Raw genomic sequence first — 250,964 nt, 5'->3', positions numbered from 1 at the left:
TAACTCCAGGATTCATTTTAGAATTTCGCACTCCCTGTATATTAGAATCCTTACGCCTACTTACACCGCATTCGAAACGCTTCAACAAAATTATACAAAGATAAAAAAACGTCGCGTGTAATACTTATAGTTATGTTTATTGTGATATATACTGAACTCAGTATAAATACGTACATTTAAAATGAACACAGTGTTTGGTAGATCTGTGCATTCTTGATTATAACTAATTTCTATTAAATGCAATCTAGGTTAAGGCTTGCTGCACGCGCATCGGATCAATTGGGCCAAGTAATTGGAAACTACATCTAAACCCGCTAGATGGCAGTGTGTGTATTCCTGTTAGGTTAATGACCCCAAACTCGAGCTGAGGTCACACCGAACTAGAACACGGTTAAAATAAATATAGTCTTTGAATTTGACGAGCTTCAGACACTAAACCTAGTATGATTTCGACAGTATTCAACATACATATTTTTTCACACAGGGACATCCACAATTCGGTGGTTCAGGATTACTAGAACGTAATTACAAAGTTATAACCTAAATAAGCTGTCAATTATAAAGGGCACGGCATATGAATTAAATGAGCGAACAATGATTTGTTTTGAACTCGCTCGGTCATCTGCAGCGGTGTGACTGAGGACTGGAGAATAATAATGGTAAATAAACATAAAACTAATTTGATAAACTAAATAAAAAATACTTGGTCCAATTAACATCGCGTGTCCGCTTAACAAATACAAAGATAGTATTGTAGAAATTATTTAAATCTAAAATAAACTAACTTAAATTACGTGCTAAGAGTATTTTAACCATTCTTTCGAGATCTTCGTACTAATTGAATAAAGAGACAACATTACCAACAATAGATTTCTAATTAATTTTGAATTTTTGTGCTTATCCAATATTCGATTTGACAATTGCGCTTTATTTTTCAGTAGTAGAAGCACGTTTAAACTGGGAACAATAGGAATTTGGTTGCTTACTACCTACATTTTTTATATCCATCCTTATGCTACCGGGGTACCGCAATATACGATGTTCGACAATACTTGATGTTTCACAAACCACAATAGTACGAAGACTGACTACCTTATAACATTAACAGCCTCTGTCTTACAACCTCCTTATAGCTTACTTCTATAACAACAAGAAGTTATATTAGCCACAACTTTTTACTTAAGACACTGCATTTTACATTATTGCTGGTAGGAAAGTTTAAATCAATACTATACGCGTGAAAACACTAATATGTATTGTTGCAATCTTAAACATTTAGAATACTATCCCGAATGAATCGTACAATTTTGAAGTTAATCACTAGAACAATTACGGAATCAACGATTTCAACAATGATTCTTATATAATTTGATCACAATATAATAATGTCAATGTCAGACATTATTGACCTTAAAACTACAAGGTTTACAAGTAAAGATAAAAAGCTAAACAACTCAACAACAGGTTTAGTTCACACACTCGGTCTCCGTTCATTCAAAACAAAATAACATTATTCATTCATTCATTCATGTGCTCGAAAATCCAAAATGGTGGCAAATTTACGCAGCAGGTTCTAATTTCAAAGGTGTGTTTTCGACTTCTTGGATTTGCACCTGCGCGGCGGGCCCGTACATGCGCATATGTTCGATGTAACGTTTGCGATTCTCTGGGTTGTTCATAATCGCGGCGACGAATTCTGAAGTTTCCTTCTTCAAGGCGATGATCTTTTGTTGGATGAGTCTGTTCTTGTGCATGAGCGCGACTGTCTTCCAGGCGAGTTCTAGGATGACTCTGTTCTGGGCACTTTTGTCGACGCCCTGAGGGCACGGGGAGACAGTGGTGGAGTCATCACTGTTGGACGGAGACGAGAGCCTCTGCAGCCTTTGGATGCGCCTCGCTTCACGTAAGCGGGTCAGCTGAGATCCTGTAGACAAAGAGAATACTGTTTAGTTATACTGTTAAACCACAGATGAATTGGAGGTGGAAAAAAATAAAGTCAGTTCTGTTCGGAGAGGATGAACTTAAAGATCACTGCGATGGATCTCAGCTCTCTAAACAATAGAACAATGCCTGTGTTACTCACAAGATTGACAGACAGGCGTGCCAAAGTTCAAAACAGTTATGTCGTGGGAATTTGTGAAAACGAAAATAATATATCACAGAGCGAGAAAAAAATTCAACGTTCCTACTAATTTACCATTACCTTGAATAGGTAAGCGTTTAATTTCGATATAATGACGTATAAATCTAAGGAAGAAACTAAATAACAATTCTTTATAAAACATCGCTATATTACATCGTAAAATTATTGCTATTTGCGGTCCAAGGCAAGCGTGCGGGCGTTGTGTTCGAAAGGTGCTCACATAATGTCCGTATAATGGCTGAATGCAGGATGTCAGTGCCTTGACCTGGCCACCGGCGCGCCGGGTGTGATGCGCGACGGGGGAAACTGCGCATCCGTGCGTAGTCGGAATAAAACGAACAGCGATTTTATTTATCTTTAAATTATTGTTATTAAATAAAAACGGATTCAATTTAATTTTAAAACTCAAAGAACGGTAACCAAAAGCGAGTTCACAAACGTTCTAAAAATAAATATTTTATCAGAAAAGTTGGAAAGAGTTCGAGAAGGTTTGAAACTTTTTGGGTTCGAACTTCCTCCAAAGCGTAAATAACTTTTGTTCGTTATTTTACAGGAAGTTTGAGAAAGGGGGATTATTAGAATTCTTACAAGATTTCTAAAGCACTTTCTTACATTCATTTAAGATTAAATGTGGAAAGTTGAAACTTTATTAAAGGAGCCCTAACTCTACACAAAAGCTAACCTTGCCAGAAAAAGAAGTATATTTAAATAGTCGTTAGTCTGATATAAGATCAGCTATCAGTTTATTCTACGCAGTAACGACTGCAAAAGTAGGTACTTGCTACCATTCTACCATCAACAAGTGTCAAGTAACTGTAAAAAGGTTTCTCTCAATTAACCCCCGGAAACGGATGACAAGCTCAACAATAGCTTCATCAACAACCTTAACTCAGTACAATGTAAAAAAGCAATTTGAACAATGCTTAAATGCGGTAAGTCACGTTACGGGACGCGCGGCGGCGGCAACGCGCGGGCGTGCGTTCGGAGCCGCCAACAAAAACAATGATGCGCGTGTGGTGGCCACGTGATCACTCGCGTGGCCAATCACTAAGTGTTCAAAGCCGTTGCAGAATGCAGGCTTTTTAAATCGTACCCCCTTTTTGCTGCCGGCAGGAAAGAAATTGGGGTGGATAATGGATTCCAATTTTGAATTTGATTTTGTATTGGCACGATATTTTGGTTACTGACTAACATGACTTCATGACATGCAAAATTATTAGAACACTTAATTTATTTTACGAGTGAAACGGAAGAAATATTTTTTTTTTGTTACTCGAGGTCTCCTGTTATTCAAATGACTAATTGTCTATGACTTAATTTATTGTCCGTGTTAATGACCTCTACGTACTTAAAGTTGTATCACTAATTACTAGACGAGACGTGTAGATAAAGCAATAAGTTTTTTGACACCTCTTTATCACGTTGATAGAGCCAGACCATCGGGAGACTATTTTTGTAGTTCAATTTTAGCAACTTGTTAATAAATATCATACATTCAAAAAAGCTTCTTCGTCAAGAGCAAACATAAAAAAAATCATCTCTTATGCGAAATTGAATTAATTTTTCCTAATTTCAAACCGTCACATCTGAAATGCCTTTCAGCCTTTCAATCTTAAAAAAATCTACTTAAAAACTTATTTCCCCCAAAGTTCGCTTTTAAACTTAAACTAATTGTTTAAAAGTCCTTCTGTTATAAATTATAATACCGTGCTAAAGCCGGCGCCATGACGGTTATTTTCACAGACTGCACACTTACAAGTTGGTTCGTACAATAAAATAAATAACAAAAGACTTGCGATCATTGGGTTAATGTTAAACGTTTTGTTAGCGTTATCAGTGATGCGCAGCAAAGCTAAAAATAAAACTTGGCTCATCGGATTATGGAACTCGACTTAAACTAGGTACCTATAACAAGAATCTACGCACGAAGATTTTAAACGCATTTTTATTAAAACCTTTAGAAACTTTTCGAGAACTGCGCAAAACGGTGCTATTCAAAAAAAGAGACGAATTCAGGCGATCTACCTTTTAAAAAGTTCAAATTAACAAATTTTATATTTCGAACGTCGAAATAGCAACTCAATTATACTGCTTATTTCAAAAGGTTTTCAAACTTCGAACCTGACCTATTTATTCTCCATGTTAGAACCGTTACAGATTAAAATAAATAAATAAAATATCCCGATGTTAGCGATGGTCAAGATTCTGAAAATTTGCCTTTTCGATGATGTTACACTTTTTATTCGACGTTTTACACGAAATGTATATATTATATTTTATAGGAATTCCAAGTTTAATCAATAGTTATTTGTATTTTCCAATGACTCAAAATGTAAATTACATTAACTTGCGTTAAAACAACGTGACTTTAAATATTCAAATGTTTTGTTTTCTGAATATATTTAATAGAACAAAACTTGTGGTACAAATATTTGTGGGAACAACCTACAATGACATATTATAGTGTTATAACGGTGTCTCTTCTGTCTCTCAACAAAGGAAGGCCACGTGACACTCGTGACGTCATCAGGTCAACGAACTTTCACCCGACCGGCTATGGTTGCCAATAATAGTCGGCGTCAAGAATTCGATTTAGATAAATAAAATTAAACTTTGTTGCATTGATGATAAATGTAAATATTGTTTGGATGTTGGCAAATGTCTACAGTCACGTTGATTCGCACGTTCAACACGACAGGAATAAAATACGCAGGACATGACAATATTTTTTCAAAATTCTCAACTTATAAGGACCACTATTTACCTAGTTTACTTTAAATTAATCAAGAATAAAGATAAAGAACTGTCGTCATTATTTCATCTTATTTTTGGGTGAACATCTAACACTTATAGTATCGCGATAATAGCGAACTTGGGGTAAGTTCAACGATCAATTGAACGAACATCATTCTAAATATAAACTTACGCGAAACATTCAACGACACCGAAGTTTAATTGAAAACAAAAGAAGATCCAAACTTCTGAGCATTCCATTTCTAAATCAAACATCACAAACTTGACGAAACAGTTTCCTGACATTCTAGGGAAGGTCAATGACAGCCCTGTTTTAACGAAACGAGGTAAAACGTTTGCGAATACGTAAATATTCAATATATTATTAAGTCCGATAACGCCATTTTAGCGCTCACGTGGTTGTAAATGTACAACTGTTATAATAAAGTGTTTGGATAACGGACTTCGGTACGAATGTACTTACTTATGTATATGTATATATGTATACTTCATCGATCTATATATGTATTTTGCCTTTGAGTTTTAAATTGTTTAATCTGTGTTGAGAATCTTCTGTCAGCCTAGCCTATTGTGTCAGCTAGTCGCCTCTATCGAATACTGTCTATCACTTAGTGATGCGCTTTCGCCGCTATATCTAGCTTTGTACCTCAGCAGCTCAGTACTGTATCTTGGTTGACTAAATAACCATACCGTTTAGTATTATTTATTTAATATTGGATCTCCAACAAAGAATACACAAAATCACATTTGCAAACAAAAAATAGTGTACATTTGAGTTGTGCGCCCTCAATTACAGGAGATCACAGCATTTGTATTTTAGACATCTACGTGAACAAACTTAACTTATAATAATAAAAACATTAGATATTATAAGTAATTGCAACGGATATAATTGGAATATCGAATAATAAAACATCCTTCTTCCATCCGCACTAAGGGTTTCCATAAATCCCTCCGAGGGATCCGAATCTAAGTAATTAAATCTCGACAGGATCGCAATACCAGAATAATAGTTCAAACGAAAACCACAAAATTAAAAAATCATTATTTAAATTCAATGACACACGTGACTCATATAAATATGTATTTGAAAACTTTACACACCTAACTATTCATGAAAACGGGAAGAGAAAATGAATTTGAAATTAGTTCGCGCTGATCATTTCAAAGTTACGAAATAATGAGTAATATTTCCAGGCTATTGTTGCTTATCGATGAATACAGAAATAGCCGAATCGATAACGGTCATTTGATATGAAACTCCTTACTACTACTGTCCTCACTTTTCAATAATCGCCTGGAAAGTTAGCCTGCCTAGTTAAAAACTTAAAATGCATTACTCAGACCGATTTTAAAATTATGTGTTTTTGTTTTTCTCTTATTTACTTACTAGCTATAATATATATATAAGTTATGATTTATACCTGCCCTGTTTTTTTCACATTTTCCATTGTATCTTCGCTCCTATTAGGAGCGAAGCGTATTCAATTTGGTCCAGTAGTTTCTGAGGTTAGCGCGTTCAAACAAACAAACAATCAAACAAACAAACTCTTCAGCTTTATATATTAGTATAGAAGTATAGATATCGATTTGAATCTGGTTTGTGCGTCAATATTCACGAGTTTTGGCAAACCGCAACTATAAATTTTGCGTACATACGTAGACATTTATCGGAATTTTTAGGGACATAGGAAAGTTGAACGATGGTCTGATCTGAACTGATTGAAGGGTTGGGGTACTCGTTTCGTGATAAGATCCTTATAAAAGGTTGATCAGCAATACAAAAATAAATTACTTTGCTTAAAATTGTGTGGAATTTTGGGTTCGTTGATTAATGATTACCCTTCTTAAAAGATTTAAATCGTTTTGAATGTATTTTATTTAACGGTCCATCAGATAATTGTATGCTGGATAGATACCGTTTTTTGGCCATAAGGCAGTACAGCTGTTTTGGGACCGTTATTTGGCGTTTTGCTAAACTTGTGAAGTATAATTAATTAGAAGAGGTTAATGGCTACAGGATTGATTATCTACTTATTTCAGCTATTTTTGAATGCATTGCAATGCAAATTTCGTAAACAAATGCTTTTATTTGGGATAATGAATAATTTGTATGAGAACCTACTGTCTGCCGCGGTAGCCTAAAATTGGATATCGGTTAAAATCATAATAATTGAAATTAATCATAATTGTTTCAGCCGTTTAGCAGTGTAAACGCAACAAATAAACAGACATAGTTACGTTCTTATTTTAAATATTAGTAGCGATGTTTTTCTAACATCGACAATGTTATTAAAATTACGTTATTGTTAACGGATCTTATTAAACAGAGCCATCGATTTGTTTTAGTTGAGTTCTATAAACAATTGATCTGGTCACTCGAATATAATGCGACTGTACACGTGATTGACACTATTATTATAACTAAGTCGTATACCTTGGTAGTAATTAATGTTATCTAATTAAATGGTATGAAAGAATGTCTTATTTTTACGAAAAAAGAATGTTGGTTAAAGATTTCATGCCATTTTTTCTTGTTAATTTTTCTACGGTTATTGTATTGGTATTAACTTGGTATTCAAAGTTATTTTGATCATATAAAATGTCGGTCTACTAAAGTGCCGGCAAGTATGTAACCAGCCAACTAAAATGATATAAACCTCCCTGCAACTATAACATTGTTTTGTCCGTTCTCTTTGCAGCCTTCGACTAACGGTCATTGAACGGCCTTGGCAGAATTGTTAGCCAATCACTGATCAGAATGCATCTATAGATGTTGATTATTTAGCCTAACGTGTGATCATGTCCCACCTCACGAGGTGTCAGCAGATGCATTTGTAAACTGAGCTAACACCAAAGAGGTTTTATTAACGTTTGAAACTGTTAGCATCGTTTTCATTTAAAAAAGAATAAGGTGCTGTTTTCATTAAAGGCTCATTGAAAGAAACCCTGCTTGAGTAAATGAGGTTTTGACAATGATAGCCAACTATGATGTTTAAGTTTACCTGATTCTTTCACCCTGTTAGACATAGGGGGTTAATTAAAAGATGAAGAAGGAGGGGAGCACTTGTGCACTAATAGCTAATAATAAATAAATTACAGTTTTGGGAATATGTTATAATGCAAGTCATTTTTCTTTTTATAACTGATTTCGTCATAGGAGATTTCTAGACCTGCAGTCTGCTAAGTGCCTAAAATAGGTAACATGTTGGTATGAAATCCTAGACATTTCATCTAATAGATATAGTTATTGTTGTAACAGATAGGTGCTAATTCGTCCGGATGTCGAGGACACTTTTATTATATGTACGTATAGGTAAATATTTATCAGTATAACTAGCAACAATTGCATGTTTCAGTTATAATACAGCTCTTGTTCATAATAAAGTACATAGGCGTAAAATAAGAATTTTCCGCAATTAAGGTAGTTTTTTCTGCCATAACCTTTAATTTGAAATTTGTAACTGTTGCTATGTTATAAGACCTAAATAAATGTGAAAAACCTGCCATGACACTTGAAAATAATAGGATTTCTAATAAATGTGGTGGAAAAACTGACACGTGTGATGGATGAATAAACTTTCTCAAATAGAAAGTTTGAAGCAAATTTAGAATATGCAATGCTGTGGACGGGACTTGCAAGTGCTTGCTTAATGCAAATGACAGAACAATAGAGTACATTATTTCGCAATAATGCTCATAATATGAGAGCGGAGAGTCCTTTTTTATGGGCAGTAGACAAAATTAGTTTAGGAGCATCTGAATTACAGTACAAGAAGATTAGGTTTACTAGATTCCTTAGCACCTCTTTTTAAGACAATTACTCCGATATAAGCAGTTAGGAAGCGGTGAGGCGGTCGGGCGAAACTGAGTGCTGTTCAATGCAAACTGACCTTCAAAAAGTGCTACTTAGTAGAGTTAGTAGCCCAATTTGTATAAATGACTTTTGATTTTGAATGAAAAGCTATAGATTTTTTACAGTTGGGCATTCTGTAGTAAAGCAAAAAGTAGATTTTACCAATCAGTTGTCTGAGATACTTCCCGAAACAAAAAACAATTCTAGTTTATTCCAAAAAGGTTTTATTTTTCAGCTTGACTACAAACCTTCATGCTAGCATTCTAAACGACAGATAAATAATAAAAGAAAAATATTTCGCATTCTTTAACTGGCTGTTGTGAATAACAAAAGAGGATCTGCATGCGAACAGACTGCCTAACATCCGTAGGTACAATTTTATTGTCACCGTTTCTAAGTAGTCGTTCAGAGATCTGATTGCGCATAATGCACATTCCTTGCAGTTTTCTCCTCTGATGTAATCGGACACTGATGACAATGCTAAACAATATTGCGACACTTTTAAATGTTGCTCAATCGTTTCTGTTTGCAAATTGGGTACATGAGGGTAGTACCTATACAAGTGTCGGTTTGATGGATTAATTGTTATCTGTATTATTATTATTATAATACAGATAACATTTATTATATTATTTATTATAAAGCTGAAGAGATTGTTTTTTTTTAAAGGGCTAATTTCAGGAACTACTGGCGGATTTCAAGAATTCTTTCATAATAGAATACATAACTATTGTCATTATTTATTATAGCTATTTATTTGTTAAGCCTCTATACCCATAGAGGCTGTTGTGCGCTCCTCACATTCTTGATATAATTTACGACCTGTCAAAACGGACAGACTATAAGTTTATCAGATGTTTATTTCTTGTAGCAGACAGGCTGACACACCTATATTTGCTACGCTGGTATTAAACCCGTTATAATAACGACATCTACAGTATCAGAGTAACAGGAACGTTTTCAAGAAGTATTTATTCGTAACGACGCGTCATATAATGTATGGAGAACGTTGTCGGTGACCTAAATTCAAAATCCGATACTAATTGCTACAAACGAATATCGCTTTTTAAAGGTACTGGAACCAATATCAAATAAAGATCATTTCAAATCCCACCTTCATTTAAAAAATAGAAGTACTTCGTTAAATTTTGAATCGTAAAAACTCTTCGACGTTTAAATCGTGGAATAAGTTTCTACTCAACCGTAACCTCCGTATTTACTTTACACTTCGGCCGTAATCGCGATTTGATACAGCCAAGAAGTTTACATTGCATTGATAAACTTATCAATACTACCTCCTAATTGCCTTGAAAAGTAAGATCGGTGACAACCTCCTTGCATGTTAGAAACACAACTTTGTATATGAAAATTTAGTTCCATCTTTGCGAACCTTTGTATTAACAAAGTTCTAAGTCACTCGAAAGGTATAAGAAACATGTTAAGGTAGGTCAGTTCTCGCGTCGTGGATAATCCGTGTTATGGTTGAAACCTATTGTATTTTACTTACGATAACAAACATTTAAAGCATTATAAACTCTATTCTTATTATACTAAAGCTGTTTTTTCAAATTGGTTTTGTTTTAAGTGCTTTGCGTCTGAGTAAAAACAATTGCGTAGAATGAGTAGATGTAAGCGTACTATGTTGAAATTAATGGCAGATGATGCGAGTATTTTATTGCTTGGAACGGTTTTCTATTAAATGATAATAAATAAAAAAAGCCTACACATATACCTAACTTGTCTTGGACATTGAACTTCAGGACATGAAATCAAAATAACATAAAGCTAATATTGAAAGTATTCATGTTAATAGAAATGTCAAATAATATCCAGATTTCTATAAAATATCTTCTGTATTAAAGCATCTTCCATCCCGAACCAGACTAGACCGAAGCTAGATACCGCAAAAAGAAAAAAAAACAAAACATAAACGAATTTCTCACGTACCTTTCTTAATCTTTCTGGTCCTTTTCTCACACATGATTGCAAACAAACACAGCTTTCTTATAAACACTGGATTAGCACGCTGTCAATTTCTTGACAAATACAACGATCGCACTATTGAGAACGTAAACGCGTGTAGACGGTCTCAGCACTAAACGTGGAATGAGTTAGCTCGGTCCGACAAAATCGAATATGGTCCCGCCGTAGCGTCGGCGTGGGATCGACGCTTAGAAAGAGACAGAATCATGTGTTGTAGTGCTACGGTTTACGTTACCCTGATTAGGATTCTAAATTCAAATGTTGTTTACTTTTTTTTGGGCTTGACATGAATTTCATTGACATCTTTATTTAATGTGTAGTAAATTCGTTTTAAGTTTTTTGAGTGCGGCTTTATTGTAAACTGAAATTTCATAAGTATATTAAGATTGTTCCTATACTGGGTACTCATAATAGATTGCTTGTAGGAAGGATGTAGACGTCTAGACACGTAGTCTGGATAAGTTGAGGTTAGCTATATTAAGTTATAGTACCCCGCTAAGTGCTGCTTTGATTTATAAAATTTGCAGTTATGAAATAAGAATAAGGGAAACCATTGCTTAATAGTATTTATCACACGAAAAGCGGCACAAAGGCTCTAATAAAAAGATTATTTTCGTGGACAAGCGTTTCCTTATCGCTTCTAATAATACACGTGTTTCATGTTCCTGGAGTATTATCAGTCACGCGTGAATCAAATAACAATTCCGTTTAGATAAAACATTTAACAGAAGAATATATGTGATGGGGACAGTGATATATTTCCGTCTCTTTCTAGACCTGAGGACATAATTTATTAATTTAGTTTTTAGGTGAAGGCTATACTATGCTGTTATTTAGACCTCTAAAATATGGATTGCCTATACAAGGATTTCTCGAATATTTAGTGACATATCGACATATACTATACAGCCCACTCTCTATTGCATTTGGAGGTACTGCAGGGTATTAAAATTTAAAATATTTAAAGAAGAGACCAACTAATGCTACCTTGTACTCAAAAAAGAAAGTGTTTATAACCGTTTTGCATATTGCATTTTAAGTTATTTTTTTAACTTTAAAAAAATGTAGTGCGTCACATAAGTCACAAGGAAATTCCCTATTTTGTGGGATTGCGCAACTCTCAGAAAATGATTAATTTTTCAAAAGTTTCTATTCATTTTCATTCACAAAACTTCCGCCCTATATCTTTAACTATAGTCCTTAAATTCACGTGCCAAAAATAACCATTGCTTACCTTACGAAAAACAAAAGAAACCCGACTAAGTTTCTTTCTTTTTTCATACTACGATTTTTACCCCACATAGTGGCAATATTTACCCCTTTACAACTGACAACCCTTAGAGCTCAAACGACCGGCTGGGAAATGCTCAGCGCGCATGAAAAAACACGTGTTGGTGTTACAAAAGCTATCTGACCCACGTGGATCTAACATATGATTAGACAAACAGACAACACGTACGTACTTTGTGTAAAGATAATAGATGGTATTAGAGAAAATGTAGTGATGTACGGAAATAGACGAAGGCTTGGATCGATCAATTCTATATTTAAGTTCGGTTAAGTTTCTGTTGGGGTTGAGCATTTAAAAATAAGTTTTGAACTTGAAAGAAGATTGTTTTTTTCAATTTATCAAGTATCCTTGTAATCGGTAGTAAACTGTATACTTCGGTATATTTCAGTAAAATAAAATTTTACTAATAGAAATGAAAAAGAAAATCGACGTAAAAGGGAATATTTATGTTGATCAATAATTAGAGAAATTAATATGATTTTTACCAAAAACTCAGCTTAGTGAAGAATAAAATAAAGAAAGAAAAATCAATATCAATAAAAAAGACTGCTTCAAAAAGGTTTCCGTCCTCGCATTTCGTTGCATGCACGCACGTTGCCGTGACGTCACACGCGGCGAGGCGCAGGCGCAACGTGCGTCGCTCCGTGACTCACCACGCACGTTGACTAACACTCTCAGACCGTACCACCGTACTATGGAAAATCAAACAGATAAGGAAGTACTATCGTGATCCATTTAGATCGAGGTATTGTGCATGTGTGTGTACAAGTTGTGTGTGTGGGACGAAAGTACTTATAACGGAGCAATGAAAAGCTACTTGCAACTTGAGCCGACGATGAGTGACGTTTTTGTGCATGTGTGAGTGGAATGTATGTGATACGAGAATACTTATAACGATATCTAGTGAAACTTAAGCTTAAGTGTCAATATATCCCATTTTCCCATCCCTACTGTCTTTATAGCATTAAAGGGTAAGGAAGTTATGGATTGCCTTTTAAGAACGTCTTTAAATTGATTTGTATAGCTGAATTATTGGCACGAAAATTCTATTTTGGATATGGTTCTTGAAATGCTTCAAAAGAGCGAACGTACAAAATGGTACATGATAAAAAATCTTGGTGTATCTTTTTATGCTGTACATAACGATTAAGTAAAAAAACGGTTGATGTATTTAATTGGTAGTCATCATTGATAGTTTTACCCTACAAGTGGTTTAAAGACACACCAGTTATATTAAGTTTTTGTAAGTACCTTTACAAATGACGTGTAGGACATTCAGCGCACCCTAACGGCCCATGTTGTCTGTCACTAGGCGTCTATCACTCTATGTAACTACCATCTTTATTGATCGATCACAGGTAAAGCTACGCTTTATGTATACGGGTTTTGTAAGATGCTGTCAATTTTCATTTCGGAAATAAGGATTTTTTGAAATGAATTCAACTTTTTTTCAAGTCGACTATATTTTACTTTTATTTTCCATGAATAACGTGAACTTAAAATAGGTATGTCTACGATCTGTTTACCTTCAAGTCTACTTGGAGCGTCACGGATCAATCGGCACACACAGCATCAATATGGCACAAAATAAAGTATAATTTAAATGCCATAGCCCCAAGCAGCACCCCACCCACCCCTACCACCTACGTTAATTACAACATACTGTTATTAAGACGTGATATCGTAAAAATCGTACTTCTATCTATTGATGGAGATTTCATTTTATATATTAAAGACTTTGACATGATATCGATGTGTTAATCCTCGTTATAAACTATCTATATACCAACTTTCGTGTTTATATAAGTAAGATTACTATACGTGTACTAATTATGCCAATTACATGGTATTGAATCAGTATAATTAACAAAACATGACGTCGTTATCAAAACAAATTATGTTTATAGCTTTTATATCATGGCATTTTATTTACGGAGTATTGCCGTAATAACCAACCAGACAGACAAATTACGTATAGGTAACAACATAGACATAGTCTGTCTGCACCTCTATAGCCTACACAAATACAGGGTGAATCAGATTTGTCTTTGAGAAAGGATGTCGAATCTTTTATATGGTCCACTTAACCATCGTGTAAGATTCTAGGAACTAGTTCTGTTATGTTATTTCGGCACTCAAAATAGGTATTTTTCTATTTTGCCCAGCATAGGTTCTTTGCCAACTCCCGGGCAAAGGTTTCTTTTTAAAGTCTAAGCTATTCTAGAGTGCACTTACAGGTATGGGAGATTTTCTATCACAGCTGGAAGTATTTTATCTCAGTTGCCGTAGGCTGTTAATGCCTAATGAAGGTTCTTTTTGACAACCGACTTTAAGAGCTGTGTTGAATTTTTAAGTGAAAACTGTTTAGGGGTGGGTATTGGGTAAACAACTTCGTAACCACTTTGTCTAGTAGTAAAGGGCTCTTTTTTGTAACTTATCAACTCCTGTTGAAAATCCTGAGAAGCATACTTTATTCTTATACCTGAAATATTTTGAACACCCTGTACATAATCACGGGGCACGTGCTCTCCCTACTCGCCTGTCCATATTACCCCCCTTCAGACTAACTCACTTTGCCGGTACCGTCGGTAATTTAATTCTCTCGTGTGTAGCGAACTGGGATGGAATTCGATTGAATTTTGTCTGGGGATGGGATTTTTTGATATAAAGTTATACATTTTCTGACGGTATTCAATAACGTGCATGGTACTTACTGTTCTTTGGTATCATGCTTGTGCAAGTCTTTTCATTTTTAATTGGAATGTAGAGAGAGAAATATAGAGTCTATAAAGTAATTTAGCTAAATGTGCTGCAAAGAGCTCCGTTGCAAATATTTGTTTTTAAGTGTACAATTTGAGTTTTTCTTTTTAATAGCAGTTTTCGTTCGTGTTTTTTACCAAAATAGATCCTGCCTCCTATAATCGTTAATAACCATAAGAAAATAATATAAATAACTATAAAAATATATATGATGTCATGTATACTATGATTCACATGCTCATAATTCTTCTTTGTCAAATTTAATCTTCAATATTAATTTATTCACACATTGAATTATTTCCCTTACTACACCTAAGTAAACAGTTTCTTTATAAATGAGAGTTTACAATAACATTGTTAACTGTTCGTTTATTTATAACTACGTAAGGAGTAAACAATTTTGTTTGGTTATGATAACGTGATATGTGGGAGGTTAGCGTTGGTTCTGCATCTTCTAAAGGCGGCGCGCGCGGTGCTTCCGCGTGCTTCCTAATTGGTGGAAATAAAATCAACTTTTTTATTTAAAGTGGCAGCTACTGCAAGGAGCGTCCCTGCCTGGGATCGCGGTAGTTTGCATCGCGTCCCCGTGGTCTCAGTTACAAGGGAAGGGTGAAGCACTCCGGTGGTTTTAGCCGGTAGGAGTCCGGCACACCTGTCCGCCTTCCCCAGGGCGGAGAAAGTCCATGAGGATTTCCCCGGAAAAAAAAAAATGGTTCTGCATCTTGTGCACCACGTGGACTCGTGGGAGATGGTAGTGAGGAGTGAGGGACGATTTATAACTGTAGACTGTTATAGTACGTGTTGAGAACTAGTTTAAAATAAGGTTTCATAAAAATATTTACGATGAAAATAAATGAGTACAAGCTAAGAACTACGCACTCTTATTCAATCTGTATACAGATTATGTCTCTAGAAGACAATGATTCTGTTTGTTTGTTTTTCTTTCACCATGCGTATGTTGAATATGTGTGAGTATAGGCTAAGGGCTTGCTAACCTTTGAAAAATTAAAATGCATTATGAAATCTTAGCCGCATATCGAGAGATGGTTTGGCCAGATTAGATCTAAGTTAGTATCTTTCTGCAATTTATATAAAAGCTTTGATCGATCAAGAAAATAAAAAAAGAAATTTTTGAAACGAAAATTCAAAATTGGTTACTCCATGAAATATAGTGATTAAGTAACAGTGTGTGTAGTAGTTTATAACCGTAAGTTTTCAAGACATGGGACTAATTTTAATGTAATAAATATTAGGCCCATATTTGTGACTGAGAATTTCCGAATGAATCTGATGTAAGTATTCTCTAAAACTTATGCAACAAACCTCTTTAGAATGACGGAAAATAACAAAGCATAAAAACTATACATTACGAGGTAATTTAAAATAAAAGCACGTAAATAACACATGTTATTATTGTTACACATAAAAATCGTAGTCATGAAACTTGGATATTGTTCGACAGCGTAGCTCTTATGTCAAGGGATTGCGGTTGATTATTGTGTGTAATTGGCGATAAGACACGGGTTTGAGGCAGGTCCGGCCACGTTTGTCTGGCACGTTGAACTGCATGTGTTGAATGCCGCACGTTTAGGGTTGCCAATATTGAATATCCTGTATATTGTAACGTGGTTTGTAATGGTATTTTTTTATGAATATTTTGCTTTAAGAAAGATGAATTACATCTGAATTATGTTTGTATGAATAGATTTTGTTATTTGTAGTTTGCTTACAGAATCTAAATTTTTCGTTTACCTAGGCATTTTAAGTAAAAACACTCTTTTGATTTTTTATATCTAGGTACCTACATATTTTTAACTTCTATGTTATAATATTTACGTGAAAAATAAATGAATAGAATATTATTTAGCTGAATTAGCTTTTCATGATACCTACTTACAACAACAAAAATCAATCTAACTATATTTTATCAACAATTCCTTTGGCTCGTACCAAAACCTTACTCATTAGCTACAATACTTTGTTTATCAAAAAAACAAATTTTGCAATTTCTAATTATAGATTCAGTCTTTGCCAACCCTAACTCAGATCGTTAAAATGCACATGCAAGCGCGTATGCCTATCGTCATGATGCCTACGCGACACTGACGTCTCCAACGAACCAGATGTACAAACCACCACACATTACACACCACATATCAACAACAACGCTCTTATTGCTACACTGATAAAGTTCATTTTTGAACAATCTATTCGTTACTTGCGACATGCATGCTTTATAGCTGTACTTCAAACAATGGACCGTTTACAATACTTAGTATGATTAGTAACCGATACTTAATGAGGAAATACAGTTTTAAGTAGCCGACGATTGTGCCATCATTTTCTTAGAGGAAAAAATCTAGATTAAAAGCTGCTTTGATGTTTCTTCTTAATTAGATATTTTATGGCACAATAAGTTAATGATAATAACAGTAGGTGATTCTCATACTCTTTAATACGACTAATTAAGTAAAAGTACGTAATTTTAATAAACTAAAATGTGTATTTCAGAGCAATCGGCATAAACACTGCTAGTAAATGTTTGGATAAAGTGCACAATTTAAAAAAAGTTTATTTTAAATCAATAACTTATTATCAAATAGGCCTAAAAAAGAAGCTATCAAACTTTTTACAGAAATATACTAAAGGAGATATGTGACTGTGCCTGCGAAAAGTTTGAAACATTGATTGATAGCTGGAAAAAACATTTTCACAAAACAAAACACCCACGTATTTAATACGCACTAGCAGCGGTCCCCTTGGCAAACCGCCACGATAATGTGGCTACGTATGCAGAATAGTAAACAATTTCATTGAAAAGAACATGAATTTTATTTCATGTTGATCTGAAATATAATTGATTAACAGAGTAGTATTCCCATTCGCTACTGTGTGGCATCGCGAATTTTTTCAGAGAATAAAAAAAAAAAGTTTTTTAGTCTATGGCAACTCACAACTAAACGTCACTTTCTTTTTTCGCGACTTAACGGCATCGTGGTGATTTTGTTAATTACACTTTAATTACGTTATTTAAATAGTTTTTGGCATATTTCAAGTCGAAAAAGTATTGCCAAGTGATACAAAAGCCTTGAAAATACTGGCCAAGATGTTTAAAAGTGATCTTCGAGACTATAAAGGCGCTGCGGAGTTAATGCAGGATGCGTGTACGCAGCCCTTGCCCTAGGTTCATCGCCGTGGGATGGAACCCCAAATTACGGAATATAAACGATGGAACACTAACCCATAACCTCAAAGAGGGGGGCCAACAGGTGAGGTTTTCTCTGATTTTAGGTTCAGCGAACAAGGACGCAAAATATGATGTGAGATGATGCGAAATACTAAAAACATGCATGAACCGAGCGGGTCCGAGAGACTTTAGCTCGAAGATCGGGCTCTTCGCGAGACGTCGTAGCTCTGATAAACCCTACTGCAAAGTTCGGGACGCGAGCCCGCAACTTTGATAGTACACAAAACAACATGCATTACGTATAACCGAGCTAGTACGCGATGCTCCACGCTCGATGTTAAATTGTGGGCGCCCCCAAATTACGGAATATAAACGATGGAACACTGACCCATAACCTCAAAGAGGGGGGCCAACAGGTGAGGTTTTCTCTGATTTTAGGTTCAGTGAACAAGGACACAAATATGATGTGAGATGATGCGAAGTACTAAAGACATGCATGAACCGAGCGGGTACGAGAGACTCTAGCTCGAAGATCGGGCTCTTCGCGAGACGTCGTAGCTCTGATAAACCCTACTGCAAAGTTCGGGACGCGAGCCCGCAATTTTGACAGTACACAAACAACATGCATTACTACAAAGTTCGGGACGCGAGCCCGCAACTTTGATGGTACACAAACAACATGCATTACTACAAAGTTCGGGACGCGAGCCCGCAACTTTGATGGTACACAAACAACATGCATTACTACAAAGTTCGGGACGCGAGCCCGCAACTTTGATGTTACACAAAGAACATGCATTACTACAAAGTTCGGGACGCGAGCCCGCAACTTTGATAGAACAACATGCATTAAGTATAACCGAGCTTGTACGCGAGACAGCTCGAAGATCAAAACTTCGTACGAGATACGACAGTTTTGATGAAGAACATACTATGTTCACTGGTTCTCACAGTCCACAACAAGAACCAATGGTGACACTCTTCGAGGTGGATTCGAGGCTCAAGATAGAAACAAGACCAATGCACCTATCAAGAATGTATAACAAAAGTTATAACCGAATACCACCTCTAAACCTAAGCAAGGACTGTGGAAAACATAAGTGGTCCGGCATCAAACCAAAGTGCTAGCACAGCAAGGTGGACCCAAGAGTGGTATGATACAACTGTGACACCCTCGCTGAACAGGACACAGGAAGGGTGGCCCCGAGAGGGTACACCATGCCATGCATCCAGCAGGCAATTGTCAACCAGGTATATGTAATATATCTAACTGTCTTTCATGTTGTGAACATACCACCACTAATGTACCTTAAAATACTTGAACATAACATTGTTTACATAAACAATATACATATAAATGAAATCAACAATATGTGTCAGACCATCAATAACTCATGAGTTAGGGGCTGTACAAATATACACTCACAGTAAAAATTTCTATCTATATACATATATGTCTAAAGATTTAATATTCTTAAGACCACCAAACTCAACGGACAGATCAGATTTGTTCTTAACTGAAAACCAAAAATATATATAGAAAAATATTATAGTTTTCAAATTGTGGATATGGGAACCTTGGACCATCAATATCACATGTCTTGCACAGTCTTAAGATAAAACTGATTCCTTAGGTTCAATTACTCAGAATAACCTAAACTCAGAAGAATTAATCCGCTTTGAGTTTAAAAATGTCATATAAATTTACTGCAATTCCATGTAGTCCATGTACAGCACCCACAGTCCTTACAGACTAGAAATTTAACAAACTGTTGTCTGAATGACCACCCATTGGTTAGAATCAGTATAAATGTCTGGCTGACAGAGGGGCTACACTCACATTTATCTAAATGATTTTCCCTCATCGTTAACTATGATTAAAGTATATTAGTGCAATAAATACTTTAGGTTTACTATGAATAGAGACTAGTTAACATCAGAAATACAGCAAGAATGCAACTCCTATAGAGATACTAAATATCAATGATATTAAACATTGCCCAATCAGCAAATTGGCAAGATTGTTGGGAACCTTCTGTGAACCTGCCCAAGAGGTTATGTTCAAACACACACAAAAAATAATAGAACAAGTTAAGTACTTAGCCTTGTTGCATAACAATAGCAATCTTGATGCTGTCAACTGACCTAAGATGGGGCCCCATTACATAATCCGAAACTATAAGAACATTATAGAAAATGTATACTAGAACTAGTTTCTAAAGCTTTTCTAATAGAATGGTGACACATTGTAATGGCGAAAACAATTGTAGTGTGGTGCCTTGTTTAGAATGATGACTTGCATTTAATACATCAATTAGAACATAATATTAACTGGATTAAAACACATTGCAAGATTAAGTATACAGCCAGAGTAACATGGCTGCAAATACATAAGTAAGATAAATAGTGCTCAGTTCCACATGTAAGTCAACGAAAAAACCATAGTTGTTTCGTTATCAATAGATTTTGGGCCCCACAAGTTTATCTATAGCAATAAAAACAATGTGACACACACATCTCTAAGAAGTGAGGCACCCAATAACATTAATGCTACTAAACACTAAATGTATATGCATCAATACTTAGTGGACATGAATATGTTTTTTAAGCATTGCCAACATTTGTTTACCTTACTAAATGTTTCAGAATATTAATAATGACAAAGCAAAAAGTCACTAAGTTCTTATTCACCCAATTTTGGGATTTTTAACCGACAACACACACTGAGCAGACTAGGTGCCCTGACAAAAAGCATCTCTTAGGGGAAGCAGTTAAAAGCCAATGTTAGATAGCTCATTAACCATCATGTTACCATCTGTGTCAACAAAGCAGTAACCGGGATCCTATTTTGATCTTCACCCTTATTAATTAGGAAACATTAATAGAAAGTTTAGAGAATGGAGCTAGCTTCAAAACCCTAAATTTCCACAAATCAGCATTGACTCTAAAGATGGGAGAGGAATTAGGTATGGATAACAAAGGATTTCTGAGAGGCTTACTCAGATTGAGATTTGCCTGTATTACAGAAAGCCAGAACCCATATTTTGTATTGAACCAGCTAACTCATCTGCTAGCTGCCTCAAAACACAATATTATAAACATATTGCTTATCGGTTAAGAAAGTATAGATGGTTATTAAATAGAACTTGCAACAACTGGTTACAAGCAACATGATGACAAAATAGGCTAGAACATAATTATATGGCACAGGAATAACTCTTTTGACAATAGACACAAACATACATATATTATGTTAATGAAACATACAATACACCTGTATCTGAAGACACAGAATTATTTAGTTATTTATTTGAACCAAGACACAAAAATCTTCTAACTCCTAGCTTGGATAGCTGCTCAATGGGTACTAGCCGCCCTCTCATACATTAAACTAAATAACATAGCCCATGTCACACCCTGACAATTAATAAGATGAGAATTGTGATAACCAACCTTACTCTCAGTAAAAAAGGAAAGGAACCATAATGTACTTTTTACTTTTAAGATCATAAATTATGGCTAACTTCTAAGATTTAAAGATCCTTGTAGCCTTAACCAATACCTGAAATAAGTTAACTTTACCATATTAAAAGTTTTACCCTTGGCCTTCAAAACAGTTAATCAGGTATCAAATTTATACCTGCTGACAGCTGTATCCCACACTCCAGCAGTACATCTGCAAGAGCAGCAGGAATGCTCTTGAGTTTAATCAGGGAAAAAGGTGGTTTGGTTGTAGGTTCTACTACCTTTGCAAGGCCTTATAGCTCATGTCTTAGGAACCGACAACTGCAGTGACAAAAATTTTAATTTAATTTTAATCATAATTGAGTGACTTACAAACTGCAACTGACAGTAAATGGAATATCTCATTATCATCTTGTTATTTCTTATTAATAGCTTATAAATAAGTAATATTTGCAGTACCATAAATACTCTTATTATTACTGCGCTAAAAAAGAGCAAAAATTAGTAACTAATTATCTAATTTTATGGCAAAATTAAAACAATATGAAGAAAATCTGTATTACTAAAAAAATCATAATTACATTGTAAATAATTAAAAATAATTATCAAATTGTTTGACACAATTAACACAATGTGTAGAAAATTTGTTACAAAAAATTTATTGTTACATTGTTAATAATGAATAATTAATTATCAAACTGTACACAATATCACTATGTATTGGAAATGTGTCTTACTCAAAATCCATAGTTACATTGTTAAAAGCTAATGGTTAAGTATCAAATTGCACAAGGTGCAGGAAATTTGTATGACTTAAAAAAAGTCATAGTTACATTGATGTCAAAAAGACCACAAATTGGTAATTAATAGTCAATCATGAAGTTGGTGGACACAGTCTCCACAATATGTGGAACAATTGATAAAGATATATTTATTTGCATAAACATGTGTAACATAACATAAAATTTGTTCATTGTTCCACTTAAAAACTCATATTACATTAATCTCAGTAATAGAACAAAGATAAAGAAGTATTTATTTGCCTAAAACATGTATTAAACATTTTTTGATGTGGTGAAAATATAAGGACAATATATGCATCAACATGTTCTGCCCTTTTGGCTTACAAATTTGGCATTTAGAAAAAATTGTTAATTACTACAGACTAATTTTATAAAAAATGAAAATTAATAGTTGATCAATAATCAATGTGTATGACAGAATATATGTATTAAACATTTTTTGATGTGGTGAAAATATAAGGACAATATATGCATCAACATGTTCTGCCCTTTTGGCTTACAAATTTGGCATTTAGAAAAATTTGTTAATTACTACAGACTAATTTTATAAAAAATGAAAATTAATAGTTGATCAATAATCAATGTGTATGACAGAAAATATGGATAAAAACAAATATAGATACTAATATTAGGATAATATGCCACTATAAATAGATATCTTAATAATTATAAAGCCTTAACCGTTATTCATCATATCCAGGCTTATAAGATGTACCCATTATGCCTCAATCTCTGAACAACTACTCTGTTAATCAATTATATTTCAGATCAACATGAAATAAAATTGAGGATTGGATTAACTTACCTAAGTGACATCCAATCGTAATTTTATGAAGGTTGATCTGAAATATAATCACCCACCCCAACCCCAGCATCAATAGCTGAACCCTGGCATAATGGGACCCACAAAATCATGGTTAGCTCTAAATCAGTGACGTTTAGTTGTGAGTTGCCATAGACTAAAAAACTTTTTTTTTTTATTCTCTGAAAAAATTCGCGATGCCACACAGTAGCGAATGGGAATACTACTCTGTTAATCAATTATATTTCAGATCAACCTTCATAAAATTACGATTGGATGTCACTTAGGTAAGTTAATCCAATCCTCAATTATTAAGAAGGATTTGTACCATTCCATATACCTAGCCCTAATAAGAGAAACGGTTAGTCAATAAGTCATGTGACGCAAGTAAAATCTGCATTCCAGTTAAAATATAAGCACTGTTAAAACATTATACCTGCTATCAGTCATTATGCCTTTATTTCAACTAAGTATAGCATATTATTTCAATTGCAATTATTATTTTTAATATTTATTTTTATTATAGCAGCTTTCGGGAGTCTTTATTCATATTCAAGCTTAACTGATACAACGGTCTTCATACGTTTATCTATTGTGATCGTCTGACTAGTTTCGGACTCAAATTAAGTACGACTGTAACTAGTCGAACTGAATGGACTTCGACTTCCTTCCACACCTGTATCAGCTCATGTTTAATAATTCCGGTAGGGTGTGGAACTGGCTGTCGATATCCTCCTCATATTGTCTTCTTTTTCCGTTGTCTCGGTGTTTTAGAATAATTAAGAAGGAACGTACCAGTACATTACCTCTTGAAATCGATCCTACACCTCTTGCATACAAATCCATATACAGAAGAGTCAGACCTTATACTGGACTTATATGCAGGTGTTTGAAAAAGAATTCCACTTGAAATGGTTAGTAAAAAGTAGCATGCCATGCTGTGGACATGCCATTTTTGGAGCATCTGTCTCGACATTCTTCGGAAGCACGTTGACGTGCGTTATAATCAATGAATTTCAGGCGTAGAGCCAAAAGACGTCAATTATTTCAAGATTATTCTTTAAAATTTAGGTTTGGGTTATAGAAAAGAGCTGTGTACTAATAAATGCAGTATATTACAGTTGGTTCTTAGTAGAGATACCAAGTCCTAAACGAAAGCACTAGGCATTGACATTAGTAGTGTTTTAATAACCTCTAATCATTCTGTCTCTAACGAAGCAAACATGATGTTATAATATTGCAATTTTTTTATTTTTTTTAAGAAATTCGTCAGCCATCTCAGAAGCCACCATTCATAGTAACTGGGAACTGACCCGCCCCGTTTTAAAAAAACAATAAGCAGAGGAATTTAGTATACAGCCAAAAGTTTCCATCACCGAAAGAGGTCGTGAATCCACATTTACGCATAACGTGACGTCCCCAGCGGTTTCTTACACATTTAATTTGCACGTGTATAGCAGGCATGTATTGAGCGTGTGACTTTAATCGCTAAGTTTTCCTTTTGTAATTGTTTTTATTTTTCGATTGTTTGGAACTAGCTGTTCTTGTTCCTATTAGTTTAGCTGTAAATTTGCTTAAAACTTTTTATTAAGTTTCGTAAGCAATTTTATGTTAAAAAACATTTTTTTTTATTCTATTGCCAGACCAGATAGGAACAAGAAAAAATGTGTCTCACAGTAGTCTCAGATAACAATGAGCTATACTTATTTGCTAGATCCATTGCAGTTTCCAGGCAACAAAAAATACACAGACAGAGAAAATAAAAAAATGAAATTTTCTGACGTCATTAGTTGTAACATGCGTTTCGTTTCTCAGAAATTAAGAAACGTCTGACCTTTTGCCATGATGACCAATGGTTTTATGTGTGTAAATTTTAAGGATAATTTTGCTATTGATAAAATCCTTTACAAATACGCTTAAGATTGGTATTATAGGATTATCACGAAAGAGACATCCATCAAGGTTTTTAATAAGCATTTTATTTAAAACCAAAGAGCTGCAAGAAAACATTTTTTTCCTAGCTCACTGTATTTTATTGCTGGTTAAAGGCTTCCAATTTCTTTTCACGACTCTCTATACTGGGATCATAATCTTCATCTTCAGGCTCCTGTGTGGGAGCACACTCACCGAGTCACAAGCCCCGTTTGCCCAGCGGTCATCGTCCATGTGGCTGATGTCATCCATCATCCATCCAATCCCCGCTTCCATTTTCCGCCACCTGTAAAAGCAGTTTTCGAACGTAGCGTCATGTTCGGGATTCAGTCTTATAACCTTATAACACCAAGAGTGCTGCCTTCCATATTTTTTTTGGAAAACTTCAAGATATAACTTTTTGGAGTACCAGTAGTTAAAATGAAATGAATGCCATTTATTTTTAACTCTCCCGTTCTCTACTTTTTAATATAATAAATGTTGCTATCGAATAAGACTGGGGACGGCATACAATTAAAATGACTCAAGAACTGTATCTTCAAGCTCACAAGTACGCTCTATGTACTATCATAAAAGCCACATAAAACCCCAACAGATCAAGCACGTGAGATGCATACCTCTATCTTCAAACCAAATTTAGTTCCCATATTGAATAGAGAATAGCTTATATTATCATAACGAAGCGATATTGAAGTGTCGCGAAATCCACACACCAGCCGGTCACGTTTATCGTCATGTTACGGCTACAACGTGCTCGCAAGAATTCTGCAACTAAGTACACAGGCGAGGCGACGCCAACACACTCAGACCTCCTTGCTATAGCCTAATCCGTTTAGTTTAAGTATATCTTAACGATAATACTGTAGATAAGTACAGGTATAGATTAATAGTGTTTGTATGGTTTTGTAGAAAGAGTTTCTGTTTCAATGAGTATTATTGTCGATGTGATTAAGTTGTTATTTTGAAATGCAAGGTGTGATTAATAAGACATGATTGTAGATTTATTATATGATATATTGATTTGGCTTTCTGATCAAATTTGATTGAATTAATGTATTTTTTTTATAGTCAAAAAAATAACAACACAACACAATATTATTGGCAGGAGCCAAATCTTTAACTGTTTTGTCGGACTATCGAGATAACCGTAGTTTGTTATACAGGGTGTAAGGAACACCGTGACTTTTCCGTGGGACCTGAGTTCTAGACATGATTCCAGACCCCACTGCGTTGGAATTTTTCATCGGTCTTTTCATGAAAATTGCAGTTTTTTTTCGCGTTTTTTTAATTTTATGTGTCATAAAATCATTTTTCCTACGTATTTCAATAATATTTTCATAAACAAAATCATTATTAAGCCGTTTTCACAAAAAAAGGCAATGTAAATGAAACACTAAAAACTGCTCCCGATCAGCTGATTCGTAAAGGTACTCGTCGGTCATCGCTCTCTTGCAAATCTAACCGAAAGTGACGTCAAAACCGAACCAATACTCATGAGCGACAAGCGTAAGAGATAGCGCAACTATTGCGCGCGCACTCGCACGCATTATTCGTAATCCTGCCTACTATTCCTTTAAAAAAAGCCGCGCGCTTTGTAGGCACCGCTAGCCGCCTTTGTCGACACCGCCAGCGCATCGCCGACACCTACAGCGGTATCGGCGAGTGACGTACCTGTGACACTGGATAAAATAGTACATCGATTTTTGTTACACGGGTTCCATGTTATAAAATAGAAAATCACCTTCTCAGCGTTTATCAACTTATCGTACTACGAAATTTATTAAAACCTTTTATTATTAACAGTTTGTTATTGTTTAGAATTCTGTAGTTCTAAAACATGTTGTTATAAACAATAATTTATTTTTTCTAAAATTAAACTCTGTTTTGTTACTAATATCCATCATCTACTAATGAAATTCCTGCCTAAAAATTTTTATCATTTTTTTTCCTACGAACTGCTGAATAACTATTCCAGTCGCATAAAACAATTATGTTCTTACACAAAAGTACATTTTGTGATTAATCAATTTTAAAGGTTTAAGTTAAGTACTTTATTGTCAAGAATAATTTTACGATATTTACTTCGACCTCATGTAATTTATCGATAAAGAATCATAGGTACCTAGGTCCAACACTACTCAAAGGTAAAACCGAAAGTTCGGCTTTTTTCAAAATAGTACCTATTTTTACTCAGTTTGTTCCTTACGCTAATCGAATGTGCATGTGCAATCGGGTAATTCGCGGACTAATTATCGTGTAGGCAGACAATTTTATTGTGTTAAGTGATATAAGTGCGTGTGTTGTGTGTGTATTATTTAAATTACGATCCTAGTAGCTCGATAGGTTATTTTACCGCCCGGGAGAATGGCAACATGCTAATGTGTTATGGCGAAGCACGTGGCAATGCAAGTCTCGCGATGAACATTTACTGGACGCGGTACTTTTTGCCCGGGTTCAGCAGCAGATTTTTCGCCGCGCCAAAATTTGTGTGCACGTAGATGGCGGACATTTCGAAATTTTCGAACCTTATCTGGTTAGAAGTGAGCGAGATTAAGGTAAGAGTAGGTTTGATTTAATAATACACAAGACACAGATTGAAGTCAGAATAGTGTAAATTGATTGGTATTTTTTTGTGATTGTTTTTCGTTACATCACAACATTTTTATAAAATGCGCGCGCGTTTCGAATGTTTCGATCGTGTCGCCGAGTGTCGCCCTCCTACCACATTACAGTTCGTGTAAGTACGTACGCTGAGCGTAAGGATCGCGCGGTAACCAATTCATTGCGTGCTCAAAAATGACTAAATCTATAAATATTAATCTCCGACGGTAGCGACTTCTTTAATATTAATTAACACGTTATTTTAAAGTCATTATGCGACTTTGGTGGTACGGTGTTCCTTACACCCTGTATTTGAGGATACTACTTCATAAAATTAAAATTTACTATGACGTAACAACTATTTATAACTACATATAAGATATATGTGTGATGTTTTAAATAACTGAGAAAAGTACAATTGAGACGATCCTTTGTTCATTGTACCTGACTGATCACTTCAATAAATTGATCTATCTTTTTAAAAAGTCATTTTCAAGACATCGATCAAGCCTAAGCAAAGCAAGAAGAACTAGAACAGTTTCCTAGTACTATTTATATATTAAACACAATTGACGGGCCTTCTGGTCTAGTCGTTAGAGGTCTGACTGCTGTACCACAGGTTTGATTCCCACCTAGGACAAATCTTTGCGAGTAATGAGTGATGCAAACGATAATTTGTTCTGTGTCTATATATTAAAAATTTGTGTTTATCAGTTGTCTAGTACCGATAATACAAGCTTTCCTTAGCTTGAGACTAGATGGCGTTGTTCGAAAGTTGTGGAAAATTAGTATCTCTTTTCATTCATAGGATAATTTAATTTATTTTTTAGGACCTATTATTAATTCCAATACACGTAAAATAAGAAGTGTATATATAAGACAACCTTCCCAGTTCTTTCTGTTTAGCTGCAACGAACAATGGCAGCACATGTTGAACCATGCACCTCAGAAAACTAATTCCGAGTGTGCACGTTTAAAAGCATGCCTTTTGTCAATGCGTCATCGTTACAACAATGTCAGTCTTGATTTGGACCGTGAGAGCTATTTCATGGCTTGGCACAGCACGTTCTTGCATAATGTTTAATTTTATTAATGGAAAACTACTGTTTTTATAATTTGATACTTTAAGAGTGAATTTTAGGAAGGTGAAGAAACTAGTTAGGAGTTGTGAAATCAAATAATTCCGTTTGTGTCTCATTTATCAAGGTAGTATGTACAGAAGTTCATGCCAAACCCACTGTGCGCAACGAGGTGCGGTTTCGATCCCCGCGTAGGACAAATATATGAAAATATGTGTATGGGTCTCTTTGAGTATGACGATTATACACTTGTATTTATAAAAAAATACTACGATCAATAATAATATTCGCAGAGCGGCTGATTATAATGATTATAAAACGTAGATAAAAGTAAGATAACATATAATTCAATCAAGAATGGCACGCAATGGAAACTATTTGTAATGCCAAGACTAAAAAACTTTCCACTGTTGCCATGTTGATGGAAACATTTTAGCGGAAGGGAACTTTACAAGATTTTAAAGAAACGAACGGATACTTTTAACCTTTGGTGTTTTAGATCGGTATTGGAAATGTCTGTGCTAAGAATTTCTTGTGCTACGAATCCCGCGTGCTACGAATCCTGCGTGCTACGAATCCTACGTTCTACAAATCTGGCATGATAGGCTGTGTGAATACCGCTAATTAGCCATTCTAAAAGTAACCCAATTGTATACTACGTCTTTAACAATAATTTATAGAATTATAAATACTGCTTATTTCATTAGTTACAACAATTATCATAATGATTCCTTGGACCAGCTACTGAAAATTTTCCTCTTCACAGCTGGAACGGAAGTTTATGTACAATGTAATATATTCATCACTCGATATCATAAATATAATGTATTAAAATAGATATGCTAAGTGTAGGGACGGTAAACATTTATGTAAAACGACGTCTCATATGTGCAATTGTAAAAATGGCACAAATATTTGCAAGTTATCTGAATATGTTCAATAGGGTTGTCACCGTTTTATAATTATAATATTACTTCGAGATGAATTTATGGATAGCTTTGCTATTTTTCGGTATAGTTTTTTCGTATAAGGCAATTTAAAATCTTCTGAAAAATAAAGAAATCTTGCATCAGAATATAGATTCAAATATTTCTTATTCAAAATACTTTCCATAAGTTAGTGGTGCATACTAATTCGACTAAAATAGTACATTTTGTACAACAACAATACTTCATAACTTAATATTCCCACACCTTAAGATTTCAAGACCACAGTACGTAATCCAATAAATATAAAACCTTTAAAACAATGAAATATTCCAAAAACAAATGTCCAGAATCGTGATTGAAAGTATTTAAAAATAACTCTTGCCCAAGGCACCGCCACTTCGGAGAGAAGGCGGGCTTTCACGGGTACCGAAACATGGCGCCTTTGACTGGCGCGAAACGTGCTGCAATGCCCGAAAATATTTAATTATGTTCATCGATGTTGAAAAAGTGTGTTAATAGCATGTGATTGTAATTTAATTATTACTGTACCTAAGTTTGACGGCATTCATTTGTAGACGCGTTTTGTTTAACGTGTTGTTCCGATGGTCGCTTTTTTGGATGTAGTGTGTACTTACGTATTTTGAAGATATATCTTGTTGTTATACTGGTAATGCTTAATGATGATTGCTACTTTTACTGAGGGTTTTATAAACATTTAAAACACGGTACAAGAGTGACTTTGTAGATTGCACAAATTGATCACAACGCGGGGATTGAACCCACTGCCTCCTGCATAACAGTTAAATTTTGTGGTAAAATGCCGTCTATTCTACTGGTGCAGCCGTATAGAAAGATGCTTTTCATTTATTTAGATGTATCAGTGTTAAGTATTGTCGGAGTGCCAATAAAATAAAAGTAAGAAAATTAAAATGTAAAGATAAGTATGTTCTAATGAAGTATTCTTATGAACGAACTGTTTGACTGTAAGATCAATTTAAAACAATTTAATTAGTTGCTAAAATCTGTCTACTTTAAAAGCAATTAAAAACAATTAATTGCTTTTAAAGTAGACGGATGTCTCAATTATAATTTCTTAAAATAATCTATCATCTTTTCTCGCAAAATATAAACAAATGCAGATACTAAATATAACGATGCGACGTCCCTAAGTCACGTTTCCACGGAGTTTCGGAAGTGCACATGGCAGTACACGTCTCACGTTGTTATAGGTACACAACATTCGTCAATGTGTCATATATACGAATACACGATAACAGCTCTAAGACCTATACGAATACGTGTGAGAATAACTTGAGTTTCTTATCCTGATTAATTGTGTTATGTAATCGCTTGTTTGTTTGGTTGTTGAGTTACTGATAATATTTATGTTCGTTTTAGGGGTCTGTACGTGAAGGGTAAAACAGAACTTTCTTGGTAAGGCTACGCTGTCCGTCGGTCTGTCACCAGGGCCCCTATTCCGCTATTTACAATGCCCGGTGAATGAGTGAAAATTGGTTTAAAATAACACTTTTTATTTAAGCATTTTTGGTAAAATGCTTAAGAAAATAGTGATGATTTCAAATCTTATGCAATTGCCATTCATTCATCGGCCATTGTAAATAGCAGAATAGAGGCCCAGGCTGTCTCATGAAAATACGATAGATAGACATAATTATAAATTTTCACAGTCACACATGATGTATTTCTGTTATCACTATAAAAACAAATACTAAAAATAAAAATCTAGCTTAAACAACTCTTGTCACGGTCATTAATATGTTTTCAAGCCGTTTTCAATCAAACTGTTTTTCTTCAGCATATTTGTACGGACCCCAAGTTTCCGATTGACTGATCTTCTTAAGTAGATAATGTTGACAGTGACGTGCTCGTCACTATAATTAATTGCACAATATTTTATTTTAGTTTCTTATAGAGCGGTATTAAGTTCGGATTTACAGTGCACTCTTAGACATAGCTCTTTAAGTAAACTTTGCGAGAAACGGTTTTAAAATGCAAAAAAACAAAGAAGCCGCATTAGGAAACTCAGTAACCTATTTGTTAAGGAGATTTTGAAGGAGAAGTAAACTGTGTGCACGGTAAAATTTAGTAAAAAATTCTAAGAGGCAAATAAAGATGAAATTTGTATAGAGATAAACATCTTTCTTACATATATACAATCCAGACGCATTAAAATATACTAGATTAATCTACAAAAAAAACACTACAATATCCGTGTCTATATAACCCCGTTTTACAGTAAGTACTCGTTACGTGTCTATAAGTAAAAGTGGTTCGAATTTTCCACAAGGGCAACATTAAACGTGGAAAGCCACGCCCACGTGTCGTAAACTTTGTAATATTTATGAAGCAGCATTTATTTTGCAAATAATTTCAATATCAGCTAAGTTAACAGGTTATAAATAGAATGTGAAACTTCTGCGATGTTTGGATTTAAAAGGTCGATCTCTACAAAAGGGACCGACTTTTGTATAGCTTTTTGGATAATGTACTATTTACCTTAGGGACGATCATTTTGATACATAACGTTCCACAACTTTCCCACAAAGACAAACGCCTTTTGTCTTAAACTAAGCAACTTGTATAGTGAGTACTAAACAACTGAAAAACACTTATGATTGTGCTCATCACATAAAATTTTGCCCTGGGTGGGAATCGAGCTGGTTATAGAAGTCAAAGCCACTTACCATTAAACCAACAGTGATGTTGGTGGATGAAGTCTAGTTCGTTAACATTACTTTTAATTAAACGGTATTCTTTTGACTATTTATTTATCCACAGAAGCTATAACTGGGTATATAGTATAGGTCAGAATACATTAAATAGAACGTATTACATCCAATGCCATTGTTGGGAAGGAAAACATGTGGTCATTTGACGTAGTTCTGCAAACTCACGTCAAAATCACCACAGCGTTTACATCACATTCTCGTAAATAAAGTACGCTACTAAAGTAAGTAGTTCATTCAAATCATGTGATTGTATTCATCATCAATTATGATTATTGTCGTGTGGGTTTTCGTCATACTTTTCACCATACAAATACGGTATGAATTCCCTGTCTGTCTGTGACGTCAATGATCGGTGAGTTCTCACGTTGACGCAGTGGCACTGGCAATCTTTGGCACATACGAATAAAATATTAAAAACCATGTTTGTGGATGAGGAATTTGGAATATAGACTATGGGATGTTGGGATTAATTTGGAAGCAAAACCTCCAGTTTTTGATTAAATAATGTCCCATTTTCCTGCTCGAAAAAAAAAATTAAAAAAAATAAGATTTTTACCGCAACATAACTGTCAGTCTGTACCTCTCAAAGTACGTGCTTGCCCAAAATTACAGAGAAATTTAAAAACAAAGGTAACGAATTATTCATTCATTAATTTAACATTAAAGTCTGTACCCTCTGGGTCCCATCAAACATAAAAGCAATAGACCGGACAGAGTGGAAGAACCTAAGGGAGGCCTTTGCCCTGCAGTGGGAAAGTAATGGCTGAAAAAAAAAAAAAAATTAACATTACTCTCCGACTTTGGCTAAAATCCAAATATAAATGGAAACGGACTGAAAATAGGAACATATTGAGTGTAGGTTCTACTTCTATATTTTTTTCAGTGTTTTGTTAAGGTGAGGTACCACTTGTCACTTTGCAAGTCAGTGTTTTTCAATCACTTTATTCATATTTTTCCTTTTATAAAACCACGTGTTCTGATTCATAATAAACAAGCAAAAAACTTATGTATACAGTTTAGAATGCTGTCGGCATATGCGAGTCAGCACGTTGTTATAAATATTTACTACTCATGTCATACGAATAGAGTGGTACATGTGCTCTTGTCTCAAACAACGTGGTTACACTCCGATAACATTTGAAATACGTGAACATCAAAAATACTTAAAATTTAGGGAAGAAATAGTCTATTTCAGTAAGAAAAAGACTTTTCATACAATTTTTAGTCAGCTGATTGGATTGAAATGAAATTGAATTGACGGGTTTTTAGGGGTAAGAAACACCCCTAAAAACCCGTCCGTTGGGTGTTGGTGTTGTGGGTGTTTCCGTTTTACATAAGAAGTTTTCGGAATATGTAAAAACAAAAAAGGTTATGTGTATAGGTTATAAGGGATTGCCACGTTAAAGGTTCAAATCTAGGCACACACTTAAGTCTTAGGTAATCTTACTTGCTAAGAACGCTGATATTAGACATAGTAAGGAGATCAAAACTTGAGAATTTTTCAGGGATATGTGCAGCATCTGAGCCGTGCAGAATCTGACGAACGATTAAGAAAAACAGTTATAATAGGTACCGGGAATTATGAGATGAGGCACGACAAATAGATATTGAATCAGTCAACTAGGGAGAGGTCTGTATGCCGGGGTGATTGGTTGATTGTATTATCAGCATATTTGATAGCGTTCATGAAGTCATCGACCGCACGTATAGGAGTAGCAAGTCTGAGTGCATGAAATACAAGTTAGAGAAAGTTACAGCTATATTGACCGATTAGGGTGTTATTAACAGGGTTAGTGACCGAATTTCAGTCTCGCCTGAAAGTGTCAGTCTCAAATTGCCATCAACTAGCTTTAAAAGGATTTCGACCGAGAGACACGATCTTTTTCGGATCTAGAAGTGGGGGCCCCCCTTGGTTTAAGTTATTTACATTCAGTGAAAAATTTATCGAGCTTTTTTTTAGATGCATTGTGTCAATAATGTGGGCTTCTACTGTGGTTTACATTTTTTTTTATTTCTTCGGGAGTGCTGGGCCCCTAGTCATAGTGGCCTCTGGCCATAGCGGGTCCCTAGGTACTGGCCTAAAGTGCCTTATGGATAATACGGCACTGGTCAGTACAAGTCGTTGAGTAGGAGTCATTTGATTATTTCCATCCGGAAAAGGTGCAACTCGTTAATAAGTTGTAATAAACTAACACTACTTAAATTAATGTGGTCAAAAGTTCTAAGTTGTTCTGTACTTGACTTCATTTCTTTTTAAAGGAATCACGTGGCGTATTACTTCCACACATTTAAGTGATCAACGTGAAAGACGGCAATTCTATTTCTGTAGCGTATAAATCGGTGATTACTAATCCATCAATGTAATTTGTATATTTAAATAAATTCAAGTTAAAACCACTAGAGGACTGTTTAAAGCGAACGCTAATTTTGTTTAAATTGTTTTGTGGAAGCCATGTGACTGATCACGTGGCCGCCATTTTTGTAGTAGAGCATGTTTTATCAGTTGCCACGGTGATAGCAGGTTGAGTGTTCTAGGTGCAACTGATTTATCGCACTTTGTTTTTTTTGGCATTTGCCTTTTATTAGGGTGCCGTATCCAAAGGGTAAAAACAATAATCAAACTTGGAAAATAGAATAATCAGTAAAAATATAGTAAGTTTATTGTAACTTTAGTGGAGATACTTCATGACTAGTTTTGGACCCAAATGGAATCCATCTGTGTCTTAAAGTAAACTTAAAGCAATCCAAATAACATTTATTAATTTAATAAATATTTTTTATTGGGATTGCCCGTTTACGCGTGAGTAAACCGTTGCATTATTATTTAAAGTATTGAATGGCCTTGTTAGGTGACAAAGCATTAATTATATTTATAATATAGTACCTAAGCCTCGATGTGTGTGTTGTGTTTACCTACACAGTATGTCAACTTATAGGTACCACTCGTAAGTCGATTAGTTAGTACTTGACCTAAATACAGATGCATCGGCTGAATCACGTTATAAAATAACTCATTATAGCTGTAATTGTTTGTTATGAAATTACTGAAGGCTAGGTTGGATGTATTTATGAGTCATTTTTATAACTAAATAAAGAAATAACAATGGAACTGTTTAGGTAATTCTGAAAATGAAATAATAAAATTGATAAAAAATATTTACATTATGAGTTCATCTTAATTATGTCTTTTTAAAATTAAGGTAAAAAATCATCTTTTGTATTGTATTTTTTTTTCACTTGATTGTCCCTATAGTTAAGCATATTTTTATGTCAAGAGCCACTGAACAAAGATCTATCTTACCTTGTTATATGATGTGACTTCTATACAATCCAATATTAAATTAGGATTTTCTTCCACTTCTCTGGACTATTCACATTAGCTTTGTACAAGCTCTGCCATATGAAAATTTTTGGAAAAGTAAGGCCACATCACGTGATTTAACAAACGTTCCTATTTCTGCCCTCGTTTACCGAATCCTCTCTTATCTTACATCAGTCAAAACATTTTCGACATCTATCAAAGGCATGTTATGTCTATACTCTATTCTAGCAATGCAGTTCTATTTCGGATCGTCGAGGCATCGCTGGGCTCGGCCGGCGACCCGCTGGATGTAGGTCGGGCCGCACGTGCTCGCGTCGGATACGCACGTGCTGAACAAGACCATGACACTAAAATAGTTCGCGTAATGCAATGCTCCACTTGTCATCACTACTTACCTGTCAACTGGGATTAGTAGATAATGCAGCTTATAAGTAGGTCAGCTCTTTTAGGTTACTCCCATATTAAGGAATTTTATCCTTGTGTCCCAGGACATGTGGAACACCCACAAACATGCAAGTCACATGCGCAAAGACACCCAGACCCAGAACAAATATTCCTGGATGTGGTGGGTTCGTCGTGATGACCTCAACCACTCGGCTACCCGTGCAGTCAAAATGTCCCCTTGAAAATGAAAATGTCTTCATTATTAGTTATAGGTACCATTGTTACAACTAGTATACAGGTTTCCGCCTAGTGCCCGCTAAAAGGGAACGGAAACCCGTTTACCACAAGTATCATAACTAAGATTACAGTTTGCCCTATATGACGGCCTGTAGTTGGGGAATCGAGCGCTGCTCTACTCTGTTAAGAGTTCCGCTCCTCTTCCTGCATCAGACTGCCTTAGACAGACTCACCACTTGTCAAGTCAAGTCTGTTGAATACGAACGAGGAATTAAACAAGAATCTTCATTCTATCGTAACGTTTACTTACAGAATTAGAGTAAAAAGTCACAGGCATCTGATGTGGCTTCTTGACACGAGATTGAGAATTTTTCAAGGCCGTGTCTTTGAATAATTTTGTCCTTGAAAAAGTCTCAGAAAATCAACTGTTTTCTCGAGATGTTTTCCTCCACCGACAAAGGGATAAACTCCTAGAAATACCTAAAACATTATTTTTAGACATTCTTGTGTCAAAGTGGTGAGTTACATAAGTTACCCATGTAGTTGAGCACCCTAAATGTAATCCTTAGTGTAAAATAGATGTTATGAGGTCTTCCTTTCTCGAATAACAGCACTACCTAGTTCATAACGAGGAGAAGCAAATGTGATTTTTATATATTTTTGCAAACAAGCCTTCTTATCATTATTATTTTTTGAATTTATCAAAATAACATGTTTGTAAATCAAAAGAATGCAGGCTAATAGTTATGTTTTGTTTCATCATTGTTTCATATCATATTTGCATTTTTAAAGCAATACAGTCAATGACTCACAGCCAAAAATAGACTTTAAACTGATTTTTCATTAATTATGTATTTTGATATATCGTATATTGTTATAATTATAATTAAGTGCATTGTTTTTTGACTTTTTAACACAATATCTTTGGTTGAATACGTCACATTTGACCTGCTCACAAACCGCCTCTCAAAGCAATTTGATTGCAGTTGTATGAGCGTGACAGCGCATTACTCGGCGTATATTGCTATCTCACTTCTACATCTCCGATAACCTTATATTAAGAGGTGGAAGGTCATTTGACTCTTAATTATCGGGTTCAAAGATAAGTGTATTGTTAAAATATCGATACGACCTTGACAATTGTTGTTATGATATAAAATTCGATTTCTAATGATAACATGAGATATATTTAGTATAATGTTAATAAACAATGTTTGATAATATTCATATTTGTTTATGTATTTTAATGTTCTGAAAATATCGCTTGAGTACAAACACGTGTAAAATTAACGTTACTGATAGCGCGTAACAATATATATTTAAGGTTTCATCAAATAACGAACATTTTTCCCGTTAAGGCTCATGAAGACAATAATATTGCCAACCATGATAGGAATTCGTTGTTTTGTTAAAGAGTTCCCATGCCCAAATTCTTGCTCTGTCTGGAAGCTAGCTCGAAAGCACATTCTTTTTCATCTTCATCCATCTAAAAATTTCCACTGAAGTGGGCGAAGTAAAAACATGACTGATTTTTCAAATTGTATGTTTCGTACGTCATGCTTTTCCACAAACCCATCCACCATGTCAAAGTAGCATCATTGGAGGCTTATCTTAACTTGTAATTATTGCTGTGCCTGACAAGGTCTATCACTACCACCTAAGTGTCTACCACTACCACCTAAGCATAATATGCACCTACTTATATAGTGGAAAATAATCACCATTAGCGCATTGAGGTTCTATTACAAATACACACATCCCTATTCAAATACAGACAATACACAGTTACCTACGGGGTGTGATTACGTCATCAAACAGTAACAACTCGTGGTATCATTGCTCTCGAACTGTGTCAGGGCTGGCCTGGCCTGACACGGTACCTCGTGAGACTTGCAACGTGCGAAAGCATAGCACATTGTACATGCACTGTGTAATATGTTGGTAATGATACGAGGAAGTATATACGACCTACATGGTTGGTATTCATTTTGTTTAAAATACTCTAAACTGATTTTGCTTTTACAAACACACAACAATTTTTGGTGTCGTTATAAAGGCTGCTACGGCATATAAAAATAACAAAATATGAAATTTAATACTGGTTGTCCCACACAAAAGAATCTCTAAATGATTTTGTATGGTGAGTCCAGTTGTTTTTTTTTATAACCAGCTAACTTTATTTATATTACACTAAGTAGCACTTTTGGTAAGTCAAAATACAATGACTGAACCTAGATTCATCCACCATTCACCGCTTCGTGAGTGCTCTTGTAAAGGGTGAAGAATTGATGAACTGTAGATACACTTAAGGATAAAAATACAAATAACATAACCAACACACTAGGTGCATGAATAATCATTGTCAATACTAATTAAATCGGGTTTCACCGCGAACCAGACAGAGACAAATGAGAAACACATGACTGTGCTAGTCTCGTTATCAGAACTGCGTGGTTATAGCGCGTGGCCACGTGGTCACATTAACTTGTTGCCATTTATCTCAAACTAGCTGTTGCCCGCGATTTCGCCCGCGTGGTTAGAAGATATAAGTTATGATTTATATCTACCCTGTTTTTTCCTCATTTTCCATTGTATCTTCGTTCCTATGAGTCACAGCATGGTGGTTTTTAGCCTAAAACCTTCCTCGATGATTGGCCTATTCAATTATCCAACTATCCAATCTATAAGGAATAAAGAATATTATTAGGAAAGGATATTATTAGGTACAAAGTAAGTAAGCATTTCAAAATATTTTTCTCGGCGGCTTGATTTTTGGCAAGTCTAGTCATCCCGATAGCTTAGCTCTGCGCGGCGGTATCATTCGCCTTTATATCTTGGCGCTTCTAGACTTTCATAAAAATACTAATAAAATCCATTTTCATTGCCGTAAGCTAAGGTTTAGCGCGTACAACCATATCAATAACAAGAAACTCGACAGCTTTATAATAAAAGTATCTATGGTTGTGTTGGGATTATTAACCCTATCAAATTACGTTAATGTAAAATGATTACCAGTTATTGTAACTAGTCATTAGAAAACAGAAAATCTAGTCCACATCGACTATGATAATGAATAAACAGTTTCCTTTGCTACACTTTTTCCTCGAATTATTTTTTTTATTAAAATGCTGCCTTTCCAGAGACTGTAGGAATCAAAGCTTTTGTTAACAGATTATATACTTACACCAAACTGACACGATTAAAAAAAAAGTTTATTTAGCCCAGTAAGAAGTTTCAGCAATCCAAATTCAAATAAGAACACAAAGTAGACCAATTCAAAACTAGGTTAGAATTTAAAAATAAATTACAATCATCAAAGTTCCCTTGTTACATTCCAGGCTTCTAGAATTAGTACAACTTTGTAAAATATTTACGCAATGAGAGAGTTAATAAGGAAAGAGGTTGAATGTGCCGAGTTGCCGGTTGCCGAGTGCCGGGCGCCGCAACGTGGGAATTGCAGCACGTGGTTACTGAAGAAACGTGAATGACAACTACCTTAGATATTATATTCACTTTTATTGTTTGTTTGTATAATTTATACTTAGTTGCAGATTAATATTTACTCGAATAAGTGGTGAGAAGAATAGTTAGAGAGGGGTCCTTTAAAAAAAACGTATAGAAAGGTCACAAATTACGGAAAAGATAGAGCGCGGTCGAGATGTGAACAATTTTGTGTAGTAGTGCCATGTCTGTGACGCTTCTTCTCCTAAATAATTTATAATTATAATTATTTTTGATAATTATAATTATTCTCCTACGACATGCGGAAGTAAATCTGTTATGTTTTCAGACCTAAATCAATAGATACTAAGAAAAATAGAAAAGACAAAAGTTAGAGCTCAAAAAATGAATTTATAGCAACTTCTGTAGAGTAAAGAAAATTAAGGGTTTATAAATTTTATAAGAAACAAGTTCGCTAGGCCATTTTATCTTTGCTTGTAATACTTAAATTAAGTGTTGCTTTAGTATGAAGGTCTATCTAGATAATATAATGCTGAGGTAATAACCATATTTACGGCGCGGATAACAATCGCATTTATATTGATTATGACTAGACACAACTCTTGCGAAATTACGATAACCTTTGCTTCTTGACAATAAATGCATAAATAAATAATTACGATTTATTTACGGATTGTTTATGTTTATTATTTAAATCATATCTTTATAGGATAATAAAAGTGTAATAATACAGGTTTACAAATGAGAATCATCACAATTTTATTGGATTTAATTAAAAAGAACGTCTGTGGTGTCTGAAAGGACAAAAGGGTTCTGAAGCACGGTTGTCTTGGAGCAGTTCCCTTCAAAAGATTCAAGTTTTTCCAACCATTTTCACCATAGAGTCCCACCATGACCTCCTTTACAAATAATTACATTTGAAAACAGAAGTTGTATGGTTTCAATAACTATCTAAGGGTTGTTTTTGGTTCCAAGTGTGTAGAATACAAATCTAAAAAAATCAATGTTTTTAAATTCATCAGATAATGTCACTCGTGATTGAAGTTATTTACACAGATAACTTGAATTACAATGTGCGTATAATTATTATACTTTAAAATTTGGATCAAAAAGTATTTGTTTTTGCATTGATAGTTGGTACAATCATTAAAAAAAATATCAAAATCCTCCTTAGATACTTCGTTTTTGTTCATTAAGTGAAACCACTGTTGTCCTTTTCAGGCTAAGATTTTGAGAGCTTACTACAACATGCGTTATAGTATTGGAGACAATACTCTTTTATACACCATGTTAGTGAGGCCTTGAATAGAACTGAGCATTAAAAACAACAATAATGTATCTCTTTAGGAACTGAATAAAATTGCACTTTCCTTGAATGCTATCTAGTCTATTTACATACTAAAGTAAAATACCACGAAGTGCGTTTGGCACAGAAACGCTATCTGTTCGCTGAGATCTTTCAAAACAAGGTTCGTAAATGTAGGAATGTCTAGATAACGGACACGTGCCTTGTAAACACTTACCAAAATAAACCAGTGCGTTTGTTGTACTCTAATTAATGTTAGTGATTTACAAATTATTTGTTTATTAGAATTCCTTAGGAACAAATGTCATGAAAATAAAACATTCATCAAATTTAAACATTCTTCTTTATTAATGACTTAACGAATAAATAAGTAAGTACTCATTTGACTACGCAAAAAAATAATTCGTTTTCCAAATTGAAAACGCAATATTTTTTTTTATGAATTATGACATGACAGTTATAAAGCTAATCGTCAAAAACCATAAAAAACTTTAAATCTAGGCCACTTCTCTTTAATCTCTTTAATTATTAAAACTAAAGCACGGCCAAGGTTTTATTCTAAATATTTATTAGCATACATAGACAAACAATAAATTACGTGTGTTGTACAGAATACGTAAGCGGGGTGCGCGTGGCTTTTCGCGCCGAATGTGTCTGCCGTAGGCTGTCACGTGTTTTAACATGCGTTACTCAAATTGAATAATAGATTGACAGACAGGTACAAATCTAATATGAAGCAATCAGGGAGCTCTTTTAGCTCGCTAATTGAGGGAAATGGGCGAAATGGCTAATACAGGTTTTGTGTTAACATGTGGATAAGTAGATAAGAAGAAAACTCCATTTTTTTGTGAGTGTTAAATGTAAACGTGGTTCGTTTTGAACTGAAGACAGGGTTTCACTATCTGGCCATTATTTAAAATTTAATGAAGTCACTGGAAAAAAAAATTATGAGCTGAAGGCTAATTATAAGGATAATTTTGTAGTAAATATCTTACAAAATTACTACTGTCCTTTGCTTGACATGTAGTTTAAACTATAAGTGTGAATAAAATTACCTTTGGCTATCGTATCTCGTATTAAATATATTTCTGGAATTCAGAACCTTATAGTATCTTGGTATATAGGTATATTGTGTATTGTGGTTGCTATTTATATCATTCACTCGTAGTTAATCTACGAATGAATGCATTAGTAACTAAAGTTTTCATAACTATTTAGTATAAATAATTAAATTAACAGTATTATTCAACAGGTTTTACTGAACATTATAATCGGACACTGCATGTAGTTTCACTATGCAAATACCTTCAGGAATCGATTTTTTTTTTAACTTTCCAATACAGTCAAATGTATAAAAGTCAAATCTTCCTATTACTAAGTTATAAGTTAAGTGAAAGTTAAATCATATTCGAAAACAAGACACCACGTGCCCGGTCACGTGCGCAAGCGCACTCCGCAATCAAACTTATTGTCACTACTAATACGTCACATTTTACACGCGGCAAAATACACGTACATAATGTGGCATGTTGTTGTTGTTTTTCTTTTTAAACGGCCAGTCATATATGTTTTGAATAAATGATAAAAAAAAACTAATGCGTCGTATTTTTAATTTTGGAATTATATGTTATTGTTTTCCTGTGTTATACTTATTTTTTATAATGCAACAATGATTTGTATCTACGAAATTTGAATTTGTTTCAGACGAGATAAAGATTTTTTCTAACGATTACCTATCATTTGGAAAAGCATCATGACAAAAGTACTACAAAACATAATTAAGTTATTATTGCATGATTTAAATCAAGGCATTCAACCATTGATGTATTAATAAAACCAATTTTCATGTTATAGGCAATGTGTATAATGCAGGCGCAATCTCTACATTGCCTGGGCATTGTATAGAATCCCGATTGACGAATAAGCAAACGTGATCTTTTGGCTAAAAACAGAGTTTCGTTTCGTTTCCGAGCTTTACATTTTGACATTTCTACCTTTCTTATCTTCTGCGATATTAGTATCTAGGGAATACACGTGACCTATGATTGTGGTTCAGGTCAGTAGGTACTTATACATAGTAAAATTAACATAGGTAATTATAGTTATTGTCTCTCTCTTGCCCTCTGTTGCAATTGTGGAAGCGAGTGGGACTATAAAGTGTGGAGCAGCATCTTTCTTCCACATCTGCAACTGTTTTTTAAGGGGGTGGTGGAGGACCTTTATTTATTCAAAGCAAATATTAAAAAGGCTTCCTTATAGCCACCAACCAGCAACAGCCAGCAACCAACACATACCAAAATAAATCCTTAAAAAAAAGATATTTTGAACTGGACACAAAAAAGCTCTATTTTGGACTCTCTCTCGGTGGTCTTACGGTCAAAAAGTCGACATAACTGTCTACAGGTTAATTAGTACTATTGACCCTTAACTCATATTAGATAACAATAAATAAATCGACCTAAAAATATATGAAAATCATGCGTTATCTTAAAACTTATCGTGAAACAATATGGGTTTGGCTAGGTCATTGGCAGCGAGTACTTATCACTGCCTGTTATCAATATATTTCATTTCATAAAGTTTGTTCCAATTTTGATATAGTGCGATTATTTGCATTTTTTAAATGCAAGAATGAGTTTGTCGATTCCGGATGGGGGGGGGGCTTCCATTTTGAGGCCTTCCGACCTAAACCATTATAAATATTTCAATGGAGAGAAAACTACATTATAAAGGCTATGTTAACCCCATATGTCACGGGGCCATGCCCGTTTGTTATTTTACTTTAGATATGAAAGATTTTACCATCGCAATATTTACACAAGTAGATTCAGTCAATTTCAGAATTTCAGTAGGTATTTAGCGGATGATGAAAATAATAGGCCAGATTAAAATCATTAATTTACCTAAAAAGCATAAGAAGAACAAAAACTACACATAAATAGTGTTCGTATCACTATAGTTGTTACATTTCGGAGGTCAAGTCAAGTCAAACAAATAAGAATCACGTTTTTCGTTGGTATCATCGACGTTTGTTCTGATTACATTTTTGCACTAATCCATTTTCAGTGTGTTGCTAAGCACACTCAACCTTATATAACCTAGCTTTTTTTGTATTAAAAGCGTCTTTGCCTGCATGGTTCTCAGTTAATTGAGAAAGAAAGTAACTTTCCCATCTACTGGGATACAAAAGAGCTTTAAACAAAGGCTCTTACGCCGATAGCATATAGATAAACAGCTGCATAGCTGAAGTAGTCATTTGATTTTCTGAAACAAATTTCCGACTCGCGATCCCGCCGCGTCTGCTCATGATGAAGGACTCCGGTTGGGTCCGAAACTAGTCGGGCTACCCCGATAAATACGCGTGAGTAAACCGTTACATCATTTAATAAACCTGCATAGCTGTTTACCTATATGCTATCTTTAATATTAGTAATAATAGCCTACATCCATAATTTGGAACTCAAATGGTTAGATTTTCCTTATTCTTTATAGACAATTCACTTAATATGAAAGACAAAATATAAGAATAGATTATTATATAGAGGTTTCTAAGAATCCTTAACAAGTCATGAGGATATCTGCATTTTCTAAGAAATTAAAATTAAATTATTAATTTAAATTTCTTAGAAAATGCAGACGTTTTGTTCTTTTTGAGAATTGACTTAGTTATGGTTTATTTACATTCAGTAAACCAAGATCTGTACCAAATAACGTTGTGTAAAAAACATATAAATATACTTTTAATAAAAATCTACAAATAATAAAAATAAAACAGTATTTCCATCATAATTACATCATAGTGTTTACGAACAATATAGCAATTATAAATGTTTGAATTGTGGCAACGTGTTTGGTTCCTAACAGCGTCATAACCCATTGTTATCGGTCATTGTCCTATTTAGCCTGAAGCAAAACCTAGGTATATGTATACATTGTACATTTTGTACTTACTCAAACACGTGAGTTGTGTTTAAAAGTCGTCACTTTTGAAAATATGTACCCGTTTTATGGCAATGAAGCTCTTTATTTGGAAACTAAGCTATTTTTCAGCTTGGATTTTGTCAGTATATTATTGACCCTCTAAATTCCTGAAAAATGGTAGGGGAAGGTATTTTCTATTGTTCCGTAACTAAAGCCTAATATAAATCTTTTTACTGTGTGTCTGTAACCAGATCAGAACAGACCATTTTCAAACATTATGTATTGGTTGGCGGTAATATAAATATAATGGAAAGAAATTGGTACAATTGGCCAACAATGGTAAGATCATATTTTTTGGGTTTTAAATGAATTTGCGGGTTTTAATTTGACAAATTCATTTATCCACCAAGAGAATTGGTTTTTTGAAGCTTATTTGTACAGAATCGCACTTAATCTTTTTATTGGAATAGATTTGTTGATTCCTTAATGAAAGTTGTCTATTAACAGGCAACACATCGTACTAATACTATGATACGTTTAAGTTAATCACATTTGAGGAGTGCTCAAGCATATAATACGTGCCCACATAACGTTGAATATTAATAATAGTCACGTTTGGAAATGGAATTCAATAGCAGGTAATTAATTAATCAGTTCAGTCAGATCGTTTTAATATCAATCAATTAAATCTGCATTATGACGGTTCAGTAGACCTCGCCTAATATGCGCAGAATAATTGGTTCGTCTATATTGAACATTTTGCTTATATTTGTTTTAAGCCTTTGTTCTTGGTTCCCGATTTGCCTGTAAGTTTTTTGTTAAAATAATTATTTTAAGCGTTTAGCGTGGTATAATAATATGTCACCACGTCAAGTATTTCTAAAATGTTTAGGCTAGTCTTTCGAATCTTGCAAAACAGTAAGGTTTTAAGTCAATTAGTAACAAGTGTAATACATATGATACTATAATCCCTTCGTAAGTCCGTTATCATAAAGAAAAACAAAAGAATTGCTGATTTCACTCACGTATGTTTACAAATATTTGTATTAAGCTTTACTTCTAACATTTGTACATATTTGCAAAGGTATAGCATATGGCTTACGTATTCTATTTGTTAAATTAAAAGCTCACGCTTTAACAAGCAAACTAGGTAAGTAGTTACACCATTTTTTTTTCAACTGGCCTCCCGTCGTGCTTTTGAAGTAATTATTCATAATATTGGCCTTTATATGGAAATGGATGGACGGCGTCGTCGTGGGCGACCTAGGAAGCGGTGGCGAGACGACCTTAACGCTTACCGCGCAGGCTGGTTCCATGCGGCCCAGAATAGAGAGTCGTGGAAGGATTTGGGGGAGGCCTTTGCCCAGCAGTGGGACACAGTGGGCTAGAGAAAAAAATATATTTGGAAATGATACGAATAGACATGGGTTCAGACATAAAGGAGAGCTGCCACCATATCTTAAATGAAGGCTGTTGCAGTTTTGGTAGAGATGAAACGCTCTGTTCTAGTATGCCATCCTACTCTTACTCCAACAATTACCTTCTTAGAGAGATAATAGGATTAGTGGATAATAGACAATAGGGCCCCAAATGAAACATAAGGTGAACTCATACTAGATACAAGCTGTTGCTTGCAGCTTCGCCCGCCTGAATGTCGGTTACGCTTGCTACTTATTTATATCCGACATGATCGGTTCAACCGGCCGGTCATGAAGAGGTAAGAAATAATCACACTTAACATGGAAAAAATTCGCCCCTACCTCTTATCGTCGTAAAATAAAACTTTACAGAATTAACTACAAACGCAACACTCTTCTCAAACTTTGCAGTGTTAGAAAAGCCAGACGCACCATATAAAAATACCTAAATACAGGATTGCTTAATTAATTATAGTGTTTACTCGACATATCCTACATATCATAATCGAAGCTTGTCTAGACTAAATAAATGTAAATGAAAAGCTCGACACTTCATTAGCTGGCAGATACACCAAACTAAGAAATAGTCACGTGTACAACCACGAGACGAGAGTCGACGACTGATGACTAATGAGTACTCATAAAAAAAGTGTAATAAGTGTTGGATATAACGCTTTAAAGTTTATTAACTTTATGAGAGAGTATTCCGAAGAGGAAATTTTAAAAATAAAATGTAATGGAAATGTAAGATGCATAAAAATACAAGGAAACTAACAGGTTTTAATAGATTTATAGCCTGTAGGAACAGGAGAGAGAGAAACAAGACATATTATTTTGATTTAAATGGTGTAAGACCTCTTTTATTGAAGTTTAAAAGATTTATGCACCTATTTGGTTCAAGAAACTATTTAAAATTTGAATAAATGGGAGACATACCTTATTTTTTTTTAATATCGCAATAAAGCGAATGTAAAGATTTGAACACCTCAAAACGTCTAGCAAGACTGATGACTACCAAGAGACGCTGCTCTACATTGCTGATTTGGGTCTTTTTCCGTGACAAAATAACAAGAAGCAGCATCCCTCTGGTGAGTGCTGCTTCTAATTGGTATATTCAATTTAACATTTACAAACAGGAAGGGGCGTTAATGAAACCTGTATTCTTACCTGTTTTGTTGTTTATTAGAATTTCAGTCAGTTTTAATTATATATTTTACTGTTGCCCGCGACTTCGTCCCCGTGGCTAGAAGATATAAGTTATAATTTAGGTATACCTGCCCGGTTTTCTTCACATTTTCCATTACAGTATCTTAGCTCCTATTAGTCGCAGCGTGATGGCCTTCCTCGATGAATGGTCTATTCAACACAAAAATAATTTTTCAATTTGGACCATTAGTTCCTGAGATTAGCGCGTTCAAACAAACAAACTCTAGCTTTATATATTAGTATAGATAATTAAAAATAGTATATTCCGTTATCACCAGACGGTTACTGACCGGATCTTGTTATGAATGTCCGCAAATCAGCAATTAATACAGAATGCAGCTTTGGGACGTTCGTCCGTTAATATCGGAGTATTTTCCTTGTATAATTCATTGTTTATTTCACTTGAATAACTAACACATTTGGAGAATTTAAAAATGATGGCCCTTTTATGTCTGAACAAAGTAAACAATAAACGTAATTGTCAATCTTACAAGAAGGTTAGTCAGAGCAATTTAACACAAATATTTGTGGCTACGATGACGTTACCCAAGGCCCAATAATTATGATCGCACTGACGTAGGTCAAATTTTCCGAACATGATTCATTAAAAACACCTCACAATATTTATAACTCCAAACAAAAGTTGGAAACATAAAGGCAGGTACATAGTATGGAAATATGAAACAATACTTTTTAATCCCAGTGTAGCCAGCCAGTTGTTGTTGAAAAAGGGTGGCTTTGCATAGAAATAAGTTTGCAACATTGTTTGAAACTCGGTCCCTAGAGTTGTGATATGCAACTAATATTGCTGACCAGAAAGTTGTGCTTGCCACGTATAATGTTGATATTAGTTTGAAATTGTATGCCTGCTCTATCAGAAAGTTTCACACATTTTTGAGTAGGTATTGAGTTTGTTTTAAATTATCATAATTAACTATTATTAAACGTAAATTAATCAAAATTAAAACACAAGCTAATGAGCCCGCTTGATTGGAACGCCGAAACGAAGATCAGTGACGTCATAGCGCTGGTGTGAATGAGTTTATTATATCAGGCAGTGGGCCACGTGCGCTCGTCGGTCACGTGCCCGACAGTATATGATAACAATGTTGGGCATCAGTTTCGGTGATCACAGCGTCACGTTGATTGTCGTCTGTAATTTATGATATTTAAGACTATTTTCGTAAACAGAATTTGTTGTTACGCGTCCTGGTCGCTGTCTGTATTTTAGATAATTTTTAAAATTAGAACGTTTTGTTTTGTCGTTTCTTGTTACGTTTTCTGGCGTCTGTATTTTAATGTTTTTAAAAATGGAATGGATTTTTTTTTTATTGATTGGAATTCATTTCAGCATTTATTTTGTGAACCCTTTTGTCTTCTGTTCCTTTTTTATATTAAGGTGTAATTTTAAAAACCATGATTTTAAAAGCAATTGCTGGATAATTAAAAAAAAAACCCTTTTACAATACAAAATATGAATTACTTTTACAATAAATTGTAGGTGTCCGAGTGTCTATTAATGAGGTTATTTATTACTCATTAAGGTAATAAAATTATGTCAACAAATTTCGAGGTGATGGCTATAGCTATCATAATTTATCACTTGGAGGTCGGACGCGTGACAGTTTAATTTAACGATAATCGTTTACACTGTAAGCGGACTTTAGATTATGATGTGATCTTATTTACAAACTCTCGCTTGATACGGTGCGGTGTTCAAAATTAAAAAAAATATTTAAGAGATCTAGAATTTTTGCTGTTAATGTTTTTAATTAAAAAATGCTTTTTTTTGTTTAAACTTAAGGGTAGTGGCTAGTTTATTAAGTAAAGAAACCAGTTGCTAACGCGTACTCTACGTCCGAATATCGCTCCATGAGAAAAGATGCAGATTTTCAGATATTATTTTGGCGTAATCTTAGATCACGTGTGAGGCCAGTGAGTAGTGTAATTCGAGATTACAATTTTAGATCTTTGAGCGTGGATTTTTTTCTAAATGTGGCTTAATATTAAACTTATTATAATTGATAAGTCAACTAATCCAGTTCAACAGCTACAGGCCGAAAATAAAAACCAATTAATCGAATAAGTATTTAGTACATGTCTACTTAAAAACCATTTTCTTTATCTCCGTATTTGCGGATCCGCTTCAATACTTATGAGATAACCAGACCAAAACTACTTTGCAAACCTAATTCCGAGTTTAATCTATTCAAATACGCGTGCCTACATTTGAATGTTTCATAGGGGTCGCAACCATGGGACTGCTTACAAAAACAAATTAGATCGTCATTTGAATTTATTGAATTTGATCACGTGACTCGAATTACAATAAATACTTTTCAGGACTTGACCTTTTTGGTCAAGAAGAGTTGGCAACGTTGGCATTTGTGGAAATTACCTGTTGGCAACCAAGACAATGTCGACATGACAATACCTTTAGGTGAATTCTTTACAACCAAACGTAAAGTGTTTTGCGTTGTCGGGACAAAGTCTTAAAGTTCTACTAGCTTAGTGCGAAAGTGGTACCTAAATCCATGAACTGCCGCAAGACACAATCCACATGTTCATTATAAAATGAAAGATACTAATTTCATATACTTAATAATAAATCTGTTTTTTATCCTACACCTGGAAACCAAACCGTTTTTCTCTTGATTTTATATCAAAAATTTAAAGAAGTCCCTTGGTTAGCGGGCACAATACATCAATTTCTCGCATTGTGCATTGATCGGGTTGGTCGGCCTCACTCAGCAGTGCATTATTTATCAGTAGCGAGGAAGCGTCGACCTCGCAGTCACGTGCGCACGCGTCTAGCGAGCACAGGGCTGCCGCGACGCTATCACATTGCAATACAAACACACACATACAAACCCACAAAGGTGTAAACACCACACATGCAACCTCCTTAACAACTAAGCGAACAGTACTTTGTAATTAATGCATGTGTGTGTACGTGACGTTTGATGACATGACCCACACAAGCACTTTACTACTACATCAAGGATTTGATTGTCTGTGTGCGTGTGTGACGTGTTTTGGCTACGACTATTTCCGTCACTAAGTTTCTAGCGTCATTGGTATGTAAAGTATTTTTAGATCTTAAGGAAAAGTTGAAGGACGGTGCAGTTATGATAATATATCTTAAAAATCGTTTTTAGACACTTTTTCCTCTATCTCCGAAACAACAGCTGACCTTAATCAATACTGGTTGAACAAACTTTCAGAAAAAGAATAATAAATTTGAATAACAAAACACACCGAACTTTTCATTCCATTTTACATAAAGGTCAAATCCACGCCAAGTTTCACGTGCCATATAGTAGTAGTAAAAATGCAAAATAGTTTGTATATGTATGTGAAGAATTCTAAATCTGAATATGTATTTTACAATCGTCTGCGATCTTACAATTGCTGATAATACCGACTGTATGTACTTTTGTCAACTCTGGCAAATGGCAGGAAAGACTCGTGTGTATGTGTGTGTGTAAAGAACTGGGTTAGCCGTCACGTGCGCATGCGTGTACCGCTGTTTTGACAGGGCTGTCACTTAGTCACGTGGACAGAGATTTTTCTTATTTTTTGACGATTGCAAGCCAGGGCTCTGACCTGATAGAGATAATGACTGGTTTTATTATGGTTTCATTTTTTTGGAATCTATGCGTTAAATTAAAATAAAATAAAGAAGTTTCACTTCCCTAATATTTTACGTATTAAGAGAGTATAGAGTAGAGAGTGGCTAATATTGTATAGTTATTAGATACCTATATTCGTGCAAGGAATTATAAGGCGATGAGATTTGGGCAAACTCAAAGAATTTAGGAAAAAATACAAAGTCAATTAATCATTATTAGAAATTCAAAACAATAAATCTTACTGTATCTGAGGTGGAACGTACTGATAAGAATCGATGATATTTTCTTATTCCAATAAAGTTGTTCCTTTTTGCTGTAATGCTATTAATAAATCTGAACACTGAAATAGACCCCAACAAAAAATGACGAATGTAAATTTTACGAATTAACAAAAGAATCAAACTAGAATAAAAAAGACGTGAAAGACTAAAACGAAAATGATATATCACCTTAGCAACAGTTGGTTACAGAGAAACCTCATCTATCATCATCTATCACCACAGAAATACATTTTGACTGCACGTATAGCAGAGTGGTTGAGGTCACCACGCCAAATCCACCGAGCGCGATGTGTTGCGGCTTCGATCCGCGCGTAGGACAAGCATTTATGTGATTTACCAATGCTTGTCCTGAGCCTGGGTGTACTTGTGCTCAGTGCTTGTGACATGAAAGTTAGTGAAAACCCCCGCGACACAAGGATTAAATTCCTTTATGCGGGAGTCGTTAAAAAAATACATTATCTGTGAATATACCAGCTGTATGTTTATAGCGTGTACTAGCCTATTAACAAACGATCAGACAGAAGACGGGAATAATATAGAAGAGCCTTAAAACTCCACTTAAAACAGCGAAATTTACAAGCGCTGAAACTAAAGCTGAGCTAAAAGATTAAATTTACATACAGAAGTGACAAGTCATATTCACGTGATATGTCAAAAACGAATGACATTTCCATACATTCACCAAACGCCCTCATGTCTACGGGGATTTATTCTCAAAACAAACGAAAATAATCATTTTACATTCACCTTCTGTGACTAATTCTTAGTAGCTGTTGAGATCACGTTGCAAGGCAGACATTTGGCATATAATGTACGAAAAATACGTAACAGCCTGGTATAGTGACGTCATCACACACTATTTTGGCTACAATCTGTTATTTACTGCAAGTTAGTGAGTCTAGAAACATGATCTGTTGTTTAAGATCAAAATACACCGGGTTATTTGGATAAAGCTGTGATAAGGCTATCCGGGGCAGACTATATAAAAGGACGGGAATAGGAAATTACTCTAAAAGGGAAATTGGATGTCGTCCTTGCGAACTGGTAGGAAGTAGCACAGAACCGACATTGACAAAAAGCGAGAGGAAGACCTTTGCCCAGAAGGGAACCAGCGAAGAACATAAAGTTATAATCATTATAATAATTAATGGTCCTACATACATAGCATTTAGCTAATGAAGATATTTTCGTTTCATTCTAAACACTACAAATCCGTTGATAACTTGTTGATAATGAAAGATAGTTTTCATTTTAGCAACGCGCCTAAAACTTTGTTTATTCACGTATTTAGTGCACTGAGAATCACAGCGCTTTCCTATTAAACGGTTAAGGGTAGGCGAATCAGAACATTCAGAACTATCTATGCATTAATGGATAAAATTTAAAAAGGTTGTATTTCGATTGACACTTTAAAAAAAACGAATGTTGTCATACACATTTGAGTGGGCCAAAGCCAACTTGTCTTTCTCTAGGGCTGCTCCCCGATCACGTGGCGACGTACCAGCGTTATCGATAATACGCGAGATACACAAGACATAGTGACGTGCTGTTTTCAATACTAACTGTTACGTCATTTCACGTGGATACGCAGCTTATCTAAGAATAAACGCATGAAAAGTTTGTAATTGAAAATCAGTATAGGTACGTAAATTAGTTCTGTTTGCGAATTACACATGTTTAAATAAGTGTGTATTTGATAAAGATATTTTTAACTGGTGTTATTGAGAGCTTAAAACAATATTCTTCTTGAATTGAGGCTAACAATTTAGCATTTAAACCTTCAAGTATTGTTTCTGAAGACATGTAATAAAAGTTAAAATTGGAATTCGTCTTAGGTCAAATTAGCTTCCGTTTGCGGTACTGTATGAGACTGAAATGAAATAGACAGCCATTCCATTTACCAAAGTTACCCAGTTCATGTCATACTTTTTACTACAATGACTTTAAAAAAATCACAATCATAGTTTGTGGTGTAAATAAATTATAAGAATAATGTGCCTATGTCATACTAGCCTGTAAATGTTTCAGCGCGGCGCAAGTGCCTTCCATATAAAAATTGATTAAACATTTATCACCACGCTTCCTCACGTTATAGGTTCCTTACAAAATTACACATATTTGCATCACGTAGACTTAAATTACCATTGACAAAAACTTAGTACTCTGTAAGTACATTCACTCTATTAGGTACTCCAAGATCTGCAATTCCTATGTTCCGATTCTGAAATCCAGATTTCTGCTACCGGAGTTTTAACTTACGAAACAAAAGCGCAAATAAAATTCAATCTACATGAATACAGCTCCAATCTAGTGAACCAGCCTGGATTTCCGTATGTGAGTATCCAATGCGAATTGACCGCGGGAACTGGGTTACCGGCAGTCACGTGCGCATGAGTCTACCGCATTTCGGCAGGGCTGCCGCGAGCTCACGTTGCAAGACACCAATTATATAAACGTGATACGCGTACTATAAATAAGTTTGGACAAAGTTTGATTTGTGATTTATTTTAAATTAGAATTCGATGCGAAGTGTTGAGTTTGCTATTATAGTCGGTTGTTGATTGGGAAAGGACTAGATAAACTAGATTGTATATGTCAGCACTTTGTTAAACTTAGAAATGCACTTTTTGCAGATATTTCGGCTAGATTTTTAAGAATAATCTGATGGATAAGGTCGCAGATTCGATCCCGTTTGTTTTTGTTGTGTGCATGAATGCTTGCCCTGTTTGGGCGTCTTTGTGCATGTGACTGAAACTACTGATTAAATAGGATAACATTTTTAGTCAAATACCCATAGTCATAATTCTTTTAATGTTCATTGGAGAACTGCGGAATCACGGGATACTAAATAGATTTTTAAATAACCTCTTTTTACACTACTACATATTATAACAAACATAAAATTGCGATTTTATCGTTATAACCAATATTTGCAATTTTCTTACCGTATTTTGCTATACCTAGCTTTATCATAGAATCAGCTTGTGGTCTCACTAGAAGTACCCTTAGCATATTTTACACTGAGAAACGATTTTTGTACAAGAAACATTCCTGAACGTAAGAATTAATTAGATTTTTATCATTATGCTAACGTAGGTGACAAGTTGCATGTAGGTACTACTTAATTATAATATTTCGTTATTTTTTGGTTTCTCTTGATTAAAATCAAATATATCGATTACTATTATTACAAAAATATCAAAAGAATCAAGATCTGAAATACATTTCATTTTACAGTTATTTACTTTTATAGTGTGAACCATATTCGTGTATATTTATATCACTGTGCTGTTATTCAATGAGACATCCTGTAATCATTCGAGTGATTCGCCTGGCGCGAGGTCGTAGGGGTCAAATATACTGACCACAGATTACTGACAAGTGCCAAGTGACGTTTCTAGAATCGATAAACTTAATAGAAAGTGTTCGAATGTATGAAAATGACATTTCGTTTCGATAAGTCACGCGTATTTGACCTGTCGTCGTCCAGTGACGTTGATGGTTCAGTAGAAATGTCATTAGTTGTCGCTTGAGGGTTAATCCAAACATTGTTATCGAGATTATTTGGTTAAAGTTGTCGGTTAAGCGCTGACTCCTGCTACTCCTAGTAGGGATAGGTAAAGTTACGAATAATGTACTATTCAATAAAATGAGTAAACAAATTATATACATAAATGATAAAACATGACTCAAAATGACTGACAAAATTGTTTACGAATAATTTTGCTCACGTTTATATCCATGTACTGTATAAACACGTGATATAATATATTTCCAAGACGAAATACAGACAAACAAATTAACTGTGAACAAACATCATTACATTAAGAATACAAGCTTAACGAAGCGACATAATACAATACATTCGTTAAGCAAAATTTCTACAGAATAAACTCCTTTTGGAATACCTCAAATGGTAACAAAAATGTATGATGAGCCACGTGCCGCCTGATTATAATTTGTTTACAGAATCTGATTTTACCACACACAGTTAAAGTCAACCTCGAATCGGAACTCCGAGGCTATGCCGATTACTGAATAATAACAATGGATTAATCAATTATTTTTATCGATATATTTGTAAATGGAATTATCGGTGTTGCATTGGCAGTTGTATTATTATAAGTGATAGTAAGTTCAGATAGAAGTATATTGCCATTTTTAACTTTAAAACGTGCAGGAGCTGGATTGTGTTAAATAATATTTTGACAATTTGATGCCTAATTTTGCCTGATTATTTGATAAGCTTTGATAGCACCACTATATCGATAAGAAAGAAACAGCTTAAGATTTAAAATTAAAATGTAACTTAGAAGTTGTATCAATGTCCCTTATCCTTTTATCGATATACCGACCAGCCTACATATTATATTGATATCAGTTTCAGACCGTAACCAGGTAGCAAATCTGATAAGTTATAAGGACAGTCTTATAAGGAACTAACAACAAAACTAATCATTTGTTCTGTGTCTAGGTGTAATTTATCTATACTAAATATATAACTATTTTTATCAGTTTTCTAGCACCTTCTCATAATACAAGCTTTGCTTAGTTTGAAATTAGCTGGCGTCGATGGCGTTTTCTGAAAGTTATGGAAAACGATATACCTAATTAATATAACGTATATATAAATAAATATATCATGTAAAATATCAGATTGTTGCCAACCGTAGCCACGTGCTATGATCACTACTACACATGGTTTTCGCTTGCATGCATTGTCGTTCATTGTGTGAGTAAACGTGACGCTCGACGATCTCAACGTACTTTTATTTAAGAATCCTCCGACTGAAATTGCCGGAATCAGTAGAATTGGCTGAATAGGATGCTCTTTGTGTATGTGCTAGAAACGTGAAGCGATACTGGGAGCTGATATTCTAGGGGTGTTAGTTCTTGATGACCGACAATGAAAAGGACAAAAGAGTAGATTTTTGGAAATATTAAAATGAAGTTCTGAAAAAAAAACGAAAGCTAAAGAAACACAATTTGTTTCTATTTAGTGTCAGATAAATTTGAGGGTAGGCTGTTACCCACAAATTTATTTGTCACCTTATGAATTTCTGAACGTAACAACGTACCCTAACTCTACCTTATTTGTTGATATAGCTGCAACAGAAATACTTTATCCGTTAAAACTGTCTAACTACCAACAATAACAGCCTCCAGCCAATTTACCCTCTGGATTCAGCACACCTAAAAATACTTTTTAAAATTGATTCAAAAAAGTAATTCAAACTAAATTATTTATAGATATTAAATTATCTACGTCTAAAGCACTTGTTTGTCTCCTCCTTGGACTTTCCGTTACGTATGACAGAATACAGCGTCTAGCTAGCCGATAATACTTTGATATCCAACTATCTACAGCAACATATCCACAGAGTACATACTAAAGAGCGTGTCGTAGTAACGTGAGATTAGTCACTTGTACACACGATTATTGTCATAAGATAACACTAGAATATGGGAAGAGTTTGGTACTTCGTATACTTGTATCACTACGAATGATCCCTACAATCATTTAAAAAGGACGAATCATCGCCTCGAAAGCTTCTAATATCTTCACAAAAAATAATGTGTAATGGTGCTTTCTTTTGACGACTGAACCATTGCCAGATAACTTAATTTAGAAGGAGCGTCTCTATATCGAATGTTTTAATTGATAACAGGAGACAGACTCTTAGCTGAATCCGGTGAGACTGGAAGCCGAGCCCAACATAGTTGGAAAAATGTTAGGACGATGACACATATACTCCAACTGAATCATCTTAGTGTTATATGGTTGATGCACAAGGTGTCAGAGTTTAAGGCACCCTTTGGCCTCTGATGAGGCTCAACACACCCTTGTAATAACTCAGGTGAGCTGGTTTTTACACGATGTTCAAACTAAAACAGCTGGTGCTGAAATATAAGACCAAACATGCATTTAATTATAGTGGAACATTGGTCAAAGTCTCGGCCACAATGACTACTACATTCGATTTAAGGACCCTAATGTAACTTTAAAGAGTTTTCTCTGAATATTTATTATGTGAATAAACTTATAAAAAAAAAATATTTATAAACTTACATATTTATCAGGGGTATATGCTTAACTACATGTGTTGTCTACACAGATGTGTAACCAATGCAGATAAAAACCAATACTTTATCAAACTCAGACAATGAACCTCTCTTATGTTCGTTACTCTACGTTCTTTCCAAGACATAAAAACAAAAGGCGAAAGAAAACGTCATAGAGAATCTGGATTCCAAATTTTGAAATTTCGCAATGAGCACGAGATCAATGCTTAATCTGTCTCCATACACAAGAAGTAGGTATAGATTTAAAATTTGTAGGCCGTTTTTTTTAAATGATATAAAAATTAGTATAACATCAAAAACAGTACACATAACAATTAGTAACTTTATAATCTTTGAGTATCAGGAATATTCTCGTCAAGGCATCAACGAATTCGTCCGAACACAAGCCGCGTCTTGCCCGCCAGTTACGAATAATAGATATTTATTGTCATCCTTATTCGAAGTTATTGCGGTAGTGCACATGACACGTGTCATGTGTATAAAGACACGTGCCGATCTCTTGACGGTAATTCGTCAGGTTTTTACCACGTGCTCTCGTTCCGTCGTACAAATAGCGTCAGGTGGATTTAATACTTTTTTAAATTGTAACGAGACTGGTTTTAATCTTCTTTTCATCTAGTAGATCTAAAATCTAGTAATTCCAGATTGGTAGTAATTGTTGTCAATGTATGTACATAAGATCATACCAGATATTCAGGAAACGAAAAACAAGATTTATCTATAAGTAATTTAGAAGTTTAGAACCGGTTAAATGCAATAATAACATTGCAAATTTCATTGTTACTCTTAACGAGCCCACAAACCCTAGCCTCACATTACAACTGTAATAAAATAAAACTAAATTTATTTAAAAAAAACCGCATTTATATATGTATATCTACAGACCTCATTTTTTATAAAATAAAATAAATACGTGAGGAGGAAGAGAGTCTGAAAAGCAAATAGCATCACAATGTGCTGTAAAAATAATCGATCGTTAAGGCTCATTCAGACGAGAGCAGAAATATTTTACGAGTGCAAAGATATGCGAAAAACCAGCCTTTAGGGAATGTTGATTGATTGATTGAAGAAGCAGTTTTTCATAGAACATTCGATTAATGTCTCGGACTGATAAGCCAACGCGACGACACTGATTGAAATGTAGTTTCATCAAATACATTTCAAATTTATATTCTTATCCGATGAAATATTGTCTAAAGCCGCGCGATCCTTGATTAAATAATCCAATTTTGTCCAATACTTATCAAGGGTTCGAGATAAAGACGTATCACTAAACCGTTGTATCCCTTAAGTAAAAAACATCCTCCGATAGTTATTAAAATATACTCTAGGAGCCCTCCAAGATCTGCTTGGCAAAATACTGCAACTCGCACTATATTTGTTGCATCGTCTAAATGAGCCTTTAGTTGCGAGCCAGACAAAACGTGAGACGTTATGCAAGAAGGTTTTATATCTCAAACGTGTGGCTACCGTAATGTTGCGGATGTGGTTTTACAGGTTCTATGCTTCCGGTTGATCGGTAATCCTAAGGTAAATAGTCAGTTTATAGTAGTAAAAATTTATACGGGTAAATGTTAATAAAGCATCGAAAGAAATTTCAGGCCACCTTTTACGGTGTATTTAAAGCTACGCTGCATAAAAATGAACATAAAAAAAATAGGCAAAAACATATTTTTTTATGTATTTTTTACTCCTAAAATCATAATTTCACAAATAAACAAAGTGTTAATTACATAAAATATAAAGTTTACATTGTACTAAAAATTTCAGAAACAGAAGCTTTTGCTAGTTCTCAATCCATACAAATTATGTACGGAACTTATGACCAAACAATTTAAACAATAAACCTTTACGTAACGGCATTGTATTGAGAATATTGCGACACATTTGTATGTATTATGTAAATAAAACAAACACAACTACTTTTAAGATTCTTTTCCCGTTTGTCCTTTTGCTTTTCTTTTTTTCAGATTTTAGCCCAATGACCAATTGACCATCCAATGTATAAAAAGAAAAAGGAAAATGGAGGAAAGGGATAAAGTTCGGTATCGCTGGCAATAGTTCTCGCCTTCACAACTTTCAATAGCAACGTAACAGGTGAAGGCATCTAATTAGTACTTAGGTATTTAAATTAATTCCATTTCCATTATCTTGAAAACAAAAACAAGGGAACTCGTTTATCAATTAGTTAGGTAACCTTGAAAAGTTTGGGTAAATAGTTTTAGTAATTCGTATTTCACGTCATTTATTCTGTCCATGTTGCTGGTAGTTTTAAGGGGAGTATATAAGAAGTTTGAAAGTGGCACCGGTCACAGAGAAACTACGTGGCAACCGGCTGTCATGGTATGGGCATGTTATGCGGAGGAATGAACTCCGGCAAAAAAAGGGGGAATGATGATGAATTTGTATTTCAAGTTTAGAATTTGAAACATAACAGCTGAGCATCGACAGTCGAGTACAATACATTTTCTCTTCACTTCAGCGTTAATCACTACTAGAAGCGATTCTCGCTTGACTGATTTCTGAAACACTTAACCATGATATGTAAAGTAATGTAAAATCTATGAAGGAATATATGCATTTTCAATGTCGCTGTAATTATAACGTAGTGGAGCACGGAAAGGCCTTGTTTTGAGGTCATACTTGCATTCGAGAACTTCCGCGCCGTGTAACACGTTGCGAACCAACGTGAGCTGTTCATTGTATATTCTATTGGACATCGGACATCGAAGGTAATAACATGTTTACGTGTTTTACTTGTTAATATTTGAAGAATCAGTGCAGGAAGCTGTTTAAACACGGATTTGTTTCATGCAACAAGCAAGATTAGCAAGCTGACATAAACATAAAAATCTTTATTTAAGCCGTTTTATTTTCTTAGTGACCTATTTATTCATAACTACAAATAAACGAACCATCTTTCAGCTCCTGGATCTTATAGGCTCAATGTCATAAATATCGGATATAAAAACAACTGACAACAAATATTGCATTGTCACGCAATCAACATATGCATGCGAAATTTCAGCTCAATTCGAACCTGTGAGGTGGGTCAAACTTGCAAGGATTAATTATAAACAAAGGGACAGGTAGCAAAATAGCACCTTTTAATACATATAAAAAGTTGCTCAGAATACAATGAAATAAAAAAAACCCTAAAGGAACCACTCACACATTTATAAATGTCATTAAAATTAGTCGACAACATTTGACAATCAAGTTGCAAATTGGATGATATCATAAATGTCAACATATGACACTCAAATGACATAATTATATAGTTCTTTATTCTGCTATACAGGACATTTCCTGCTCCGTTTCGCGCTGGTATTTCCAACTAGCATCCTGTCATACCTCGTGCTCCAAAACGTGACAAACTAATGATTGGATTTAGAACTTATGCCCAAAATGTAGAGCTGTTGGGTTTTCCTTTTTGCGTATGGAAATGAATGAATGACGGCATGGCATATAGTTTGGCTGATACGAGCCTTTTACCCAGCTGGTGTGGTGACCTATGCCATTCGGCTGATTTTGCGGTTGTCTACTTGACACATAAATTAATAAATCATTGTGGAATGTAATAAAGTTATTTATAGTTACCATTATCACTTATTAAACTAGGACATATACTTAGATTTAGAACAAAAACTTTGTAAGACCAAATGATAGTTATTTCACGTTAAATTAAAGAATAATCAACAAAATCTGTTCATCCGGTCCGAAGTTCTGAAGTAACAAGCATAAAAAAGAGACCTCACGAATTGAGAACCTCCTGACCCTTGAAGTCGGTTGAAAAGACAATAGAATAAGATAATCTATGTGTGGTGGCATGGTGGTGTTCATGAACATAAGAGTACGCCGTATTATTTCCATTTTAGTAAATTATTACTTGATACTAGAAAGATGTTAGACCATAGTCCAAGGTTTCTAATAGATAAATTATATACGTTTATATTTATTAATCCAGCCAGAAGCAATCATGACAGTTCCTAATGACGTAACCGATTATATCCTGTAAAAAGTCAACTCAACAAAGAGGTTTATCTTCAACAAGAAAGTACGTAAGTCAGCAACTCGTTGCACACGTTGCCAGTCAACATCTGGGTACAAATACTCCAGTAAATGTCCGGTAATGTGATCGTCACGTTACGCTGCGATTGAATTAACTTTAAGCCGAAACACGTGGCAAGCCTGATGACTGGCAACTTTTTTGATAAATAGCTCCTTCTATTTATATTTGTAAGTTGATCCTTTTATTTGTTAAGGTTGTTTATATAAAATAGTAATGATGCACTTTGTTTTATTTCATGTTTTTCTTTGCATGCAGTTTTATAAAATTGACCGTACAAAAACCTCGTATGGCTAGTCAACAATGTTTTGATTAGCCTTTTTCTGCGTCATGCATGGTATCTGCATGGATACAAAAACCTGAGGAATGATTTCAAGAATTATTTTATTTTTCTATGAACCTATATGACGTGCAAGAAAATCTAGAGCAGACATCATTAAAACAGTTTTTCCATGAAATCCAAGGTCGAAGGAAAAGGTACGCTTCTACAAAATTTATATGGTCAAGTAAACCTCTACAACTACAAAAAAGTAAGTATGTTGCATGTCACATTAATAAAATATCGTGTGACATCACTTACATGTCATACGATATTTTATTACATATATTTTTTTCGCTTAAGAGCTATTATTCTTCCTTACTTTTTAATGGCGTGTTAAAAAAAATACGCATTCAATATTATTGAAGGACCCTGAGGCCTCTGAGGGCCTAATAAGATTTTTAAATCAAATATCTTTTGTCAAGACATATGAGAAGTCTTAATCAAGGCTTCTAAATACCATTAATTTTCATAGTATCCATAGTACAGTACAGTAGCAAGCGCATGGATACGACCTCACAGATCACGCCTACTTTACTCCGGCGCATGACACTCGCGGTAATTGAATACATACCGAAGATACCTTGCGGTAGACGATGTGACAGACAGTATGTACCTATTGTTATGTAATACTTGAAGCAATTAATATTGCGTCATGTGCATCAGTTGGTTTTGCCATCGATGCGTTTAATACGGCTGAATTGTATTAGAGTAGACGTTTCTTTTCAAAATAGTGCCTTGATTTTGAGGTTAATGAATTGTCCCTTTTTAATTATGAAATTGTTTTTTTATTTTATTTTTTTATTTCAGATCAACCAAAGTATATTTTCTCAGTAAAAATGTTATTCCATTGTTTCCATTTTATTTTGTTACGAAATGCGACTTATATTTCGGGATGGCTCTGACAAATGAGACATTGCAATTCATTATTGAACAACCAGATCGTTGCTTCTTCTCTTTATTGTCAACAGTTTTATTAGGTTTGTCTTAAATTTATTTCAGTCTCACCCAGACGGGTCAATATTTACTTAGTCTTGTCTACCTAAAGGATACAACGGTTTACTGACGCATATATATTAGGATTTCACGACTCGTTTCGGGCCTTACATCCGACATAACTAACATTCTGCCACTACCTTACTCCATCTCTCTACTCCCCCACAAATCACTTTACAATCAGTTACTCGCCTCGTGTAACAGCAGCCAAGTATGTCACCAAGTCCATACAGCCATGAACTACTTACAGGTACCGTCTGTCGAATTCCTTAAAACAATGGAGAGACGATGACGTAACGCGCGGAAATCGGAGACGCACATGTTACACAACATGTTATGTGTCGCCTATTGTTCATGTGTACATGTGACACTATACAACACACTTGTTTGTTTGTTTATTGTTTTAATTGTTTGTAAGTTTCGCGGAATTATAGTTGAAGGTATTTTTTTTTGGTTTGTGTTGTGGAGATTTTCGGTGTGGCTTCCGAAAGCCGAGGTTGATTCTGTTTTGGTGTTGCTTTTGTTTTGATTGACTTGAATATCCTTTCTTTTGTGTAGTTTTTAACATTTTTGTATACGTTAACTACTAAATACTATACTATTCAAAGATTCTTAATACACTGAAGACCTACCATGTGACATTAACTTATCAGCTAGGAGTAACATTAGTATAAACATCAATATGTAAGTCTAAATAAGGGGTATCGTGTTGCCCAGGTAACTGGGTTGAGGTATGTAACATTATGGTATGCAATAAAGAATTGAATTGAATTGAGGAGGTGAAATAGGCAGTCGCCCCTTGTAAAACACTGGTACTTAGCTGAATCCAGTTGGACTGGAAGCCGACCGCAACATAGTTGGGAATAAGGCTAGGATAATAATGATGATGATAAAAATGACAGCATTCATTCATTTTGCGACCTGCGGGCAAAATCCATACTGAGTACCAGACAAAATAATCGCACATCATTTGTTATAAGTGACTTTTGTCGGTAAGGTCTTACAAGTATTTAGTAACTGTCTTCCCAATGTCATGTTACAATAGTTGTAAATATGTTATTCGACACTTCGCTTCATGCAATGTCACCTGCACAGTGCACATGTAACGTGACATGTAGTTATTATTGTTGTGTTCTTTGTAAGTTGTGAATCCATGACCTAGCACGTGAGAATAGAAGTTCAGAGTAATAAGGTTTTAAGGGACTGAAGACGGTAACGGGATGAAGACGTGATTATAAATAAATGCGGACAACATCACATACATTGTTCTGAACCCAAAGTAAGTTGCTAAAGCACTTGTGTTATGGAATTCAGATACAACGAAGGTACCACAAACACCCAGACCCGAGACAATGTAGAAATGTGATTTTTTACATTGACCCGACCGGGGATCGAACCCGGGACCTCAGAGCTAGCGACACCTTGAAACCGGTGCATACGCCACTCGACCACGGAGGTCGTCAAGTTGATTCTTTGATTGATATATTGAAATGAATCCTCAATACTTGAACATCTTTTTTACATTTATTACATGTATTTTTAGAGTGGAGACAATACAATATTTGCTCACGACTGAATTGGAAATAAGTTCACTGGAATATTCAAATTATTTTTATTGCAACAACAGAGTTCCGAAAAAAGGTGACATAAACTAGTGTAAAATGTAAGTTAGAAATTCATTTGAAAAAGAAAACCAAAATAAAATACATCACTTTCCTGCACAACAACAATTCCTTCAATAACAAGTAAAACTACTACCAGCTATCTACAAATTGTCAATGTAAGAATGTAGCTAGGTGTTAAATAAACCAATTTAAACCAACGTGTGCGATGACGGGCTTGTCAAAATCTTATCACAGGATGTATGATCCCGTCAACAAGTAAATTGTTTCCACGAGTGCCGGTGACCCCGCCCACCGGGTGGCGGGCTCATTTAGGAGCACGTGGCGCGCGCACGTGACATGCGCACACGCACTCCACGTAAACCGCAAGACAGATACACGCAAAAGTTAAACAATGGTATAATTCATGCGATAAAAATACTTTTTTTAAATGTAGGTAAATTATTTTTAAGGATTCGTATCCAAAAAGCCGTTCTGTTGCCGTTTTGAGTTATAAGTATTGTATTATGTTGTTGAGGTCAGGAAATCAAAAATCCGATTGGTTGTTTCAGGGGAACTTTGCATGCAATTCTTAGATTTATAGAAACGGATTGGGTGGGGTGGGGTACAGTACTATGTCCGCAGAAATGGGTTTTTGGTGGGCGAAGATGTTTTCTATGCGGTATACATATTGGCATACATATAAGCAGGTATGTATGAAGTTATGTGTGAAGTTGTACCTATCACTTTATTTTAGACACTTTTATTGCCAAAAGAAGAAAAACTTTGTACTTTCAGAAATATTAAACATAAAAGAATTTGAAGTACTGTTTGGAATGATCTAGTCAAAAAGTAACTACATAATTCAAAGTGGGTAGGTGAAATAAATAATCAAAAATTTCGATTTTGCCTTATTTGAGTGAACTTAAACTTGCGGCAACATTCATATGTATCTTTATGGCTTGGTACCTAACACTAAAACTTCTGTTGTTCATCATCATGCGCAAGCGCAACGCCCTGGTAAATGACCTTGTCGCCGCATGCGCCGGTAGGCGTCTGGTGCCGTGCCCTTCAGCGGTAACCATTGTTATATAAAACACACACAAATAATATCTTAAAACATATTTTATTTGTTGTTAAGATTTATTGTCATATTAGTATTATTGTTCTTTTTAAGATGGTGTCAGATGCCAACCCACCTATGGTTTACAAATAATAAATTATTGGTTTCTTTTTTATATATAATTGTGTTGACTCCAGGTAGTTGCAGTTCTAATAAAACCTACTTAATGATTTCTTATTATATTCTCGTTTGATTGTACTGATTGCTTACTAAGATTTGATAATCACCGGCTGAGGCAACAAAAATACCTACAAAAGATTTAATTTTATTTGAAGGAGTATTTGTAAGAAGTTTGTATTTAATTTAGTAGATTTTTTATCTTCTGACGATTTAATAACAATTTACTAAACGTAATTCTAAATTTAATAAAATTAAATATCTACCAAGTAACAAATATCTAGTTAAATATCCACATTTCTTAACAGAATGTCTCATGTTGATAGGTAGATACTGACCATGCCTATCATAAAAATAATTTCAATCACGCGCCTCAGTCACAAGTTGCTCATTAAGTTGCAGAAGTAGTCATTTGCCATTTACAGTAAATTATTTAAGTAGCTACGTCTAGTACCTACGTCTTGAAATTTCCTTTTTATGAAGAAGTATGTGTAAACCTTCCTACTTGTATTAAACTTTCGTAGACACATATTTGACGCCTTTAGTGTCTTTAAATTTAAATTAAGCGAGGATTTTATCTAAAAGAAACATAAGTTAAAACTTCATCGTTTTAAAGTAGAAAATATTGTGTTTGTTGTTTAATTTATTCTTTCAGTTTTTGTGTAAATATAAAGGTCAGAAAATAGACATATATATAGATCACTAAAATAAGACTTTTAAAAATAAAGTGCAAGTCTTTGTGAGGATAGAAAAAGTATTAGCAGACGTTGTAGTTGTCTTGGCTTAAAATTATTTTATAGCTCTATGAACACTACTTTTTCGTTAGAATTAGGCTTAAAATCCTAATAGAACGTTAAACTTTAATATTTTGAAATGAAAGATTAAAAAAATATTGTCGCTTACTTAGTTATGTTTGAGCGTTATATTCACCGAACAGAAAAATCAATTTCGTGGCTTTTTGTTAGGTAGGTGCGCCATCTAGTGCTGAATAGCTTAATTAAAAATATCCGCTTGGAATCGTAATTTTACTTTAGAGATTCTCAAGTTATAGTTTATAATGACAATGCAATGACAAAATTATCAAGAATAACCTGTAATTTAAAAAGAAAATATATAATACGGATTCATAAAATTGTTAACAAAACGTTATTCTTGACAGCTATTGTACAAGTTTGACGTGACGTTGAATCTGTCAAAAAAATTTGCGTTGTTTTTAATTTTAAATATTGATTATTATTTTTAGTTACATAGTTATAGTCTTATGTAAAATTAGGATTATTAAATAGTAGTATAAAAAGTACAAAATGAAGGCACTAATTCAACGCGTTATGAACGCTAAAGTGACCGGTAAGCTATTTCACGAATTAAGGTTAACTATTATTTTTAGTATTCAAAACATAATTTAAATTTTATTGAATGAAAGAATCTATTATAACGATTTATTTTTCTTGTTTTTCAATATGTATTTCATTTGCATTCCTTTTATAACATTCGCTCTTATAATATTCCTAATGTCGTTGGCAAATATAAACTATACCTACTAATATATATTAGGCACATATAGCTTCTTAAATTAGGCAAGGGTCTATATTTAATGTTACTGGAGCCGCAAGTTTCCATTATTTTGTTTGTGATCTTATTGTAAAGATACTCTCATTAAGATGTACCTAATAGCAATCAATAGAGTTCAGTGTTATAAATTTATCATCAATTTTTACAGTGAATGACGAAGTGATTAGTAGTATTGGTCAAGGTATTTGTGTATTTATTGGTATATCCAGTAGCGATTCTAAGAAAGATATGGAGTACATGTGAGTATAAAAAGATACTAAACATAATAATTTAAAAACGCATATGCTGCATATAATTTTGCATTAAATAAAATTAAACATCGATTCGGCAGTTAAAACATTTTGTTGATTAAAGATTGTTCTTATTAATCCTTTTTAACATTTCAGAGTTCGTAAAATATTAAGCATAAAGTTGTTTGATGATGAGTCCAGTAAGAAATGGAAGAAAAGTGTTGCAGATAAGGAATTAGAGATCTTATGTGTCAGTCAGTTCACTTTGTATAACACTTGGAAGGTAAGATTACAATTAGAAATATACATATTAGATCTTTACAGTTATTTTGTGTGCACTGTACACACTAAAACTACTGCATTGGATTATGGAAAATTATGATTTATTTTACAGATTTTTGTAAAAAATATGTTAACTTTGAGATTCATGACAATTGTTTGTTCATTCATTTATGTAAGACCACCACATAAATTACCCACTGTTGGGCATAGGCCTGTTCCTATGTAGGGAAGGGCATTTATGACCATGAAATCCAGGTCTTAGAAAATGAAGAAAGAACATGTAACTTTGAAAAGTCACCTGTATTTGCCGCCTGTGTTGTGGATCGACTTACATCTTTTTGCATACAAATCTGTGTTTAGAATTGCCAGGACACTACAACTATATGATGCATCTAAAATTGTATAATTTATATCTTCTCTAGAGTCAAACACTCATGTTTTATATTAGAATAAGTATGCTGGTAGTTGTTACCATAACTGCTTTTTTTATTTCAGGGCAACAAACCTGACTTCCACCATGCCATGCCTGGAGAAAAATCCAAAGAGTTCTATGAAAACTTTTTACAGATGTTAAAAGATGCTTACAAACCAGAAAAAATTAAAGGTTTGTTATCATCGTTTTTTATTAGTATTTACTTTCTGAAATTATGTTTTCCCATAACTGTCGCCATCTACAACATTATCTTGGTATTAACAGTTCTACTACTTGTCACTAGATGGCGGTGTACAGAAGTGGGAAACGGTGGGGTATCATTCATCCTTTTCCCTTTTACAGATGGCCAGTTTGCAGCTTATATGCAAGTCAGCATACAAAACGACGGACCAGTCACCTTCGAAATAGAGTCTCCAGCTAACCTACCCAGCAAAGAAAGGAGGACTAACAATGGAACTAAACAAGTTAGCAGCGAAACAGACAATCAAGTTGAAGACAATGTAGATAAAGATTAATAATTGATTTTTTAATTTAGGTACAACTTAATAAATTATTATGGAATTGATAAAAAAGTTTTTATTACTGTTAGTCTACTGAATAACAAAAGGTCTGGCTATAAAAGCCTCATTGAATGGCATAGGATTAATTCCATACTGGGAAAATTTTAGTACTAATTGTCGTGCTTGCTTGCTGCCGATTGTTGATGCCAGGTTTAATTATTATCAGGAATCATATCAGGATATTCAGCATTAACGTATTCTCCGGCTTTAGATTGAACCGGTTAAGTGGAAGGGAGTCAGATTTTTACTCACTAAGACCCACCCATGTTCCTTGCCCTTTGTATCACTGGGCCACGGTACAGCTGTATCGCGTTGTAATATAAACCAAGTTACGACAAAATACAACCAATTCAACCAAAAGACGTCGACGCGTCGACTCATAATGATCTTACTTAGTAGTTTGTCTGCCGCAGACGTTTGTTTTTAGTCGTAGCACTCATGGTATTCAGTGCATTCTTCTCCCTCAAATTTAGAATGGACATTTGATCTCAGGATTTAGTGCCTATCAACATCATAATAAAATTCGGTCTCAAAAAATGATTGCTGGATATAATTGGTCAGCCTGAATTTAACGCTCTTATCACCTAGTCCCTGGGTCATACGCATAGGCTCTAGAGTTCATAAACAATCCTGATAAAAACAAGTATTTTAATATAGTGATTTTAAAATATAACATTCTAAATTCTGTGTTAGTAGTTAAAAAACTCACTCGCATTTTACAGGATCCGATACGTTTAGCCCTTCACACATCCGTTTCGTTTTAAAAACTTTTTTTGGAATATCTTTCCTTGAATAGTAAGTTCACACTATTTCAAATTTAACTAAGTTCATAGCAAAGTACAGATAACGGACTATTTATAGTTTCTACAGTTTTTTTATGAAGGTAGTCAGATAATACTTGTGTATTTGTCAACTCTTTATAGACTGGGAAGGTAACAAATGGAACAGATTGGTATTTTATTCTAGAGATGAGAAAAATAAAACAAATTCAATATTAATAAAAAACTTTATTTGAAATAATGGTTATTATCTATTAACATTTTGTTACAATTAGGCCAGTGATTATGCGATTCCATGTTAGATAATATTAAAAGGTTTTTACAAAGATGATATGCCTACGCTAAGTCTACCAGATTGTTACAGCTACGCATAGAAACATCACTCTTCATACATACTTCATCATCCCTTGCTGTTAACAGATAATCTACCAAAAATTTCAAGTCCATCATTACATTACTTCTAAACGAGTAGAAAATAAACTAAAAAATAAAATAAACTCGTATAAAAAGTTTTAAATAAATGCATTTTATAAATCCCTCTATTTAAATATTAAGATAATGAAATTCAACAAATGAGATTAATGACCCCTATGCAGTGTCGAATATTAAAGATAAGGTTAATTTACTTGTAGCAGTTAGCTCGAGTGCCGCATGATTACTATTTCTATACCGCGAAATATAGATATATAATCATAATGTTCACGCCTACACAATGTACATCAATTCTTAGAGAATTTCCTCATCATCGATCAAGGCACTATTCGTTTTGGTATATTGCTGATACGTTTCCTCACTCCTAAATTCACAATATCAATGGGTTAATATTATATTCGTACAAGTGTGAAAGAGTACAATTTTATAAGTTCTTAAGATAATTGTATGCACAACTTTGAAATCATAAGCGAAACTGTCTTGGTTATTTATGATCGCGAGATTGTACAGTTTACAGATTATGATTGCCGAGTTCCGCACGCGTATCTATTAACTTTACAATAAGTAACTATCGAATATTACTATTACAAAAATATCTATAATCTATTCTAAATTATTTGAATGAAACTGTTACTGGGATAGGCTAAGGATTTCATTAACAACATATACTCTTTCAATTCATAATGGACGTTGCAATTTACGAGTGCACAAATGGCATTACTAAGATTTGCCAATACTACCCAAATTTAGTTGATTAACAAAATAATAGGAAAGTGAAATAAATGCATTTTGATAACGACCGAGTGAATACTATGAAGCCGCTGCTTAATGTGAGGCGTTCGCCAGGGAAGTCGACTGGGGCCATCGGCTTCCGGCGCAAAGTAAAGGAAACCTCGCGCGTTGTAATTATAGCGATGTTTGTTTTACTTCGGCTGGTGAGTTCACATGAAGCATCGGCTTGATAGTACGTGGTGAGAGCGCATGCCGATAGTGTGGCGGCGACTGGGGCTGGTCGTTCGCCGCGGGCGGTGGAGGTGGGCGCCGGGTGCTCTACCAGAGGCCGGAGGAGTAGCCGCCGGGCGGCACGCGGCTGTGGTGGATCATGTGGCTGTTGCCGTTTATTGATGTCACCGTGTTGATCTGGCCGTTCATCGATTTGTAGCCGTCACCGGTGATTGGGTTGCCTTCTGAAATTGTTATATTGGTCTCGTTAGTATTTTATATAACATTGTTGTGTTTCCATTTAAAGCAACTAAAGTTAAGTTACTTTAGTGGAAATTGAATGTGAAACTCGTCTAAATGGAAGTTGAAATCAGTATTCACCATGCAAAAATACGTGTCTGTTTATAACCATAACTACGAAAGTATAGATAACATGAATGAAAACCTACGAACATATTTTGTTCATGAAAAATGTTGTTATCATAATATTACAGCGGTATTACAATAGACAAAAAAGCTATAGACACTATCAACAATAACCTACATCGACTGCCTACAGCATAAGAATGGAAAGCAGTACTTACAGTACCTAACAACTATACAACGATAGATAGAAGAAAGAGAACGTGCGATAAAGAAGAAAAACATAGTTTGAGCGACACGAATATACACAACACAACTTATACACATTACAACGAATACAGTACTCAACGACAACATTACCTACAAGCAGGAGATATCATAAGCACTATATAATACATCATAAATATACAACAGTACTAAGAAGAAAGGAATGGTTTACTAAACCCTATATGAGCAAATAATAAAACGGCAATGGGTGCTCAATTTATAGACATGAAGGAAATTGTACCACAATCCTTTTGTTGAGCAAAAAATAAAAGTGTGAAGCTTCCACTGATGAAATGATCTCGTGTAGTCACATATTTCATCAGAGCTATCGGTGCGCAAACAACAACATTCCTTCAGTGTAAACCGAGCACCCACCCATTTCTCTTCGGCGGACATAGTCTACATAGTACGTCTTAGGTCGGAGGTCCGCTGCATGCCGATTGCGATCAAAAAGGTATCCGGGGACGTGTTTGTGGAATATGGGAGGGAAGCCGGTCAGAGTGTGAGGACCAGGGACTAGGGAAGTCGCCAGTGGAGTGATGTCGGGGATGGGCCCGTCGCGTTCGTATTTGAACAGCGTTGGCGGCGGGTCCACATGAGCTACCAAGAATGGATCGATTGGACCCCCAAGTGCGGGAATAGGATCATATTTGTAATCTGGTTTTGGTCTCTCACCGAGAGCTGAATTCATGCCAACGAAAGCATAAGGCTGTAAAGGGTGGTACGGAATCCTAGGTTCCTTTGGTTCTAAATAGTGCTGAGCAGGGAATGGTGGCCAATGACGGTTGAGAACTAGCTGAGGCGACAAGGAGTCTGGGTCTATTATAGGATGGGTCATTTCAGGATCGTCGGTTTCCAAACCAAGAAGAGTGTAGGGTGTTATTCTGGTGGTAAGGCTGGGTTTCATGGTGGACTCTACGTAATAGTTAGCTGGTTTTGGGGGCCAATCTCTGGTGATGTATCTGTGTGTGGGCTGTGGGTGTAGGAGCTGGGTGTAGGGATCGTCAGGGTCGGGGTCGGCACCTCGCAGGCTGGCGGCGGGGTGGCGGCGGCGCGGCGGGGGCACGGCCACGCCATCGCCTGTCACAGGATTCCTCTTCGGTGGAGTGTACGAAGCTGACCATTTACAGAATAATTGGTTTTCATTCGGATCTACTACACTAGCGGCCTAACTTAAATTTTGACTTTATATTCAAAAATTGTCTAGACAGCGATCCCGTTTATTGTAACGCTTATCTTATACTTAACAATTAATGTTACGCGTGCCTTTAAATACTATTCAGTCGTTAACAATGTTAAATAACATAATCATATCATCATCATCTCTTGAGTATTAAAGGTTGTTTATGATTATTGTGTAAACATGCTCCATTCTAAGCCAAGCACGACTCGTTCATAAAACTGTGTTATTTCTTGTATCATGATTATTACAATGAAAGTTACATTTTTAATTTTAGACGTTATTCGTGAGTAGATAAGTAAGTGAGAGAAGAAAGTCAGAGCGTTTCTGTATATATTATATATGAGTACAAGTAGTATAAGCGTTTCCTTCCTAGCGTGCACGAGTGCCAAGTATTTGGAATAGATCACGGATCCGAGCGTCTCGATCGCATTCAGAATTGCTGAAAAAATCTACCAAGAGTATTTCTGCAATATCTGTAAACGGTCTTGCATACCTGCTACGTGGAATGGATAGCTTTACATACTGAACATTTCTTTTAATAAAGACTCTTGCACGAAACATTATTTCTGATGACTTTCCGGTCCGATTGAATCAGATATCTCTATGCAATTATTTTTAATAGATGTGCATAGAGATATAAAAGCATAAGTCAATTAACGACCGTGAAATTTATCGACTTTAGTAATTAAAATTAAAAAAGAAACTGTTCTTTGAAAATAATACAGATTTCTCATTTACAGTTTTACCACAAAGCATTATATCCAATCAACTATTAATCATGTCAAAATGTTGGATCGACATTAGCCTTATTTGAATAGTTTAATTTGTAATTTTTCGCTTCGTGTCCTTAACTTATGGCATGACTGTGACCAAAAACGATTGGAAGTCATTTCTATTCCACCACCACCAACCTCACAATTTCAAATACTGACAGAAATTAAATTTGGTTTCCACAGAATGTGTTCAAGAGACTAATTATAACTATATTCCATCCCAGTATGGTATGTATCAGCTCGTAGCCGTGACGTATTCCGTGAGCGTAGCTAGCCGTGCTCTGTCGTGCCTACAACGGGATCGACTCACAGTGTCCGCCGAGGTCCGTCTCACCTCGGCTGGGGGTCGAGGACGCGCTGCCGTTGGCCGGCTTCGACGGCGAGTGCGTGGGGCTTGAGCCGTTCATGTCCGAGTCGCCGAATTGAATGTGGCTGCGAATTGTATCAGTCACCATCGGCGAGACCGGGTTGTTCACAGCCTGGAACGTGATAAAAGCTTATTTTAGTTACATTGCTATCAATAAATGATTAGCTAATATTACCTTAAACTAATTAGTAAATAATAACAAACTAACAGAGAAACAAACTAATACTGGATGTAACATCGAAACACACAAAAAATTGTACTCTCCAAAGTGCTCCGGATATTGAAATGTCATCCATCACTATCTGTAAACGGAAGACTATGTTTACCCACCTGTTCAGAAGAGGCGTGTCCCATATTACAGACCTCTCCTGATGCGGCTACCGTCCACCGCATGTTAAATCTCCGCGACAGCACTTTGGAATCGATTTAGTTTTACCGTTTAAAGTAATTGCTGCGTGATTAGACCACCCCGTCATTCACCGTGGGTGTCGTAACAAGCGACTAACGTTTATAGGGCACTTGCATGTACCTGTTACTGGTAATGATTAGTTGATAAACGATGAGATTCGACCAGGAAACCAACTACTTGTGGGATGACAAGACTTGAGGACTTGCACCGTGTGAAAAAATCTTCAGGGAAAAGTTTTAGTGTCTAAATTTTTGCCATCAGAACAAGCAAGAGCTCCTATCAATTCATACTCTAAAACTACTTACCGCATCACTACCAAGTCTAATATGCACACAAAGACCAAAATACTTCAATAATCTTACCAGTATCAGCTTATTTTGGGTCGTTGAAAGTGTTCCGAATATTCGTGAACTCGGTGTGATGTTTCAACTGATCGTCAAGTGTCGATTCCTAACTTGACTTCTGTCGGTTTGGGTAAATGTATAGTATAAGTATATGAAAGTAAAACCTGGTTGCGTACTTGTGTTTGACGCACCTGTCCGAAGAGCCTAGAGTGCGTATCGCGGGGGCGTGTCGGCGTGTCGCGTACTACGCGGGGTCTGGCGGCACCATTCTTCACTGGGCTGCCGTCAGTCTGATCCGCGTTGAAGATCTCAGCAATGCAGCTCTTGGGCGCGTTTGGCACCCTGTTGAATAAAGAAAAAAAATCGTTAGTATGGAGTTTGAATAATGAGTTCTGCTTTAACTCTACGAATTAACTCAATATTTTTTTAGAGCCTTTCTATACTTTTGGCATTAGTATATTTATGGTGTTCAAGTTTAAGATTTGAGTTCAGCATTCCACGAATCAATCTCGACAATATAAATCACTTTAAATCAGTATTATTAATATTAATATAATCGACATATTCAATTCCATAATGAAATCCACTTGTAAGGAAATGTTTTAAAAATAGATTCATTCATGCGTGTCCACAATGTCCACCCTTCATACAAAAAACCATTTGATAAATTAATGGAAATTCGATACACGTCAGCATTAACATTTAATACTTAATACCGACGTTGCAACTGAACACGGATGGACATCACTACCTGTGTCCGAGGGGGACCACTTCCGGCCCCTACCGGGGAAGTCCGGTGAAGTCCAGGGGAGAGGGAACCCTTCCATTTCCTCATCAAAACTTAATATGACCACCGAATGGGGTTGAATCGGAACATGCATGCATTTACTTTGAAATGGTAATTATTATGATTGCTTTTAGAAACATTGTAATAATGTTAAGGTCTATTTCCAATATCCCAAATATGAAAACTGACAATTTCTTTGAAATGCTCTATATTGCATTTTCCTTATTTCGTGAATATCGTAAACGCATAATTCTGCGATAATTTCGGTACTAAACAGACTCTTCACCCAAAAATATCAGAAAAAAAATCAAAGTACGAGCAAAAGAGCAAATAAAAAAGCTGTTCCATAAAAAAGGAATAAATTAACTCATAAATCATAACTATGCCCGTAAAACTCTGAAACGGCAGCAAAAAGTATTTTATTAGCTAACGTAGTCGTTAAGAATTCGGCAGTGAAACGTAATACTTGTTTATTTGAAATTTGATTTTCGTTTCACTAAAATATTACCAAGTCAATTGGCTTTATCAAACAACATTACATACACGTTATTTTTATTAATGATCATTACAGATACATTGAAGCTTATATACAATTTGGTCAGGAAGAAGGGGAAAAATATCATTAAATCTGAATTAAACCTGGGCATTTTGTGTTTAATATCCGCAAACGCTTTCAACCTATTTACAAAAGAGGTTACGATCAAAGAAAGCATCATTAACTCAGCCTCAAAAGACGCAGAACAATCGGTCATAAAGCAAATCGCTAAACAGCGCCTGTCTTCACCCAACTCCGTATTTCACTTCATCAAAAGCCATTACATTTCAAAAAGCAAAATTGTTGGAAAATATTCAATTACACGGAGTCCGCGTGAACCCGGGCTGGCTCTGTCATAACAGTTTAACTTGGCTGGCAAATCGGCGTAGTTAATGCAACAAGATGGTCAGATAACGCTCGGCTTCGCAGAGCAAATACTTGGTTTTATGAGGTGGATGTTATCATAGCTAGCGATCTCGGTAGCATCGAGTGCAAGCCACCAAAGACGACTGCGGCTTTATGAGCGAGAGCGTCGCTGTGGTTGGTCGTGTAAACGATGCTTTTTCCTTTTTTAGGAATGAAGTTGTACGATTTCTTAGTCAAGGTCTTTTAATCACCTGTGTCATGTAATACAGCAGTTACATTTGTAGTGAGCTTGAGTCATAGCATATGGACCGAAATGTCAATGTTAAATACATTTTAAAATGTTTAAGAAATCTGAAAATATGATAACAATATCCTAGAAATGAATAGGATATTACACCTACAAAGCAAAAAGGAAAGTTTCACGAGGAGGAAAATGAAAAACGTCATCCGAGCGCCGAGCGCTGCCTCGGGCAAAGCTGTACAGACAATAAACCCCCTAACTGGATCATTACGTTGGCTCTTAAAAGCAGTGGAACAGTATCGACATTATACAAATAGTACAATCAGCGAAGATAAATGAACCGATAGCTCGGCTCGCTGTGTCCGGTCACACTTCCTCGACTTAACAATGATGTGCTATCTCCCGGGAGTGAGTGAGCGCTGAGATGCAAACTGCGGCGATAGTGCCGCCACCGCTACAGTTACACTGGCTGACCTGTATTGGCCTTTCTCTCAAGGAGCAAAAACTACTGTTGTTTGCTGTGCTCCTGGTACTTCGCTGGTTTCTTCCACAAATAAAAGCTAATAAATAGCTTTTGAAGAAACTTTATTTACTACATTGGTTAGCTCATAAAACGTACGTGCTTCTTATGTGTGCACTAGAGATACTACTACTATTGAGTAGAATGCAAACGAATAGGGTCAGTCATAATAATAGAATTGACGGACATAAAAGGAAAAGTAATAAATGACAAACGATAATCTAAAAACAATCGTACAATTGTTTAAACTAACTTAAACATAACAGAAGCACATTGTGCAACAAAAGTAGACCAAAATAAAAGACAAAGAGACCACGCACTCACCAAATACTCTAACGATGACGTCACGTTAAAACCCTAACAAAACAATGGTTTCTTCGTGATGAGCGTGAAAAAACAAGAGGAGAGTCACGCCCTACATAGCTTTCCCATTATAGTAAATATGGGGCGACCAGCCGATGAGACATTAACGTGGGACATAAAGTCCACAGGCGTGAGGCCAATAAACCAGAATGCTAAACAGAGTACAGTGGCCTCAAGATTTATTCTATCCTAAACAAAGAGTGCTTGCAACAATGTTGCACAGGGATACGAGTAACTAATGAAGTATCAAGTTGCTGGTATAAACTCTATCTTGGTAGAAACTCGTAGATTGGAAGACGTTCGTTTCTTTAATATTACGCTCAAGTAATCGTTTGTGGAAGAAACCAGAAAAGTACCAGAAGCGCGGCAAAGAAAAGTGTATGAGTTTCTTTTTGTTTCCACTTAATTTTCGCACATAATTCCTTGTATCCCGGGTAACCTGTGGTCTAATTCGCCAAGCTTAGTCAGCTTTTATTGAGTAAGAGCAAAAAAGTGTCTATTATACTGTTTCATTTAAATGCATGAGACGGTAAGATGTCAAGATCTATGTAAATGCCGATAAAATATTCTAAATGTCTCGACTGCAAACAGAATCTAAAATGTCTGTGTGATCTTCATGTAAAATAGACGCGTGCATTTAAGATGTCACTTAACAGTTAAGACTACGCTTTGTCGTATTTAGAAATTGACATATGTTATGCGGGATTATGATGTCCGTTTTATATTATATGCGCCAGTGAAGACACATCTCTAGCTTATTGCAATTCATGCGATTCTCTTTTGCTGCCAACGCCTACGACTGTTCTGAATATTACTGCGTATCCTGAATGCGTACAATATGGGCAACAAATGCGATGCGATCTTTATGTAGCAACACCTTTATGCTATCTCGTGTATTAGAGGCTTGCTTTGGCCTGCGGGGCGACGGATGGCGCGCGCGTGCGGCCTGCAGGCGCCGCAGTGAATTGCGTAAATTACTCGTCATCACCAGCCGCCCCAGCCAAGCAATCTACTCCACGCCCCCTCGGCCGAAGGGTAACAGATTCTCATTGAATTGTATGTATCTACACTTATAGATCTAAACCTGTGTACAGCACGCACAAAAAATAGACGACCATAAATAACAGTCGTACAGACTGTAATACACGTAAACATATGTTTGTAATTATAAATATTTAAACAAAACCTAGCATCTCTGCACGCCTATAATTAACCACGGGGAAGAAAGTGCGTGAGAGTAAATTGTTTAATTGTGATATACATGGCGGGCGCTCGGCTGCGCTTACCGCCACACGCAACGAAAAGAAACATGGCGCCTGACAGGGTACAGTTACTAAAATAAACAGCTGTCAAAGGGACTGATGGTGAAAACAGTCACCGGAAGATAATAATAAATTCCATAAAGCAAAAAAGAAATGTTTAGACAACGAAGCTCCCTTTGTTGGAGTTATGGTTTGAGTGCTCGCCTTTGAACTCACGTCACAAATAATCACAACGTTACACAGGACTAAGTTAAATAAGTGTAGCATAGGCGTTGTTGGTAAGGTGCATTAAACACGACGCACATTCAAAGTTAATAAGATCGTGCGGAATATTGGCAATTATTACTGTACTCGTGTAATAACTGACGTGGATGTGAGATGGAGTGATAACGTCGCTGGTAACGCCGCACCGAGGCGGGGTGCTGGCTGTGTTAGATATCACAAGTAGTTGGCCGGGTAATGGGTTTACGCCTCTGCATCGCGGGTTTTGCTCCACAAACGCCACGAGTAATGAGACCAAGTTAATGATATCTGCGGTAATGAGAGACCGCGTAACTTTATCATACGCGGAACGACAGGAGAAACCGCTCTTCGTTTTCAAATGAAAGGCAATACATTACGTTGTTACAGAGACCAACGATTGTGCACTTTCTCGACAATTTAAATTTAATGGGAATCATTGACAAACTATTATTTACACCTTGTTCTTTCGTAATTAGCGTCTGCATACTATAATATAACTGACACAATTTAAAAAATTTGGTATGTTTACAAGCGCTATTAAAATAATAACTATATTTAATTCGAGAGTAAAATCAATAGTTGCCGCGGGCGCCCTTTAAACTGTGTAACTATTAGCTCGTGAATAAAAAATAAAGCAATTTGCATGGTTGATTTGTGGCTCGAAACGCGGTCAGATAAACCTCAGTCTAGGCTGGCACATATTGATTTTCTGTGTCGGCGCATGTTTTACGGGAACGCGGCTCGTAGTCTGTGACAACGGCAGATAGTGGTCGTAAGAACAGTTGAATGTATCGAGTGTGTTAACTCGGATTTACGGCTACTCTTTATCAGCACAGTACGACACTGGTACATGCTGGGATATGTGCGTTTCTCGGTAACTACGATAGTTTGAATACTGTCGACGAGTTCCATGTACTATAAGTCGTAAAGAATTAAATTAATATATAATATTAAATGAGATTTATAGCAATAAAGTTTATTGCCGTCTGTAAAATATGAGTTTCAGTGTATCTAGTCGAGTCTTCCGCGAATAACGGTTATAAACATCGTTATTAAGTTTTAATACTGTTATTCAATCTTGAGATTCGATATGTCTGACCAATATCCCCAATCATCCAATTAAGTGGAGTTTTAAGACGTGTATCGATAACAAGCTGTTGGCGATAACAATGGACTTTAGTAGGAGGTAGTGACAAGGCTAGTGCTCAATGTAAGTGCCTATCACCTCCCACGGGATTGTCGGGCTTGACGTTGTTATTCCCTATAGCCATTCGGATATTTAAAGCCTAGTTATCTGAGCGGAGCTTTCATATTTTATAAACCGAACCCGCTCAATGGCTTTGCACATCATTTGAATTTAAAGCCTTTGTTTGACTCGCTGAATGTTAACTGACGTTTGTATAATGTTAATTTTAATACGATAGTCTTTTTAACATCAATTCAGTTTGCTCAATTTCAACGGCAAGACAAAAGTTACAAAAGAATTACGTGCAAGGAAGGAACTTAAATTAAACCAGTACAAAGGTTAAGTTCATGCGAGGAAACTTTCCCTTGGAAGCAAATGAATTGGAATTTAATTATAAACTTCTCGGTAAGTGTATCGCGGTTCCTGCGACTGTCAAGCATGTACCTATGGTCGTGCCCGCTTCAATCGTCGCCTTGCTATAATCTGTTCACGCGTTGTGAACCAGCTGTGTTGCATTTCCAATTTCTCCAATTAGTTACATATTTGAATGTTTATTTTGTACATTTCCTACTAGGTCAACAAACTTACAGCCAATTTCTATATTCTATCTATTTTAAAACGTATTCGCTACAAAAATGAACAACCTTTATAAAAGATTTGAAGTACCTATACTGACGGTTCGCAGAAATGTAGAAATCTTTATACAACCGTACAGGTAATGATAAATGAGAATTTTATAATTGGTTGGCATCCAACCATCCTATCCTTTCGATTGTTAGAGATGGCTACTTAACGCGCCAACCGGTGTCGGAGAAAAAAAAAGCTAAATTGGATGAAATTACACATTCTCTGTTGCGAGGCTCAAATTACTTGGTACCTTCTTTCACCTACGATTTCATTTCATATGTCTATTGTATATTACAACTATAATGATACAGTCACAATCTCACACTTGCCTTTGATATTAGGAGGTGATTGTATTTTCCGGGCCGTATTTATAAGTTTGTAAATCAATGGTCATTAAATAGTAGTTTCGTGACAGTAATAAATCTAAGTCAGTTCTTATTTCGGACGGATCATTATTAAGCATTATTTTAAGTCGGAATGTTATTGTTCGTTCGTAGCTTCTCACTTTCTAATATGATAGTACTCTACTGGGATTATCTCAGACAATATTTTTTAGATTTAATGAAAGGTTTTTTTGCGCGTTGCCCTACTAACCTAATTCTAAAGAGTTTTTATTTTGCAAATTCATTTATCATGCTTTCTATTGGTTGGCATGATGTATGGAAAAAGAAATACAAACAAAGGCACTTAAAGACACGAATGGTACTCGGAAAGCTCTTCAGATTTTTTTTCTGTCATTTGAAGTATACTCCCAAGAAGCAGCCATGACGCGACGTTACTGGCCAAAAAGACAAATTCATACCAAGCACTGCCAACAAAGTTTTATGTCTTCTTATTTCATATTTAGCGTTATCCAAGGTCAATGAAACAAAGGCTGCTCTCGTTAATTTCAAGTGCACACGCACTCAGGTAAAAACCTCGTGTGCAGCTAACCAGATGTTGACTACCGACGAACTCTTTGTTCCGACATGTTCCTGCATTTTTCTTATTTTGCACCTGCGAATTGCCTAGCAAGGGAAGCCTACATTTACTGTTACATCAGCAAAAATAACTCTAGTACGTACGAAATAAGAACTACATTTGTTTAACTTCAAATGCTTCTTGATGTTTCGCGGTTATTATTTGAACACACGTATATTTATGTTCAGTTTTCGTGTACAAACGCTTTTGTTTGTAATATCATGCATTTGTTAATTAAAAACGGTGCCTAAAGAGCAGATACTAAAATAAATACAAAAGTTGAATCAACAAGATTACATGACTCCGATTGAGAAGACATATTTACATATAATAGAAATTATAATATCAGATGTTGGTTATTGATAATTTAGTTAGATAAAGTGAAATACTTTAACATATTTAGTGGGAACGGCCGCGCTTCTCGAAAGTGATATTCATCTGATCGACCCCTTGTTGATATGCCTTGAAGATATACGGATAAGGGCAGGATTTGTGTGGACCGAGTCTGGGTATTAAACCTTCATGTATAAAACCTAGTTTGATAACGACACATGGCTGAGAAGAGGTTTATTTTCGTAGAAGTTATCACAAAGGTTTCAGTTATTTTTAGTCTTAGATGATGCTATATCCAAGCAGAATAAAATAAGTGGTATTGATGAAATATAGCAGCAAGAGCATAAATGCTCGCTTTATAGTGGCACTTAACAGCATAAGCATATAATTTGACGAGCATAACCAAACAAGCACGTCTTTGTATAAACAACATTAGCGAACGGTGCAACCAAATTACGCATCTCAAAATCAGGTTAATGCCCAGGAAACAAAATACAACAACCGCTTAACAATGTAACTGGGTTAGAGTGTTAGACAAATAATCAGGATATCCATGCAGGAGGATGCAATTAGGAAGATACGCGGAGATTAGATTAGTACGAGATCTTCCGACATTCATGCTTCGAGTGTACTTGACAACAGCGTCATTTGACAGGGCTCCAATTCTGCTATTTACAATGGCCGATGAATGACTGGATATTGCATTAAATTGACACTATTTGTATTATATTGTAAGCATTATTCTAACACAATTATTGAAAATCCAGTACGGAGTGGAACACTTACAATCAATAGATTAATTTCCAATTATTGTGTTTGCAAATTAAGACAATAGAAATAGTTTCAAATTTAATCCCATTGCCATTCATTCATCGGCTATTGTTATTAGCAGAATCGGGGCCCAGTGCCTTACTAATAGGTACACTTGGTTTCAACATCGTCATTTGTTTCTTAAGCCAATGGGTACTGCAATTTGCTGTAACGTTGTTCTACATCTGACAATTTGCTAGGATTCACACGATTGACATATTAGTATTTAAATAAAACATCTTCTGATTGATCAACAAGTTCTGATTGAATAGGGCTTGTAGCGTTTTGTTTTATGACCTGAATCTGGGTGGCGGTTAAGGTGATAACGTTTGCTAACAAGAGTATAATATATTCTTAAGGATACCATGAATCGTTCTGATTGAAATGAGCAGATGGTTTTAATCAAACTCCAATTTAAAAGAATAAATTCTTTACTTGTCTAGAATCATGTTTTTATAAGAACCTTATAAACATGTTTTATAAAATACTATTTAAAGTGAAACCAATTTCAGTGCAGCAAGAACCTGTAAAGTTTTCTCATATTTGAGAGCCAGACGTTGGAAGTAGGTACCGAGCAAAAGAGTTTCGTACGAGAAAAATACGCTTTATTTCTAAAGCAAAAATTCAAGGCATTTCGAAATATCTCTACTAATAGGACCTCTCGCGAGCCAGGCGAAGCATAGACGCTGAAGATTTTCATAAGATGACATATTTCCGCTGTAGAAATTTTCGTTTTAAATTGCGTTATGATTTCAAAACATTCCAGATTTTAAAAGCGTTTCGCGGAGAGACTTGAACACCGTGTACGCTTGAGAGAACCTCTTAATTAAAAACAAGTAGCTAGGTTTTAACCGAACAAATGAATGTTTTAATTCATATTTTTTTGTTGCATCTGTATAATATGGACCAGCAAAAACATGATACCTATACGAAAACATACATTTGTTGTATATTTTTACGTTCTAGATTAAAGAATTTTGTTGTCACGTTTCTAATTGAAACTTACGTTTCGACGATTGTCCATTTCAACCTCCCAATACCCACAAAATACACTATGAAAAAATCTAATGTTACTAAATATGTTATGAAGGGCAACCGTTCTCATTATCGATACACACACACATTTCTACAGTACTCAGGTCAATCACCTCTACCCCTGTCTAATTTCCACCCCTTTCTTTTGACGTCAGTTTTTTAAGGTTATGGCCATTGATTTCATATTCAGTAACGTTATTTCACTGCTATATTTAGTATTACAGTTTTTTTCATTATTTATTAACGACGGTCTCGTTAAAAACCTATAAAATCGACTAATTTATTTTTAGATAATTGATTAAGCACCAAACATTCGTCGATTTTTATCGCTTTTTAACTATGCAATTTAAAACTCTTAAAAAAAAGTTATCAGATGAAAGTAGATAGATTAAGAGTTTACTACTTTTTAATTACGCGCTTGTTAATTAATATGAACTTAAATACCGTAGAGTGCGATATTAAGACGGGTTACTCTTACCTATTAAAAAGTTTCACGGAAAATGTAATCAACAGACGTCACGTTCTACTTTTGCTTGATTTTCTCAAATATGATCTACCCTGGATGAATTTCTGTCGACTAGAATTATTGGTACAAGCGGAAGGATCACGACTTATATTAGTTCTTTTACAGATCCACGATTCCCTTGTCAGCGAGCGTTAAATTCAATCGACACATCTAGATCTAGATATAGTTCAGGCACGAAAACAGGTCATTGAACCCTTCGCTGCCGTCTGCTGGGCGTCTACAGCCCCACCTTCACTCTAAAACACATGAAATTTGACAGAACCCAAATGTATTACAACCATGGACGCTTTAATATGAGGCATTTGTTATAGGCTTGTAACTAAACAGGCAATGTATGAACGCGAATGCGGCATGTTGTTTTATTTGTTTGGAAGTCGTGGGCGGTGTTAATGGGTAACATTGAATGTTTATTGTGCAGTGTGTTCAATATTTATTAAGGCGATGCACGCGATTAAATCTCGTGCACATTAAGACAGGCGTTATAATCACTATTATGTATATGGGTTAATTAATATCTCGGTGCACAAGTTAGGTATCTTAAATGTACAATTTTATTAATATTTTGTTTGGTTACTGGATTGAAACGCGAGCTTTAATTTAATTTAATTATAATTAAGTCGTCAAATATAGTCGTAAAATTACCATATAAAGGAAATGAGGATTTGGATTTTTTTGGTTCAGTCTTTTATGACTTGAATAATAGCAATCAAAGCTTAAAAAAAGGATCAAATGTATGTACTCTAAACACAAGTTATTACTGCTGTGTCTTAAAGTCGTATATTTTTTATTCTGCACATATTACGCATTAAATTCGCAAAACCTACTTAATAGTTAGCTTCTTTTGTTAATGTAATACGCCGCAAAAGTGGCCATCCCAATTTACATCAAAGTTAAGAAAAAAACAAATGAATATTCAGTATTCAATTATTCAGAATGCTGGCCATCTATCGTCACGAATTAAAAAAAAAGTACAAAAATAGAGTCAACATGAAACTTAATTAAGGAAAACATTTATCAATTTAAGTTTTAATTAATCAATAAATTAGTTGATAATTAAAGATTTACGAACTTGTTTCTCATAATTGTACCGTTTTCTTTTACTTAGTACATAAATTGTAGGATCTGTGATAACATGACTTCCATATCTTTAATTTTTAATTTATTGTTTTAAAAAGTATTTGGTATTTTTTCTCTTTAGTTGTTTGACTACCTAGGACATATAAATATTAAAGCTGAGACCAAAATCAAAAAGATCAAATTTATATATAAAATACTAAATTAGATACGTATTGCGAACAGAGATGTTATTTTTAAATTCCATCTTGTACCGTAGAATGCAAAATCAATCATTGTCAATGTAAAACCAGGCCGCCCATTGTAATAGAAAGTGCGAGTTTTTCCAATGAAGTTAATCTTTTATTGAGTTAGAATTGGCACTGATTTGTAAGTGCCGTGACTCAGTCATATACATATCATACTGTAAGATGTTTAGTTAAATTTAGGCCAAGTGTACACCAAACACCACCTTGACAATATATGTTTGAGGAAATTGAAAAAGCTTAGCACAAAAAACAGCTTTAAGAATCCGATTATTTGACTTTTACTTAGTTGTTTTACCTAATTTATCTGAAAACCAGTCTCTTGTTCCAAGCCTTCATTCTGAAATCTAAATTATTTATGTGCGCACAGCGTCAAATTACGCAAAAAGAAATAAAAAGAAAAACCTTCTAAACATAAGAACGATAGTATTATAACTTGCATAAATCCACAAGACACATCCTACATGATATTAACCGTTACAGGAAGTGAATAAAATAAATATTTAAAACAAAAAGACAGGAACAATACTCCAGCAATAATATCTTAATGACAGCGATATCTCAATGAATACAAATGGAAACAAAAAGCGACCAATATCCTTTGGAAGATTAAACTTCCTTTAAGGTATTGCATCGTCATCCGCCGTGCCATAGACTGTTACATACGCAAAATGGATGTTCGCCATTAATAAAGATAGCTAAAGTATGGACTAGTCTTAGTAAGTTTAAGGTTAAACTAATACCATAACTTGTCAAGGACAGATCATTGGGGCTAGTATTCGGCAAAAATAATCGGTCGAGTGCGAGTCACATTTTGATCGAGGGTTTGGTAAAAAACGACTAAAGAAGTCCAATTTGCATCAAGAATTGAGCAGCCATCAAATGTACTGACTGTATCAACTGTTGCTTAACTTCGAATGTGAGACATTTTATGAGCTCAATACTCAATACTCAATGTTTTATTTGCAGTACAGCTACAACCTGGTGACTGACTGACGGACAGACGGCGAGGCAGCGGATCCTTCTAATATGTTTCCGCTTAGACAATTTGGAAAAGTAAGTAATTCAAATAAAATACATTTTATTGGTTTTGATTGTGTAATATCCCTCAGACCACGGATGTTATCTATAAGATTAGACCTCATCCGGGTAAGAGGGACAGGAAAAGGCACCGGCTTTGATGATCCTTGGTTTGACTTTCCCAAAGCGGAAGAAAAATACATGAGGATATTACGCAGAGCATAATAGCTGTTAATAGCGAATAGGCTGTTATGTGAATCGTCGGAAACTAACCGTAGAAGAAATCACAACCAAATGCATAATAGAATGAAAAATAGCGAGTGTTGAAGAGAGATGAAGCTCTCCGCCGTGTATTGCTGTCACGCTTCCACAACCATCATTGATAATATAAAGACGTGGTGGTATTTCCTTCTGAACTTTCACATACAACTTATAAGATAGGCGTAATTGCTAAGAAAAGGAGAGCTAAAGCCTAATCACTTATGCACTTAATAATTCGAGACGGTTAAGTGCCGATAGACCAACTATAGAATAACTATATAGTGAAAGGTTAATGGGGTGACCCCATCATCAGATATTAATGCAGAATTTAATAATATTTCATTATTATGTGATAATGAGTCAAATGACCCTTTTAGCTTTAGCCGTTCGATATCGGCGATGGTTTAGAAAGGATCTCTTTTTAATGTGCTTGAAGAATAGTATATTTCTGTCACGATATTATGTTCTTCCAGTTACCTTTTGTCTCTAGAATTGGATCTCAGCAAGAGCCTACTTTCTTTAAGTCGTTGTGTAGAGATTCTTCTTATAATATGGTTGATATGCAACCGTGTCAGTAGCCAGCCGTATAGATGTGTCGTGTCTGCTTCGACACAGCGAGTTCTGTAAGTTTACATAAGCTTCTTAGCTTTTTTCTCGGATAGATAACCAAATGGCTTTGGGTTGAGCGGAAGGGAGTGTTTAGGTATAAAGTTAAAGACTAAAACCCACCCCTGTCCCTTTGTGTAACATTGCCGCGGTAATCCTTTCGGACAACCCCGCTGGCCGGCAGGCATCAGCCCTAATACAGAATAAGCTTCTTAACTATAATGATACACTGTCATACTGCGTTGTTCCAAGCAAACATGTTCATAAATCGTGGAGACTACTCCAAATATATCTCAAAAGGTCAATAAAACTTCATTTCCTACAACATATGAGTATAAAGTATGTAACTAATCTACGTAAAAATATAATAATTGGGACATAAAATCTTTAATTAGTTTATCTTAATTTGGACACCCACGAAACTAAAGCAAGCATCATATGAAATAGATTTGATTATTTTTATTGCTTCTGAAGCCCTTATGTGAGAACATTAAAAAAATATTACAAAAACCTTCAATTTTATTACGAAAATAATTAGATGCTGTATTAAAACGAATATAGATTATAATAAAAACATTTTTAATGTAGGTATTATGAGATATTTTTAATTAAAATGGCGCTACCGTTTTTCTCCCATAAAAGCAAGTTTCGAAACAGCTGCGTTAGAAGAAGTAACGCTTGATAGTTATACCCACTGGCTACTCATATAGGTTATTTACTTCTAACACGTTTCACTTTACATATTATTATTTAAATCATGTGTCAAAGGTGAATCATAAGACTTGTGATGATACCAAAATGAAATAAGTATTGCAGAAAATATTTCACTTGATAATTACATTCCTCCTAAAAAATACTTAGATCCTCTTAAAAAACTGACTTCGAAAGTTAACAATCTACAAATTGGAGGTTAATAGAGTTGCCAGTGTTATCGAAACTGCGAACAGGGGAGTAGATTATAGTGTCATATTAAAAGACATTGTCGAGCGAATGAGCTCGGTTCGTACGCTGTCAGACATCAATCAATATTCCGCACTGGGGGCTGGCGACCTGCCAACCTTATCAGCTTAACTTGTGTTCTTATAGATAGCTTGCAGGCTTTGTAGAGTCGAATAAGGGTTGTTCAAATGGAACTGATAGAGTTTGCTGCGGACATAAGGTTGTGATTTAGAAGGAAAGTTGTTTTCGTGAATCGTCTTTAGGAGAAGTTATACGTACTTATGTTATAACATTGCTATCTGAAAAGAGATTTTATGTAAGTCTCTCGAAAACCAAAAAGCAATGGACACATCTATGTAGGCCTTTTTAAGAAGTTCACATTTCTCGCTAAAATATCTAAACCTCCTTAAGCACTAAACAGAAACCTATAAATCCACAAAGCTAAAGCCCGCAACGATAAATAAACGATTACGTGAAAAACATTCATTAATTCAATTCAACGTGTTCGCCGTACGAGTACAGCGCAAACATCAGAGGGCGAGCAATCACCCAGAATGCACGTATAAGGCAAGACGGCTCAATTGAACCGCTCACAATGTAGACTGGCCTAAAACCCAATGTAAATAACTTGTAATTACATTTATTGTCTTACGAATCGAATGTAACGATCGCGTGGGACGCCGCATAATCACGACGACGAGACGAGACGCCATCGGTCAATCGATTTTAATCGATTGTGCACTCGATTGTGACACTAATTGATATGGTTGTTTCATTAAACGTACTTAATTAATTCAAAGTGGCCTCTCGTGGTCGGACATCCGAAGATCGTAAAAAGTGACAAGCGATCGCGCGGTGTCAAAACGATATTTTAATAGAAAGGTGTCGTTGTTTGAACCCGTCTCGGTTAATTAGACGATATTTTATCAAACCGCTTCCGCTGACAATCCGCGACTCGTTTCTAGGTGCTGGAGAAATATACCGATCGAGATAGCCCGAGATTTATGATGTGGGGAACCGCACTGTTTGTACCTAACTCACTTGTGTTTAAAAGTAACAAAGAGTGATTGAACGGTGTGCTAGCTAATGAGCCTGAATATTATTTTACTAGCTAAGCCCTGCGGTTTCACCTGCGTTGTTACCGCTCCTATTGGTTTGTAGGTCATATACAATTATTTGGCAGCGTGATGGTGCTGATGGACAATACCAAAATAAATGTAATACTCTTGCAACTTATTGAGTAACTTCAGGTGAAAGCCAATTTCTTTTAATCCTTTTCATCACATCCACATCCGCTCGAAATGAACACCATTAAACCAAATAAAAGCTTGTAAAAACAAACATTAAACGAATCGGCGGATATACAATACCTCGCTAATGTCATCATAACACTTTAACAGTTATGATTTAAGATATCGACGCAAAATATGACATTAGCATAAATTATCGGCGATAAAAAATAATGATACGGCGTGAAACTCAAAAGCTTTCGGAAATAATTAAATCGATTAGTTTAAAACAAACATTCGATAATAAATCGTAGTTAAACTAAGCAATGTTGTTTTAACTCGATTAAATCGTAATCGAGTGGTTTATAGCGAGATCTTATCTTGCAACGAGATATCTAAATGAGTTGTGACGTTTATTTTGTATCGGAATATTAAGTCTAGTTTATCCATAACGAGAATTATCAATTCTGAAAGTATTCATGTTTTTATAATTACAAGTGTCACTTCGAATTTCACTTTTAATATGTCGTAAGGTTTTAAATTGGCGCGGCTTGTCAGATAGATTAAAAATTAACATTAGGTAATTAATAACGATAGTCGTCGCAAACTGATCTCATTATAATAAGTATTTAATTAATTTAACATTTTAATGTGACAAAACAAACAGGAAACGGATTTGCCTTTCGTTTGGATTAATTGTGTTATTTACACACAAATATTTTTATTGTACTGTGTAAGAATCCGTTTTCACTTTAGTCAGTGGGAGGGTTATTTATATATTTAATTAACTTAATGGTTTTTTGAGATCACCCAGAACGATTTCGTTAAGCTGACAACAAATTAAATGGAACTGAATTTAAATTTCATCTGCTCAAGACATTGGGTTGATGAATATGGAACAGTATTTCAGATTATAAAGGATTTCGAAACTAAAATTTGAACCTCCAAAGTAAAGATGAGATACCAAATCCATTGCTCATCATAATCATGCAACAAACTTCACTGACTCTGTTCTAGCGGGAGAAGCGGGACAGCACAATACACAGCATAGAGCGTCGTCTCTCTTGCACACCCGCAAAAATATTCCTTTAGGACGTACTAATCGGCCCTCGAGACTCGGTAATAAATTACAATATAAGGTGTGTGTCTGTCGGCAGTCGGCACGTCTGCCGGCAACCTTTACCCCGCCGTGATTAACATGTTGCGTTCTATCGGACGGAACGCCAAATTACTAACTACATAGCGCATGTGTAACTCGATGTCTACATTGGCTACGAAATAATGGTAAAGTTTGCAGTTCTAACGAACTCTTGCTTAAGGCAATACTAGTCTCGTATCCATGGACTTGACGGGGCGTAGCAGCAGAGTGAGATTTGAAAATAAATAATGTTGTGCATGTGAAAGCGATGTTACGTTAGTTTTGATAGCTTATTGCGAAATGGAGGTTGTTTATTGGTCTCTCCTTCATTTTGCGGATTCAAAATGGGGGAGCAATTATAAAATTCTGAACACGTATATTTTGAGAGTAAATTTTCATTTAGTATATTCAATTTTTTTTACGAAAATTCACCCGGAATGCACAGTCTTACAAGAAGCATTCGTAATGTGTTGGCAGTTATACCTTTATTGAAGTCTACTATTATTGAATATGATAGCTTTCGCCATCAAGTTCTAATTCAACCACAAACCTACTTCAACATTCAGCCGACGGACAACATCATGCGTAGAACCGCAATCTTGTACAAGTGTACAGTCAGCAACAAAAGCTTGTACAAAATCAGATTTATGAAACTGCCATAAATTTTCTTGAGTCTCTACATTAACGGAGTATAGCCATTTAAATAGAATCCCGATATAAAAGTTGTTTTGTTCAGTAACCAGAATACTCGCTTATTGTATTTTATTATGTTATTACAAATCTAACAGTGTTAAACATTTTTGTTGACTGTACTCAACGTGGGAACGTAGCACAGGATCTCTTGCAAATTGTGCGCTAACTGCGCTCGTAGCAATGAAAACGTATGCGCGTGCGCAGCTCTAGGCTGACCTATGACTGGTGACCGCAGAGTGAGCAGCGACCGTAGAAAGCCCGCGAACGTGCTCATGTTATTATTAAATGTTGCGAAATAGTGCATTCTGGTGATTAACTATTGAGGTTTTGGTGAATCGTGATTGTAATGGGTTTTAGCCTTTGTGTGGTGGGAAAACAGCTATTTGAATCGAAACAAGAATGTCAGAGTATATCATTACTTCTAACATTATATTATGAAAGCAAAAGTAGGCGTTATTTAAATCACTCATTTTGTTTGTACGCTCAATTCCGAAACAAACCTGACTGCTATTAAACTCTTTGACCTGACCTTTCAAAATGAACTAACCACGCAACAAATGAAATAAAAAAGCTTTATACAGACAACCCAATTTCCTTTGCTCACACATATCACAGCAGAATTTCACGAAAAAAATATAACAAACACGCGAAATATCACATTAATTTGAATGTTGACTCACTTTCGCATGTCACACTGGCATAATTCAAGGCACAAATACCGAGATTGACGGGTTTACGAGTGCCACCGCCAAATGACATGAACATGGCACGGTGCTTAATTCAGTTTCATGTGCCATTATGTGGTTTGCTATTTTAAATGGGAATACGAATAGAATATTATTGAGAATGTAGTTATAGTAGGAAGTCACAAAGGTTGTGGTAATTTATATTTCATTAATATTTGGAACTGAACAGAAGAAACTATTTCTAGATAGTAAGTAAATTGAATAAAATAATTCACCTTCGAAATTTCTGTGAAAGTTGTCAGTTAGCCTATTCGTTCACCCTTCATATTAACCTAAAATTTGGCCTTTCAAATTCATTAAACAATAAAAAAAAATCATCAACACGAATTACTGCACACTACAAACAACAACTAAAAACCCATAGCAAGCTATCGTTAAACGCCAATTAGTCACATCAATTGATTAATGATCATAATTTATAGGCATCGAAGAGCAATAACTTAACCCATTCGTGACTGGATGAGTTGGACCTTAGACCCGCTGCTATTTACGAGGTACAAGGGACCTACTACTGTGTTATCGCAAATTGAACGCCAACGACTAATTTACGATAGAGTAATCGCTGCGGGCACCCCGAGAATAGCATCGGATAGCCATAGGATACACATGTCCACTCCCACGGCCAGTCGATGCCTGATATAATGACACCACTCCAGATGTAACGCTTTCTACGTACCGAATTGATTTCTTATGTATATTGGAGGTGAGAATATGCGGTACATACCTGGAAAAGAGAAACACAGTTTATTAATATCACGCTTTTATAAAAAAAAAACTAACATAGAAGCTAAGAATCATATCGAAACCCTCCTTTTCTCTTTGCTGGAATTTTGCAACATAAACCCAAGTTTTCAGCAAAGCCTTTGCTTTAATATGCAGAATAATAAAGGTAAAACACTGTAAGCACTACTTTCACCTATTTGCATCCGAAAAAGCATTAACATAATATCACTGCAGCATCATATTTGCAAGTAAACTCGCATATATCCCATAAAGATAAATCCAAGACGTGTTCGCGACTACAATAAACTCATTATACATCGTTCTGGTCGGTCGGAGTCGGGTAATCGGTATGAGTAGCCGGTGAACATAAGAAACGGTACGGTACGGACGCGCTCTGATTGTCTCGCAACGGAACAAAAAAAAACGTGTTAAAACAATGACCAGGGGACTGAAGAAACAAACCGACAAAATGAATCGAATGATTCACTTGTAATTCGAGAATATTCTACTCAGAGACTAACTGGTTTTTAGATTTAATTTCCAGGAAGTTCATTAAGAAGTAGACGGTATCAATTTTGTAATTGTTATTGTTATTGTAACCAAAACAAAGTTTTCAGAAAATAAACTATCACGAAAAGCCTTGATAGTAAGAATGGTTTTAAGTGAGTCATGAAATGTAAATTAGTTGTAAAGCAATTTGTTAGTCCACAATCTACGAAATCTGGCTGAATCATTTTGACATCAAAATCCAAATCCACGTCCTCATTTACAATAGAGTACTACATTTGAGACGCACTTGCACAGCCAAGATTTGCGATAAGCAAATCACAGATCTCCCCCTATCGTGTATCGTAATGAAATGTCCGAATGCAATACAAAGCCCCCATTGTTTGGAAACGAGATGCCTTATTCAATCGTTTTGCATTTCGGAATCAGCAAAAAGCAGATCGAGTGCACCGGACCAGCGAATACACAGCTGTCGACAGATCGAACGGAACCGACGCAATCGAGACAACTCCATAATTACAACGCTCTTATTCTTTAACGGGAAAGTGTGAAACAATTAGTCGGCCCAATAAGCGTGACCGACGATTCAACACGGGTCCAGTTGCAACTAGTCGCTAAAAAATTTAAAACTGCAAATCCGGAGATGGAATATTTTTTATTTGCATTTTACAACGGTATATCGAAATTAAAACATTAGCGTCGCTGCTGACGGGGAAAATAAGGGGAAAAATATGCAGAGATTGAGGCGACACGCGACACACTGACGCGGTAGGTAGGCGGCTGTACATTGCCGGCAACACCAAAGGGATCCGTGTCGCGACTTCGCATAAATGTGTTGCTCGGTCGCGCGTGCTCGGAAGCGTCCAATTACGCCCTTATTCCGCCCTGGATGATCTTAGGGGCCATGTCATACTTGTGCTTATACGTTTACAAAGCAACAATGTAATCGCCTCGGGAGAAAGACGGCCGGGCAGCGCCTTTAACTGGCATCCTGTCCATTAACGCTGTATGAAATGCGCTATATTGAGACTCAATTTACGTATCGTTTTATCGCGGATATAACAGAGTTAACGACAGCAAATTCAGTTATGGTTTGTAAGATAAGATACGCTGGAATACATTTAAATAATTGATTTATCGATGAGCTTCATAATTTCCGTCTTTAGTACCATGTAGGTCAAGTTTTACAACATTGATTTACTTTTATTTTAGTTCTAGTAAGTACTAAAATAAAACGCACTTGTATATTCAAATGCGTGTGTCTACTTGTATTTTAACATACTTACAAACAAAACAATATGGCAAAAACTAAATCCGTTTAGTGACGTATAATCCTGGCTGTACCACTTTTTAGACCGTTTCGCGTCTGTTTAATCTCCCCGCGGACGAACGTAACGGGCTCGCAATCGCATGTGACATATCGTTTGCGCGGGCGACAATCTGCAATATGTCTGTGCCGTGACACCGTTCGCTTCACTCAAGTATTTACTGGAGAGGTCGGCTTGACGGATCACTTGGCAGACTCGAGACTATAAACTGACTACATGTTTAAGACCACGCGTCATCGTCGATACCACTTAAACCTCACTAAGGAGGTTGAAAACATTTTCAAATTTCGTTCTTTTTTTTTCAGGCAGTCATTTAGTATTCGAAAAAGTTTTATTACGTAACGATACTCTTTGAACACTCCAGTATGTAATCGAAACATTTGAATGAATATAGGATGTGCATAAATCGATCAATACCGATTGAAGTTTACATAAGTAACAATGTAACATGCCTGTCAAAGAGCATCATGTATTTGCCAAGTCAAGCAGAAACACACGATGCGGAAATACTAGTAGGTACTAACACTAATATGTCAATATCATTACGTAATGAACCGTAAACGTTTGATGTATGTCGCATTCATAATTCAAGAGAAAATCTTAGAACAAAATGTAAACATTTTTATAATAGTCTGTTGTATGTTTCTTAATACGCAAAATGAACGCGTCAGTTATTTTCAATATGAATCATTTGTTATACGGGAAACAGACAATATTAGCTTTGACTCGACTGACAACTGACAGCTGAGTATACTAAATATATTTTGGATATTCCAAGTTTCATTTTAGAATAAAATAGGGTTACCATATTCTAAAAGCAAAAATGTTTCAAAAGTTACGTAAAAAGTAAAACGAACGTTTGAAGTTCGATTGAGTGATCGCCACTTTTAAACCGTTTAGCATGAGAAGACTCAAGCGAGATAGACCGTCGCTCGTTTGGCAACCCTAATCCGGAACATGTTTTCACTCAATAAAGCCATCGTTTGAACAGTTGATAGGTTTACGAACGTATCAACCTCGGTATTTACTATAAATCGACCGGAACGAAACAACATTGTCTCAATCTTTCTTACAAAACAAAAAACATTTTTGGATCGGTTAAAATTTTTAAGAAACGATTTGTTTTACTTGTCTTGCTAGCTGAAAACCGTTCAGATTGTACTGGTTTGAAGCAAGTAATTATAGGTTATAACGTTAATAAAAATCATTTTTAAGAACTGTATACCCAAATATTGATCCTTGTTTAAACCTAATCGCTTCCTATCAATTTGACGACACAATCTCCGGATAAAACATGACATGCAAATCGCAAGTTTCGCAATAAACCTTATAATGAGGTTCAGTCCATAAAACTTCAAGGTTGTCACGTTTACGTTTTACTAATAAATTCAGTTACACAAGACGTTCACAGTGATCTCGTGACTCGATGCTCATGCAAAGGGTTTCGTGATTTTTTCCATTTCTCCGTCCGTGATCACCGGGCCAGGTACGGTGGCTTGACAACACGCGTTTTGTCGATAAGAGCGATATCAATTACCCTCCATGCTAACATCGCATTCTTAACGTTAGAATATATCGATCAAGGATTTCTACCCAATATTGTCACCTACATCACTAGCACTTGTCAAATGGACAATTTAAAAATGGAATAGTTGAGTTAATTCTCTACACCAGTTATCAAAAGAATGACTTCTTTTCTGAAAACATTAACCTTATATCTCTTAATTAGTTAGTTCCTTATAAACACAAATAAAATTTACTTTCAGGCACTCTTCAATAGGCATTGAAGTAAAAATAAAGAACCGTAGCAATCAATCTGACCAGATAATGTTACGTAACAATTCAACGTTAACAAGACGCTTTTTTCCGCCGACCACTCTCGATTTTCCAATAAATTTAGCATTTTTTGCGCGTTATACAACCTATTATTAACGTTTATGATAGAAAGTACATTGTCCAATGGTTCCGACACAGCGTAATAAGAAGAAACATCTGTTATGTCACGACGGCGCGCCGGCGGAGAACTCTCGTTAAATCGATCACGAAAATCAATTGTCAGCACTCGAACCGTGGAAAAAAAACTCATCGTGAATAGACGAATACATTAACGTTGGCTTCAATTAAAAATCGAAATCAATGCATTCGTAATTAAAACATCAAATTGATATAACTGCGCTATTGACAGGCACATTCGATATTCAATATAATGATACTGGACGGTTACAAATTGTAAAATGTGTGAGAATGAACGAATGTAATCAATTCAAGCAATAAAACAAATGAAGCTCGTAATGTAATCAATTAAGAGCCTACTTTAATTAAATTCCATAGGCAAGTATTAAATTACTGCAAACTCGTTCGATACAAGAAACCGATGCAATTAAAATCATATGCAATTTGCTTGTAACATCACAAACGCCTACGCGATTAGTTTACGTTATAACTATTATAAGTTTCGTAGGATGTTTACATTAATTACCAACTTCTGATATGAGGCTATCCTTTACAAACATGGTTTGATGGGATCTAACCACATCTGCCGACTTTGTAATATGTAGGCTTTGGTGCTAAAATAACAGTGGAAACTCGGTTTAAACATGTTACAATTTGTCAAGCTTTTGTTATTTAATCCTATGCTAATTAAATTTGGATCAAGGAGAGTTATTGTAGAATATTTTTTCTGGGTACCTATATATTTGTAGGTTTATGATAATTCGTAAAACTCGATTACATGAACACAAAAGGGGGAACACATGACTACACTTAGAAAAGTATTTTCAAACCTGAATAACATGCCCCCCATAAAAATATAACCCCTCATAAAGATATACGTTATTTTTTGGCTTTTCATCGAATTGTAGCTCTTACTAGGGCTTTAGACATGACAAGCGAGAAGGTAACTTTATCAATTAAACTATTTTCTCCACACTGAGTCATCATCAGTATTCGACAAGCTCAAGAATACCCCTCTCACAAACTATTCATTTATAATATCGTGTTCAATTTCCCTAGTACTAACAAGATCAAAGCTGTCAACGAGTCTTAATAAAAAGTTACAACTGGAATACTTGAGTTTCATTTCCATGTTGTTAATGCTGATCTGTTGGCGTCCGTAAGCTTATAAACTTATATCCACACCTTTGCAAACCAAACATGGCTGTATCTTGGCTTTGACGAGGCGAATGTCGTTTGGTTCGCGATACATTGCCGGCGATGCTCTATCACTTTTGAGAATAAATCTGAGGGACTCAGCAATGTACTGCTCACTAGGTCTTAGGACGATGTTTCTCGCCTCATCTAAATCAGCTTTTAGTTAGGGATTATATTGTAGAAAAACCACTTATAAAATCTCGAAAGCTACATACCTGAGTTGTTTTAATTTTGTAAATAGTACCCCTTGGTTTAGCTTTTTTATGCCCTTTCCTTTTCTTGCAGTATAATCATGAGAATACATAAGTAGACAATCTGACTAAACTTGGAGATCCAAAAAAGGTAATCCAGGATTTTGATACCCTTTTTTAAATGTTAAGTTTGAAAGTAGCCTTTTTTTCTAACTTTTTATTTGTTCTAGTCACGAAATAGTGCCTAAAGATAATTTAATTTACTTGTGATAACGACAAAAGGTGTCCTCGTAAACATCAGTGAAGTAAGTGGTCAATGACTTTTAGAGATCTTCATTTAAGAATTGTTGGCTTATGTCCTTTAACAGAAGTACCTACTTTCACTTAAACTGGCATATCTTCCCCATAAAAACAAGGGAATACAAGTAAAAATGTTTATTTCATGACACGAATATTTAGAAGAATGACTTCGTATACGCTCTTTTTTACAATACATCTTCCTTTAATTATAATCTCACCTCATAAACATACTACAGACGACACGAGCGTATACAAGCAAGAGATAATATAACGCGTGTGGAGCCGCAAGCGCATCTAATTAAGATACAAAATAACAGTAAAAATATGCTTAATTAGCATCAAACGAGCATTAATCGCTTGAGAATCTTATTTATCCACGGATAGACAATGACTCGCTTTCACTTTTTATACACGAACACATTTTAAGCTAACAATAATATTTGTGTTATCCTGTAAAATGCGTTGGTAACTTCCCCTCTGGGTAATTCCCGGTACTATAATTAGTGGATACCATCAGTGCGTCTAGTTGGCGGTCTATTTTGGCTCGTGTTGACGACCCCTGAAACCTTCACCACCATCTCTTAAAGATACATCGGAGTTGAGGAACAGAGACGCTGCTATTCGCCGTGTAGAGCGCTGTCACGCTTCCACATCAGCAATAATATTACTTTAAGACGTGGTGGTAAGATCCTAGAGCTTGCCGCACATATGGACATTCGCTTTTCCGCTAACACATCGTTTACCGAGCTACCAGTTTACCATTTACGCCGGTAATGTGTGTAGGTGTCGGATTAACAAAGATCAAAGTCAGGAAGTTTATTGGAGGGTTAACTGCTATCCTCGTTAAATGCTGTCTATCCCAAATAAACAAGACTCCATCAAAGATACTCGTATTTATAGAAACAACTTTCTTACGGAGACAAAAAAAAACTTTATTGAATCGTCTTCCTACATCATAATGTATCGAAAAAACCCGTAAACGATCATGATGACCGCTTTCTATAATATTCAAGCATACCTGTCAATACATCAAACTGACAAACACCTAAGTGTTGTACGAAGATTCAATAAAAAACTAAAAAACATCTGACAACCGCGTGAACTCCACCGACCCTTCGCACTTTCACATCAAATCAATACAGCACAGCGAATTATGAAATTTATTAAACACTAAGTAATGTCTCATGAATTATAATTTGATGCCGTTAAAGCGAATTCACGTCTCAATCATTTTGTTTTGTGCAATTCATCGGGTTTAAAACGTGCCGGCTCACAGTCACGTCTCAGGCATAATAGAACACAGATGTAACGTTCGCCTAAAAATGAATCTCCAAAGCAAGACAAAAACACGTGAAAGTTAAAAAGATAGTAAAGAACGCAATTAGACATCTTTTTATAGAAATTAATTGCACATTACTGTATTGTACTAGTTTTTATTCGTGACTTTGACTGCATTAACGACTTTCTAGACACGATCATTGTGCACCGGAACACAAATGCGCAAATCGTGATATTTTATATTCTACATTTTAATATAAACAGTGAAAGTTAATGTCCGTCTCATATTTCTTTCTTCACAATGTGAAAAGAGGAACAAATGTTTATCTTTCTCTAGAAGCTTATTGTTTCTAAATCCAGTGTTATAAGAAGTAAATCTTATCATATTGTTGAAAATAAAAATTAATATGATCAAACTCTTTTCTCTAACCAAACTTAACTCTAACTTAAAAACTACTTCAATATTGGGTTGCTTTGAGCAGTTACATAAAACCCTGCGTTGGGCCATTTTAGGGAGATGTATTTTTTCAATAGACTTCTTTCAAAATAGCTCACATTTTAAACTATTAGTCACAAAGACTCTACGTTAAGTGGCCCAAGGGGAAACGCATTCGACGACAGATTTACTTAGAAAAATGTCAAAACTGTCCACGACTTGTTGAGATGCGTTTGTAGCGAGACCTTTTTACTTTACTCCCTCTCCTTATTTTTAAGTAAATTTAAAATAAGTGTCATTTAAAAATAACGTCGCTACAGTAAGATAGTACTAAATGCGCATATTGTCATGTGAACTCGTACTCTTTGCAGTATTCACATACAATGACAACACATTGTTAAGTAAACATTTCCACGGAGTCCAGTTTTATATTGTTACTAAAATCAACACCTAAAACACCTGAAAAACCTTAACATTACTTCAAATGTAAACTGACTATCACTGATTTCAAATCAAAGGAATTCGCAAATAGCACAACTGCCATGCAAATATTCAACTCAGAAGCCGGATTTCTAAACACAGACAATAAGAACAACAAGACATTAATTAGCGAACCATTAATTCCCGGTAGTGTAAGGAAGTGGTCCTTTCACCTCGTTGCATCAGCCATGCGGGGATCAGTGATGCATGATGCCTCCATGACAATTAATGGACAGACCAAGTCGCGGAAGATGGCGGCACGAGGCAATTTGTAATTGTGACAATAACTCAGCTTTCTATGGAGACGGTAGCCAGTTGAAATCAATTTCATTTCGATATTAGTTATTGCTACATGTGCCTTTAAGCTCCCTATAAGGATAGAATTCATTGAGACATGAGAATATCTTATCGGATTTAATGATACGCTGAAATTAAATCTTTTGATTAGTCATTACATGTCTCTATATTTGGTTTGGAAAACGTTAAGGAGCGACGATTATTAACTTGATAGGCATTTATACTGACAATACAATTTAAATTAAATAAACATTTGAAGATTTTTAACTTCCCAATATTCTCTTAATCACATTCTTCTTTTTTGTGCTTTTTATCATATACGACATGACAATTAATTCATTATTTTATATGATTTTCACACATGCCGGCTAGCTTCCCCTGTGGCATCGGCGGCGGTCGGCGCAGGCACAGGCCCCGTGAGAATTGCACGCAGTGGCTTGCGCGCGCGCATCACGCCCGCAGACCGTGTCCACGTCATATTGTGTGCGCTAACGGACAAACTGACAGTTATTGTGCTAATGCATTTCCGTGTCTCTCGCAATGGTAATCATATTGGGAAAACGTAGATATTGAATTGGAAAGCAGCTACTTTGGAATCTTTCTCTGATTGCTGTCGATTCCGTTATCCGTCTTGATATCAGGGAGTGTTTACCGTTACAGCAGATTGTCTTTATCCTGCCACGGCCACTCGGGTTCTCAGCAATAATCTTCGGTATCGGAGATTTGTGTTCCGTAATTTATGTTGTTGAGACTATGCAACACTCGCTGATTTAGCATTATGCAAAACAATTCAGAACACTGATACAGTTCGATTTGTATCACGACGTGGACGTGAAAGTAACAAAGTACCAAAATATTTGTACAGGCTGTCAGCGGCACTAAATCAATCAGGCACTAACAGATGTTAGCCTGCCGTTTCTCCTATAAATCTTTCAATTTTCTAAGCGACCGACCGCGTCGATCGCGAGCGCATTGCCACCGGGACAGCGATAAGCGTTTTAATTAACTTTTCGTAATTTATATCTTTATTAGAAGCTCAACTAATGGCGGAGCGTGATTGCCAATAAGCGTAGCGGTCCGTCGTCCGATCACGATAGCTGGTGAGACGGAGCGGGCTGCTCTCATTGCTCTATCGGCCTGAGACCGTCACGTTCGTTGTCAGTGGCTCGCGATGCTGAGGACGACTCTCATGATGACTCGTGGTTTATTTATCGTGGTGCAAGAACGTGCAATCTCGGCGAACGGTAAGAGTAATGGGATGAGCCGCGGCTGGTGCCGGCAGGCGGCTGGCGCTGATAGCGGCTCGCAGCCGACCTAATTGGATGTCGGGGTGCGACGATTGACATGTCCGATTATCGCACTGACATGTACCTACTTTTAAAGCAATGGCTATCAAAATATAAAATTGCATAGGTTCACTTTAGCTTCATCCAATCAATGTAAATTTAATCAATGAATGAGTTTAATCGGCATTTGATTGTTTTGTTTTGTTTATATATCGAATTCTGCTACCTTAGATGCAGCTATAAAATCTAAATATAGTCGAGCCATATTATTTTATGACACCCATTTATACTAAAGACTTTGCTTCTTATAGTGCATAAAGAGGAAACCGAGAATCATTTAAATAAAGAGTAGACATCAACTGTCGTAATGACTGACTTTTATAGCAGGCTTTCGATTGATAGTGTAATTGTGTGGTGGGTTATTAGAAAACTGCTTCAGCGATTGCGTACTATGTCTTAATAAAATCAATTCGTATAATAACAAGCCGCGGTGTATGGGTAATCGTCGGAAGTCGATGAATTAAGTGCACGACGATCTTATGGTGTAATTACAGTGATCGAATCGAATCGTGAGATTCAATTTATGTATCGATGTCAGGCGGCGCCGGGCGCTGCGTCCGCGCGCGCCCCCGGTCACCGTGGCCGCCTCAACGGTACGCATTTACTCGATAATGTTAAAATTACACGTTGACTGGCGACGCGTAATAACAACTAACGTGGCATACTTGTTATTACGGCGACAACACACGGAGGAAATTGACAGCATTACACCAAGCGGGATTTGATGGATCAATATTACGTTGATGTTTTTAATCAGACGATAATTTGCTTGGGAACGGTTTATGATCGTAGCTGTTATCGTAAAATGTTTGCAATCGTAACTTGTAATGTCTGCGAGAGTTTCAAGTAGATAATGTCCAACTGTAAGTGGTAATCTGTTGACCATAATGACAGTTCTCATGAACTCTGTGGGCTGTTGTGTTAATAGATGGATATAAATGTAGTTAATTAAATATATTCCCTGTCATGTTGGTATAAAAAAATTCATGCGATTTGTCGCAAAATCCTATAATTATTGTTGAGGTAAAAGGCTCAAAAATCATGCGTATTATTAATTATTGAAGTGACGCGTCGTTTTAGAATAAACTATATTCCTGCGGTTTTCCCAAGGTATTTTAAATACAAAATATCCTTAATAGATACGTTTATACAAAATGTAAATGAAATAAATATATATTAAATATCCAAGCCTACAATTGACTAGTCACATATTATATAAGTGGTTTATGGTTCTTGTAATAAATTTAATTCGTATACCAACTTTTTATAGGAGATTATTTACTTTCAATTGACGTTCATTCACAAGCTATATGTATATTGAGAACAGTAAACAAGTAATATCAATATTTTGTCCTAAACACTAGAGAAAAGCTCGTGTCAACACGACACAAGGATGTCACGTCGACCAAGCCTAAAGGTCTCAATACAATATTCATCTCAACAAGTCGACTGAAATATTCATGATCGTATCTGAAAATAATGGCGATCGCAACATCCCAGCGGAATACAAAGACTATGCTTTAAATAGGGATGTTATGCACAGTTACTGTAACCGAAATTATAAATTTAATCAAAGTGAGGAATTATTTGTAAAAAGTACCAAGATTCCTAATGATTTCGGGTAATAGGAGGATAGTTTTAATAGGCCATGTTTCAAGAAATTTCAGTCGGCTCTCACACATAGCATACGTTCACTTAACCAATCCATTCTTTTTATGGTGCATTTAAACAAATGATATCCATAACATAATATGATAATCACAAATTATAATATATCCGAAACCGAAATTCAGCAAACTGGTATCCGAAAAAGATAACTATGCCATCCCTAGTTTAAGACTTGAGACTACGGATACTGAAGTAGAGATTGAGACACAGAAGTCAATTGAGCTGAAATAATGTTATTGGGAATGCGGCGAAAAATTTCAGAGTTTCAGACAATTTTATGATTGCGTTGAGCTTTGCGATTTTATCTCCATCGGGTTTAAGTGAAAACAAAAGAGGGTGTAAAAGATTTCAAGTAAACGTTGGCTTGGCTTATCTGTTTTTATAAGGTTTTTTATCGTTCTGCGTCAAAAAGAGAATTATATTTTTCTTTTGAATATATAATTTTTGCGCACTCTGACGGAATTCTAACAATTTGATAGCAAGCTGTAGTTTTGTTAAAAGTTGTGCATTGGAAGGTACATTTTACGTACTTTTAAAGTTGTCCCATATACGGTGACACAGCTTTTTTAATCATTTGAACTAACAACCAACAAAAGTTCAAAGTCAATGACAGATAGACAAACAATCGGAAACCCCTTTCGTAATTTCTGTATGACGAGATTTCATCAATTCAATGAACTAAAACGAGCGAGGGTGGTGAACAAAGGCTGAACATTGATGACAGACAAACAGACAACAAACGGACAGGTTAATGCACTGTTACCCAATACGTGGTGCTGACACTGCTGACTGTCTCACTCATCAAGCTTTGGTTCGATGCTACTTAATGGGTATCATGTATAACGAAATGTCACTCGGATAGGTGGGGGGGAAATTGAATTTTGTAGATTCGACGCTGTAAAATTTGATTTTTTCGTGGTATTTTTTTTTTGTATCCGAATATTAGTCTATCTTGGACAAGACCTTTTTCCAGTACATGTTTTTTTTTATTGAATTCGCTTTCTTAAAAGCTAGCAATCGTGAAACATATTGATTAACTAGTAACATTAACTGGTTTTGTTGACACTTCAAGCAGAACAACTCTATAAATTTATTTATTTACATTCCTATCAACTGAAACGCAAACGGATGCCAAACTATGAATATTCATGCAATATAAAACATCGTGACTCGGGCAAACCCGAGGGCACTAACTAGTCTAAGTTCAACAGACAGACTAACGGAAACGCATTACATTAAACAGTATTAGAAGCGCGTTTTACACCTTCTATAAATAGAGATATGTAATCTCACTCCCTTATTTTATAGTATGCATGTGTCCAGTTTTGTTCGACATCGATCGTAAAGAAGTAGAATATACGTGGTGTCGGACTCGTTCGTATTTACTGTGTGAACAGGAGCGACCTTTTTTCTATGAATATGTTAAGTAAGTTGCCAGCGTTAATTGAAATTGTCGTCTGCACGCCAGGCGGGAGCGTGACCGTTTGTAAGTTCTAGTTTTTCTCTTCACCTGTCTTGGAGATCGCTTCAATGGTTTGCCTTCTCCTTGTAAAAATACTTTAACGGACAAGGACACTAATAGCCGACACTCTTAATGAAGTACTGATAAACGTTTAAATTGTCACTACTGTCAAAATTTATAGAGATCATCCGATCATCCCAAACGGTCTGTATCAGACTAAAAACATTTGAGAAATCAAAAAAATAAAACAAAGTTTTACTTACTTTATAGGACTAGGCCCGATTTTTCAATCGTCAGATAACTTTTATCTGAGGAATAAATATGGCTGTTTGACATATTTTCTATACAAAAGCTGTCAAAACGTCAAACATATTCGTCGAATAAAAGTTAGCTGACGATTGAAAAATCGGCACTAAATGAAATAGAATCACAACAAATAGTCCTTTTCTATATTTATAACATTAATGACAGCCGCGGCCAGATGGGTCGCCGCCGTGACGATGCGAGACTAAACGCGGCGAGTAACAGATGTGCATCCTGCTTCCTACTCTCACCAAATATGTAATAAACTACAGCATGATCCATGAAAGTTGTCCAAGGAAAATAGTTAAAAAGTGCAGTAACAACAACAAAGAAACGAATACCCAAACAAGCCAGGTAACTGTTCAGTTACACAAATAAATGCAAAGAGAGACATAAATAAGAAATAAATCTATTGAAATCTCACACGACAAATTCAATAAATTCTTAATTTAACGACACTTATAAATAGTTAAAGTTACAGCTATAAACTCTATTCAGATTTTAATCTGTTAATCATGGTTTACTGACGACGGGTCGCGAAAGGGTGGTCTATGAAGCTAAGACCACACGGTAAACATCTATTAAAATCCTAATTATAACTTTATTATCATACTAAAGGAGCTTGCAGTCCGCTCGCTTAATAAATTTAGTTTATAACCTGTTTACTGAGCCGAGATTGATCAAGAAGGTAAATTATACGGTAAGTGCATGCGAACAGTTTATATTATCAATTTGATGAACATCGATACAAGCTACCGAAACCATTCTGCGAAATAAAACAATAAGCGGTGACCACACGACCTAATTCTTATACCGAGACCCACTGGTCCAATAAATTATGATATCATGACCCGCATAAGCGAAAGGTTGACCAAAATATCGTCCCAAATACGGACACGAATAAAATAACCTATAAAAATCCCGTTACCCTCGTGTAAAGGATGCAATTGAGACGTGACCGAAATGTATGATTTTGTTTTAACTATTCATATAGACAGAGGGCCATTGTATGCACAGGGTATTTAATTCCCTACAGGTGGGTTATTTAACCGTTCGAAAGTGCAATCGTTTAGTGCGGATGCAAATATTTCGAAACCTATTCTATTGTATAATGCATAGAAAGTTGGGCTTGGTGCATAAATTCTGGGCTAGAGATGGCCAACATTTTTGGTTGAGAGCTTACTTGGCAAGCATTTTGCGACGTCTCAACGAGCGCAATATTGAACTCACTTCAAATATCAGGGGTTCGCAGTATTAAAATGAAATATAAGTTTTTGGCAACATAAGGAGCAAAAGGAATATTCAGTAGGTACCTCAAGAGCTTATGATCTACTTTTCCTTTTCCAAACGAGACTATACTTAACAACTTCACGTGTAGCACAGACATGCATTACACTTCACTAATTGATATTTGCTTCTAGTATTTAAGGCTAAACTTTCCCGCAAATGGGTGCATTTCTCTACAAACTGCGTGGGTGGGCACGTATCGAATGTTAGTCCGGGCAACTCGCGAATAATCACAGTATTCTGTAGCCGTTTTCCTCGGATACATAATGATACTTTGTCGAGGCATAAGTAATGTAATGTGCTGACGACCGAGCCGTCTGATGGAGACATTAGCTAAGGTATATTGTGCGATGGAGCTGAACAAAACGGCCTGGGAAACAAAGGAATAACGTTAATACTCGACTACTTATTCGAGTATTTGTATTAATCGATAAGTTTAAACTGTGTCATGTCCATTTCTATGGAACAACTGTAGATATAATGCAGATATAATGACCCTTTGTTGTGGTTTTCATAATGTATGTGACCTTAAGAAAGTAGATTAGGAGGAAATGTTCTATTAAGGCCTATATACCTACTGACGAAATTGAAAAACTCATTGACATTTACTTCTAGCTTTCACTAGGCCGTTAAGTGCTATTAGGCTCCGTCGGAAAATAGACCTAAATACTACAATACTACTTGGAATTTCGACCGTTGCCCATAATATACATTCTCTCTAAAGGTAAACTTTATAAATAAAAATAAAAATAAATGGTTTAATACACAATTTACGATGACATTATCAAACAAAACCTTAACAGAAAATGAATAATTAATATTCGAATGAAGCTCGCATTCATGCAAAATAGGCACTGACATAAATTATTTAATCATATCCCTAACTACATTTATCAGTGCATGCAGGGGAAACTAATTGATTTACAAATGCAAATGGATATTCCAATATGAATCCAAATAGCCAACATTTCAAAAATAAGTTTATTAAGTACTATACGAATAAGTTTTATACTGGGACTGCAAAAGCCAGGGTCCCGATTATTTTTTTAATCAAATTGACATTCATTCATTGGCCATTGCAAAAAGCAGAATCGGGGCCCTAGTAGGTAAATGATTCTCTCGGACGTTCAGATGACAGAAAAAAAAACAAAGTTCTTTACACAAGCGGCGATATCTCAAAGCCGGGATGAAAATTATAAAGCACGGCGTACAGCGTATCGAAATGAATAATGAAATGGTAAAAGTCGATACAATATATCGAGTAATTACATGCAGAATCGACAGGAAGCGTCTAATGTGCATGCATATTTATATACTAGTGCATCCTCGGGCGACACCCACGGTTTATTTCAATACTCGCCCTCTCCGCTTCTACAACATGCTAATACTATATTTACATTGCCACTTACGTAGTGTTAGATATTTATCAATACGTAAATATTAACATGAAAATACACTTCAATACTACAGATTGAATATACATCATTAACAATATAATATAGTGTAGTGGCACTGCGGTTCTAAATATGGTTTTGCCTGCACAAAGTACAATTTCGGTTTTAATCCAAGCAAGTACCGATGAACCTTTTTAGTAACTATAAACCATTTCTGACAAATGGTGAAAGAAAAAAACATGAGGAAAACTGGACCCGAAACATTAGAATCTGGAATCGCAAACTCACAGTGAGCTAGCATGCTGATCAATACTCCAACGTTCCCTATACAGGTAGAGGCTTGTGCCCACCATTGGGACGCCTTAGCAGTCAATATTTTGGAATTTTAATACAAACACTTTATAAGACAGGTGTTTGCAATGAGCATCTATTTACCAAGTATAAGTGACAGTATAATGCAAGATATTGAAAATATAAACAATGGAAGCGATGCATTGTTCTTTCCATACTTTTAAAGGTGGCGTTACGAACTACGAACAAAAATCTATACTAATATATAAAGCTGAAGAGTTTGTTTGTTTGTTTGAACGCGCTAATCTCAGGAGCTACTGGTTCAAATTTTTGTATTGAATAGACCATTCATCGAAGAAGGTTTTAGGCTATATACCATCACGCTGCGACTAATAGGAGCGAAGATACAATGGAAAATTTGGAAAAAGCAGGGCAGGTATAAATCATAACTTATATCCTCTAACCACGCGGACGAAGTCGCAGGCAACAGCTAGTCTCAAATATAAAGGCAGAATAAACAAGATCTTTGTACAAACATTCCTTTGAAATAAGCTCTTATGTGGTGCAAATTGATTTCTTCACATCGTTATAAAATGCAAGTCACGTCTATGTTGATGATGACTATTCACTTTCTACCAATCCACTTCATCTTCAGACAACACAAAAGCGACAAACAAACATATACCGTATATTTTCTTAGTATTATATATCGATATATCACGTATCTGAGTGCATATCTGATGGCGCGTCAATCGAGAGGATTACCAGTGACACGACATTACACATTATTTATGCATATTATACTCGATACGAGTTCTCGATGCAGATAATTGATCGATATCAGCACTCGAATATTATGGTAAATCTGGTTAACGTTTGCGAGATGCATAACGAGACTATAGTAACATAAGGAATGAATGTAAATAAAGTTGAGTCTGTTTTTTCTGTAATGTATGAAAAATTGTCAAATTAGTTAAAGCTAATAAATAGTGGAAACACCATACAAAAGATCTATCATATTACTTTCATATCTTATAATGGTAACGGGAAATACGACATTCATTTAACTATTAATACATTTAAAGAACATCTACGCATTAATCGCCGCCGTTTAAGTTACGATGCGACACAACCAGTCGCTCCACTAATGTCATAATTAGAAATAGCATCCATAAAACATCCCAGGAACGTTAGTAGCACTGGAACATTAACAAACACAGTCCCATTCATACAAACAAGAATTATACCATAACGGTAACTGATAAACTAATAGTCACTGCAAATGCAGAATTAATTCCGTTTTCTATATGCAAAATGTTCGCTTAGTGTAGGGATTAGGAAGGTATAAATTAATTTGCGCCCACGCATTCTGCGGTAAAAGGAGATTCAGCTGATAGTAATAATGCGGCTACATGGCTGGATGTCGCTCTCTAAACATTGATATGCTGAGTCTACACCAAACAATGTAAATAAATCGTCGCATGCATTATACAGATGTCTTCATTCCGATGTACGATTGATTGACGCTCTAGAATTGTTCGATTTACATTTATAAAAGAAACATTAACACGCGGCCCGTCCATACATATGAACTATACAGACATTGCGTTATATTCTGCACAGTGTTGTTATAAAAGGAAAAATTTAGAAAGTCTAAGAACCGTCGATATAGTTTATGAAACTGCTTTCAATTCAAAACTACAATAAAAGCTATTATAACTGACCACGTACAAGATTGGATCTGTCGTTACACAGTAGTTGACTACATATTGAATATCAAATGGATTTATTTTCTCTTACGATACAGTGAAGATTCACGACGGTACCGAACAGTTGGGTTGCTTACCTGCAAAGAGAAAACAACATTAAATACATATGAAAACAGTCATTGGTACTTAGCGTCCATACAAATTCATTTCACCGTAGGGAGGTTGTAACCGTGGACCTTAAGCCGCTATAGAATATTAAATACGCAATATCTGTCGATAATAAATAAGATTCAAGATACAAATAGGCGTTAAAGAGGCTCTCTTGTAGGAAAGTTGTCAAACTACCGATGGAACAACTATAAAGAATGGTAAACCCCGCCGTTGTGCATACATAATGGTCCCTCGTAACTATTATAGTGATTGTTTATAAACATACGATTATACAATATCCGTAAACGAACTCATAACACACACCACGAATGGAAAACTAGGCAGTAAATTAAAACTACCAAGAAACTACAAACTAACATTTCGCGAAAAATGAAGCTGTTGAGGAAACAGAAAACAATCGAATGTACGACAAAAGTTGTTCACACTAATGTATGTATTTTTTAATGTATGAAAAAGGAGTTCTAACAGGTAAGTTAAATCGATAGCCTTTATTATACTCATATCACATACACTATCATCGCCAGCCATCAAAGCCTTGTAACGCTTCGAAAAAATACAACAAAGGTTTGATGAATCAGAGAAAATGATTAAAACAGCCCAAACTTAATAAGAGATGCTTCGGGAAACCTACCACCATCTCTTAAAGTGATTGGAGTTGTGGAAGTGTGACAAAACACTAAATGATGTATAGTGGTATCTCTCTTCCACGAATATTACTATAACACGTGGTAGCCGCCAAAGATTCAAACAAGCGCTTTAAAAATGCGAAAACAAAGGGATAATTAGTTTCTTCCGCTGATGTGTATCAGGGATCGTTTGATGGACGTAATTTGTACCTTTCACGCCTATGAGCCCACCGAACCGTGAGTTTTGGATATACAACGGCTTGTAAACACAAATTGGTTATTTCGGTAAGGGAAGATATCGCGTTGCTTAACACAGGAAATCGTAGATCTCCGACCCGAATCTAATAATAGCTGTTGAGGTTACATACGGAACTAATGTAGTATCACTTTGTGAAGTTTTGTAATAATCCTTTACGCTTCAGCAAAATTCTAAGTTTAACGGGAAATACTTTGAGAGAGGCGGTGAACTGTCTTCTTGGAAGGTCAGCAAGGTCATCGGACATTATTTTATCGCGGTTTGCGGTCTCCACTTTTATCCCCAAAACGTTGATTGATCTCAGTCCTACACAAACTTTCTCGTAATAAAAAACGCAGCGTCATTGCCTTAGTAAATTTGGCACCATTCGAAATAACAGATAGCAAACGCCTAAATGCAATATGGATGTGGTTTATAGTAATAATGGACATCACGGCGATCGTTACTCGTATCACGATGCAGTTAACGATTACTTTATATGATACACGTTTATGTGAGCAATTGAAGTGTATCAAAACGTTTACGTGTTAATTCGTGTCGAACTAGCCACTTAAACAATGATTTTCTCGACAGACTTCGTTACGGGATCTAGGTCAACAAAATAAAGCGGCCGATTTAGATCAATCATTAATTTTCTAGAGAATTCTTTTGAGGCGATTTTAATTGTTTTGCCTTTGTGAGGGCAATTTTTCTTTTCAAATTAAATAATGCATGTTATTGATGACGCAGCAAAACATTGAAAAGTCAGATTTATGGCAACGCTATTAATATTCTGATACCTGCTTTTATATGCGTAATGGGAGGTTTTAACATAAAATGAGAAACTCTATACACAGCCTTATCCAGTTTAATAACTTCTCGTTCAACAAAGAGGAATAAACCAAGTTCTATAGCGTCCAGTAATAATCTTGAATCAAGCCTGCGTTTTCATTGCAATTTCGCGCATTAAGATTCACCAAGCACTTATGCTATGAGAAAATTGCATGGTGGGCGAAAAATTATATTAAATTCATCGTTCAACCCTATTGTGTGGGGCGAGTGCAGTGAAGCGGGGAGCCGAGGCCGCGCGCGGGGTGGGCGTTGAGACTCCATTCATGCTCAGCTCTGAATAGGGCCATAAACGCAAATTGCAGGGCTGGCACACTGGGTATTGTTGCATGCGTATTCAGAACAGCGGCACAGCGGCGGCGCGGCGTTGCGTGCAAAGGGAACGTGTTGACGCTGTCGACTGCCTACATCTGCTTGTATTGTTATTTCTGCGTCAAAGTGTTGATGAGAAATGTACGAACTATCACACGTATGTTTGCTTGACATTTCGTCCTTCGTCATTTCTCGTGACACAAAGGGGTTGTATGTAGGCCGCGGTGCTTTGCTATTGTTATGAGCGCTAATGTTTGGGTTCATTAGAGTACTCAATTCAGAAAGTAGAATTCAACAACAACAGACTTTGAACTAATTAGTAAACCAAAGATCGTCCATCAATATAACAGAAAAGGTGAAGATGATTTATGTGTCACGTTTCACTATAAATTAAAATGGTAATAAAACAACGGAAGTTCAAAGCGTTAATTCAATTACAGTAAATGTTTTTTAAAGACTTCCTTTTATCGGCTGACGATTACTTGACTGATTTTCGAGTGCAATTGTTTCGATTGGTTCTACGATCCTTCTATTTTGAAATAGTCGTTGGACCGCAAAATTACGGTCAATAAACGCAAGTCAGCCCACATCGGCCACATCTGTGAGTTTGTCTCGACAGCGAACGTCTGGCGTATCGAAATTATCACAATTATTAATGGCATTTGAGATGTGCATTCTTGTTTGACTACATATTGGCTTGAATTATAATGTTCGGGATAATTAGTAGTGACAGTTTTAATGATTTATACATAAACGCATTGCTACCTTTATTTGAGCTGTCAAACAGATATAGACCACAAAAAAAGAGTTTATTTTTCGGAATCTTTTTTGAAGTGGTATTTTATTGACCTCTTATGCAAAACGTTATCCTCTTAACAACCCACACATCCAACCACAATAATCATTACTCCAGACAACTTACAATCGAGATCTGGGTCAAAAATCAAAAGCTGATTCGTCACAATCGCTACAACATAACTCGATTCACGATCGACAAATTGAATTACATGTGGTGTTAATCGAATTACGATTATGAATTATGTACAATCGATAAAATGTTGATGGTCTAAATGGTCCTATAGTTTAATGGGTTATGTGAGGCGAGTCTCACCGAGCATCGCTCATGTTAGAGATAACCCTCCAATTATGGACACTCAGACCGATACGGTCCGTTTACTCGACTATTTATAAATTAACTTGCATCAAGACGCGATACATGTTAGTAAAGACTTAGTGATGTACTGCTTTACAATGTTTTTAATACGCAATTGTAAGAGCATTTTTTGTTGATGGCTGAATTGTATTCTTTATTAGAAAATCCCAACTAAAAGTGTGGTTTAATTATTAGAAAGCTTTTACTTAAAGAATATTTTTAAACGCAAGATTTCACAGAAATATACCTCACATTAAAATCCATCAATTTTATTCACTTAATCGTAAGTATTGATAATAGTTGAGCATCATCATGGCGACCGCTACGATTACCGCTCGTGAGAGAGTATTGGCTTACCGCAATAACTACGCTAGGCAAACGGATCGGTAATTGCAGTACGTTGTTATAATCCCAAGAGGATGCCCGCCTCTGCTTCCTTACTCTTGCCTACTATTGGTCGTAATTATAAATCCCTTATCTCCCTATTTATGGCAAATCGTTTATTCTTAACACTTGTCATTAATTACTTGTCAAGGGTAATTAAATAAACCATTTTGTGTGAGATGTTATCAGCTAATGGATGGTAATGATGAGCTATTCTAAAAACAAATTGAATGTCCGCAGTTAAAAGCCGTTAAAAATATATTTTTAAGTTACGAATTGCAAATGAAATTTATTTTTTAATTAGCAATGCAGAACTATTTGTAATTGGAACGATTTTAATTATCCAATCAATCTTCGTACCCATTTGATTCGAATTTATAGAAATTTTTAATCGAGCAATTAATATTATTTTTTGTCTATAATTGTAAACGTTTTTCAGTGTGCGTGACGAATTAAATGAAATAGGATACTTTATTAAAAGACAGAAATTTCATATTTTCACGTTATATTGGACAATCGTAGCAATCGCAATGAGTCGTCAGTAGCATGTTCAAGAAATCGTAAAATTTCTTCGTAAATCATATTATAAAGGTATTATATCGATTCTGTAGATATTCGAGAAAGTATTGGAAGAAGCTTCAGCTTTGTGGCACTAATCATGACAGAGCAGAATTAGCTGTCACTTAACTATTTATAATTTCGTATATTTACACTTTATAACTTTGAACAATGTTTTATGGAAGTCAGAATATTCGTGTAATGACGCCGTGTGCATTATGATACTAGCATCAATTTTTATAAAGCTAACAGACATGTTTGTGTACCTAACTTGAAAAATGGTCTTAGAACTCTTTCAAGAAATGTATAAATATCTACATTTAGATACCATACAGGACAAACTATAGTATAAAAAACATATTGACACATGAATTTATGAGAAAAAGGTGTAAAACAATCATCTACATAAATCCGTTGATGGGTAATGTGTATCCAAAACGCTGGCAACAAAACCCCATTCAGCAACACATACTTCTCTACAATTTCAAAAACATTACCTTAGAACCGTTTCAGTGCTATTTATTCATCCGAGGGTGGACTTAAATAGTACAGTTGTTAATGTGGTGACGCTGAGCTCGTTACATTATGAATAACCGCGGTGTCATTACGTCTGTCAGTTTTAGCGCTCCACTTTAACTTTACTGCGAGGCGAACGCCTACCAGTTTCTAATTTGCATTTACTTCAACAACATCACCATTTACTACGACTTTGACAACTCGTTTGACAGGTACGAGAGTGTTCTTTTCATTTTTTTTCCTTCACTTTCTTAAATATTTCTAAAGAATAGTCAATCTAGGTAACTATTTTCGTACTTTCTTTAGCCGTTTCTGTACAGTCACAAGCAAAAGTAGATGATCAAAATTATATACTGACAAATGACAACAGAAATACTATACTAATGAACGGAGTCAAATTTGTGAGTTGTCTAAATGATTAAAAAGTATATGAACTGAAATACCAGCCAGCGAAGTTAAAAAAAAAACAGTTCATATCTACTATTGCTGTTGACTGTACTTACCTCTAATTTTAACAATGAATGATAACATTTCATCTCTTTTGCGATGCTATCAGGAATGTATAAATCTTATACATGCGTGTGGACTACACGCGCATATTAATATTCTCCAAACAAGTACCGTTCCAGTATCTTAAGCATATTTTCATAGATTACAATACTATGTAAAGAATGCGATAGAAAACTTCCACAAACGATGCATGGATACCTCATGACGAAGCTAACAATGATATACGAAATGAAACCTTACTCGTTTGGAATAAAAGTTATGCTGGCAGCCAGCACACACATACCGGCTATTAAAGCTGAAAATATTCTCATCTGACAGTAAATAGACCGATCAAGAAAGTTCCACTGCGAATGGACTTCAATATAAGTCTTTAGCTTCTTACAAAAAAATTCACCATTAACAAGAGTATTGAAAATTTAAAAAATAAGACCTATAGGAAACCCCGACTTTATTCCGGAATACACTAAATAAAAAAAAAAAGAATTGTATATTTTTATTTCTATGCAAAATGACGTTTAAAACATTGCCAGGGTTTATTCGAACGTGGACACAAAAAAATCAGCCTTAAGTGTCATGGTGTCTTTGTAGAAGTCAAGAGGATTGTTAAGACATTTTAAAACGACTCTTAAAAAAGATTTGTTCTCGAACACGTCTAAAATCTCAATAGGTATGCATAATCATGAGTGATCGAAAAACGCGATCTACATTCCAAGCAAACACAGATATCTCAGTTACACGATAATTAACTGTCAATATTTGGACTAAAAAGATTCTGATACATCCTCTTTCTAAACCAACTTCATACAAGAGATTCTCGATTAGTTTGTTTATCTAAGTAAAAAAAATACTCCACTAACTTATTTAACCGGTGTAATGTTAAAGAGTTCAAGTGGCCGGAATCCGGTTCACATGGTGCAAAAAAATCTCTAACGAACAGTGAAATTCACATGACGGTATAGAATTAAAAAAAAATACACTGTCAACTGCCAGTCCCGTTACAAGCATAGGCATTTACGACCTTGCATGTTTCAGATTAACGGTACAACATAACAATTAATAATTTTATGAAATAAACAGTTATTTAATAACGATAACACATGTTTTATTGTTAATTTGTGATTATGCTTGTCGTGTTTTCTTTTTTTATAGCATATAAAAATGTATGTTGTATTATGGGGCATGTGTTATTACTACCTTATCGAATAACTACACGTTAATATGTCAATTAATCAAGTAATTGCAAAAGGAGTTCTTCATTTATTTAAAGCTTAGATACTTCTTATAAAAAATGTGCAAAGGCGGTCATAATGCTCGATGCATTTTCTACCAGTCAACCAAGACGTTGTGGAGAGAAATAAGAATTAGGTATTAAAATTTAAAAATAGTGATTGATAAGAAAACTACATCAAATATAAAAAAAAACTTTTCTCAAAAAAAAGTTGCATCAAAATTCGCAACGCCGTTTAAGACAAACACACAAAATACTCTACAATCCCATAACCGTGGAGAATGTAATAACAAGACTCAAGACCGCTTAATACATTGATCATTAAATTCAGTGAACGCGCCAATTTGTGCTCACTAGTAATCACTATGAACGTTTGTAATTCGAACGGGCATTCATCATTATGTGTCGATCGTTCGAACTTCAAACAACTTCAAGCTACTGGTTTAGCGAAATTAACTCGGCCGAGTGTCAATTACATGTGCTATCAAGTTTCGCTGCGGGATCGCTATCGCGTATCAATGAAAGCGAAACGCCATTGTTTGGCTAATCAACGGTAGTTACACCGCAAAATACGCCACGTATAACGGGACCTGACTCTATAGCTAAATTTTACGTACATTTTTTGTTGTACGTGATTGTTTTTGGGTTTCTGTAGCCTAAGACTGAAGATGGTCCATATTAATAAGGCTCTGCTGTCTGTCCTTCTATCTTTATGTTTGTCAGGAGTCTGTACCGCATGAACCCTAACAAATGTTTTAATTCTGGTTTTAAAGTAATGAAGTTAAATATAAGTTAATATTAGAGTTAATAAATTATCGGTACGGTCATATATATGATGGGTTCTTTGCAAATTACCAACTCACACTTGACCGGTTTCTGTAGTACGTGACGATTTTTAATTGTAATGTCAATAGCTAATACGTGGTACCTACGTCTATTTGTATTGGATGCATGTCGAGTCGCGAGCGGAAATACTCTACAAATATTATTTAGGTATAGAGTTTATATGAGTAAAATATTTGAACATTCTAATACAACACTTGAATTTGAATATTTATATTTAAGTCTATTTTTATTTCATTAAATAATGGCTATTGAAAAAGGAATGAATTGATTAAATCTTTTACTCAAAAGAAAGTGACCAGACGCATCACTTCAACCTAAGTATGAACAAATGTTTGGGGAATGGCGAAGATCGGTTTTCTGTGCCTGTGTATGATTTAAGAGTATATAAAAATGTTTATCAGCCAGCCAGTACTCGTCATATAAATTTTGTTTAGTTTAAGACTAAAGGGCGTTACGTAGGTAAAAGTTGTAGAATTATGTTTGAGAGGAACAATATATACAAAATCAGGAAAAACAAACTGTTCCTTGTGACTTTAAGTGAAGTATTACTTAATAGTGATTCAATGAAAACTATTGCCAGCTTTTTCATTTGATAATTTTTACGACTGTTTTCATCTACTGCTTGCGCGAATACGTAACTCACAGCCCTCCATTCACTTATTTCACTAGCTTCATATCCATAAAACTTCAGTGTAAAACAAGCCATGTTCTCGGAACATGGGCGAAGCTTTTACCATCCATTATGTTCGGCGCAGTGAGGTGGGCACTACAAATTAGTTCACACATTATGCAATTAGTGCCCGACATCGCTGTGCAAGCAAATTATCTAAATTATCACGAACTTACTATTCGGCTGCTTGTTAGTTAAGGCTTGTTAAGGTAGTTGTAAAGTTTTATGACTTTATGCAAAAACAATAAATTAAAAAAGCGTATAACAGTTTCATCGTAGTTGTGTGATAATTGCTTAACAAAGAATGCAAATCTACAATGTACATATATTATGAATGATCAACCACAGGTACATGGAAAATGTTCGCTCGGTTCCCTAGCCCACGACTGATAGACAGTAATTACAATAACAATTTGTATCTCGTAATAAAAAACACAATTACTCGCATGAAACACTCACACAGTCCCATATTATTTTTATTTTCGTTATATCGATTGAAATCCAAACGCATTGTATTTTTCAACGGCCATTGACTATCCGATGGTCCGTAAAATCGATGATGATAACATTTTGAATTGTTCCGGAGATATTTGCACGAACAATGCTTGTAAAAGGCGGGTTACATCCTAAAACAATTGAAGGTCTGGGACAATGTATCAACAGGCAGAACGTAAGTTATTTCGGTCACAAAAACGTACGCGATATTCGTGTCTATTTATAGGTGTATAAAGACTTTAACGGTATGGAGAAATTCGATTGAGTAGCTGAAATAGATTGCACGCATGCTGTCATATCCGTTACAGGAGCCGCGGACTGTGACTAAGAAGCTATTGAACTAACATAAGTATAGATTAGTGAACATGTGTTCGTGTAGCTATTACTAAAGTAATTTCATATATTAATAACGAATCATCCTGTATTAGCGAGACTGACAATTTAAATGAAATTATAGGTTTCTCAGAGATGTACAAGATAAAAGTGAAAGCTAGACGTTAAGGATTAATTAAGTTTAATAATGATGCTAGATAAATTGCTTTTCTTATCCTCATGAGTACAATTTGTAATCTAAGGTGGCCATTCCAATTAAACCAAATGAAGGTAGTACTTTGTGTAATTGCCTGTAATCATTTAAAAACAAGGAAGTATAGGAACAATAACAATAGGATATAATTGTAAAATAACCCCATGAATCTCGAGTGAGTCAATACGATCAAATAATTATAGCGCGACATTACGCGGAGACGTTTGTACAAAAACATCGAGTTTAAAACCAAATTGTTTAATCATCATCAATTTAACAATTGCCAGACTTCCTATATGATATTGTTCGGGTTTTCGTAGAACTGTGAGTAAGTTGTGACTAACGATAAACGAATTCTTTGTTCAGATAATAAAAAGAACATTTGTGTGTCACAGGTAACTGTAGATGTAGATAATGACTCCTAAATGTCCGCTGTTTCAAAATATTATGAAAGTAAGTGGGCAGCGGGCAGTCCAGCTTTCATCTCGCCTTAGATCTGAATCTTTAAGATCTCATTCTTAAACGTCCAGAGCTTTTAATTCTAAATATTTATCATCTAAATGATCTGTTAATATGTCTCCTGAAGCATTGTTCGCACAAGATTTATAGTCATACCCCGTGGACATTTCGGTGTCATTATTAAAGTAAGAGCAAATGATGAATCGACTCGAATTCACAATTAACCTCCTACTCATTTAAACTTTAACAAACTAAACTGTTTGTAAAGATTTAACGTGTTAATTGTAAACTCGAAGCTTGGCGTAAATTATTTAAATAACACGCTGAAACAAGGAAACAAACTCTCGTTAAAGTTGTAACAATTTGTGACGTCATACCTCGGTAGCTGTATGTAGTAGCTGTTTAACTGGCCTTCTGCCTATCTAGTAAATCTAAGTTTCACATCAACCGGTGTTTTATCTAACTTTCATTTCACACTGCATTACCGCGAGTCGTACAAAAAAAATAATAACATCTCATTTGGTCGTGTTTATGTACCTTTAGCGAGTGCATCAATCTAACTGTTGCTGATGTACGTGACAGATGCGTGCACTGTAATAAACCCTATCTGGATGTAGATCATAGTTTTCGTGCGCGGGCGCACCTGTAAATTTAGACGTCGACGTCGCATGCGCACGCCCGTCCCGTTAAGTCCCATTTACACGGCTCGTCTTCAAAACACTTTCGCTGATATTTCTACGCTTTTTTTGGAAATATTTTAACGTGTGTTGACGCTTTCGCATCGTCGACTAGTTTGTCAAGAACTTCAACTGGTAGAATGTTTATTTTCTTGACAATACAACTAGGCACGTGTCAATAGCGCATGGCGACCGTTGACGTTAATATTGTTAAAACGTATTAGTTTTAACAATCTTTACCTTTAAGTCAGTTGACTTAAAGGTGTACCGGCTACATGTTCATTCTTATAGCATTACATATTTTGATTAAAAGAAATCGTAAAAAGTTATAATACCTTCTTTTATAGAGCATTATTATTTAACTTATACGAGAAATACTTCTCGAAAATTTCAAATTTACAAGACAGTTTATCGGTAATTGCCTTGAGATGCAAATCTGCCCGTGATAGATCAAAAGCTTAACCAACCTTATTCGAAAGTTTAATCCTTGTCATCATTTTAACCTACTCATTCAATTACACGTGGATGTAATAAATCTCGCTTGTATAATAAATAAACTAGTTTTAAATTATAAAGATCTCCTTAGAAAGCTTGCATACCTGGATATGTCACACTTCTTCTATAAAAGAAAAAATAAATCAGAACCGCGATTTGAAATCCGAATCAGTTTTAAAAGCGTAATCGATAAGGCCAACTCACAACGATTCTCAATTCGATTGTTTCAACACAAATCGATTCTCTTTTCGAATCGCTTCGTGCTTCATAAACCGAACAGCTGCGATAATCCAGTGTGAAGTGCACTTTAGAATTTAATCATCGTCGTCGGCATTAAATCATCAGCATCGGCCATTGGGCCCACTGCACTGTTACCACCAAGCCCTTTGATATTTTATATCTCTACATCTTTATTGTCCCACATAAATCTCAACGAAGACTCTGATTGGGCGTTCGATAAAAATGTATTGGCTGTCATTCGTCTTACGTAGTAAATCATTTATCATAATGTAAATACCGCACTTTCTTTACTTCAAACATGATTAATGTGATATCTATATTATATAGCATCAACTATTTGTTATAATCAAGATTAAAGAATTTGTAACTGAATGTAGAATGTTATATCAATATTATCAGAAATCATAATGTACGCGAGAGTACATCAAGGCAAAACAACTATTTAAACTTTTTTGCATACAGTATTTTACATATTTTACATTACATATTAGTTCTACGGGCAAAATAGGCAAACGCTTTTAAATTTAAAAGCATTTCACAGTCGCTAGATAGACTATTCCGAGATCTACAATCAAGACAGCGCAGTGACAACAATGACGTGTGATAACATCTAAATCATAGCGGATAATTGCGCCGGCGCAACTGTATTATTGAAAGTAAATATGCAACAAATTGAAATGCTTTGTGAGCGGAATAAAATGGCGGTCATTTCACGCTTTTACTATTCGTTGTGGACTTTTATTTTGCTATTATTATCAAACACTTTATCTATTGTTCGGAGCCACACGCGGAGAATGCGAAATTGATTACCCAGCGAATACAAGTACCGGTGGACTTTTCATTAACACTGTCATTGGAGAAACTAAAACTAATTAAGATCGGACTAGTTTTATACATGTCTAATACAAATTACATTAATTCACCTTAAACAATAGAGCAGTAACGACAATCACGTGAGCATTCTAATCTAGCTCGAGAAATAGGGAAATACCAGGGTTTGTCGAAGCTACCGCTATCTGTACCTAAACCAAATACTAGGCTATAACGATACGCCAGATGTCCGCCTGGACCGCACAATGGAAATGATAAAGCAACAATAGTAATTGGTCCGCTATCAGTCCGCAGCAAGCGCGAACTCCCATTTCCCTAAGATAAAAGGCGACATTCCGTCTGATGTCCAACGATTTGTAACATTTAGCTCACAATGGCTCATTAAACTGAAAACGCTACATTCAACACGAACTGGTTTTAGCTTTCGCCTTATTTAACGTTGCCTTTCAATGTTTCAAACTTTTCAAGAATGTTCGAGTGAGCTAAATATCGCGATCTAATCCGGTTTATTGTGTATCTGTGTATTGTTAATTGACATTAATATAAAGGAACACTTGAATGGTATTAAAAAGGGGCTGAGGCAGCATACAAGGACTCTATTCAGAACCTGCCTACGTTCACTCACGGACGATGCAAGTACGAGAAATCCAAGATATCGTATCCGAAAGTATTTAAAAAATGTTATGTGTCATAAAGCACAGTCTGAAGGAAATGCCCAAGCATTTTCAGGCGCTAAATAGTAAAGCCACCAGACTGGTAAAATCGGCACATCGTCCGTAAATTCCTCACGCCTATGCAAGCTACGACACTCGCGCACTTCTCGCCTGCCTACAAAGTTATTGATTAACGATGACATATAAACAAATGACGGCTATCTATTTTCTCGGAAATGTGTTTAATGAACAGCGCCCTAACAGTTCGCAGGCCTACGTAATATCAATCAAAAGTTCCTCATTACCAGTCGCCGAGACCTGACCGGTTCCATGATCATCTTTTTGCTATTAGAAAGTAGGAATCCATGGGCAACACTAAATCGCAATTTATTTTATGTGGGAAACAGATAAAAACATTTGAAATGCATGAAGGTACGCTGTCTGAATTACATTATCTAATCAAAGACGCCGTTGTCTGCTCAGAAGAACATGAAACTCCAGTTGACAAGCCCCGGACAAAAGATAAAAGTTAACGTAATATTAATACTACAGCTTTCCCGTATGATTGGAGAATTATTCAAATAGGCTCTTTAAATGGTTATTGAAAAGGCCTTCATGAACTAGGGTCAAAGATGAATGTCAATATTTTTATGCAGCGTATAATTAACATGTTAAACATCGGTAACGTAAAGAACGCAAAGTATTTAATAACAATGTAACGGCTACAGACATAAACCATGTTAGTAAAAACATTTCCCCGTCGGTAATACATATTCTATTAACGAAACCGCAATTAAATAATTAATAAGAGATTTGCATACGACACGGTAAACACGGTGTGGAAAGATAGCGTCGTCCGTGTAATTACAAGTTCATAATCACAATGGATGGGGGTAATTAATCTTGGATGGATTCCAGTGATTTCCAGCAAGCGAGTGCACAAATTGTGCGCGTGCGCCGGTGTAACGGGCCGGCGATAATCGCGACGCGATAAAAAAAGCGAAGCGAGCGCATAACGGATCGCGCGATGCGCTTGGCCCGTCATCGCGATCGAGGCGCCCGCGCAGTCTCCGCTGTCGGGCGACAGACTCTTTATTTTGTGATTACGTGTAATCAAAGCACAACATTACAATTTTCTGAGTGCGAACGTGATAAATGATAGCTTTTTGTGCAATCACGTACTTTACTGAAGCCGGAAGAACTTAGTAAGACAGCTTACAGGATTTTTGACGTTCTACGCTTTTGACATTCTGCTCTTTTGACAATTTGCTATTATTTGTAATTTTTCGTTTTTAACCTTACGGTCCTAAACATGAATCGGGGTGCTGTGCATAGTAACCGACCTAACAATGCTTCCTCGTAGCCCAATTTGAACAAATCATTTTGTTTCTATAAGGCTACAAGTATTCAACTTTCGCAATCGATTTAGTTTTAAGGTTATAATTAAAAGCTCATATTATATCTGCCATTACGATAGCAACATGTAAGGGTCTACATCAATCACTCGCACACTTAGACTCCGGCAATTAATTTGAAATTCTAATGCGCAGCAGTTTTTATCACACACGCTCACAGCTAACCACAAACGAATGAGTAATTTACGCTAATTAAACACTAATTAATATAAATATTCATTTAAATTATTATTAATTATTATAAAGTGGCTGTGGTAGTCAGATTCATGAAAGAAAAATTGTTTAGAGATAACCCTTTTGCTAATGAGAAAATATTTATGTTACTTACTATTGACATTACTGTAAATACAATTCTTTTGGATGTAGATAAAAATTAAAATATTTTTACTGTCTCGAAAGTGTTTTGTAGGAAGCTGCCTTTGACAAAACTTAAATTTTCACGATATAACTCTATCTCCGTTCTCTAATCTATTTCCGTATCAAATTTCAACAAAATAGATTTAGGAGTAACTGACATTTACAGTATCAGTATACACATTAGCTTGCGATACGATCTATTTCTAATTTACTAGCGACTATTATTCTATTAATGGTAACATTGACTGCAAATTGGAGAATTTTAGTGCAAGAGGAAGAATCAAGGCGTTTATGGTGATTAATCTTTAATGTAAGACTTTTCATAACGAATAGATCAAATAAATAATAAAAAAAACCTACGAAGAAGATATTCTTCATAAGTGTCATTTTCATGTCTAATTTTTTTAACTGTTACTTAGTTCTTGTTGTTCCTTAAGCATGAAAATCGCTTGAGATTGTTTAAAATCCACAATAAAACCCACATTAATTCAAGAAGCAAAAAATGAGGGAAAAATATATATTTTGTACGCAGATGTTCACTCGTTCTTAAAAAGAAAATTTCATGTAGTGACACTACAACACCAGCCTCTAACTATCCCACTGCAAGGCAACCTTTCCATATATATAGGATTTAGGCAATGATGACCATGCCACCCAGTCATGGGTTAGCGATTCCATATTAAATTTAAAATAATGTAAATAAGAAAACACCTATTTCCTTTTGATATCGATGACGGTATCATAGGAATTTCGATATTCACTTGACAAGTCAACATTGACTAAATAAGAAAAGTAACATCTTCGATACCAGTATTCATAGCAAAAACATTAACGTTTTTACACATCTGTGGTCAGTCGCCCGCGTCCATTAAAGTTCCTTCCGAGGTTTCTGTCCAGTTAATCTTGCCATTCTAGATAATAAAAAAGTACAAGTAAACGAGTACTATCGCAGCTTTTAACACCTGATGTATGTAAATGGTCTTGTTTTATATTAAAGAAAATCTTATTCATTACTGTTAAGGATTTTATAGAGGAGCGCCGCAGGTCTATTAAAGCGCAGCTGCATAACGTGTATTAATATATCTGAACGGAATATTAACAAGACTTATAAATATTTATTTACTGTCTAATAAAACTATAATGAGTATTAGTCTAAGCCTTCAAACCCGACCGCGTTATTTCTATTAAATACTTTAGTAGAAAATCATTGAAAATTTGCTGCGTACTTATCTGGAGCTGTTTACATGAATCAGCGTCTAAGCTGGGGTTTTACTACAGAATATTTCATATACTAAATGGTAAATACTGAAATTGCATTCACGGCGCTAAGCGGTGCAAGTGGTCTGCCATCGAAGATAATTTCCCTACACGTAATGGTCAGAAAGCTTAGAGCGAGCTTACACTTTATGGGCAAATTTAAAAGGGCCTTTGTGTACCTCGTGTGATTGATGGCTGGCTCCTATTACCAACATTTGAAGTGAATGTTTTAATGTAAACGACGCAACAGTCCCACGCCTCTAATGTGTCGACAATGACGAAACTTTGAAAGTACCTTCAATGACCAATCTCCTAGACGCAAGGAGGGTTGCAGAGAAATTTAATGATACTCAAAAATACTAACGCACGGTACAAGGCGCTCATAAACTAAGTAGAACTTGTAATAACCGACAGCAAAACTGATAATTTATGACACTTAGTAAAAGTTACAGTACCGCAAATACCTGCCAAAGAACTGCCGCATTTGAACCATCGTTTATACTTTAAGCTGTCTTAAAGAGAAAATAGTACGAAACAAGGTAATAAAATAATACTAGTGTTTAGTTTATACTTCTCAAAGGCTCGGTACGAACGTACTGAGTATATTTATCTTTGCAAATGGACGAGAACAATTTCAGAGGAAAAGCCAGGAAGCTCGGAACGTATAGAAGGATATTTTATAACGACAAATGAGGTTGTACTTGTAAGTTTCAACATGTAGTAATGTTTAAACGGAAGATTAGAATGTGTTCACTTACTTACAGACCAGCAATAAACATTGCGTTTAGGTTACAGTATTATTTCTATGATCTGACTTAAATTTGTTTGAAACCTCGAACATGTAAAACGAACCACCTCATATTTACTTCGTTTCAATTTTTCAAAACTTGTCTGTACACAAGATTACAGTGGTAAAGAGGTGGATTCTTAATACTTTTTATTTACAACGAATATAAAGATGAGTGCTTGAGCTAGGCGCATTGCGGCTTGCGCAAGTCATGTCAGACGATATCACGCTGACAACTCTGAAACGGCAACGAAACTGCAAAAAGTTATGTTTCCGTCTGTTTACGCGATCCCATTACGGGCCGAAACGTATGTACAAACGCGAGCAAGTCTTAACAACCAGCAAAAGAGTCAAATAAAAATAAACTTTACGTATCAAATAACAAAATCGACATTGTAATGTTTTTCCAATTTCCGTTTCACTAGTACCTCGAAGGTTTGTCACCAATCCGTAAGGTCGTCCATCATTTTTGACATTAGCAAAAGTTTACAAGGCACGTATTATATAATACCAGATTATTATGTAATATCCGCGAGACAGGCAATGTGAAATTTACACGACATATCGAATAAATTTGGTTTTGCACGCAACGGTATCCGCCACGACCATACACAATGCAAGCTTGTTTTTTTCTACTTATTTTAGAACATCTTTTTTCGTATTTTCAGGCACGATATCAAAAATATCTAGTGTGAACAAAAAGGTCAGACTAGATTAAAACCTTTGTAAAGCAAACGATATATCACTTTTAGTAGGCTAACAAGTCCATTTAAATTATAATAGTAGGCCAAGCATCGCCTTCACCAAAGAACTTATTCATTACATTGTTGTAACAGCATGTACGGCCTGCCCTTATTAAAACATCATTAGTTTACGAACGCGGATCGCAAGAGCTTGACATGCAGCGACCGAGCTCCACTCGTCAAGGAATCGATGTTAGTTTTTATCGATACATCGATTATCGATTTAATGCGGTCGCACATCTCAATCGAGTTTTTGCTGCGATTACATCGGTGTTTAAACACAGCCATCGGTCGCGTTGACGATATTAAAAAAATGTAGTGCAGTTATCTGCGAGACACATCTATGTGTACATGTCTTGTTCAAATTACTATGTAGGAGTGAAATTATTGTTTTACTTTACATACCGTAATTAGTATAATCACTGGTCCTACTTCGCGATAATTATGCTAAATCCCTGCTTTAATTTATGGACCCTCGTATAAAATAATCAGATCGCTTGTTATAAATTATATGGAATAAAATATAGTGATTGCAGCGAGGCGCTACAATTTATCTTGGTTTTCGTATTACAAGGAACAAACATTGTTTACCATGCTTTCGTTGTAGCGAATTTGCGATTCCCAGTTCTAGAAATCCAACATCTATCATAATATTGTCATTTTTTTTTGTTTAATTAGTTTTATAATAAAACATAGGTATTCGCAAGAAATGGTATAGAGGTATTTGCAGACGAATCAGGATTATATTTAAAATTTGTTTAACACACAGCGAGCGCAATGTCAAAATTGAATATTTTTACAGTCTCTTCCTTTCATTAGCCGGAATTCTTTTTTATTTTAACTATTTCATAATCCACCTTTAGATACTAGAGTATGCTTAGGTCAAACATGTTGTCCACACCAAGAGGTGTAGCTAACTAGTTGAAGTCTTAAATAGCCTTTCCTCGTAGTTCTCGGAAGGTGGAACGCTAACTACAACCACATGTCAGGCACATTCCACCCCTCGCGGTTTGATTAACGACACATACCGATACTACACTCAATAAATAAGTGTCGCCATTAGCTTTACACTCCACCGCAAATGAACGTGACACTTCTGTACAAACTCACGTCTTTATTCCAAAGTGTTAAGACTCAATTTTGCAATCCATTTCTACGAGTGAAGTGTGGTTGATTGTACCTAACGCTATAAATACACTGGTAATTTATGAATTCCTAGACTAACATTTTTAAAGGCTAACTACGGAGTCATTTGTTAAGGATAAATTGTGTAACAGACAGCCATTTGTGAACGGTTTCGTAACTTTATCCTTCCTTGTTGCTATGTTTAGGAATATAAAATCATAATTTTATTTATTGGTATTAACATTGAAATTTATATTGCAATTATTGTGGGTACAAAGTTGAGACATTTCAGAATGTATGAATTGTGATACTTGAGATTTAAGCATATGAAATTATGTTGAACATAAACGCTACGTACTTCATATTTTGTATGGATTACTAAAATAAACTACGAGTATGTAGCAGATAATGTTGACGTATCACGTAACTAGCAACACGAAATACAACCGCAATAAAAAAAATCTGTACCAAGGGTAGAAGTAATCCGTCGTATAATTCTCCTACATTTATCAGACGTAAATTCAAACGAGGTTAATCCAAATAACAATATTTATGGGGTTAGCCAAGGTCGGAACAACCCCCACAAGCAGTCGCCAGCAGTCGGCAGCAATCGGCAATCATCGTGCGCGTTCGGTAGACCCTGATGGCTTACCACAGCTGTGGGAGCGTAACAGCGCTCTACACGATATAGAGCGGTGTCTCTTTTCCTCATCTGCAATAATACTACTTGACAACGTAGTGCAAGGCCTCCTGGTCTAAAATACAGGGTACGCTGACCAAGGGCCGGCGCTGGCGGTGCGTTTGTCTGTCCGTCGCGAGTAATCACACACTTCCTATGGATATGCTAATGGCCGTCGACGGCACGCGACCGCCGCCCGGCCACCCCGTAGCCTTTGCCTACATTACACCATATAACTGTATTCAGGAATTCTTGTCTAGTTCAATTTGTATAGCGAGGCATTTACGTAAGAATATTTTATCGACGTAGACTAAAACGAATGTAAAAGACTTATGGCATAAAATGAAAGAGTCTTTTTACTGCTGAATCATTTTATGCTAGTATTCTTGGACTAGCCTTATAAAAAGGAAAACCTTTTTTTGTTCCTCTACATAAGCTTCCACGATTGATGTCGCGAAATCCTTCAAGAAGCCATCGAAGTGGTTTATCTGAATGAATGCATCTCCATTAAATCTTTAGCTCATAAATCTTGTTCAAGGGTTGAGAATTGATCTGGAGCGCATGAGAAGCGCGTTTATATTAAGCACGATTCGATAAAGTAATCAATAAGCACTAACGGTTGTACTGATAGGAGCGATGCGCTGGAACAGGGAGCCTACTGCCACGTCTTATAGTAATATCATGCAGTTGTGTGAGCGTGACAGCGCTCTACACAGTATAGAGCGGCATCTCTTTTCAACAACGGTAGAATTATTACTTCAAGACGTGATGGTACGTACAGCTGAACATTCGTGAGGGATGAGAGCCACTCTGTTACCGTTACGAGAATAAAATAAACAAGAGAGTTGTAAATTAATTTACAAGTCCGTTACGCGCATCGTGATTGCTGCGGAAGGCGAAAGGCTTGTTATTAACACAATTAAAAAGGTATTTCGTTAACACTCTCGAGTAAGAATTTCTTTGATATCGTGCTAGAGGAAATTGTACCGTTATTACAGTTCTAGCACCTGTAAAGTTTTAGTTAACTTTAAGAAAGGAAAATAAATTTATTAAGGAATGAGAAAAATTAAATAACGATTACCTACATAAGTTGGTATTCACATATTTCCGTACAATTTGACAATAATGTCTTACGACTGCTACACGCAATAGAACAAAACAGCGAACAGTTTTTAAGGACGGATTTTTGTATTTTTTTTTTGCAAAACACTTTCGTCAGGCTTTCAAATAAACTAGCCCGAATAAATCTACAGCCTTGGACGTAACGACCAGACGGTATCCATTAAAAAAATCTAGGTGAAATGATTAGGCACGCATTGTAAAAGTTGCGTGTTATGGTGTGCGCTTCCTAGCTGGCATGTTACATTCTACATAAGATTTTATATCATATTAACTGTTATGGAATCATAAAACACTGGGTAACGTGAGAAATGTATCGTACCCACAGTTTTGGAGCGATTCTAGAGGTACTTAACTGTTGTTCAATCGATAGCATGTTGTGACCCAACCTGGGACAGTTTGCGCTCCGCAACGTAATGGTGACTGTCATAGAAATACATTTATCGAGTACATTTGTTGTTTTAATTTGGCGTCATGTACTCAGCTAAGTGAAATTGAATTAATCAAATACTTAGTTAATGAGAACGTCTAAGCTTACTAAGTTTTTTCTTCTATTTCGTTTAATAGAATAATTCTTTTTTTTTAATATTTATTATAATGTTCTAGGATAAAATTATTTAATTATAATACTTCCAAATAATTTGAAAAGTGATCATTGAAAAATATTTGACGTAACTTTTTCAACATTATAATTTAAAAAATCCGTGTTAAGTTAAAAAAAGTAGTAAGTTATGTTATCGGAGTGGTAGCGACGTCCGCATTACACCGCGTGCTGGGTTCAACGCACTGACGTGAAAATCACATTTTCCGATGTCTAACAAAGATAAACGGTTAAAGTAATAACCATATTAACAGCTATTTAAAATAGCTTTTAAAGCGTATTGTAAAATATCATTTATAAAATAATGATTTTTATTTAAATTAATTTTTTTACCAGCTTTCAGTCATTAGCGGAATTTATTACAAATATTACAGTTATTAAAATATGTATTATATATGTATATATTTATTGATTGGGAAAGAGTACATCAAAAGCCTTTAGATTACGATAACAGGGGCGTGCTACGAGCATTGTCGGGCAAAGTTCCAGGATTCAGAAAATTATTATACCCGGCAAGTAACATGTGTCGTGAACCCATATACGAAATTGCTATCAGAAACCATTGTATAATACAAAGACATTAAGGAAATAAATTAAATCTGTGACGAAGGAAACCATTGGGGCAAATGTCACCGATGACTAAAAAGATGCTAGTTTTATGACAGAAAAACATTTGAAAAAATAAAGGTATCACTTGTTTATCCATGTTCTAGCAAATTAATTAATTCTCCAACCCTGGCCTTTCGAACAAAGATAAAGCTGAAAATGTTTCAGCCGCAGCATCCTTGCAAGAACTGAAAAAAAATATTCTTACCTGTTCTTTCCGTGCCCGATTTTGTAGAGCTCGACATGTTTGAACTGTGCGTAAGTTGCCATTGTTGTTGAAAACACGAGGTGGTTTTATCACACGATAGTGCGGTCACTGTAACCGGCGCGATTTAGCGTGGAGATGGGCGTGCGTGCGCGACGAGGTTCGTCAGCTGACTGGCGCGCGCGGGCCGGTACCCTTGCTTAAGTCGATGCTGCCACCCTCCGCCCGCGCCGGGAAAATGAGCCGCGCAGCCGCGCATGCGCGAGCCGCCACTTCCGCACCGTGTTTTTGTTTTTTTTCTTCAGAGCCCGTGACATATGGCCGCTCGACCAGATGATCAGTGTCAACAAAGCACAGATGTTTTCGAACAGGTTCGATGATATGGTAAAGTAGCAGTTGAATGATACTAAGCAGTTTAGTGGAATATTTGCGCAAAAGATAATTACCGTCAAAGCTGACAGTTCATTTGTTGACGGAAAGTAATCTGATATTCGAATGCAATAAACAACGGCCTATGTAAGTATAATATTTCACGAATTCAACAAAATTAAAGCAGACGTTGGGAAAAAAAATATATCAATATCGACTGGCAGTAAATAGATACAAGAAAAACGTGAAATACTAGGGCAACAAAGAGAATAAGCTTTAAAATAAGTAACAAACTAACTGCGACCAAAACGTAAACATTTTTCTCACTCTCTAACCCATCCTAAATATAGATAATTGGACGTTACAAATATGAAAATAAACACCAATATTTCCACACCAAATTAATTCTCGAAAACTCCTCCATCTATTCCAACCGACGCCAGAACATCGTACACCAGATGAGACCCTTATTTCGAAATGCAAAAACACAATACTATAACACGAGAAGTACCTCAATATGCTGATTCAGAACAGTTTCCATACGGATCTGATTTGAATCCATTCGTGTGTTAGTGAAGTTATAAATCGCCGAAGATCAAACATTCGCATTCAATTGCTAGATTATGATAAGCACTCGTAGAAGAGCTTTCATCTAACTGTAACAGTTTCGAAATTCGAAGTGGAAAGAAATTGTGTATCTTCACACGGGAACCAATGAGTTTAAAAAATGTTTTTTTTTTATGGATATAAGTCTGTTTCAGACTAGATTAGTAAACAAACAACGCAACGAATCAAAAGTCAAATAACGCGAAAGGTGTGACAAGCACGTATAGCGAACGATGGCCGTAATGTTAATTAAAAAAGTAAAACATTTTTATTTTTTTTAGTCTGGATGACAGGTTATTTGTGAGTTGAAGAAACAAAACACTGTCATCATTGTGTCATTTAGTGCATAAATTAAATTAAGTTCGTCCAAGTTATAATTTTCTAAGCGCCTGTTTCACAATCACTGATTAGCCGCTATCTGATCTGGCATATAAATGGAATAAAATGTCATTCTTTGTATGAAAAAATCTGTCAAATAATTTAACGGGAACTTATTTGGCATTGGTGAAACAGGGCATAAATCTAGCTAATATTTCAATTATAATTAATATACTTTTTTTTAATTGGCCGGTGTAACATCCCACAGCTTGGCAAAGACCCTTTTACGTTTCCTTCCAAACCTCTGACTGCAATGAAATAAGAATAATAATTTCAAAAACATTTTTTTTACTGTTTAATAGCAAGCAGTTCACCCATACAGTAGTATATAACCACTAAATTTACATAAAAGAAAAGTAAGGCTCATAAAAGGCAGAATTAAGCAGCATACGTATTAACTCTTTCGGTGTGAAAGAAATACAACGAAAACCATTATTACAGCCTTTGGTAACGGAATAACATAACCTTTGTGAGCGGAACTGCGATTAGAGATTAGCTTCTGACGTCACAGAGTTAGTGACGCACGCACCTAACACCCTTGAATATATTTTGATACCTTTTTTTCGTACTGAGCGTAAAGAAATTGCGGACCAAAGCTTTTCTTGTAAATATTTATAAATAGAGACGTAGGATGGAAAATATTAGAATTGTTTCGTGGCTAAAGCATTTTCCCTAATACCTAATACCTGTATAAGTATACTATTTTTTCTTTTTATGTCGGGTCGACGTATCCATTGAGACAAAACCCCAAATAAATTTAATAAAAGATTAAAAAATGACAATAATGAAACAACGTGTATTCAAATTCTAGCTTCAACATAACAGAGATGAGTCAGAGAGGAGATCAAGTCTACGCCGTTATTAAGTACACAGACGAGAGAAAGTTCAGTGACTAACTCAAATAATAATGATAATAGCAATATTATATGAAATACGGTCTATTTCGCGTCCAATGAAAGTGCTACGCGCTACGGCGGATAATGAACACGTACATTTTATTTAAGCTACGTGCAGAGCATGTTGTAACAAAGTTCTCATGCTGTATATATGCATACGTCATTCTCTTTATAATATTGTAATGAGTATATAATCTAAACTTTACGTAACCACTCAGAAGTTGCTTTTAAACGACGCATTGATAAAGCTCAATCATACTATAAAAATCTTTTCAATAAACATAATTTCAGAAGTAAATAAACTTGTATAAAAACGATCATAAACAAATAGCTTTAATATAACGCCAAACGGAAGTTTTTCAAATAGAATAACAGTTAGCTTTGAAAACAAGGTTTAACTGCTTCACCAGATCGTACAAAACTAGATAAATAATGACTTAACTATCGCCAAAGCGCATGTAGTTATTTGCCTAGAAAAGTTTTTATGATTAAAATAAACTCTTAATGGTAATCCTATAGTATTCTCAACCTAAACATGCTCAGATAGCTAGCTTAGGTAATAAACTTTTACAGGCAAATAATCACATGCGCTGACACTAAACTACACTTGTAAAAGTAACGAGCCTACTGAGGTCGTATAACAACAACAATAACAGTAAAAAGGCTTTAACCTCACAAGTATTTAAAATACAGATAATTAAAATGAAGCAATAAACCTTTAGAGAAAATGTCTGTGCCACTCACAAGATTTATTACTTAAATATTTTAATAGTAATGCCAACTTAGACAAAAGACAATCGGAAAGTATTGATCCAAGTTAATTGCAGGATTTTCACGCCACAAAAGGCCAAAACATACTTGTGGTATCTTCTATTGCAATGGAAGTGTGACAGTGCCCTACATGACGTAATGTGGCGTCTCTCTTCCACGACCGCAACAAGACTAATGCAAAAGGTAGTAGGCCTATTTAAAAAACGTTTCCAATCTCGTTTATCACGTCTGATCTTAGATGCGCAGCCGCTCGTATAAAGATATCAATAAACGACAAAGCGAAACTTGTCACACAGCCAATCGGGTCACCATAATATCTATATGATCGATCATAACATGTGGTCGCTTGAGAACAAAGCTAAATCACGACACTGTTTAAAATGTTCGAAAGTTAACGCGCCCGTCTGTCAACACATCAATTTTCAGTTTGTATCTTTCGACACGACTCCATTACAGGCCAAAATCGTTCGTGTATCACAAATCAAGTTTTCTCGCAATAAAGCTCTGTGCAATTGAAAGGACCAGTCGCATCCCACACACGATAAAAGCCTCCCACACTATTTAGCACTTAATTTAAAATTAATATTTAACAGTTTGTAACACCACATACTGTTTTTACAGCACATTTATGAGCAACAAATATCAATTTCTGGCCTGTAAAAGGTAATTAAACTAATGCTAACGTAACATCGACGATATCAATATAACGAGATTTTAAATAGCATTACCAACAAAAACATAGCAATTACCTTCTTATTTCTACATTTATAAGTTCTTCCTGTAATTCACATTTAAATTAATCTTTAATACTTCCGTTGCAAGGCTTGTTTTATAAATTGTGTGTCATTAAACTGCAGCAAGAGAAAACCGTATGAGCAAATGCATAAACTTGCAATTTGAGATCAATTCGAGAACTTTATGGAGCTTGTATTTCGTGTATGTTGCTGTTGCCATACAATCATGAATCTAATTAGTACGATGTACAATACTAAGACAATCTTACAAATTCTACCAAAGAAAAGATTCTTTTTGTTAAACTGCTTACTGCCATAAATAATCTAAACATTGAAAACAAAGAAACAATTGACGAAATACGCTGTTTGTATTTCCAAAATGGTGGAAGTCGTCGAGCGTGTCCTATCTCAGATGAAACCGTCGCCGCAGACGAGACGGTAGCCAAACAAAGGTTTATCTTAAACAAAAACAGCGCAGACAGAGATGTTTCGCTCCTTGCGTATTTATTGCTTTATTTTATACCAGTAATGTTAATCGGCTATTGCGATGTCGTTTATTATGATAAACGGGCTATTCGATTAGTGTCGTAAGTTGTTACCAAGTATTCGATTATGTAGAATCGGTACATCTACATAGATCTAAATGAATAGCTGCTAATGAATTCGTTCGAAGTCTTTTCGATTGTACAAAAAGACCATTGTTCCACATTTTTGTTTACATATTCAAGTAGGAGCATATTAGGCTCTGTAAACATAGCGGAAACCTTACAAAGCGCCTAAAAAACCAAGCACGCGGAAACGGTAACATCTGTTTACGCTCAACGTAAACTTATAATAGATAATGTTTCGTCTCTAAGTTCGGAAGTCGGTCACAATGAGTTAGCTAGAGTTGCTGCATCGTTTACAAACACATGAAAACGAATGCCCTTTCATCGTGCGATGGTTTCACAGAAGTCTGTGTTTACAGCGGGCGTCCTGCGTTTGTGTAGATAAGGTGAACGTCGGTATCTCATTCAACATGTCTATATTTAGTTAAAAAACCTTACGCCATGGATAAACAAAGCTGGCACGCGCTGCGGGTCCGCAAGTGAACGAAGTAAAGTTCATTAAGCTGTTGTCGTAAGCGTAACGTTGAACTCATTTGAATACGAACGGCAAGGGTAGTTAAATGTTTGCGATTTATCGATGCGATGCGATATTTATTTATTTTTGTTCATTTTGTTAAAGAAGCCACAAGAAGAAGATTCGCGAGATGAAGGTTCGCGAGATATAGCTTGGCGACGGACAGACTGTTAGCAGTGCCTCAGTAATAATGTTCTATTTTACCCTTTAGGTACAGATCCCTAAAAAGAGTAGGATTAGAAACAACAATACAATACAATTCCTACCTCAATTCCTAAACACTAGACCATTTCCTAGTGCTCTAGTAGAAATGATTGAATCAGTAGTATTGGTGGCATTAGGAGGTATAATGAGTTTCCCACGGGCCCGCACGCACCGCGCCGCACGCCGGCCGCGCGCCTCCAGTGCGCGTGCGCGGCGTTATCGCGAGCGCGTGCGCACGACCCGCCGACAGCCGACACATTGCCGATGACAGCTGGACATTTAACTATTGCCATAAAGTAGAAATAAATACAGTGTAGTCCTGCAGAGTATTATCTCATTTTGAAAACTGAACTGCAAACGCATAGTTTTTGTACCGATTTCCGAAGTCTTGTACTACGTGTACTTTTATTAGCATATTTTAACCATATCAACAACACCTTTTTTTACGAGTCAAAGTTATGCTTCTACTCTGCCAGCCCATTACAGACGCATTATTTATTTAAAAGAACACCTTACAATCATTTCTTATTCCATTTTACGTGTATATTGTAGCATTTGTTAGAATTTTTCAACATTATTTCTTAAACGCACATGTATCAATAGCTTAACTCGCAAGAACCATGCTGTCTAGCCGACACAGCACTATGTTTTATGGCTAGCTGTGATCCAAATAAGCAGAGGGCTATTACCGGCGGTGGGCGGATATGGACTAATAAAGCAGAAGATTATACCAACATTAATAGAAGACCGCATAATACACTTGTGACCGTTACGACTAGAATGGCAAATGGGTAATTCAAACGAATTGTAGGCAAGTAAATAGCGATTTAATTACGCTACCTTAACTAATAGCGAAGTGTTTCTATTGCATTTCTAGCTAAAGAGTTTTTATTTCAAACACAAAGGAACATTATCTTAAAAGCTCTTTTGAATATGGTATAGGTATTTGAAATTAGAATTCTAATAATTCTTACCAGACAGTGCACATACAATTTCATTACTTTGCATGATTTAGTTCGAGTCAAAGTTCACAGATAGTTATTGCAAGTGCAAAGCACACTCGGCTCGTCTTAATTATTTCCTTTCAAAACGTTTGCTAACAAAAACAAATGACTGTTTAACCAAACTCAACTCGCATACAATGAAAAAAATGTTTCGTCATTAACTTTAACGTTAAACTCTAATTTGTGTTAATGTTTGGCTATTCGAGACGTGCGTAGTTCATAATATTCAACAGCAAGACAAATGCCTTTAAACAAAAAAACGTACACTCTTTGATTCTCAAAACTATTACTTTTGCCTGTCTGACATTGATTTAACGCTCAACAAATATTTTCATTTACGTGAAAGTGTACAATCATTTAATTCATATTTTATGACGAAATTTATTATGTCAAGATGACAGGTGACGTTTCGTTCCCATGACAGCGACAAGTTGAAAGGACGTTCCATTTTTAAACATGATAGAAACAATGGCGATATTTGAATAGGACTCTCACTGTGATTCAATCAACAATACTGTGCCTCCGCTTTGTAACATATACTGTTGGAATGACGTTGACCAGGACTTTGATCATGCTTGGATATTTGATTGACGTCTTCAAAAAATGAAGAAAATATTATTAAAAAATATAAAGAATAAGGTATGCATTCCAAAGGATGAAACGAGCCCGTATCCGTATCGCTCAAAGCCAAGAGAAAAAGATGAATTGAAAAAATAAGCAAATAAATACGCGATAAAATAAAACCACTTCACGAAAAGTGTTACAAATCCTTATAAGGTACTTTATACTTAACTAAGACAACTCCTCCATCGTCGTTACAACTTCACAACAAAACATTCAGAAACTTATGCAGTCGAAAAAAAAAATCAAGCTTTTACCATTTTCAAATGCAAATTATCCTTCAAAAACCACACACAGAGACTCCCTACACACACACACGGCCTGTGAGAAGGTGAGAATCTCGAGTAGGCCTGTCACCAGCTTCAGATTCTGAAGACGGTTTAATAGTCGAAGCTATTAAAAAGTAAAGTCGGCCTCCATTCAAGTGTCCTATCTCATTGACGCCGTCCGGAACGAGACTCGCATTGTGCCTGCATTGTTACAGACTTTCTCATAATGAACTTAGTTACGACTGTACAAAGATGTTTTAAAAAGTTATTGAAGCTGTGAGCCTGGTTTTGTGATTCAAAGGCTTTTTTAAGAGATTTTGTTTATTTATTTTTACTGTTCTGGTTTGGTTTAGGATGAATTGAAGACTTTATTAATTCATGCTTGTCCTGAGTCTCTGCACCTTTTTCCATATGACTTAAATGCTTATTAAAAATTATCTTTAATAAATAAATGAATTCCACAGTCAATTATTTTTAATCTAATTAATAGACTTTTAAGAGACAAAAGTAAACTGAAACCTAAAAGATATTTATAATGTGAGTCGAAGATTTAATAAACTGACACTCGCCATCTGGGCACCTGTTATTCACGTACACGACTTATGAAATCATTATAGAAAAACAAGTGAAGGTAAATCACTTTCCCAAGTTGTCTGTCAGCATTGCTTAAAGATGAATTCTTTATAGACAAGTCACAAAGCGACACCGGCCATCACCGCCTCGCAGCTTTAAAATACGTTCTGACAGGTTACTTGTACCACGTCAATTACCACGCATTAAGAAACGTTTCCTCAAAACCCAAGTGAAAAGCTAAAAGCAATCAACATTTCCATTTCAAAACACATTTAAAATAATTAACTATTTTACAAACAATCCGCGACACACTTTCTTAAACGATTGTTTCAAACGAATCAAGGGAAGTACCGAATTTCGATCATAACCAATCAATTGTTGGCAACTAATTCAACTTTATTACAATGGCAACAGTCTCAGCTGGCTCGGCGAAAGGTAAGAGAACATGAAGAGTAAACGCTGAAATTATATCAGGGTTAAGATATAAAACTTTAACGTGGCACTCTATGGTCAATAAATGTTTAATTGATCTGCTCGTAAAGAGGTTTTATGTTGATTTAAGAGAGTAAACCGATCTGAACTGTGACAGTATTATTTACGCTGTCACAGTTAAGCCGAAGGTATTTAGAACAAGGAAGTATGGCGTTGGGGACAGAGATATTATTTTATGGGTTTGTTAATATAAAACAGCTGACATATGAAACCCTTCTAATATTATTACCGAGTCCTAGATATTCTGCCGCTTTACTTATATGAGCTCATACAGTTTATGCGCGTATCCATAAAGTTTGTTCTAAATTAGCTATTGAAACCAAACATTTTGTCTTACAATTTAGTATTTCAAAGCACAATTTTGTCGTAATGTGAATATTAGTCGATTTCAGTTAATAATTCAATTACTTAGTTACTTAAACCGTTTCGTGGGGAATTAGATTAATTTGAAGAAAACCTTTTATGCTTTAAAATCTACCTCTATTTGTCTTGTATACAGTAAATACATACGCAAATTTTCTACGTAACAATCCGAACATTAATCATAAGCTTCGCTTTGCACACCGGCTGAATATTTACGTAATTAAACATAGTACTGCAAACTTTCAGTCTCAAAGATTTCTGGCCGTTTATGTTAATTTAACAGGTGTTTAATTAATTTATGTTATTAGTGTTTAAGAATGTTAAAGGCTTTTGTTAATTTAAGACTGTATTGAGCTATGGATTGTGTAAAATAATATCGGATTGATGGCTCACCATTAGATGCTTAGTGCATAGTTGTATCGTTGTTTGTGAATATTATATTTTATGAGATATTTTGTGTAAGTTTATTCACTAGGTAGTAGGTACCACTTAGTACGAATGAGATCTGAAATTGATCTAAAAATCTGCAATACAGGTAACAAAACAGTTTGTAATATCAGTATAAGTAACATAAACGCCAGTACATTTTCATTAAATTTGCAACCATAAAAGTTAGAAACTTAATCGGTTCATTACAAGCAATTTCATCTAATTGCTCCGCAATAAATAAATGAAACTGAATTCGCAATAAATTTCTAGGAAAAAACCATACCGTTTCACTTCGGGCTTTTTGTAGTTTTGTTTACAAGATATTTACTAGGCGCAACCACCGTGAGCACTGCTGGGTCGTTAGCACCGGTTTTTACTTGCATCCGACAATCGTTAGCGGTTACGCGGTTCGCCGCTGAAGAAAATCGTGAAGAAAGATGTGAATTTCGCCAGAATAGAGATGCAAATTGAATATGAACTTTCGTTGGCGGCAAAATGTGCCGGTAATGTAGGGTTCGCTTCGAAAGTTATTGTCTGAGATATGCTATCAAAGTCTGATGGGAGCCACGGTCAGTTCTGATGAGGTTTGTGAATGGCGATATGATTGATGTTCGCACAATGCAATTGTACTTTTTGATGCTTTTAGTGATTGTGTTGGTTGATTCTCCTTTCCTATTCGTAGATCTATATCGCAGTGATTTAATCCTAGAAATCGAAGTTTTAGACTTGCTTTCCCTTACAAGTTTCTTCTAAAATAAACTAAGTCCGGCCACGATATAAAAAAATAATTAACAAAAGTAAGCTGAGAATGAGATGCCGAGAATAAAATGAGCAGAATAAAAAAAAATGATGGAAAAAGCAAAAGAGTGTTTAATCTAAGGGTGTGCCCTGCAGTGGAACAATAACGGCTAAATGAAAGAAAATATTAAGAGAGTTAATTTTAATATTTTGAAGGTAAATTCTTGCAATTTGTGCTAACTAAGATACTAGATCTAACGTTCAAAAACTGTAACTTAAAAGTCTAGCTTTAAAAAAGTATTTTATTTCTGATGCCAAATAAAAAATCTGACTTATTTAATAATATGTGCATGCACCGTGTACCCTGCGCAGTGCGGTTCATGTAGCTGGTTCCACTCACTGATTTAGAAAATAATAACCATCCTTTACATTTTTACTTTCTATGCGCTTAATTCACATTTAAATATATGTAGAACTCTTTCATTATTTAATTCTGATATCATTTTCGATCAGGACACTGAGTGACAACAAAAATTGTTTTCAACGGTTTGTAATGATCTCTTTCCAGTTTACGAAGATTAAATTGTTTTGTGATAGTATTGAAAAATGTCGATAACACCATTATAGTGGTCACTAAGAAAAACAATATGAACAAAAATGTATTTTCGATTTTAATGTATTCATCTGTGTAGATCTCAAAAATATTACAACGACCTGTCTTTTAGGAAAATAAATCTTTTAGGGGGATAAACTCTATCTTTGCTGGCAAATATACAGCATTCAAAAGCTCTAAATCCAAACATCAGCACAAAATAAATGTTTCACTCATCTCTTAATCTCCTTTTAGTATTATATAGCTCATCACTCAACAACTGATGCAAACTCATTTCATTTGCAACTCGATCATATCCTCACTGTAACTACCCATTTCGCTTTAAATGCACAGTTTTACGATCTAAAGCCGAGTACTAACTTACAGAAATATAACGAAACGTTTAGAAATCTACGTATGAATCGAGTCTGTAATTTCAGCTGGGATACCTGCCATCACCACACCACTCAATTATCTATCGTTAATTTCGGTTGTGAGAAAAAGACGCCGCTCTGCCGTGCAGCATGCTATCTCGCTTATACAAAAGCAGCGGTCGAACTTAAAGATGCGGTAGCGTACAGTATCTTGCTTCATATAATTACCGAGACCGGATTGAGCGCGAACTATACAATAATTCGACCAATTTGAATCGATAGCATCTAATTCTATAAATATGTGTAAGCAACTGGTTCTGTAACTGACCGTGTAATGATAATGACGTGTATCACATCGATCTCGCGTACAGATACACTCTCCTACCGGACATTTGCAATTTAACACGCTTTTTATCTTAAAATAAATGTAAATAAGTACGTAAATATAAGATTTTTACGTGCGGCCTACATTGAAACAGGAAAAATCACAATATTATAAAATTTATTTAGTTCTCAATTGCAGTTTAATTTATTGAAAAAATTGTACCCGCGTATTATTTTGAGTCGTTTCTAAGTATCGGAACAGCTCATAAAATACAAATAGCCGACGGCCAAAGCTACGGACAGCAAAAAGTGATACATAAATCTAAGTTCGGCTGACTTCGGCTAGACTCGCTCCGAGGAAAGGCGTAGAGGTGCGCACGCGCCGCTCAGCTTTAGCGATACGCCCTTGTAACTGTGTAGATAATTATCATCTCTACGATTTATTGGCGTTATTATTTTCTTAACCATTAGCCGCTTTTTAATGGAGCGTAAAACATCTATACCGTCTCTTTATCTTAAAATATTGACGGTAACAAGAGGCAGGGTAGGGCCGCGGTATCTAATTAATTGAATGATCCCTATTGCTATTGCCGTTCGGTTAATAGGAATTATTTCACACAATAAGTTAACAAGTTTATCTGAGTCTTGCACAATCGCTGTTGTAGCGATACACTGTAAAAGCAATGTAATTTAAATTATTCGCTTGGTTTATCTTAACTTAAATGCGGCTTTGGTATTATGGTCTTTGTGTTTAATTTCTGAGCTGTAATATGATTCTCGCCGCCATGATTGTTTTGATTTATTAAGTTTGGTACGTGACGATGATGAAGAGATGAGGTTTGTGTAGCTTTGTCGAGCTCCGTGACTAACATTACCAAGAACATGAGATGGTATGATGACGCGGTTATATCAGATGAATGGTCAGCAGTAATTACACGTGAAGTCAATAAACAGGAAAGTCGAAATATTCTGCAACATTCAACATACAAAGTTCTTATCAGTTGATACAAGTTTGTATGGATGAACCAACATTTTCTTTAGTCATCATCTTAAAGGAGACCCTTATTTACTTTCCCTAATAGCAATATTTGACACTTAGAAAGTATGCAAAGAATAACTATCTCAGGAAAAAAAATGTGCAGAATATTACTTAGTGTCCACTAAAGCGTCTAAAGTCCTAATACACACAGACACAAAACAATTAAGCTTAAGGAAATCTCGAACATAGAAAATACATGTCGAATATAATCTACAAGAGGGTCAGGTGGGGCTCGAGAGCGTCCTATATACAGCTCGTGATAAACGGAGGCGATACAAATTAACAACAATAATCGAGACAACAAGGGACCGCAATAACAACGGAAAGTGCTCAAAGGGTATGCGAACACACAAGTGGGAATAGAAAATAGAAATAAATGATGAGTGTGGTCAATGCTTAAGGGAATTAAGGAAGAGGCTTTTCCTCAAAGTAGAAAGATATACATACCACTATTCCATTCATAAAAAATCTCGTAACAGGCATTTATGTTTGCTATATTATAGCTATCGTGTATTTAATCCAGTGATCCATTTTACTAAAACAGTGGCATGATAACCTTAAGACAGATTATAATACTACACAATAAAAATGAATCCTTTCAGAGCATTCAATAAACAAAAGGAAATAAAAATCAGACATCATTAAACAGAAACGCTGGCAAATCGTAATAAATCAGACAATTTGTTCAACGACCATCCTACACATCAATAAAAATGAAACAGCTTTGATTCCAACTTCCAAGCAGGCCACTTGTCTGACTTTTGTATTCGACTGTACCTGGCCTATAGCGACCGCAGTAGATAGCGCGTCGGGAATACAGGCACAACGAATGGACCGAGCACACGCGAATTATATCTAGATGTATGCAAAATTGCGAATATTGATGCCGTAAGCATTGTGTGCGCGAGTGTACGAGGCTATGACGCGGTGTTTCTCCGCGCTTTTGTTGTGGCGAAATTAAATGATAAGCGCTAATAGTTTTTCGGTGTGTTATTATATTTTCCATTAATGAAATTATATTGTGATTCTTAAAATAATATTATGCTGACATTCCTTTTGCTTTTATGTTTTGATTATAGTCGTGATTGATATTATATAATAACCTGCAGATTTTTATTTTGAGACGTTTATACTACTATTTATTAGACGATACTGGTGACGCATATTTTAATGGTCTTTCACAATCTTGTGTTTTCTTTTTGCTATTTACTTAGCACATAATTAATATCCCTTATATAGTGTAAGCAACTTATCAATTTCTTACTGCAGCAACAAACATTAGACTCATCGCATCAATTTCTAACCTATGATAATAAAATAACATAATACCATGTTATTATAAATTATTTACACCAATCATCATTGTCATCTTTGCACATAATCGGAACACCGAATCGATGCGCTTACTCGCTTTCAATAACAGTATTAGCATTCGTATCTAACGCCTTTCAATGCTCTCTCGTACAAGACAGCCGAAGTTACTTGGCACGTCTGGAGAGAGCTACAAACTATCGCCGTCTCTATCTCACGCAACGAACATGTATACTTCAATCTCGCTTCAACAATCTTTTATCTTTTTTCCGAAGCGCCAAGTTACGATAGCGGTGCTGTACGAACGCCAACACAATTAGTTCAATTAAAGCAAGCGTAAAGCAAGCAGTTATCGCCTTTGATGAAAATGCGATAAGGCCCACAATGGCTTGCCAATTAGCGGGTTAGTTTAACAAACTGATATAATGGTGCGGTGACTCAACATTCAGTTCTGCTTATTAGTTTAGGAAAGTGACGCGAAAATCTTCACTCATGCATTGAATTCAAACGTCAAACGTTCGCGATCAATGTAAACACCCTGCTAGACATTTTATTTGGTTTGAGCAAACATTTAAATGAGTCTGATTCAAACTTTTACTATAGAAATGTCTTACTGAAAAGCTGATAAAAGAAAATCCGAGTCGCAAACCATTTGCTAATTTCATTAACGAACCTTTTCAATGCATTGTTTACGTTATTATTATCTTTTTCTTTATTATCATATATATCCAAAAGTTATGTAAATCAGTTTTCAAAATGTAAACAGCGTAACTCAGCTGAAATTCATACTCGAATTACCGGAAAACCTGACGCTAAATACCATAAAACTGCAACATTACCGCCATTGTTGTATTGTATCAGAAATGAGATATAAAAGGAAAAAGAGTGCCATTGTCTCTGGAATAAAAAAAAACACGAATTGACTCCAGCGTTTACAGTCTATTTAACCTCTTGACCGTTGCTCACCAAAAAGAAAGTTATATGGCGCGTTAAACACGGGAAATTCGTCCAAATTACTGTTTAGCTGCGTTTTACTCTCATTGCTCGGATTCATCAAACGTCGCATTGAGGGCGAGTGCGCCATTAAATCACGATCACAATGACAGACATTTAGGCGGGAAAAGTGACGTTTAAAGTTCCTATCTCTATGGTTACGGCAACTAAAAATGGCACTGTCATGGAAAGTGATTACAATGTACATGCATAAGTATAAGATTGTCTTAATTTTGAAGTTTCCACGTGCCATTTTTATCGTATTTCTTAATAATCATCGCTAAGGTATATTTTGATAATAGTCAACCACACAACACAGACAATCATAATTTTTTGCACTGTTTGTATTTATCCTAATGTTGGGCAAAGGTTTCGACCTTACATACTTGAAGGTTGGTAATTTCAGATGTCATTACGAACTACTAATGATAGTTTATTAGTGCACTCACCTGATTGAAATTGAACTCATCATGGAAGCGAGTGCGTCTGCGGATCATGAGGTCCTAAGTTCAATCCTCAGGTCAGGCACAGAGTCATTGAGTTTTTCTGTTAGAAAGAATCTCAGCTGTAGCGGTTAGTGTTATGCCTGATAACCTAACTCGAAAGCCTTCGAGAAGCTACTAGAGAAAATATTAAGGGGTAGGTGACAAGATATTAAAAAATGTTAGCTACATGGTTTATTCATAAGAAAAATTGCGTAATTAAAAGCCAGTAATGTATTAAGAGTTAATGTGGGAATCCACCCTTAATTTGAGAATCATCCATCTTAGCTGTGTGGAATAACTTCTAACTTACAGATTTAACGTTTGCAAGAGTTTGTGTGAGAATGGACATAGGCCAACTACGGTTGTTTGCATATTAACGAAGGAGGCAAGACTCATGGTTCATCATTACTTGTTTAATCAACTTAATTACAGGTTTCTGCACACATAACAAACAGCCCGTGTTATAACTGACGGGGGGCGTGTAACATCTCTAAGTCTATTTGTTTTGATAAATTAATCATAGTGTTGAAGTAAATCACACATTGTAAGCGACAAACAAATGCCTTTGGCTACGTTTATACCAAGAGGCTTTCCGCTACGTCTTAATATAATAGCAATTGTAGAAGAAAGACGCCGTTCTAAGCAAAGTAATGCGCTTTTACACTTCCGCAACTGCAATAATTTTACTTTGAGAAGTGGCTGTAAACTGTTTGGGTCGCCTTTTTGCTATTCCAAATTTTTTCTATTACTTGGGTGAGGAAAGCGGAAGTGTCAGACTCTTACTGGCTAAACCTAACCGCCGGTTGAAGTCAGCCGCGTTTTTTGTCGACACGTGGCAATACATAGCATTACATAGGTGCAATCTTTGGGTCGCTTGGGACCACGGGATGTGTTGTTAAGAACCAAAAGAACCGTTCCATCAGTAAATTTATTAGAACTCTTTCTACGGTTATGCAGTCTCTACCTTATTCAGTATGTAAATAAACAGTCTGTAAATAAACTACCGCAGAAACCTGATAATAAAAATTGAGACTCCCTCAGACAGCAATCCCTGGTAAACACAAAGCTTAATACTGTAAAATCCGATCCTCGAACAGTACAGACAGCAAAACAAAAAACAGTTAGCAACCCTTCAATGGATTTTAAATTGCACAATTACACGACTGGTCAAAGCGACAAACAATTGTTCTTGTTCTCGCTGTTTACTCGCAGACGTACCGTCACATCTAACGGTTCGTGAAATGACCCAAATGACAGTTAATCATTGAGGTTGGATTAAAAAAAAACAATAATGATGGAATTGTCGCATCGCTAACGATTGTGAAGAGCGTGGCCTATTGTAGTTGAGTTTGTGACTATATATTTTTATTGCTCCTTAAAGTACCCATTTTTCGTGTTATTTTGACTTTTATACGTGAGGCTTCTGTATGGTTTTTGTACAGATTTGGAATGAAACGGAAGTTCACATAAGCTAAGCTTACCTAAGTTGTAGGTTTTAACGACCGTAGGTATATTCCTCAGATTATGTTTTGCAAAAGCTATTGTTGTCTTCAACTATTTTTAACGGATAAATGTCCTATCATATTTCAGTAACAATTTCAATAACGTATTAAAATAATTAAGGTAAAACATAACATCAAAACTGATAATTTCACATTTACCTTATCTCAAATTAAACATAAGGGATAATAAATCTCGATTGCAATAACAGGAAAAATATTATCTCTGCGATAATTTCCCCAGCGGCGAATAATAACTATAAGTGCATTAGGCTTTGATTGCTATTTCTATACTATTAATGCTATTTATGAGATAGCATCAATGTAAAATCTAAACAACATAGTTTATAATTAATGCTGGTTGAATTTGGCACATTGGCACATATGCCTCAAATCATATTATGTACTAATATGATTTGAGACATTACTATGTTATGTACCTACTTTATTATGTAAGTATGTATGTTTACAATGCATTAAACTAAACTAATAAAACTATATCAATTGAAAATGAAAAATATACATTATTTACGAAGTGAAGAAGCCGGAAGACTGGCTGCATTGCCACGTTGTATAGCAATGCTAATTCTTTGGGCAAAATATAGACCAGACTGTATGTATGTATTAATAAATTACTCATTTTATGACAAACTGTCCCAGATGACAAACAGTTTACTCCAAATACTAGGCTGTGCGGAACGCCATTGTCTGCATAAAAACTGTGTCTAGACAACCTCATTTAAATTACCTTAGTCATGTTCTTAGATTGATATGAAATTAAATTCAAATTTAGCTATTTGCCGGTTAAGAAAAATAATTTCGATTTTATTTTACACTTTATTAAACAGATCTGTAAATAACGTTATTTAAAGGTGCGTATAGACAAGAGACACAGTATCCAAGAGCTAAGGGTCCACTGTAGAGTCGAGTAGCAAGAGACTGGGTGAGCTGGAAATCTTGTCAAGGACAGGCTGTAGCGGAATTACCGTTGCCTTTAGAGTAGAACTATCAATTAATAAACGATATTTATACAGACTCTAAATGTTCTGGACCTTAAAGAATACCGCGACCCCTGTTTGTTATCGACATTTCTTCTCCGGTTAATGAGATAGGAAATGAAGACTCCAGCGTTCTCAAAAAAGACTGTAAAACATAAATATATCCTACTTACAGAATAAATGGTTTCATTTAATTTCATATTTACGATTATAAGTACATCAAGGATATGCTCTAGTGTATATCCTGCCGAACATTACATAAACTTTAAATATCAAACACCTCAACAGCAATTATTTCGACAGCTATCTCATAATAACGATGACAAGAAAATAAAAAGCATAAATAACTCGAGTGCGGTTACATAAGACCGTTTTATTGGTAAAAATGTGAAACTGAATGCAAGTCAATCTAATCCCAAATCACGGTTCGAAACAAAGGCTGGAGCGAGGCGGGCAACTTTCTCTGCACTCTTCATCAATCAAAATGTATTAATCTAAATAAAGTACACTATTACAAACTTATCTATACCGGTGAGAGTGGCGCTACCATGACTACAAGCTTACAAATTAGTTCGGCCTAATTTTGGTTCCGATTCCCGTCACCGGTAGCTATAAATTTGTCGTATTTTAAAGCCCTTTAATAACGGGAACATTATTATAAAATTCTGCAATCGGATTACACTTGAAACGGAAACGTGTGACGTCAAAAAAAACCGGATCTCCGAAACTGATCTCGTTTATCGACTTTAAACAAATTAAACGGTGTTAACTTTACGGATGGACGGCTATTAAAAACTTGTTGCGTAAGTAGACATAATAATACATAATAATAAAATAATGTAATCAACGGTAACACCTACTATGAAGTAATGCGAATATTTATAAAGAGAAACGCGAAACAGGAAAGTTGTAAATAAAACCGGTCAAGTGCGAGCGGGATTCGCGGAACTGAGGGTTCCGTACGAACAACTTTGGCTAGGGAACCGCGAAAATCACAATAACCAATCTAGTTCAAGAAAATCTTTATTTTACTATATGGCTTATTTACAAACGGAAGTTGATCATGAAAGAAAAAAAGATAATCAGGGATTTGTTGTCCGATTCATTGTGCTACATTCAAATTTCTTTGGTAATATAATACACAAACGAAAGTACATTTTTTACAACTCAAACATCGGACGACACGAATTAACTTTCGCATGTAATATTAGTACAGTGAGACCACTGATTGTACTGTCATTGTTGTAACAACAATACATAGAGTAAACATAACCTCAAATAAACGAAATTTAATCTGTATTAAATGATTTTAAATCGAGCGACGAATGTAAGAGTTTAATCCAGTACATTTCACCTGTCGTATCAATCGAATTGTGCTGTCAGAGTGTTGTGTTTAACTTGTTTATTTGCAACATAATCCTGCAGACCTACTAAAACCTTTAAAAATTTAACTTAAAGTATTGCAGAAAAGAGACGGTTCTCTACGTCGAATATAGCGTTGTCTCGCTTCTACAATTACCATAATATTACTCTAAGAATAATAGTAGGCCCTGTGGCTCTCTTCATTAAGTATCGACATTTCCACTCGATTATAATTAATGCGATTTGATCTCGATTAATAATCTGTTGCGATTCGATGGAACGAAATATAACCGCAATGTTTGATAAGATTTAATGAAGTAGGTACAGACTGCGGAGTAGCGGTTTGTTTTGTAGTCAGCATTTCACTTGGGCATGGATGTTTAATTTATTGTTGTTCGCTGCCTGAATTTGAAAGTTATTATGGTAGTAAAGCATATAGTGGAAGGTAAGAGTAGCTTCTTAAAGAGAGAGTTTCATTTTATACACAATTCAAGCATTAATGTAACGTAATTTACTGCTCCTAGTTTTTAATCATCGCAAATAACTATTTTACTGAATACTCGTCATAACTTTTACCTAAAACACCTATAAATGAACAACTGAATATGTTAGCGAAAACGCTCCGACTTCGCAAATACTTACTTTCAGCCAATGCAATTAATTTCATACAGCTACAAGGCCGGCCTACAAGCTTACTCTACAATTATTCCCCGCTCACATCCTTCCACTTGAATACCCCATACATAATACGTATTTACAGCACCTTTGCACGTGACATTTATAAAATTATACCTTAGCAAACATAAACAACGGTCGGCTCTCGTAACTCCATTAAACGAACCATTTACAAAACACTATCTCGTTATATAGGTCTTATTAAATCACGCTTTCGAATATGCACATGTGAAAACGCAGCGAAATCTAATATCAAGTTGTAATGGTAAGGGGTAAATTATAGGAGACTCGGAACGGGCCAGCGATGACTTATCGAACATTAATTGTCTGTAACATGCCCATTGAGCCGCTGATTAATGTGCGTGTGCGCTGCTGCCCTCCGGCGCAAACCCCTATTCTAATAAGCCGGTAAATACGTATTAACATCTTAAAAGGAAACATTTGTGCCTGTGAAATATATATGAAATCTAAAGCTTCTGACCTGTACTTTCCTGAAATAAAAGAAATCCACCTTAAAACAAAGGACTATACGAATTAAGCAGCGGTTCCAAAAAGACTGCGCAGCCAGAAACTGTTTTTGAAAATCAATAAAACGGTTTCATTAATCTATTCTGACACAAAAAGAGGCTTTTCAAGGTAAAGTAATTCTTACGGTTCTTGAAATTACTTTCTTGAAACCTAAAATAATTACTTTTACCTAAAGGATAACGGAACTAAAACTCCATAACCCAATTTCAATCACCCATACTCAACATAGCTTTCAACAATTCTACACAAAGTGATGAGAAATACACTTCAAAATCCAAGATGCAATAATAGCTACATACAATCAACAGGTGGAAGGATTTATTCTAAACGCGTAGAAGGCTCGTGGAAGGTTCTAATGAGAATTTAACACGAACGCGCAATTTGCGGAAGCTTTGGATGCTAATAATGTTATTTCATCTATAATTAAGTAGCTAGTGTCATACGTGGGGACATAAATAGACATGGCGCCTGAGGTAACTAGGTAATTACTTTGAGGTATATAAACAATACGGTTGGTAGAAACTTTCATGATTATAACAGCCATCACACTTGCATTTTATTATCGTAGTAAAAGCTTATTCTAATTTACGAGGGTTCAGCCTCTAGGCCATTGCAAAAGCAGAACTTTGTCTCCATTAATTGCAATCTTTAACCTCGTTTTCGTGTTCCGAAGAAAATCATTGAATACTTAACTATCCTCACCAGTAGTCGGAATGAAAACATAAAAAAGTAGAGTTATCGATTGGCATTAAGTATCATTGTAATCTCTTTTGTTTTACTAACAGTTGAAAAAAAATAAACGCAAGTCTCTACACGTGTGCGTATACACAAACAAAACATGTCGGTCATAAGAAAAAGCATACATTTTCATCTTTGCAGCAGTAATTGTTCACGAAGTGGCCATAACCGGGCGAGGGGCCGCGTACTACGAGAAGCAATTTATATAATTTTCTATTCGTTCGATCCGCAATGAGATACCATTCAAAGTGAACGGTTACATGGAAGCATGGCTAATGCCTATGCATTACTTTTTTTACGTTCGCTGACGTAGGAAAAAATCTTAGTGGCCAGTTACGTAAGCAACCTCTTTGATGCTATAATGGAGGTTGCGCCGGCGCCGTGCGAACTCCGAAATGTCGAACAATCCGTCGGATTATCAGATTTACATTATAAATAATAGACGTTTATAGACGCTGAGAAACTTTTCGCTCTAAATACAATTATGGGTGAATATTGTAGTATTATCTTCCAATTACATAAAATAGCTTTTAAATTAATGGAAAATTTCATGCTATGGCAATTTGTTTTCATATTATTGTAAAGTTAAACAAATCTTCAACCAAAACTAATATAGGACTATCTATTAGAAGGAGCATACAATGAATTTACTTTACATCAACCATGGCACTTCTCGACCACTCATTAGAAAACTACAGGAAAAGTATGAAAAACGTAAAACATGCAGAGAAAGGAAATCGGAGCAGCACGAAGCGAGATTTACATCAAACACCGGATAGCGGAAAACTAATTAAATCGATTCGACGCTCGATCCGAATACCGAACAAATAATTATCTGTAACGATTTACGTAACATCGTATAATTAATGGCTATCTTAATCCTTCACTTTCTTAATAAGCGAGGAGGTAAACAAACAGTAATCTGACCTTTATGGCGCAAACTTTCTGATTTACCCACAGATAGATTAGTACATTTTCATTTGTTATCAAAACTCGCTGTCATCTGGCCCTCATGCCCTTTAATAATATAACCTACATAAGCAAACGAAGCATTGTTACGTAGCGTTTACATTTGAAATGTTCTAGGAGTCTTACGTAACGTGACGTTGTTTGTAATTTTCTGAACATCGGAACATCGAACTTTTAATATCCGCGAGCCTGTCACCACGTCATTCAAGGAATATTGGTGTAGACGTGGAATCGTGACGGCGCTCTACATGACATAGAGCGGCATCTCTTTCACAGATGCGTTGGTATATTACTTTTAGATGTAGTGGACTCAGGTCGGACGGGTTCAAAGGGTACAAAGTGATTGCGATTTGTTTCGATCTTAGTGAATGTATAATTGTACATGAATGCTCATTGTGTCCGTATTTGCATGATGTTACTGATATTTGAATATCCGAGGCACGTTAGCATGCTTCTTCCGCATAACGAGGGGAAATGAAGTGCCTACTTAGCTGGTTCCTCTATTAAGATATTATCGAGCACTCCTATTCCGCAAAGATTGAAAAGAACAACTTGAATACAGTATTTATTCGCTTTTATGCAAACTAAGCAATAAGAAAAATATATCTTGCTGCAAACCTTCCTTTCAGACATTAATTTATGATGTAGGTGCTTTTAAAGATCTATGAAATAACGGACGTCGCAAATTCACTAGTTGATCGTGTGAAACAATCAACTCGTATCATCTCAGAATAATTTCCTTCGAATGAAAAGCATTTAGTGTCTTTTCTCATGACTTTTTACTGAAATTCCTCCTACATATTTACTCCCAACATCACGTTCCTAAAATATATTCAAGCAAACATAACCATAAAATGCAAATGCATTAGCTACTTAGTATTTCAAATTAATTTCATCTAACCTTTTAGATGCAAAGCATCTGCAGAAAACAAACGAGTCGAGTTTATACGAGAACACAGCTTTTACATTTGTTTTGATATGTTCCGAGATTACTGCGGATATAAACCTCAAACTAGAATGGGCATTACAACGAGGCGTGCCCAATTTATAGGTAAAACGTTTAATTAACCATAATAAAATACTAATAACTGTTAGCTTAGCGTTTCTAGCAAAACTGATGGTCGTCGAGTTCGTGTTATAAATCGTTTTGGTGTTTTAGAAAACCATCAAAGAGATTGTTGTATTGATTTTTATCTAAATTGACTAAGTGAAAACATGGTTCGGACTGTGTTCAATAAAGATTTAAATCTAGGTGATCGTTCATCTCAGTTTTTAGTACTTTTACCGAGTGCAAACTGCAAAATTTAACTGTAATTGCAAGCTTTCTAAAGTAGAAATTATCAAAAAACATTACGTAAATATTTAATCAGTTATAATTAAAAATAAAATGTAGAGTAATAAAGTAATTTATCTCGTAATAAAAATAATTAACACACAAATATTTACATTATTACTAATGTGGAGTAAATTTATTTAATTAAGTACTCAATAAATAAATAATTTATGTAGTGCCTACCCCTTGTAGTATGTTGTATAACAAGACTTTCCGTCAGAGCAAAATTCCATGAATAAATTCTTGTCGAACTATTCGCACGTACAAAGTTTAATAACGCAAACAAATTAACATTATCGTATAATACGTACAGGGTTTGCACATTTTATTACTCACCAGTGAAAGTTATACTTTTGCCTCGAATGTGCTCGAAAAGTTTGTGTTTGAAGGCTCTGAGAATTAGACGCGTCTGTAGACAATTAGACAACTGGACTTTTAATGTTCATTCATAAATTCAAACGCATGGCAACTATTAAAACGAATTTTAGCTGTTGATTTTTACACACACACAACTTAATTTCTTTGTTGAATTTACAGTCTCAAACTGCCCATAAAAACCTCGTTTTTTTTCAATCTAATTAATTTTATTTCAAGTAAACCATAATGCTTTGACTCTCCGATTAAGACTAGAAAATAAAACAAAGGTTTAGGTAATTGATTCGATGAAACTAAAATCCCCGTAGTTTATTCACACCACAAACATGCATACATAAATACTAAAACCTCCTTCAAATTACGTTCCACAGTCTCAAGCTTACATACTGGTAGGAACATAATTAAAGCCGACGACTATATTAGTCTATTGGTCGTGTAAAGTCATTATATAGTGCGACAGTGGCCGATGAATAACGTAACAATGTAAGTAAGATGCAGACTCCGCAAGATAAATTGTTCGTCGTTAACGAGAGAGACATGCCCAAGCTTGTTCATATACTGGCTACTTACCACGTCCATTTTATATAGTAGCTACGCTTTGGAAGGCGAAAAGTACAGGGTATACTGATAAAATGAAGACCTCAAATTATACGAAGGTAATTAAAATTATTTGATAGAAAAATTCAAACGCAAAGAGATGAAGCCTCCTTGCCGAGTTCTGAGAATATCTCTAGAATTATCTAGGCTTCTGGATAGAATTGAGGTGTTTATTTTGTTCCTACCGCTTTTCAAAACGTCCTAGGGTTGACCCCGAGAGGCTGAATTCGTAAAAGGGATCACCGTCAAGTAACTAAGAAAGAACGCAGAGAGATTCCGTTTGAAACTAATAGGGGCAAAAAATTTTTCTGACTACCATAAGGTTCGTTATACAATTTACTAAATAAAATAACATTCAAACGTTGCACATTTTATACTTGTTAATAGACTTGTTGAAACATTATAACCCTTATTATTCAATACACGTCTAGAACTGTGGAAACTATGAAATGCGATACTCGTAAAATTCTAATAAAAATGTAGAGAAACCATATTCATGAAACATATACCTTAATAGTATTACTAGTTATGTAAGATAACATGCAATGCATATAGACATGAGAGATCGTATTTATTACAGGGGCACATACCACCAATTCTTATAATATTTTTTGTTGGGGGAGCGGGACAGCGCTCTACACCCGGTAGAGTGCTTTCTCACTTCCACAATTCCAAGAGTCTTTCTTCAATATTTAGTGGTAGGTTCTCAGGTTGCCATAAAATAAAACAATTAAGTAAATTATTTTGACCGCTTCAATATATGAGGTCTTAACAAACACTTTACGATCGCGTAATGTACAGCTTATTTTTATTGAGAATGTCGTTTAAAATTTATGAATTATTATATTATCGGCATTAATTTTAATAAATTCTTTGCGTAATGGATTTTATTTTATCGTAATGTTTGTTGCAAATACTTTTGAGTTTGTTAACCTCGTTTTTAATGAATAGTGGAGTACTTATTTTGACGCTGATAGCAATCGGTTACATGGGGAGATACAAGATTCAGGACCAACAGCTTGAGGTGTGTTTCTAAGTGCACTTCTATACACACCATCTAGCTTCCTGACTCGACTCATATTGAAAATTTCCTCAACAGGGAAAAAGCTGTTCTTTTAAACAAAGGCTCCGACCATTCATCCCCACGCAGAGCCAAAGCGCGACAAACTTATAACGAATCGCAACTCACTCTGTATGGAAAGTCGGATATTCATATTTTAATCGAGGTAATGCGATGTGGAAGTGTAAAAGTAAATGCAGGTATAACGTTACGACCAAATGTACTTGTGTGTAGTACATTACGGGGTGCATTAGAGTAATTTCCCAGTTTCCTGTAATTAACAAGCAATTAACATGAAACTTAACGGAACTTGGACCACATCCTTTTACTTGACTTCCCGTCGACAATATCATAATACGGATTTTGTACATAATAACTTCGCGAAATTATAATGTAATTTAAAAACGTAACTTATCATGTTTATCAAATACTACAATAATTTTATTTCGAAATGCTTAATAAGTATTAGCTTACTTTTGCAACTGCTTTCAGAACGTTAAAAAGCTAATTAGCAATAATTACTTGCCACTTTAAATGAATAAAAAAGGGGATTTATTGAGCCCGGAATTACATTCACTAAATATAACGAGGCAATGACTTGTGTTTCAGCTATTCTAGGTTATCAGATATCGTAAATAAATATTATAATCGTAAAACAAAAAACAATATAAGGAAAGTTTTTGAATTAAAATGATAGGAATCATAAGACCACCTTTGAAGCCAAAATATATATCACAGACGCGGAAACGTATCCAACAATGTTCTATTCAAAGATTACATCAGAAGTGGTACATTAACACCTCCCAATGTAAAGATATCCAAACGTAGATCAAGCGAAACCGAAATTAAATTCATGTTACTTTCGTACCGAATATAATATATATCTATTGCATATAACCACTATAATAAGTCCACGCCCGAAGCGATATACAATTCATAAAAAATATATACAACAACTACTCATTACCAAGATATTTTCAAGAAGAGGAGTCGTTAATAAAATCTAGATGACCCGCAAAGATAGTGAATAATACACAACTTTCTTATTATAATTGATAGTTAACAAAATTGGATGTTTCTTAGATAAATTGCGAGAGTTAATAAGACGAATGACAAATATACCGTGGTAGGAGGGATGGAAATAAGCTTAGGAGAGATACTGCCACTTTTCAACAGTCTTCAAAAAAGAAGGTTTGTTTGTTTTTAATTTGATTCCTGAAAACTTCGTTCTGGTACTCAATACTTTATTGTGGAGTGCAAATAAAGGAGGTATTGAGTATTGAGTATTGGATAAATCGATTTTGTTGTTTTTTTCATCAAACTCGACAAAGCTGTAATTTGGTCCCACATTTCAATCAAGTTTGGAGCAGGAGTAGTAAGCAGTTTTATTCGAAGTCAAAATTCAATCAAGTTTGGAGAATAAGTAATTTTTATTCCAGTTTGGACGATATTGTTCTTAAAAAAAAAATGAGGAAGCGAGACGCCTCTTTACGTCATGTAGTACGTCTCGTTTCCACAGCCACAATAGTCTTACTACGAGATCTTCTTGCTCTGAGTCCTCGGTACTGGCAGATCATTTGCTAGCATCACGATTGACAGATTACGAGTTAAGAACATTGTAGATCGTACGACGGATCGTCTAGACTGCTGCGGCACAGCGGGAGAGCACTACTTATTACCCAATCATTATTGTACATTTGTACGTACTTACGGAGATAAAAAAGATAGGACTATTTCTTTGTGAAGCTATGTTTTTTATTGCTAATAGGGTTGAAGACTTTTTGCTTCAATGTGACTCAGGTAGCTGATTAATAATAATGGACAGGTATTTATGTTATAAGGCATCACTCGTAAACTACAAACCCGTATATCTTTCAAGCCGTATTAATTTTTTTATTGTTTAAATAAAGGCTAAAATAAGTTCCTAATAATTTTTATTTATCTATCTGACGACAAAAGGATTTTTTATTATTTTATTACCCAGCCTTTAGCCCTATTGCACTGCGTTTTAATTCAATAATCATGTAAAACTTATAAATTATTTCGAATAGCTACTGAACAAGACGGACAGAAATAGAATATAATAATTAAAGTATTTACGCAAAAGTCATAATACATCAATCATTCAATCATAAGTGTGAATGTAACTTTCAATAATGACAACTACCTAACAGGTGTTGCCCGCAGCATCTCTTGTATTTCCAATAAACATGTAAGATTCATGTCTCGCAGACATTTACGTTTAAGCCGATAATGACGGCCATTTAATTACATTCAGTTGTACCTATGGGCGTAATAAATAGCTAAGTCATAATATCCTCAGCATAAACCACCTGGCAATTTCAACTTTCACCAGCAAATTAAATGCCAAATCATGTTACCTTTGATAAATATTTTTTGAATAATTAAATTAAAGAAACGTGATTTTTGTGCGTCGTAAGAAATTAATTATAATGTCAGCGCTAACAAGACATTAAGATGTATTAGACGTAAGTTAAATTAGCAATGAACATGTATCATTTAATTAACAAATCACTGGTTCTTTAATTTTAACTGTCATGACATGATTATGATTGGGTAGAAGACATGCTTTAAATGATAAAGACCTTCTAGAACTTATAAATATATCTAAGTTGATGAACATCGTCTTTAAGCGAAAAATTGCTTAAAAAACCAGTCAAGTGCAAAATGGACGCGGTACTACGCGTCTAAAAAATATTGAACAGAAAATTATCACCCATCAAATTACTACTAAACTCTTAACAAGCGCCCATTTTAATTTATCCTTATTTTTTGTTCTAGAGCAACTCAATAACAAAATTTGAAAAAAAATCATCTGTCTCTCTATACACGCAATATATTGACAGGCCGCCAGATCGACGCATCACGAATAGTTAGGGGTACCTTTTGGGTAATAATCCTTAACAATGCGCCTTAAAAAATGTTATGGCTCAGAAAAGATACTAACTATCCCCAAACACTTTACTTTGACTAGAGTCTGAGTGTCTGACCAGCATACCCTAAACAAAGGCAGAATAGCAAAGCGCTATCAAAATTGCTTGCAGTGGCACCCAGCCCGCTAACACATTGGGAGCGTGTGAGAATTTCTAACAATGCATGCAGTAGGACCGCTTGTCAATAAGGCGGTGTGCGGTGCCGCGATACATTAATCAAAGCGTGAGGTAACACGGGCACATGAATTCTTACTAGATGTATATGCAGCCAGTGAAAGGCTCGAGTGATTGGTAATCCCTGGATAGATAAGGTGATTACGGAGGAGCTCAGAGACCAGTGACCGCGACGACGCTGTGATGGTATACACATTCCAAAACTACTGAATAAAAAAAAAGAATTTCAAAACAAAAGAAGAGTTAATTCAGTACTTTTTGGCTTAAGCGAAATACTGAACACGTAAAAGGCACACCAATGTGTTAATTTCCACTCGCCCAGTACTGGTGTCACAATAACTCACATAATACATGGGTTTTAAGATATGTGTAAGTTAATAAATCAGGTGTCAGTAAGAGAGAGCTTAACCATTTCTTTACTACGCATATATTTTAAGTACCTATCTAGATTTATTTATATACTGCAAAAGTTCTCAACTTTCTTAAATGAAATATTGTATCCAAGTAAACAAACCACAATAAGTTTCACGTTCAAAATGATTAGCACGAACATAAAGTTAAACTCCCGTCTTATTGAAACTCGCGATGCAATCGAACAAATATTTCTCCAACACAATCAGTGTTCCGAATACATTTTTTTTAATCGCATTCTCGGCAAGGGCCCTACTTTCGAATGGCGGCAGGCGTGAAACGCGACACAATGGGAGTTCGTGAGCGAGCGCCGAGCGCGGGCACGCGGGACGTCCAAATGTTTACGCGATTAGATAACATCGATAAGATGCAATTGCACACAATCGATTGATTGTAATCGATCGAACAATCGGTGAAAAGTTGTTCACAATTTATTCGCGTACAATACGCGTGTAGACGCAATACGAAGTAATGGCTCGACATACTTGGCCTAATGATTCGTAAAAGAGGCCATTAATAAAACTAGAGACACGATCACACGACAGTTTTTCAATTTCATTTATCGATATCACGCGTACTCAACGAAACCGAACATCGTGAACATCCATTAAAGTGGAAGTTCTAACTTATGTTCATTTTGCAGCACAGTTACAAGCGATAAGTAAAAGTGCATTCTCGGTATAACATCAGCTAAAAGCGAGCACAATTAGTCGGCGGGCCTATCATAGCGCAATCACTCCGATAGCTGGGCCGGGCCGTCGTAAAACCGTCAATGTACAGCTAGCCATTAGGAGCCAGGCTGGCTCTTCCTGAAGCGTAGATCGTTTAGACAGTGGCCGTCCATCTCGCTATCGCAGCAGGTCATGGCTGCCATCAGCGTCTATCACGAACCACGACTACACTTCACTACATAAAAACCTTCTTTGTAGCAACCTACTTAGTATTTATATAAGTTAAGTAGGTCTCTTTTAGAATAGTGTCGCGAAATTTTTGTTCCGTAGCACAGTTTTAAAGAGCTTTTTGTGTGAACTTATTGTTATCTAGATATCTTAAAAAAGTTGAAGCCTACACGTAGACCTCTAAAACTGTTTTTGTGTTAATTCTATCTTTACCTGAATAAAATTTTGAAGAACCATTTAATTTACCAAATTACTAGTTCTCCCAGTGTTTCATTTACGGGGTCATCCGATTAGTTTCAAAGTCCTTAATCATAAAGTTTGCTCAACGTTTTTATTTTACCACTTATTTAAAATAAGTTCACCATAAAAGAAGACAAACTGAACAAAACAGTTATATTTCAATAGACACAGCGTCAAAGCAACAATAACATAAACTTACGACAAACAGAACCCTTACCTAGCGTTAAATTGAATGGAAATTGATCTAGGCATAAATCTAGCGATTACAATCAGATAGATAGCATTACACTATTTGCGACCAAGTAGGACCTTGCTCTGGGTAATTTTTTATCAGTTGTTTGACAAGACAAACTTGGCTCGTTGAGCGCGCGACTGAACATTTATGTGGCATGTGGCGTATGCAAGAAAGCAGAGGCGTCACTTGATACGTCACACGCGCATGCGCGGACGAGATACGCAGGCTGTGCGCTGCGCACGCGTCTATTTAGATTTTTTATATCCTTGAAGAAAATGTAATAAAGAAATAAGATTGGAGACGTGAATATTTTTAAATGTTGATATTGACAAAGCTTATCTATGTTCTCTTACCAATGATGTCAACAAAGTATGCAATACCCAAACTTGGCAATAAATAAGACAGGAAGGAGACACAAACAACTTTTTGAAAACATATTATAGCGTAATCATATGGTTTAAAAGCTAATTAAATACAATCAAGATAGTTATATTAAAATTGCCATTGGAGAACTAATTCAAATAAACATAATTGAACATTCGATTTTCTCCACCAGATGTACCACATAGCGGATGGGGGAGGCGCCACAACAGTTACGTCACCGGAATGCCATTGTGGTACATCAATCAAGTGCCTTCAGCTATTCAGCCGCAAGAAGTGAGCTAAAGCGATGATCACGTTAACGGAGCGAACATTATATTTACGACAAACACGCTTGAAACATTCAGTTTCTTGTGACTAGAAGATATTTGTAGAAATGGAACATGGGATAACATTATTGCACGTTTTGCAACGTTTTATATTTTGAATGCGGAAAGTGGGGGATTGCGTGTTGTAGTGCAACTTCGGGGAGGCCTATGTCTAGTAGTGGATCTTGATAAGAATTGACTGATTGATTGAATTAATTATTAATTTTAGGTCAGCTTATTTTACGTCAAATAAAAATCTCTTAAATGGGTAATTTGGAATTGATAAATTGAAACAATTGATTCCTATGAACTAAATTAGAATCAATCGTAAGATTTATAAAGATTAACCTAACTTGATTGATTTGAAATTAATATTATCCATATACACATTATGAAGGTAGACAGATGGGTAAGTAGCACTTTGCTTGTCTCTCATTTGATTCATACGAGATTGAAAACGCACATACCCATGATTAGATGAAACAGCTCCAATGCAACGTCATAAAATAAGATAATAAACACAGATCAGTGTAATCAGAGCCTATAATAGTCGTAGCCGTGGTTTGAGAACTATCACGTATGCCCGACTTGTCTTAAGCTATGTATACACAGCGGTACTTGTTGCGTTACAAATGTTAATGTAAGTATCTAGACGACGCCATAGACCAAAAACAATTGTAAGGCTAAAAAAATCACATAACGGAAATGACATTTCTCTATCCATTTGTCTAGAGTGATTATTTACTCTGCAAATTTTAACGTTACTGCACTCTGGTCCCTTTTCAGACTGTGACAATACAATGAAAATACTCGTGATAACACACATACAACCAAAGTACCTACGACCGTGAGTGTTTTGTTGAAAATCAAGTTCTGAAAGGCCCAGAGGCACAAAGGCCAAAAATGAAGTCATGGATAATAGAACAATAATCTCAAATCAAAGATAACACACAACACTTACACTATCCCCATCGTTCTCTGACCACAGACTTAAACGAAATGGATTTCTACATCCAGCGCTGGGAGATTACAATTGTCCTAACTGTAAGTATAACTGATCCAGCGTTTAGCTTCGGTCATACATGTAAGAGCTTTTCCTTGTAAAATTCCATTTGTAAGAAATGCCACGTTTGGCAACGGCTCGGTCGCCGGTCGTTACAACTAAACCATCCCTAATGGACCGCGGAGCTACTCAGGTTTAACTTATAACTGAAATAACTTACAAAGCATTTGTATGGTCACAGATAATGTAACTAGTTGCTAAAGTGTATTTTACTGCGTTTTCTATGAAATTCGTTTCTCGGTTTGTGTAATTGTATGAACATGTCTTAGACTTTAATTAATTTTAGCTTGAGAAGCAAACTCATATTTGAATTGTTTCCTGAAAATTTCCGTCAAAGCAATGGTAGCGTTCGTTATACCTAAGTAATATAAATTTGGTGGTGTTTAAACCGTAAAAAGCAACATAGATATCATAGCTCAAAAGTAATTAAGAGTTTACAATGGCTTTTTATGACAATAACATTGTGCTATCAACCGCATTTTTAACGTAATACCTTTTATAACTTTTCTCTTGAACAAACTAAAATATTTTCCCACATACATACGTTGATCTAAAGCGCTGATCTTAAACTTTACCATGAATTAGAGCTATTAAAGTTGAACCACTCACGTTGCATCATATTACAAGAGAATTGCCTTTCGAAGACGGCCCCTATAGTGGCCCTACAACCATCTCTAAAGCGAGACTGTTGATTGTAGAAGAGAGACAGCGCTCTACACAGCGTATAGCAGCATCTCTGTTCAACGGCAACCAACATTTAAATTTAAAACATGATGGTAGGCCCAGCCTTTCATTTCAAATGGATCGCATGAGAATGGAAAGGTAATCAAATCTACGATGATGTCTACATAGAAATGCGTAAATTGATAGTACATGGATATAGTCAATTCAAGTCTTCTTTGCGCGCGGCGTCTTGTGTGGGTAACCGTTGTCAATGCAGTGAGGTTGCTTACTAATACAGCATTCATGTGTGTCACTGTCACACAAATAAAAGCTTCAATAATAACAATTACTGTCAATCGCACTGAGATAGGTTAATCCATCTGTAAAAGCTTATGTAGAGATTTTGAGTACTACTTATATCAATAATTGGCATCCTGAGTGATCGTTAACTTTCTTCGATGAAAGAGCTTTGATTGAATGCTAAACTTAAAACGCTTAAATAAATACTCAAAGCTGGCAGGTTATTGAGGTTATTCAAAAAGCGTTTGAAAGGCACTCACGACAAAAGATAACATTCATTAGTTTTGAAATAAACCTTTACAAATTAGTGTTTTTGTGAAATATTTTCACACATTCATAACTCTCTTCGAGCTTGCTACGAGCTTCGAGAATACACTACTAAAATACATCTTGACAGACTAAGGTTAAAGTCTAAATAAAAAATTATTTACTGAAAGCTAGCTGATTTTAATTCTAAAGGATAAATTTCAATTTTCCAGTTCCAAAACAGTCTAATCAACAGTGCACATCACTGTATGACATCTGGCTATTACCAAAGCGCGTCGTTACCTCTGCAACATCAAAGAGGACCAACCACATTGCAACACAGAACCATAAAAAGTTTAGATTTAGATTACCCTAAACTGTGAGAGTTTCAATAACTAGTATTCAAGAGATTCTACCCACATAATATAATTAAAGACCGATGAGTCTGAACCGAATCTGACTGACTCGCAGTCAGACTCTCAAAACTGAGGATCCGTACAAATAGGAAAGATTTATAAATCAGTAAATCTGTGAGTAGCAAATTATAATATGACCATAAAAACCATTGCCTTTCTGGATTTTGTTTTCGCCTATACATTATTATTATACACATATATTGTTTTACACTTCTTATACATAAACAACGTACAATAGCGAACTCAATGCCTACATAGTACTTACTAATACATAGTAATTACACTTCACACTGCACCGTTTTATTGTCATCAAGCAATTTAAAAGGTATCACGAATCCAGGAACATTAATAAATCAAGCGATTAATGTTCATTATGCGGCTGAAGCGTATCCTTCGATCACCAATTAGCGCTAATTGTTGTCCGAAGACGTATCGTGATTGTGCTAAACAGGTGTTTAACTTAGAGACAGATAGTCGACAATGAATCGATAGGGAACTTGAACAGTAGAATTTGTAATTAGAAGTATGCAACATAAAATAAATATACTTATCCTATTTGAATGATTCGTATTCAGAAATAATAATATTTATGAAAATTGCTATCGAAAACAGAATATGTTTTATTGTAACCTGATTCGCCCTACTACTGGAACAAGGGTTCCCTCATTTGGCTCCAGACTTTTGAACCACTTAACACAACACCTATGTATTTAGCCAGCCTAGTTTGTAAGTTCAAAAACCATGAACCTTTTACAAGAAGCAATTTTTACCGTATTAAAAAAAAACAAGTAATAGATAAACGAAATACTAAAACAAAACAATGCTACGTGTGACTCAATACCTGTCCCAATTGTTGAGCGTCTGCGTGAGGACACGGCACAGCATCAATTAATCAACCGGCTGACTTTATCGGTAAAAATCACGACACTTCATTTAGAAGGAAGCAGTTAGCTTGTTGATAAGAGCTTTCTATCGCTAGGCTAGGCGGCTCTGGCCTCAAATGTGGGAATGGACTAAAGGTCAATTATTCGCACCCGCGTAAGGCGAATAGGTTTTATCTTATTGATGTACGCACATTAGAGTGGCAGGGTTGTCACATGCATCACTAAACGTAGTTGGGAAATCAGTGATGTGAACATACTTTTTAATAAATGTTTACTAGATATTACATAGACGTTGTAAGTCTTATGATTAATTACTTTGCGTTAATATTCATCAAAAGAATATTATACACCCATATTTTCAAAATATTATAATTTATTAAGGATAAAGATATGAAATAATGATACCTCCATTATTATTTAAAAAAAGCTAGGAGACATGACTCAGATTACTTAAGTCGTTGGAACTCTTACGTTTTCCATTACTATACTATTCACGAAAGTGACAACCCTACCCATAATAAAGACAAATGTGCCGTGTCTAAAGAAATGAAGTCGCTAACACGGGGGACACAATAAATTCCAACGTATCGATAACATTACTCACAATGATTAATTCATAAATAACATTAAAAAACGATAAATCGAATCGATTCAACATCAAACGGGCATGTGATGACGAGAGTACGATTACATCGCTATGATACAGAATAGCATTTCTTATTGGGTTCGCTCCGGGCAGCCGTTAATAACTGTTGCAACAGAGCGTGCGCGTGCGCATCCGAGAGTCGCTCGTAAAGTTACGAAACGCGACGTAAACAGAAATAAACGGAGCAACAAAGGGCCGGACTGAAATAGGCCGGTGCACTTCCTAGTGGCTCCGGGAATGAGACGCCCTAAAATTAAACGTCCAAGCGTCTAACCGTCCGATGCATGGATTTGCGAGCGTCCGCTCCGCACCGCACGAAATACGCATCTATGTGGACATCGAAACTACAAGCTTTTAGTGCTACCATTAGATACGCAAACTCAATCAAAATACTTGACTTTAATTATCAGAGTAAACGTCTAAATATATTATGATTTATAAACGTCTATTGATTTAATCTTAACTTTAAATGTGGGTCAGATGAGTTAAGCGTTTCGCAAAAACCATTATATTAGTAACAATCTCATTTATCAGTACTTCACTGGTAGCTAATAACTCCCGATTGTTTCGTAATAAACTTTTACAAATGTTGTGCATTACACGTAAATATAAGACTTTCGCAATCACCGATCGCATTAGTCATTTACTACTTACTTGCATACATCCCATATGCTTTAGATACGGGTGTTTAAAAAACACAAACACACTCGTAAATGTATGATGATTTATTGAAACTTCTATAAGTAGGTGTAGGGTTACCATGCATCTGAAGTTTGGAAGACATCAAAAAGAAATCAGTGTGGTTACGACTTTTTAATTTTGAAACATACTTAACATATTTAATTGTTAAAAAGAAGATTTATGGATAATATTTTATACGATACATCCTATTGAGAGCTTTCTTGAAAACAATCTATCTTACCTGCTAAAACTTCCGACACTTTAAATTTGCAATCCGAAAATCAAAAGAAACACATCCCTACTAACGATAAGTAAAATATAAAGCTCAATGACATAACAAACCATCTAATTATAAGCTTGTATCGAACATCTCTTTTGGGACAACGTGATGAAATACATGAACACATAAAGATTTCCCGGGAAGCGGCTTGGCGACGCAAAATGTTAGGCTATAAATAAAGCGACAGTTTTCAAAACTGATACGTTACACAGTCCCGCTTTATAGGTTAATTGGCTTATTAACTATCGCATAGTTTAAACTTATGTAATGGAGCAGAAAGGTGAAGTAAACGACGCTGTTATTTCCGCTTACTTTAATCAATGACTTTATGCAACCTCTTTTAGATCTTATCTCTTGTTGGTTAGGGTTTTAATTAGCTAATTATTTTATTACATCTAATCGATCTTTTGAGTAGTGGACTTGCGGAAAGACGCAGTTTATTATATTAGTACAATATTTTACTCGATGAGTGAAAGCTGAAGATTTTCTTTTGTTTCTTAGAATGCGGTAATTTTAAATAATCAGATTTTTTCATTGGCTATAAAATATCACACCTAAGGAGAGCAGAGAGAGTGGAAAAACTACGGACCTCGCAAGTGAATCACAACTTGCAGACTTGTACATCTTTCTTGTGACACTCCAGCATCCTCATTTTATTAAATGACATATAATTCAATAATTACGAGCTTATCCATAGAAACCGATGTTAACAATAACGACTCGAATTTACGAGCACTACACCGCTAATGTCAGCCAACCACAGCCATAAAACTGAATCAAACCGACCAATAAAATGTGGTTACCCGACATGCGTACACGCAACATTTCAATGCACATTTGTTTCGATACGTGCATACGATTGCGATTAATCATCGCTTCGTGAAACCGCGCGATAGAAGCCCACTTGACCGAGTTGAATGTTCAAAAGAAAATCATTTGAATCAAGATACACCGACCGTTTCATCTTAACCGACTAAGGCTCACCATAAAAAAAAAACATTAAAGTAACATTTACATTGCTAATTGGTACTTGCATATTGCATGAATTTGTTTATTCTATTCGCCTATGCAAATCCAAGTTTATGTTTTATTTTCATACGGTATTTTCGATGCGGTGAAAGAAAACGTTAATAGAGCGTGGAAATAGCGAAACGATACCACATAAATTGAATATTTAGAGAGCTTGCAACATGCTCGATTTAAATAAATAAAATACGAGCATCACGATCTGTATAAAGTTTCGATTAAAAATTTATTTAAGTTGAACTCGCGACACCGCATCGTGATCGCGCCATGATTAAGGGCTGCCTTACAGGCCGACACCAGTCGTTCCCTAAAATGCGTGAGGAAACTGTCTGAACCACGGGTCTAAGTGTGACTATTACGAAGCCTTATTGCCATCATAGTTTAATTTATGATTGGTAAAAGAGATTGTAATGGGTTTTGTTGTTTCTCCGTAGAGCATGGTTTTAACACGCCAGTGAAGATTAATCAGTAAAAAGTATGATAAAATATAAAGTACATTTCCAAATAATAATAAAATACCACGTTTGCGTCGTCAAAATGACAAAAAAAATGTGAAATTGTCAACGACTCCGGGAACATCATACAGATATTTAGTAAAGACAATCACTGTAGGAATGATTAAATAGTAATAATAATTTTAAACTCTTACATATGCAACAGGTTCCTTAGAACATAAGCTAGTGATAAGCGCCTATATATCTTGGACTACACGCGCTGAACCCAATTCTCTCTCATAAGAACCTTACAATAATTTACAGCTTGAAAATAATTCTCAACACTATGAGTTAAATCACGGTATGATTTGCGCTACATGCTTTAAAGATCGTGCTGTCTCACTCATTCATTATGAATATAAAAGGGAGAGTACGAGGCTGTGGTGTAATAAATCTGTTAGGTTCGTTACGCAAGGACATTAGCCTCTGGCTACCCCCCGAGCGACGTGAAGATACATAGATTACTATGATTTGTGACCGGTAGCCATTCGCATTTAATACGCTTACTGGGCATCTTCTATTTTATAGTATCGCAATTGACAGAATGCCAACGTTCTTATATCATAAATAATGCATCGTATTTAAATGCATTTTTCTTATTTGCGTAACTGACTTTGATGTGGTTCAAAGAGTCTTTTACATGGAGTTAAATAAAACGAGATTTTATCAATGGAATGAAATTTACTAATAAAAAGTCAGTTCAGTTCCGTAATGCCTTTACTAAATTATGGATGAATAACATTGAAACATATAAACATTTGCTAAAAATTTAGTGCTTTGAGTGGTTCTAGTTTTAGGTACATAGTTTAAATAGTTTTGTGTCCTTATTGAACCTTAGTTAACCTTAATTACCTAGTACTCGAGACATAATTATTCACCTTGATTGAGAAAAATTTTTATTTAAACTATCAAACATCATCTATGATACAGTTATAAATTACTCTGTGTATATTTTTCCTACAGCTAAGTCACCAGTAATTTGTCATCATTCAAATCGTTCATTACACTAAATGGAAAAGAAAGTATCTTTGTAAATTGATATAAAATATTTCATCCAAGATTTAAGTTTAATCTTCCGCTAAAACTCCAGTCGAAAAGTTATAATGAACTAAAAAGTGAATGTTTCTTTATTTATAGTTGATTCAAATCAAGATATTAATAGCAACTGAACTGTTTCTGTGATCTTTGCGACGAGAACCGCTTTCCAGAGCCTTAATTAAGCGTTCATTTCATAAATAAATGTTTGTTTTAAAACAGTTCAGATTGCTTTTTTTGTTATGGACTTAAAGTACACGAAAAAGCAATTCAAACGAATCTAAACTCGATGGTGTTTTATAGCGGATCAGCTCTATGTCATGTCACAATATCGCCTTGTCACATATGCAGTCAAAATTTCAGCTCTATCAAACCTGGAACTGGATAAAATTCAACTTGCAACATACAGATAGAAAACGAGACTTCTGAAACTACATAAAGGTTTGTAAAAAATACAGCTCACAGCTGGGGAATTGGTTGCGCTATTCTTTCTCCCGCGGCAAGATTACATAGGATGCTTGTGGAAACCATTTTATTTTAACGTTTGAACAGTGCCACTAAGTAGCCGAATTTAAATAATAATCTTTAAATTTTGTATTTCACGGTTGTTTTTGAATAGAACCATAACATTTACTTCACAACGACGAGACATGTTTGCGTTCTTGCAAAACCAATCGTGTTCCAGATCAGAAACGGTACCAAACAAAAACGCAACAGCATCCAAGTTATGTATCACAAGAAACCTTTAGTAAGATAACGTAATCCGTTATTTAGACACGTGCATAGTGAAGTGTTGTGGTGTATTAGCGAATTAAAAGCAAGCTTTGCACGCACAAGGCTGTAACAATGTAACTTCTTCTAAGATGACGCAAGCTGAAAAGAACAATAAATCGAAATACTCGTAGATATAAGAGTAAGTTAATCATGTAAGTCTTGATCAAAGACATAAAATGTAAGTCTTTAAAAGATTATGCTGTTTTATCTGAATATAACAAGACACTATATCTCAAATGCTAGACATTACAGGCTAGCATCATATTCTATATCCACCACTTAACGGTAAAGACATATTCCATACCGTGCAACTATGTGATCCATACGAAACGGGGTATCGTGACGCATGCGCTCTACAAAACCCGTCGATGATCATCTGTCAAGTGATATCTTTGATGTGCGGTTCAAATGACACACGTTTGGTTGTTTACCGTCACCGTCGACAACCACATGCATCGGCAACAAAAGACAAACGCCAGCACCTGATACCAAAAGGAAATAAGAAGAAATGAGGTACCGCTATAGGCCCTGTCGCTCTGTCTCGCTTTAACAACTGCAACTTGCTTATTTTAGGAGGTGATATTGGTGGCCAGCAGATCGCATTTACGAAATCTGCCAACCGGTCATAAATCAACCGCTACCAAGTGGAGCGCAACGGTAGACTATTCTTCTGCATTATTAAGGCGATAACTCATGGTTTCGATACAACTTAACATTCCATTCGTGTGTCGAAATCGTTTGAAGATTGATTAGCGAACTGCCACTTGACGATGAAAAGAACTTAAAGGCGGTAAACACGCAAAGCGGCTGTTGTGTGCAGCTGTTAGTGTTATTTACGTAACTTTCTTTTCAACTTAATCGATTAGAATCAATTGAATTACCTATCGATTCATTTACAATTGAATTCTCGAACCTTGGAATTATTCCTACGAAAAAGAAGACGAAGATTTTCTGGTCTAATAACATGTTGATTATGTTATTTTTATACTTAAATCTTCATAAATAATAAAACGAAACAGGAGTCCTCGATTTGATTAAACAATAAATTTAATTTCACACGGACTACCTCCCTGGCAGTTATTACTTGAAAAGCAAACAGACGACGACACTCATAACTATTTACAATCTGCAGATTGACGGCCAGAGGAAATTAAATCGCGTAAATCATAAGAAAGACCATTACGTTTCTTATCAAAATGATATCTATAACTAGACATAAGTGGTAGTGGTAGACCACTTAAAGGATGATTCTATAAAAGATTTCCTTCCGTAGGTAAGGGATCAGGGTCTTCTCTCATATAACTCATCAAAAACTTAAGATGGAATTAGCGAGAATTATAATCAATCGGTAAAATTGCCATTGACACCCCAGTTATATTGTGGCGCCTAAGTATTCAGGGAGAGGAACTTCTCAGAGTTAATTAATTGAATACATGAAACCAAACTGTATATAGGATATATTATATGACAGTAAGCAGGAGACTACAGACCTTGACGCATCCCAAATTTGATGATCTAAGCGGTCACCGCCTATATGAAGGATTTTAAGGCATTGCCATACACCGATACAAAAACGGGGATGACATAGCACGGCGGTTAAGGTTTAGTCAGGAAGAGTCTGACCCCGTTCCCTCCCCCGAGTAGGTAGACTATTAAAAGAAAAGGAAATGGAGTAGCAAATGCAAACAAAATAGTAATTTAGGCATCTTAAGAATATGTTACAATAAGTTCGATTCTCGCCACAATAATCTAATCCACATTATACATCGCCGGTGTGCAACCACCTTAACACAAGAACTTTAAATGTTCGTAACTTTTCTTTGGAAACTTAAATGCGCGTTAATTGAGAAAACCTCTTTGTGTTTTCACTTTCTAGAAGTTTAATGCGTTTCTGTAGGGCTCTGTTCGATTGTGTTAAGTATTTAGCGAATAGAGTGCTGGACCAGGAACCATTGATGTAACAACTACATTGTAATAAACACAATGACTGTATGTTTTACTTGTTGATGTGTTTAAGGCTTTAAGTTTCGTAGCAGTGAAAGTTCCCATGCGTGTAAATGTTAATCTCAGTTTCTCGACGTAAAATCCAAAAAAAAAGATCGTAAAAAGTCGTCTATTTAAACAAAACGACACGAAAAATTTAAAAAAGGAAATAATCACAATAATTTTACAGTACTCCACCGACTCTTTTCTTATAAAATACTACGATGCAAAAGACGTGCTTAACAGGCCAACATTAATTATAATGTATCACTGTTTAGTAAAAGCTATAAGCTCAGTAACTAATCAGTGATGAGCGGAGATGTCCGAGGGTTCATTGACCGACCCGCGCAGGCGCATTGTTCCGCAATGCATCCGCCGACCGCACACGGAAGCTACCACGTGGATCCTACCACTCTAGCGTACGGTAGGATAACATCGTAATTTCTACCATTTCTAAGTAAAGAACTGTAAATCAACGAGAGGCATTAACGAGCTTGTGGACTGTATTTACACGTGTTTCTTCTCGCAATCATGATGGCTGTTCAGAGTTGTCTTACGAGGGCTTAGATATTCTTTGTTTTTATAAAGTAAAAACAGTTTAGGGTAACATAGTGGTTTCTTAGGTTTACGCGAATGTTAGACATTGAAATGAAACTACTTTTACGGATTTTATCGCGGTTTAATTTTTGTTTGGATTTTAGTTCCCGACTTAGACGAGTCCCGAAGAGTTTAGAGTAATTCAATTTTTGATCGCTACGTTTAAGAAAACTACACTCTTGAAAAAAGAAACTGTTTTTTTGGTCGTTAATTAAAATAGGACTGAGATCGAGACTTGCGCTCCCAAACGCCGCGTCAGCTCATGATAACTCCCGATTGGGTCCGAAACTAGTCGGACTATCAGGTAAATACGCGTTACTTATCCTAATTAATAGTAAGGAATCTGCTTTACAAAAGTTATTGAAAAATTTACTGAGATGTGCTTCAAGCCGCTTCATGAAATCAAAAAATTGTATATTGTTTTTCAATTTGGCCGCCCTTAGTCCCTAACCTTCAAGCAAAGGAAACGGAGAAAAAATGCGTGTATTCACCTGCATACCAATGATATTTCGTAACTTACACCAATTACATAGAGGCACACATTTTATAACACCCTCCCCCCTCCCCCCCTCCCTTCCTAGAACATTTCCTGTAACGGGTAGGGTCAACAGCAAAAGTACATATATTAAACTCAGGTTTACAAAACAACTGAATACAATCAAGTTTATTTTACCTTTGGGACTGTAACAACAAACTGTACAATACCAAAACTATACTGAAAACTAATTCTAACCTCTCTCGTTTCTCTTTCTCTCTCTCTCTCTCGTCCTCTCTCTCTTGTTCTCTAGTGTTCTTCGTGCTCCATGTATCTCGACACCGGCTCCGATAAATTGTTTCTCCTAGCATATGATCTTAGACCCTGGCAAAAAAAAACTCTAACTTACCCAAAAAACTACCTATATTATGAGTACTTGAACAGTTTTGGACAGTTCGTAAATCTGAACTACTTCATTGACTATGGTTGCTGACCATACATTCCTAAATAGCCCTACAATTTGTACACACGTCATTACGTGCGACAACCGTTCATTATTCGCTGCATGCCGAAGGGCCGGCTGTCAGCCATTTGATTTTGTTTGTGACTTGAATGGCCCTAGTTTTGTGTCAACATAACTATTATAACTATGTATGTATTAAATTTGAATTGTACTGTAATTGCGTGCTAATTGATGGCTATAAATATTTATGTTTGTGTTTCGGATACAGGAAGTTTTTTACGTGTGTGTGTTGATAGAGTTCCGTTCAAAAAAGGTACTGTTTATTTATTTTTTTATTTGCTCACATATGTTTTTTGTTTTCGTTTTTTTTTTTGCAAATTGTATATCAAGATTTCATATATACCTTCCCGTTGTCCATCTAGTCCCCACTAGTCCCCAGTCTTATCATCATAAAATAAATTCATCTTCAAGCACAAACCCTTAAAGGAATTGAACAATTCCTGCATTTATGATCGACAATTGAATGTTACAATGGTCTCTTGACCCGCGCCGGTCAATTCAATTCGCGACAGTGACCACCAGCCAGAGACCCTACTACCACGTCTTAAAGTACTGTTTTAGTAGGTGTGGAAGCGGGACAGCGCTATACAGGGCGTAGAGCGGCATCTCACTTGCACAGTCGTAACAATATTACTTGTATAGTAGCGGTAGGGTCGCAGCAATCAGTCGCAATGAATTTCCTTCTTTGTTGTCTTCTTAATGTTGAGTTACAAGTTGATTCCTTGTTATTTAATCATTCAATCCGCTTTGGAAAGTTCCAGCTAAGCTAGTGCGTTGAGGAAATTAAGATTTGTAAAATAATTTTTATGTCGTTATATTGAGTGTTTGTTTTGTTTCTTTTAATAAAAAAAATGGTTCTTGATTTTTTATATAAATTAAGTATTTTGTTTTTATTTCGGCAGACTAAAGGTCTCAAGTATCAACCAGCGAAGTTGACATGCTGATCTGACACTCAGGCCACAATAATCAGAGCAATCCTTTTTAAAGTAAGAGACATCCTTACATCTACGCGAACCTTATCTAGAAAGATCCAGCATGTAAATACCTGAACCGTAAAACCATACCCTTAATAAAGATACAGGCCATAGAAATAACATAAACCTTTTAGCACTTAACTTGAGAATCGCCTCACGGAAACCTAATACTGTCCACGCTTAGCGATAAACCATAAAACGATAAATATGAATCATTACCATATGGAATTTTATGTCAACGAAATGGTATAAATTCATACGGCGTATAATTCATCAGTCTAACTGTGAAGCACCGAGCACGGCGCGTACTTATCACATAACTGCACATCCCATTAATTCTAAAGCGTCCACTATTGACATTCATGGTAGGGCATTAGGTCGCAAAGTACTTGGAATTGAAAAAAGTAGGTAAGTAATGGGCAATGCTCTATGTAAGTTATTACATAAAACCGATTTAGGTATTAGCGTGTCGTGTATTTACAAAATGGGATATTGCTGAATTTGCGCCACATAACAGTATTCAGGGTGTATAAGGCTACATCTTAAAGTAATACCAACGTGGGTGTAAAAGAAAAATGGAACTCTACGCCGCCGTGGCCGGTGTGTAACGCTGTCAGGCTTCCACAACCATAGTAACACCACTTCACTTCAAGACGTGGTAATATATCCTCAGGTGGAAGCGAGATCACTCGATGCCGCGTAGAGCGCTATCACTCTCCACATCTGCAATAGTTTTGCTTTTAGGGCTCTCCCGAAAACTGTTTGCAACCGTCCTAATAGTAATTGGTAATTGTTACATTCTTCGATCCAAACCGACTATCAACGCTGATAAGCAGCTGACTAAGAACCTAAAGATATTGTGACCAAAAGAGAAAAATCTGCAAAAATAGGAAAGCTATGACTATGCTTCTTCTTATAGAATCGGTGACAATATAGTGTCAAGAAATCTGCTACGAGTATCTACTACACTATCAGGTATGACGACCATTTATCGAAATACGATTTCATTTAGACTTCGGGATCATCGCGGCCGGAATAGGGAGACACGTTGGAGGGGGGTGCGCCTGCGCAAGCTGGCGGGAAAGCTCGTGCCGTCGGAGATACATCAGCGTTCGCGTTCGGACCCGCCATAACTTTAAGGCTGAAGTCAATTTACAGGGCTGGCTCGAGAAGTACTTAACTACTTAAGTTGGCGTTTTGTACTTATTAAAGGAGATAAATAATTTAAGTTAACTAAAACCATCCCAGTCATTGTAATAAGCTACAATTTTGGGCAACATTATTTAGGGGAGATTGCAAAATGCGTTACAAAATTTGCATCTTAAATTTTGGATAATCTGGCAAAAAACAAACAAAAATATACCAAAAAATTCTAATAAACGGCCTTTTCTCAACACAGAGTTTAAATACAAATATATGTGACACACATTTTTAACTACCAAAATATTTACGGAACAGTTAGTTCAAACGAAGCAGCTTTTCTCGGATCATAATTTGTCTAACCCTAGTGACAAATTTATCATCTGAAATGCAATTAGTTTCATTCATCATAATGTTGGAAGTCATCCGCGGTGGGTACTGAGTTACTGTGAGCAATAAATTATAAATTGATATCTACAAGGTACAGCGATGTCCGCTCATTACTTAACGTAAAGCTTAAACTGTTATTTTAATTTTTTTATGATTTATATGGGGAAATCCGCAATGTGTAACCAACATAATTACTACGAAACTACTCTTAAAAGACGATTGTCTTTGCGTGAAATGGTGTCTATTGATAAATTAAAATGTATAGGCTAAAATAGGTACTCGTACGACAGGTAAGACAACGTTACGAAGTGAAGTGTTTAATGCGAATTCAGCTGTATATATCTAATGAAGTCTCAAATTTAGAAAACGGACACTCTTCTATTAATAATTGAACTCTTAGAAATTCGCAGACAGGTACTATGAATGACAGCGTGGAACGCCTCTTTTGCTAATTAGTGGTAAGTACGCACAATAGATACTTAAAGCCACCGGCTGTAAAATTGATAAATGGTTAATACTTTAATAATGTATTTAAAAGGCTAAAAGCATCAAATTAGTTATTAAATACCAATAAAATAAACGAACAATTAGCGATAAAAATCACGCGATCATTAACTTAAGTGGTCGTAACTTTTGTGTTTGATTCGAAAATATTTGCAATTTGACACACATCAAAATATGCATTTGTCCTTAAAAAACACTGAAAAAAAACAAACGTTACGCTTTCTCGTTTTACGTCGTATTAATCGATGTATATAGGTGATAAAGAGCCAAGTAATATTGTTTAAATTAACGAATAATGAAAAAGAAATCATCTACTACAAGCTTAATTGGAATTTTGTATATTCTGTGGGAGCAAAAATACTTACTCTTAGACGACAGCAAAAATAATATGTACAATTACGATAACGAAGAGTTAAAACGTATGATGCATTATTAAATGATGCAACCGTTTACTCGCGTATTTATCGGTATCGCCCGACTAGTTTCGGACCCAACCGGAGTACTTAATCGTGAGCTGACGCAGCGGTAAGCTCGCGAGTCAAACTAGTCGAGCACTAATAAAAGGCTGAAAAGCCAAAGATTTGTTAAACAGTGAATATTTCTTATCATACAGCAAAGAATACATCAGTATCTAAGTTAAATTATTGACCTACAAGGCAACATTCAAATAAAGCGGCCACAGAAAATCAAACTTCACAAAATGATGTGTCAAATTGAAGCCTACAAAGCTTAGATAAATGACGACTCGCATTGGCAATAATGTCAATTTCATGACACTAAATAGCTTAAGGAGATGCCTTCTATTCTTAAATATATGATATTTTGTAAACATACTTTGTCATGGTCGATCCATTACAACATTAACTGTCTCTAATTTACTCCCAATGAATAGTACATATATCAAATTAGTATAGGGAGAGCTTTATATCATACTAGCTGTTACCCCTAACTTCGTCCGCGTGGTTAGAAGATATAAGTTAGGAATTTTTGAACGGAAGCCCTCGAAGATGAATGTCTTTCCCCGTTTTTGCCACATTTTCCATTGGGTCTTCGCTCCTATTAGTTGCAGCGTGATGTTATATAACTTAAAATCTTCCTCGATGAATGGTCTATTGAACTCAATTTGAACCAGTAGTTCCTGAGATTTGCGCGTTCAAACAAACAAACTCTTTAGTTTTATATATTAGTATAAGTATAGAGGTAAAGATATAGATTCAAGACAACAATTTCAAGAAATCTCGCCATCACATTATCTCATGATTAAGAACTTCAGTTGGGTCCTAGACTAATGAAGCGATCCCGATAATATTTCATATAATTCTAATACTTTATCGGCAGTTATAAAATCGCCAAAAGAAAAAATCAATAAAACATTACCTACTTGCAAAAAACAGAACACGGAATTATAATAAAACGGTACTATAAATTCCCATTTATACTGTTTATCGATGACGGTATTCACCGTCAAAAGGACCCAGTGCGCATCAGAATGAGGACATTAGATCCACATGTGACATCACATTACCCCTCATTAGCAGTCAGGCCTTTGCAATCGCTATTCTCCTGAATAACAAAGAGGTTTAATTAACCGGCCGGAATTAATATGCACCTGTAGATAGACGTAGTTTAATAAAAAGCTTTATGCCTTTAAGAGAGAAGCCATCACAGCATGCGGCACAGGTTGATGCCTATCTAAGGCCATCTCACGGAGAGATTTCAGTCAATGTTAGCGCTGTTAAACACACAGTAGGAAGCTGAATCTGATCTTGTTTATTTAGGAGAATGTGTACACATTCCGTTCAAGTTACCGTGCGATAGTTCTCGTAAGTAAGTAGATATCTAACCTTGCAGGCGAACTATTGCAGAGATAGACAAGATTGAGTCTGTGTAGCCGGAGATAGCGCAGAATAAATGTGTACCAAACCATTAACAGTTCCATCGTGTCTGTGAACTAAACCCGACATTTCTTCCTATTTAGCAAATCCCGCTTTAAATAATGTATGTGCCTTAACCGAATGAGGTATTCATCTCTAGGCAATCGTGACGTCACGTTCACAGCGTGAAACAAGTGCGCTGGACAACACTAAACAGTTTGTAAATCATCCCTTCGAGGCAAGCAATATAAATAGAGAAATTACTCACACAATCATAAATACACACATTGCTGGTAAGTATTGACAGGTGAAATAAAACAAAAGGCTTCAGCGAGCAATGTATAAGTTGTGCGGCAAGATGATCGTAGATTTCAAAGGTCGTCTATTGAGTCTAGAGGCTACGGTTTGTTTTGACCGGCACGTGCAGGGGACTAGTCACGATCGGCGACCAAAATAAGAATAAATGTGCACCACAAAAGTTTAACTGGGGGCTATATCTCAGCGGTAATCTCGCCACCTGTGGATCGAGCGTAGTAGCGTTGAGAGCACCGCTACCACACAAATATTTCAGACAATTTAAGCGTCTCTAGAAATCAAAGAGATTTTTTTTTAAATTGTTACCATTTTTTCGACATTTTATCAATAAAACTTCTTTTAATTGGAGTTTAAGTAGAAAGTACATACGACATAAAAACTCTTTATTAAAATACTTCTTGGAACGATAAAAACCTAGAATCACGCTTCCGCTATTGGACAAACATCCGCGAGCCTCGAGTACCTTCATAATCAATATCACTTGATGTCTAATTGACTTTTACTCTCGACAATTAACTGTGACTTTTAATCGTACAGGAAGGGATCATTCAATTAGTATCTGTACGTTGCGTTAATGCACTAACTATGTAACGTACTAAGTTTGTATAAGTTTTAGTTTACTTGTCAATTACAATCAAAACCTATCTACAGAAATATTCCAACAAGGATTATCTACAGAAGCTTTGTAAGGTTAATAAAGGGATCTTGGTGGTCCTCAATTACGATTTTGTCAAGTATTTTAGGAAGACTAAAACTGAGTTATTGATTAGGGTCATCGACTGTAGGTATTCTTAACCTAAGGATGTCTCTCCTATTGTAGAGCCCATAATATTCTTAAGTACAACTTAGTTAAGTTCCACAATGCTGAAACCTACAATAACTAATTACGATACATCCAAGTGGCTTTTCCAAGATAATATATTCAAAGGCTCTTCATCTAGGTCAGCCTCATTACAAGGCGTCCTAATTCCGAAGTAGGTCTGTAAATCAGTGCAAGCAAAGGGCCAAACAATCTCCGTCGATTGTAAGCTTAACAAAAGACGTTCGCGTTTCGGGGATCATCAATCACGAAAACAATATTTGTTTTATCGATCGTATTGAATCGGTTTGGTGGAGCGGTGCCTGCCGCCGACGGGACCGCGGGTACTGCGTGTCATCCCGGCTCGGACCAGAACAGTGTCACTACGTAAAACGCAACCTGTAACCTTATAAACTAGATACATAATTTTCATGTGTTTTCGTTGACAGATGAGCACACATGCGAGGCCTAAATTGGTGCTGAAGAATTTGAGATTCGGTTTCAGAAGGCATTATGAAATATATTTGGCTTTCGACACTACTGTCTGGCACTGTAGTGGTGCTTTGAATAGAGATGATGAAGACCTAGTTACTTAACCGATTAAACCGATTACTTAACCGATATATGAAGTATCTTCGTTTATCTTTGATTGCTGAATGCTTCTGCATAGAAAAAAAAATACATCCAGAGGAAAGATGTCAAAACAAAACTGAACAGCATAAGTGTTAAAAATATTGTGTCGGTAAAAGGGTAATCATATTTCAAATGAATATTTATCGCCATTTTTGTCTATCTTACTAGAATTGATTTACGTGGTATGATAATACTAAAACATACAAAACCATAAAACATACCTTAAAACCCTTTTAGGTTTTATGCAAAACAATAAATCGAAAAACAGTTATCTACTCTATCGATATAAATATATTCTTACAATAGTCAACGGTAAAATTTTATTGAACTCCATTTTATTGGCATGTCAAACTATTTACCATTTATCAAGCGTATGTGATCGATTGCATGTTAAAAAATGTAAATTACATAAGCCATGTAAGTTATGCCGATGGCTAAACTACTAAAATTTGCGTATCGAGCGTCCAAAACCCTCTATCTACACATGCTTAATTTGCATACGTAGGTACTTACTTTTTACCTACTACAAATTTCTGAAGAACAAGCCAGTATTGACCCTATAACATATTTTAAAATCATTTGCTTCTTGAAGTTTATCGTCGTAATTTTAACTCCTGCTTAATATAACACATATGTCACTGCAAAATCGATTGTGTTGTTAATAATAGACCGGAATTCAAAATACAGACACTGGTTCGTACCACCGACCCAATTCAGGATATAACGAAATTAGGTTAGTATGGCGTAGGTAGATGCGCAAGGACCAGGGTTAAGCCTCTACAACTGTGGGAGCAAGACAGCGCAATACACGGTGTAGAGCGGCTTCTCGCTTCCACAATTACAACAGTACTTATTATTTCAAGAGGTGGTGCTAGGCAACCTGTCAATAGTAACGCAGAGTGTTTAAAACTATATCGTTATGGATTCGCGTGACTTCGGATACCACTAACAGCTGTGGCACGTCCCATATTACAGGGAATTTGGAAACGATATATCCTGCTGCAATGTTCAATACATTTCTTTTTCAGCAATATTGGGATGGCGGGAGACACGTCGGTAATTTTTAACACGTCATTTTTAATTTAAATGTTGCATCAGGCTAAACGCGTGGCTTAACATTAAAATTGGATCGCATGAAAAACTGTGTTAGCAATGTCGATGATATTTGACCAAAAGTGCGGCATGGCTCAAACAATGAACTTGCTATGACTAAATTGTGATTCAGTGACCGGAAGTACATTCCTTCACTTTAGATAAGTATTTGAACTTGACAAGTCACATAATTGTCCCATTCACCATTTATTGTGCCTGGAAGTTGCTCAGAGCGCACTCACAGGTCGACTTCTTTCCGGAAAACGTTTAAATTTAGGGGCATCGATAACACAAGGATCGCAAAATACCGGGCAGAGATCCTGGGTACATGAAGCTCCATCACAGAGGCCGGCGAACGTCCCTGGAAACTTTTGCGCTTCTGAAGGAAGTTGGAATGGCTTGGCTGATGGCCTCCCAAAGCCACCCTACGCACCAAGCCTACTGAATAAGGGGCCCATCCCCAGTAACCAGAAGCACTGGATCATGGTACAACTCGCGCTTAAATTTCACTTCAGCATGCTTCATGTTGGTATGTATACGATTTTATTGTGACTAAACACATCTTACCTGCTGCGCTCGTTGTAATCCAGGCTCGTGATGAAGATTGAGTCCTTGTCGACGAAACTTAATTCACCAGTGCTTTGAGATTCCGAGTGTGAAGGGGTCCTAGAACGAGAGCTCGGTTAGGGAAAAGGAAGGATTTTGGGATACCTTTATGGGAAGAGAACTAAGTTCGGGAATTTGGGAGTTGAAATTCTTGGGATCAATGAATGAGCTTTGTGATAATGTTTCTTTGCAATCACATAAAAAGACATGAAAATCTACTACATTATAATTATGTGACCTTAACAGATATTTCTATAAAGATAATTGTATTAAGCAAGGAAGAAAGGAGGAACTCATGGTTAAGCTGTAACCGCATAAGTGAATCGATCACAGGTTAAGCTACGCTTGACGCGGTTAGTCCGTAGATGGGTGACCATCTTTGTCATAACGAGTTTCTCCGTCTTTCGGAAAGCACGCTGCCAGAGCACGGTTCATTTTGGGTCCCGGCTGTTATTCCTACAACTTGACAGTCGTTACAGGTAGTCAGAAGCTTGAAAGTCTGACAACCAGTCAAGCCAAGGGGTACGAAGACAAATTCAAATCAAATTGTTTCTTTTTTAAATCTTTAGCACACCAAATAAGATTTCTAATTCTCATCTTTGTATCTCCTTTAATTATAGTATTTATAATCAAAGTTCAATCCATAGTTCATACCTGCACACCGTGAGAACTCGTGAGCTCAGTATCAAATAACTATAAATGCTTAGACGTTCGCTGTCATTTAATGTTTATAAAGCAATATCGTTGTAAGTAATGTAGACTTTAACATCTCTGTAGACCTTAAATAGAGTTGCCAGAGATAAATCGAGAAATTACAACTTTATTAGAATGATTATACTAAAGTTTTAAATACCCTGTTAATACTCAAGTTTGTAATTTCTTGACTAAATGATGTCGAGTCATATTATTGGATGCCGTAACCACCCGATACTCGTAAAAGAAAACTGCTGACATCGAGTTGCTACCATATCTCTTCATATAAAACAACACTCATTGAAAAAACAGGCATTGTAGCTTGTTTTTCTGCGTTGGGATAAAAGTACTCGCCATTAAAACTCTAACGATGGGAATATATCGTTTTATTGCGGAGCTTCAATGACCACCTACCAGCTTGAAATCATAATATGCAGCTGTCACGGAATATAGATACATGCATGGCAAATTTAAACTGAACAAAAAAAATTAAAATGGGTAGAATTTAACAGGCTATATATTTATTTCGGACAAAGGGACAGGTGGACCTAAAAAGCTTGTAGAAATGGACCTTAATAGAAGCTGCACAACAGAAAACAATTTCCACTCAAACTATAATAAATCTATTGATATCATCGCATTCCTCGGAAACAATAAACAGTAATTTCAAGGTATTAAATAGAATAGCTGCCAATCTTCGTCAAATCGTTCTGTCGAAGGCACGGCGTTGTCGGTGCTCGGTGGCGGGCATCGCCCGGAGCGACGTCTACGGTAGCGAGATACCGAGACACAGCATTAAGCATCATTAGACAGAAACCTCAGTTATTTCGCATGACCATAGGCCAAATATCTTTGAAATAGCTGCATATTGAAAGCGGGGTACGATGGTTTTTAAATGTAGAGTACTTATTTAAGTTGAGCTAAGTGAATACATAATGTGTGGAAGAAGCTCTCTTATTTGTAGTCTAAACAGGTATGTATTTTATGTTTGGATTCTATGACGGAAAATTAACAATTTTCTTGAAGAAAAAATGCTCAAAATAGAAAGAATTGAACTTTGGTACCTTAAAATTGCCTACGATACAAAGCCGTCATTAGGTGTTCAAAATTTGTATGGGAGTTAGGTACTGACATTATTTATTCGAAACTATTGCTTATATGTGAAAAAACACATTCAAATATTGTATAACCTCGAAATACATTATATTTCACGATCGATAACGTTGTTATACGATGCTGCGTTCTTCATAGCCGGGATAATCAATTAAATAAATAACCATTTTACAACTAAAGAAAGCGACACATATTTTTATGGCTCTCCATTATAACAATTACTAAAATTACTAGTAATAACTGTATAGTATTCCTTTCTATTGAAACAATGCGCCTATTATAACAGGCTAGGATGAATCGCTACACTGTCTAAAAATTAACCGCAAAATTACTAGTATCGCCTGTGTACCTGACATTTAAAGATTTAATGAAACCTAGCAAAAAAGACTGGGTTTCTAATAGTCATGGATGTTATGTGCCTTTAATAAATATGTACAATATGTTATAGAAAGCAAGATAAAAAAATGTCGGGAATACTTGGGAGAACAATGCGAAACCTTAACAAGTACGTTTTAAATAGTTTTCATTAAGTAATAATATATTTTCACTTACTGGAAAGTTAAAATAGTTGCCAAAACACTAGTCGGGAAGTCGAGTCCTACCTAAGAGTAGAAAGAGTCTGATAGAATAGATTTTCATTATCTAGGTACAAACACAACACATTAGTAACACAACGCCTTAGCTTAAACAAAGAGCAAACAAAGGTAGTCCTTTTTAAGTAACTTACATTCATCCTATATGTCTCTTCAGTTCACGCATTTCTAAATTAATTATTTATCTTGAACCACCCATTAAGTAAAGGAGTGATATAGTAGTTTTCCGAAATGAAATCGACCAACATGCAAATCCGGATCACGAATAATATCAAACAAACTTTCTAAATGTACACAAAGCCGATAAGCTAAAATACAAACAAAATGTAGTCCTAATCAAGGCTTGTTCCATGGTAAACATCCCACAATCGACCAATTAACAACTAATGGATAACGTTTGTATTTGTATAATTAAACTAAACGTGATAATGCGGACTGGGGTACTACTGGTGCTACCACCGACTCTTAGACCGTTGCTTCTATTGTGGGAGAGAGAGACCGCTCAACCCCGTGTAGAGCACCGTCACGCTTGCACATCTACATGCCTACTTCAAGAGATGACGGTGGTCTCCTGTAGATATGCTATCATTACGTATATTTATAGTATTAAACACTTTCCAGTACATAGTACATAGAACTGCTCTTGCAAACGGGCAAAGTCAACTCTGGTTGCTGCCAAAAGTATTATTTTATGGAACACAAATATAGCAACCCCAATACAAAACCCCTTTGTCTCGGGGTCATGTTCTATAAGAACCTAAATTTTTATACTATTAGATATGCTTATCTTATCGTACCTTATGTGTGATGAACGATAATCCATAGTAATCTAACATCTCAATTATGCGATGTAAATAAAAATCAATCAACAACAAACACAAAAGCCGATCCCTTTGAGAGAATGTTTTTTTGATTGTTTGTTATTTGCGGCGTTTAGACCCCGATATCTGTTAATTAAGGGGTTCGATACGACGGTTATAAAAACAGAGATAGTGTCAATTAGTGGGCCGATGTCCCTCAAAGCGGCTTTGTGTCTATTCCGAGCGACGCAGGGGAACAAATTGATGTGCAGCTATCAAATTAAGGAAAACTTTATGGTGTACAAATTGTTTCTAAATTTGTTGACGCCATTAACTTTAGAGGAATGCACTTTCGGAAAGTGAGGGACTTTGTTAAGCTTTCGAGCTCACAATATTTCACAATGATGTTTTTGTTCTCTATGAAAACGTGGAGTAAGAATTTTAATGTTCCACTAAATGGTGCTTATATGGTTTTGTGTGCTATCCTCGATTATTTTAAGCCTTTTACAAGCAATATAAATACTCTGCTTAGGTATAAGAATGCCTTTTACGGAAGCATAAAAAACATTGTTTAAGTGAAAATACTCTTAAAATGTTAGTTTAGACACTACTTCTCACATTCTATAACTCCAAGACGGTTTAAACGAGAACTCTTCATTTGATTTATTGCTCACGATGGTTCATAAATAATACGAAATCAACACTTTTTACCAGCACCGCCTTTAATAGCCTAACGTGTCATATAAGTGTAGGAAACCTCGTAAAGATGTCCGAGAAATTACACTCATAATATTGACCGCGAACTGTCAAACCGTCTGCGCAGGCGCAAGACTGGCCTCGACGCGACGCCATATTAGTCAGCGTGTCAGACGACCACCTGGGCAGTTACTAAAACACTATTTTCTAATTTATGTGAGTACGATCGATCTCCTCATCCTTATTTACTCTGACATTATCTAGTAAATCGCACGGACAAGCGGATTTAAGTCAGGTAATTACAACGCAGTTTACTACCGGACTGTTTTGATGGCCTGTTTTAGTCTTTTATGGACCTTTTCTTGTTCGGTTAGCGGTTAATCAAAATAAGCATTGTCTTGGTAACTTACTATAAAAAATAACATACAAAAATTGTATTAAATCAAGGTACTAACCAGATAGAACAAATTGCAGCGTGCGTAATCGACCGATGACAGTGGAAGTGATGGATGGAAATCTCGTTTACTTCAATAACATTTGATCTGAGTGATTATCACATCATTATGTATAATAAATGAACATAATCATTTCTAGATTATAGGAAAAGCCTACTTAGGTATTTGAACTTTTTCTTGTAACGTCTTATTCGAAGAAACTGGCTAAATAAAAAAAGTAGAGTTCAAATTTCGAATCTCCTGCTATAAATCCCAGCTTATCATCGGGAAAGCAATGGCAACAACTAAAATCAATAGCGGCAATCAACAAATCGATTTCCAGGAATGCAATAATATTTATCAGCGAGATTTGCGGAGTGGCGACCGCAGACTTCAGACGCACAGACGTCGGGAGTAGCCGACCATGTAATGGCGGCCGGCTTCCGCGAGGGTGCGCCGCCATTGTTTCCCGCCAACTCGTGCGTGACTGTCAAACGCCCCCGCGACCACCACAAGCTTCCAATGCCATGTTTGGCTAAAATGTCTTCGCTGATCTTGACTGCTATTATGGCAACACTCACCTGTTTAAGCAGTGATCTATTTTGTCTTTGGTTATTGCTAATTTCAGACCTCGAAGGTCAGGTATATAAATGTCAAACATTAGGTATTTGTAGGCAATAAAGGAACACATCTGTCTCTAATTCCATAATCCTTAATAATTTGAAGGAGGTAAATTAAGTATTTAGCACTTACTTTGGAATTTGTACACTTAAAATAAGACCCTACTTTCGAAGTTTCTACTCATGACATTTCATAGCTTTGCTTAAATACATTCGTGACAGATGTTAAAAGTGCTATTGATTTCAAATAACCCGGAAACTGAGCTCGCTTCAGGTGTAAATAGAATCATGTGCAGTAGTGAAATATGATACGCTCATGGCTTATTAAAGCCGGGGTACCTACGTCACCCTGTCGCCGGGTGCATGCGCCGCGCGGTGCCTGCAGGGCTTCTCAAGCGACTGCTATCCTGTTACTGCACTCCTGTCACACTGTGACTAATCCCATTAAAAATAATATGCCTAATAAGGAAAAATGTGAATGGAGGACGCAGAACTAAGCAGAGTAAGCAGGGAAAGTTGTTTTCCTATTTCCTTTCAAAACAATTAAGTGTTAAGTCTAAGAATAAATAATCAATTTTCCCTTACGTTTATTCTTATCCTTGAACCAAGCTACCATGAGGCAAAGTTCAAAACGATTCATTTTCACTAAACCTGACCTAAGGCACAAAATTCCACGCAAATTAGAAAGGATGCTTATATCAATCCCGTGCTTAAATCAAAGGACACAATTCTATTGTTTTGACGCGTTATTGACGCTCTTAGCAATCGAGAATGAGCGAGCCGAATTGTCAAAGACGGCAAAACCATTGTCGCAACACTAAATCGCATGGTGCAACCCTAATGACACACCAGAAACTCCTAGAACTGTGCCTTTTAAGGCTTTCGAAGAACAATGCATGTAGTACTCCTTGCTCTAGCTCTTTATAATGATAAATCCTTGAAAGACAACAGTTTAAAACTCATATTACATCGATTCTAATAAAAGAAAAACCTAAAAGGTTTAACCGTGCGTGTAAAAGGTTGGTGCCCTATTTACGAAGCCATATCGTTTCCTTAGTAGGTATGCATTACAGCATTCACAGCTCGCCGTAAACAAAATGGATGTATGAAAATAATAGAACTCGTCGTTTAACTTTCCTGTATCCCGTAAAAGTTTTATGACTTTTGTGCTCTACATTTCCAAATATTACGACGAGTTGGTGTATTGCACTGAAATTTTGCATTTACTGAAAATATAATGAATAATTAGCGAAAACAAGGAACAATGCCGAGGAAATGCGAATTACGCCTGACTTACTGTTTCGACAATAATAATATTGCACAATAACACCTAATTTGTACAAATAAAACATTAAAACATAAACATGCCAGTTGTTCGCCTAATTGGGAGTCTCAAGGCGAGGCGCACGCGCCGCCTACGACACGGAATATATCTGGAACAGCCTACAACTTCAATTACAGCGCGATATTGTACAATGTACCTACATACATGTACACGTATATAATAATGTGCTTTTGCTAGTGATAGTCGACCTTTCGAAGCTTTAATTAAATTATAAAAAAAACTGATAACTGATCAGTTTTTCAAATTATTATTTTTGTCTAGAGTATAGAGGCAAATAACTGTACAGACCATCATCATCTACAACTGTCATTGTGATGGTGGTTCAAATAAACATAATAATAATGTATACTAAAAAGTTTTCACATTCACATTCATTTATGATCAGTCTTCATATTTTCAGGGATTTCATAATAAGTCTTAATAGCATGGTGCTGTGAGTGTAACAAATAAACTAACTTAATATTCCCAGAAAGAAGTTCTTAGGTCCTAACAACATTTAAAGTTGTAAGGTGTATCTAAAACGGGCAGTCATTGTACGCAGAAATACTTAAAAGGATTTCGCGTATGAGTTTTATGACGGACTGGACTAGTTAGGCGCTCGTTTAAAACGCATAAAAGCAAATGATATAATAACATACAGGCGCTGTGCCATATATCATAACTTATTTTATGTCTTCTGACGTTGTGTATCATGTCTAAAAGTACTGCCGCGAGCGGTAGTTAGGTGTTTTACTAAAACCTTATTGATGACACGAATTGCTTATTGGTTTATTACGGAGAATGTTTGTTAATCTATAATACAATTAGGTTATTTTCTATTATATTTCACATAACGCAGCTATTTTATGGGTAGGAATGGCTGCTTCTTGCTTGTCACATGGTACCTCTTTAACACACATAATTACTCTTATTATTAAAAAAAGGAAACAAAAATGGATCATACTTACTTACTTAGTTATAGAGCTTCTAGAATCTTCACGCAGCCCGACAAATATTAGAGTGGATGACATTGGGACACTTCACAGAACACTTAATTTTTACTTTATTCTTATTAATATTTTTTTACTGATAATTTAGTTTGAATTACACGGAAAGATTACAACAAAAATGCGATACAATCAAAATTACATTAACATTATTGTGAATTATGACATTTGTCAAAGACAAACACTTATAAATCGTGCCAAAAATTATGAGTTTGAACTATCATGCCAGTACTGGCGAGTTTGTTAGGCACACTGTGGTTTGCATTAAGTTTTATGACAAAGTAGACGTGGGTGAGTTCTGTAGGTGGAAACCTCGACTCCTGTATGATATTAAACTATCATAACAACATCCATTCGCGTAGAATGATCTCAGTTTGAAGCTATTTAAATGTCCTTAATGAGTTCTAGAGCGGTCGTGGGTAGTTGCATATTGTTATCCTATGTTTATAGCTAGAGTTTTCGCTAATTTCTTATGAAGTCGTTCAGTCCCTTCGCGTGAAGCTATAAAGTTTGTTGTCTAGACTGAACATGCTACAACTCGAGACAAGCCTTCTCGTTGTATGTTGGTGCATACTCAAAAGCACCTTATTATCCATATTATACAAGTCCACAATGTTACAGAGCTGGGCAAAGACCTCGCCACTATTTTCTCTCTCGACTCTGTTGTAAAAATCAAAGAAGTCTTAGGTAGGTACTAAAAAACAAAACACAGGATGAAAAATTGGCCCAACACTGTAGCTATGTACCATCTGTACATACCTTGGATTTTCGAAACAAGTAATCGGAAGTTCAATATTACAATTAGTGTAAATTAACCTTTTTTTATTTTTCGTTAAGTTAAGCTTTGGTTTACGTTTAAGCCACAGCTCTAGCTTCTGTAAATAATTGCTGAACTTTAAAAAAAAAACTATTTTTGAATTATAAACAGATATAAAAGTAAAAAAGGAAAGACCTTTAAACAAATTATATGTACACCAGCGCCACCTGTTTTAAACTCTCTAAACAATCTGGGCAAATAGTGCGTCGATACCACGAGCTTAGGCCAAGGACCAGGAGAATACAAATTTAACTTAGATTATATTATTTCGTGATATATACGGTCGTATTGTTTTGAGAGCCGTCTACACAATAATATGTAGAAGAAGATAAAATAATTCACGTGAAAAGTTGTAAATATCGATCGTTACGAATGATTATGATATTACCTTAATTGTTTTAAATAGTGACATTCAATTTGCACGTTTTTTCGAAAACTTGCTGGACTGTATTCTCTTACATAGAGTATAGTAGTTATAGGAACTGTGTAATCAACAACGTGCTGTAATGCGGGACAAGTGGCGCCACTTTCTATGTTTTCCTACTATACTCGTTTCTGAACACCACAACATGAAAAATCGATACCACAGATCCAGACACATTTTATTTAAATGTTGAGACTTTTTATACAGAAATTGTAACTTAATTTTAAACCAAGTAACAAAATGTACTCATGTCAAAACTCATTTTACTTTAAAGTTATTGGAGCAAAAACGAAAAAGATAAAAAAGAAACTTACGTACGTCGTTTCTGAACGTACAATGATGCTTGACGGCACGGCTGTTGAATGCAGTGGACTTGTTATTCGCTTTCAAAGTGTTTTTTTCATTTCTCTTGTTTTATCACTATGAAAAAGGTGTTAATTCTTTAACCATGTTGAATCAAACTTCTACTGAAGCGTTGCTATCAGCAACATATGTAGAAAATTACTTAGATTGTGTTGAAAATCTTCCGAATGACCTGCAGAGACATTTATCGCGTATGCGAGAGCTTGACGTAACATACAGAGGTAATTTTCCAATAACTACTTGTCCTGTAAGCCTAAATTACTCCAACAAAATATTTACAGTTGTATATGTTATTTATAATTGATATAACAGCTTGTAATTATATTGTTGACGTTCGCCTTTCAACCTCGTTACGTATGCATACCTATGTATAGATAGCGAGTCGCGACTACAAGTGGACCAAAATAACACCAAATCCACTATCCCGATGAAACTTCCAAAGATGGCTGTTAAAATCTGGCATTTTAATAACTTTCGTGTGGCTGTTTGAGCGTCATTTGATGGATGCAAAAGATGGTGTTTTGGAGGTAACCTAGTTGATTACAGTGTTGCTATGGTGTGTATCTTGTTTTGTTGTCAACAGAGTGTCTTCGCGAGGCGGAGAAGCATTTGGCGGTATGTATAGGTGCGAACACAGAAGAGCGTCGCCGCAGTCGAGCGGCACTGCGGCTGCAGACGGTGCTGGTGGCCGCCCAGGAGATAGGAGACGAAAAACTGCAAGTTGTTCAGATTCTGCAAGACCTCATTGACAACAAACAAAGATCGCTGGATGCTGATCACAAAAAACTGAGTAAGTTTCTGATTGGATTATTATTTCTCAGCTCATTAACCTCTTAACTACATTATGTATGAAAACCATTTAATTTTTACATTATTGTAAAATAGTTTGATTTTGAACATCATAATACAGTGTTTCAAGTTATTACACTTATCCAGTCTTGTCATGTTATTTAACTAAACTCATTATTCCTGTGTACTTTCCTAAAAAACTTTAGGTCAAGTAATCAATTCAGGTTAATTAGATCAATTTTTTAATATCAAAATCAATAAATTGCAAAAATCCCTAATATTCTATTGACAGGCGATTAACTATATTTTGTAACATGACCATCAGTGTATTATATTTAATTAATATCTCTGAATAATTCTGTAAAAATAACGGTTTGCACAAAACAAACCAACACTTTTAAGTCAGAGAAATATTACTGAAAGCTGAGTAACATTTGTAATTATCTTCTATCCAGTACCAGTAAAACATTTTGTGATATGCAACCAAACTTTTTTTTTTAATAAATTAAAATCACTATAAGCTGCATACATAATATTTACCCAATACCAGCTTCTGCAGAGTATAGACCAAAATGGTGTTAACAAATTTTAAATTTGTCAAAAACATGAAAATCATGTTTCTATTCTGTATGTCATATGGCTTACAGAAAAGAAAGCAGAGCAGTTCAAAGTTATGTAGAAAACACTTGTATAAGAGCTCGAATCCATCCTTTGACAATGATATATTTACTAACAATGAATATTATTCCACAGTATCGTGTCTTGATGTTAATACAAATGGCACAACAAAAGAAGAGCCTGCCCCAGCACCAGAGACACTGCGGAGTGTGGAGAAGGAACCGGCCGTCCCCGTAGCAACACCACAACATGTGCCGCCCCCACCACCACCAGAACGCACCAATGAGAAGGAGAAAGAAAAAGTGGATAGAGACAAGTCTGGAGGTAAGGACTTTGATCAAAGATGATCTACTGAATTTGTGTAATAATGCAGTATCATCACAAGCATTAGTCTTAACTTTGAGTAATCAGTTAATCAAATAATCTACAATATTTCTTCACATAAAAATATAATACGAAGTAAAACAAATAAAATAGGGTTCATGAGCGAAAGCTGACTGAGTAAAAAATATCCGAAAATCAGCTTTGTACTGAAATAAAAAGTTATAAAATAAACTTTTTACTTTAGGTGAGAGATGGTCAAAACGCGCTCGTCGATCGCGCACAACAGCGGGAGCCGCTACCGACGGAGCTGACTCTAGCGAGCGAGATAGCGAGAGGCACACGCATAATACCACTCACAAGAAAGGTATACAGATACAATTCTTCTGAAATACGATTTTGAATTTACCATGTACTTACTTATTCACAAAACGATCTTCAATTTTAACTGTAATTAATAATGATGTCCCTAAACTTTGTTCTAGATACATATCAAAATGAACATTTTTAATTAATAATATAATTTAATTCTACAGGTATAGGCAAAAAGAAAAAGCGCAAAGCGCGCCAGGCAGCCCAGCGATCAGAGACGCCGCCGGAAGAGACAGACGCCATCGACCCGGACGAGCCGCGGTACTGCCTCTGCGACCAGATCTCCTTCGGCGAGATGATCCTCTGCGACAACGACCTCTGCCCCATCGAGTGGTTCCACTTCTCCTGCGTGTCACTTACCACCAAGCCCAAGGGCAAGTGGTTCTGTCCCAAGTGCCGCGGCGACCGGCCCAACGTCATGAAACCCAAGGGACAGTTCCTTAAAGAATTAGAACGGTATAACAGGGAGAAAGAAGAGAAGGCATAGTTAATAGGCGCCGTAGATATAAGGTTCGAGTGGATTCGAAATTAGTGAATACAACCGCAATATACGATGGTGCTTGTGGTAGATCTATTGTGATTTTATCTATAACCATCATTTTGAGATGGTTATGTGTGCTCAGACAGAGACATATAATTTTTAGCTAATTATAAATTTTATCTCAAATGAAACAGATCAAAAAGTATTCACTCGTTTCCAGTCCATGTACAGGCATCTCGCCTGGAACACTTTCAAGTATTGAAATGTGATTTAAATTTTATGAATTATCAGTTTGTTCTGCTGTGACGTGTGGTTGTAACAGAGTGTTACACGTTATTGTTTGAGATATGATTAGTTGAATCTCCACATCACAGGATATGCATAGAAGTCATCGAATCTATTTGTTGTTAATTTACTATCCGCGATTTGACATGATGTTGTAAATATAGTTATGTGACGGTCAAACACGGAACCCCTAAGTACAGTACAGCATAACTTAAGTTACGCGTTACGGCATCTATTATACAGAAAACAATGTTCTTTATGATAGGTTGTTGTGAACAGATTTAATTTCTTACATTAAATAAGTTATATTGAATATAAGGATTAATAAATAATAAATAATTGTTGTTTTATTGTCCAGATATGTACCAAACAAACACAACATAATATTAGCTTAATAGTAAAACAGTATTCATTTTGAAGTTAGTAAATATATCTTAGTCACTGACGAGAAAATGATTGTGTAGAGCAATTTACTTACCTTACTTACACTTTAGGTAAAGTCAAGGTTCAAATAATTCACACAAATCGGTATACAATATGTCCTTTATTTCAGATATGAATATACACAAATCGTTTAATTACAATTAGTAACCATGCAAGAAATAAATTCATACTATAATACTTTCAGATAAGTCTCACACAAATTCTAAATAATTATGTAGTTTGTACATACTACATCTATTACGCTATAATATTAATAATTTGATTTGTCATAAATGCCATTATTATTTAAAATGCTTCTAAAATCAAGGTTAATATTGGTTTATAAAATATTGCAATGGCTTAAACTTTCGACTAGATTTATTATTATAATTAAGTATTTCTATATTGCATATTCATCGTAGTGTAGGTACATACTTTAAACATGATCCTTTACAATAATATAGGTAGTATAGATTAAGATATTGAAGTACACGCTTATGCATAGTTTATAATAAGTTTGAAATGGTAAGATTAAATGTGCAGTAAACCATCCATACGCGCCGATAAAATACTTATAAACATATTCGGTCCAATGTTTTACTCTATTACCCAAATGGCGCAACCTACGGCTTGACCAACATTCACAAAACAATAGATGGGATTCTCCCCGTCACAGAATTAGGATTGTAGGATAAAATGCAAATCTAACTGTCTAGTGTTAATAAAAAACCTACGTGTTTACAAACCGCATTGCATTGTCATCACACAAAACACAACACACAAAAATATAAAAATAATATTGAACATTTTGATGAATTTGTACCATCAACTCCAATATCTAATAAACATTAACTAAACGGCAAGATAAATAATACTTTTTGTGTAAGATAAAAATATCAAGCCGATACTTTTAAGTACACTTTCATATTCCAATACACGCTTATGTAACAATAAATTTGTGACAAAGTAATAATTATAAATATGACACTAATTTGAACACAAATATCTTCTAATAAATTAACCGCTACCATACAGCTACAGGAGTACCACAAAATAATATCGTGCATTACAGCAGCACTAGTTTACATTTCTGAATCAAACATTGAACTCGAGAGATTCGGGGGAATAAAGCTATCACATTACAGAAACAACTATTTATAAAAGAACACAATTTCATTCAAAATATTATATTTTAATGTTAGTCAAGAGATTTTTTAAACAAATGCTCAGACATTCAAAGTACATTTAACATTCGATTCAGAAACCTAATGAAAATTATATCTATTTGATCTATACTTCTTCGCTACTTAAATTAGGCCGTTGCATATAATTAGGGGGAACTTGTAATGGCCGCTGTCAGTGTAGAGGTTATAGGACGTTATACCCATACACCGTGAGGATTCTTATTGGTGGGTGCAGCGTTTTCGAGTTGCCTCGGGGAACCTATGATCCTGCGTGCGCTGCCTGCTTTACACAGCCCTGTAAATATGCAAAATCCATCCATACAACAAAATAGTAGAAGAAAAATAAATGTGCACAGAAGTTAATGTAGAAAGTTAATTTACAAGAAATGAACAACAAAAGTCTATCCTAGTGTTTTTTTTTACATCAACAGGTAATTATAAAGCCAAGTTAGATTTTCGTTGCGGTTGATCAGTAATTCTTAGGGAGGGACATATTTTTTAGAACCAATGTCTGGTACGCTAGGTTTATGTAGCCATACACAGATTTCTTTTGATGAAGTTATAGTATAGAATTGATTCTTAAAAATTCATCATCATGCATCTCGCGTGATTACGGCAGATGATAGCTGTTAAAAATAACAGTCTATAATGTTCCTTTTAAAGGTACAATAAACAACCGACTTCAAAAGGGAGGAGGTTATCAATACTGTCTGTATTTTTTGTTTGTTACTTCAGAACTTCGGACTGGACGACCCGATTTTGTTGATTATTTTCTTATTTAACGTGGAAAAGGTGTGTGTTGTTGTTAAAACAACATAATTAAATAAAATTACCATACGTACCGTCCAAAGGATGCCGCAACTCATCCACGCTGCCAGTAAGGCTCTGTAAGTTAGCTTCCTTCATCTCCTGCACCAGCCGCTCCACTTGACGCTTCTTCTCCATTATGGCATTCTCTAGCACTCCGACCTATGGACAAAGATTGTCTTATGCCTCACTAGAAAATTCTAATAGTTACAAATTATTAAAAACTATTTTCAAAACTAACTAAAGAATCTAAAATTAAGGGAATTATTACACTTTTATATGTAACTTATCCACGCACACGGCTTTTACATCAGCAGACAATTACCAGGACTTTAGGAATCCCAGAAACATTAAACACGGTAAAGTAAGATACAGTCAGTACATACACATACATGTCAGTACACATACATTATAAGTTTTAATTACTCTATGAGAAATAATATACTATACATACATTTAATGAACGAGTTACAATACAAAGATACAGTATAATATTTAATATGATCCTACCTCCCTCTTCAGATTCTCCGCGGTCAGATTGTTAATTTCAGTCGCGTGTTTCGCTTGTTGTATTTGACTCTGCAAACTCTCCATTTCAGCGAGCATTGAGCGCTCCAGTGCTTGCCTATAGTTGAAAAGAAAAACATTTTATTTTAATGACCAATATTCATTCTAAAAATTGTTTATAGGATACTTTTTAAATCGTTATGTTGTTCTTGTTTTATAGGAAATAATTTAAGTAAATAGCACACAAAGTCTATTTAAATTTAGAGGTTTTTATCAAAGCATTTCAGCCTCATTGTAGTCATTGTACTATTTTGTATTGGTTAATCTAAGTCAATGATAGTAGTCTTTACAAGCTTAATTTGAGTAACTTAAGATTATTCTAAGAAGAATGTTACAGGATGTTATTAATTAAGAACCGTAATACAAATATTAACTGTACATTATTTAATTATATACAGACACGTCACAGAAGATATAAAAAATTTGTAGTTTCCAAATCTGATTCTAGATATAAATAGACCTTTATACCGAGATCACAACTGACGATAACATAAAGTATAGGTTTAAACATTCAAAAGACCAAAGTTCGTTCCCATTCTGACGCGGCTGAATATCAAACAATCTGTTTTAGGTTCTCACAGGTACTATTGTACATGCTGCTATAATTACACACATCAAGTTGGTAGTCTGAATTACAAATGATCAAGACGAAGATAACAAATAACTTTACGCACTGTAATTTGCATTTTAAAGCAAACAAATTGTAGACAATTATGACACGGAATTCAATTATAGTGAACTTTATAACCCTGCCGTTTTGACTATATTATTGTTTTTTTCTTTATACGATGTCCGACAATATACAGATCCTTTTTTTAATCATTGGCTTCATATAAATTAAAAAAAAATCCTTTTATATTATATACTAAAGGAAATGATATCATAATTATCCAAAAAAACACTCAAAAATTACGTTATTATACAAGATATAGAAAAAAGTTAAATAAAATGATAAACTTACCTATTTTCTTGCTGACGACTATTCATAAGTCTTTGCTCATTATGAATCTCCTCCATCAGCTTGCGAATCTTGTTCTTGCACTGTAACAGCTCGGTTTCGCAGTTCGCGAGCTTTGACCGCACCAACACAATCTCAGACTTTATTGTCTTCTCATTTTGTTTCACTATTTCACTTTCCTCTTCAACGTATGTTAGCGCTTGTACCTATAAAGGAAATAATGCATACTTAAGTCAGCTGTTTTGCATGTGTGGCACAGTCAGGCACAACAGTTTATAAACAAAATCATATCTACAAACAGTCTGTTTACGTTGTAGGTAGTCTAGTCAGGCCAAAAAAGCGGTTTTACACTACACAATAATTTTCTACGAGTTATCGCTTATAATCGTAGATTAGATAGGGTATGATAGGTATCATAGTGTTACAAGGTTATTTTCTTGAGATAAGGTAATTTTGTTTCGTAATTTAGTAGCCATTACTGTATTTTATTTTGTTCCGTATTTTGAAAATCTGACTGAGCTTGAACTTATTTTACAAAAAATGCGTAGAGGACTAGGAATTTTTGCTCGCAAACTTTCACGTTCAACAAGATATAGTGGAAAGATATACGGAGGCAATTGAGGCAAAGAAAATAAAGGGACCGTGCGAACAAGACGCGCGCACGCTGCGATCAAACAATGATTTGTAGGGCGGTTCTTGTGTGAATTGAGTTTACCTGCTCCGTGCTAATTCTCAGCTGGTTATCGGCCGAACTAATCTGCTGCTGCAGTAACTCGACCTGTCGCTCTTGCTCCCGACCTTTGTTTTCCCAGTAACCGATCTCAGCGTCATACTGTAAAATAGGGTCTTTAAGTATATAAAAGTCTTATATACAAACAAATTTATCTTTATTTTCTATAGACTGGTGTACCGAGGCTGGCAAAAAGGGATTTATGAAAGGATAATGTTATATGGAAAAACTTAAAAAAACTTCTCTGTGGTAAAAAACCTACTAATAGTGCCTTACTCATTTTATCATTAAACAAATATTCAATTATATTTAATTAGGCTTCCAATAGACATAATGAGTAATAATAACGAGCTCGTAAATATAATTCAACCTACCTTTATAAGATCAACCTGCTGGCTTGACAACTTCTCTCTTTGATAGTTAACCAGGGATACAAGCTCTCTGTACTGCGTGTTATAGCTGACCGCCTCAGGGCTCCTGTTATCCTGGTTCTCTTCAGGTAAGTTCACTGGTGACATATGCGTTGGTCTGTTTGATCGAGACCGATTTGGGGACTTTCTAATGGCTTGCGTTGGCGGCGGTGGAGATCGATATGGCGGTGGTGGTTCTCTGATATAGAAGAATCGATTTCAATATTTTTCGAATGAATTAATATTTCCTCTACATTTGTCAGTTAAATGGCAAATATAATCTTGGCAACTGATATATTTCTCTTTAAAATATGTAATAAAGTCTTTATAGAAGAATTACAAAAATATGAAGAAGTGTTTGCAAAAAAAAATATGATATCATTTGCATAAATTTAGGTTAGTGCAGAAAACATTAATTTGGACACCGGCTGAAATACAAAGGATAAAAATGTGACAATAAATACAAACAATGGATCATTAATCTTAATTATGTCTGTAATATGATGCAAGCAATTGCAATAAATAGGTTACAATGTATTAATTGACCAAAAAGTGGGGCATTATTTATAGACAAACTAGAACGACAATCTATTGTCAGAGCAATAAGTATGTAAATGCTTTAAAATTAAAATATTGTTTAGTTTTAATCAGGTTATTTGAACTTTAGTATATGAAAACAACAAATGAATAATTAATTAATTTACATAGTAAAGATCTCAGGTCGAGTCTGGATGAGGCTAGCACAGGACCATAGGATTGGCACGAGAAAGGGGAGGCCTATGCCCGGTGGTGGGAGGATAAAGGCTGTGGATCATGATATGAAAACTTGTTGCTTCTTTTTATCATTCACTCCCAAAAGTATACTTCATATCCCTAAAATATGTAAAAGTCCTAAGTTTTATGTTTAGTCTGGGCTGACCAACACAGTTAGCTTTGATGAGTCAGTCACAGACATTCAGGTCAAGGCTCATGTAAATGTCAGCGCCTGTGACTAATATAACGTAAAAAACGAAATTTAAATTCACATGTCTAGTAAACTGTGACTAATGACTTCTAGGAAAACGCTTTGAATATGTTTCTTATAAAAAACTAATCACTTGAGGACAATTTTGTTACATATTTGCTTAGTAATTCCTCCTTAGTGCTTATTAAGGATAATTTTAGTATTTATAAAATTTTCAGGTAATAATGAAATTATTTTTTATAATACATCTATCTAACTCTTTCAGTATTTGATATTTGTCTGAATAATTAAAACTAGCCTCATTATCTAACCTGTTCATGTTCAAGCAAATAAAAGTTCCTTATTTACTACAACCATACATCCTTCATGGCAATTAAACAAAATGCGTATTTGTTTCCTATTTAGGTTTGGTATAGTTCAGTTTATTTGTTGTTTACCTGTAGGGCGGGACATCTTTAAGCACAGGGCTGTCAGACTCGGGTGTTTTGGCTTGTTGCACTCCCTTGACCACACCAACAGGGTTTCCAGGAGATGTGTTGTTCACATTACTGTATGTTGGAGTTGTGGTCATTCTATTTGGTGAGTTCTGGCTGTCCAGTATGTTGGGGTTTGATGTGTTGTGTCCGCTAAAATTATATTATTTATTCAGAAGTAATAGAATATTTCAGAAGGATTTTGTTGTATTTTTAAAACTTTATAGTAATTAAAAAAGTTTAGTTAAACTGTAGATTAATCCACTGTAAATGTTTAACAATTTGATATTTTACATCATCATTTATGCTAAGTTAACTTCAAGATCTATGACCAATGTTTGCCACTGGTGAGCAATAGTTGGAGTTGTTAAGCTAGGTATATACACATATTTTACTGTGTTTATTTATTATAAATTAACTTACCCATTTCCAATAGGTGATCTAGAGCTGTTGCTTGGCTGTGAAGGTTTCGAGTTGTTGCCAGAATCTGATCTTCTTAATATGAATTGAATGTCATTGGAATATTCACCCCATTTCATTAAGATCTAAAAATATAATTTCAGTAAGTGCTAAATGTGTCTAAAATTAGATGAATACTGTGCCAAGAATGATTATTACAGAATTTTTAACATGAATTTTCACTTTACAACACTATGTTCCTGATAGTTTTCTAAGGATATTTTTTAATTTCGTATCGTAATACCGAACGAAGAATAATGATATCCAATTTATATTCGTACCTTTAGAGGGTATTCCTGGGGTGCCAGTAGTCGTTCATTATTCCGCCACCGCTCAATAAGCGTAAATCTGCCCACTTTGCCAGTGGCATGAGCTAATGCAAAAACTACATCCTGTGTAAATAATAGATGAACATCAAACATCGAAAGTTATTGTTAAAAGTGAAATGCAATATACATAGTATGCATACTAAAGGTGTCGGTGGTGTAGTCATGAGAATAGAAATTCTAGTTTACTGACCTGGCAGGTTGTAGTCTCTGTAACCCCACAAACAATCCTTTGTATTCCCTCGACCCAGACCTTCAGCTCCATTAATTTCAAGATGTTCACAGTCAATTTATAATCACCATATTTACTTAAGATGGCATTTTATTGGTAATTCAACCTGCTCGAGACCTTCTTCTCACACAATATGAGCTAAAACGCAACACAAACATACCAAAAACACAATAAAGAAAATAAAGCTCCCAAGTGGGTTATGAGAAATTTTCGTTTAGAAACACGTCGCTGACATAAGCATGACAGCTTTGATTTGACTTGCGACTTTGCTAGAAGAATCATAAACAATTTATTTTTGTATGTTATTTTCTGGTTTCATTACTAAAACCCAAAAGTATATCATACAATTCTAATCTGTATTTTAACGATTGCTAAAAATATTTATATCATTTATTGGTTCTAATTCATACTCATAAACAAAAATATCAAATACAAACTTATTATTAATCACCAAGATTCAAAAAGCGGTAAAATCAAAAGTTTAAATGACTACATTTGACTATTGATGAAAGTAAAGTAAATTCTCATAATGAAGGGCAAGCTTTGATAAAGTTTTCCCATTTTCTAGTAAAGATTCTTATCTGAGTTAGAATAAGTTTTAACTCGAAATTCAGCGTACGCGTAACGGGTACAGGCTGGTACAGGCTGGCGTATTTTTTCCTGACACCTTTAATGTCATTGCTTTCGATACCTATTGATTTAATTTCCATTTAGAAAGGGAAATATTTTACATAAATTATCATGGCTCAAGAGGAGGAAGAAGAGGTTTTGTGTTATATTTATTTGTTTATACTAAAATGAAAAAAAATCCCGACCGCCAAAGTGCAACGGCTATGATGAAAAATGGGACATCAGAAAAGTGTTTCTACTAAGTTGTGTGTATTATGTAACCAGCACTCGAGAGTCGCAGAATTTTTGCCACGAAGACTTTGGCAACATAAACAAATCAAACTATTGGATAACTTCCATTGAGACCTTTCTAATTTCTTTTTCCCACTGTTTTCAGTATAGGTAGTACCTAGTCTCTGCAGAAAGTAAGAAATCAAAGTGTAATCAGTACCTACGTACAATGCTCCTATGTATAATATACATTATATTCCTGGCTGAGAATTCTATTCCTGCATGATAATGATTGACATACTTCGTCTGACGTGATTAAAAAGCGTCAATAGCTGTTTAAAATTTCTTAATACTTTTGTCTATGAAAATGTAAATACACAGAAACATTAGTTTTATGCATGTAGCTTATAGTGGCTCACATTTGGGCCTCTCAAAGCTCTCAATTTTGCAATACGTAGTCAATAGTCGTATTTTGTACAAATAATCAAATTAGCGGGGCTGCATTTCACTTTGGTGGATCTTCGGCAATCCGAGGGTTTATCAAAATATATTTTTCCTTGCTTTATAACCTACTATTGTACATAAAAATCTGATTAGAAAACACACATTCGTTTTCTTTAAACCATACTTTGTACAGTACAACTAATGCTGTATTTACATATATATTTTCAGGATTTAGTATTCAACGTTGAGGATGTACAGAAAATAGTGAGAGATAACATAGAGTTGTGCTTGGGCGGTAACGCGTACAGCCACTCACGATGCCCACATTGGATAAGCATAATCACCGACAAAACGCTTGCAAGATTAAACAAGCTAAATAAGCCTTTTAAATATATAGGTAAGATGTACAGAATACGCATTTATATTTGTTTCTTGTAATTATATAATACAGGACTCCACTGTTGAGGTAGAATAGAAGAATGACATATTTGATTACATTTCCTTCCTTCTGCCGAAGTCGGGTAAAAGCCGGTGTTGCCACACGTGCGTGTAGCAAAACACCGGCCATTGTAAATAGCAGAATCAGGGCCCAGATGTGAGGATCAATCCATAATTTCCTTCTATTTTAAAACGGGTGGATTCCTGAGAGTCTGCCATCCGCTTTTCATGTGATATTCACTATTGCAGTAGTGCAAGAGAGAGGCCGCTCTGCGACGTGTATTGTAATCTTGTAATGTCTCGTTTGGAGAATTGCAACAATCTAACTTTAAAACGTGGCGGTTAGCTCCCTGATGTTGTAATCAAGATTACGTGTTTGTGTATTTACAGTTAGAATTACCATAACTCAAAAGAACGGGGCGGGCTTACACACAGCGGCGGCTTACTACTGGGACACGGCTACAGATGGCGCTTGCACCGTCCGCTGGGAAAACAAGTACATGTATTGCATCGTTAATATATGGGGTCTCGCTATTCAGATTTAATTTTAATTAAATATTTATTTTAATTCAGTTGGTTTTTACTTTTTACTTATACCTAATGACAAATACTGAAACGTCAATTAATTTTAAGTAGCCGACAGGAATATTGAAATCGTTGGCACAATAAATATTTATGGGTTATCAATATTGTCAAGATGATCTACAGATGTAACCCGAATACCGCTTAAGACTCAAAACCCTTGAATTATTTTTTACTAGCTTTCGTCGGCGCCGAACTTCTATAGAAAAAAAAAAACAAAAAAAGTCTCCATTTTTATCTCTATGAAACATGTGCGACATCTTTGTTGGCCACTCACACTATTTTATTAATACAAGTAGGTCATGAACAAAACGCTTAGGAACAAAATAAAACAAAATATAAAGCACATTTTAGTATTTTATTTTTGGTAAAATTTACCACAATACAAAATAATGATAGAAATAAATAAAGTAATAAAATGTATAGACAGGTCATAGAACTATGCATTGTAAAAATTGGTGCTTTTAAAGCAATTTCATTATAATTTATAATAACATTAGGCAAAATGGCATTGTGTACATAAAAAAATTAAAAGCATTACTTTTAACACAAATAATATCAAGGGCAGATGCATACACTTAATAATTAACGCAAAATTCATCACTTAGTGATTTGGTCTTTTGATTATATAATCAATTCATTTTATGTATACTGGGACTGGCGGTGCGGCGACCTGTTAAACGAACAGGGCCGTGGTCTTTGGGAGACTCTTACAGAGTGTTCTAGAATAGACTGATTTTCTATTACGTAAGATAGCGTTAAAGGTCTAATAGCGTGAGATTGTGATTCTTCTCTACCACCAACGCATGCGCCGTCACTGTATACAAGACTAACAAAATGCAATAATTGTACATAATTTTAAAGCATTCGTGAGTCTACCAAACGAGACAACATCTCTACAAATCATTTACAAAATACCTAGTCCATACAATTGTAACACCAACATAACCGTTTCGTTATCTGTAAAATAACACAAGAAACATTGAGGAGATAAGGGAAAGGAAACGCGTGTTAATCTTATGTCAAAATAAAACTAAACATTTAAAAATATTGTGTTAATCTTAATAATCGAAAGTGATTAAAATTACCTGTACTTTTTATTATCGTAACTCGATGTAGGCTATAACTTCGACTAACTCTCGTATCAAATGTAAACAAAATATAACAACCTTTTTTATAAAAAGAATGGCTTATAACTGCAACGGCTGTGTTCGTATCATTTCTCAGTACTAACACCGATAGGACTAGTCTACAGATGCCGCCAGATGGCTGACATCAATTTAAAAACATTGATAGGAACACAGCCCTCACAGTGTACATACAACATAATGTTATTATTATCATCAAATTCATATTTATTACTTCTGCATTTCAGGCTGTTTGTCTACAGAAGACACAGTTATTATGCAATATAAACTACTAGATATGTCAATCAAATAAGATAACCTTTTTCAAAATTGATTTAGTAACAAACAACAGTAACATATTCACATCCTGAACGATCAGTGTAGTATCCTACCTATCTTATGGCTGTACAACAGATCACACGTGCGCCTTGATCTATCGCGCACTACAAAAACAATTCCAAATATCTACTTTGGTAGACAAACGGCCTAAACAAAGCGGAACAAGTGTGACGCAAGTATAAATGTTATTTTATATTAGAGAAAGGCTGAAATAAGACCTCTATTGAACAAATTATTGTATTACGAAATTGAATTGTTTGCACAGCTTATCTTTACACCAAAATTACCTTAGACATTGTATATTACTTCTGTGGCGATACCCATACATAGTACGTATCTAAGCCATTATTAGTTAACGGAACATTTAATCTTATGTGCATCTTGTTCTAACGTATAAATTTTAAAAAGTACTAATAGATACCTCTTAATTCGGGCCTACTTTAATCTGTCCTATTGAATTTATCTATAAAATACTTGGGACACATACATGTTATTTTAATACTGCTATCGTTAGATGCAGGAACAAGTATATATAACAGCAATCTTATGGCGCGGTATCCAAAACTTCATCATTTATATTGTTTCTGCATCCACATCTATTTCTAGAACAAAAATTGTGAATATTTGAAGCAGATTAGCAATTTGACTGATTCCTGTGATGTCTATTTTTGTGTGATGTATATCGTGTAAAATTCAGTCTATAAATGCTTAGGAAAAAAATGCTATAAAAATTATATTTGCCAATTAAAACAACACACAGGCAATTGATTAGAATATTAAAATATATATTCTTCTAAAATAAAACCAATGAAGCTTTGCTGAAGTAGTATTAAAGCTAACAAATGTGCATTTTTATATTAAACCGTGCTTCATAACTGGGAGTCGTTCACTGTCCAGTTCCGCGCTCGCCCCCCCCCCTCGCCCGCGCAGAACGCTCCGCACACTAAATAACTTATACTATATACACCGTAAAATATACTCTATAAAGTACAACCTACCACTATGACTACAATAAAACGATTTGTCGTTTAACTCATTATTATGACAGATAATTCCTCTTATTTACAATTTTACTATACAATACAAGTTAAAAATTAATAAAAGTAACATTGTACTTGTAACTTTGCTACCCTTCTTTCGAATGTACTAATTTCATTATTATAAACGCCTAAATTCCCTCGATATATGTACACATACGCGCTATGTTAGTCGAGACTTAACTGATCACAAATGAAAAGAAATAAGAACATAATGAGGAACAAATATACACTAGCTACGCACTAACCGTTCTCATTCCCGACACTCCGGGGCTAAACATATCACATCAAATTAAGTGCACACACTTAAGCCGTTCGCGAGTCATCAATCCACCTTAAAAAAACTCAACATAACTAACAAATATTTACAAAATGTATAAACCTATCTCAAAATAAGATTTTTTTAAGTATTACTAATTCAAAATTATTATAAAACCAACAACTCTAACACTGGGTAGATTCAAGAAAGAGATCATATCAAGATTCAAGTAAAAGTTTTCCGTGTCCGATTAGGTACGCTCCAGTAAGACGTGTCAAGATATGAGGTGGGAGTAACGCGATATGTGAATTTGACTTATTGTCTTACAAACATTATTATGTACAAGCCATAATGTGCTCGACCCAGGATTTTCATATCTTTATTTTTGTAATAAACAACCGTTTCCGTAGCTACGATCTAAATAGGCATAATCTAGAACTCTTACGAGATCCATCGTTTGTTATAGCGTCGTTATCATTGTCTGTCCGAATTAAATGTCTCTCACAACTCACGTTATAACTAAAGAAAGGTTTACGTCTAATTCAGTAAGGTGTGTACTTCTAGAATTATGCTATTCGGTAAAAGCCAGTAAGGCTTGTAAACTAACTGATAAAACACACCACAAGAATATAATTCACTTATTTATATTATATTCTCATTGCGGCGTATTTTGTTCAGTTTTACAGCATATAACCTATCAAAGATGTTCTTTGACAACACAAACATAATTGACACTCAAATCACTCACACGATACAGTTGTTCATTAGTTTAGGTACTTGCGGCACTTCTTGGCACCGCACGTGCATGGGATCTTCACCTCTTCGAAGGGGAACTTGTAGTCGTACGTGAGCTCTTCCCCGACGGTGATGCGGCGCAGGGCGAAGATCAGGATGTGTTTGTGACCGTGAATGTCCACAACGCGGGAGTAACAGTTCGGCTAAAACAAGAACATTACGTCTTAAATTGTAGGCAAACTACTTCAAAAGCGGTAGAATTAAGCTAGCTCTAATAAATTGCTATGTGCTTAAATCTCCATCGTGGTTCATGCTTACAAGGAAATAAAAATCCTTTATTCTGTAAGTACATTATATAAAACTGTATGTCTCATTTTTACATATATTTAAAGTACTAATACATAACAACTCACGTCACAGGAATGGTTGATGAACCTGGCGGCGTTGCCCTTGAGCGTGGCGTCGACCACGAGGTTGTCGTCGATGCGGAACATGTAGCAGCCGCCGACGCCGCGCCGCCCCGACATCGCCTCGTAGCGCTTCTCGCGCTGGTCCGCCAGCACTGCGCGGATCACCTCGCCCGCGTACTCTATTACCATGTCACCTAAAAATACAACTCATTTCATTATAATGGATTATCACGTAAAAAGTACTTCCTAATCTTCTAGAATAAAATTCAGAACATTGTCGCGCTCTGGTGTTCCCAATGATAGCGCGACATGAGAAAATATCCAAGTCATTTAAAAAAAATTTAAACAATAAGAAAAATGGAAAATTCGTTACTCCTCCATTAAACCTATTGCTTAGTCAGACATTTAACGCATAACCAGCAATCTTTGATTTATAGATTACATACCTTCTTCAATGTCTCGTTTGCAGAATAATCCTCGTCCATGAATGTGGGATCTGTATACACCCACAGACGCCTTAGATGTCTCTTTTAATTGTCTGAATCTCATCGCTGGTGGCAGCGTTGCTAAGCGCCTGAAAGCAGAAATTCCCAGTATAATTTCGATCCTAAGCAAGAAGAACTTAAAGAAAAGTTGAATCATTAAGTTGGTACACTGTGAGTAACTTCCTTTTGCGTAAACCAGGTTAAATACTGGAAGAAAACTAATTATTATTATCTTGTTTCAATTATTACCTAGAAATAGAGCTTTCTCCTTCCTGGCCTCCAAAAGGCGGCGGCTCCTCTCTAAACGGCGACGCCATCCAGCTGAACATGTCGTGGTTCTGTTTCCGCGATACTGGGCCAGTGCGAGCGCTGCCCCAAGGACTCTCCTTAAATCCCTCGCTCAAATCCAAGTCGTTGTCCCAGCTGCTCAGCGGACGACCTTGACGTGTCTTGTATTTTGTGCAGCGGCTTGCCTACAAAAATGAAATAATAGTTTAGAAACAATCGACATTATTTTATTATTCTCACAAATTGTTTGACATTACACTTACCCCAGGTAGCTGTTCCACAAGGTATCTTAGCGCGTTGTTGTTTAGACCCAATATATGCGCTCCTGATAAGCTTGCTGGTAGATTATATTGAATCGGTTGCAAACCCGATAGTTTCCTAGCATTTTGAACAGCCTCTACAACTTTCGCCCAGAGATCTGTCAGTGACGAAGATGTGTAGTTGAATCCGTCTTCCGAAGTTACTTCATATATCAACTTCGGTCCGTCATCTTTGGACGGGTCCGGTGCAGGTTTCGGTGCAGTTGGTTTGTTTTCTTTTGATATTTTAGTCTGCTTCTTCGTTATAACTGGCTCGATTTCAGTTTTTCTATCCAATAACGGCCTCTTCATAACTTTCGCAGGGGCATTTGTAATTTTCGCTGCTACCGGAGCTCGGTTAGTATCTTTTTCTGTTAGTACTTTAGGGGGTTCAACTTCTATCATTTCCGCGTCCAAGCTTGGCAACGACATTTTAGATGTGGTCTCAGCAGGTTCACTGATCCTCACGGTCTCTACATTACTTGCAGCTGTGCTGGTATTCGCTTGCTGCATTTCCGCTGAAATCTGCATGGCCTGAGCTGCTTCCCTCTCTTCCTTCTCTTTTTTCGCCTTTTCCAGTTCCATCATCCGTTTTGACTCTTCAATTGCCTTTTCTAGGTCACTGTCAATACTCTCGTCTTTCATGTTTAAATCAGGCATGTCGTGACTAACCGGCCTTTGTTTCGGCACTGCAATAGTTTTGGACGTGTTCTTTGTTGCCGACTTGCTTTGGCCATCTCTATGTAATGGTAGCACTCTATTCATAGGTCTCATAGACATAGGATTGACCACGTTAGTAGGAATGCCTGATTGTTGAGTTGGGGGTGCTTTCGGTAGTGTTATGCTCGAACTTGTCTGAGTCGGTAAGTTAATGGTATTATTCTGTACAGGTAAGCACATCAAATTATTAGCATTACTTTGGTTTTGAAGTAAATTAGTGCTTGCTTGCAGGGGGAAGTTTATGTCAGCCGCAGCTTTCGAAGCGGGAAGAATTTTGGGATCAACGAGATTGTTCTGCACCGTGATGTTCACAGTGTTATTACTGGAGTTCACGTTAATATTCATGGGTGCACTGTTCGGTATTGCTTGGAATGGAACATTTATCATGGTGCCGGTGTTGTCGTTATTTGGCTGGAATGCTAAGGGATCGGTGGTAATGCCAGCCACATTATTGTTGCTGTTATTGGTGACCACTCTTATGTTATGTTGCTGTGGCACATGCTGGTTAATGTTGCTATCTAGATTTGCATTATTCATTCTGCTCCTTTCAGGTAAATTAATAACCCTATTATTATTCTGGGAATTCATTTGCATGTATCCGATTTGATTATTGACGGATATAGTATGGCTTTGCTTTTCATTGGTCACCATGTTAACTTTAGAACAATCTTTATTATTGGATATACTCGACAACGGCAAATTGGTGTTAGAAGGAGGGCCCATTAGATTTTTACCTCGAATCGCATCTTGCGAAAACTTAGGTGGGTCCGAAACTGGTAAAGAGTTCCTATTTAATTGATTTTCCAAGTTTGTAATGCTTTGACTTTGTGATGAGTTATTTGTGCTCATGCTGCAACTATTTATATTGATTTGCGTGTTATTAGATACTTGACTGCTCATCATCTGGTTTTGATTGTTTGTGGTGTGTGTTTGAGAATTATTTAACATCATGTGATTTGCAGTTCCTGGCATAAGGTTGTTAACATTATGTTCCGTGGAGTTGGAGCAACTCATCAGCATGTCGTGTCCCGTCATGTTGTTCTGATTTCCAGATCCATACATGTTACTATTGTTGACATTGTTCATCATCATATTGTTAGACATACTCGAATTATTAACGTTCATGTTATGCATCATATTTCCTGTGCTCATGTTCATATTGTTTGTATTCGTGTTCATATTCATGTTAGAGCATATCTCCATTGTATTTTGATTGTTTGAAAACTGCGAACTGTTGTTGGCACAGCTACCGCTGCATGAACTTTGGATATCATTCTTAATGTCAGGAATGTTTGGCATGTGCATCATCGAACTATTCATGGTTTGATGATTCGTGTTCACTATTTGCATGGTGTTATTAAGGTTGCCGTGCATGTTCATGTTATTCATGGAATTCATCTGATGCTGCATCATTGATGAATGTTCCATTGAGTTTCTATTGTTCTGTATTTGGTTCATGGCGTTTATATTTTGTAGAGTCATAGAGTTGCTATCGTATCTATTGCCATGAATATTTGACATAGAGTTAGAATTGTCCATTTGATTGGTCAGATTGATATTTTGTGAACTTCCAGACATATGATGCATGTGCATGCTGTTATCCATCTGCTGCCTATTATGCATTTGGTTGGGCACATGTTGGTGCATGCCCATTATATTATTGTCGACGTGCGATCTATTATTTTGAATTTGCATGACGTTGGACATTTGGTGTTGGTGATGCAGACCAACGTTCTCCATTTGCCTGTTCTGTTGCAATGTCATCTGCTGGTTAACATGCATATTGTTTTCCATCTGCCCTCGAGTGTTATTATTAACGTGATGGTTCATCTGTTGCATATTATGCAGTTGAGTATTATGCATATTATCGATAGATCTATTCGAATGCATTGTGTGACTCATGTTACTCATCCCATGAGTTTGCATGTTTTCGATCATCATCCTATTATTTTGCATATTCATGTTAGACATAGGCTGTTGCATATGCATGTGGTTTAGCTCTCCCAAGTCGGATCTGTTAATATTGTGGTTATTAGATGCTAAATTATGCATGCTCATAGATTGATTCATCATGTTATTGCTGTCAGGCGTGCTTCGGTTAGAAAGCATGTTTCCTTGATTGTGATTCTGCTGAGAATTCATTAAATTTTCGTGGAATGTTCTACTAGATGAGGATTGGTTCAACTGTAATTGGTTGTTTTCGACTTGACGATTATGCTGAATTTGTCCATTCATAATATGTATCTGATTGGGTGTTGGAATTTGGTTATTATCATGAGACATCATTTGTATGTTGCTGCTGTGAGACATATTTGACGAATTCATTGAACTGGACAGATCATGTTGCTGGCTCGACTGCATGTTGTTGTCGCTGGACACAGAAATATTCATTCTGTTGTTCTGATTTTCTTGACATGACATGTTCATATTTTGTAGAGAATTGTTTCCAGAACTCAATATTTGAACTTGTCCATGCGAATTATTGTTGTTGGGCATAGAGCACATTTGATTTTGTGTATTTGGTACAGAAATAGTATTCTGATTGTTTTGCAGTTGCGGTCGCATAACATTGTGTGGTATAATGCTAATAGCTGGTGAGTTACTCATATTGCCGCTCATCTGGCAGTTATTCATTTTATGTACGTTCATTTGATTGGACAAATTATCCGTATTATGTTTGTTTTCTGATGTTCCCATGTTTTGGAAAGTCTTGTCATTATTAGCATGTTGTTGTGAGTGAGAAGCCATAATCTCTTGCGAGAAATTTAAGTGTCCACCCTCAGTTTTTGATAGAGCATTAATTTTGCTCAATTTTAGAGAAGTATCCGCATCAAAGTTGCTGTTCATTACGGACGAAGGTGGATATATATTCCCGGCCGTTATCTGAATTACATTATTGGAAGTCGAGTGCGAGGTTGAGTGGTGGCTCACATTAATACTTTGCTCGAATTGATGAGAATGCATATTCACTCCAGACATCGAGTTATTAGGCATCTGTATTAGGCAGTTCTGGTTTATTTTATCGTGATCATTGTTCAAATGGGTTCTTCCGGCCATGACATTGCTTTGCACGTTCATCGAAGAGGTATTCACGGTACTTGGTTTTACTGTCATATTTTGCAGTTCCAATTTATTCTCCATATTATTATTGGCTTGATTAATTTGCCTCCACGGTGTTGGCGATTTTATGCTTTGTGTGACACTTATCATCGGCATGCTAGCAGAACTCGAGTTATCTTGTAAGTTACCGCTAATTTCAATCACATGAGAGTTTTCAATTTTGAAATTATTTTTGTTGGCTGATGGCGCAATTGAGCTTGACACTATTGGCTGCGATAGTGGTATCGACTGCATCGGGAATGACGTGGCTGAATTAGGTATTGATTGAGATATAGCCATCACTGGTTGTCCAATAGACGATACTAGTGTAACATTCGGCGACATAGAAACAATGCTTGGTTTCGGCATATTTGCTCTTTGCATGTTCTGTGGTGTGCTCGAAATAGTCATACTATGAATCTGAGACGTTATAGGATTCATTTGTCTGCCAGTAATGATGGTCCCGGATTGAGAGCCAATAGTTAGAGGTGAAGGACTCATTTGAATAACTTTCGGTGTATGTCGGTTGCTGTTATTCGACGATTTATCAGGCAATGGCTGTAATGTCAGATTAGGCACAGACGTCTTAATATTCTTCATAGATTGTGGCGTTGACTGCACTGTCTGCGCGGTAACCACATTAGGTGTCGATGACACAGCAACATTATCTCCAACGTTATTGACAACGACGTATCCAGTTGGCACCTCCACAATAGGCTCAATCTTACTCGCCTGGAACACTTGAGTGGTCGTAGCCGAAAAGCTACTGTTCTGCGCCAGCACTCCTTGCATTGCAGTCGACACGAATTGTTGCGACGACATGACTGTATTTTGGACGATTGTCTCCAAGCCGTAATAAACAGGCTGTGTTGTTGTTAAATACATACATCCGGAAGGATCTGTGACCATTTCTAACGTTGGAGTCGACCCCAGTAGAACTTGATCATTGCAAAATTGCGGTAATAGAGTTCCTTGCGGTAAGATAGTAGTACCGCCGGGTCCAGATGAGATCAGGGTGTTGCCTTGTGTTTGCAACGTATTTGGTATTATGGTTGTTTGACCGTTACCAATACCACTTTGCGGTACCACTGTGGCTCCTCCAGTTTGCAGCGTGTTGTTAGGTAGAAGAGTAGCTTGTGATGTTATGTTTCCAGATGTTAATCCTTGAATCCCTTGAGGAATAATTGTGGTCCCATTTTGTGTATGTATTGCTTGGGGTAGTATCGTAGGTCCATTTGGACCCTGGGAAATAATTCCTTGCGTTTGTATTGCGCCTTGGGGTAGAATTGTGGCTCCCTGTTGGATAGCTTGTGGCAGTATTCCCACGTTGCCTTGCGGTAATAATACAGGTATACCGCCACTAGGTACAGCAACCAATCCTCCATTTTCCGTTTGTTGAATTTGGAATGTCTGAGGCACTAGACCACTTTGTGATATAAATTGCGTAGGGCCGGTTTTAAAATCACCTTGAGGAGCAATAGTCGCAATGTACTGCATATTTTGGTTTTGTTGTTGCGACAATGCTTCCACATAGGCAGACATTATATTTTGATTGGCTACCGGTTGCACAATAATTGATGGTTGTCCGGTTTGGTTATTAGTTTGTAATTGTATCACAGTATTACCCGGTCCAAGTGGGGACTGGTTGATAGTATATGTCTTCTCCATTTTGGTTTGTCTTTTTATAGTGGTCGGTTTAGGCATCGGTCGACCTCTTCCTCGGTTTGTAGCTTGGAATATCGGCTTAGGTTGCACCGGCGCAGGCTGCTTCTTAGGCGATTTTTGCGAATTTCCTGGTAGTATTAACTGTTGTTTATTCTGAGTATTTGGCGATGAAAGTCGCTGTGCTGTCATTGCTGGGACGACTATAGTAGGGTTTCCCTGGATTTGAGGCCGAATCATCGGCTGAATATTCTGGATGATAGAGGTACTCGGCATTCCCTGTATCGAATTAACTGGCAGTGCTATAGATGAAGCGCTAGCCATATTGGGGAAATTGGTGAATTGGTTTTTGCCTTGTATCATTTGTCCACCGTTACCCTGTTGGTTTTGTGGTATAGTCAAAACTTGATTAGAATTTGACGATATCACTTGAATGCCTCCAGATCCGGACAGCAACTGCGTCATATCATTGCCTTGAAGTTGTTGTATATTGTTGCCATTGCCGGGTTTAACGCAGATGTTATAAGGTAAAATGTTAGGCTGTGTTATGATCTGCGGCGCCATTATCTTCTGACCGTTGGCAGAACTAGTTTTAGGAGGAAGTAACATCTGTGGCGTCACAACTATTTGTGGTGATGATAGCATTTGTTGGTTAGCCGACACTTGCACATTGGTAGTTTTACTTTGATCGAAAATAACTGTTCCAGACTTCATCTGTTCCGTAATAGTCATAGTCATTTCATTTGACGGGCCTGGAGATGGTGTTTCGACAATAGTACCGTTAATAGTAATTTGCCTGGTATTGATGGACGTCCTCCTGGCCGCAATTCCCTCAGCTTTGACGGTGTTTTCCGTGCCGCTCACGACACCGGCGTGAATGATCATAGGTTGAGCAAACGCGCCTTGGAACGCATTTTGTAGAGTCGTCAATGTCCTATTTTCTGGAGATTTAGGGTTCTCGCTCTCACTCTCACTAGTCGACATCATATCGCACGAGGGAACGTGTCTGTCGTATGACTCTTTGTTTCTGTAAGTACACTGGCACCTATCACATCTAACGGGTTGCTCCATCTGGTTTGAAGAACCTGAACCATCATCTAGAGACCTCATGACGAGTTCTGGCTGGCCTAATGAGTTACCGGCAAATGTGACAGTGTAACTCTCAGTCCCGGTAGCTCTATACATAAACTGATTGGTTTGGGTTCTTTGCATGTTATCATTTGCTGGATGATTATCTTCGGCACCGTCCAGCTGTTGTATTGGTGTAAAGTCGTTATCCTGGTCTCGAGGACTCCCTGGTCGAGAACTACACGTGCTTTCAGAGCCAGACCAGTCCGCTGTGCCGTCTAGCTGCGATATAGGACTGCACTGAATTTTAGTGTAGAAGTCTATGACATCAGTGTAATAACCTTCATTCTTATCTGTTTTTGTATTGTTAGACTCCTCTTTTTGTTTCGGCGAGGTAGTGCGATAATTGATTCCTGAGGAATGGGGTGCTTCATCACAAATAGCACCACTAGTGCAAGTTTCCACTTTTACTTTCTTCTCAATCTCTTTTATTGTTTCTAATGGATTCTCTGTTAATGGAACTCTTTGCACTGGACTTAATTTACCCGTCACTGTAGATGTTTTTCCCATTTTACACCTTTTTATTGTAGATGATAGTAAGCTGGTGTCAAACTTATTATTCCAGCTGCTTGATCTTTGCTGCCCGCGGCCGGTAGTCAAAGTTTTAAGATTATGGCTTTGCAACAGCATTTCTGATTTGCTTCTCTTCAGCTCCTTGCTTCCAGTTTCAAACCTTGAGTTCAACAGTTCATCAATAAAGTCTGTAGATCGAAAATCAGACTTATCATTACTTTTATCATCTGACTGACCCATTGCACAATAGAATTCATTTTTGAGATCTTGAAATATGTCTTGCATGGATATGCCATCTAAAAGATCGTGATTTAAATCTTCAAAAATGGCATCTTTGACTTCAGGTGGCAACAGATCTGCTGTGTTTTGCGGTTCTTCTTCGTCTTGCTGTTCTTGTTTGCACACATTGTCAAGCAAGTGTTCCACAACCTGTTTCACAGCGAGATCCTCCAAAGTCACCGTATTGCCGAATTTGATGGGTGACTTATCGTTTTTTAACAGCATGACAGTCTTTCCGGAACCTGTCTCGATACTCTCATGCCATGCTCCAATCTCGGCCATGACACGTTCAACAACTTGCACATCTAAAGTATGATCTACTGTTATGTTAACCCCAAAATCAAATCCTGGTAATGGCTCAGCTAGAATGAGCTTGGTTTTGATAGTATACCTAACAATTTTTGTGGGTTTCTTGCAAGACCAAAATAGGCGAGTACATGAAAAGTCGACTGGCATCAAAAACTCTTCGTAGTCAGAAACCGACGGCACAATTTTTCCTAAACTGTGAACTGTTAGAGAACCTAATATAAATTGCACTTTTGTAATTTCACTGTATCGCTTCTTTTTCTTGTCAAGTTCAACATACACAGGTCTTGTTAGTTCAAAGTCGGCATCTTTTTGCAGACTCTTTTTAGGCACATCTTTGCCATGAGTTGGACAAAATACTCTTTTATCATCCATGAAAGCACAGCTCTCTTTCCTTGCGCAAGCATAATGGTAGGTTTCGCTGCAATTTTTAGCACAGCACCCAACACTGGCGCCTTTAACTTCGCATGCAGCACATTTGATCATCTTCCCTCTAGATATTGCAGAGTGGACATTTTGCAGAGATCCATCGATTTCTTCAAACACCTCAGCTGACCACAGTGCACAGTTTGAATGAATCCAATCATTTTGGCCGCAGTAAAGCAATCGGCCTTCCATTGCAGGGGAACCATCTCCAACAGCTTTGCAAAGTACACAAAGTCTGGAATCTACAACTGGGTAGAACTCTAGTAAATCTTCTTCTAATTTGTTGCAATCACTTTCCAGCTTGGGTACTATTTGATCCATCGGCTTTTCAATAGATTGCACAGCGGCCTTGATTTTGTTGTCGGCTATATCAACGTCTTTCATAGATTCGGTATCTTCTTGTTCACCTTCAACCTCCAGATTAGGTTGTAAGCAGTTACTTTCGCAGTCAAACCAGGGAAAGGTTTCAGAGAATAAATCCTTATATATCGATGTTAGGTCATCACTAGTTGTCCTTTGAATGACCTCCTTCATGTCGTGGTTAAAATCTTTGAGAGATACATAACCATCGCTATTAACTCTTTTCTTGATGTCTAAGAGAGATGGCGAAATCACTCGGTCTAGGTCATCACCGATATTGTCCAAGTCTGTCGATTGCCGTAACACGACTGGACTAAGATCTTGCTCGCTACGAGCTTGACGATAACTTTTCATTGGTTCGTCATCATCAGAGATTGCCTCATATTTGTCGTCATGTACAGTAGTAGGCAACATAGTCGTTGCTTTTTCTGTTTTTGCCTGAGGTGGGTAATTTTCGTGTACCTCAACACAAGAAGCTTCAAACTCCGTTTTAGTACCATAGAGGCCTGTTGAAAAGCATATCTCTTTGTTCTGCATTAATGGTTCCTGTAGATTAACAACTTTATGGGATGTGTGAGGCATTTCTTCTTTCTCCATATTGACGTCTTGTAGTAATGAGGAACACTGCCAAACTTGTGGCGCATTTGGGTCATTAAATTTATTTTGCGGGAAATTGTTATTCCGCCTACCTCTTGAAGTGTTTCTGTACACTTTAGTTTCTGACGTCTTTAAGGAAACGTCTACAACGTCGAAGTGTAGTTTCCTGATAGCTTGTGGCGACATTAGCCGGTACGGTTTATTCGGTACCGGCGTATTTTTGTGCGGCGTTAACTTTAAGAGGGCACAAGCTTTCTTATTCTTAGCCAGTAGTTTCAACAAGTGGAGTAGCCTTCCTTTCAGATGTTCAGTTAGCATTTTTCTCCATGGAGGATCATGTGGCATGCACTTGCAGCAGATGTATTCGATTGAAGGTGGTAATGCCGACAGAAGTTGATACCCTTCGCCTGTGAGGCCTTCACAGCTCGCATGTACCCATCTCCCGCACCATCCACATTCCATCATCTGTAAATGTGAAAATATGGAATGGTTTATTTAGAAGTAGATTCGAAACTAATTTACATTTTATATATTTCAGTAGAGTTAAATTTTAACAAACCTTGCTGTCGAAGTCGTTATCTCGGTAGCATGCTTGGCAGAGCGGGCAATAGTTGCCCTTTTGACGCAGCTTGAAGCAGGGCCCACAGAAGGGTAGGCTGCCTACAAACTTGCTCACACGGCTGCTGTCACAACTCTTGCACTTCAGGCATGCGCTGCATATCTGTAAATGTACGTCATAGTGTTAATAGTCTGTTTATTTTCAGGGAAATATAAACATGTAACTGTCTAAATGGAAACAAATGCCGTTTTACGAAAATTTATGGCACTATGGCAATCCAGATCTCGAAGATTGTTTTGCTCGTTTTCAGGTTTTAGTGACGAGTTATCGAGCATAGTAGTGGTACCTGCGGCCAGTCGCTGCGGTGGTCGGGCGGCGGCGCGGGCAGGCAGGCGGCGTGGTGATGGCGCGCGCAGGCGCGGCAGCGCAGGCGCGCGGCGGGGCGGCGGCACGCGGCGCACGACACGCAGCGCGCGCACGTCCAGCCGCCGCCGCCCGCCGCCTCCTCCGCGCACCAGCTGTGGTACCACTCGCAGCACGACGAGCACACTAACATCTGCCATGGACATGGTCAACTCTCGATTACATTTCGGCTACTCACTTTGGTTGACATCAGGAGAATCAAATCTTCTAAAATTGTTTCAGTTATATCATCATAACGTTTTATTCCATATTTTATCATATGGTAACCTCCTGCGATTTTGTCTCTTTGGTTAAGTTAGTATTGATTTTCTACCTACTTCCTTCATATGTTAACACATTTCTCTTATTTTTAATGCTATAAATAAAATCTTCCATAGTAGGCCACAATTGTCATTTTCCTAAAACCGTACTTTATTTTACCCATAAACAGTTCAAAGATAATTTGATCTGCTAAACTGTACAGCGTAAAGACCTATTATTATGTATAATGTAAAAATTCTATTATGTACATACCATGAGCAGAACATATAAAAACCAAATCCACAGAGTTGCAAATAGTACAATAAATTTTGATTAAATTATTAATAAGCATATCTAGGAATTTAATACTTGGAAATTGGAATAATATGTATGCTATTCAAATCACAATATATTTTCCAGATTTACACTACAGACTATGGTAATTTTTTTATGTGTATTTTATGTTATGAGCTTATCTTTAAGTTTAATATTTATTTTAGGTCTATTTACTAGACAATAATAGCGGAAATAGGTATAGAATTGACTCAGGTATCATACTAATGAAATAGAATAATGCTAAAAACTCTACCTTATCTTTCCCAGCACTACCGCATAGAAAACATAGTCTGGCGATAGTGAATGATCCAGTTCCAATAAGTCCGAATCCTGAGCTGCAAACCTCATCTGGGTCATAACTCTCCCAGAAATCAACACATATTAGTTCTGGTCTATTCTGCCCACACTTTTGTGATCGACTGCGAACCTGAAGAGAAAAAAACATTTTAAGACTTCTTTTTACTTTACTTGAGCTTTTAATATGAAGAAATACTCACATTGGTAATATTAGAGAGTGGTTTCATCACGGTCTTTTTAGGTACAAGGTCCATTATAGTTTCATCTTCACTTGATTCTGCCTTGCTCTGAGATTTGACGACAAGTGGTTGCTCTATCTTTCGCTTTTTGGTTTCAATGTGAGCCTCTATGTCGCTCTCCTTTGCTGCAACCGCTTCTGGTATTGCTAGAGGCGCTTTGTTTTCAGAATCCATTTCAGATTCACAGCTTGACAGATCAGGAGTTTCTCTATCCTTCTCAATAACACATGGGACACTCTCGTCCTCAGGAAGGCTTTTCTCAACTTTATCTTTCTCATCTTGTGTAGGGAATGTAGCTATGGGTTGTCCTAAGACAATAGATGCACTTCTACATACATGTTTAACTCTAGGCCCTTTGAGTTCCACCTTCTGTCTCTTAGGATCCTCAGTTTGTTTGGTATCACTCTTATCCTTTTTTCTAACTTTTATCCTCGTCAGTTGACGTTTTCTAGTCGCATTTATGTCTTCAGTGGACTCATTTGTAACTGGACGGTCTTTAGGAGATTTTTCCTGTAATGTTAAGGGTACACTTAGAATAATGCTTACTTTGTATAATTCCATTTTATTCTACAAAAATAAAAATGGATAATGCGGAAAATAAAAGTTTTTTCTAATAATCTACATACCTCAACTTTTTCAATTTCTTCAATCTTCTTACTTGGCTTTAGAGTTCCGAAGATCTTATTATTCTCGGTGTCATTATTAGTAATTGCAAACACCGGAGGGTTTGTAGTGGTGTTGCTTGCAATCCTCAGTGGGTTTGCCTGTGTCAAAGAACCAGGCGTTTTAACAGCTGACCTCATGAAAGGAGGCAACATTGCTGTGAGGCCAGCTCTTATGCTAGGTGGTACCTGGAATGCCTTTAGGCACATCTTCAGCCAGCATGCTGGACATCGAGCCTTGTTTGTGCACCGTAGTAGCTTCCACTGCTGTGAGCGGACTATTGGGGGGACATGACAATTTCCTGAAAAATACATAGTTCATTAACATCTATTGCAATATATCAAACAAGTCTTAATATCAAGCACAAATCACAAACCTTCGCCTTTCAAACACTGCATCACCAGTGACCCTGACTTTTGAGACAGCTTTTCCTTCTTCAACATCTTAGAAATGAATTTGCGACACGACTCGCACGAATATATTCCGAATTTTCGTGCTTGTTTCACAAATCTGTAAAATCTAACTGCACCGCAAACTCCACAGGTCACTGTTGTTGGTGGGTTAGGAGCTAGAAATACAAAAAATATGTCTCATTAGATTACCTGATTCACTTAACAACTAAAATAAATGTAATTAACTTACAAGATGCTGATGTTACTGTAGAGAAAGGACCATCTAAAGCAGAAGTTGATTGTGTCGGTGGATTCAATTGCAATCTAGCTTCTCTGAGAATGATTTTGCCTCTGAGTAGCTGCGATGCAGAGGATTTGTCCTTTTCTGGGCTAGCTGGTGGTGGTTTTTCTTCTTCATCCCCACTGCCACCAGGACTAGCACTATCCCAGCTATCCTCAGACTCAGAGCCACTGCTTGTACTACTTGAGCTGCTTGCATCTGATATATCCATCAGTTTTCTCATAGCATGCCCTGATCTGTCCTCTTTGAGAGGCTCTGGGGATTTTACTTTTTCAAGAGTCTCTACATTGGAGTTTTCATCCTGCAATGCTTCTTTTTCATATGAAAACAGATCATGTAGCTTTCTGGTGCCAACACTGAGACTTGAAAATGAATTCGATGTTTTGTCTTTGAAAAGATTAGAGGACTTCAAGGATTGTTGTTGTGAATCTCTAACCTTTTCGGTTTGATTTGTTTTGTCTACTTCTACCTCATCAGTAGTGTCATCATCATTATGTAAATTGTTAAACACTAGTCGCTTTAATTTAGGTTTCTTAAGCACTTTACTTGATGATATACTACTTGTTGTTGTTTGCTCTTCCCCATCAATAAATCTTTTGTTAGGTTTGATCACCCTAGATGAATGTGCACTCCGTACAGGCAAAACAAACTTTGTAGAGCTCCCACTCTCCTTCTCAACAGGTGACGAATTTCTTGGAGGAGGTGACATACACCTGCTATCACTAAACTGTGAGAATTTGTTCATAGGCTTTGACAAGGGGTTTAGATTTTTCCTTAAATAGCCTTCTTGATGTTCTGAACTTGATTTAGAACTTAAATCTGTTAATTTAGCCGGCTTCAAGATACTGTTGAAAGTAGAGTACTCTGTGGATTTTAAAGAAGACTTCTTCTTTATGATTGGAACAAGAGGAGCATGATGTTTGAGTGGGATCTTCTTGAGAGGAAAGAATATATCCTCACAACTTTCCACTGTACCAAAAGTGACTGTTTTCTTGACAGGTTTGGGTTTATCATTTTTGACAGGCTCCATTTTGTTCTGTGACCTAGTTCTCACTGGTGACTTAGACAAATCGCTGTTGATTTTGTCTAGTATTTCAGTTTTACTATTTGTTGTTGTTTCAGTCACTTTATTTTGGCCAGCATCGTCTGTCTCCTTTTCATTATTATTTTCTTTCTTTTCTTCCTCCTGAAATGTAAAATAAGACATTGTTACACATTTTTCAGTTTTGTGGAACCCTTGCTTTGTGCTCTACATTTTGCACTCAGGCATATTTTCATGTTACCAATACCAGGATCACTTACAACATAAATTATCTGCTGTTTTCCATTTGATAACCATGAACATACAGTATTTAATTCACAGAAAACAAAATGACACCATGTTTTTTAGCGGTAACCTTGAGAATAACAAATATCTGTTTATAAATGTTTTCATTTATATTTTCACTGTAAATTGCCTGTTGTTTTTACTCTATAATAAAAACCAAATAATAATAGCAATAGCAAGTTCTAGTAGTACAAAAGAATGAACTAAATCTGAGCGGCAAATTCTTCCACATGTAATGGTAGCCAAACAGAGCTTGACTTAAACAAAAGAATTTCATGATATTTATTTGTATTTTAACCATATTACACCGTAATAATGCAAAAAGGTGAGTATTGCAGTGTTAAATACCAAAGAATTAACAAATACATGCTACAAGCTGGCTTGATAAGAATGTGTATAACAATGTAGTAAAGGTTATGTGAATGTTTACAGTTTGTTTGTAAATATATTGTTGTTTAGCAGTTAGCAAATGTAACTTTCATAATGTAAAGCAGTTTAGTGCGAACAAAACTAAATCAAGCTCTTTAGAATTGTGTTGACATGAAATGGAACACGCAAATGTCAAAGTACGTAGATACAATATACTTGACGCTCTACCTATGCGATTATCGCTACGAACGCTAGTAGTTATTACGTAAACACAACATTTCCGTAGACACGCTTATATTTTATAGTAATTTACACAAAAAGATAAAGAAATCATAGCAAGGAATCTTTACCTCTTGGTCCCCAGTAAAATCATTAGCCGTAGAGCCGCGCGCTGGCGGGTGATTCTCTGGAGCAGTCTCATGGTAAACAGCCCCCGATAGAACACTAATACGTTTTCTGTTTTGGAATTTGAGTGGTTTGCCTGGGAATCTCGACCTTCCCATTTTGATGTGCACGTAAACGAAGATCACTTAGTGCGTTCCTAGCGATTGCGAGGAAACTGGCGCGCATGCTCGGGCCCGCGCGCTCCGCATCGCCATTTCACTCATTTATGCAATGTGTATAACAAATTACGACGCAGTTTTCATCGCATGTACGCTCAAACATAAACACTAGCATCACCCTTCACATTATTCACTAAAACCATCACTTAGCACTGTTTTTGCAAAAGACGACATCATCCATCATTTTTAATGGTCGACTGGTTGTTAACGCCGTAGTCGTATCGCTTCCATTCAACTAAGCGTCAGCTACTAGTGAAACAAAAGAGAATGTAGCGATACACTCGATTCTACAACACTACGCGTCGGTAACACAACGTTTTGTTCCATTTGATTATTTATTTTATCACTAAACAAATTAAATTATTAAAATTGAATCGCCGTAATTTGACAAAGATGGCTGTTCGCCGCGCTTTAACAATAGCGTACACGAGTGATTAACGAGACGAGGCGCGAGGCCGCGGTGTGAACGACACCTGGCTCTCGGAGGCCAGTTATGGATTTTGAACCAATCGCGACGTTAATTCGGACCGGTATGAAAACAAACATGTCGCTCGCTACAGTACACTCGTTACCTCGCTACTCTATCTATACATAGAGGCGTTTCACTCATTTTTCATCAATAAAAATGTTATGTTGTGCTTACGACTTATGATCTATTATAAACTGCGCGAACGGGTCGACTCGGACACAACGGCATTGACTGGTATTTTAATATGAATTATAAATAAATGTAATGTTAGGTCGAAAAAAAATTAAAAAATATTTTTTTAACCTTATGGATCTAGGAAATGTTACTCCTTGAGACGGTACTAATCGTATTGATGTTTGTCTTCGTTAGCATACATTGCGTAGATAAATATATCAATGTCTGCGAAATTGAAAACATCTGTCTTATATTGCGGGGCATTTATTGTGCGGCAGTAGGTAACGTTTACATGATACGAAGACAATCAATTTATGGCGTCATCTTAACAAAAAACCTGCGCGTCGCTGCGTTCTGTAGAGTTAAGTGACTCTACACTTAATATTTTCTTGTGTTAAATCGTTTAAGACGATAATTTTGTCAAATAAATATCGATTTGCATAGTATTGTTCACACGTAGTGAATATTTTGTAGATACTGAGTACATTAACCACGGGATGTCATAGTAGAGTTCGACTCTACATTTCTTGATTATGTAACTTAAATAAGTGATTCTTATTAAAAAAATATTTATTAAACATTCTTGATGACAGTGGAAATAGATTTCTTGATTGTATGTTTGTTACGTTAAGAAAGACAGGGCTTATCTTAATTTTGTTGGTAAAGTTTAACTCTACATTCTTTAATTTTATGTTTCTTGCTTATTCAGACTAATTGATAGATACAATGCAGTTACTAAAGCCAATACAATATTTGAATAATAATACTTAACTAAATTATTACGTTGGAACTCTACACATATTAGGTCGTTTTTTATTAAATACGTTTAGATAAAGTATGTGAGTTTTGATTATGTAAACCATAATTACGTAAATTGTATAGGAATAATATAAACAAAATTGTTGCAAATCATTACATTGATACTATATTATGAGATGATAATATATTGTCCGATTACAGTTTAAATTGAAAACCCTTTGCATGTAGGTACCTATTATTGTAAATACCTCAATCATAATTAATGACCTACCTTTAATTTGGTTTAATACTTTAATTTTGTGACAGTCTTGTTTTTGAATAGGTACCTACCTAATAAAAATATACTCAAAAATATTTTCAGTCTTTCGTACCTACTGAATAATAATACACTACGCCATGGTAGGGAATTAAAAAACGATGTTATTGGATCCTATGAATCACAATAAACTCAAACTATGATCAGTGGGTTATAGCTTTCATAACTAGAATATAACTAGTAGCTTAAATATTAATTTTACATTTATGGAGATATTCGTAACCAACGTTAGTACGAAAAGTTAAATAGCGCATACGCAGCATTTTAAAATTTAGAATTTTAAAAAGTAGAAAGCTAGAGTTTAGTTTGATAAATTGTACAAGCCGTGTTGCATACATACATATTATGTATATTACCCGCACCCTACCCTACACCGACGTGAACCCCAAAACTACCGGTCGATCATGCGTAAAGGGCGGAGAAGGGCTGATAAAGAGGGAAGCTTGTCGGTGTTTGAACCCTAGACAGATCGCCATACTTATAGCTACACATACATTTTTTTACGTACAAATATTATATGTTATAAAAGTTTCACTTGTAGCGGAAAAGTTACATACTGACCTCTAGCGTAAGTTATGAGAACAAAAAGTTCCTTGCTGAAACGCTTCCTGAAATAGGCACATTGAGAACGGGCGGCATTTCCTCGCACTTGGATCGAAGCGAAACAATTCACAGACACAATTCTCAGTAATTTTCACTTAAAACACACTATTTTTAACTTGAATTCATATTCACTACACTAGTACTATTTGTTGATGTTTTGAAAATAACAATCCGCGTGTAAATATTATGGTAGGAGTAATATTTACATCAGTTTCAGTGCGCTGGTGTACGTGCGTGAAACTGTAGTAGCGAGACTGGCGGAGAGACGACGCGCATGTCGCGAGGGACTCGCTGTAAATATAAAAATGGACAAAACTCCCCTTCTTGGGGGCTCACCCAATGAATCACAGTAAATCACTAATATCACACGCACTCGTAACATTTTTTTTAATGCACGTATATCGTCATTTTCGTTGTGTAAGTCACGATTATAGTCGGAAATGCTCCAGAGGTGATTCAAATTTAAGCGGTATTGAATTATAATGCAAACTTCCGTATAGCTTGTAACAAAATATTGATCGACGCGATTCCCGCCGTCGTTGGTAGACATTTTCAAAAGGCCAGCTTTTGGGAAGAGATAATCGCTGTGGATCACCCGCTAGCTATCCGCATTGTGCCCAAATCTGAGTCGTCTTTTGTAGCAGGTAGAATTTTTTGTATTGTTTGGGTCGCATACTAAGGAATGAAGTGTAGGTAAAAAATGAGTCATGAAATACTTTTTTAAAGTTATAGTTACGGCAGTTTGAATTGTGTTCTTAAAGATTTTATGCAAGTGGTTAGTAAGTCTCTGAGGTAATGATTTTGATGATGATAAGCAAATTGACCTACGTCAATAATTAGCATACCTACATTATCTATCTTATTAATTCACAAGGAACTAATTTTGTTTTTTTTTTATCATGCGTAAGTAAATTCGCTAAGCTTATCAGACTTCAAAACGCTAAGCGGCCACAGCAAAATCTCTTACATTTACCATGGTTACCTAGTAAAATAAAAATAAGTTCGTAAGTAAGTAGGTACTACTTAGTAAAGAACTAAGCTATTAATAACTGAAAGGAATACAAACTGTTACTATCTATCCATTATAAAGGTTACAATTTTATTGTGATATGACTGACAATGAAGGCAAACATTGTGAGGAAACCCTTGGCTTAATGATCCGAAATCGTCAGCCCGCGGTAAGGAAGCGAGTGATTAATACTCCTTGCCTTTGTCTTACCTTGCACTCCGGCAAATACAAACAGATATTGTATTTTTAGAATGAATGTAAATCAAGTCACTTAAAGCTCATTTAAGTTTGAAAATTTGGTACCGGTTACCTGTTTTTATTGAATCAATAGGTATAACTTCATGTGCAATGACGATTTTACCCGCCCAATATTACCTTTTTAAAGTCTCATTGTTCATGTAGATTTGAACCTTCTTTCTCGCAATACGGCTGGTTTATTAGATTTATCTACTAGATTTCCGGTATATAACCAATGTTATTGGACTTTCATTCAGTCAGAAGATCTCGATTATACTTGATCATTAGTACAGTACAAGCAACAGAGATTGAACTTGTCAAGATAGACGTTAATATATATTTTCCAAAATAAATAATATGTTTAAATTATATAATGCGATTAAACTCAGTTTAAAATGACCGCCTTGAAGCTTCATACTGTCTCTCTCTTTTGTAGGTAAATAGTAGCGACAGATAGAAATTAAAAATAGATCCAAAAAGATGACGTTTGAGTTGTTATGTTCGAGGTTTTATCATATTTTTTTTTCTTTAATCGCTGATGAAGGGCTTTTTAATTGGAAATTTGACAGAATAAATCGAATTTGTCTGTCAGATGGATTTCCAAAAGAAATCGGTTATGAATATTTTTCTTCAATCGCGTTAACAATAAAATAATACAGAATGATGATAGGTACTCTACAACTCACTGGTTGAAGTTTCCTGTGGGGGCACATAATATCATTATTATGAATCTAACCGAAAAATTACATGATTAGCTTCTTTTTTTTAATAAAAAATAGCTCTCTTATTTTTATTTATATATTGCTTTATTTTATTCAAATTTCATGTGTCGGTTTTGAAATAGATTTATAATTCGTTATTTTGAATTAGGAAAATTGGATTTGAGTTACAGATTCGCCATTGACTTAAAATTTGAAGACTGATTTTTGATGTCTTGCAACATATTATTCATATTGTCACGCCATACATTTTGGCGCCAAATTAGATAAAGCGAGTGAGGTACGTAAATAACAATTCTCGTCGACGAGTTCATTAACCGATCAAACTCGTCGACTAGTTTGTTAATTAAGCAATAGGTGATGGGATCCCATTATTATGCCAAAATGTGTTATAAGATTGGAATAAACCGTATGAGTACGATACGTAAAAAACTTGTATGCCAAACACTAAGGTACCAACATTTCGTTCGACAAATTTTATAAAATGAAGTAGAAGAAAGTGCAAGTTTCAGAAAAGACATTATGTAATGACTTGTCTTGTCCTGGCTCTGGTACTTATGATTACTAATTTGCTATTGTAAATTTTGACGTGGTATACTAATATTTTCATGAAGATAATCAAAATGTCCTATGAAAAGAAACTAGAAGAAGCCTGGTTTTTTAAGTAAATACATATTTACCAGTCGATTACATTTAATCATAATAAATTATTTGTGTTGTTGAAGAACTGTCATTTCTGCACCCACCATCGACAGTCAAACTAACTAGTTCACTCCTCATACATCACTAGCGCTTAACGTCAAACTTAAAACTTCAATTATTCAATAGAACTCAACCATAATCCTTTAGTGGCGGTTAATTTTACAACGCGAATATCCCCAACCAAGTTCTCCGTCTCTATTCTTCTTACTTTACTTCAAAATTGTTCAATACATAACGAGAATCTTTAACTATCTTACTAAGATGTCGTCTGGACTAGAATTGAAATTCACACGATTAAGTGAACATGCTTTTCCTCCACTAAAGGGTTCTGAAAAAGCAGCAGGATTTGACCTGAAAAGGTGAAAACAACATAATTGGCTATTCTAACGATCGCTTAACCCTTAGCCTTTGTTTTATCCTTTATTTATCTTACAGTGCTTACGACTACGTGGTGCCGGCGCGTGGGAAGGAATTGGTGAAAACTGATCTTCAAATTGAGTTACCTGCTGGCTGCTATGGACGAGTGGCACCACGATCGGGATTAGCTGTTAAAAACTTTATTGATGTAGGAGGTAAGAGTAATCACTAGCCCATTGTCATCCACAGTGAGTCAGGCCGCAAACTTATAATTTACTGTTACTATTTTAGTAATGGTGAAGTAAATAAGTTTTCTTGCCTTAAATCTTATTATTACCAATTCTCTGAACCTAATGCAGGAAACGTTAGTTACCACAACTTTGGAAATTTCATTTAACTTTACTACAAAGTTATGACTCTTACAAATTCTATTTATCTGTTCCTTTTTATATGTACTTGATATGGTATATGTATCACCGTATAGCAGTTACTAACTTAAAATCCTGCGAAGGAGCTATACTCCATCAGGTTAGGTACTTTAAAAAAATATTATCAGATAACTTATCTTTTTGTCCAAAACCCAGCCTAAAAATAAAATAAGAACAAAAACCAATGAAAAGACCAATCAAATATAATAGTATAATAAGTCAGTCATTCAATTATTTTAAAATAAATGACTGTGTTTGTATACACATACATATAACATCAACAATTGTCCAATAGAAAATAAAAAAAAATAGTTTGGGCCAAACTCATTCATATTAACAATACTGAACAAAAATTCAATGTGCTTCTAGATTTTAATGAGTGTATTAAATAAGATTAACCTCACACATCTACTTATTTCAGCTGGAGTAATTGATGAAGATTACAGGGGAAATGTGGGAGTTGTCATTTTCAACCACTCTGACAAAGATTTTGAAATTAAGAAAGGAGACCGTATAGCTCAATTGATTTGTGAAAAAATTTACTACCCAGTACTCAAAGAAGTCACCAACTTGTCTGAAACCAAGAGGGCCGAAGGAGGTTTTGGTTCAACAGGGAAATAAAACATTTTGTTTGGTTACAATTACATTTATTTTTAACAGTTAATTAGAATTAATATCTTTATAAAAATGGAATGTCAACTTATGAGAGTACTACTATTTCATAAAATATAATTTTAAGTTTTGTACTATCTGGTCCTACGTTCAGTAGTGTTTGCATTTATGGAAAATCATGAATAATTCATTCCATCAGATCTAAGGCCAATTAAGCATGTTCCTAGAGGTGATTGTAAAATTGATACATAGCATCATCATACATTACTTTTTTCTTCTAATTATCTAGATTGTAAGTATTGTGATAATTCTAATGTTTGTATTGATAAGGCTTTCATTTTATGATAAGACAATAAACTGTTCGATACTATAATTCTTTGTTTTATACATACCTATCTATTTGATGATATATTATATGCATAATGTACATGATAACAGTACAGGCCATTATACTCTTGTCATAACTAGTGATGGTTTCATTTAGAAGCATTTCATATTAGAGTAACAAACCAAACTCTTAAGAAATAGGTAGAGTAAACAAATATAAGTAAAAAGAATAAGTTTCAGCTTATTTTATTCTACCTAGAAGCACCATCACATTTTATTTGTAGAATTAAAACTTAACATTACAGCTTACATAGGAAATAACAGGTACCACAAGTGTACATTAGTATAAAAATAATTTATTTAAATTCAAGACCCAAGTTCAACGTATTATTGTGTTTGGTCTTCAAAACTATCTAAGACACTTTCAAACACCAATCTCTCATAAGGCATTGTTAGGCTAGTTGAAGAAACATTTTCCTTATTCCTCTTAAGAAAAGGTTTTAAAAAGCTTTTTATTTTGTTATCATTACTTATACCAAAATCAGTTTCAGCTTTGTCAACTTGTTTTTCTAGTAGATCTACATTGTTGTGAAGTTTCTGAATAATTAAGATTAACATAGCAATTTTTTTGGAAAGTGTAGTTATTTCGCTTCGATATTTAATGATATCCTCCGTCACGGCTGAACTACAATCACCATTCTTCAGTTTGACCATCTGCAATACGCTAGTTAATTCTTCAAGTCTCGTTAACATATTATCAACAACATCTTGAACAGTTTGAAATCCATTTAATACGTCCAACTTCAAATATGCAGAATAATCTTTCACCAGCTCGTCCAACATCTTGAAATAACTAGAAAATAAGTTCAGTCTCGGTCGAAATCTGGATACAAATACTCGATGACACTTACTAACTTATCTACGAAGTCTGACACAAGTTTTGTTACGCCTCTAAACGACGATGGACACCAACGCAAAACTTTTAAAAATAGCTCCATAATAATTAATGCGCTTAATATATCAACTGTTAAGATCGCAGTAACACAAGAGCTTCATCATAGCCAAGTATTGAGAAATTGGGTGTGAAGACTTTGCCTTGAATTTCCCACCTCTCCAATGTATTCGCAATAACAACCCTGACATCATTTTGAGATGCGTTTTAATAACGCTATATAGATGCATTTATAATAAGAAAACAGAATAGTTGTAATATGTAATGGCTTTTAATTTAACACGATAAAAATATTCTATAATTTATTATGTGGCTCAATAAAAATTGAGATCATGCAACTAAAAGTGTGTTTCGTGTTAATAAAGCTGAGTTTTTATAACGTCCATGCGGCCATGTAATGGATAATGAATTATCAATATTTTGTGCATGGGTCATTTTATTTTAAAACAATAAGTTATACATGATGTATTAGTAAATCTCTTTTGTTTTTATACATCGCAATAAATCGACTATGAGCTATCTCATGGAGTCAAAGTAGGGTAGGGTAGGGTAGGCGGAATTCTGCAATATTTTTAGATTTTATCCAAAGGTTCATAAAGATTCTAAAGATTCTATCCATATTAAATACCGTATTATTTAATTGTCTTATTGCAATGAGTTATCAAGTTAAAATTAATAAAATATCTACATATCTATTGAACCGGACGAAATAATAGTAACAATCCGTAGTTCAAGTAAACCTTGCAGAATAACGTAATTCTACAGAACCTGTGCTAGAGTGATTTTTGTTGGTTTAGTTAGTTCGTTCTCCGCTATTTAATGGATCAAATACAATATATTTAGTAGAATGCTTCCGTCGACAGGGTATTTTAAAGGAATTAATTGTCCTTTCTATGATAATGGTTTATGCGAACGACCCTATTGTCATTTTCGGCACGTTAAAAAAGACACTCAAAGCACTCCAAATGAAGGTATTGAAAGTGGAGCGATACTTCAGAAACTAGTGTCGGCAGCAGTTCAAAAGGTCCTACAACAAAAAGACGGTACTGGAGTTGCTACAGCACCGCAGCTTGATAATGCAGTCAATGCGGTACAAAGTGTAGGCAAGGCAACATATAATCCCACGCCTATAGCTGAATTGAATAAGATCAACAACGTTGACACAGAGGAATCAAACGAAGAAGGTAACGAACAAAGAAAGAGACATATTCCTGTACCGTACACACCACGTAAACCTACAGGCTTTGCTATCCAAAGACCCATTGATACAAATGGTTCCTCCAAACCTTTTATTTACATTCCTCCTCCAGTGAAATATACACCAGGTAGCACAGAAAATGTGCAATGTGATAAGTATACACCCACAGGTTCAACAGTCTCAACTGAAAAGTACTTACCAGGTTCTGAATCAGAGTTACAAGAATACAATCCAAATGAAGGTTCTAATAACTCTAGTAAACATAATTATGTACCTTCTGATAAAAACACAAGTAAAAAGAAGATATTAGAATATAAGCCTACCAAAGTCAGCTCTAAAAGTGAAACCCCAGCTGTGACTTACCAACCAACCCCAAGGTCACTTGCACCATGCTTTTCCAGTGATGAAGATGAGCCTGATAGTAAGAAACTTAAATTATCTTCAGATCTCAATGGTTTTGATGATCTAGGACCTGAATTTGATATATTAGATCAAATATTGGATGAAGAAAAGTCTGATCAAGATAAAGTAAGAAAACCCTCAAGTGATGAAGTGAAAAAAGATAATAGTATAAGCAATAATAATGACAATAAGAAGTTAGAGCATAAAAGTAGTTCAGACAAAAATCACAACAGCAAATCTCATCACAGTAGTTCACATAAAAAAGATAAATCAAAATCTAGTGACAGAAGTAAACATGAAGACAAGACAAAACACTCTGACCATAAGTCAAAACACAAAAGTTCTAGCAGAGAGAAAGAAAGAGATAAAGACAAGCACTCATCAGAGAAAAGAAAACATTCTAGTTCTAAAAGTTCTGATCATAGTTCAAAACACTCTAAACATAGTTCATCCAGCAAAGATTCTGAAAAGCGTAGTTCTAGTACAAAACATAAATCCAAATCAAAAGATAGAAGTGACCATAAGAAGTCTCATAAAAGCTCCAAAGACTCAAAAGATAGAAAGGAAAACAGGCATGATGAGAGTGACCACATGTCTGATAATGATGCTCATGTTGCAGAGGATGAACTCATGGATGAAGAGTTTGATATGGAGCCAGATGAAGATACCATAGCATTAGAATGTAAGAAGATATTTGATGAATATGTTCATATAGAAAAACCTAAAGTTATTGAAGATGCTGCTAAAATAGAGGACACTAATGAAGAAGAGTCTATACCAGGTAAAAAAAGAATATCTAGAGCATCAGACAAAGTTGTGAAACCAACACCAAAACCACCCTTGAAGCCAGATTTTAAAGTGAGTGCAGCTCAAGCCATGGCCCAAAGGCTAGCTAAAGTCCGTGAGTATCATAATGCTAAAAACGCTAGTAATTTGTTGAATAATGAAAATGTGCCTTCAAAACCAACAATTGCCCCTCCGAGTACTGGAATATCTAAAGTTCGTATTGCTCATGTGCCATATGCCTCGACTTTAATGAATGCTAAAAAAGTTATGCCTCCGAGTCAGGTAACCACTAAAAGTGAGCCTTCCACTAGCACTACCATCACACAAACAGTGAAAAAAGGCAGTCAGCGAGTGGCTCATGTACCAAATGAAAAGTTCATTGACCGGCCAGGTGTTCTGGAACCCCTAGGGTCAAAGATTGCAGCTAACATTAGGTCAATGTATTTAAATATGATGATTGATGAGTGTCTCAAAATGTATCTTAGTGCACATGATGCTTATGCTCGTGCTCAACATGAAGAACTGACTACAAGTAAAAAATGTTCAACTGTACAAATATACAAGAACTCAGCAGTATTAGCAGTTAGTAGATTGAGAAAAGAACTGCTTGAGTGCAAAGGTGTTAAGAAATCATCATCTGATTGTCAGACACTACAAAGAATGCCAGGTACAACGTCTGGTAAACCAATGGGCTCTTGGAGCATAGAAAGTAAGAATAGAAAAAATGTTGATAATTCAAAAGAGTTTGTTGGTGCAAAGTTATATAATAACATAAAAAAATGGATACTAACCGAGGAACAACTAAAACAAAATGGTTTTCCTAGACCACATGAAAGTGGTCAAAAGGGCAGAGCCATTATTCATGGTCAAAACAGACAAAAACCGCCAAAGGGCTTTTTCAGAACTTGCTGTAGGTGTAAAAAAGACTACATGGTTGATAAAAAAGGTTTCCCAGCAACAAAGGAAGAATGCATTTATCATCCCAATAATAAATATAGAGTTCGTGGAGAAGCAAGGTATCAGTGTTGCAGCCAGGATGGTACATCTGATGGTTGCTGCATAGCCCCCAGTCATGTATATGAATATGTTGACTTTGAAAATTTAAAAGGCTTTGTTAAAACTCTACCTCCAGAGACTGACATGGATGACTATGGTATTTATTCTTTAGATTGTGAAATGTGCTACACAACTCATGGTCTAGACTTGACCAGAGTAACAGTGATAAACTCCTCTTGTAATGTTGTTTATGAAACTCTTATTAGGCCATTACACCCAATAATAGATTACAATACTAGGTATTCTGGTATTACCGAGGACCAAATGGTTGGCGTCAAAACAACATTATTAGAAGTGCAAGCCACACTTCTTACTATGTTCAATAGCAAAACCATTTTAATAGGACACAGTCTAGAGTCAGATTTTAAAGTCCTTAAATTAATTCACGACACTGTAATTGACACTAGTGTTTTATATCCTCATAAAATGGGTCCTCCTTATAAGCGGGCTTTACGGAACTTGTCATCTGAATATTTGAAGAAAATAATTCAAAATTCTGTTGATGGTCACGACAGTGCTGAGGATGCCACTGTCTGTATGGAGTTAATTCATTACAAATTAAGAGAAGAACTTAAAACTAGGTGAAAAATTCTAAGCTTCATTAACTATATATTTATTTTGGTGTTTCAAAAACGTCCCATAATATATTATATTGTTATAGTAATAATAACAAACCATTGTCAACTTTGAGCACTTATTATCTTACAGCAAGAAAAAATAATATTTATATGGGATAAACAGTACCTATATCAACGAAATGTGTTAGGTAGTTTGAATAATTTTGATGGTATTATTGCAATAATGGTGTAGTATATGATAAGATATACTTTTTGTAAGAATTCACATTTCATATAAACTATTTTACCATACCTAAGCTCTTTTTTTTACTTGTGTTCCTGGATTTCCAAAAACCCATAAACATGTTTCGTTTTTAAAATACATAGCGGTTACGATGAAATAAATAACTCTCTCACACAAGTGGATTAGTTTTCCCTCTCAACAAAATAATTATTCATATTAGTTCATTATGTAATGTTATGGTCTAAAGAACATTTGGCACTTCAATTGCTTGGTTGTCATTAGGGTAAAAACAAAATATCTATTTGATATTCTAATTATACGGGAAAAAAAGTAATCGGGAAAATAAATTAAAAGACTTCTGTAAAACCGAAAATAATATTTTACTAGAAGACGAAATATTACACATTCATAATGTCCTTGAAACACAAGACATTTTAAACATTCAGCTTTATTAGAAAACAAGAAAACTGCTACACATTTCAAAAATATCCATTGGGACACTTATAATATACACGAATGAGACTCGACCTAATTTTGTGCAGCAGGATTATGACAATATAATATTAGTAATAAAAAAAAAACCACGAGTCAATAGATAATAATTTAGAAAATTAAAAATAAACTTGTACTATTTTCGGTAAACACTGTTGATAATAGCACTAGGGTCTTTATGTCACAATTATAATAATTCGGTAAATAATAACAATTTCTACATTACATTATTGTATAGTTCATCGATAATAAAAATATATTCCAAAAGTAGATACATACAATGCAGCAATAAAAGTGGAAAGAAAATATTAACTTTTAATGTGGATACATACCTACTACAGTTACAAAATAGTTGTCAGTCATACCAGAGACATGGCAATACAACCTACCAGTGTCTAGACAATTTAAGCAAAGCCTTAGAAGTTTTTGTTATGTGCACAATACAATTGAGAAAAGTTCACTCTGATATCTAGCTAAAATGTAACAGTTGCATTAAAAATACTTTCATAGATGAATATTTCTACTATTGCTCATTTAGTTACATGAATATAATGATAAACATGAAAAATCTAATGTTCTCTAACAAAATAAGTGGCACACACATGATTTGAAGTGGTACAATGTAAATATGTATAATGCTGATACTATTCTTACATATATTGGCATGTGGTAAGGTTTTAATATTGTCAATGAGAATTCATTAGCTATACAATATGGAGCTATATTTATAAATTCATATTACCTGTTGACTCAAATTTTGGTTTTCTTATTGATTATTAATTAAATTAGTTTACCAAAACCCATACTTATGATTAATCTGCTATACCTTGCAGTATTAACTTGGTGTATGATAGTGTATGTAATTATAATTTACATGGTTGTCCCAATGAAATTTATATAGAGGTATTGGCCGATGTTCGGCTGCCCAGGTAATGTGTACACCACTGTTAACTGAGATCCTGGTTGACCCCTGCTAGTCAATAAATGATTGTTCTACACACGCTTTCACCCGTTTTTCGTATTCTCGCCGGTTCTCCTTATAAAGCTGCGCCGCCATTGAGTTCGCAGGTGAATTGGGGTTAGGATCACTTAGTAGAGACTGAAAATAAATTGCAGACGCACAATTAATAAAAACAGTCACACATTTTAACACTAATAATAGCTTTGCTGGTCTAGTGTGGGATGTTTTAGTTGATCTAGAAAGTTTAAATCTTCAATAAATGAACAAAAGCTAATTAGATACAAAAGCTTCAGTTATTCAATCTTTTTGTAGTAAAATCTTTTTGATGATATTCTGCTTAATTTGTAGCAGATTCAATACATTTTAAACAAAAAATTGTGTCTACATCAACATTGATTTCTCCATTTACATGCAGAATGTAATTATATTTTCAGCAAACAAATAAAAGTAACTGTTTTAACTGCTTTGTTGAGGTCAATGAACTTAATAGGAATGTGAACTCATAAAGTGATGTTTGGCTTAAAAATGTATAAATATTATCTTGTATGGTTCTTATTGCTTTTATGAGTAAATTATAAAATGTTTATTTACCTGTATAGAAGTTAAAATAGCTGAAACATCATATGTAGGGCTCCATCTGTTTTGCAGGATGTCTAAGCAGATGCCTCCATCAGCATAAACATTTGGATGAAACATTTTAGACACAAATCTCACTGTAGGAGGTTTATTTGGGTATTCCTCTGTGAATTCTATTGTGAGCTTGAATGTGCCATCTTCAAATGGAGTGTCATGGGGTCCAAATATCACAGCATTCCAGATCATAATATTGTTATCAGTGGGAGCACCAGACACACCGGTTGGTGGGTCTTCTTGTAAGCTGTGGATGTTAAAACAAACATTGTAGGTGTATCTGTGTCAGAACAATTACACTACCAGTTTACAAGCATTTTTTTTTATATGTATGTGCTTTCTTAGTTAAACATACTTTGCATATTTAAAGTTAAAAGTGTTAGATGACATGCATCTGTTATATTATGGCTTGGTTTTATCTGCAATTTACATACAAAGCCTTTATGTGAACTCATATAAGTTTCTACAATAAAATCAAGGTCATGAGACAACTTTTTATAGGCTTTATGACAAATTTCTGCAGTTCAAAATAAAAGTTGAAGATTTAGGGGAACTAAATTCGAATATTTATTTTGCAGAGCAAAAATATGTATATTTGGATAACCTAAATAATTACTACCAACAAACGACGTTTAGACATCGAGAGTGACGTAGCTATGTCTACTTATAGCGTATCCGACACTCGAAGTTCAATACAAAGAGCCTCCTCTTTTATAAGCTTTTCTGTTTACAATCCAATTTGAAATATAGAACAGAATAGAAATCGATTAAAATGACTGTGATGTAATTTGATGAATCAGCAGTACACTTTTGCACAAAGGAAATTTTAATGGATACTGATAAAAGATTGCTAAAAATCCAATGTCGAATGCAAATATTCTAGAATATGTAAGTATAATTTAGGTACAAACCGTTTGAAATCTCTCATCAGGCGTCTTCTGGCTGGAGTTGACATTTTGGTCTCACGCACTTATTAGTTACTAATTTTATAAAGGTACCGTATGTATGTGATGTGTATTTCTTATGAAACTTTTCATATGACAAGACAGTTAACTATATATATATAAGATTTGCTTGTACACAAAAGATTCCGTTTTTGTCGTTGCGTAGAAATTTCTGTCGTCACGGCCAGCGAGATGGTTGTCAGATGACCATGAAATTAGCAGTTTTTTAGCCCGCAAGTGGTCAATACACAGACGTCAAATTTTTAGTTTTAGTATTGGCTCTTGTGACGAAGTTCAGAGCCTTCCGCTACAAACTTACTAATTAGCATTTCAAGTTCTTATCAGAATGTGATTTAACAGATATAAAGGTAGTGATATCTTCATTATTAAACAAAAAAAATAATATTGTTATGCAAAAACCTTGATGCATTTTTTTTGTTGCCTTACATTTCGAGTAAAAAAAACTATTAAAAACGACAAAAGATCTATAAAAAAAACTTTTTTCTTTCCAACCGTTCATAAATAAAGGCACCTCTCTTTTGATTTTTGCTCTTGTATCACAAAAATATCAAACTGACAGTGACAATCTGACAATTTGACACAAAAATGACAGATTAATAGAGGCGACTTGATTATTTGTGTTGAAATGAACGAATTTTCTATATTTATTAATTTTGTGCAACATATTAAGCAGTAGCATCCTGTTATTAATGTGTTGCTGATAGGTAAAACAGAGAAAAAGTATTTTTCTAGACAGAACATAGTAAATTCGATCAAGAAGTTAATGTTATCATATTAAGTCTCTATTTTCTGAGTCTTTCTGCCACAATGAATGATGGAAGTTCAAAGAAGATATTATTTAAGAAATCAACGGTAAGGATCTTAAAAAGTGCTTAAAGTAATGTTAAATTGTAGAGAGTAATTTATGAATTACTGACAGCATGGTATGCTGAGTGAGATGGGGAAATGTAGGGCGGCGGTAATAAGGTCGATGCCTAGAGTCGTGGGAGGTTCGTGGCTAATTTTGTCATAGATGATGAGATAAAATAGTTAAACCCGTCATTTTATGCTGGTTTGTCTGAAGCCAAGGCGCAGTGTCTTGCATGTGGTTGGCCCTGCTCCCCTTTTTGTTACTCCAGACTAAACATGTATGTCAGTATAAGCCTTGCTTCCATTAAGTGTAGTATGACGGGGTTGTATAACAAAGTAGTTTTCTCTGTTATTGTTAATAAATAGCAATGCATTGATAAGATGTATGAATGCCAGATGTATTCCAGCATGTGACAAAACCTCCTTTAAATAATTCTTAATTTTAACCAACATTTCATATTTCTGATCGTATTAATTTGATAAGAATGTTCATATATTTTCCAGCTATTTAGTCTTAAGGCAGAACTATTAAGGAAGCAAGAAGAAGTGAATGAAAAGAAGCGACTGCCTCAAAATAAGTTAGAGAACTTTAAGCCTCCAGTAAGAGAGAATGTAAAAGATGAGAATACAAATAAAGAATACAAGAAAACATTCCAGGACAGGTTAAAAGCTGTTGATACAGAAGAATTAGAAGCTATCAGGAAATCTAAGTATGTACCAAAGACTATCAGTATCATCATTTTCCTAATGTAAGGTTCCCAGTCTAAGGGTTGATGATGGTGATGATCATGAGACGTAGCTGTTGTGCCAGTAAGATAAGATGAAGCTGAGTACATATATAATAACAGAGTCTCTGATATAATGGTTATTTCTGTGATCATGTTATCTTCACTTAAACATCCACTATATCTCATATATTGTAGGCCAGACTTAAGAAATTTGTGTTTTGTTAAATTAGTCCCTGGCCTGTATTTTGATGACAACATGAATATAGTAAACTATGTGAATTTTTAATAATAAATCCCTTAACTCTTGAATTGAAATCTTAGTATTCTTTCAAATAGATTTGACACAAATGTTTTGCTATTTGGAGACTTGTTTGTTTCCCGAAAATAAATAAATAAATAAAATATTAAATTAAGAATTACATTACAGGTTAGCTTTAGAGAAGAAGGCAGAGTTATATGAGCACTTATCAGATAGTGCGGGCCAATCCCAGCTGGCTGAGAGATTCCTGGTGGACTTCAATACTAAGAAGCAGCAGGAACCGGAACCAGTCAGCCATGCCAGCCAAGTTGAGGAACCAATACAACCTGATCCCGAGACTGATGTCAATGATGATGATAGTGAATGGTAGATGCTGCTAGCCACTGCTTTTTGATAGTGCTATTCTTTATTTTTCATTACTTGTTATTCATTTTGTATTGTTGTTATTCCAATCGTATGTACAATAATATGACCAAGTAAGAATTTCTTTTATATATTTCAGGACTGAATTTACTGATTGTCTGGGAAGAACAAGAAAATGTCTTAAATCAGACCTGGAAATGTTTCGGAAAAAGGATGCGCAACTTATGAAGGCTATCAACAAAGATAGGGATTCTGGTAATGATGAAAAAGAAAAAATACCTGAGGTGAATATATTCAGCTTTTCTTTTTTTGAAGAAACATGTCCTGCTTTAAGAAATTTAGTCCTTTTGTCGCTTTGGCTTTCACAAGCATTCAAGTCTCATGTTTAAAGACATATTTTGTGCATTTAAGATCATGATCTGTTTGATAGAAATACACAAAATTAGTAATAACATTTGAACAGCATATTTGTAAACCTCATTATATTATGTAGATCCAGAAAGAGTTGCAAGCTAATATTTTGCTATTTTGCAAGAAATTACTTAAAGTAGACTCTGCACTTTAAGTAATTGCTCAACTAAAAAAAAATATCATAGGTCCTTACTGACCTTAAAACTCTATTAATCAAGCATTTATGTTCATTTTTATTGTGTTTCAGCCGGAAGAAATCGCACCACTAAAGGAAAAACCATTGTTGGTCCAAACTACAAATGAGTATTTACAATCATTGCGAGAGAAGTGGGAACAGAAGGAACAGGAACTGTTGGCGAAAGATAAAGATATACATTATCAGGACTTGTTGTTTGATGGTTGGTATATTTTTATTGTATTATGCAAATTAAAATTGTTGCAAAATATGCCATTGTTAATAAACTTTTGGCGACATATTGTAGGTACTGTTTTTCTCCATACAAATAACAGGATCAGCACAACTATAACTTAGAGTTTCAAAAGAGCTTGAAAGAAGTATTACACAAAATATATAGCATATTTTATATAGCATATTTATAATTACAGAGGCACGAATCCACGGTGTCGGTTACTACTCCTTCAGTACTGACGAAACGGAGCGTCAGAAACAAATGGAAGAGCTCATCAAAAGGCGGGAAGAGACATTGAAGGCTCAGAAGGAAGCTGAAGAGGTTCGCAAGAAGAGGGACGAGATGATGGCGGTTAGAGTGGCGGCTGCCCGCGCCCGCCAGCGGGCTAGAGCTGGCTTGCCCCCAGAAGAAACAAAAGGTATACATTTTTTTTGTTGTGACCACTATACATTTGCCGTTGCATGATGTTAGATTGAAGGCAAGGAAAACAATTGTATTCTCGGAGGTGACATAAACAATGATACTAATGCATGGAGTTCATAACAATAGTTCCGACTTACCTATTCCAAGGTAGAAAGCATGTTCTTTCGATACATAATTTAAAGTTAGTAATATCTATCAATAACACAATTCGTTTTGTCCTTTCAGATAATCAAAAAGACTTTACAACTTGTCTGCTAGAATTTCTGACGCAACAAAAGAATGAAGCCGATGCTAAAGCTAAGGCAGAGGAAAATAAACTTAAAGAAGAGCAAGAGAAAGAGAGGCAGAAGTTACGCGAGGCTTACATACGTGAGTGGGATGTTGGAAAAGAGGGAGTCGAAGGCAAAGTCAAGAAATTCAGAGAAATGACACAAGAAGAGTATGTTGAACAGCAGCGGGATAAGAGAATTAAAGAATTTGCTCCGCAAACTCCAAAAGCTTCCACTTCTGGTAACGCAAACGTATTTGATGATAAAGGCAAAATTGTTGGTTCTAACGCAGCTATTGCAACTGCTACTAAAACATGGGCCGATGTTAGACCTCCACCCAAAACCCCGCCCCCTCCCGAAATTGGTGAACTAAATGAGACACAACAGCAAAAAGGTCTTTATTTTACGTCATCGAAGAAGAACGACATCGCTGTGAAATACAGAAACTTTGTTAAAGCTCAAGAACCGACACCCATAGTAAATGAATTAGAAGAAACAGATCCTACACTTACAAGTAATAAAGTTGCAGAGAAGAGAAAACACGAATCAACTAGTGTCGAAATACCACCACCACCTACATTTGAATATTATGGTCCGACGATAAAACAGACCAAGTTTGATAAACCATTTGAATCCGACATTAGAGAAGCTTACGTTCAGGGAGCAAAGAGCTTAGAACCCAAGTCCAGTAATCGTCAGTTGCCCAAACACTATGATTTTACATTTGACTAAGTATTAAATAAAACAACATAAATTTTCTCTGTGCGTATTTATTTGGTGTGAAAATCGCCAATCACATCTACAATCATTTTAAAAATATTGCTGAAAATATACACAATTTGTTATACTAATATCACATGAATGAGCGCTACAAATATTTAGACTACATTTATTTCTAACATTTAAAGCCTTACTTACAGAGATCGATTTTTGAGAATGAATAATTCGAAAACTATTACAAATAACAACCTACCTATAAAACATATAAGTTAAATCTAGTATTGCAGAATGATGCCAACGACTAGTGTTAGTATGTGTGCGTCGAATCGTGCAGCAGTGTTATTGCGTGGTTTGGTTTCTTCGGTTGTCGTCATATCAATGTGTGCAAGGGTCATCATGGTAGTACCCATGGTCATTTGTTCAGTACTTTTCGTTGTAGGCGTATCATTATGTTGAAGAGCTTCTGCTGTAGGCAATTGTTCACTAGGTTTAACTTTCTCTTCTTTTTCTTCCATTACGACTGTAGTGGCTTTTGTAGTAGTTTCCGCCATGGTGATTTCTTCTGATTGTTTGTTCATATCAGGCGTTGCAGTTTGTATTTCTTCGATGCTTGCTTTTTCATCATTATTGTGGTTGGTAGGTTCACTACTCATGAGGATTATATCAGTTTTGAGATCACTACTTTCGATGTTTTCAGAGGGTATATCTATTTGTATAATCGTTTCTTTGGTTCCATGTTCATTACTTACAACATTCTCACTATCCATTGCGTTATTAATTACTGGGCTGGTTTTATCTAAAGCATCAACTGTAGGCTTCGTTTCGCTCATTTCACTTTTATCATCACTACTTTCTGCGATCATAGTAGCGGTTGTCTCAATCATTTCAGCGTTCATTGCAGTAGCATCATCAATTTGATTGTCAATGTTTTGCATTACTTCTTCAGTCGCAAATCAAATCAAATCAAATCAAATCAAATTCATTTATTGTTGTCACAGGTAAAATATGGTTCTTAGAATTAAACATGTATAGAATCGCTGTAACATACCTTTGAGGTGTACAATGTCATAATGAGAAGAAAATAATTATTTTGAATACACAATTACTTACAAGTTTAGCTAGGTAGGTACATCACTTAATTATCTCGAGGTTTTAATCATGTCATACATTCATTAAAATATTTATGTCAGCACTTATAGTCAATTAAAGAATAAAGGATTTATATTTATGCATATGTCACAGTTAATTATTAGAATAAGTCAAGATTTTTATCCTCTAGAAACTCATTAATTGAATAATACACTTTGGATATTAGAAACTTTTTGAGTTTCAGTTTAAATAAAGTAATGTTAGGAATATTTTTTATACATTCTGGTATTTTATTATAAATTTTTACTCCCATGCCAAATATACTTGTTCTAAATTTAACTGTTCTACATTTATTTATACATAGTTGATTTTTGTGTCTCACACTTCTCAATGTTTCATAATTTTTGATATCGCGTTTTATCATTACTGCTGCCTCAAATATGTACAACGAAGGAAGAGTTAAAATATTTAATCTTTTGAACTCTGTTCTACATGTATCATTTGGTTTAAGTCCACATATACTTCTAATACATCTTTTTTGAGCCTTGAAAGCAAATTCTCTGTTAGTAGAATTACCCCAGTAAATAATGCCATATTTTAATGTGGAGCCTGCGTATGCGTGGTAGACATTTAGCAACACTTTTTCATTTACCACTTTGCGTAACATATAGAGGGCGTATGAGAACTGGTTCAATTTTTTACAGACCTGATCAATTTGAAATTTCCAGTTTAGTTCTGAGTCGATATGTATTCCTAAAAATTTAGCATTATGGACTTCATTAATCTTTGTTCCCTTGTAGTTTATATTTAGATTTGTTGATTTAGTATTTTTGTTTGTAAAGGACATATAATTAGTTTTTGTTATATTAATTTTCAGGTTATTAGCCGTTAGCCAGTTTATAATTTCGTCAAGAGATTTGTTTATATTATCTTCATGTTTGCTTTTGTCATCTTCAGTAAATATGGCTGTACTATCGTCTGCAAATAGTATAATTTCCTGGTTAATAGTTTTTGGGAGGTCGTTTATATAGCATTGTTATCATTTGGAATACTTTTTGTTTCTTGGGCCGTTGTATTGTCAATTTGATTTTTTCTGTTGTTATTCATGCTGATGAAACTTGATTTAGATATGAGGGCTCTTTTGATTCTAGCGTTGTGTGTTTTGGCGACGAGTCTGGGCAGTATACCGAATGCTTCGGCTTCCCGTTCGGTATTGACTCCGTTGCAGAGGTCTCCTCGGCAGGGACAGGTCATGCGCCAGGTTCTGGTGGAGTTGCAATACAAGGAGTAACATTCATCTTGATACAACTTGACACAGTACCTCGATTCCGTATAAGCTGGAAAAAAGAAAAGCATAAATTTCATCAATAACATATTTTCCACAATAACAAGGACGAATTCGTTACTATTGTTACGTTACTTGTAAGATTAAGAATTTTACTGCCTCCTAAAGTATGTTTTGTTATTGTTATTTGTGTTACATTTGCGAAATAGGGATTTCGCTACACGCCATGTAAAGCGCTATATAGCTTTGTCATCTGCATCGAGCTAACTTAAACAGTTAGTGGCCTGAATATGAACAATTTTGAATTCGGATTGCTTGTTATATATAACGATGACGGATATCATGGCGTAGAGTATTCGTGTCGCAAACGTGGATCTGGAGGTCAGTTTAAGTATTCTTTAAAGTTTTCTCTAACGTGGTGATGTAGCCACGACAGCGCAGTAGGGGAAGCCAGGGTCGCAGTCGGTGACCTCAGTGAAGGGCCGGCTGCAGCTTGGAGCGCGCTGACTGCGGTGAACCTGCTCCGCCATCGGCCCGCACCAGTAGCACCGACGACCGACCTCAGCAATTGCTGGCCCTGTAATGATAGCGTAGGTATCGTGTGAAATTTCATGAACAAAATAATGCTTAACATTTAAATATTAATGTTTGCGAGACGTTTTCTTTCACAAAAAAGTTTTTGTGAAATTCTTTACTTTAATATTTTCAAAAAGGTTTTGATATAGAGTACTGTCTACATAGGTACTGTCAGCAAAAGAACGTTTCAAACAGCTGATGACGAGAATGAGCCATTGTACTATTGGGTAACAAAATAGGCTTGACACCTAGGAATTATAGTTAGGATAAACCAGACAACAATTCCTTCATGATTTTGTGAAAAACACTCGCACTTTATTAATAGCATTATACATAATTATAGGTACTTCTGTTTCTTTTTACCGCTGACTGTACTTACGCTCATTATTTGGTAGACCTATTACTGTTCATCGAGTCGTACATAATACACAACAAATTCCGTCGACATTATACCATTTCATATCGTAAGTACCTTTTATTATCTACATTAAAATAAGTGGTCGTATTCGTAAAGTCCCTGAGCAGTCGGTACCTGAGCTATATTTTAAAATGTCACAGAGTCGAGCACTAAGTTTCACGCGTGAGTTCCCTGAGGCGTTTTGGCATCCACCTCTATTAAATTACGTAAATGTAAGTTACATACGCTATCTCAAGGATCTAGTGCTTCCGACATTAGACGGATGAATTTAAACTCTACTGATATTTCTGTGTGGGAAGTAGTTAGGCATAGAATAGTGTTTGCCTATGATTCAAAAAAAAGTTAGACAATTGTGAAATCGAGAATATAAAAAGCCGCGATCACACGCGCACGTACTATACTATGTATATAATAGATATATACAAAGTCTACAAATAAAGTCGAACGTTTTTCAGCATTTAAGTAGGTACATGAAAAACAAATATTTTATAATCCGGAGTTAAAAATAGATAGATTATAACAGATATAAGAAATGTTCACTAAAACAATTTGAGCACTCACCCACTTAGTTAATATTCTAAGTTCTAAATATTTCTCCTTGTTTCGAAATGCGAATTCCGTTTGAGTTAATAATTTTGTTTTAGGCCTCTCAAAATTTGTTCAAGAACTTAAGGTATAATTTTAGTTCCTCTTGAAATTTCCTTGAGTGAGTTTTGGGTCGAATATGACTGTTGCTAAGTAGGTACCAAGAATCTGGATTAACTTTAGAATTTTTCTTTTGGGTTTTAATTCGATAAAGGCTCTCGAACTGGACACTTGGTCACTTTATTTATATAAATAAGTACGCATAGACGCGTTCTTACTAAAGCTACGTCTAGGTAGGTTATATACCTAGAAGTTTGCTAAAAACCAGTAGGAAAACGTAACATCCAGTTATTATAGATGTCTATAAATAGTAACATACTAGTAAAGCAACCCACTACATAAAGATTTCCTCTGCCTCGTGGGTGTGTTTACGGACATAAATCTTATATGCACAAAGGCCGAGTCTTAGAAAACGTTATAAATTGTACTGCGGAAAGGTAATCTGCCGACCTGAGCGCAGAATCCTAACCCCTGCGCCAAATAGGTCATCAAACTAAGCAGTAAGAATATCTTACAACACGTATCCGTGTAAAAATAGTAGGTACGGTGTAAAAATCTATTTATTTACCACCATATTAAATATCTATGTTCAAATTTTATTCCACTTTAGTCAGCAAACATTATAAATGAAAAGCCAACAACAATAGAAACAAACTCGATTATAACTGTAAAGTAAGTCATCACTTGTTGTAACGACGTTATATAATTCCATACTCCGCGCTCCAAATTATTCAATAACAAAACACGGGGCATTTACTAATTTGTCCACCTATTACCGGAAACTGGGCCATCAATAATTTGGAATTAGGTTACCGCAGTGTATTGTTCGTATGTATGTCCGTGTGTCCGATAGCTCTTGTAACTAATTCAGTCGGCAATGAGTGGTGGATAGCACATCATTAATTCAGGCGCTGCAGCTGGTTGCCGTGTTGATTACTCTTCCTCCGTGTGCCAACGTAAATGTTTGTCCTTACCGACTCGTATGATCTGTGAGGTACAGTCTCCACTCCAAAGATAATGTTGACCCAACTGTCTAAATAACAGATTGACGTACAGTTTAACATTTTGTCGTGGGTAAACCTATCTAACTATACCACGAATATATTTGTAGAAATTTAAACTTGACTTGTTATTGTTACGATACTGACAAATTAATGCTTTTACGGTCAATTTAAACTATTAGGTACTTGTATTAATTTTAATATTAAGAATTTATAGTTCACATTGAGCATTAGAAGCGAGAGTTTCATTTCGATTCAATTTCAGGTATTTAGGTCAAATTCGTTATAAAATTAATTTGAAACAAACTCGACATATAAAAATAGATTTTAATTAATACATTAAATTGAATTTCGATATGACAATATTCAGATGTTGAATAATTTGATTAATTTCGTAAGTAAATTAAGGGTATGTTCGATTGGTTGTATTTACTGCGTCAATAATCATATGTATGTATTAGTAGTTACATTTAAATATAATAATAACTCGGATAACTTGCACTACCTTTAATAGGTTAATTGTTGTTGTCCGTTACCTTGTTTTACAACCCAACTCGCGAACGAACAGCAGCCATCTTAGAAATGCTCGACACTATAAAAATAGTTAATCCACATTTTGGAGTAGAAACATTTACAACGTTTCGCGGGAATGCAGAACGAGAGCAAGACTTTTAAGAGACTTTATTTTGGATGTTGATTCGAGAATATAGATTAAGAAGAAATAGTCCGGGCTTAAAACGTTAACGACTTTTTAACAGACTTCAAAAAGTTGGTAGTTCTCAACTCGGCTATTTTGAAAAAAAAAGCTATTCAATAATCCCTAATGTAGTAATAGACACTTATTTTTGAAAAAATATTCAAGAAATATATTTTTTTCCGCGAAATTTGAAAAACAAAACCTAACATTTTCGTAGCCTTGAAAACGAACACTCATAAATTAAATGTAGGAAAATGTAACGTCTGTTTGTTTCTTCGTATCACCGGAAACGAATTTTCTTGTATATTCAGTCGCAAAAATACATAGAAGCGGTGTAAAGTTCCATGGGAGCCATACGTCTGGTGCGAAGGTCGCCCGACAGACGCTGAATATCTTATGATGTACTTGTACAACAGTATACATATTTATTATTTACCACACAAAGAAGGTTTTATTTGAATATGAGATATTCGTAAGAAAAGTCTCCGAAAAATAAAAACATTTTTTTTAAAACAACCTGCATGTTAGAGCTACGTACTTTCTATTAAACGAAGGAGGCCAAGTAAACTTTTTAGCAATTTTGTTTTCACAGCCTAGGTCGTAAAATCCTCAATCTTATATAGAGATACATGAAAACGTACAACGGAAACGCATACCGCCACTCTGTGCCATATCGCGTTACACGACCTCTAGGATATAGAACAACAACACTTAACATTTATCGCAAAAGTTTTCAGTTTATTATAAATGCGAAAGTTTGCAAAATATTCAGTATGAGCTACTCACCACACAGAGAGATGAAAACCGCCACACTCAGGACTATCCTTCGAAAGCGGAACTTTGTTTCGGAAACCGCCATCTGAATACGAAACTTTATTTTACAAAACTTTTTATTTTTATCATCAAAATTCAATCAATGGAATGTACCTTCAATTTTAATGTGATGTATATTTTTTTCTTAAAACGCTTAGTACGAAGTCGTGTGTGGGTCCGCAACGTCTACGCGTCGACTATTCCAAGTTCGTAGCGGCTCACACTCGTAGGCCTACGCTACGTAAAGGTCCGTACACATAATGACACTCGTAATCGCTACATCGGACACGGAACGGTTATCAATATATTCGTATTATTTTGTGTGACATGTGTGTGCGTGTCTTTAATCAATCATGATGAATGTTTGATGTTCTGCTATTAATTTATGTTGAGCGATGTATAAATGTATTCATTTGGTCAACATGATGCATGTCTATTTTTATTTCCAGACAGTATTCATTTTTTATGATTATATCTGTCTAAGCTTAACATTATTATTTTATTAATAGTAATTAAATTTACTACTATGTGCCGTAATCATTTCGATAAGTAATTTGACACAGTTATTAATTTGATTTGATGTTTCGTTTATAAATAGCTGCTAGCATTAAAATACCGTTTTTAATTTCCAGTTTCTGCACTAAGCCATTCATATAACATTACACTTTTCTAGAACAAGAAACATCGCTTTTCCGACGATTATGATTTCGAGATCCGTTGAAACAAAACCTATATATTATCGACGAGTGCAAACCCGCATATTATTGTAAGACATAGCCATTTTCTCGGTTGTTTTCCCCAACATAAAGTAGCTTCTTGGAAAATAAGGTCGCTTTTTAGAGAATACGATCGAGTAGGGACAATAAATTGAGCCATGTAT

At 35.6% G+C, this 250,964-nt stretch overlaps 12 protein-coding genes across 27 annotated transcripts in view; 6 read left to right on the top strand and 6 right to left on the bottom strand.

The window, feature by feature from the left end:
- The window catches only part of LOC113499284, an 11,023-nt gene extending 142 nt beyond the window's left edge, over positions 1 to 10,881 (bottom strand). The window contains exons 1-2 of the mRNA XM_026879703.1: positions 10,701 to 10,881; positions 1 to 1,924 (exon numbers count right to left, since the gene is read on the bottom strand). The exon at positions 1 to 1,924 is cut by the window's left edge and continues 142 nt beyond it. Coding sequence (XP_026735504.1) covers positions 1,560 to 1,924; positions 10,701 to 10,734 — 399 coding nt within the window. The 5' untranslated portion in view covers positions 10,735 to 10,881 and the 3' untranslated portion in view covers positions 1 to 1,559. The remainder of the gene's footprint in view (positions 1,925 to 10,700) is intronic.
- Positions 10,882 to 66,997: 56,116 nt separating this feature from the next.
- Positions 66,998 to 68,909, top strand: LOC113499693 (D-aminoacyl-tRNA deacylase). The gene is made up of 5 exons (XM_026880259.1): positions 66,998 to 67,160; positions 67,534 to 67,624; positions 67,772 to 67,898; positions 68,393 to 68,501; positions 68,673 to 68,909. The coding sequence occupies exons 1-5, from the start codon at positions 67,118 to 67,120 to the stop codon at positions 68,843 to 68,845; spliced, it is 543 nt and encodes a 180-aa protein (XP_026736060.1). The 5' UTR covers positions 66,998 to 67,117; the 3' UTR covers positions 68,846 to 68,909.
- A 973-nt stretch (positions 68,910 to 69,882) lies between these two features.
- On the bottom strand, positions 69,883 to 190,316 carry LOC113499691 (microtubule-associated protein Jupiter). Of its 13 annotated transcripts, XM_026880252.1 has the most exons (7): positions 190,050 to 190,124; positions 182,770 to 182,868; positions 146,624 to 146,720; positions 74,926 to 75,091; positions 73,940 to 74,108; positions 72,697 to 72,789; positions 69,883 to 71,288 (listed from the first exon to the last, which is right to left on the bottom strand). In XM_026880252.1, exons 3-7 carry the CDS (start codon positions 146,644 to 146,646, stop codon positions 71,152 to 71,154), a joined length of 588 nt encoding a protein of 195 aa, XP_026736053.1. In that variant the 5' UTR covers positions 146,647 to 146,720; positions 182,770 to 182,868; positions 190,050 to 190,124; the 3' UTR covers positions 69,883 to 71,151. The 13 variants fall into 13 exon arrangements, with proteins under 13 accessions (XP_026736053.1, XP_026736047.1, XP_026736049.1 ...); XM_026880246.1 differs by lacking the exon at positions 146,624 to 146,720 and having other exon boundaries at positions 74,941 to 75,091; positions 190,054 to 190,288; XM_026880248.1 differs by lacking the exon at positions 146,624 to 146,720 and having other exon boundaries at positions 73,964 to 74,108; positions 74,941 to 75,091; positions 190,054 to 190,288.
- On the top strand, positions 182,436 to 194,897 carry LOC113499690 (inhibitor of growth protein 2). Of its 2 annotated transcripts, none has more exons than XM_026880244.1 (5): positions 182,436 to 182,731; positions 192,276 to 192,482; positions 193,235 to 193,423; positions 193,668 to 193,787; positions 193,957 to 194,897. In XM_026880244.1, exons 1-5 carry the CDS (start codon positions 182,686 to 182,688, stop codon positions 194,277 to 194,279), a joined length of 885 nt encoding a protein of 294 aa, XP_026736045.1. In that variant the 5' UTR covers positions 182,436 to 182,685; the 3' UTR covers positions 194,280 to 194,897. The 2 variants fall into 2 exon arrangements, with proteins under 2 accessions (XP_026736045.1, XP_026736044.1); XM_026880243.1 differs by lacking the exon at positions 182,436 to 182,731 and adding an exon at positions 191,660 to 191,913.
- Positions 194,898 to 195,083: 186 nt separating this feature from the next.
- On the bottom strand, positions 195,084 to 202,345 carry LOC113499689 (ras association domain-containing protein 8). Of its 2 annotated transcripts, none has more exons than XM_026880242.1 (10): positions 202,053 to 202,345; positions 201,815 to 201,925; positions 201,498 to 201,619; positions 201,039 to 201,227; positions 199,602 to 199,836; positions 199,213 to 199,329; positions 198,501 to 198,703; positions 197,483 to 197,597; positions 197,008 to 197,134; positions 195,084 to 196,445 (listed from the first exon to the last, which is right to left on the bottom strand). In XM_026880242.1, the coding sequence occupies exons 1-10, from the start codon at positions 202,122 to 202,124 to the stop codon at positions 196,360 to 196,362; spliced, it is 1,377 nt and encodes a 458-aa protein (XP_026736043.1). In that variant the 5' UTR covers positions 202,125 to 202,345; the 3' UTR covers positions 195,084 to 196,359. The 2 variants fall into 2 exon arrangements, with proteins under 2 accessions (XP_026736043.1, XP_026736042.1); XM_026880241.1 differs by having other exon boundaries at positions 195,084 to 196,460; positions 202,053 to 202,344.
- Positions 202,346 to 202,725: 380 nt separating this feature from the next.
- Positions 202,726 to 204,385, top strand: LOC113499696 (dynein light chain Tctex-type 1-like). Its single transcript, XM_026880262.1, has 3 exons — positions 202,726 to 202,856; positions 203,604 to 203,772; positions 204,204 to 204,385. The coding sequence occupies exons 1-3, from the start codon at positions 202,833 to 202,835 to the stop codon at positions 204,356 to 204,358; spliced, it is 348 nt and encodes a 115-aa protein (XP_026736063.1). The 5' UTR covers positions 202,726 to 202,832; the 3' UTR covers positions 204,359 to 204,385.
- Positions 204,386 to 207,475: 3,090 nt separating this feature from the next.
- Positions 207,476 to 224,909, bottom strand: LOC113499687 (histone-lysine N-methyltransferase trithorax). Of its 2 annotated transcripts, XM_026880238.1 has the most exons (14): positions 223,961 to 224,909; positions 221,864 to 223,100; positions 221,598 to 221,789; positions 221,410 to 221,522; positions 221,185 to 221,322; positions 220,520 to 221,068; positions 220,276 to 220,449; positions 219,370 to 219,579; positions 219,024 to 219,185; positions 209,339 to 218,929; positions 209,037 to 209,260; positions 208,749 to 208,876; positions 208,306 to 208,496; positions 207,476 to 208,095 (listed from the first exon to the last, which is right to left on the bottom strand). In XM_026880238.1, exons 1-14 carry the CDS (start codon positions 224,111 to 224,113, stop codon positions 207,922 to 207,924), a joined length of 13,236 nt encoding a protein of 4,411 aa, XP_026736039.1. In that variant the 5' UTR covers positions 224,114 to 224,909; the 3' UTR covers positions 207,476 to 207,921. The 2 variants fall into 2 exon arrangements, with proteins under 2 accessions (XP_026736039.1, XP_026736038.1); XM_026880237.1 differs by having other exon boundaries at positions 221,185 to 221,522.
- Positions 224,910 to 229,264: 4,355 nt separating this feature from the next.
- LOC113499695 (deoxyuridine 5'-triphosphate nucleotidohydrolase) lies at positions 229,265 to 230,931 on the top strand. Its single transcript, XM_026880261.1, has 3 exons — positions 229,265 to 229,520; positions 229,597 to 229,733; positions 230,368 to 230,931. Exons 1-3 carry the CDS (start codon positions 229,423 to 229,425, stop codon positions 230,565 to 230,567), a joined length of 435 nt encoding a protein of 144 aa, XP_026736062.1. The 5' UTR covers positions 229,265 to 229,422; the 3' UTR covers positions 230,568 to 230,931.
- Positions 230,932 to 232,308: 1,377 nt separating this feature from the next.
- LOC113499688 (RNA exonuclease 1 homolog) lies at positions 232,309 to 236,153 on the top strand. Its single transcript, XM_026880240.1, has one exon. It carries the CDS (start codon positions 232,685 to 232,687, stop codon positions 235,862 to 235,864), a length of 3,180 nt encoding a protein of 1,059 aa, XP_026736041.1. The 5' UTR covers positions 232,309 to 232,684; the 3' UTR covers positions 235,865 to 236,153.
- Positions 236,154 to 236,441: 288 nt separating this feature from the next.
- On the bottom strand, positions 236,442 to 239,322 carry LOC113499694 (ubiquitin-conjugating enzyme E2-17 kDa). The gene is made up of 3 exons (XM_026880260.1): positions 239,075 to 239,322; positions 238,125 to 238,410; positions 236,442 to 237,671 (listed from the first exon to the last, which is right to left on the bottom strand). The coding sequence occupies exons 1-3, from the start codon at positions 239,116 to 239,118 to the stop codon at positions 237,546 to 237,548; spliced, it is 456 nt and encodes a 151-aa protein (XP_026736061.1). The 5' UTR covers positions 239,119 to 239,322; the 3' UTR covers positions 236,442 to 237,545.
- Positions 239,323 to 239,705: 383 nt separating this feature from the next.
- Positions 239,706 to 243,599, top strand: LOC113499347 (coiled-coil domain-containing protein 174). The gene is made up of 7 exons (XM_026879794.1): positions 239,706 to 239,980; positions 240,482 to 240,687; positions 241,133 to 241,330; positions 241,467 to 241,611; positions 241,986 to 242,136; positions 242,345 to 242,566; positions 242,797 to 243,599. The coding sequence occupies exons 1-7, from the start codon at positions 239,936 to 239,938 to the stop codon at positions 243,570 to 243,572; spliced, it is 1,743 nt and encodes a 580-aa protein (XP_026735595.1). The 5' UTR covers positions 239,706 to 239,935; the 3' UTR covers positions 243,573 to 243,599.
- A 926-nt stretch (positions 243,600 to 244,525) lies between these two features.
- LOC113499346 lies at positions 244,526 to 250,551 on the bottom strand. The gene is made up of 4 exons (XM_026879793.1): positions 250,199 to 250,551; positions 250,058 to 250,130; positions 246,350 to 246,511; positions 244,526 to 245,986 (listed from the first exon to the last, which is right to left on the bottom strand). Exons 2-4 carry the CDS (start codon positions 250,128 to 250,130, stop codon positions 245,673 to 245,675), a joined length of 549 nt encoding a protein of 182 aa, XP_026735594.1. The 5' UTR covers positions 250,199 to 250,551; the 3' UTR covers positions 244,526 to 245,672.
- Positions 250,552 to 250,964: the final 413 nt, after the last annotated feature.

This window comes from Trichoplusia ni, chromosome 12 (assembly GCF_003590095.1).
Source record: "Trichoplusia ni isolate ovarian cell line Hi5 chromosome 12, tn1, whole genome shotgun sequence".
In the NCBI taxonomy this organism is placed as follows: domain Eukaryota; kingdom Metazoa; phylum Arthropoda; class Insecta; order Lepidoptera; family Noctuidae; genus Trichoplusia; species Trichoplusia ni.
Note: the sequence above shows the minus strand (reverse complement) of the source record. Positions and strands in the feature narration are given on the sequence as shown.

Coding starts and splice junctions, on each gene's coding strand:
- LOC113499696 (XM_026880262.1), top strand. CDS start 202,833: ATGGCTCAAGAGGAGGAAGAAGAG. Junction 202,857..203,603: donor CTCAAGAGGAGGAAGAAGAG/GTTTTGTGTTAT, acceptor ATATATTTTCAG/GATTTAGTATTCAACGTTGA. Junction 203,773..204,203: donor TAAGCCTTTTAAATATATAG/GTAAGATGTACA, acceptor GTGTATTTACAG/TTAGAATTACCATAACTCAA.
- LOC113499347 (XM_026879794.1), top strand. CDS start 239,936: ATGAATGATGGAAGTTCAAAGAAGATATTATTTAAGAAATCAACG. Junction 241,612..241,985: donor AAAAAGAAAAAATACCTGAG/GTGAATATATTC, acceptor ATTGTGTTTCAG/CCGGAAGAAATCGCACCACT. Junction 242,567..242,796: donor GCCCCCAGAAGAAACAAAAG/GTATACATTTTT, acceptor TTGTCCTTTCAG/ATAATCAAAAAGACTTTACA.
- LOC113499693 (XM_026880259.1), top strand. CDS start 67,118: ATGAAGGCACTAATTCAACGCGTTATGAACGCTAAAGTGACCG. Junction 67,899..68,392: donor CTTTGTATAACACTTGGAAG/GTAAGATTACAA, acceptor TTTTTATTTCAG/GGCAACAAACCTGACTTCCA. Junction 68,502..68,672: donor CAAACCAGAAAAAATTAAAG/GTTTGTTATCAT, acceptor TCCCTTTTACAG/ATGGCCAGTTTGCAGCTTAT.
- LOC113499687 (XM_026880237.1), bottom strand. CDS start 224,113: ATGGGAAGGTCGAGATTCCCAGGCAAACCACTCAAATTCCAAAACAGA. Junction 219,186..219,369: donor ACCGCAGCGACTGGCCGCAG/GTACCACTACTA, acceptor GTACATTTACAG/ATATGCAGCGCATGCCTGAA. Junction 208,497..208,748: donor CAAACGAGACATTGAAGAAG/GTATGTAATCTA, acceptor TTGTATTTTTAG/GTGACATGGTAATAGAGTAC.
- LOC113499694 (XM_026880260.1), bottom strand. CDS start 239,118: ATGTCAACTCCAGCCAGAAGACGCCTGATGAGAGATTTCAAACG. Junction 238,411..239,074: donor CTGATGAGAGATTTCAAACG/GTTTGTACCTAA, acceptor TAACATCCACAG/CTTACAAGAAGACCCACCAA. Junction 237,672..238,124: donor CTATTTTAACTTCTATACAG/GTAAATAAACAT, acceptor ATTTATTTTCAG/TCTCTACTAAGTGATCCTAA.
- LOC113499346 (XM_026879793.1), bottom strand. CDS start 250,130: ATGGCGGTTTCCGAAACAAAGTTCCGCTTTCGAAGGATAGTCCTGAGT. Junction 246,512..250,057: donor GGTTTTCATCTCTCTGTGTG/GTGAGTAGCTCA, acceptor CTATCATTACAG/GGCCAGCAATTGCTGAGGTC. Junction 245,987..246,349: donor TGTCGTGGCTACATCACCAC/GTTAGAGAAAAC, acceptor TCTTTTTTCCAG/CTTATACGGAATCGAGGTAC.
- LOC113499690 (XM_026880243.1), top strand. CDS start 191,778: ATGTTGAATCAAACTTCTACTGAAGCGTTGCTATCAGCAACATATGTA. Junction 191,914..192,275: donor GCTTGACGTAACATACAGAG/GTAATTTTCCAA, acceptor TGTTGTCAACAG/AGTGTCTTCGCGAGGCGGAG. Junction 193,788..193,956: donor TAATACCACTCACAAGAAAG/GTATACAGATAC, acceptor TTAATTCTACAG/GTATAGGCAAAAAGAAAAAG.
- LOC113499689 (XM_026880241.1), bottom strand. CDS start 202,124: ATGGAGCTGAAGGTCTGGGTCGAGGGAATACAAAGGATTGTTTGTGGG. Junction 201,228..201,497: donor AGATCACCTATTGGAAATGG/GTAAGTTAATTT, acceptor ATATAATTTTAG/CGGACACAACACATCAAACC. Junction 199,330..199,601: donor AGCAGGTTGATCTTATAAAG/GTAGGTTGAATT, acceptor CCTATTTTACAG/TATGACGCTGAGATCGGTTA.
- LOC113499691 (XM_026880245.1), bottom strand. CDS start 190,112: ATGTCATCCACTCTAATATTTGTCGGGCTGCGTGAAGATTCTAGAAGC. Junction 74,109..74,925: donor GACAGGTGCGTCAAACACAA/GTACGCAACCAG, acceptor ATCACGTTCCAG/GCTGTGAACAACCCGGTCTC. Junction 72,790..73,939: donor GACGGACCTCGGCGGACACT/GTGAGTCGATCC, acceptor GTAAATGGTCAG/CTTCGTACACTCCACCGAAG.
- LOC113499695 (XM_026880261.1), top strand. CDS start 229,423: ATGTCGTCTGGACTAGAATTGAAATTCACACGATTAAGTGAACATGCT. Junction 229,521..229,596: donor GCAGGATTTGACCTGAAAAG/GTGAAAACAACA, acceptor TTTATCTTACAG/TGCTTACGACTACGTGGTGC. Junction 229,734..230,367: donor AAACTTTATTGATGTAGGAG/GTAAGAGTAATC, acceptor TACTTATTTCAG/CTGGAGTAATTGATGAAGAT.
- LOC113499688 (XM_026880240.1), top strand. CDS start 232,685: ATGCTTCCGTCGACAGGGTATTTTAAAGGAATTAATTGTCCTTTCTAT.